The 288,358-nt window shown below is 45.5% G+C and overlaps 4 protein-coding genes and 1 pseudogene across 14 annotated transcripts in view; 2 read left to right on the forward strand and 3 right to left on the reverse strand.

The window, feature by feature from the left end:
• Window positions 1-8,007: 8,007 nt before the first annotated feature.
• FGD5 (FYVE, RhoGEF and PH domain containing 5) lies at window positions 8,008-126,961 on the reverse strand. Of its 4 annotated transcripts, none has more exons than XM_027586444.2 (21): window positions 126,824-126,961; window positions 115,999-118,648; window positions 77,062-77,194; window positions 59,092-59,150; window positions 58,949-58,979; window positions 40,685-40,845; window positions 40,264-40,420; window positions 39,573-39,657; window positions 37,804-37,854; window positions 37,153-37,211; window positions 31,408-31,479; window positions 30,295-30,363; window positions 26,061-26,144; window positions 24,991-25,070; window positions 22,739-22,838; window positions 22,286-22,423; window positions 21,705-21,834; window positions 20,764-20,894; window positions 14,907-15,035; window positions 9,768-9,922; window positions 8,009-9,410 (listed from the first exon to the last, which is right to left on the reverse strand). In XM_027586444.2, exons 1-21 carry the CDS (start codon window positions 126,834-126,836, stop codon window positions 9,374-9,376), a joined length of 4,524 nt encoding a protein of 1,507 aa, XP_027442245.2. In that variant the 5' UTR covers window positions 126,837-126,961; the 3' UTR covers window positions 8,009-9,373. The 4 variants fall into 4 exon arrangements, with proteins under 4 accessions (XP_027442247.2, XP_027442245.2, XP_027442246.2 ...); XM_027586443.2 differs by having other exon boundaries at window positions 8,010-9,410; window positions 39,573-39,660; XM_027586446.2 differs by lacking the exon at window positions 14,907-15,035 and having other exon boundaries at window positions 8,008-9,410; window positions 39,573-39,660.
• Window positions 126,962-178,291: 51,330 nt separating this feature from the next.
• Window positions 178,292-267,142, reverse strand: C1H3orf20 (chromosome 1 C3orf20 homolog). 8 transcript variants are annotated; one of them, XM_027584890.2, is made up of 18 exons: window positions 266,949-267,142; window positions 258,734-258,790; window positions 258,191-258,377; window positions 257,828-257,932; window positions 256,960-257,100; window positions 249,146-249,265; window positions 240,192-240,327; window positions 238,854-239,141; window positions 229,717-229,866; window positions 228,829-228,949; window positions 222,325-222,456; window positions 217,926-218,040; window positions 216,316-216,568; window positions 190,195-190,498; window positions 187,934-188,041; window positions 186,156-186,298; window positions 180,005-180,139; window positions 178,293-179,345 (listed from the first exon to the last, which is right to left on the reverse strand). In XM_027584890.2, exons 3-18 carry the CDS (start codon window positions 258,294-258,296, stop codon window positions 179,249-179,251), a joined length of 2,454 nt encoding a protein of 817 aa, XP_027440691.1. In that variant the 5' UTR covers window positions 258,297-258,377; window positions 258,734-258,790; window positions 266,949-267,142; the 3' UTR covers window positions 178,293-179,248. The 8 variants fall into 8 exon arrangements, with proteins under 8 accessions (XP_027440688.1, XP_027440691.1, XP_027440687.1 ...); XM_027584887.2 differs by having other exon boundaries at window positions 178,292-179,345; window positions 190,312-190,498; window positions 257,828-258,377; XM_027584886.2 differs by having other exon boundaries at window positions 257,828-258,357.
• Window positions 199,388-199,544, forward strand: LOC113917221 (thymosin beta-10-like). The gene has a single exon (XM_035728564.1). It carries the CDS (start codon window positions 199,395-199,397, stop codon window positions 199,542-199,544), a length of 150 nt encoding a protein of 49 aa, XP_035584457.1. The 5' UTR covers window positions 199,388-199,394.
• LOC113917220 lies at window positions 233,525-234,248 on the forward strand (annotated as a pseudogene).
• A 122-nt stretch (window positions 267,143-267,264) lies between the features above and the next one.
• CCDC174 (coiled-coil domain containing 174) overlaps window positions 267,265-288,358 on the reverse strand; it is a 25,804-nt gene continuing 4,710 nt past the window's right edge. The window contains exons 4-11 of the mRNA XM_027584892.2: window positions 284,329-284,387; window positions 282,122-282,299; window positions 278,997-279,092; window positions 277,845-277,987; window positions 277,391-277,485; window positions 273,621-273,753; window positions 271,766-271,912; window positions 267,265-270,763 (exon numbers count right to left, since the gene is read on the reverse strand). Of these exons, the coding sequence (XP_027440693.1) occupies window positions 270,465-270,763; window positions 271,766-271,912; window positions 273,621-273,753; window positions 277,391-277,485; window positions 277,845-277,987; window positions 278,997-279,092; window positions 282,122-282,299; window positions 284,329-284,387 (1,150 nt within the window). The 3' untranslated portion in view covers window positions 267,265-270,464. The remainder of the gene's footprint in view (window positions 270,764-271,765; window positions 271,913-273,620; window positions 273,754-277,390; window positions 277,486-277,844; window positions 277,988-278,996; window positions 279,093-282,121; window positions 282,300-284,328; window positions 284,388-288,358) is intronic.

The raw sequence follows: 288,358 nt of genomic DNA on the forward strand, positions 1-288,358 counted from the left end.
TAGAATGCAGCTTGCCTAATTAGGAACTCTCCATCTTGAGAAGTTGGGAGTTCTTCACTAGCCCAGTGCCACAAGAGTTAATCACCGGGGCCTCTTGGCCTTTTACTCTCGAAGTCTGAGTAGTGACACTGCTTGAGTTTCTTAAAGAAGAGATTATTTCAGTCCCACAGCCTATTCACTGCTGGCCAGGAAATGTACCTCAAAGCCAAAAGTCTCTCGGAAAAGTCTTCCCCTTCAGTGCTTTGCTTTGCATCCTGTACTTCACCTTGGGGAGAGCTAGGATGCTGCCCTGAGGCTTCTGGCCTTGGGGATGCTTGGGCACATTGTCAGGACTGGGTCTACACACAAATCCTCTTGGTTCTGCCCTCACGGTTGGCCCCTCCTCCACTGTTCTCTAGGTCTTCTCTCTGGCCTGCTCTCATGGTTTCTTAACCTTCCAAACCAGTCGGCCGGCTGCCCCCTCCCCACCCACCGCCCTCCCCTTTTCCCTCCCACTGCCTGAGTATTCTGCCAACAGCCAGTTCTAGCTCTCTTCTACCAATAAAGTTCTTCAACGGCCTCTGCATTGCTTAGGGCTGAAGTGAAAACTCAGATGCCTAAAGCGAGGGCAGTAGGGGGCAGTAGGGGTCGGGTCTGGCAAGTGTTCTAAAGGAGGTCAGTAAGCTGAGATAAACACTATTAGTATGTTAAATGGTCATAGTGACACCTAGGGAGCTCACTAGACTTAAAGGGGCAGCTCCTCATCAGCATCTGGAATGCAGCCAGAAATGGATTTTTCAAGAGAAGCCAGAAATCCAAATTTGTAAATGAAATCTCTTGGTTTTGAAATGTTAGCAGTTTACAAGTGGTTTTTTAACTATGCAGGCCAAGCATCATCTCTTAAACGTGGTTCTGGGTCTCAGAACTAGTTTGGGACCTTTGACCAATCAGATAAAATCTAAACTAAGCTAGGGACACTGAAAGTCCTTCACAGTGGGTCTTTTCAGCCCCTTTCAGATTAGAGCATCATTCAATGGCAGTATTACAGTAAAAACACTTGAACTCAGAATTTTGATTCCTTCTATTGAACATACATTTTAATCTGTCATGGAAAGGGAACTTGGCAGGCAGGAGATGGGAGCCCGTGTCTACAGGTTGTACGCAGTGTGTGTGTGCCTGTGCGCATATGCGTTGGGGGTGGAGGCACGTTCCTCTTGTAGTTTTCATTTTTCCAGAGCATAAATTCACTGTTTCCTGCCAGGGTGGGGAAGGGCAGTCACTTATCTCTATAGAGTGGGGTCAGGGGATCTGAGGGTCTTATGAATACTTACAGCAACTCTCAACTGATTCTCTGGTTAGTCCCACTCTAGCCTTCTCAGACATCTGTGCCTCCAAATCGCCAAGCCTCCTGAGAGCAAGGGCTGGCTGGTCCTTGTGTCTCCCTGGAATCCTTCCCTGCAGTCACTTCGGTATTAGTTTTCTCTGCTAAGTCAGCTGCTACTGTCCAGGTATCCTCCAAAAATGAATTGACCATTTTGATACCCTGTGCCTTTTCTTGCCTTTTCTTTGTCCTTTAGGTTATATCTTTTTATTCCTTTACTGCCCTTTTAGTAGGTTTTGGAAAGGAGCCAAGAAATGCATGCTTCCTGGTTATCACTGTGAAACTAATTACATCCAAACTCAGTGGCTTAAAAAACACTTTTTAAAATTATCATCTTGCAGTTCTAGGGGGCTCAGATAGGAGGTTCTCTCTGGAGGTCTCTCGTGGTTGCAGTTAGGAGTGGCCGGAGCTAGTCATCTGAAAGGCTTCCTAGTCTGTCTAGTGACTGATGCTGGTTGGCAGTGTGAATCCTGACATGTGACCTCTCCATGTGGCCTGGGCTTGCTCATAGCATGCTGCACACATTCGAGGAGGACACAAGAGAACAAAGTGGCATATTATATAAGTCACTTCCTCTGCTACTCCTTGAGCCATCACACAGGTCTGTCCAGGTTCAGGGAAGGAGATGCATACTCCATCACTTGATGGGAAGAGTAAGTCAAATTGTCAGGAGAATATGCAGGAGGCCATCTGTTGTGGCAGCCATCTCTGACAGAATAGACTCCATCTCACATGTATTCAATTTGTCTTCTTTAAATGGAAGACCAGAGTGGTCTTTCTAAAACAGATGTTTTGTCCCCTATTTTAAAGCATCTGAAGGATCCCCCCCCCCCAATCTCATCACCCTACATCCCCTAGAAACTATAGGATAAGTGCAGGGGTCCTGAATGACCTGGCCACAAACAGCCCTTCTTTGTCTCATCTGTTTTTGTGACTTCTTCCCTCCACTTTGATGATTTCCTGAATATGCCACATGGTATCCTACTCATTCTCAACACCTTACTCCTGCTCTCTGCCTCCAAGGGCCTCTCCAATCCCTTTACTGTATGAAGCAAGCCCTCCTCAGATGACAAGTCACACCCCCACCCCACGATTTCCTAATCGGCCTCAGGCACAATCCATTCACTGTTATCCATTCTCCCACAGCCCTTTCTCAACCTCTACCATAGAGTGTTTGTACCTGACTTCTCAGGGGGTGAGCTCTCCTGGGAAGTAAATAACGATGTCTCTAGTGCTCAGTACTGTGCCGACTCACTGTTAAAATAGCACCTGAGTATTGCAGTGTTCCAAAGTCCCTTAGCATTCTCCTAGGCTAACGTGCACAACATCCGGCCCTTCCTCTTCCTCTTCTTCCAGCAGTCAACTGAACATTTCTAGCACCAGCAACACAACCCTGATCATATTAACATTTCTTTCCAGCTAATTAATCCTAGAAGGAAAGATCATGCATTCTCGAGGCTCCAGGTTTGTTGAAAAAATTTGATTTGTTCATAGATGTTTCAGTTATGACTTAGGTAATCATCATTTCTCTGTGTTAGGAAAGTCAGTATTTATCAGTCAATTGTGTATCAGAGTTTCAATCAGCAGAGTCAGTTTTCAGAATAACTGAAAATCATCTTTCAGCTGAGGATGATGGCGGTGATAGGGTACAGAGTACCCTGGATGTCTTGGCATGTTCCAGATTTGCCATTAATGGATTGTGGGGCTTTAGAGGAGATCCAACTCCTGAGTCTGTTGGCTCCTAGGTCAGTTGAGGCCCCCCCACCTATGGAGGTGGGCTGGGGAGGGGAGTGTGGAAAGAAGACTATGGAAGCACTCTTCCAAGTGGTAAACACGCATTCATGAAGGCTGCTGAACCTCAGAGCTCAAAACTCTTGACCAAAGCCCTGAACTAAACACCTAAATTTTGTAGACAAGAAACTTCGAATGTTTAATGCACTTTGTTAATTTAAAATTTTGAGATATGGTATTTAGCAAATGTTGTATTTATTGTGACTTTTACCCCCAAAGAGAGAACTTGTCAAGGAACACTATGTTGCATCCTTTCTTAGAAGTTTTATCCCTATAGCTTTCTTAAACAAAGAAGAAAAATAGACTGTTCCCTTAAAAATTTTCACAAAGAAAGCTTAATGTCAAGGGACATATCTTGGAAAAAGGAAAGCTTTCTAAGAAATGTTACTTAAAAGGCCATTTTTGGGGTGCATGGGTGGCTCAGTCGGTTGAGTGTCTGACTCTTGATTTCAGCTGAGGTTATGGTCTCAGGGTCATAGGATGGCCCAAGTCAGGCTCCATGCTCAGCAGGGAGTCTGCTTGAGATTCTCTCTCCCTCCCTCTCTGCCCCTCCTCCTGCTCAGGTGCATGATCTCTCAAATAAATAACTCTTAAAAAATAAATAAATAAAAGGCCACATTCACATCTTTTTGTTAGGAGGGGATGTTTCTTATCCTGTATAGCAAGGGATGGACTTAGAGGATGAGACAGTGATATCTTCATAATTGTAAAAATGGAAGATCTTTGTTGAGTAGGTAAAGGTTGAGATTTAAGAGAAATTAGTCAAATTGCTACAGTGAAAACTAATGGTCATTTTCTACCCTGCCCCATAAAATAAGATTCGGGGTCACACTGAGTGGTATTATAGCTGTATTTTAAAAAGAGCTGTCTAATTTTATGCCTATAATAACTTCCATAATTATACATGTTGGAATAATCAAGCCTCATGCTTTGGGGTATAGCCAATTACTGTAGCGATCAAGAGGTAATTTATTTTCTCATGTATGTCGCTCACAGCGGGGCAGTTCCATTACACATTCATGAATTCTAATGTGGTATTGTTAAGGGTTGTTAAGTATAGGCCACTGGATTTGAAGGGCCACAGATTTACGGGAGATGGCAATTCTTTTATTTATTTATTTATTTATTTTTAAGATTTTACTTATTTATTTGACAGAGAGAGAGAATGAGAGAGAGCACGAGAGGGAAGAGGGTCAGAGGGAGAAGCAGACTCCCCGCTGAGCAGGGAGCCCGATGTGGGACTAGATCCTGGGACTCCAGGATCATGACCTGAGCCGAAGGCAGTTGCTTAACCAACTGAGCCACCCAGGCGCCCGGCAATTCTTTTAAATCTTCATCTGCTTCTTGTATCTGTTACTTTAAAAGGAGTTCTTAGGAACATATAGGCTTATGCCTCTCCTTGACCACAGACAGATTTTTGGATACAGCTTGCCGGTGAACACATTAGACATAGAGCCAAATCCTTCCTTACTTTCCCGCTGAGTCTACCTTTGGAGAGAATGTGAATTGCACTTTTGAAGGTGAGATCCTTATTTTGAAGAGAACTTGAGGTCATTTAGGGCAGTTCTCACTTGAGTGGGGAAATCTTTATGTAATAAACCAGAGTAGTGGTCACTGTTGAAAATAAGCTTTGGGAGCCCCTGGCATAAAACATGTTGTTATTCTAAAGTTCTGTCATATTTGCAACTCTCAGCTCCGGGATAACTGTTATAATTTATAATTTACATACACCAATAACAGGTGTATGTTACTTTGCTTATAGGTATGATACCTTAATTGCTACCATATCCATTTCCTGATCAAAACTATTTCTGTAGCTTTACCATGAATTTTATACCTTTCCCCTCATTATATTTTTGAAGCATTCAAAAAATAAAACTGGCAACGTCCTTACATTTGAATATGTGTCTTTAGTAAGGTCTTTTGTTTTGGCTCATTATATGTCTAATGGCAACTCTGTGCTCATTTTCTTCTTACCTGACCGTCTTAAACTAGTGGCTTAAAAATGTTTTGAAAGTAAGTTTTGACCATAATCTAGAAGTAGAACTACATTTTTCCATCAACAATCAGTAATATGTGTACGCACACACAGCTGAAAACAAAATGTCCTAAAACGGCCCTCAAGGACGACGGATGCGCCCGGCTGTGTCGCGCTCTGCTGTCTTCAGTGAGCATGTAGGGTGGGGCTGGGGGAGGGAGCTGGTGGTGATCCACTGCATTGATTTCATAACCCACTCCTAGAGTTTAAAAAAAACAAAGCTAAAATTTTTGTTCACAGTGTCTTTTGTTTCTCTCTCTGCTTTCTTAACACGGATTTTATTTTGTACAAACCTCTTTCACTCCTGTGGATGTGATGCCTTTCTATACTTGCTCTATTGTAACGGTACCGGTGAAGGACTATCAAGACGATGAGGCCTGTTGTCATTCTGTTCTGTCCCTTTCCTGTACAGCACCACCAGATTACCTGTGCGAAGAAGAAACTGAGGCCACCTAGGGAACTGCCTCCATGGCCCTGCATAGCTCTTGCATTATGCTAATCCAAACCAGAGTCTTTCCAAAAGATGTGGTCCAAAGAGTGGCCTTTGTGGGTGGGTCTTCAGCAGCCGTCCTCCCCTCAGCCCTCAGCTGACCAGTCTATCCCTATAAGTAGCTTAAGAAAGGGCAGGCAGTAAGGAAGTGTGGACCTGGAGCATCATGGGAGGCCTGCTGGGTGCTTCTAAGAAAAAGCTAGAACAGGAAGATGAGCTCCCCCTCCCTGGTGCCTGTGAACAGGGAAACCTATAGCCCCGCCATCAGTGGCAGTCACTCTTCAGTCTCTGGAGAACCAGCCCTGGAATCAAGCTGACACTGGACAACAGATAGAGAAACCCAAAGAGCTTGGTTCTTAGGGATACTGTCAGTCTGAAACCGCCCTGCTTTTGGACCTCCTCTTGTAAAGCTGTTTAAACCAATTTGATGTTAGTTTCCTCTTATTGAAAACAGACTCCTTAGCGTGGACACCTCTGTCCTTTCAACTGACCACTCATGTGTGGAAGCGCAAAACTCCCACGATTATAGAAGCCACAAAACATGGTTGAATCAATTAACAGAATATTCTAGCATGTTGTTGTCTCTGCCTTGTAGCAGAACTCAGGCTCCAGCTTAGTCCTACCACTCCTAGCCCAGGTGACCTCAGTCCCCATTTAGAGGTTCAGTGTTCAGCAATGACATTTATACTGTCAAACAAAAGGCTGGGCTGGATGAAGAAAAGACTCTTCAGTGGTGGTAGCAGGGCTGTCGGTGTCCTGGGCACTGGCTTGCATGGCATACACCCAATGATCCGCCCTCAGTCCACACCCACACGTGGGACCAGGCTGCATCCAACGGAGAATACGTGGTCAGCTTGTCTGTCGGCCTGACCACAACAACTCAAAGCCTACTTCTGATACCTGCAAGAATTATTACCAGGAGCCAGGAACTCGACCAGTGTCCCTGGACGCTTTGTTTCTAGTGTGCTTTGTATTAGTAATCATGAACAGAACTCTTCCTAGTTACTAAGGCCAATCCAGGCTGGAAATACATTGCAGGGAAGGTGTGAAGCCACTTGAAAGTAAGTGCTTCCAGTGCAATTCCAGTTTCATAAAATTTAACTGATTCTGAGAAGTAGGCAGAGGCCAACCCTGCAAAGGGCTGTGTGTTCTTGACCCATGTGTGAAGAGCTCAAGGAGAGGTCATTCAAAACAGAGGGGGAAAAGACCTGATGAACAAAGGAGCTCAGCCTGCCCCTGCCAGACTCTCTTCAGGCCTGGCCTCTTTCTTGCCATTTCCATGGATAAGAAGGAAGGTCTTTGCATATTGTCTTCATCTTGTATTGTCACAGAGCGGGGCCCGTTACTCATGTTCACTTTGTACAGTTCATGCCCTTCCCCATGGGGTTATGGTTCCCAGTCTACTTTCTTGAATGTTTGGTTTGTGCTTTACCCCTGAACTCTTTGGGAAGTTGGAATGGTCTCCATGTGACTGGTGAAAACACCAAGGCATGGAGCTCCTGACGTGAGTGACTTTACCCAGGGCCTGTGTGCTCTCATTTCTGGGCTACCGCTTGGCACAGAACTGCTTCCTCCCTAGAAACACAGCCTTTGCTGAAGCCCAAGGAGCAGGTAGGCAAAGCAGATACCATGGGAAGCTTGGGGAGCGTGGTCGTGGCATCAAAGCTGTTATTTCTCTAGCCCCTGGGTGCATCCACCCTTAGGCCAGGTGGATGGCTTCACCTTAGTTATTCCAACCAGGCCCCGTGAACCTGTAAAATGGGCTGCACAAAGAGAAGGTCAGGGAAGGAACAGCAAGCGAAATTGACTAGTAGAAATCGGCTGAAATCGAAGAACCGTGGGAAAGACAGGTAAGAACGAGTTATAGGTAAACCAGATGGGTCCTTGCCCAGTCACATAGGAACTGTGGAGGATCTTAGTGGCCCCTGCCACTTCCTTTTATAAAACCGATCCATTAGGTTTTATCTATAACCCAGGTGGTTTTTACTAGGGTGACTACTGACTGAGAAATCAAAGCCCCATTACCTCTTCTTTTCAGCATCAGAAATAGGATGTTATATGGTACAAGAGACCTTCAGATGACTTCCAGATGCATAATTCTACCTGGAGCCCAGAAACTGACAGTGGCCAGTGGCACACAGCAGATTGGGGAAGTTCCCACTACCTGGTGCCGAAGTCTTGCTGTGCTTTTTAAAGGCTCAGAGGCTCTAGAAGGCCCGCTTAAAGTAGGTCTGATGATGAAAGTGGTTGCATTGGAATTGATCCCTCAAAAATTAATGAAAAGATCTGTCTAATCACTTAGTTTGAATCATTAATTAAATGTTTAATGCAAACATTTTAAAGGAGAAATTGCAAACTAGAAAAAAAAAATTCCCCTGAAAATATTTAATGTAAATAACTCCTTGAGATGGTGCTTTTTACAAAAGGTTTGTCAGCAAATGCCGTTTTGTTTAGGGGACAGGACATCAGGAAATGATATGATTGTTTTCTATTTCAATGAGAGTAACAAGGAATCCCGCCTACCCCACCCCCATTCTTGCTCTATGTAGAAATTTGTCCAGCATGATGAGCAGCGGTCATCAGCGGGAGGTGGCTGAGCCCCAGGTGCCCAGAGAGTTTCTTCAAGCCACTACTTCTGTGCTCCCTCACTGTGTCCAGAGCCAAGACCACCTATTCACTTTCTGATTATCTCTTTTCTGTCTTCATATCTTTCAAGGCTTTGGTAATACAGCCGAAGGGTAACCATGTTGAAAACAAGCACATGTTCTCTCACACATAACACTGTCAGCTCATGTTGGGTACACACAGGAAGGCACACAATAAATTACAGCAGACCCTATCTCTTCAGAGGGTCTGTGGTGACCTCCAGGGTGGGGGCTGGGCCTGCCGGCAGCCGAGCATCCAGCACTGGGGTAGTGTGAGGACCACCCCGGGAAGGAAGGGGTCCTTCCTTCATTAAGTCATGTCCGTATACAGGTCTCATGATCAAGTGGAGGAGAAAATCCTTGCCTTCTTCTGCAGTGCAGTGCAGCCTCTGCAGTAAGGAGGACCCTCCCTTCTGAGTGCCACTCACCTGCCCCCTTGGCAAGGTCCATCCGTGTTTGCACAAATCAATTGTACGTACACCCTTGTTGAGAACTGGTGGCAAATTAGTCCACAGGACTCCATCTGCTCCTTACTTAAGTAAATCACTTGGAAAACATAAAACTGGAGGTTGTAGCTCAGTAAAACAATAAAGTGCTTTCGATGAGGGTAGCTGTTATTTACCAGTTGTTTCTTGTTTCGCCTGAGGCACTGACATCAATGCTATGGAAGGTGATAATGTTTACCACTAGTAAAAACTGTAAAAGCTTGTTTCCACTAAGAAGCCTGCATTTCTAAAATGTACTTTTTTCCTATTGTTTCCATGTCTTCACGTTACTAAATGCGACCTCACTACCGGGTAAGGAAATCGTTTATGCTGGGGTGGGGCGGGGTCGGGCAGGTGGAAGACACAAGAATAGAAAAGGAGTGGTTCATAAATATTCCTTAGGGGTTCCACTTGTGACGGTGAGAGAGGGGGTTATGGCAAAAAAAGATGAGGCCCCGTGCTGAATCCAGATATGAGTCCCGAGGAGTAGAGACACAGATTGGCTTCTGGAAGGGTCCACATTCTACCTAAGACTTTATTCTGAGTCCACATGCTTGATAACTGCTATAACACACTTGCATCTTCCATGGCCTCGATCCACCTGTAAAACAGAGGAGAGGGCACACTTAGGTGTCACAGCTCTGAGACTCTGGTCAGAGAACCTAGAAGTGACCAGGTGGACTAGGTGACTATTAGCCTGACATTGGGGACCACGTCATATTCATATGTGTTTCCCTAGCATTTAGCAAAAGGTCTGTTGAATCAAAGCATGCCTGTATGAACTAATCATGATAATCTTTAAAAAATCTTATAACCAGGAACAGGTTCTGTTCCGCTGTTCTGCTGTGGCCCAAAGGGGTTAGATGGCACAGGAGGCTGGAACAGAGAGAAGCCAGAGCCCTGGGTAGCAACTTGTAGAGGGAGAGGCAAGGAGATACAGGCCTAGTTATTTGGGTACCTTTGAGCTGAATTGGTATCCTCTGCTTTGAAGCTATAAAATAGGGTTTTCTTGTGGTAGAGGTGAAAAATAGGTCCTACTTCACTGCTGCCCTCTTCCTTCTCTGGGGCAATGGTGAAACCAAGCAGAGGCATACTCTCCATGGCCACTGTGTCCTGCAGAGGGCAAAAGGGAAAACGATATTACACACGGCACTACATACAGTCAACTGCTCAGCATTTGCTGTTACCTCTGATTTCAGATGCGCGATGAGCCCTTCTGTGTGAGGCATGGGTTGGCAACAGTGGAATAACCACACACATACTCTTCACCCCCTCTTCCCGCCAGGACCAGTCATGAGGAGAGAAAGAAACTTAACATTCTGTCACAGCCTATTAGAGTCCAGGCATTTTCATCTTTATATTATCTTGTTGAATCTTCACAACATCACAGAAAGTGTCACTTCTGTTCTAAGAAGACACTGAAGCTCAGAGAAGGTAAATAACTCCCTAAGATCACACAGGTTAGTCAGAGGCAGAGCCAGAATTTGGACTCATGACCACCTTCTAACACTGCATTCTTTCTGCTGACAGAGACTCTGTTTTCCAGAATTATTCCAGATAATATCCCCAATACTCATTCCCCCACAGCCTATCCATGATGTTTCAGTATGGAGCACACAGGGTGTCTGTACTATAAAGTTGCTAATACTGTGATGAGACCTACACAGAGATCATAAGTGGATCTTAAAATCACAGTACTCAGTGGAAAAAGAGATTTTTGTATATAAAGATATATTTACACATACATATTTATGTGAAAATACATGCTCATAAAATACAACTTTATGAAACCACACATAGACAAAGACAAAATTAGTTAAGCAATTAGTTAAGATATAATTAGCTAAGAAGGCTGTGGGAGGAGAAAGAGGATGAGTTGAGGTTGTGTATAAAACGAAACCAACTTTCAGAGACTGCTGGATCAGGAAAAGCATCTAAACTCAATATCGATTCATGATTAAAAAAAAAAACCCTCGGCAAACTAGAAGGGAACTTCCTTAATCTGAGGGCATCTATAAAATACCTACAGCTAACATCCTACTTAATAGTAAAATACTGAATGCTTTTCCTGTAAGATTGGGAACAAGGCAAGAGGGTGCTCGCCCCTACCAATTAAACTCAAAATTGCACTGGTGGTCCTAGTCATTGCATTAAGGCAAGAAGAAAAACAAAGTTCAGAAAAAGAAGAAGTTAAACTATCGGTGCTTGCAAAGGACTTGTTTGATTGTAAAACAACTACTAGAACCAATAATCAACTTAGCAAGGTCACGGGATAATCAATTTTTTTTATATCTGTTTACAGCAAACAACTAGAAAATAAACTCCATTCAAAATAGCATGCAGGGGCGCCTGGGTGGCTCAGTCATTAAGCGTCTGCCTTCAGCTCAGGTCATGATCCCCCGGTCCTGGGATCGAGCCCCACCCACATCAGGCTCCCTGCTCGGCGGGAAGCCTGCTTCTTCTCCCACTCCCCCTGCTTGTGTTCCCTCTCTTGCTGTCTCTCTCTGTCAAAAAATAAATAAAATCCTAAAAAAAAATAGCATGCAAAAAATAAAATAGGAATAAGGTTAACAGAAATGCAAGAACAGAAGTATGAGACCTCTATACTAAAACTACAAAACATTAAAAGAAAAACTAAAGAACTAAATAAATGAAGATTTATGCCATATTCATAGAGTTGAAGATTCAATATTGTTAAGATGCCAACTCTCCCCAAATTGATTCAACAATCTCTGTCATCATCTCAGGCTTTTGGGTAGAAATTGACAAGTTTACATGGAAACACAAAAGACCTAGAATACCCCAAACAATCTTTAAAAACAACAATGTTGAAGGGGCACCTGGGATATTCAATCTGGCACCGGACTGGTGACTCTGGCTCAGGTCATGATCTCATAGGTCATGGGACTGAGCCCTGTGTCAGTGGGAAGTCGGCTTGAGATTCTCTCCCTCTGTTCCTCCCCCCACTCCTGTATGCACATGCACACTCTCAAACAAACAAACAAATAAATAAAAGAACAATGTTGGAGGCTTATACAGTCTGACTTCAAGACTTACTATAGAGTTCTAGTGATTAAGACAGTAAAGTATTGGCATAAAAATTGGTAAATATATCAGTGAAATGGAATAGAAAACGCAGAGATAGCCCCAAATGTAGTCATTTGATTTTTTAATTTTTATTTTTTAAAAGATTTTATTTATTTTTTGACAGCGAGATAGCGAGAGGGAACACAAGCAGGGGGAGTGGGAGAGAGAGAAGCAGGTTTCCTGCTGTGCAGGGAGCCCAATGCGGGGCTCCATCCCAGGACCCTGGGATCATGACCTGAGCCGAAAACAGACACTTAACGACTGAGCCACCCAGGTGCCCCTAGTCATTTGATATTTAACAAAGGCGCCAAAATAATCCTATTAGGGAAAGGAAAGTTTGTTTTTTTTTTTTAACAAGTGGTGGTGGAATAACTGGATATCCATATGGAAAAAAATGAACCCCAACCCCTGTCTCATACCATACTCAAAATTAATTTCAGATAGACCTGAATGTAAAAACTAAAGCATTCAAGTTTTCAGAAGCAAATACAGGGGGAACAACTTTGTGACTTGGAGTAGACTAAAAGTTTCTTGTGATATGAAAAGCAACAGCCATAAAGGAAAACACTAATAAATTAGGTTTCATTTAAGTTAAAAACTTCTGTTCACCAAAAGAACAGAACAAATTCATTAAGAAAATGCACAGGCAAACCACAGACAGGGAGAGAATATTCACAAAACATTTATCTGACAAAAGACTGGTGTCCAAGCTATGTAAAGAATTCCTGTAACCCAGTAATAAGACAACTTAAAAAAATATGCAAGAGATCTGAACAGACACTTCTCAAAGGGAAATACAGAAATAGCCAATAAGCACATCAAAAACATCATTAGTTACTAGGGAAATCTAAATTAAAACCACACTGAGCTACTAGTAAATTAATGACTGACAATACCAAATGTTAACTAAGATGTGGAGCAACTAGAACTCTCACACTTACATACATTGTTGAGGGGAGTATAAAATGGTAGACCACTTTGCGAAAGGGCTGTAATTTCTGATAAATCAAACATATACCTTCCTATGATCTAGAAATTCCAATCCTAGGTGTCTACCCAAGTGAAATAAAAACCTATTTTCATATAAAAACCTCTATACAAAAGTTTAAAGTGGCTTTATTCATAATTACCAAAAACCAGAAACAACCCAAATGTCCTTCAACTGATGAATGGAATAAACACATGGTGGTATGTTCACAACATAGAATACTACTCAGCCATAAAATGTCATGACCTACTGCTGTATTCAAAAACATGGATGACTCTCAAACACCTCATGCTGAGTGGGAGAGGTCACATTTATATGTGATTTGATTTATATGAAGATTCTAAAAGAGGTAAAACTAATCTATGGTAGAAAAAATTCAGAACAGTGTGCTGCCTCTGGGGAGAGGAATGAGGTGGGGATACCACAGGTAAACAACAGGAGTTCATGATAGTACACACAGCAAAAACTGGCTATCCATTTTATCAAACCGTTTTTCTTTGATGGAATTTGAGAGCTTAGTCCCTATCACTGGCATGGTCTTATTAAGAAATTGTACTAGTTCTTTATGGAAAAAACTACTTCGGAAGCATACTTAAAATCCACCTTTTAAAATTAACTTAGGGTGTCACTTCCAATGACAACCGTTGCTCAGGACCTAGAGAATGGACAGGATTCACCTCTTTGGTGGTTATTTAATTATCACTAGCCTTCATTCACCTGTCTAAGACAGAATTTCTTCCCAAAGAGTGGTCCATGGGATGGGAGAGTCCCATGAGACACTCCATGAGGAAGGGCCTGTGGTCAGGCCAGCTTGGGAAATCCCCTCATCTCAGAGATCCACAACACATCTGGGTACATTACAGATTCTAAGAAGTACTCCTACTAACTGCCCACTCAGGGTCCCCTCCGAATCCATTGTTTAGAGAACCCCTGTGAGCATCCTGTGTAATACCTACTTTGGAAGATGGTGCCCTGGGCTGCAGGTGGGCATTACATCACATTTCAGTTTGTTCTGGAAAGATCAAAATTCTCCTCGGCTTCCCTGTGGGCATGTCAGTGAGGGCACTGGAGTCACTCAGGCCCACTGTGGGTCTCCCTCTGTCTTTCTGTGTCCCTGCTGGCCTCTGGGATTCCCTGAGGGAGGGGCAGGCTGCAACCATCACAGCTACAGGTCTTTCGTAAGAGAATGTTTATGCCCCCAAAATAAAGTGTCTTGCGCCTTCGCCAGCATCTGGGGGTGGGGTAGAAGCACCAGTCCTGTGCTGATGTGAATATCCTCCTGGGGTAAAACATACACGCTCAGCAGCTGGGCTCTTAAGTCCCGTTTTCAAAGTGGGTTTAGCCCGTGGAAGCCACCGGATGGTGGGGGCTAGACATGGAAATCTTTCAAACTATCCTCCAGCTTCAGCCTGGGTCAGGACCAGACAGCCCCCTGCTGTATAACCATAGTCCACACCTGGCTAGTCTGAAAGCAGGCTCGACTTCCAAGGCCCTCCTACATTTTATATGTAAAGGTAAGATGCTCTGTAAAAAGTATCAACTTAAGTTTTATTTAGTAGAAACATTACCACAAAAACAATGTAGTTCTCTGAGAAAAGAAATGCACAGAGTAAAAAAGTGTGGTAGCTTCCTCCAAGCTGTGTTGAATTCTGTCCCAGACACTGAGATGGAGAGCAGAAAGCAGCCTGCTCTTATGGAGTGCCTGGCTTGTGCTAGATGCTGGGCCTGTGACCTTCAAACACTTGGGTGCACAGGTCTGCAAGCTGTCCCACCTTATCTCCACAGAGAAAGGTAAATTCTTTCAACTTGGAACCGACACATGGTTGTGTATTTGTAGCAACACTCAGCTCATGGTACTGCCCAACACAGACTGGAGTGATAGGGGAACTGGAACCCGCATCCAGCCTCACACTGCCCTGCAGGCGATGGGGTGTTGTGCATACCCAGATGGACATTCTGAGGCATGAGCTTAACCTGAGGGCCTTCACAGGTGAGAGGAGAGAGAGCATGAACCACCACTACCTCACTGGCCATGTAGGTGTAGAGCACTTTGCCTTTGATGACAAACCAGAGCTTCTTCCAGTGCCTCTTGCCTTTCTTGCACCGGCTCAGATAGCCACTGATGGCGGAGCCCTCTCCCGAGGCGGCCACCTGACAGAAGAGAAGCAGAATGGTCAGGGCACCAGGGGGTAGGCATGGTTCAGACGGAGCTAAAATGACATTGCAAACCAGCTGGCAGAGTGTTTATACTGCTTTGAAATCTGAGACTTGGATGAGGTCTCAGGATACATCCAGCACCTCAAAAGCAGCAAAACGGTACCAGGGATTAAGACAGGACTTACTGAGTGGACGCAGGAGATGACACAAGAGTCAAAAACTGCCTTCAGGAGTGCTGCCCTGAGTGATGTTTCAGATTCTTGGCTCCCTCTCCCCAACCCACAAGGCCCCATAATATGCAAATATCTGGGAGAAAGATTCTTCCTTCTAAAATTGATTCTTACAAGACTTAATATGTATTCTTCTCAAACTTTTCAAAAAAAAAAAAATAGAAAAGGAAGGAAACCTATGAGGCCAGCATTACTCTGATACCAAAACCAGATAGAGAAACCACTAAAAAAGAGAACCACAGGCTAAATATCTCTGATGAACATAGATGCAAAAACCCTCAACAGAATACTAGCAAGCTGAATCCAACAATACATTAAAAAAATCGTTCACCACTATCAAACCGGATTTATTCTTGGGATGCAAGGGTGGTTCGATATTTGCAAATCAATCAACGTGGTACATCACATTAACAAAAGAAAGGATAAGAACCATAGGGTCATTTCAATAGATGTAGAAAGAGCATTTGACAAAGCACAACATCCATTCATGATAAAAACACTCAATAAAGTAGGTTTAGAGGGAACACACCTCAACATAATAAAGGCCATATATGAAAAATGCACAGCTAATATTATCTTAAATGCAGAAAAACTGAGAGCTTTTCCTCTACAGTCAGGAATAAGACAGGGGTATCCACTCTCACCACTTTTATTCAACATAGTACTGGAAGTCCTAGCAACAGCAATCAGACAACAAAAAGAAAGAAGCAGCATCCAAATTGGGGTGCCTGGCTGGCATAGTTGGTGGAGCATGTGACTTTTGATCTTGGGTTCATGAGTCTGAGCCCCATGTTGGGTGTAGAGATTGCCTAAAAAAAAGGCATCCAAATTGGGAAGGAAGAAGTAAAATTTTCACTATTTGCAGATGACATGATACTATATACATAGAAAACCCAAAAGACCCCCAAGAACTGTTAGAACTGATAAATTCAGTAAAGTCACAGGATACAAAATCAATGTACAGAAATCTGTTGCATTTCTATACACCAATAATGAAGCAGCAGGAGAAATTAAGGAATCATTCCCATTTACAACTGCACCAGAAAAAGGATACCTAGGAATAAACCTAACCACAGAGGTGAAAGACCAATACTACTATGAAGACCTATAAAACCCTGATGAAAGAAACTGAAGATGGAACAAAGGGATGGAAAAACATTCCATGCTCATGGACTAGAAAAACAAATATTGTTAAAATATCTATACTACCTAAAGCAACCTACATATTTAATGCAGTCCCTATCAAAATACCACTAGCATATTTCACAGAGCTGGAACAAAACAATCCTAAAATTTGTGTGGAACCACAAAAGTCCCTATTTAGCCAAAGCAACCGTGAAAAGGAAAAGCAAAGCTGGAGGCATCACAATTCCGGACTTCAAGTTATATTACAAAGCTATAGTCATTAAAACAGTACGGTGCTGGCACAAAAACAGATACAGAGATCGATGGAACAGAATAGAAAATGCAGAAATGGACCCACAACTATACAGTCAATTAATCTTGGACAAAGCAGGAAAGAATATCCAATAGGAAGACTGTCTCTTCAACAAATGGTGTTGAGAGAACTGGAAAGCAACACGCAGAAGAATGAAACTAGACCACTTTCTTACATCATACACAAAAATAAATTCAAAAATGGGTTAAAGATCTAAATGTGAGACCTGAAACCATAAAAATCCCAGAGGAGAACACAGACAGTAACTTCTTTGACATCAGCTACAGCAACTTCCTTCTAAATATGTCTCCTGAGGCGAGGGAAACAAATGCAAAAATAAACTATTGGGACTTCATCAAAATAAAAAGCTTCTGCACAGCAAAGGAAACAATCAACAAAACTAAAAGGCAACCTTTGGAACGGGAGAAGGTAACTGCCAATGGCATGTCTGATGAAGGGTTAGTATACAAAATACATAAAGCCTTTATAAAACTCAACACCCAAAAAACAAATAATCCAATTAAAAAGTGGGCATAAAACTTGAACAGATATTTCTCCAAAGAAGACATCCAGATGGCCAACAGATACATGAAAAGATGTTTATCCTCACTATCATCAGGGAAGGGCAAATCAACACTACAATGAAAAACCACTTGACACCCGTCAGAATGGCTAAAATCAACAACACAAGAAACAACAGGTGTTGGCAAGGATGTGGAGAAAGGGGAACCCTCTTGCACTGTTGGTGGAAATGCAGACTGGTGCAACCACTGTGGAAAACAGTGTGGAGGTTCCCCAGAAAGTTAAAATAACTAACCTACCATCTAGATCTAGCAATCACACTACTGGGTATTTACCCAAAGAATACTAAAACACTAATTCACAGGGATACATGTACCCCAATGTTTATAGCAGCATTACCGACAATAGCCAAGATATGGAAGCAGCCCGGGTGTCCACCAATTGATGAATGGATAAAGAAGATGTAGTAAATATATACAGTGGAATGTTACTCAGCCACGAAAATGAATGAAATCTTGTCATTTGCAATGACATGGATGGAGCTAGACAGTATTATGCTAAGTGAAATAAGTCGGTCAAACAAAGACAAATACCATATGATTTCACTCATATGTGGAATTTAAGAAACAAAACAAATGAGCAAAGGGGGAAAAACATGAGAGAAAAAAACCAAGAAACATACTCCTAACTATAGAGAACACACTGATGGTTGCCAGAGGGGAGAGGGGTGGGGGATGGGTGAAATAGATGATGGGGATTAAGGAGGCCACTTGTGACAAGCACCGGGTGATGTATGAAGTGTTGAATCACTATATTGTGCACCTGAAACTAATAAACACTGTATGTTAACTAACTGAAATTTAAATAAAAACTTGAAAAAATAAAAAAACCCATACATACATGCTCAAAAAAATAAATTTGATTCTTACACTTTTTAAAATTTTTAAAGATTTTATTTATTTTAGAGAGAGCACGTGAACACAAGTTGGGGGGGGCAGAGGTAGAGACAGAATCTTAAGCAGACTCCGTGCTGAATGTAGAGCCTGATGTGGGCTCAACATGGGGCTCAATCTCACGATCCTGAGATTGTGACCTGAGCCAAAACCAAGAGTCAGAAGCTCAGCTGACTGAGCTACCTAGGTGCCCCTGATTCTTAAGCTTATCTCTTATATTTAAGGATGGATCCTCTTTGTAATGTTTACTTAAAAGGTTTTATAATCTTCTTCCTAATGGGGGGTGGGTTAATTCCTGTTGTTATTAGTAGAAGTAGTATTTGTCTGTTGCAGTCTTTATGTGGGGGTTCAGAACACAATACAGGTTTGGAGAAATACCAGTCTGGGGTTCCAGCCCAGGTTCTCCCAGTTATTGGATGGGCAATGTGGGCAATTTACTTCTTCTAAGTCTTAGATTCCCTACTAGCAAGACTGGAATTAATGACATAAGAGAGGTACCTGACAGGTATAGTGCCTGACCCACAGGACTGCTCATAAATATTAATCTTACTATTGGAGCAAGAAGGCCAGGTTTGGAAATAATTTCATCTGACTTTCCCATTTTACAGATGGGGAAACTGAGGCCTGGAGGAATGGAGGTTATCTACCGAAGGTCAAATCTCTACTTAGTTGAAGAGAGGGTAAAGAACTTGGATCTCTTGGCAAATACTCCAAAGGTCAATGAACTTCAATGCAGGGAAAGGAGGCCATCACCAGCCTGGGATTTTTTTTTTTTTTTAAGATTTTATTTATTCATGAGAGAGAGAGAGAGAGGGAGAGAGAGAATGAGCAGGGGAAGGCCAGAGGCATGCTTTCCACTGAGCAGGGAGCCTGACGTGGGGCTCGATCCCAGGACCCCAAGATCATGATCTGAGCCGAAGGCAGACGCTTAACAACTGAGCCCCCCAGAAACCCAGCCTGGACTGTTTTAAGAAGTACCAGGAAAGGAGCCTGTGTCCGCCACAGGTTCCAGGACTCCTAGCACCAGACACAGGCTTTGTCTCCCTGCACTTGCCCTGCCAGGGCAGCTCGCAGAATGAGAAAGACAGAGTAGACAGAGTATGTCGGGGGAAACCGATTCTGACCTCCCTTTCTGGCGGGTGATCAGGGAGACAGCATTTCTGCAGACTTTCTCATGGGGAGCAGGGCTTACTGTTAAGGTGGAGCTGCAGAGAAGGGACAGGGCAGCAGGTGACAGGTGGGGCACATTTCTCCTGGGGCTGCTGCAAATCCTACTAAGTGCAATCTTTGCTAGGTAATAAAAAGGTTGTCACTTTGAGCAAAAATTACCAAAGGGCTAGCTAGGACACCAGCAACAAAGACAGCTGGACTCCAGAAGGCTAAGAGCAGCGGTTCTCAAACTGTGTGCCCATGGAACACTCAGGTTCTGCCCAGCAGGAGTGAAAAGGTGATCTTTTCTCAATTGGTGGAAAGGGACTAGGTTAAATAAATGATGCTACAACCATACAACGTATAAAGTATGAGATTTGTATGTGTGAGCAAATGTGGAATGATAGCTAAGAGAAATTAAGTGTGAAGAGTGTATAGAAGATTCAGTACAATTTACCTTTTCAGTAAAAAAAAAAAGGATCAATGAATGTACATCTTTATTATGTATATACATTAAAATTTCTGGAAGGATCCCTAAGAAACTTGATGGTGGTTACCTCTGGGAGTAGGTGGGACTGGAGGAGTTTGGGGAGGGAGAGAAACTCATGTTTCATCAGGTATTCTTTTGTGCTGTTTTGAAAAAAAAATTTTTTTTTACCATGTACGTGTTATTCCCAAGATTTTTAATATGCAAAGGAATTAAGTAAACGAGTAGAACTGTACCCCTTTAAAATTTCCATGCCCTAACACTTTTTGAAACCCTTGCCACCTGCTACTCAATAATGAATATTAATGCAAAAACTTGGAAACAGCTGATCTTCTTTCGACAGCATGTATATTCATGGACACACATTTGTTTGTGGTTGTGACCAGAATATAGACATATAATCTGGCCCTCCTTATAGGATAGACTTGAACTTAAGCAATTCTGAGGCTTCCTGCAGACAGTCCCACATCCTCCAGGAGGCTCAGCACCCGAGGCCCTTTGGGACCCGCAGGCCGAGTGGGCAGCACAGCTCCAAGGGCCTGCTAGGGAGGGCTAAGCCAGGACTGTGGCTGTTTTAGTCAGAAGGACCCCAGTGATCTGTGCACTACCCATGGGGACCAGGTCTAGGCCATGGGACAGGAGAGAAAGTAAGGAGAAAAAAAGAAAGACTTGGAGGGGAGAGAGGGATGGGAAAGACTTTTAGCACCATCTACATTTCGGGTCCTGCCTTCTGCCACCAAGCAGGCATGTTCTCAGTCACGCCCAGGAGACAGGCCCTTGTTAGTGGTGAGTCAGTCCTTGTCACAAGAGTGTCTCCCATTTGGGAATTCTCTTTGTCCTGAAGAGCTCAGCCAGGCTGGGGGAGGTCAGACCCTGTCCACCGAGGAGGACCATGAACCTTCTAAATCCCTTGCCTCTCACATAGGCAGTCCGCCTGCCTTACCTCGGTCAGGGCTGAAGGGACCTTCTTCTGTTTCTTGAAAGTTGAGGGGTTGATGCCGTGGAAGACAGACGAGAAGGCACTGCTTGAGAAGCGGGGGGAGGACAGGGGGAAGCTCATGCTCACGGGCCGCTCTGTAACCAAGACAAGCCACAGGGGATGGGAGGTGAGTGTCCACATGGACAGGCATGCTTCTTGCTTTGGAATGCCAATTCCTATAAAATTAGAGCTCTGGGTCCCTCCTGAGATGGGAATCAGCCTCATGAGGGGGATTAGGTGTGACCAGAAAGACAGGCACACTCCCTCTGATGACACGAAGGCCGTGGGGGCCATGAAGGAAGGCTTTTCCTGGGTGCTGGCTATCCCTTCTTCACCTGGGCTGTCCTCTGTGATGGCCTCAGGTGGCCCCATGGAGGAGAAATCTTTGGTTTTGGGCCCAGTATACACTTGCTGTCCCTCTGGCCCAACCCTGCTTGGGCAAAGCTTGTACCCTGACCGCAGTCTCTCAGGAGCCAGCTTGGCTTCCTCAGGATCCTTTATCACTCAAGGAGCCCTCAGCCCTTCCCTGATCCACAACTCCTCTGCTATCTGTCTCAAAATCCTTATCCTGGAAAGGTCCCATAGAACACAAGCCTATAGAACATTTTCAAAAAGAGGGTCAACCATGGCAAAGTATACCTGAAGCACCACGCCTGCTATCCCCTTCACAGAGAGGCACTGACCCAGCGTTTCCCAAGCTTAGCTGCCCACAGACCCTTCTTCTGGGAGTGCCTATCGATTTCCCATGGAGCCAACATTTTGGGAAATGGTGCCCCAGGTATGAGTTTAAACCCTTATTTCCTCCTTCAGGGCTGCTTTTGTTCTGAACTCCACAGGAAAGTGGTTTCAGGCACAACCAGGGGCCAGCGAGAAGCCACCCGGAAGAACAGTGGTGCCCAGGTTACCTCTCATCAGTCCTGGGACATCCCCGCCCCTCTTCTTCAGCTCCCCATAGCAGCCATCACAGACCTTGGCCATCCGGTCCTTGAGGTACTTCAGAGGGTACTTGTTTCTTGAACAGTTCCGGCACACAATCTGCAAGCCCGCGTGGGGACATACGTTGGAACAGTTCTCACCCTCTGCATGTGCATGTGCAGAGGACCAGCATCTTCTCCCCTTTGCTGACTCACCCCCCACCTCTCCAGGTACTGCTCTGAGCACAGGACTGTGCCAGGTCCCCCTGCTTTCCCATCGTGGAGACACAGAGTTTCTGTGTAAGTGTCTATCAGTTTTTCTGCTGAGCCCTTAACCAGGACATGATACTTTTTCTCCAAAGACAATAATCACGTGTGCTATGATTTTCTTTTGGGAATGCAGTGGTGGAATGGAATGGGATTTGGAGCCCTGGTTTGAGGCTATCGGTAAATGGGGCCTCACAAGGTTAATGTGAAAACACCCTGCCCTGAGCCCAAGAGTAACTGCAGGATGCCCGAGTGCCCACCCCACACGACCCCAAGTTCACACTCACCCAGATGAGGTGACTCACCTTGCCACAGGCGTGGCAGTGGTGACGCCTCAGGGTGAGGGAGAAGTCGCAGCCACAGTTCATGCACATCATAACATGTGTGACAGGCACCAGAGTGGGGGGCCTCTCCCCCAGGCTGACCCCCAGCCTCTCCCGTATCTGGAGCAATGGAATGGGATGAGCGGTGTGGTCAGGAGATGGTTAGATGGGTGCCCTCTTTCCTGTACGGGGTGTGGGATGGATTCTAATTCTACAACCCCTTCCACCCCACAGCATCCTCTAGGATGCTAATCTCGGGTCAGAAACAGAGCCAACTGGAGGTGCTGTACTTGGGCCTGGCCATGGGGGAGCTGGTGGGAAGGGTGGGAGGAGGAGCCCGATGGAAGGAGCTGAGAGTCCTTCTGGGTGTGTGGGTGCCCAGGGAAACCCAGGGCTGTGAGGCCAGTGTCAGGGGCGGGGCAGGGCCCCACTCACCTCCACACTGTGGTGGAAGGCAGCCAGGGCCTGGGCCTTGTAATCCTCAGGGAGGGCTCTGCTCAGACAGCTGTGCCACTCGTCCCGCTCTGCGCAGGAGCTGCGGGCGCAACGTGGCGTAAGCAAGGCATGCAGCATGCACAGTGGCTCAGCCTCTGCTTCTCAGTGTAGATCAAATCCCCCCACCTTTCCCCTGGCCGGGCTTCTCGGTGTCTGAGATCCCACCAAGAACCGGCCGTCTGCCAGACCAGCCTAGGATTGTACCTTGGCGCCTCCATCTACTAGCAGGGCAGCCAGGGCAAGAAAGCTGTCCTCTGGGCCTGCTTCTTTTCCTGCAACACGGGATGGTCAACACTATCCCTCTAGCTACCAGAGCTGCTGTGGGGAAGAAATGACGTGTGGGTTTGTTAATGGCAAAACACTGTGCAGAAGCAAAGGGCATTAGGGAGGTGCAGAGGGGTCCCACCCTTAGGAGGGATGGGGCGGGGGGCAGGGTGCAGAGGGCTGTGTACACGGGGAGGGGAGGGGCAGGCGAAGATGGAAAAGTTCAACATCCCTGTCGCCGCCCCATCTTCCTCCTCATTTTCTCACATAGTTTCCCAGACACTCCCTCACCCAACAAGTTGGTTTCCCAAATCCCCATTCTGCACCGTGCCCTGCAGGGTTTTCTGAGTGGTGAGCATGGTCCCAAGAGACAGCGGGGTGAAAATTCTCCCAGGGCCCACTAGGTGTCGCTCCCACCCTGCGTAAGAGTGTGGCCTTGACCCAGGAAAGCCCGGAGAAGGGACCACGTTGGCCTGGGAGGGAGGTGGGGGTAGGGGGGAATGGCCAACAAGATGCCATGTCCCTGAAGGGAGATGTATGCGCCCGCCTGTCTCCTGGAAGCTTCAGCATGAAGTATCTGGGTGTGCAGGAAGGTGACCGGCCTGTCAGTGACGGTGGCTCCTCGAGGCCACTAGCCAAAGGGCAGTGCCCCTGCCTAGCAGAGATGGGCAGCCTCATCTGAAGGGCTGAGTGTGTCCTGTCACCACTCCCACCTCACAGCTGGACATATAGAAACCATACCCCGGGCCGTCTCAGGCCCCTGACTTTACCTAGAGATGAGGAGAAAAGATGCCATGGAACCCCATCTAGGCATCACCTCCTCCATGAAGCCTTCCCTCACTTCCCCAGATGGGTGGTCACTCCTTGGAATTTTCAAGGTTTCTTCTACCCACTCAGCAGTAGACAGTAGTGGATAAGAGCTCTGGGTCACACAGTCCTGTGTTTGAGCCCCAGTTCCTCCTCACATGGCCATGTGACACCTTTCTAGGCCTCAACTCCCCATGCATGGGAGCAGTCTCAAGCCCCACAGCCAAGGGTGGCGATGGGGTCAGAGGAGGTGCCTGAGACCCAGTAGGTGCCTAATGTATGTTACTCTTGTCATCAACACTTTTAACTATTACAGCAGTTATGCTCTATATCATGACCAATACGTAAGTCTCCTGCCTTTAATGTAGGCTTCCCCCGAGCACAGCAAGGTCTAACTCTTGTGTCCTCAGCACAGGACCTGGCACTGAGGAGTGGCTAATAAATGCTGAAGGAATAAATGCAACTGCGTGAGACTGTGTCAGTGTGTGCGCATCCTGTGCCAGCCCAGGAATCACCACCCCCAGGTCATGTACCAGCTGAGAGGGGACACAGACACCCATGTCTTGGGGACCCTCTCTCAGCCCCCACAGTGCCCACAGTGGCCCCAGCAGGGGCCACATCTCCCTGGTTTCTGAGCCCAGGGAGCTTGAGCTGGCCTTGCCTGGAAATAGGGAGAGGGGGAAGCTCTTTGGCTGCCTAGAGTAAGCGAGGTGGGGTCCCTGGGTAGCCGAAGGCCTGGGGAAAACACACACACTTCTGATAGAGAGGCCACACCCCCGAACCAGGGAAAGGCAAATGATGAATGCTCACTCATTATGTTTTTCTCTCACTCTCCAGATACGAAAGCCCAAAAGCAGACCACTTTATGAACTAAAGTGCACGATGCATTTTTTACTGATCTTAACCTCTTGCATTGCTGTAAAGACCCAATAATTCGTAGACTTTTACAAACATGAGATATTGTTGTTATATTTAAATGACAGGCTCTAGAAAATAAGTCCCTTAACCCAAAATAATACCAAAATAGAAATGACACATCCAGGTTATTATTCCAACCTTTAACACCTGCAAAATCCTGCCCCTTTATCCCTCAGACCCTCCCTCTACCCACCTCCCCATACCTCGCAGATAGAGTCAGGCAGGACTGGGAAGTCTCGATCTTTAGAGCATAGGGCACTTTCTCCATCACAGGACGACTGACCTAGAAAACCAAGAGCAGACTGTCAGGGTGGGGGCAGGGAGGGGCAAGCACAGACCCGCCTCTTCTGGTCCTGACACCGTGGCTCCAACTCTGGCCTGTGGGCACCCATCCACCCCTAGGAAGGTGGGTATGTACCCTAAAGCACTAGAAGCAGGCTCTGTACAGGTATGTGTATACTTTGTTCATAGCAGCATTATTCATTGTGGCCAAAAGGTGAAAGGAACTCAAGTGTCCATCCATGAACAAATGGGAAAAAAAATGTGGTCTATATGTACAATGGAATATCATTAAGCCATAAAAAGGAAGGACATTCTGACACAGGTTGCAACATGGATGCACCTTGAGGACATCCTGCTAACTGAAATAGGCCAGTCACAAAAAGACAAATACTGTATGATTCTATTTACATGAATTATCTAGAGCAAATTCCTAGAGACAAAAAATAGGATGGTGGATGCCAGGGGTTGGGGGCTGGAGGCCTGGGGAGTTAGGAATGGGGCTAGAGTTTCATCTGGGGATGATACAAAAGTTCTAGAAATGAATGGTGGTGATGGTTGCACAGCAGTGTGAATATACTTGATGTCGCTGAACTGTATACTTAAAAATGGTTAAAATGGTAAATTTATGTTATATATATTTTACCACAATTTAAAAAACTTTACTGAACACCCACTTATTTCCTCCCTCCAAATGTGTCCTTATGTGTTTTCCTTTTCTTAGGATGCTCTTCCCTTTCCCCTTTCCCGTCTGTCCAAATATTATCTACCCTAAAGAATTCAGCTCCCTTCCTCTGGGAAGTCCTCCTTCCATCTCCACTCTCCCTGGACTACTTACAGCACAATCCTGCTATAACCCACAGTGTAATGCTGTTTCCTTAGGGCTGCCTCTTCCTGCTGGTCTATGTGCTCCTAGAAGTGGGGATGCTGTCTTTCCTCCCCTGAGGTCTCCCTCTGCCCACCCACCCCAGGGTGCCTAGCACCAGACATTTACCTTCATGCTGGCCACTGACAATGTGTTCTTCAGCAGGTATTTCCCATCCTTCTGGGGATACGTATACAGGAGCACATCGCTCATCTGGGGAGAAGGAAACCCCATCAGATGTGAAGGCTGTAGGCTGTCTGTCCTGGAGGATCACTGAGCTCTGGAGAGCAGAGGCATCTTGCATTCCCCAGTGACCCTCACAGGAGAGCAAAACCGCTCTGAGCAAACACATGAGTCCCTTCCTTTAAACTCACTCCGAGGTCGATAGTTAAGAGGAATAAATGCAGATGTCCACAAAAGGTCAAGTACAGGAATGTTCATAGAGGCTTTACTCATAACAGCCAAACAGTGGGACCACCCCAAATGTCTAATCAACAGGTGAATGGATAAATGAACTACAGTACATCCATACTGTGGAGAACTACATAGCCGCCAAAGGAACTGATGGTCCACATAAGAGCATGGACGAATCTCAAAAACATGCTAAGTGAAAGAAGTCAGACACAGAGGGGTACACACTGCTTCATAACATTTATATGGAGTTCCAGATCAGGCAAAACTAATCTGTAGTGATGGAAATTAGGCCAGTGGTTGCTTGGGGCAGGGGATGGGGGAAGTGAGTGCTAAGGAGCCTAGGGGAACTTTCAGGGGGTTGGTCTAGAAATATTCTCTATCTTGACCCAGGTGGTGGTTACACAATGACACATATTAGTCAATATGCAGGTACGCAGACTTAAGATTGATATATTTTACTCTACGAATGAAGCTGTCATAAAGTATAGTTAAGGAAGGGAGAGGAAGCTCCCTGATAGGGAGCTGATGGGTCCTGGTCACTGGTGTAACTCCAGTGACCACAGCAGGTACTCAATATTTGTTGAATGAACAACTGAAGCTCCTTGCCCCCATCCGGAGCAAAGGGGAAGAAAGTGAACGTCACCTCATCTCCGTAGGGGAGCGTGTTTCTGTTTGGCTAAAAGGTTTATAGTCTGAAAAGACAATGTCAATCCTCACCCTGCTCTGTAGCTGTGCAACTGTGGGTGGACAAGTAGGCTCCCTCTCTGCAAAGCAGGGGGGCATTGCCACCCCTACCTCATTATGGACGCTGAGAAAGAATGGCCCCCAGTGAGCCCACCCAACGTGGGAGCCAGCGTAAGCTAGGGGTGTTGTGAGGACTGAACAGGGCAAGGCATCTAAGGAGCTAAAACAGAGCAAGAACTCAGGATTAGCATTTCCTCCCCCCATAGAGAGTCTGCTCAGGGAACAGAATAGATGAGGCTTCCTGCCACCAGCTCTTAGGATCCCAGCATTGCAGCCGGAGCAGTGTGGGAGACCTGGCCTGGACCCAGAGATGCTGGGTGAGCTCAGGCAAACCCTTCCTCTCTCTGGACCTCACTGTCTCTAATCAGAGTTGGAGGAGACCAGGGGCCAGCAAACTTTTTAATAAAGGGCTAGATAGCAAATATTCAAGTCTTTGCAGGTCATAGAGTCTCTGTCACAACCATTCGACTCAGTCACTGTAGTCTAAAAGCATTCACAGACCATCCATGAACAAAGGGATGAGACTGTGTTCCAATAGACCGTTACTAACAAAAACAGGTGGCAGGCTGACCCCCAGGTCAGAGGAACCTTCAAAGCTCCTTCCAGCTCTGCCCTTCTAATAATGACAAGACTCACTCTGTGCCAGGGGCTGAGCTCAGCACCCTGATCTCAGGTCAGCCCCCAACAATCCCATCAGGCAGGCTCTACCATTATCATCCTCATTTCACAGAGGAAGAAACTAAGGCACAGAGAGCCCTGACAACCTGCCCAAGGTTACAAAGCTTGTAAGTGGCAGAGGCAGGGTCATATGTAAATGAATGCGCCTCCAGTGTGTCCAGGTGTGGTGTGTTGGAGGTGGTCACACGGTGAGTCCTGGCCCCATCTGGGGACAGTGACCAAACCTGGGCACAGAGCTGGGCTCATAAGCCTGCCCACCCTGGGGAACTGGCTCATGTCACTCATCAGAGCAGTCCCAGCCTTTGTGTGGCTGCCCCTCAAGCACCTGCTGCCATGGCAACTGGCATTAGCACCCTGGGGTTTTATGAGTGGTCAGGACCAGGCTGCCTTCCATTGCCCAGAGTTCTCCTTTCCTCTTCAAAGCGGGTGTTTTGCAGCCTGATTTGGAGGAAGATAGAGGAATTCTTCATGGAAGAGTGAAGGGGAATCTCTCTCACACAATAATAAGCCACCAGTGTGGAGCCCCACCTACCACCTGGGGCCATGGTGGGAACCTCTCTGTAGCCATTACCAAAACCCCTGTGCAGGTGGGCAGATGCCCTGACTTTGTTCTACAGTTACAATTATTTTATGAAACTGGTACCTTATGGGGAAGAAAAAGTCTTAAGTGTGTTCATCATGGGTCTTCCTGGCTCAAGAACCTATCTTCCTCCCACCTCTTTCTCCAGGGGAAATTTATGAAGGTCCTGTGCTAAGACAGAGCAAAGAATGGGACCCAGGTTCAGCCTGCGGGGAGCTATGGCCTAATAATAACAAGGGAATAAGAGAGACCCAGGCCTAGCATTGAGATGCCTGAGAGAGAGGCTATGATGAAGGGCCAGTTAGATGCTGGAGGGCACGTGAGGGAGGGGAGGAGGGAGAGAAGGACAGACCCTGGCAGTCTGGGTCCCTGTGAGAGGCACAGGCACGAGCAGAGCCTGGCCAGAGGAGGTGGCCAGATGGGGAATGGCTAGGGGACCAGCACGGAGCTCCCTCTATTCCAGCTGGGGCTTCACTCCCTTCCCCCACTGGCAGGAGGGACTATTACCCCACTGTAAAGAGAAGGGCAATGACAGATGTGCCGTGGGCCTCAAGAGCCAGTAAGTGTCAGAACTGGGATGTGAATCCAGTTTGACTCCAAAGCTCACGCTCCTTTTGTACCATCCCGGACCTTCATTTTTCATTCTCAGAGGACACGGTCTCGTGGGCTCCAACTCTCCCCAGGGCTGTGCTGGCGCAGAGGGAGGACCTGTGTCCCATACGGCAATTGCCAGAGGGAAGGGAGGACACTGTTACCAAATAAGCGGCTTCCGTGTGCCTCATTTAATTCCCCAAACCGCCCAGTATTCCTACTTTCCTCCTGGGAAACCGGAGGCTCAGACATGTCTGTCACTTGTCTAAGGGTTATAGAGGGGCTAAGTGTTGGGTTAGGATCTAACCTCCTCACTCCGGCTCATGACCACATAGATATCCCTAAATTCAAGGGTATGATTTCTTCTCAATAGAAACAGTTTTCAAATTTTTAGACTAACATGGAACAAAGGACGGCTTCCCCCAGACTCTCTTTGCTCTTCCTTTTTGCTCCAGTGGCCCTGAGATTACATACCATTCTCATAACTCGGTATTTACATTTGACACTGAAGGTTGAGGGTATAGCATGAGGCTTTTATCTCTTTGTTTCCAGTGCCCAGCACACCAGAGGTGCTCACTAAATGTCTGAAACAGGTTTTTAGACACTTGGAGCCTGTTTACTGTTACTTTGCACACAACTCTTAACAAAGTATAAGGAGACTGTTGGGGCAGCCACGACTGAGAGTAATAAAAAAAAAAAAGAAAGCTAAAATAGTGAAGAAAAGAGAGAAAATCATACACAGCAGGTAGGAGAACTTAAAAGGCAAAACAACTTGGAGTTGTAGGACTGGGGCAAATTGCTGCTTGCAGCTCAACAGCCACAGAGGTTGATGTTATCAAGCGACAGGCCTGAACATTCCCTGGTACTCCAGAATGTGGCTGTAAAGCATCAGAAATGTTACACTGTACTCTGTCTTGTGCACAGTGGAGAAAATGCTACACTGGGGTCACAACCCTGGTTCCCTCCTGGGCCTCTGCCTCCAGCCTGCTGGGAGATGGAGCCAAGGAAACTCCCCTTCTGGATCTCAGTCTTCTCATGCGTTAGATAAGGCAGTGGAACAGTTATTTCCAGGATAAGAAATTCACAGGGTTAGGATGTTTCAGATGGGGACACAGGTAATTCAATTTCGATAAAATTCCAATCAAAATCACTCAAATAATGCAGGAAGGGCTGTGGTTGGTGAGGGTTAAGCTCTCAGCTCTCCGGAAAGCTCAGCTCTGTAGAATGATCCTCATCCTAAATATTCGGCTCTGTTCTAGCACCCACCCCTCCCTTCCAGTTGTCTTTGAATAATGACCCTAGAAAATTTCACAGAGTTTGACAGTCCTGGGGCTGGGCTGGGGCCTAGGTACTTACCAGAAACAGGTGCCGGGGGCGTCTGCTTTTCCCTGTTACCTTCATCAGTGTCCCCTCCTTCAGAAACTCCTGTGGGGAGAGAAGCAGACCTGGGGGGTTAGGCTGATGCCTGCTGCCATCCTAAGGAAGAGTGGGGACAAGGTCCTGAGTGGGAAACCTAAGTTACGATGCCTTCCAAAGTGAATTCATGGGTGAATTCCCAGCTTTAGGGAGGTGCCCATGTTTGCCACAACAGCTCTGGAGACAGACAGGAGGCTCCGCTTCTTAGGAGCACCCCACCTTGACTTATTCCAAGCCCCAGACACTGTTCTGGTCTCCAAGGGATCCAGACAGGGACTCTTTCCCTGATTTGCTGCCATGAGGAGACCTTCAGAATGGAGCCTCTGAAGGTTTGCTAAAACAGCTGAAGACCTGTGAACAGTTGCTACAGGCTCCAAAATTCTGGAGAATGTTTAAAATAGATGTTTAAAGTTACTTAAAAATAAATAAAATAGATGTTCAATAAATATTTACTAATCTGATGACCCAGGACCAAAACATTAAGTGTGATTTTACAGAATCTCAGACTAGTGAGATTCCTGCTAATTTTGAGTAAATTATCCTGAGTACAACCTCTCATTTCTTTGTCTCTTGTCCTTCATGGACCATAGCAGGTAACAAACACATTTTTGACTATTTTTGAGCTGAGTTTTAGGTTTTCCATTTGGAAGCTGAAAAGTGGGTAAATTTGTCTCTTGAAAAATGTTATTTTTAAGATGCTTTGTTGGGGCTCTTGAGAGATGGTTTTCCTGATTTCCCAGCAATGCTGGGCTAAACTAAAAATAATCGGCGTCTCTTCTTCTCAGAGGTGAAAAGAACCACAGGGGACGCTGAACCCAAATGACACTGTTTCTTTAAAGGTCCTGAAAGTGGAAAACCCCAGGGGAGGCAGCCCATGGGCCTTGTGAGCCCAGCAGAGCCCGTGCCCTGCCCTCCCTCCCTCTGCGGGTAAACAGCACCTGCAGCCAGGCCTGTCTGGGACCAGCCCAGCTGAACAATGGGTCTTATCAGAGCCTCACCCGCCTGCCTACCAGGCCGCCCTCTGTCCCTGCCCATGGCGGCGGTGGCACTCACCCTTCCTGGCTGGAGGAGATCCCCTTGGCCCCGAACGCTATGCTCAATGTGGACCAACTTCTGCAGGTTTTCCTATGGGTGGGAGCAGAACGAGAGGGAAATGGTCAGGACCCCTTCAAGGGCATTGCTTCTACTTCAGAGGAGGAAAACGGAACCCAGAAGGGCCTTGCCCAAAATCTGACCTCCTCTCAGTGGCAAGATTGGGACCTGAGCTTGGGTCTGCTGGATGCCAGACATGTGGGCTACCTATACTCAGGCTACTCCCCCTGGGCCTGGGATCTGACATCGCCATCTTCTGCGTGCCATGGGGAAAGTCACTTGCTCTTGCTGTGCTATCTGATACCCATATACATCTCCAGGCCACAGCTCCTGCTCTAACTCTGTGTGCCCCATAAGGTCTGGCGCATCTAGACTTCACTAGCCCAGAGGAGAGAGATGCCCAAGACCAGACTGTCTCTCTGGGCTTACAGCCCAGGGTCGGGCCTCTGAGGGAGAGTAATTGAGAAAATGTTCCACCTGGGGAAGAAACAGATCTGTGCTCCTTGAAGAAAAAGAAGTGTGCCTGGGAACTCCTGTTGGCCCTCACTGGGTTACATATAATATGCAGTGACATGCCTCCCTTCCCTCCGTACAGCACCCCATTATACTAGAAATAACAAGTGCCTCACCCATGGGGTGGGCGCCTCCTGAACCTTATGCAGGGTCAGGTTCTAAAGTCAATTAACAAGGTGAAAATTGTGTGTAGGGAAATTGTCTTGAAAAGGCTTTTACCGTGTTGATAGTTTTGGGCACAATATCCTGCACATTAGAAATGTGTAATAGTTGTTCCATTTCCACTCGTGATAGAGAACAGTGCCCCTAGCCTAATAATGAGGAAAAGGTAATCCACAGAGCCCTGACTCCTCTTACATCTACTACAGAGCTGAAGTCCCAAGGCAACCCCACCGGACCTGAATCCCGAAGACTGACAAACCCCTTCACAGCGACGTGAGCCACATGCACTGCTGCAACACACAGGAGGAAGGGGCGGCCAGCAGAAAGGAGGAGAAGAAAGCAACTAAAATGTTAATGGATTCTGAAAGGTCAGGTGTGGGCTGGTGGGACAGTTTAGAATAACAGAGAGCCCCAGATGCGAGGCACATCTGCAGTCACTTGCAAGCTCTTCTTTTTTAGCAGTTCCCACCGGGGGCTCACAAGGAAGACTAGAGGCAGGGCAGGGGGCCAGAAAGAACCCCCCCTGGCGGTGAAGGCATGCAGGCTACCACTGGGGGGGGGGTTGGCATAAAATCCTGCCAAATTCCCCAGCCCCCTCTCTTGTACAAACCCCTCAGCCCCTGGGAGAGGCTAAGAAATCCCCTCCCAGAGGACAGGCAAAGTGCCACTCACTACTCCTGGGGAAAGGGCAGAAGCAAAAGCTGTCTTCCCTGAGGAGAGGGGAAGTAGCACCAATACAAAGCAGAAACCTGTCCAAGACCTGCCACAGCTACAGGGCAGTGTTTGGCTACCATGCAGAGGAGGGGCACGAAAGCAGAGAAAGCCTGGCTTGCAGGCCCTGCTGAAGACTGAGGCTTGTCCCGGAGAGCACAGACTTGGGAGCGTAGTAGTGCGTAATAGGAAATAGCAGTCCACCTCTGAGAAGGGGCAAGGGCATGGAGAGAGGCCCCTTCTGGGGTGCAGGGATTGCTAAACGCTGCAGCAGCGGGGGGAAGGAAAATGAGAAAAACTTTCTGGCATCTCAGGCCCCACAAACAGTACCAGGTAATAGCAGCCCCCTTCTGGACGAGTGTGAAGTCTGTGGGGCTCTGAGGGTGACATAACAATAACAAAACCCAAACCCAACTCAACTACTGACTGGACTGACCCAACCCCCACCTCTTATACCCCTTACATGAACGGCATGATCAAAACCAGGCGCTGCCACTTCTGGGGCAGATACTGTTTCCCTCAGTCTCCATAATTCCTCCAACACATAATGCCAGCTTCAATCAAACATTATTAGAAATACAAAAAGCAAGAAAGAACCCCAACTCGTTTTCAGGAAATAAAGCTTTCAACAAAACCAGGAGAGGTAACACAAATGTTATTAGAACCATCAGACAGGGGCTTTAGAGTAACTCTGTTCTAAAAAATAAAATCTGTTCAGAAAGTATGATGGTGGTGGCCAGGAGCTGGGGGGGAGGGGCTTAGAATTTAGTGGGGACAGTTTCAGTTGGGGACAGAGAAAAAGTTCTAAAGGTGGATGGTGGCGACGGTCACACAACAATGTCAATGTACTTAATGCTGATGAACTGTGTACTTAAAAATGGTTAAGATGGTCAATTTTATGTTACATATATTGTACCTCAATAAATTTTTTTTTAAAAGTCTATTTAAAAAAAGTGAAAATCGGAGAGCCCAGACTTACACCTGTCCCCTCACTCTGTTCTGGAGGGAGACGGCTTACTTTTATCCTATGGGGAGGAGGACAGTCAACGGCTAATTTGATCAAAAGCCTCGAAAGCCTGACCTTGCAACCAGATGTAGGATTTTTCTCCTAGGAAATCTGAGGTTTGGTCTGAGTAACTGCAGTTAGAAGCAAGGTGCATCCACTCTCTGATCCAACCTGTGACCAGTTCCTGAAGGAATTCCCAGTGCTCACAAACCTGGGAGCAACTCTAAACCTCCATGCCTACATTTCATGACATTCCTCATGGCTGGGTAAAGAAAGAAAAAGACCCAAATGTGGGAAAGAGAAAAATGTTCCTATGGTCATTTATGTGTGTCACGTGAGAGAGGAGCAGGTGAGGCGCGCATGGGCACATGCACGTGTTTTCATGCAAGAATGTGTGTGAGGTTACAGGTCTGAACCTGTGAGTGATGTGTGCAGGCATGTCCGGCCTGGTGGCTAAGAAAGGCTCACGTTCAAACCCAGCTCCCACTCTGAGAGCTGAGTGATCCTGGGTGAAGCAACTCGTCTCTCTAGGCCTCAGTTTCCTTGCTTGTGACACTGGGCTGATAATAGTTCCCCTGAGGATTAGAGGAGAATGTCAGGCACGATCCCCTGCTCAATAGAGGCAGCTGTGGTCACCGTGAGTAGGATGCCACATGGGAATCTGCCACAGCCTTTCCTGCAAAGCTGGTGAGGATGACTTCTCTCATTTCTAAGACTTTCCCATCCCGTCTTCCATACTGCTCCCATTTATTCCTGGTCCTCCATCAAAATGTGAGGATCACGGCAGGGGAGGGGTTACCTGGGCCTCAGCTCTTAGAGTCAACACTTCCCAAAGCTTCTCCTATCACCTAACAGTTTTCCGTTAACAGGCTGTTCAATGGATTTATAGTTTGGCTTGGCTGTCAGTACTTTATTCTAGTGAGTTTATTAGTGGCATTTCAGACCAGCTGTCAGGTAGGTATGTGGGTCCCATTTCAGGGTGGTGGGACCTGGCTCTTCCTAGAACTCATATCTCCAGCTTAGCTACCTTTGTGGGGAGTTATGGCAATGGTTTGATATGAGCATAAAACCTACGTGAATGCTGCCACCTCCAGGAAGCTTTCCCTGGTTCTCACAACCAATGAGTACTTCTACTGAACACAATGTGGAGACATAGAAGGCTTTGTAAAATGGGGGCATGGCACCATCAGACACATTTTAACAGGATCACTCTGAATGGAATGGTAGCATTGGGAGGTGATGAGGCCTGAGGTGGGTAGTGGCCATGGTGAAGGAGAGGCAGAGCCCCAGCCTTGCCCTTTGGCCACTCAAGCCACTGAGCTCTGCCCTGGCATTGGGTTTACCTGGACCTGCCTGTCCATGGCCCAGGCAGAGTCCAATCCCTATTCCCGCAGGCATGCAGTAGGGGCTGATAATCCAGAGCAGGCCCAGTGTGGTATCCCCAGGCAGCTGGAGAGACAAGAGCCAGCCTGTGCCAGGCACAGCATCTAACCCCGCACTTCGAGAAAGCCGGCGGGGGGGGATGGGGTTCAGTTCCTCCTGCAAGGTGGTGCCACACCTGAGCGCACCCACAGTAGGGAAGACATGGCCCTTGGTGACCTAGTTTTCCTTTTTGGAAACAGAGGCATCCCTGGCTAAAGTGAAGTGCAGAGAATGAGGTGCAGCCCATCTGATGCTATGTCATGATGGGGCATGGGACGCCAAAGCACCTCTGTCTTTGGCTACGCTGAAGGAAATCTTACTGCATGCACATGATGCTAAAACAACAAAGAGCAAGGGGCTCACGGACCCCAGAGCAGGAGGACAGACAACCTGATGATGACACCATGTTCGATGTACCAGTTTTCACACCCAGCTGGCTTTAGCCTCCACACTCAGCGTACCATCTGTTCAGACTCTTGTCCTCCCTCACCTACCCTGCTCCCATCTTCCTGCCAGGCTGGGTGGCTCTCTGAACTCGGGTGTGACCTACGCTTCTCCACCTCCATGCCTCTGCCCAGGTCAACTCCTCTTCCTGGCACATCTTTCCTCTCTCTGCTTTTGAGGCATATGTCCTCCCTGTGGGGGCACCTCCATCATCTCTTCTCACAGCCCCGGCTGGGAGGGATGGCTCCCTTCTCTGAACCATGTGGCATTTTCTCTCTCCCTCATGAGGCTTATCATGTCCACATGTTTACTCCTCCATGAGCTGTGATCTCCTCGTGCTGGGATTCATGTTTTAACTCTGTATCTCCAGTCCCCAACACAAGACTGACATGGAGTAGGTGTCTAATAGATGTGACTCCCCTCTCCTTCTTCTACCTGTGGATGACTTGCTAAAAGGGTGCTCTGTGTATCTGCCACAGGAGAGCTGAGCAAGTACTCAGCATGCATACCACCATCACCCCACCTCTGCCGGTGGAACACATAACTAACTGATCACCGAACTCTTTCCCCCGGGCTAGGACTCAGCCTCAGAATCCTTCTCGACATAAAGCTCTAGCCACATCTTAGTGGAGCAGAAAATACGGGACACAAGTAATCAAGGTAGCCACTTGAACAGAGCTGGGATGTGGGATAAAGTTGGTCGTCTTTGGCAGAAAACTGGTAAATACTGAATCAGTGTCCAACAAACAGAGTCACACTCTGGCAGAACCCGGCGTGTAGTTAGAGCTCACATATTCTTGTGGACAAGTGGTTTTCAAACTTTTGTGAGCAAAACATTTACCTGGGGTGCTTGTTAAAAATGCATATCCCTGGGGCGCCTGGGTGGCTCAGTCATTAAGCGTCTGCCTTCAGCTCAGGTCATGATCCCAGGGTGCTGGGATCGAGCCCCACATCGGGCTCCCTGCTCAGTGGGAAGCCTGCTTCTCCCTCTCCCACTCCCCCTGCTTGTGTTCCCTCTCTCGCTATCTCTATGTCAAATAAATAAATAAAATCTTTAAAAAAATGCATATCCCTGGACCTGACCCCCAGATATTCTGGCTGAGAAGATGTAAGGTATGCCTAGGAATTTGTAGCTTACAAGGCACTCCAGGTGCTGATGCAGATGGTCTCAGACCACAGCTGGGACATTACTTACCAGATCTGTACAAGTCTGTAGACCCCCCTCACTATTCTAATGGTGAAACAGAGACCCGGACAAGAACACACAGTGCCTGAGTTCACACAGCAAGTGCCAGGGACAGAACCCAAGGGCCAACAACTCTTTGCCAGGTCCCATAGATGGATGCCTACAGCACCCCCAGAAGTGGAGTATCACAAGGCAGACCTGGGCAGGCTGGAGGGGGGCCTAGACCTGAACCCCAGAGAAGGAGCCCAGGAAATGGACTTACCCCTTGTTCCATGCTGTCGTTGGCACGGTCTGTGACTTTGGAGATGAGGGTGAGGGCACCTGTGGAGGGAAAGAGAGAAGATAGCAGGCCTTCTGAGGAGGAGGGCCAGTCCAGGAGCCACCATCCTCGCCTCTTTCCTGTCCTCCCCTCTCTCTCACCCACTCCCCAAGATCACCGCAGTTGTAGGGGCTTGCATGTGGGAGGCACCAAGATTTCTCACAGCTGGGTCAGGTCACAGGCCCAACCCTTGCTTTGCTACTACAGCCTAAGTGTCCTTGACAGTGATTTGACCATTCTGTGCCTTAGTGCCCTTGTCTATAAATTGAATATGTTAAAATAGGGACTGCCCTGTTAGGTCATATGCAGGGACAGTCACATAGAATTGGGAGGAAACAGGGACACTGTGGTGACTTTTTGAGACCTGGCACCACCTCCTAGCACCAAATTCTGATTACTGCCCTCTCCTTTGACAGGATGACAGCCCATCCTGGGGAGTCCTGTGCTTGAGGGGAGCGGGTCATCATCCCAGAAGCCCCAGAGGTTTCCTGCCCATTGCACATCCAGCTGCCAGGGAGGGGGCTATGTCCTGTGCCAGGGACAGGGACCAAAAAAGGAACACGTCCCCATCCTCCGGGTTCATGCTGCACTTACCCTGCGTGTTATCGTACTCAGCTGAGTCAGGACAAAGGTTGTTTAAGTAGTCTGCAGGGAGAACAAAAGCCAGGGTCAGTTTGCCCCTGGGAGGCCAGTCCCTCGTGTCCACAGCAGGAGCCCCCCTCTCCAGACTTGGAGGAAAAGTGCCAGAAGAATGGGGTATCTACCCTCTCACCCCCATTAGCCCACCACCCCACCACACTAGAACAAAACAGGCCCCTGAACCAACACCAGCATCATTGCCACTACTGGTAGTCATTCACTCATTCAACAAGTATCTATTGAGTGCTTGCTGTGCGCCTGGCACTGTGCTATGCCTTCAGGATTCACAGACAAGGTGAATCCCCGCCTCTGAGAAGCACACCGTCTACTGGGGGAACGGATGTGACCATCATCACAGCAGAGTGTGATGTATTAAACCTTTAACACGTTTATACCCACAAGCTCCAGCTCTCTCTCCAGCTACCTCTCCATGTCACTCATTCATTCTAGCAATGCTGGCACTCTTACTATTGCTTGGATGTGCCAAGCCTGTTAATATCCCCGGGCCTTTGCTCTCACTACTCCCTCCACCTGGTGCTCTCTTCTTCCGGATCTTCATAGGGTTCATGGTCTCACTTGGCTGAGACCTCTGTGCAGTGCTACCTCCTCAGAGAGATCCCTCCTCCATGCTGTATCTAATTCAGAGCCCTGTTACCTCCATCCCCTTAACCTGCTTTATTTTCTTCAGAGCTCTTATCACTGATACATTTTTATTTCCTTGTCAGTTTGTTAAAGTATAAACTCCACAATGGTAGAGAGTTTTGGTACAGAGCAGTAATTCACTGCTATATCTCTAGCATCTAGCACAGGGCCTTGTACACAGGAGATACTCAATAAACATCTGTTGAATTAGATGAACAAATTCTCTGTCCCTTGGCCTTAATATACTTTCCTTGTGGCCCTGGTCACTACCTGGAATTACATGCCTATCTCTATGTGTGGGTGTCTGTCTCCCTTACTGGAACAGCAGTTCCCCATGCCTGGTGTCTTTGTCCATTTGGGAGGCAGGTGGGTAAATGAGTCTGGAGCTCAGGACAGAGGTGTGGTATTTCTGGTAGGTGGAGGTAGGGGAGGGGATGACTTTCCCAGGGGAGAGTCTGTAAAACGGGAAGGAAGGAAAGAGGACCTAGGGCTGAGCCCCAAGAAACACCGACATTTATGGAAGAGTGGATGAAGGGAGGTTGTCAACACAGATGGAGAAGGGTAGCGGAGAAGTCTGAGGGAGACAGGGGGAGAGAGTGTATCACAGAAACCTCAGAATGAGAGGGTTGAGAAGCAGAAAGTGGTCAGTGGCTAAGCCACAGAGATGGCCAGAGCAGGTTCAAGGTGAAAAATGTCCATTGATTTGGCCACAAGGAGGACTTGGTGATAAGAACAGCTTTAGGGAAATGAGATACCCACTGAGGAAATGCAGAACAGGGGAAGGTGGGAGTTTCTGTGTTTTAGGATGGGAGAGGCTGAAGGAAGACACAGAAGGTAGCCGCTGAAGTGAGGTTTCCAAGGTGGCAGCAGGGGGTCCCAAACTCAGCTGGAAGGAAGGTGGTGGCAGAGTCTAGCATGTCTGGAGGAGCAGGTGCCAGGAACTGAGAGCCATCCTCCCCCTACCCATTTCCGCCATGGTGGGAGGGGAGGTTGTCATAACACAGCTTGCCACCGGCACCCCTCCTCAGGGGCCTTCCCTCCCCACATCACCTCAGTGCACGCTGACCTCCTGTGGGGCCCACCTGTGAGGAGCACTTGGTACTGGAAGAGGCGCTGAACCACCCGCAGCAGCCGGTGCTTCACGTTCTGGCCACCTCCTTGCTGACTCTGCTGCTCCCAAGAGACAGGGAGGACAAAACTCCATCAGAGACCCCTGTCTCAAGGATGCTCATGGCATCCCTCATACACTGTCCCATCCACACCTCTTCCTGGCCACACCGAGCTTCTCCCCATCTCTAAAATCAGGATCCCCTCCTTCAGGAAGGCCTCCCAGATTAGCACCACCCTGCTGTGACAGTTCCTTCCTTCAGGCTCGCAGTCAGTGCATCTACCAGTCCCTGCTTTTCATTAATGTTAGTAAAAGAAAAAAAAGCCCCCACTTTTCTGTCTAGTAACTGGATACCCAGTTTGTTGATCCATTTGTTGGTCACTCCATTGGCTGGGGCCCCAGCTTGCTTTGTGCTTTTCTCCTGGGACAGGAGAATGGTCACTAAAACCCTCACCATGGTGGGGGCTCAGAGAGTTGTCATCAATCACCCATCGGGGAATGTTCTCAGTTCTAGGTCTTCCCTCCTCTCCTTCCCCAGCCGGGTCTTCCGCTCTGACCCCCAGCCTCAGACCTACCAAGAAGCCCCACTGATTCGCAGTAAGCCCTTCCATGCCCACCCGGCCCCTGTATCCTTAGAGCAGGTTCCAGAGGACCAAGGGACCCACCTCAAACTCACGGACAGCAGCGGCCAGCCGGGGAGAATGCAGGCAGTCCTCACTGAGCAGACTCAGATACCTGTCGAACTGCAGGATGTGAGTGGCATGGTGGTCAAACTCTTGTTCCCGGGCCAGGAAGACGTCAGCCACCTTCTGCTGGCCCTCCCTGCAGCCGGGGAGGGGGATGGGACAGCGAGAACTTAGCCTTGTGACCAGCACAGTGTTCACTGGTGAGCGCTGGAGTCACATTACTGGGCGGCAACCCCAGCTTGACCCTCCTGCGCTCGTTTTACTTTGGGCAAATGACCTAATACCTGTGTCTCAGCTTCTGCACTGGTCAAATGGAGACACCATTTCACATGCTGGGACTTTAAGCACCTCCACCCCCCAGTGCAATGGAAGTAGGGGCAGGAGTCCACGGACGGCTCACCAGTGCAACAGCCTCTCCCCCAGCTCCTCCAGGATCCCCTGGTGAAGGTCGCGGATGGCTGGGAGTTCGCTCAGGCCACGCCTCAGCTCCTCCCTGGCCAACGTGTCCTTGCCCTCCTGGTCTATTTCATCCAAGGCCCTCATGACAGCTCCGTGGAAATCCTGAAACCCCAAAGGCCTGTTACCCACAGCTGATAGGATTGAGCACAAGTTCTCCCTCTGCAGCTCCCCCACGGCTTTGAAGCCCTGACCTACACACAGATAGCACAGGACCTTAGGTCAGCATTTTAGACCCCAGCATTCTCACCTGTAAAACAAGGGTGATAACACACACCTGATGATCACAGATAACTGGTGCCCAAAAAGCACCCAACACAACTCCTGTTACAACAGAGGGCGTTTAAAGCATGTTCATTCCTGAACTTGGGTCAAGCTCTTCTTCCGAATATTTGGGTAATTCCCTCTCTGAAGAAATACAGGGTGCTCTACCATCATCTGTCTTTGAAAAGGTTCATGCACTGTGTTGTTTTAAAACGAAGTCTAAAGAAATCATAGGCAACTCCTCCATGGTGTATTAAGCAGTCACTGAAAATGATGCAGATGGTGACTATGTATAAATATTCATGTCCTAGAGCTAGGAATCAAGGAGGGATACAAAGTTGTCTTTCTATCCTAACACAATCCCGTAAAACAGGAAAAAAGGAAAAAGCTAAAAGGAAATATATCGAAATGTAAACAGTGGTTGTGTCAAGGGTCTAAGATTAGGAATGATTTTTTTCTTCGTTTTCCAAAATATCTGTATTGTGATTACTTTAAAAAATTCCACTAAATTTAATGAACACTAAAATTAAAACAAATGCAAAACCTTTTTCTAACAAAAAAATTTTTATCTTCAAATACACCTGCTCTTGCATAAGCCACAGGTCTGTAGTTTTAAATATATGGGATATACCGAAACCACCTCAAATTGTGGAGTGGTGCACATCAGGAAAAACATCAGCATCAGAGATCATGTGGTCCAGTCCAAATCAAGAAAGTCAAATCACCTTTATAACATTTAGGAAAGATGATCACACTGCCTTGTTTGATTGCCTCCCTGATGGAGAACTCATTACTGACCAAGACAGTTAATTCCACTGCTGAACAGTTTTCATTGCTAGAATGGTCTCTTTACATTGAGACCTGAAAGGGGAAGATGCCTGAGAGGATGAGCAGCCCCTCCTCCGGGAAGTCTTTCTGATGTTCTCCCCACAGTAAAGGGATGCAGGAGAAGGGGAGGGCTAGGAAAAAAAAGGCAGGGAGGTAGACAGGGCCAGAGAGAGGGACAAGGGGAGAGAGGAAGAAAAAAGAGAAAGCAGAGAGAAAGAGAGAGGAACAAAGACAGAGGAGAGAGAGGGAGGGTAGGAAGGAAGGAGGGATTGAGAAGAGAGCAGGACACAGGAGGTGAGAAGCAGCACACTCTCCTGGGCCCTGCCCCTCCACTATCTTTAAAGAGGCTGCCTGCGCCATCGGACAGAGGACAGCAGATGTGGGGGTCATAAAGGTCTCTGCTTCCTGAACACCTCATCCTGTCCGGAGCTGACCTCCGGCTCCTGCAACCTGTTCTGCTGGGAATTGGGAGGAAGGACAAGGAGAGGGCGGCCCACCCTGGCCTGTGGTCCCAAGGAGGGAGAATGAGCTGGTTCTTCCTGAGGCCAGCCCTCATCAGCCCCAGTCCAGTGCACTTTGAAGGTCAGGACACCTCTAGCCCCATCACTGAGGTCAGAAACTTGGGGCTGAGTCTTGAACTAATGAATAAACTCTCTGGCTGAAGGCATGTGTGTCCTTAAGTGGAGGCCACATGCTAGAGCTATAATTAGAAACCAAATCCCATTGTACCTAAACTATCAGAGCCTTTCCTGAAAGCATGTTTCAGAGGGTGGAGAAAGTGTGAACTACAAGTGAGAGGCAACTAGGGGGAGGTGGTGTTTGATTCTTATTTCTGCCCGCAGCTGGCTCTGGGACACTGGGGTTGTTCTGAACCTGGAGTGGGGGTTCTCTGCTGACCCAGGGCAGGAGGACCCTCCCACTCTTCCTTATGAGTCCCTATGGTTAGGACCCAGCCTCCAGCCCTGCAGGGTCTTCTCAGCCCTGGCATCCCAGAGAAAGAAAGAAAACATCCTGATGAGGACAGTAATCCCTCTTGTTTGGGCAGCTGGTAGACAGAGGACTTTCAACACATTGTCATAGGCTCTGTGCCAGGTTGAAGCTCAGATACACCAGAAGAGTAGCTGATGACTGTGGACAAGCTGTCACCTATCTGAGCCTCCATTTCCTCATCTGTAAAATGGGGATAGCAGTACCACTAAGTACAGCATGAGGCTGCTGAGAGGCTCATCCTGATGTTTAAAACTGCTCTGTAAACTGTAAAGTGCTATCCCCATGGCAGTTGTGATCATATTTTAGTTATGACCTCTTCAGAGCAGGGTCACATCTGTTTTGTTTCCTGCTATGTTTCTAAAGTCCAACAGAGCATGTGACACAGAGTTTTATAGTACTTGCTGACTACTGACTGACTGAAAGACCTTTATTTAATGGAAAAGGAGAGTGAGCCATAGGGGAACCAAGATCATAATTCGGTCACCCTGCCGCCCAGACCACCACAAAAAGGGGAAGAGGGAGAAGGCGAGGGAGAGAAGGAAGGACAAGCAAAGACAAGACTGATGGCTGCATGTGCATCGCACCCCAGGGAACTGAAATATTAACTGCTCTGCAAGCTAGTTTCTCATCTGTAATTAATTCTCACTAAATTGACTCAGTCTCAATGGGCAGGATGGCCATCATCAACATGACTCATTTCAAAAACTGGAGCATAACTGGACTCGCCACAAACATCCGTTCTTAAAACTCATGCATTGGCTGGCAGCGCCAAGTGCCAGCGGCACCATCCATCACTCCCTGAAAGGTTTCTGCTATCTCAATAGTCCTGGCCATCATTGCACCCAGGGTCTCTCAGACAGAGGAAGGAGGTAGGAGATAGAGGAGATACCCGGCCCTTATCCCCTTATTCGTTCACCAAATATTCTGAGTGCCTGCTCTGCACCAAGCCCTGAGGAGAGAGTGAGAACAGGAAATGCTATTCTGCCCTCAAAGAGTTTGCAATCTAGAGAAAATGAGGAGTACAACCACAGTTTCAACACAGAGGTGTAAGTGCTGTGACGGGGAAAAGCACAGGAGCCACAGCTGGCCATAAGGGGGAGAGCTGGCTTGCCTCTGGGAAAGCATGCCAGGAAGGCAACACCTCCACTGAGAGAAGAGGGGAGTGTGTCAAGCAGAGGGCACAGCATGTGCAAAGGCCCTCAGATGAAGGAGGAACTAAGTGGAGTGTGTCTTGGGTGCAGTATGTGTGTGCACCTTGCAGGAAATGTACAGGATTAGAATACAATGGCACTGGAGAATCAGACAGAGAACCCATTCCATAGGCCCTGCAGGCTTTTAAAGGCACTTGGGTTTCATCGTGGGGTGACAGGGAACCACTGAATCAAATATCTATCTTAGAAAATTTACTTTGTTGGGAGAACAAAGTGGCGGTGGCCAGAAGGAGAGCAAGAGCAGTGTGAAGGCCGTTCTAGTCATCCAGGAGCAGGGCTCAGACCCAGTGGTGGCCATGGGGATGGGTTGGAGAGGGGAGATGGACTAGGGATAATAAGGAAAAAGAACCGAATGGCCCCCATGCCTGCAAGGTCCAGTCAAAACCCCTCTGGGCACCGGAGGCCTTCCTCACCTAGTCCACCTTCTCACCATGCTCACTTCCCAGCTCTCTGTGGAGCTCCTGTTCCAGCCTTAGAGCCTCTAGGCCCCAAGCCAAGGCCTAGAGAACACACATGAGTCCTTGTCTACCTGAAGAGTTGCCTATGTGTGACCTTGAGCAAGTTACTTCATCTCTATGGACCTCAATTTCCCCCTCTGCTAAATGCGGATACCAATACCTTCTTCACAGAGTCTGTGCACACTGCCTTCTGTTATGTTTTAGGATAATTGGTTTTTGTGCTTTCCTTCTCCCCTAGACTGAGGTTTACTTATCTCTGTATCCCCAGCACCCAGCCCCGGGAAGGTGAGCAACACATGACAATAGCCAACATGTACCGAACACTCCCGCCGTCTGAGCTCAACATTACACTTTCCCTTCTAGTCCTCAGAACAACCCTCTCACTGTGGCATTATGATTACTTCCATTTTGCTGATAAAATAATCAGGCCCAGGGGGATGAAGTAAATTGCCCAAAGCCGTCAAGATGGCAAGATTCGAGCCAAAGTCAGCCTGACTCCAAAGTCCCAGCTCTTTCCATTGCTCCATGCCAATTCCACATTTACAGATGGGCCCAGACAGGGGAGTGACTTCCTCAGGTGAAGGAGGAGGACTAGAACCTGGTTCTTCAGAGTGCTGCCCAGGGCTCCTAACCAACCTCAGAGACCCTGGGGCAGCCTGGTGGAAAGGCCTGAGTGTGAGGACTGCCTCTCTGCCTCTGGAGCCCGGACAAGATTCCTAGAGTTTGCAGGGTTCTCAGAACCCTGTCCTGGGCTTGTGGGTGGTGGAAGTGGGGACCTCACATGCAGGGCCTAGTCCCTTGGCCCCTTTTTCCTTTTCCAAACCCACTACTGAGTTTTCTGGGCGGCATAGCATCTCCATTCTCTGGGCTAAACAATTGGTGGGTAGCCAGAATGTCAAACCACTAATGTTGCCGCCAAAAGTCAAGTGGACTCACTGGGATCCCATCCGGCCAAACGCACACCAGCCTCAACCATGACCCACCTGCGTCACCAACCTGGACTGGCAGGCCGTGAGCTGTCCAGTAGACATGGGTTCACCTGGCCTGATCAGTCACTGGAGGGTACTCTGGAACCCTGAAAACAATTCTGTGTGGGGGCACACAAAGACTTCTTGTTTTTCTTTTTTTGAGAGAGGGAAAGAGAACGAGGGAGGAGGAACAGGGGGAGAGGAAGAGAGAATCTCAAGCAGGTTCCGTGCCCAGCTCAGAGCCCCATGTGGGGCTCGATCTCACGACCATGAGATCACGACCTAAGCTGAAATCAAGAGTTGGATGCTTAAACGACTGAGCTACCTAGGCACCCCTAGGCTTCTTAAGCTGTATACAAAAAGTACGAGCCATACAGAAAAAGAAATACATTGCCTTCATGTTAACAGATGAATATGGAAAAAGGGAATTTGGTTGTTCTATATATTACTGCTCTTCCTGTCACTTTTCTGTAAAATTGAATTTATTTTTAAATAGAAGTTTAGGGGCACCTGGGGGCACAGTCAGTTGAAGGACCGACTCTCAAATCATGATCTCAGGGTGGTGAGACTGAGCCCCGTGCTGGGCTCCATTACTCCACACTCAGCATGGGGTCTGCTTAAGATTCTTTCTCCTTCTCCCTTTGCCCCTCCCACTTGTGCTCCTTCTCTCTATAAAACAAATAAATAAATCTTTAAATGCATAGACAGAAGTTTAAAATCATTGAAAAAGTAAGATGAAAAAGAATAAAAGGCTTAGGAATATATTTAACAAAAGCATACAACCATACAACAAAAACAACGAAACATCACTGAAAGAAATTAAAGAAGGGGCACCTGGGTGGCTCAGTCAGTTAAGCATCTGACTCTTGATATTGGCTCAGGTCATGATCTCAGGGTCGTGAGATCGAGCCCTGCACAGGGCTCCATGCTGGATGTGGAACCCATTTAAGATTCTCTCTCCCTCTGCCCCTACCCCCTCTCTAAAAAAAAAAAGAAATTAAAGAAGACCTATGTAAATGGAAAGATGTCTCATATTCACAACTTAATATTGTTAAGAGGGCAATATTCCCCAAGGTGATACACAGATTCATCTCAACCCCCATCAAAATTCCAGTTGCCTTTTTATTAGAGAAACTGACAAGCTGATTCTAAAATTCACATGGAGATGCAAGGGACCCAGAATAGCCAAAACTATCTTGCAAAAGAGAAACAAAGTTGGAAGAGTCATACTTCCTGATTTCAAAACTTACTAGAGGGCTACAGGAATCAAGACTGTATGGTATTAGGGTGCCTGGGAAGCTCAGTCAGTTAAGTGTCTGGCTCTTGGTTTCAGCTCAGGTCAGGATCTCATGGGTTGTGAGATTGAGCCCCATGTTGGGCTCCCCTGCTCAGTGGGGAGTCTGCTTGAAGATTCTCTCCCTCTGCCCCTCCCCTGCTCTCTCTCTCTCTCAAATAAATAAATCTTAAAAAAAAAAAAAGACTGTGTGGTATTGGCATAGGACAGAGATAAAGATCATTGGAATAGAACTAAGAACCCAGAAATAAATGTTCATGGTTAAGTGATTTTTAACAAGGGTGCCAAGAAAATTCAGTGGGAAAAAAAGCCGTTTCAACAAATGGTGCTGAGATATTTGGATATCCATATTCAAAAAGATGAATTTGGACTCCTTCTTTATACCATATACAAAAATTAACAGAAAATCAAATACTTACATGTAACAGCTAAAACTATAAAACTCTTTAAAGAAAATATGGGAGTAAATCTTTGTGATTTGGGACTAGAAAAGCTTTCTCAGATATGACACCAAAAGCACAAGCAAGAGAAGAAAACAAATTAGATTACATCAAAATTAAAAACTTTTATGTTTCAAAGGATAATCTCAAGAGAGTGAAAAGACAACCCACAGAATGAGAAGAAATATTTGCAAATCACAGATCTGATACAGAATTACAATGAAAAGATAACCCATTAAAAAATGGGCAATGGATTTGAAGACATTTCTCCAAAGAAAACATACAAATGACCAAGAAGCACATGAAAAAACGCCTGACAACATTAGTCATTAGGGAAATGCAAAATCAAAACCACAGTGAGATCCCACTTTGTACCCACCAAGATGGCTATAATAAAAAAGACAGATAATAACCAAGTCCTGCAAGGAGGTAGGAGAAATTGGAACACTCACACACTACTGGTGGGTATCTAAAATGGTGCAAACAGCTGGTGGTTCCTCAAAAGGTTAAAAAGTTACCGTATGATCCAGCAATTGCACTCCTAGGTATATTCCTAAGAGAATGGAAAACATATGTTCATACAAGAATTTGTCCATGAATGCTCATAGAAGCATTTTCCGAACAGTGAGAAAGTGGAAAGCACTCAAATGTCTATCAACTGATGAACGGATAAACAAAATGTGGTCTATCCACACAATGGAATGTTAGCCATGAAAAGGGATGAAGTATGGACACATACTATAATGTAGATGAACCTTAAATACATTATACTAGGTGAAAGACATCAAGGACAAAAGAGTACAATTATGTGAAATGTCAAGAACAGGAAAATCTACAGAGACAGAACTAGACAGCTGGGTGCCTAGGGCTGAGATGGGGTGATGGGGAATGACAGCTTAGGGGGTTGTGGTTTTTTTGGGGGGTGATGAGAATGTGCCAAAATTGATTGTCATGATGACAACACAACTCTGAACATACTAAAAACCATTACATTTTACACTTTAAATGGCTGAATTGTATGGTATAAGATTTATATCTCAGCTAAGCTATTAAAAAATGGAATAGGGAAGACACACATTGGGAGAATATTCACAATATGCATATCTGAAAATAGACTTGTGTCCAGAACATCTAAGGAATTCCTACAGATCGGTAAGAAAAAGACAGACAACCCAATTAAAAAATAAGCAAAAGACTTCAAATGAGGATTTCCAAATGGCTAATAAACAGAAAGATACTCAATTTCATCAATCATTAGGGAAATGCAAGCTAAACCCACAATGAGAAGCCACCATGCGATCACCAGAATGGCCATGAGTAAGAAGACTGACAATACCAATGCGCTGGCAGCATGAGGAACGGTATTGCCAGATGTTGGGGGTGGAAGTATATATTGCTTCAATCGCTTTGAAAACCTATTTGGCGGTTCCTTAATAAAGCTGAATCTGTGCTTACTCTATGACCAACAATTCCACTCTGGGTAGATATTTAGGAGAAATGAGTGCTCATGTTCCCTAAAGATATATATGAGAACATTCATAGCAGCTTTATAATAGCCCAAGCTGGAAACAAGCTAAATGATCATTCACAGGGGGATAAATACCCCAACGGTGGTATATCCACACGAAAGAATACTGATATGCATGAAAACTTGGATGACTCTCACGTATTGTGTTGCCCTAAAGAAGACAGACAGAAAAGAATACATAATTCATGATTCCATTCATATGAGGTCCAATGACAGGCTAAACCAACTGAATGTGATGGAAAGAAAAATAGTGGTAACCTCTGGAGGGTGACATGGACTGGGGAAGGGCACAGAGGCATCTTCTGGGATGATGAAAATGTTCTACCTGAGTGGCAATTTGCGTGCGCGTGCACATACACACATTAAAAATTTAAGCTCTACCCTTAAGATTTGTGCACTTAACTGTATGTAAATTAGAAAACATTTTTTAAAAAAAGAAAGCAGCTCTCTAAGGTCCCTGGGTGAGGAAGACAAACACTGCTTTCCCCTGCTGCTTCGCGTCTCCTCCAAGCCCCTCATTTAAAGTTAAACTCCTGGGCCTGGAGTTCATGGTCCAGCCTACCTCCACACCTGCTCACTCTGTACAGAGCCTCTTCAGGATGAGCACGCTTCACAATCATCTGTGGGACTTATTCAAACCCAGATCACTGGGCCCACCTCCAGAGCTTCCATTCGGGAGGCTGGGGATGGGGCTGGGTAATTTTTATTTCTCCCATGTTCCCAAGTAATGCTGTTGTTGCTGGTCCTGGGACCACACTTTGAGCACCACTGCTTTATAGGAATCCTCTTTTCCAGCCTCTGTGACTTTGTTCTTTGCTTCTGGCATCTAATCCATACCTTGTTCATCTTTTTTTTTTTAATATTTTATTTATTTATTTGACAGAGAGAGACACAGCGAGAGAGGGAACACAAGCAGGGGGGAGTGGGAGAGGGAAAAAAACAGGCTTCCTGCCGACCAGGGAGCCCGAGGCGGGGCTCGATCCCAAGGCCCCGGGATCATGACCTGAGCCTAAGGCAGACGCTTATGACTGAGCCACCCAGGTGCCCCATCTTGTTCATCTTTTAAAGCTGCTTCAAATGCCACCTCCATCATGAAAACCCTTCTGGGTCACTTCAGCAGTCAGTCTAGGGGTCTTTCAAGTATCCTACAGCCTCCAAAACTCTGGGGTCACAGCCTGAAGGGATGTGTCTGAAATCTCATATTTTAGCTTAAGAATTAAGGCATATTTTAGGGGTGCCTGTGTGGCTCAGTCATGATCCCAGGATCCTGGGATCGAGCCCCGTGTCAGGCTCCCTACTTGGCGGGAAGCCTGTTTCTCCCTCTCCCGCTCCCCCTGCTTGTGGTTCCTTCTCTCGCTGTGTCTTTCTCGGTCAAGTGGATAAATAAAATCTTAAAAAAAAAAAAAAGAATTAAGGCATATTTTATATTATTCTCTAAAATATATCCATGTGTGATTTACTTAAAAATATATAACTAAAGCAAAGCAGCTCTCAGAAAATGTGTCCTGTTGGACACTTACTACATACCTCAGGCAGGGTTATGTGTATCCCAGCCTGAAAAGCAATGGTCTTGCAAAATTTTGCATTGTCAGGCTATGTACTCACTCCGTATGTTTCTGTTACCTTCTCTCCAATTACGCAGAGAGCAGACTGTCTCATTCACTTAAGTTTCACCCTTAGACTGACCCAGCTTTGTTCATAACTGTGCTGAATGAATGTTTTTAAACCATATTTTTTAAAGCTTCTGGGTATCTGTGCACAGCCAGGGTTCGGGACCAGTGTTCTAGAGGATGCCTGTCATGAAGGGGCAGGGAATCACAAAGAACTCACGCCGAAGGGACCTTACGGGATCATCTGTGGGTCTCAAACATTACTCTCCATCAGCATCACCTGGAGGGTTCATTAAAACACAGATGGCCAGTCCCTACCCCCAGAGTTTCTGATTTCACAGTTGTGGGGTGGGGCCCAAGAATATGCATTTCTTACAAGTTCCCAGGTAATGCTGGCGCCACTGGTTCAGGGACCACATTGGGAGAACCACTCAGTTAGTTGACTTTCTCACCCTGGGTTCCATGGAGACCCAGGGTTAAGGGAGGTAGAGGCAGAGCCCAAACTTTGGCTTCCACCTATCTTTGAACCAAAGCATCTCTGCTCTCAGCTAGTCTTCATATTGGGGTTCCAGGTAAAATTCCATTTGAAGATAAGCTTCCATGGCTAAAAATGTCTGACTCCCACTGGCCATTTCAGGGTGAGGGATTAAAAGGAGGAGAGACTTTCCAGGGTTATGCAGTTTTTTTTCCTGAACTGAATGAAAACATACAGGGAAGAGCCACACACCTGGGGGGTAGGAACCCCTCTCCTGAGAACTCCTCAATAGCTACTACATTCATACTTCCCCATACGGAGAGCGCACCCCCTCCCTGGCAGTTCAGGTGGAAAGAAAGCACATTTTCTCACACTGGACTGAAATCTGTCTCTCTCCGGGTTCACAAAGATCAGTGAGTTCACTCTGCCCTGGAAGAGCCCAGCAAAGACTCAGAAACAGGGCCCTCCCCACTCAATTAAAACTTACTTCTTAATGTTGTCTGCAGACAGGGGCTCAAAGATAAAAGTAAGAGACAGACACAAGATCTTCCGAGCTCTACACAACTTCCCCAGTATGAGGCCATCTAGGAGTTTGGTCGGGGTTAACTTCTTGGTCCCCCAGCATCAGCCCCTCCCCACCCAACCCACCAGACCAACCTTCCCCCAAACTCCTTCACTGCATCTGCCCTGCTCAAGTCCTCAGGGCTCCCAAATTCCTACACCTCCCTTTTGAAAGGCCTCGGGGTATGGTATTCAGGCGCTCCCTGAAGACCAGCTCTCCAGCCAGTTCCTGTACACCCCACACCCCCGAGCCCTCCACTCTGTCCACCTGTTCCTGCTGCTCCTATCCACCAGAAGGCCTGTTCCTACTTTCTGTCCATCGATGCCATCTCAACGTCCTCTCTTCCAGAAAGCCTTTCCTGAATTCATTCCTCCTGCACACACTGATTCCCGCCTCCTAAGGCTCCTTACACCCAAACAGACTGTTCTACTTCTCTTCATTTCCTCCCCTTCTCAGGGCTCTGGAGTCAGATGGCCCTGGCCATACTTCTTACTGGCTGTATGACCTTGGGCAAGTCACTCATCTTCTCTGAGACTCAGTTTTGGACTCATCCAGCCATCTGAGAAATATTACCGAGCACAGAGTGTGTGTAATTAAATGACATAATGTATGTAAATTGGCGAGCACCCAACAGAAGGTCAACAGATGTTCATGCCACCCCTCATGTACAGCATCAGGTACACAGGACACTGGTTATACTCAGAAGCCAGAGCTGTCTGGGATGGCGGGCAAACTGACAGCACCCAATTAGGATAAACTCAGAAATTCGACAGAGTCCCTCTAGATCCTGCACTTGCGCCAGTCCTGCCAGTGCCAAGGCCACGGTTGAATTAAACATGCATGCAGTGATAAGGAGGGCTGTCCTGTTCCTCTGAGCAGTCTGAGAAGTCTGGCTCTGTCCTGGGCACTCCTGATGCCCTTTCAGGTGCCTACCACCACTGAGCAAGGTGGGTACGGGAGGTGCTACCGGTGGGACAGATGCAGGAAGGATCTGAGAAGGCTCTTACCTGCCTTCCTGCACTGTGTTCTCCTAATACTCCTCCCTTAGTCCCTCTGACCCTTTCACAAAAACCTGCCAGGTGGGGCACCTGGGGGGCTGGTTGGTTAAGTGTCTGACTTCAACTCAGGTCATGATCTCAGGGGCCTGGGATGGAGCCCTGCCTCGTAGCTGTCATCATCATGTTCCCCCTTGTCCTTGGGCTCCCTGCTCAGCGGGGAGCCTTCTTGTCCCTCTCCCTCTGCCCCTCCTCCCATTCTTACATGTTCTCCTTCTCTCTCTCTCAAATAAATTAAAAAAAACACAAAATCCTGCCAGGCCCCAGGCACCTGAGAGCCTTCTCCCCACCCCACACATTCCCTGGGGGAAATCCAGGCCACTCCTGGGGCTTCAGTTGATATCTCCACACTTAATCACTTCTGGTGCACATCCTGTGCCCAGCTGATCACTGGGATGTCCTTCCCCCACCCCTCTCGCTTCACAAGACCCACACTAAACTCCTCATCACCCCTATGCCTCACCTGACCCCCTCCAGCACTTGCCGCTCTGGTGAGGGAGCAAGCCAGAAATCTGAGGTCAGCCTGGACCCCTCCCTGCCTTTCCTGCACCCCACAGCAGCCAATCACCAAGCACATCATCCTCCAATCTGCCTGCAGCACTCCAGTCCAGTGTCACCTCCTGCTGGCATCACCCAGTGGCCTCCCCATAGACCTTCAGCAGAGCAAACCCACCCCCCAACACGACTCATGGGGCTCTGCCCGCTCTGCCCCTTACCTCTCACCACTCTGCACTTATACACATGCTCCAGCCATGTGGCATTTCTTTCAGCTTCCAAACACGCCAATCTCTAACTGGACCCCAGACCTCTGCACATGCAGACCCCCTTGCCAGGTACAAGCCTTCCTCACCTGGCCAGCTGCTCCCCATCCTTCAGGTCTCAGCTTACACATATTTCCTCCGGGAATCCTTCTCCAACCCCCAGAAGCCTGGGGGCCTCCTCGCAATCTCTCAGGATCAGTATGCCCCTAACATTGTACTAATATTGTCCCTTTTGTGCCTCTTTCTTAGACTGTCAGTTCCTGAAGGGCAAGGACCCAGTCAGTACCCAGCACCTAAGAGGTGCTCAGGAAATATTTCTGACTGAAGAAGTGGTAAGACTGCTGGAAGGACTGACCCCGCCATCACTCATTCATCAGATATTTACTGAGCCCTGATGGTGTACCAGGCCTCACAAGATACTGGGATTGGGACCAGTCAAGATCTTTGCCCTCAAGGAGCTCTGAGTTTAGTGAGGGAGACAAGACAGTAAATAAGTCCCTAAGAACAGCCCCCAAATAAATGAAGCAAAGTGGATAGAATGGAAGGGAGAGATAGACAACTCAGTAATCAATACCCCACTCCCAGTAAGGGACAGAAGGATGAGACAGAAAACTGGCAAGGATGTAGAAGACTCAAACAGCACCGTCGATCAGCCTGACTTAAGTGACATCTATAGGACACCCACCAGCTAGAGCAGAAAACATACTGTTTTCAAGCACACACAGAACATTCTCCAGGATATACTATATGCCAGGCCATAAAACAAATCTCAATAAATTTAAAACCGCACGAAGTACATTCTCCAACCACGATGGAATTAAAAATCAGCAGTAGGAGGAAATTTGGGAAATTCACAAATAGTTGGAAATGGAACAACATAATTTTAAATAACTCATGGGTCAAAGAAGAAATCACAAGGGGAATTAGAAAGTATTTGGAATTGAACAAAAATGAAAATACAACATAAGTAAACAAATACATAAATTAGATGATTTTTAGATATGAAAGGTTCTGTGAAGAAAATAAAAAGAAGTATGAGATGGTGCAGAAGAGGAGGCACAGCTGTGGTTCCTTACCCTCCCCTAGCATCCACACCCTTGCCATGGCCTCTTCATGGGGAGAGCAGATCCCTGTCCCTTGTCTTTGGGCCAGGCCATGGCACTCGCTCTGGCCAATGGAACATGGGCAGAAGTGATGATGTGCCAGTCGTGAGACTGAATCTCAGAAGCCCTCCGGTGTTTCTGCTCACTCCCTGCCATCACCATGGGGAGAGCCCTCCATGGTTGCCTGCTGTCCCTTCAGCCTGGGTCCCAGAATGAACACATAAGAAGCACAGCCACTGAGCTGAACCCAGCCTTGACAACTCAGTTGACTTCCCGTTGACCCAGATTGTATTTTCCCCAAATGGCTCATAACAGTATCTCCTATCTCACATGGTCATTATGCAATGTAAGCTTGATATTTCTCCCACTGATGCTGGAAATTATATTCCCTCCCCTCGAACTTGGGTAGACGTATGTGACTGTCTCCACTAATAGAGTATGGTGGAAGTGGTGCCACATGACTTAGGCTGGATCATAAAAATGCCATGCACTTCCTCCTGGCTCTCTCTTGGGACACTGAGTCTTGGAATGCTGCCACCATACTGTGAGGAAGCCCAAACTTGCCCATGCAGAGAGACCACATGGAGAGGCCACAAGTAAGCATTCTGGCCAACAGCCCAAAGGAGGTCCCAGACAATAGCCAGCACTAACCACCAGCCATGAAAGATGACACTTAGGGTGATTCTAACCTCTGGCCATCAAGTTGCCCTTAGTCTTGAATTCCTCCCCAGATACTGGGAAGCAGAGACACACTCTCCCAACCTTGCCCTGTCCAAACTCCTGGCCCAAAGAATTTGCAAGCATAATAACATGGTTGTTCTATGCCACTAAGTTTTGGGCACCACTTTGAGCTGACACCAGAATAAGAAGGAGGAGCTGGCAATGAGAAGATCGGGGGTAGGACATTCCAGCGGCAGGAAAAACACGTGCAAAAGCCATGCAACGGAAATGCATTTGTAGTATGTGAAGTAGAGTGGGAAGGCCCAGAGTGGCTGGAGCAAACAACAAAAGTGGTAGGAGGCAGTGCCAGAGAGGCAGACAGGACCTCTTAGGGGAGAGAGCTTCTCTTGGGGAATCAGATGGTGATAACTTCCAGGGTTACCTCTGCCAGTCAGCAGACTGGCTTCTGAAAAGGCCTTCAATGCCTTAGCCCAAAGGAGGAACCCATGGTAGGAATTTTCAGCTTTTGCTAGGGAGGGATTTTTTTTTTTTTTTTTTTTAGATGCGAAAACAGAGCATCGAAGATGTCCACGGGACATAACTGCTCAAGGTCTATAACAAATAACTATCATAAACCCCGGGCCTGGCATTTTAGGTACTTGGTTTTTGGACCAATCATTTGACCCCCAATTCCACCTCCAACCTGCCTTTTCAAACTTTTCCATGTTCTAACCATGTGTGACGATGCACCACTCTCCAGACGTATCATGTACCTTCAGGCCTGTGAGCATTTCCATGCTGACCACCTGCCTTATATGCCCTCGTCCCTCAGGCTTCTTCAAAGTCCATCTTAGGGGCACCTCTTCTGCCAATCTTCTCAGATACCCCAAAGGGGAATAAGTCTCTCCCTTCCCCATGCTCCTGCAGATTTTGCACAAAACTGTAATTGTGCAAATTATACTTACCATGGAGTAGCATAACTGACTATTTACCTATTTCTCCTCCCCACTCCACCCTTTTCCCCCACAAATAAGAGACATCTATTCAAGGGCAGATTTCTAGGCCTTTCTATCTTTGGGGCTTGAAGGCCCATCTCAGTGCCATAGGCACTGTAAAAACCCTGTGATGTCCCATCCGAAAGGAATAAGCCAGGTGGATGGATGGTTGGATGGATGGGGGATGGGTGGATGGGAGGATGGGCGGATGGGAGGATGGGTAGACCTCTGAACAGTGGGTGAATTGAGGCGGGGATATGAATGGGAGCGCAGATGTGCCATAGGGGGGCATAGATAGATTAAAGGACAGACGAGTGGGTGAAAAGCTGGTTACATGAGTGGGTGAGAATTTGATTATACAGATAGATGGGCAGGGGGATGAATGCATTTATGACTGGATTCCTGGAAGGATAGAAGGGAGTCTTTAAACCAGAAGTCAGCAAACCTTTTCTGTAAAGGGACACACAATAAATATTTAAGGCTTTGTGGACCACACACAGTCTCAGTCATATATTCTTCACCTCTTTTTTTCAAATTATATATTTGACAAGGGTGTAGTATCCAGAATATATGGAAAACTCTTAGTACAGTTGATGCATCTTCTTTGTCTTTTTTCACAAACATTTAAAACATATAGGGGTGCCTGGGTCACTCAATTGGTTAAGTGGCTAACCCCAGCTTAGGACATGATCTCAGGGTCCTGGGATGGAGCCCCATGAGTCAGGCTCCATGCTCAGTGGAGAGTCTGCTTCTCCCTCTCCCTCTGCCCCTCCCCCCACTGAACCCCCCCAAATAAAAAAATAAAATCTTAAATAAATAAATAAAATAAGCAAAACATACAAAATCCATTCTTAGTTAATAGGCTATGCAAGAACAGGATCTTGACCATCAGGATTCAATTTTGGATGACCAGAACTTTTAGTAATCCCTGAGTTAGCTCTGTCTACCAGTTCACAAGTACAGGGTTGAATCACAAACATAGAAGGCCAGAGGCCACCCCATTCCCCCCTCAAAACAGCATAATGGAGCCAGAGACCTTTCTAGCTAGAGAGGTTCAGAATGCATGGTCAGCCCTTCCCATCACTGGGAGCCTTGGGAGTTCAATAGCATCAAATCTATAAGGAGGAATTCTGAGAGATAACCTGCCAATCTTAGCATTCAGAGATGGATCCAGACTGGGAGTGGTGGAGAATGTCTTGAAGTTTATGGGTCTCCTTTAGACTCATGTCCCTGGCTAGGACTTGGAGTCACACTGGGGCTTTTCTGTCACTTCTGTCCCTATACACACTGACGTCATAAATGTAGCTCTGGACCACAATTTCCCGAAACTAGCTTATGAGTTGTGACTTTTATGGGCTCTTTTTTTTTTCTCCTCAGGATATTATTATGGATTACCAGCGGTTTCAGCATCTTTCCAACTGGCAGGAAGCAGTGCAAACACAGATGGAAGTTTCCCAGTTAAAACCCTCTTAACAAAGTCATAAAACAAAAAGCCCAGCCTCTCTGTCATGCTGCCAGCTCAGAGGCAAGTGAGAGAGAAGAAAAAACAGGAGAGTGCCTCTTCCTGCCCTTCCTAAAGAAATCTTTTAGGTGTAAGAGTGTGGTACACTTCATACTTGAGGGTTTTTGGGTTTAATAATGAAGACAAAGCTCTCATTCTAAAGGGCAAAAATGAGGGGCTGGGTGCACAGACCAGACTAGTGCTCTCTCCTGCTTCCAGGGACCTGGGGGCCCTTGCTCACATAGCAATGTGACAGTAGGGTGATGTCACTGACTGGGACCTCAGCTGGATTCCGCAGGAGACCTGGCTTGGTGCTGAGTGATCTGCTGCATCCAGAGAGGTCCTTGCAGGACCAAAGGTAGTTGGGAGATGCAGGATTAACCCATGACGGTGCACTGGGAGTACAGGGTGTTCACCCTGGCTCAGTCACTCTCTCTGGGCCTCCATATCACCACAGACAAAATCTCCAGGGTGGACGTTCCCAGCTCTGATGTTCTTGGATGGACGTGGTGAACGATGCGAAACAGTGTGGAATCAGATGCTAAACTACTAGGGGACTGGAAATGGCTTAGAGACCTCAGAGAGCAGGTGCCCTTGATGTTCCTTCACTTCCCACATCTCAGCTGTACCCTCTTCCTTCATCCCTCCTTATGACTCATCCCAAAAGTCACCTCCTCAGGGAAGTCTGCCTAGATTCCCCCAGGTTGTCAGTCCTTCCCCCTGTGCTCCAGATGATTACTCATTTACTAATCTGTTTCCTTCACTGGCCAGAGAGCTCCTGGAAAAGGACCTGCCTGATCTGACTTTCTACTTCCCAGCTCCTGTCACACAGCAAGTATTCAAAAAATATTTGTTGAACTGAACTGGACTGACTGCAAAGGGAGACCTTCCAAGCAGTTTTGTGGGTTGGAAAGGGTGGCAGTGCCTGATACCCAGGTAGTCTCCAAGTCTGGCCTCCTTTCCTCTGAAAGTCCAGAGGATTTCCTCTCCGTGGGCTCAGGTGTTATTGCCCCAGTGCTGGGATGACTGAGAAAGCCTCTCTCTACCCCAGCTGCCCTGTCACACTGGTAACATACCCTCTTCTCCATACAGACCTAAACATACATACACATGTATACACCCCCCACAACACGCATGCACCCACACACGTACTCTAACATACGCACCTCAACTCGCACACACAGCAATGACCCATTGCCTCCTTCTGCCTCCTTCAACAAGAGGGCTGAGGAAACTGCAAACATCCTTCCAGAAACCTTAGCACATCCCCCCATACAGCTCTGGTCCAGGCAGAGAGACACACCCGCGGAAAGCACAGTGCCATTCACCCCCTGAAGCACATGAATCAGGAGACAGACGTCCACGTAAAGCCTTGGTGGACATCTGTCTGCTGCCAAGCCTCTGCTCATCGAAATCACCTCTGTCTCCTTACTGCTTTTCTGCCTCTTATAACACAGCCTTGTAAAAGGGCAATGAGTTTTGGACAATGGAAATGATTAACTCACCAGATGTAAGTGCTGGAGCATCTCCACGTATCTGCAGAGGGAAAGAGGGTTGAGTTTGCATTAATTCCCATCCCATTTAAGCCAGGGAGGGGTGACGTTCTGTTAACAATCTCAAGGCCACAGGCAGCTGCTTGGGGACTCACGCTTTCTCCGAAGACAGCAGTTCCTGTGCGATGACATGGGCTCTAGACTGTCCTTCCAGCTGCAAGGAGGGAACAGAGTCATTAGGAGGCACAGCACCAATTCAGAGGGGAAGGGAGACCCCACCTCCGCAAGCCTCCGGTTTACAGAAGAAACTGCCAACTGCTGGAGGCAAAAATCCATGTACTTCTCAGCCCATTCCTGGGCTCTCACTACCCGTAAGATCTTCAACCTCACGGCACCTCGGTTTCCTTACCTGCAAGTGTGGATATTGAAAGCATCTAACTCAGAAGGTTGTTGAGCTGATGCTCAGCACACTGCCCAACACACAGTAAGTGCTCACTAGGGGCCCCTCTCACGACTGTGTGGTCTTGGCATCCACCCACAGGCCTCGCAACCTTGAACTGCCTGCGGTTCTCTGCACAGAGAGAGGGCTCTCGCTTCTTGCTTTTCCATGTGCTGTCCCCTTGGTGTCCTTTTCCCCTTTTCTGCCTGGCTAATTCCCAGTTACCCTTCAAGACTTAGCCATGGTATCCATCCCTCCTCCAAGGAAGCTTTCTTGACCCCCTGCCTGAACCAGCTGGATTAGGTATTCTTTCTGGGGCATTCTCCTCTCAGGATACCGAGTATGTCTCTCTGGGAGGGCAGGAACCATAAATTCCACCCATGCACTACCAGTGCCTCACATAGAGTAGGCTTGCTTTCATTGGCTGAAAGAATGAATGAGTGAATGAAAGGATGAATAAATATTCATTCCACTTGGGAAGCACTGTCTTGGCTTACCTCAGGAGGTGAGCCATTTAACCCACTGAGGCCCAGCTTCTGCACCTGTGAGATTTGGGAATAACTGAGATTATATCTATAAACAGGAAGGATGGGTGGGGCTGAGGCAGATGCCTAGGCCTTCTGCCACAAGCAGGCCCCTCCTCTGTGGCCTCAAACCTGACAAATATCAGACACAGCTGCTGGTTGGCATCCCGGAGAGCAAAGACACTATGGGGCAGCCTGACAGGACAGCAGGTGCCAGGAATGTGCAGGCAAGTCTGGGGGTGGGGTGGCCCACAGCGGAGCAGAAGGCACTTGGGTGGGACACCTGGCTTCTGGTTACGGCTCTACCATTGCCTCCTGGTACAACCTGTTCAAGTCACTTTCTGAGACTGGGCCACAGTCTTTCCATGTCTGAATAAAGTGACCTCTAAATTCCCTTCTATGCTGAACTTATGTGTGACTAAACTCAAAGAGCCACTGGTCAAGTGAATGATCTACTCTAATGACTAGAAACTCACTACCTGTTGAGAGAGCAACTACACAGTGTTATGGTTAAGAGCACAGACCCTGGAACTAGGTAGTTTGGACTCAAATCCTACTTCTGCCTTTTACTAGTTGAACAAGTCATTTAGCCTCTCTCTATACCTCAATTTTCCTATCGATAAAACGGGCACAACAGAATAAGGGTACCTAAAACCTGCATATTGTGCAGACCAAATGAGTGCATATGTAGAGATCTCTCTATCTCTTGTCTATGTATCTATATAGATATCTCTCACGCGGAATAGCACCTGGTGCACAGTAAGCACTACAGAAGTAATGGCTATCATTATCTTTGTGGTTTTTCTTATTGAGGTAGAAACCAGGGCCAGAACCAAGTGCTCAGGGATGGAATAAGAAAAAAATAATTTACAGGGTCAAATAGGGGAGAAGTCTCAACTGCAAAATGAAGGCTGAGCCATGCCTCTGAGAGTAGCAGTTGAGGTAGTGGAAAGCAAAGGGACTCTGGGACGAAGCATATCCAGTTCAAATCCCGGCTCCTACATTGTGTAATTGTATGGCGGCTGGCAAACTTTCCTCTGAGCCTCAGTTTTTTTTAATCTGAAATATGGTGGAGAATAATCAGCCTGATCTCGTGCACTGGCCTTTTTTTTTTTTAAGATTTTGTTTATTTGAGAGAGAGAGAGATAGTGAGAGAGAACATGAGTGGGGGTGGTGGGAGAGGGAAAGCAGGCTCCTTGCTGAGCAGAGAGCCTGACGCAGGGCTTGATCCCAGGACCCCAGGACCATGACCTGAGCCGAGGGCAGATGCCCAACCGACTGAGTCACGCAGGCGCCCCTCGTGCACTAGCCTTTTTGATGATACATTCCTGACTCAAGGTCTTTGTACTTGCTGTTCCCTCTGCATGTGATGCTCTTTCCCAGATCTCATTCTTACTGTCTGATGTTTTCAGATCAAAAGTCCCATCCTTATTGTGCCCATCCATGACCACCTGACCCACATAAAGATCACCCAAAGTCATTCTCTACCCCAGGGTTTCTCAGCTTTGGAACTACTGACATTTTAGGCCAGGCAGCTTTGGTTGCAAAGGCTGTCCTATGTACTGTAGGATCATTAACAGCATCTGTGGTTTCTACCCACTGGATGACAGGAGCAACCCCCCACCCCAAGTTGGGACAACCAAAAATGTCTCTAGACATTGCCAAATGTCCTCTGCGGGGGGAGGGCAAAATCTCACCTCTGGGTGAGAGCCACTTGTTATAACCTTTGATCTTGCTCTGCTCTTCTTTATAGCAACCACACTACCTGATGCTATCCTTGCACTAGAGATGTTCAATCAACAACTGAATAAATAAAGGAAATGAGATACAGTGCCTGGCACACAGTAGGCATTCAATAAATGAATTCCCTTCTCTAGCTGCTCCATCCCTAACAGTTTCTTGGCTAAGAAGCATAGTGTTTTTGGAGATTTCATTCTCTTCAAGGCCACCCAAATAGGGCAGAACTTGGGTCCTTTGTCAGTCTCCCTCTTGCATCTCACTGCTGCCTCTTGGCGGGCTATCACAGCATCCATGGAGGAGGGGAAAACAGCGAGGCCTGCAGAGGCCTCCAGCCTCACCTGGCCTCCCGCCCTTCCACAGGCGCCGAATCGTGACTCACTGTCTGCCTTCTGCATCTGCAGGGCTAGTGTGGGGCTCTGTGGACAAGAGCAGCTCACTCCTCCCAGGCAGGGGCTCCTGCAGAGTCCCACATGTGAAAAGGCTTTGTAAACAAAACCCTTGCAATGGAAAATATATTCTGCCAGGACGAGACTTAACAGCTAAGAAACCCTGTGGTCAAGTTTCCATCAAGAGAATGACCTTGTAGAGAAAGGACAGGGGTCAGGAGATCTCACACTCAGGTTCTTCCCCTATAAAATGAAGACAAGATGACCTCCTATCTCCCAGAGGCCTGTGACTCGATTCTCACTTGTCATCCAGCATGATGCTGAGAGTGCGTGCCCTGATGTCAGAAGACCTGGGTTCGAATTCTGGGCTCCACCCCTTCCTACACCTATGCCCTTGAACAGGTGATTTCTCTTCTCTGAGCCCCATCTGTAACACAGCGGTAATAAAATAAAATAATAATACCTACTTAATAACAGAACAGCTAGCATTCATTGAACACTTGGTATGTGCTAAGAATGGCTCTAGCTTTTTACATGTATTCTCACTGAATCCTCCCAACAACCTATGAGCAAGGTACTATTCTTATTACCTCCATTTTGCAGATGAGGAAACTGAGGCGCAGGTAAATTCTAACCTTTGCCCAAAGTCACTGCTAGTAAGTGGCAGAGCCAAAATTCAAAACCGGGTAGTCTGGCTTCAACAACCAAGCACTTAGCAGTGCATCTGGCACACAGTAAGCACTTGGTAAATGTCATCTCTGCTCATGACAGATGGCAGGGTTTCTCAAGTTGGAAACACCTATTCTTCACCTGTGCTGGAAAGGCGGTAGCAGGAGTCTGGCACTCCAGGGGGTGCCCAGGCTAGTCCTCTGACTCGGTTCCCTCTGATCTCCGACCCTCGGAGCAGTGCCTACCTCGGAGCATGCTAAACAGGAAAGAGAGCTATGCTGGAAGTCAGGATGCCCGGACCCACATCCCAGCCAGGCCACGAGTGGCTATGCAGCTGAGGGCAAGCCCAGAAGATGAGGTCAGCACTCCCACCGTGCAAGGACGGGAGGATGAGATGATGGATGGGAGTGGTCAGGCCCACCCCAATGTTCAGAGTTGTCACCATTACCATTGTTTCGATCTCAAAGCTGTCAGGGGCAGACTGGGGCACGGGCCACTCTGCACGTCCTTCCCAACCTCTCCTGCCAGACGGGCAGACTCTGGGTGGGACGCACGGGGCTGTCCTGCCTGAGTGACTCTGCCAATGATGGATGTGTCTTCACCAGCCGGACAAGAAGGGGGCCTGGCAGGCCATGTGCCCGAGGCTCTCCTCAGAAGCTGCTACTGGGCGTTGCCCAACCGGGCCATTTAATATAGATGTTTGTTTAACCAGGAAATGAACTGCGAGGTTGACGGCAGTGTCCAGGGACAGACTTCTGGGAACAGGGTTCCTCCCAGGAGTGTGGGGGCTGGGGGCGCCAGGGCCTGCGCTATCGCGTTTCTCAGGCTGACGCTGTGAGTGTTGTATCAGGCCACCGCTGGCCCCTCTGCCCAAGGCCGAAGCAGCTTATCTTCCCAGTTCCCCAGGGCCGCCCAGTCCTGCACTTCCTCCCCAGGCCCCAGGCAAACCAGCCAGTCAACCCCAGGATATTCTGGGACCAGGATGGGAGGGCTAGTCCTCCTTTAGGAACCCTCCTGGTAGCAGTCACAGAAAGAGCTAGCAGCCCTAGTCCTCTGTCTCCATGCCTCAGTTTCTCCGGTTATTACATGTGGGTGCTTAGCCTCCTTCTAGAAGAGCAGTTCCTCAAGCGTGGCCTGAGAACCTCTGGGGTTCCGTCTCCCTTTTCCGACTACTCATCTGTGAAGCTGGCCCAAACAACAATTCCAACAGACTGAGCACAGAGGCAGCTGGGAGAATCCAGCTGTCTTCTAGGAAGCTAGACCCTATGAATATTTGCAAAAATGGGAAACCAGTGTTACGCTCCTAAGTTTTTTTGAAACGTTATTCTTCATAAAAAATGCCATTTATGTTAACATGCAATGGACCCATTACTGTTACTCTTAAATGAATTAAGAGATGTTTAAAATTTTTCTCAGTGTTACCTTTTCATGTGGTAAATACTGACAGATAAAACTCATAGAAACAAAAAATTGGGGGTCCTCAATCATTTTTAAGAGGAGAGAGATGTGAGACCAAAAGATTTTGACAACTGCTGTTTTAGAGGCTGTTGCAAAGCTCATACAGGATTGTAGGTGGAAAAGCTCTTCTCAGTGAAGAGCCACAGAGGAGGGAGGCATTGTTATCACTGTGTAATAGTCATAGTAATAATTATTGTTTTGTGAAAAGCAGGCCAACGAACCCCCGGCTTTATGGTCCGGCCCTCAGGATGGCCCCAAGTAGGCCCAGGGGCCACACGGTCCTTCTCCACAATGTCCTACTTTATAGAAGAGGAAGAAACCATTCCCAAAGCTCCTGGTTTCTCACCACCTTCCCCGTTTACAGGCCTCCTGGGTTCACACCTGCCCTGTCCTTAAACAGCCACCTCTTTTCTTTCCACACTTGTCTCTGCCAGCCCCTGGCCAAGCCCCATGGCCTGGGGTCTTGGCGCTTGGCTCAGTTCTCCCTATCTGTAGTTACCAGGGCACTCCACTCCCCACTCCAGGACCCTCCGCCTCTCAGCCCCTTGACCCCTCCTTCTCTGATGACTTTTGCCACAGGTACACCCATTCCACCTACCTGGGCCTTCCCCACACTAGAACTGCCCTATCTCAGAAGTGATGAACCTTCTGGCCCCCATCTTAGACCAGAGCTCCTAGCATCCCTCCACCCTCAACTGAGCTTGTCTCTTAGCTCTTTGGGAGCTCCAGTCTTTCACCTACTCCAATCCATCCTAGGTCATGGTGGCCACCTTCTGCTGTCACTCACAGCCCCCAGTGGCTCCTGTGATTCCCCAGCACTTGCAGAAAGAACTTATCATTCAGAATGATGGTGAGAGCCTGTGCTCTGGTGTCAGAAGACCTGGGTTCAAATTCCGAGCTCCACACCTCCCTACACCTATGCCTTATACAAGTGATTTCTCTTCCCTGAACCTCATCTGTAACATGGTGGTAGTAATAATAGTAATAATACCTACTTAACAGAACGGCTAACATTCATTGAACACTTAGTATGTGCAAAGAATGGCTCCAGCTTTTTACATGTATTCTCACTGAATCCTCCCAACAACCTATAAGCAAGGTACTATTCTTATTACCTCCATTTTGCAGATGAGGAAACTGAGGCACAGATTAAGACCTACCTTTTGCCTGTGACTCAGCCTAGAGACCGTTTCCGGACACCTCTCCTATATTCTTCCATGCCTCACAGAACTCAGTATTACACCTTGTTTCTCCCTACCTCTGGGCCTTTTCGGTTCCTGCAGGTCCCTGTGCCAGAACTCCCCTATAATCTCCGTGTCTCTGAGTCACACACTAAATCTGGGGGGAAGGGGGTTGCAGAGCACCAGGGCAGGCATCCTGATGCTCCAGATTTGCCAGCCTCCTCAGCCACACAGCCCATTGAAAGAAAAATCCACCCAGAAGGGGGGAGGGGCTGCCTTCCACGGCTGTTTCAAGCCCTGGGGAAATCCTGTGAGGGTCCCAGTGAGGGGGCTTGCTGGAGTGTTCTGAGGTCACATCTGGAGAAGGGAGAGTGCTCAGGACTCGCAGGTGGCACCAGACTCCTGGAGAACGTTGTCTCTGAAGTTCCTCCAGGCACCACCATCACAGACATTGTCAGGCCCCTGGGGACTCAGGTCGGGGTTTCCAGCACAGCCTTCAGCAGCCACTGGGAAATTCAGACACAGCTCAGGGAGACACGGCTCATCTTTATCCCAGCTATCAGCTGTGCTCCCACAGGAGGCAGAGAAGGGATAAAGACGGTAAGAGAGAGGCAACACCAGCCAGGAGGAGGCGGGGAGAAGGCAGGACCAGACAGAAGTCCCTTGGCTCCCCCAGGACCCAGTGGCTGCCTCCAGTTCATGCTGACACCTGTTTTATTCTAGCTCCTGAAGCCAGGCTGCTTTTAGTTTTGGAAGGAATCTTTGGTTCTGGATGCAGTTTGTAACACATTCACAGAAGCAGCATGTTATCTGGGAAGGCTCCTAAAAGGAGATCAGGAAACCTGATTTCTACTGCGGACTTTGCCTTGAACCTGCTGATAACCCTCAGCAGGCGACAGCTTCTGCATGAGCTTTAGTTTTCCTTCCTGTAAGACAAAGCAATCTCCTGCATAACTGGGACACTATACCCCCTGAATTGCAACTCTCAATGTCCTTCTCTCCCAGCCCCTGGCAACCATCATTCTAGTGTCTGCTTCAACTGTTTTAGATTCCTCGTGTAAATGGAATGATGCAGTATTTGTCCCTCTGCGACTGGCTAACTTCACTTAGCACAATGTCCCCCAGGTTCCTCCGTGCTATATCATGTGACGGGATTTCCTTCCTTTTTAAGGCTGAATAATATTCCGTTGTATGAAGAGACCACACTTTGTTTACCCATTCATCCGTCAATGGACACGAAGAGGGTAGATTTCACGTGAAGTGTTCTTACCGCAATTAAAAACAAAACAAAATAGGGGCACCTGGGTGGCTCAGATGGTTAAGCGTCTGCCTTCAGCTCAGGTCATGATCCCAGTGTCTTGGGATCGAGCCCCGCATCGGGCTCCCTGCTCAGCGGGGAGTCTGCTTCTCCCTCTCCTTCTGCCTGCCGCGCGCTCTCTCTCTCTGACAAATAAATAAATAAAATATTTAAAAAACAAAACAAAACAGAGTGATATTAAAATGCCCCTGTGAGCTCTCTCAGCTTCTAGAATCCTAAGAGAGTGGTTGTAACTGTGATTGGCAAGTTCTCAATGACAAGGCCAGTACATGGCTCATACAATATTCGGTCTTCCTGTCCTCACCATCTCACTTCAGGTCAAGAAAGGACCAGCCATGACCTCAAGAAGCCAGTCAATGGCTGGACTCCACGCTGTGTGTTTGAGCCTCCTATGGACCCTCCTTCTCCTTTCCACTTAACCACATCCTACTCTCCTTTGTGGAGCATTAAGGCCTCGCCTCCTGGAAGCCTCCCTGATTGCCCAGACTCTTAAGACTTGAGCCACTTACCCTGTTCGGAGCTTAGCTCACACAGCTGAGGACACTGGGGCTTCCCCACAACTGTTCTATCTCACAGGCAGCCATTGTTTTTAACTCCTGAGATAGAACATTCAGAAAAGAGCATAAAACATAAATGTAAGGTTTAGAGACTATCGTGTCAGCAGCGTTTTCACTCTCCACCTTGGCTGTGAGTGCCCCATGGTTGGGCACCCCTCTGGCTTCTTTCCTGGCACCTCGGACGGCTGAGGGCCCTGTGGGGGCTCCATACAAACTGGCTGGCTGACGCACACAGGCCAGAGCTCACACTTCAGTGAGCAGACACACGCTGCTGGGGATCCTGACGTGGTGAGTCTGGGGTGCTGCAGGTCTCCACAGCCAACTCTGGGCAACAGGGCTGCAGACTAGGTATACAGAGTAGCTGCCAGGAAACCAGGAAGGAGAAAGGGAGGGTGAGTGTGATGGAGGCCCCAATCCCACACTGGGGCCACGGGCACATCTAGACAAAGTGGAGAGGAAAATCAAGACACAGAACAAGTTCTGAGGGTCAGGGCATCCTAACTGTCTCTGTACCCAGCCCGTTGGCTCCAGACAGTCCCAAAGCCCTCCAGGACTCTGAACAAGGGGTGTGGGACATGCAGGTGCCCTGGCCGCCTCCAGACCTGAACCTCTGGTCTCTGAGAGTCTGTATCCCTCATCCTTCTCCACTGGCACTGCCTTGAAATGTCTCTTGTGTTAGTCTCCTGAACTGTCACACCCTCTGCATCATTACTGGGGAGCTGGTGAGAACCTGGGCTGGCTCCCAGCTCTGCCCCTCACTGTGCAAAGTAAATTATACAGGGCCAAACAAGGGTTTTCATTTTATTAAATTGTCATGCATCTAAGTTTGTTTTCCTTACTTGACTGCAGGAACTGAGTCTAATGTATTCGTTTATTTATTAGTTTTTTCAAGAATATTTACTCAGTACTATTTTATGTGCCAGGCGGTGAGGACACAAATGTGAACAGAAGTCTGGCACTGGAGGTGCCTGGGAGGCTCTGTCGGTGAAGCGTCTGCCTTTGGCTCAGGTCGTGATCTCAGGGTCCTGGGATGGAGCCCCACCTCAGGCTCCCTTCTCAGTGGGGAGTCTGCTTCTCCCTCTGCCCCTCCCCCCACCACTCGTGAGCACTCTCTCAAATAAATAAATAAATAAATAAATAAATAAATAAATAAATAAATAAAATTTTAAAAAGAAACGTGGCCCTGCCCTCTTGGAGCTATTCTTACGGGGAAAGGCAACTGGCATGCAAGTAAACAGAAAAGAAAGACCTAATCACAGCTTGAGATAAGTATGAGGAAGGAAGTAGACAGGAATGCTGCAACCAAGCACTGCAGAGTGAGCAGGGGAGACCTCTTTGAGGAGGTGACATTTAATTTGAAACCCTTAGCCAGCTGTGCAAAGGGTGGGATGAGTGCTTTAGGTGGAGGCAACTGCAAGTGCAAAGACGCTGAAGTGGGTTTGAAGAATGGATAGAACTTGTTTTTGAATCCTTCGTGATGCCTGGCCAAAGGCCTTGGAGTTTGTTGATTTTCATTTGATCTGTGATTAACACATGACAATAGAAAATGAAATGCCAGGGATTTCAAATCTTTAGAATCTGGTGCCAACACCCGGAATGGCAGACACAAGAGGGGAAGCAGGCGGAAGGGATGGGAAGATGCTGAGTTCAGTTTGGGATGTGCTGAGTCAGAGATACAGTAGACCCTCTTTATCTTTGGGGGTACGTCTAAAGACTCCCAGAGGATGCCTGAAACCACAGATAGTGCCAAACCCCACATGAGCATACCTTGGAGATACTGTGAGTCTTTCCAGACCATTATAATAAAGCAAATATCGCAGTAAAGCTAGTCAAATGAGTTTTTTGGTTTCCCGGTGTATAAAAATTAGGTTTACACCATACTGTATTCTATTAACTGTGAAAAGCATTACTCTAAAGTACAACATATGTACCATTGTTACAAAATGCTGAGTCGTAATCACTGGTCACAGATCACCATAACAAGTATAATAATGATGAAAAGTTTGAAACACTGTGAGAATTACCAAAATGTGACACAGAGACACGAAATGAGTAAATGCTGCTGGAAAAATGGTGCCAACAGACTTGCTTGCTACAGGGTTGTCACAAACCTTCAGTTTGTGAAGAATGCAGTGTCTGTGAAGTACAACAAAGCAGAGTGCAATAAAACGCAGTATGCCTGTATATAGTGTTTTCCTAGACACACACACCTGTGATAAAGTTTAATTTATAAAGTAGGCACAGGCGGCGCCCGAGTGGCTCAGTGGGTTAAGCGGCTGCCTTTGGCTCAGGTCATTGATCCTGGAGCCTTGGGTTCCTGGAGTCCTGGGATCGAGTCCCGCAGGGCCTCAGCAGGGAGCCTGCTTCTCCCTCTGCCCTTCCCCCTCCCCCCTGCTCATGCAGGCACGTGGGCGCTCTCTCAGATAAATATACAACATCTTTTTAAAAAAATAAAGTAGGCACAGTAAGAGATCAACAGTAACTAGTAATAAAATAGGACAATTATAATAAAAGTTATGTGAATGTGGCTTCTCTAAACATACCTTATATGGTACCTTATAGTACTGTACACACCCTGGTTCTTCTTGTGAGGATGTAAGATGATAAAATGCCTACATGATGACATGAAGTGACACAAAATGATGTGGGTGCTGTGACCTGGTGTTAGGTGACTACTGGCCTTCTGAATCTATGTCCGAAAGAGGATCACTTGCTCCTAGATCAAGCTCATCACAGGCAACTGAAACTACGGAAAGCGAAACTGTGAATAAGGGGGGACGACAATATCTGTGGGGCTTCCAAGAAGGGACCAAAAGTTCAGCTGGAGGCTGGAGGGTGGGGCTGCAGAGAAGAGTCAGAGCAGGAGGTCAGCTCTGGCAACAGCACCTGAGTAGGGCTGGCTGCTGCCCTGGAATGGGCTGCCTGAGCAGAGCACAGGATGGAAGAGCTCGGGCCTTGGGAAGTGAATGCCTGGTGTGGAGGCACAGAGTTGGATAGTCAGAGAAGTACGGAGAAAACCAGGACAGAAGGTCGCCAGTGAAAACCAAGGGAAGAGGGAAATCCCAAGGCAAGAGGCCACCAGAGCTGAGGCTCAGGGTGTGAGGCGGACAGCATGGAGACCCTGGCTCACGAGGTCAGGGAGGGTTGTGTAGGGCAGATGTGGGCAGGAAGGGAGGTGGGGGAGTGGGGAAGACTTGAGTATGTCTGTAGGCTGAGGGAAGTCCTAAAGAATCTCTGCAGCCCATCTCCCTCTCCTGTGCTCCGTCTACTGACCTGGTCTAGCTCCTGAGGCTCATTCCCGCCTTCCTGCCTCTGGGTTGCTGTTCTCTGCCCAGAATGCTCTGTCCTTAGACCCTGCCAGTTCTTCCTGGCTCACACCATTCAGCTCCCTGCTGAAAGGTTTCCTCCCCGTCATAAAGGCCTTCTCTAAGAAACCAGAAGCCTTCCGACTGCTGGTCGGAATGTAAAATGGGGCAGCCACTGTGGAAAATGGTATGGCGGTTCCTCAAAAAATTAAAAATAGAATTACATGATTTAGCAACTCCACTTCTGGAGACATACACAAAAGAACTGGAAGCAGTGTCTTGAAGAGACATCTGTGCACCATGTTCGTGGCAGTAATACTCACAATAGCCCAACAGTGGAAGCAACCCAAGTCCCCATCGATGGATGAATGACACACAAAATGTGATGTGTACATACAAGTGGAATATTCTTCAGCCTTAAAAAGGAAGGAAACTCTGACACAGGACACAACATGGATGTGTCTTGAGGACATTATGCTCAGAGAAATAAACTAGTCACAGAAGGACAAATTCCATATGACCCCATCTCATTTCCATGACATCCCCAGAGCGGTCAAAGTCATAGAAGCAGAGAGCAGCCGGGTGGCCACCAGGGGCTGGGGAAGGGGGTGAGCAGTTAGTGTTTAATGGGGACAGAGTTTCAGTGGGGAGATGAAGAGTTCTGTGGATGGATGGTAGAGATGGTTGTATAACAGGGTGAATGTACTTAATGCCACTGAACTGGACACTTAAAAATAGTCAAGATGGTGGATTTTTATGTTATGTGTATTTTAACACCAATTTTTTCATTGGAAAAAAAAGCCTTCTCTAGCCTCTCCGCCTAAATTTCCCCCCTCGTCCCACCCCAGGCACCCTGCTCCCACCACCAAGGTTTGTTCTGTGTGTTTGATGCTATAGCACTTTCACTGCCTAAACCCACCTTAGGAGCCTTCTAACTGAACATCTCCTTCACTCGAGCAGAAACTCCACCAGGGCAGGGAGGCACCTGGTCTGTCTTATGGCTATTGTATCTTAAGCCCTTGGAAGGGTACCTGGCACATAGTAGGTGCTCAGTGAGTACTTAGTAAATACATTTCCGCTGAGAGGAGGGACGGGGAGAAACTGAGTGAGGATACAGAGAGACAATGCAGACGGGAGGGAGTTCATGTTCGCCAGGGGACGAGGTTGTTTTCTGGGAAGGAACAGGCTACAGCCTGAGGAAGCTTCTGCAGGTTTAGGAGGGCCTCCCAGGGACTAGGAGGAGTGAGCACATGCCATGGAGCCAATGTTCAGGGCTGCAAAAACGGTTGAGAAGACTGGCATGGAGAAAGCATGTGTCGACATTTCAGCGAGGTGGGGACTGGTCTAGTGGAAATAACCAGGGTTCAAGCAGATGGTCAGGGCGAGGTGGCAGGTGCAAGGCCTGGGGGCACGAAGCCAGCAAGAAGGCCCAGACCAGGCCGCCTGGACCATGCATGCAGCCAGGGAAAAGAGGACCTGTCTGGGCGGGGCCCGGGAGGGCATCACGGCAGGACAGGCCTGTTCCAGAGGACAGGGCAAACTTCGGCCTGTGCTCGAGGGTGGACCCGTCGGGGAAACGTGGTGACAACAGGACTCAGACAAAGGGAGGAGGAGGTGGAGGGACAAAGTGGCTCAGAGAGGCCATGAACTCCTGGGCGGGTCTCCAGGGAGCTGGTATTTAGCTTGAAAAGTCTCAGTTAGTCTGAAAACCGGGCCTGCTGTCAGGGAGGAGTGACATGCCAAGACAGCCTTTGTCTCCTTTCACAGCTGGATCTGTTTTTATGTCCTTCTTGCTTTTCCTTTTTTGCCCCCTCTTTCCTTTAACCCACACCCCCTGAATATCTCTGAGTAGAAGAGAGGGAGAAGTCAGACAGGCGGGTGGACAGCTGGGCTCAGCTTCCCGTCCTGCTCCAAGTCTCTCTTCTTCTGATGCGGCCACCTCAAAACATCGGGAAGACTGGAGCTCACCACCTCACATTTGTTTTTACATCAAACTCTAGGAAGGGTGGGGCTCACCCGAAACACGCCTCCTGAGGCCCGGGGGAAGCAATTCCACTATCATTCATACTTTCCCCAGGTCTGCTCCTTAGAGGTGGCTGGAGATGGGAAATCTGGCTCCTTTACTCCCTCCATGTGACGGAGGCACAGAGCGGGAGAGGTCTTTGCCTTCTGGGGAAGTAGACTTCTCAGAGATGGTGGAAGATGAAAGAATGAGGAGTGAATGCTCCTTCCCCCTGCCCCCCAGACCACCCAAATTTCTACAGCAAGAAGGAGCCAGGAAAGATTGCTCCCTCCAGAAATCTCCCTTCACAGCTGCACATGGCCCAGCAGTTGGCGAACTCTCCCACACTGAGGGCTGCCAGGAGGAGGTGCCCTGTCACGGCCTCTTGGGGGTCACTGTGGTAGCAGGTACGAAGACTGAAAATGAGCCTCTCTGAGCCACCAATCCCCTTGTGAGATCTACCCTAGAGAGAAGCATGTGCATAAGGAGGTGTGTGAACAAGTGCAATGTAATACTGTTGGTAGAGCCTAAAAATTAGAAACACTGTAAAGGTCCCTCAGCAGGGGGATAGCAAAACAAAGGACAGCATACCCATAAATGGGAATACCATACAGCAGTTTAAAAAAAAAAAATCAGAACGCTATGTAGCAATATGCAAAAATCTCTATAAGATACCAGTGAGTGAATGCAACCAAGTTACGCCAGGTTTCTTTCTTTTTTTTTTTTTTCCCTCTCCAAATCTTTTTCACTATCTTTTTAAAAAAATTTTTTATTGTTATGTTAATCACCATATATTACATAATTTGTTTTGGTGTACTGTTCCATGATTCATTGTTTGTTCATAACACCCAGTGCTCCATGCAGAATGTGCCCTCTTTAATACCCATCACCAGGCTACCCCATCCCCCCACCCTCCTCCCCTCTAGAACACTCAGTTTGTTTTTCAGAGTCCATCATCTCTCCTGGTTCGTCTCCCCCTCTGACTTACTCCCCTTCATTCTTCCTCTCCTGCTATCTTCTTCTTTTTCTTTTTTCTTAAAATATGTTGCGTTATTTGTTTCAGAAGTACAGATCTGTGATTCAACAGTCTTACACAATTCACAGCGCTCACTGTAGCACATACCCTCCCCAATGTCCATCACCCAGCCACCCCATCCCTCCCACCCCCGACCACTCCAGCAACCCTCAGTTTGTTCCTGAGATTAAGAATTCCTCATATCAGTGAGGTCATATGATACATGTCTTTCTCTGATTGACTTATTTCACTCAGCATAACACCCTCCAGTTCCATCCACGTCGTTGCAAATGGCAAGATCTCATTCCTTTTGATTACGCCAGGTTTCTTACAGTTTGATATGATTCAACATATGTAAACAACCACTCCACAAACAATACCGAATCCATTTTCCTCTCATAATGAATGATACACATAGGTGAATACAGGGAAAAGGTTCTGGAAGATACACACCAAGCTGCATACCACAGCTACCTCCTTGGGGACACAGGAACTAGGAATGAGTACCCCAGGGCACCCAACCCTCACCTGTAATGACTTCATACTTTATGAGAAGAATCCAGTAGAGCATGACTCGTGCAACGAAAACTTGATTTTTAAAGGTGATTGCCACTGTGGTTCATTACGAAAGCCTCGAGGGCAGAAGGGAAAGGATGCTCAGTACATTCGCTAGGTGAGAAGGCTGGGCTCCTGAGGGCGAACTGACCAGCCGCGAGGAGTCTACACCCACGCTTCTCTGTCTGTGCTCTCAGAGTGACAGAACACTAGTGGGCCCTGCATTTGGCTGGCCACTGATTGGTTCTATGTAGCTCTGGTTCCAGGGCACATAAGGGGTCCCTGTCCCAGGCAGGAGCTGCCTCAGTTCTGCAACCCTGCCATTATCACTGAGCTTGACTGGACCCTGTGCAGGTTGCTTCCCTGTCCTACCACGGTCCCACCCACTCTGACCTTCGTGTGTTCTTTTACTGCATGCCAGGCATTCGTCTCCTCAGATTTATTTATTCTCAGAACTACTGTGAAGTAGGCACCACTATTGTTTTCCCAGTCTTACAGAAGGGGAAACGGAGGAACAGAGTGGTATTTGCTAGTGACTCAGCTAGCAAGTGTCAAAGCTCAGTTTGAACCTCTCATTCCCTATGCTACCCCACCTCCTGCAAGCTCCTGGCCATGCAGTGGCCCGGAGATCACAAGGCTGAGAAGCTGAACCAGGTGACCACCAATGTCCAGGGCCCTAGGACTTCATGTCTTTGCAATGGTCCTGAGCAAACAGGACCCTCCCTTCTCCCTCTCTGCCTCCCAGACAGGAACAACAGATAGCTATTATGCCCCCACTATGTGCTGGCACTTTTACATCGGTGCCCTCATTCAACCCTCCCACAGCCCAGTTACTATTAATGTTCTTATTTTACAGATAGGGAAGCTGAGGTCCTATAATGGGAAGTGACTGGCCAGTGGTTACACAGCTGGAGGAGATACAGGTGGTCTCAGAGGAAGGTTTAACAGAGAACCTGGTGCTATGGCGGGGAACCAGCACCACGTGGAGGACCCTGAGATACAGAAAGTATGCCCCACTGCTCTGTCAGCCCTTCAACTCTTCCTGGCTTGGTACCCAGACCCAATTCCCAACTTCAGAGTGGGGATCAGATCCCAAATAGCAACTATCTTTTTGCTCCCAGGCTCCACGACTCCAGGGGATGCCCAGAAAAGCCACAATCATCTCTAACTGGTACCACTAACTCAAAGCTCCTCTCCCTTGCCCTCAAGGAGGCAACAGTTCTTTTTGGGGAGAGAGGACGAAGTGGAGAGGTAAGAGAAGTCTTCCAGGGCTACAGGGGGAAACAAACAAACACAGGGCTTAGAACCAGCCAGACCTGGTTTTGAGTCCAACCCTTTCAATCACTAGCAGAGTGGCCCTGGGAAATTTACTTAATTTCTTTTTTTATTTTTAATTTTTATTTTTTAAAAGGTTTTATTTATTCATTTGCGAGAGAGACAGAAAGAGAACAAGCAGGGGGAGAGGCAGAGGGACAGGGAGAAGCAGACTCCCTGCTGAGCAAGGAGCCCAATGCAGGACTCGATCCCAGGACCCTGGGATCATGACCTGAGCCGAAGGCAGACGCTTAACCATCTGAGCCACCCAGGCGCCCAATTTACTTAATTTCTGTGTCCACCACCACACCACAGGGTTGGTGGTATTGACCTTGAACTTTTTGTAAGGAGTGAAAGAGGCATGGATTGCGGAAGACAACACACTCTATCCAGAGATGGAGAGGAAGGGTCAGGAGCCACCGGGGGAAGGACTGAAGAGGAGCCGGGTGGGAAAACTCCTTTCAGCTTTCCCACAGCCCTGCGGTGGGGGGGAAGGGGGGGGCAACTTTATGAAGACCCTGAGCAGAAAGATAAATGAACTGAAACCAAGGGTATGAAAACAAAATGAAAGACCTGACCCTTTATACAGAGCTTGGCAAGTGCCAGGCACTTCTGCTGAGCTCTTCCACGGGAGCAGTCTTTAATCAATGTGATACACCTACTCCAGCCTTGGAAGGAGAGGATGACGAAGAGTGGGAGACAGATACCAGATAAGGTGCCCGAAGGAGGCTGGTCAGGTAGGAGGCGATGCTTCTTGGCCTCCCCAGCTACTCCTCTGTGGACAGGTGGGGCCCAGGAGATGGGGTGGGGGGAATGCCTAGCCTGTCTCCCTGCAGCTGGGGTGTCCCTCTGGGTCTAAATTCCTGGCCCCCAGCACCTCAGGGTGTTTGCTGGATGACATGGAATAACAGCCGTGTGAGCCTGGGAAAGATCTTCACTTCTCTGTTTCGAGACAAACCCAAGCTCCAAGAAGCAGTGTGTGGAAGGACTACAATAAGCCAGCAAGTGGAAGTGAGGCACGGGCTCCCATGCACCCTGAGTGAGTCCATATAATTACCACCATGCCCCAATGCCCACTAAGAGGTCTGAGCTGCCACTGTGACTTGGTCCCTATGCCAGGCAGGGACCCAACTCACCGTCTGCCTCCAGACAAACGACAGCTCTTCGCTCAGCCCCATCCCATCTAAGTACCACCACAGGGTATGGGAAACCAACTTTCATTCCAAAACTGTCTTCAGTTAATGAAACTCACACACTTCCCTTAATTGTCCTAATGATTCCCACTTCACAGATGAGGAAACTGAGGCCCAGATGCCTGAGGTCATTAGAATCCAGGTCTGTCTTGATTCAAATCATGCAGTTCTATTTCACTTCATCCCCAAGGGCTCTGGGAAGCCCCAAACTTCCTCAGACCCAAGAAGTCAGCAGGAGCATTGACCCCGGCATCACCAACGCAGGACCCTGTGTCTCCTCATGTTTCTTAATGCTGCAGCCCCAGCTGTGCTGTGACTCAGCCTCTGTATCCAATTTGGGGCCAGCTATTTGGAAACAGCTCCCTCCTCACCAAGAGGGGGTACAGTGGTTGTCACCGTCCTTTCTCGGCCTTTACATCTCTGACTCCCCACAACCCACTGGCCCCTTGCCCATGGTGGGGCACCCTACCTTGTGGGTGAGGCTGGGGTCTCTTGGAGCACTGTCCTCCTCCTCCGAGCTTCCCTGTTCTCCATCCGATGATAGATCCTCTTTGGGGGCTGCCGCCGAGATGGGACAGACCTTATAAGGTTCTGTGTAGGCGCTGGGGTCAGAGCAGAGGAAAGAGAGGGTTAGAGCTCCTTGTCCAGCAAAGGCAAAGTGAATACACCAGGGGCCCTGTTAATGCCACAAGCCATTAACGAGTGCTCCGTGTGCAAAGCTCCATGCCTGCCCTCCACGGGGACCTAGAACTGAATAAGACACAAGCCCAACCATCCCTACATGCTCCCACTCCAGCCATCCTGGCCTCCTCCTAGTTCCCTGAACGTACCATGCTCTTTGCTGCCTAAGTGCCCTTACACATGCGAAGACAGATCTGTCTCTGTTAAGATACGAGGCAGGCTGTGATGCTGGAGGGTACAAATAATTACTGTGAGGGCAAGAGATGTTCAATCTGGTTGGTCCGGCAGTCTGGACTGGCCTGGTCAGGCAGCAGAGTCCGCTCCCAAGGTGGCCATGTCCTCTGGGCCCGAACGAGGAATACAGTGATGCAGTACGCTTCAGGATGTGCATTCTAGACCCTGGCCCCTGCCTTGTCATCAGCTAGATCACGGACAAGACACAACTCAGGGTGTGAGTTTCCACCTAGGGGATGATGATATCTATTTCATTTTCTGGCTGGTGCTGTGAGGATCAGTGCTTGCACAGGTGAGGTAACAAACTCATACGTGTATGACTATGACTATAACATAGACATTGCCGTTAATTAATTAAACACACTTATTCAATAAATGTTTGTTGATTGCCTGCTTTATGCCAGGCATAGAGATAGGCAGAGGGTAACGCAGTGACAAATAAAGCAGACATGGTCCCTGTTTCAAAAAGGAACGATGAATATATGATCATAAATTATGATAAGTAAAGGAGAAGAAGGAAGTGCTTTCATAGGGCATAGTGAGGGGGAACTGTCTGGACAGGCCAGAGAGGACTGCTCCGAGGCTGTGAGCAGGAGGAGGAGCTCTGTGACAGCACGGGGAAGCTTCCAGGAGGGGCAGCATGTGACACACCAGCCTGCAGGAGGAGAACCCTCCTTCCTCTGACTTCAAAACTATCCCCGCAGAGGAGGCTCTAACCCCATGACAACCACCTCCTTGCTCTGCTCCCTGCTCCAGGTCTCCCTCTCCACCCAGCAGAGTGGTTGCTCCACAACAGGGATCAGGCCATGTTCCTCTCCTACTTGGAAACCTTCAATAGCTCTCTCCTGCCATGGGCAATGTGGTCCCAAACAACTTGTCACAAAATTTCTTCTCATACTCAAAATCCAGGCATTTGTTCTTATTAAATTCTTTTTTTAAAAAAATTCTGTTTATTTATTTGAGAGAGAGAGAGAGAGTAAGCATGAGCAGAAGGAGCAGAGGGAGAGGGAGAGAGAATCTCAAGCAGACTCTGTGCTGAGCATGGAGCCTGATGCGGGGCTCAATCTCACAACCCCAAGATCATGATCTGAGCTGAACCAAGAGTCAGATAGTCAACCAACTGGGCCAGCCAGGTACCCCTGGTCTTATTAAATTCTAATCAAATACTTATTTCTGCCCTCTGGGAATGGCACAACGAGGTGCAAGAATAATGGATGGATGGATGGATGGATGGATAGATGGATGGTCAGACTGGAGGACAGGAGGGAGCATCCAACTGCTGGAGTGGCTGGGCCAATGTTAGCCCAGGCCTCATGTGGGCAGGGACATTGTTCTTAGCTCAGGCCCAGGGCCAGGCAGGGAGAAGCATGGCCAGGGTAGGGGATATCAAGACAAGAGAAACTGAGCCTTAGGCTACAGTGGCACTAGGGGCCACCTTGGAGCTCTTTCTCAACTACTGCAGGAGCTGGAACCAGGGATACCTATCTCCAGAACACCTGGAACCCAAGAAACAAGGGGCTGTGTCAAGAGCGTGACAGGCATCCCCTGGTCCACATTGGGGCCGTGAGGTCAGACACATCAGGACAAGGTGGCCTACTCCTGCCTGGGCTTCCATGGCTTCCGTGGATAAACTGTGTGTGGCAGCAACTATAGCTCTGCTCTTGTGTGCAGACACACAGACTAGGTCCTGACCCGGGCTGAGCCGTAGTTCACTCTACTATCCAGCTGGCTACCCTTCTGATCAGACCTCTTTCTTCTCTCTCAGAATTGACTTTGTTGTCCTTTTCTTTCAAACCATGAGAGCAGACGGTGGATTTGCAGCAAGCCCTATACCACCGCCGAAGTGTAAAAGGGCTTGTGAGCACCTCCCCTCCTAGGACCACCCTACACCTCCTTCACTGCCCCTTCCTACAGTGCCAGGGGCCACTGGGGGTCAGAGGAACACCACACCTGCTTTGGCGAGCTCAGAGCCTCCTTCAGGAAAGTGACTGCATGGACCAGTCTCCTGGAGGAGCCCCAGCTCCCTTCCCTCTAGAGCCTCCTGCGTCAATTTGCACTGTGTGTGTCCTAAGACAGTGAGTGGAGGCTTTCTCCCCCTCCAAGAGGAATGACCACATTAAGCCCCAGCAGGAACCCATTATGCTCTGTGGGGGACAACTAGTAGTGGTGAGGGATGGAGCAGTTAACTGTGTCCTTGGACGGTTCTTCCTCCATATTAAGGAAAAGAAGGTAGATGCCACGCCTCTCTAAAATGCACTGTGCAGGAGGGAAGGATTCCCAGCCAAGCCTCCCACGGGTGAAGGGTATCACCATCTTCCCAGGCAGCAAGCTGGAAATCTCAGCATTTCCTCGCATAGCCAGCCTCTACTTGAACACAAAACCTCTCCCGAATTTACCTTGATGTCTTCTCTGACTCCACTGGCATCTGTCATAGCTCTGTGGCCCAAGCCATCTCTTGCCTGGACGTCTGTGACGATTGCTTTCCTGTTCTCTCCCATTCCACCCTGGCTGGCCTCCAATCTGTTCCCCACCCAGCAGCCAGAGGAAACCTCCTCAAAACCCAATCTGATTGTGTCACCCTCTCGCTTGAATTGTTCAGGGATATTCTGGTGCCATTGGGATTCAGCCCCAACAGCTCAGGCTGTTGCGCGAGGCTCTGCTCAACTTGGGATATAAAAAAGTGGGTGCCCTTGGGCCTTGAGGTTGCCAGCACTGGACGCTACCTCAGGCCAAGCAGAGGGTTGGATTCCACAAAACAGAGCCATGGGTGACACTGGGGAGACTGTCATGGAAGCCAAACCCCCAGAAAGGGGGAGGGGTTGGCTCAAGGTCATGTGGCAAATCTGGGCCAATACACATTGCCTCAGAGAATGCCTCTCCCTATGCCTGATCCCATTTTAGAGATATGAAAACAGAGGCCCAGTCAGGTTCCCGCAGTGCACCAATGTGTGGAGCTAGGTCTCAGGTTACCAGGCAAAATGGGGCTTTGTTTTTATTGTCTGTGCTATTATTTTATTTTCTGTTTGAGAAGTGGTAATAGGCAGAGATTAGAGCTCATACTCTTAAGTCAGATTGCCTGCATTCAAATTCTGTCTCAGCCCAGTACTGGCCGTGTTTAACTTCACCAAGCCTCAGGGGTGCTTAATTCACTGAGCTGTTGGGAGGATTCAATGAGTTACATAATGTAAGACACTTAGAACCATGCCCAACACATAACTCACTAAATGGGAGCTCTCTCCATTACCAGTTCAGCTCTAGCTGCATATAGCTGTTCTACTATTTACCTACTGTTGTCTTTTTTTTTTTTGAAAGATTTTATTTATTTATTTGACAGAGAGAGACACAGTGAGAGAGGGAACACAAGCAGGAGGAGCATGAAAGGGAGAAGCAGGCTTCCCTCTGAGCAGGGAGCCCAATGTGGGGCTCGATCCCAGGATCCTGTGATCATGACCTGAGCCAAAGGCAGACACTTAACGACTGAGCCACCCAGGCACCCCTACCTACTGTTGTCTTTAAGTCAACTCATTTTTAATATATGCTAACACTACGACCTCATCCCAAGTGATAACACCCATGAAATCACAGTATGTGACTTCACATAATTATTACTCCATACCAGTTTAACTAGCATTATGTTGCTTACCATCGGAGACCCACAGACCTCAGAGATAAACACGGTTAACTCTGACCCACCGACCATCCATCCGAAACCAACCTCAGCTATGGCCAGAAATGTGGCTCATGATCTTTTATTCTACTTCCTCTGACTTCAGTTTTCAAGAAAGATCTAGAATGGAATTCAGGAGACAAAGGTTTGGGTGTTATGATGATATTTCTGGTTCATTTATTTCACTGTCCTATTTAGGGATTGTGAACACAACAATGTAGATAAACTGTCACTAAAAATATGCTTTCACAATATAAAAGAGCAAGTATAATCCAATGCCTTTGCAGATTCAATGGAAGTTGTAGTGACAGACCTGATTTTGGATAGAAGTCATTCACTTAATAAGCAAAGAAAACACTCTAACACCACAAGGGTCAACACAGCTGCCCCTACAGATCCTTCATCTTTGCTACCAGGCTGATCTTCAAATACAGAGAAGAAAACAGCTCTGAGAAACGTTTTTGACAACTTCCATCCAAATACTCCAACAGGCTCTAGTAGAACTTGTGTCCTGTGTAACCACTTCTTCCCTTGGGGAAACAGACTCAGAACCGTGACATATCCATCCATCTCACCAGTCTGTCAACATAAACCTCTCAGATGGCTCCTTTGCAAAGGCTGCGACACTCTGTATTTTTAGCTGCATGGTTCCTGTCTGTTTTTTCATTCAAAAAAAAAAAATGCCTATTGAGAATCCTTTGTGTTTTAGACTCTAAACTACAGGTACTGGTGAACAAATAGACATTATGGATAATGCCCATTAAAATCATAACTGAAATGCTGTCTCCAGATAGCTTGACCATAACAATATATTACATATGAGAAAGCCTTCTAAACACACCCACCTACCCATCTATATATTCTTTCATGTACTTACCCATTCATGCATCCATCCACCCACCCATCCATTCATCTATCCAACCACCCATCCACTTAGCCATCTATCCATGCATCCATTTGTTCACCCGCCCATCCGGCCATCCTTCTCTCCCCATCCAATCATACGTCTCTCACTTATTCAACAAATAGGAATTAGCATGTACTTCAAGGAGCTAACGCATGGAGAAGTTAAAGATGACTAAAGTACTATCTCTGTTCTCAAAGAAAGTACAGTGCAAAAGTACTAGTCAAGAGGGTGGGCTCAGAAGTCAGGCTGATTGGTTTGAATCCCAGCTCTATCACTTCAAGCAAGTTACTTAACCTTTCCATGCTTTCGGTTTTTGTGTGTTCGTTTTTAAATCTGTAAATCAAGGGAGATGACACATGCCAGGAAAAATCAGCAAAAGGGTTAGGCAGTCAGGACTGTAAGTTCAGAGACCAAGTGGCCTGGAACTCTGGCATCAGATCAGAGGAGAGTCACTGTGTGACTTTGGGCAAGTCACCCAATCTCTCTGTTTCTCATCTGTAAAGTGGGGATGACTATGTAGGCTCATTGTGGGATTAAATGAGAACACAAAGGGGAAAGCCTCCACTGCCTGGCCTGCAGTAGGTTCTTTCTGGCCAGCCCACAAAAGGGCCAAATTCTAAACCTCCAGTCTAGTCTCCACAGAGCTGTATCCTCCCTCTGAGTCGATCTGTGTTTTAAAAGGAACATAAATTAAAGCTGCCCAGAGCTCATTACCTTAAATGACCCTCCAAATGAGCACAGTCCTTTCCAGCAGCCTAGAGTCGTAAAAGGACATGTGCATCCACGTGGGGGGACAAACAGTTTGTAACCCAGCCCGGGGCTGTCCAGCTCTGCCCATTAAATCCCATCCTAGTGACACTCGCTGGGAGCCATAACCCTAAGCACAGCCAGAATGGCTTAATAACTCATAAAAAAGGAACGCTTGCCTCACTGAGAATCTGTCGGCGGGCACTCTGGCCCCAGACCCACCCTTGCTGGTACAATGATATGTGTGAAGGAGGCCAGATTGCAGATGTAACATCCTTTGGCTCCTCTGACATAGGTTGGGACCTTTCTGAAGTTTGCCAGCTCAGCAAGGAGGGGCAGGGGGCTTCAGGGCTGCTCGCTGGGAGCTGAAAAGTTGGAGATGGAGGAAACAAGATGACTACCCTAATTAGCAGAGCAGCTGGAAGAGCTTGGAAGTGGAGGGAGGGAAGGGCTGGCTGCACAACCAGGGATTTCCAAACCCTCAGACATTCAAGCCTGCCCCCTGCCTACTCCCCACACCCCCTTACCTCCAGGCACCTTCACAGTTCACTTGATCCCTCCAGACCTTCCCCAGGTGACACCTTCTGCTCTGAGACTTCCTTGTCACTCAGAATTGACCCCTCCCATGTTCCCCTGCCTCAAAGGGACATTGAGACTTTGACAGATAGGGATATCATCTGCACTGTAACTGGAACCTTCCATCTGATACAGTGGAAACTGCTTAAGATGGGGGTCAGAGACCCGGGAGTCCTGGATTCACCACTAACCCAATGCATGATCTGGGCTACATGACTGTCAAGGTGGGCCTCAGTTTCCACACCTGTAAAATGCAGGTGGAGAACTAGACCCCCAGGCATGTGAAGCCATGTGCTGAGACCAGACGGCATGTGTCCCACAGCCGAAGAGCAGCTGCCTGTCTGTCTCCACACCACTGGAGTGAATCTCTGCTTTGTTCCCTCTTGGAGGGAATACATCCTGCACCCAGGGTCAGCCAAGGGATAGTGCTTGTAATGGTTCCCAGAAACATGATTGAAGGAGAGGCTTTTTTAAAAATTCAATTTCCATCTTTCACTAAGTAAAAACAGAAGTCCATCCTTGCTCTCCATCCTATGACATCCCCACCCCTCTTCTTGAAATATAGCATCAATGGTTTTGTAAGAATTTGTTTTCTTGTTACAATAGCTTTACTGAGATATAATTCACATATCATAAAATTTTGCCCTTTTAAAGTGTACAATTCAGAGCTTTTTAGTGTATCCACAGAACTGTGCAACCATCATCACTACTTAATTTTAGAACATTTTCATCAACCCCAAAAGAAACTCCATACCATTCAGTAGTCAATCAGTAGGACTGGCCCCCAACTCCAGGCAACCACTAATTTACTGTCTGTCTCTATGGATTTGTCTTATTCTGGACATTTCATATAAATGGAATCCTACAATCCTTTTGTGTGTAGCTGCTTTAACTTTGCATAATGCTTTCAAGGTTCATCAATGGTATAGTGTGTATCAGTACTTCATTCCATTTTACGGACAAATAATACTGCACTGTAAGTCTGTACCACGTTTTGTTTTTCCATTCACCTGTGGATAGACATTTTGATTGCTTCCACTTTTTGGCTATTATGAAGAGTGCCTCTATGAACATTCATGTGAACGTTTTTTTATGTGGACATATGTTTTCATTTCTCTTGCGTCTGTATATAGAACTGCTAGGTCATAAGGTAACTCTATGTTTAAGATTTTGAGGAGCCGTCAGACTGTTTTTTGGCCGTACCATCTGACATTCCCACTGGCAGTGTTGAGGGTTTCAATTTCTCAACATCCTCATCAATACTTGTTATTGTCTATCTTTTTAATTTTAGCCTTCCCAGTGGGCTTGACGTGGTTTTATAGGGATTTTAAAGGAATTTTGTTTCCTTGATTCCAGTTCAGCCCCCTCCTGCTCCAAACAAACATCCTTCTTTTCTAGCCACAGGGAAACATAACTGTTAACTATGAAGGCTTTCTTTTCAGATAATCCATGAAAATTCACAGGTCCAGGGGGAAATATTTAATACTTTTGGAAGATCTGCAGAAGCTTCATAAAATGATAGACTAATATAAAGAGGTAACATACTAGAGAAAAATCATCAGTCAGGGCCCCGAACTCACCGGAGTGATCATCTCTCAGGTTTCAGCTTTGGGAAGCAGCCACTACCCTTCTGTAACTTGAGGGGATGAAGATAGCAGAGAAAGAGTTCTGCATCTCTGGCCCTTAGCAGTAGCCACACTGCTGGCCACAGGCCTGGCTCTGCCACTGACCCCCTAGCATTGCAACCATCTCTGGGGCCCCAGCAAAGGATAATGTTAGAGGACACATTTCACCTCCTGAGGACAGGACACGGTTCTGCCACTTGTCAGCCCAATGACCCTAGGCCAGTCACTTAACCTGCCCAGCCTCCTCCTTTGTAAAAGGGAGATGGTAACAGTACCTGCCTTCCCAGGGTCTAGGAGATGATGCCTGTGAATGAGGTGGGTGAACTGCTCAGCACAGTGCCTGGCAGTTTTATCTGCTACAATCCCCTGAGCTAAAGGCCAGGGCTGAATTAATCAGGCAGAGTTCCTCAGGGTCACACAGACCCAGGTTCTAGTCCTACCTCTGCGACCAGCTTGTTGTGTGACACTGGGTGGGCCCTTTCCTCTCTCTGGACCTCAGCTTTCCTCATCTGTAAAAAAGGGAGTTAGAGGACCTCTAAAGGCCCTTCCCACCACAATGTTCTGTGACTTTATGTCCAGAACATAAAGTCTTCCCCTAAGCTGAGGAACTCTGTCCTAGTGAATCCTGCACATGTCTGCCTTCCTCAGTCATTACATGCGGCCAAACCACCGACTCACTGGCCCATGCACACCTCTGTAGCTTCCCATCACTGTGCCTCCTCCAAGGCTGTTCCAGAATTCCTGCCCACCCCCTCCTCCACTTGCCACCCCCCGCCCCTCGAAGTCTACACACACACCAGTTCTTCCAGGAAGCCTTCCGCACCTCTCCTGCTGGAAGGGGCTCCCAGCACAGTTTACATTTTGTGACTTCAGTTATTTATGTTCCCATATTAGCTTCCCCATCAGGCACAATTCTTTCAGGGAGGGGGATCCTCGGCTTGCTGTGCACTCCGCATCTTCCATGGTGGCACACAGTAGGTGCCCAACAAACATGTGTTGAACGACTCGTCCTACCCCAGCTAATTGATCTGACTCCCCACTAGCCTGTCAGTGACGGCCTCCGCGTTCCTCCCTATTCAGCAGAGGCTCAACACCTTTGGTAGAAATGCTAACAGCAGGGGCTGCCACCACTGAGAACGCTGTGGCCAGCCAAGTCTTAATGGAGAAACAGACTTTCTTACTAATTAGGCCCTCATTTTATATTACTTTGAGAATGGCCGTGGGGTAGGGGTTGGAAGAAGCACCCTATGGGGTGGCTCTCGTTCAGCCATAGGTTCGGTGGATGCTGAAAGACTGGTGGTTGGGATTGCCTCAGTTTCCTCATCTGGAAGATGGGCTCCACAGCTGCTGGTCTGAAGCACCCAGCCCAGAGCAGGAGGAGACTGGGACACATCGTTCTCCTATCACCTCTGCTTTGGGATTTGGAGTAAGTGAGAATACAGGAGGGGCAGAGGGAGGGGAGCCAGTGCGGCCACCTCAGGAAGCTGGAGAGGCTGTGGTGGCGGGAGGTTCATGAAGAACACTGTGATTCTATAACCACACACCATGTCTGAAGCGGCCAGGAGCTAGGAGAGGGGTCCTCTGTGGCTTCTTTGGATGGTGGTCTGAAAAACAATCCCCTTTTCCCACCCTCCCTTCCACGAGGACGTGGCTAGTCAATAAAAACAGGGGTAGCCGCAATAGTAGCAGACGTTGGGCCAGTGACTTGGGTGCTACTTCCTATGTGCCAGGTACTTCACGAATTCTTCCCAACCACTGTATCCTGTGGGTTATTACCATGACCACCGCATAGATGGAGAGGCAAGCACAGACAGGAGAGGTGCAAAGCTGGGACCTGGTTCAGAGCCTGCCCTTCCAAAGACTCCTCTCTCCTGCTTCCACACTGCAGAAGCAGCAGTGAAGGGTCACTGAGCGGTGTGCTGGACATGCCTCAGGCGGTACCCCACCGATCCTCTCAACCACTTAATGAGGCAAGTGCTGTTATCCTCCACACTTCTCATTTGGAGAAACTGAGGCTCTGTGAGGGTAAGTGACTTCCCCAAGGTCCACTCTGCTATTCCCCCTTCCACCAACCCAGACAGAACCACAGGTGGACCTCAGCTGGACCCACGTTCATTCTTCTGGTTCACTGTCGCCTTCTCTGTGCTGGGGAGACAGGTACGAGAATGTACGAGAAGTGCCAAGACACACAGTGTCCACAGTGCAATAACACAAGGAGGGCGGAGGGTGAGGGCTTTTCTGACCCACATAAACACACCTGTCATGTGTAGCCAGAGTGGCACATCTGCATGGGGGACACAGAGGGAATCAATCACACAAAGCCAGACAGAAACAAACACACTAAGGCTCAGACCCAGCAGGGAAGGTGATATAGGCAAGGGAAACACCCCTGGACCGACCAGATGCACAAACACACACACACACACACACTCTCTCTCTCTCTCTCTCTCTCTCTCTCATCGCATGACTCATCTTGTGGCCTTGCTGAACTGTATCTTTCTCTTTTGCCCCAAACAGGGAAGAAGCATTTTCAGAGAAATGCCACCTTTTGCCAAAGGCCTTTAAGATCCTATAAATCTGTCTTGCTTCTCTAGGGCAGGGACTGCCTTCTAAGAACAGATGCCTGGGAAATGTCTGCTGACCTGACTCCCTCATACTGGTCAGGCCTAGGTCCGTGGCTGATGGGTTCTCCTCTCTAGACCCAGGTCCAACCTAACCTCCTACTCCAGAAAGCCTTCCCTGACCACTGAGACAGGTCTACTGGGAAACTAATGAGGCTTAAGCTTCAGGCCCCACACCCACATGGGTCCCTTTCAAGGCTCTGTAGATTATTTAATATTCTTTGTTGTACATTCTTTTTCTTAAAGAGACTCCACAGATTGCATAAGCTTCACAGCCTGCCCCTGCCTGGCCACACCTGCTATGGAAGAGGCCCAGCTCCCCTCAACATGCCCCTGTACCCACGGACACCCCTCTTCTGGCTATATGGCTTTAGCTTTTCACATGTTTTCTCTCCCTCCCCAAACTGTGAGCTCCTTCCTGCCAGCCAAGAGCACTGAACTCTGCATAGAACAGGTGCTCAATTAACACCTGCTGGCTTTCATTGGTTCATGGGGATGGGGGAGAGCACCTCCAGCCAGGCTCCTCCTGGCATCCCTGAACAGGTGTGGATTTGGAGCACTCCAAAATCAGAGCTGCCCTACCTAGCACAGGCACAGCAGTGCACAGTGGATGGAATACTCAGTGCCCACACTGCCTCACCTGACACAGTCCACATTTGTTGAAGGTCTACCCCATGCCTGGCACTGGGGACACAGAGGTGAAAGAGAGCCTTCTTATCTGCCCCTCGGCACTCACAGCCTAGTGGGAAAGCAGACAGATCAACAGGAGACAAGGTGGTGCATGCTGTGAGGAGGGAGCTCAGGTAAAGGACCCCTAAACCTGTGTGTGTGTGTGGTGAGGAGTCACAGCAGGGCTCCAGCCCAGGGTGAGACTGAGTTGAGTCTGAAAGTTCACCTTGGCCACTTGTGAACAGCAGTGGGAGACATGATGGAGGCTGGGAGACCAGAGAAGGCTAGCGGGGGCCAGGGTTGGGGGGGATAGTGAGGCTTGGGTTCAGGCAAGGCTGTGGGATACAACATACGATTATCCTCATTTCACAGAGGAGAAGATGGAGGCTCCAAGGTATTGGGAGATTTGCTCAGGGAGACACAGCTAGCAAGTGGCAGTGCCAAGATTAAATCCAGGTCTCCCATCCCTAACTATAGTCCTTATTTCTTACAAGTGTGAAATCAGGTATGTGAAAGCAACACAGTGCCTGACACCTGCATGGACTCAATGAATGTTAGTTCCCTTTCCAATTCTTATTCAGGCTTAAAAATAATAGCCTTGTACTCCCAGTATAATCAATACAGGCAGTATTTTTACAAAATTTCAATTTACACACATTTCTTAAGGAACACTTCTGTGGCATAAGTGAAGCCAATCTGTACTCCCTGGGTTACAGGGCCAAAGCGGGGGCTGGTCTGTTCTTTACTCATCTTGCTTCTCACAGCTGGGCTGTGGGCCACACGAAGGCAGTGAGCTGGCTATACATATGTTAGGGCTGCAGCAAGTGTCCATTTAACAGGTGGGGGAAACTGAGGTCTAGGGCGGGAAGGACTAAAGGCAGATCTCCTGGTATCCAGCTTAATGCTCTTTCCACTGCTCCCAGGAGCCTCCCCCAGGAGAAGGGGGTCAGCTGGCCTGGCGTTTTGGAGGCAGGCAGGGTGTGGCAGTCTTGGAGGGAAGAGGCCAGGAGAGGGGCAGGGCTGCCTGGGAAGTGGGACCTTTCCCTTCAACAACAACAAAAAGTCTCGTCCTTGGGGTGGGAAGAGAGGCACCCGCCCTCAGCCCTCCCACCAGCGCCCAGACACATCTTCTGGGCTCCCAGAGGCTGGCTGCCCCTCCTCCACCCACCTCCCAGGCCTTGTCCTGCATTTCCTGTAAATACCGACACTTCCTCCCCTGGGAGGGCCTGGCAGTGCTGGGGCCACACCCGGCTGGCCTGCCACACAATGGCTGGGCCACTCCACACCCCAGAGAAATGCCACCCTTTGCTAGAGCTGGCCAATCCAATGCTCCCATGACAAAGGTGGGCAAAGTGAGGTTTGGGCAGGGGGAGAAGTTTGCCCCGGGCTACACAGCAAGTCTGTAGCAAAATGCAGGGTCACGCCTCACTCATCTCTATACCCCAACACCATCTACACTGCCTGCCACAGGTTGAGTCCTGGAAGTGAAAATGCTGGTTAGGAGCAGACTCTGGAGCCAGCCCCGCCTGGGTTTCCAAAACTTGGTTCTCTGCCACTTACCAGCTATTTGACCTTGGGCAAGTTTTCTGTGCCTCACTGTCCTCATGTGTAAAATGGGGGAAATAGTAATACCAATCTCAGTTTTTTTGTTTTTGTTTTTGTTTTGTGAGGATTTAGTGAGTTGACATACATAGAAAGCACCTAGGGTAGAGCCGGGAACACAGCTCTATGTTATCATTGCAGTTTTTAAATGTCCCCTGAAAATTCCACCCAGGACAGACCCAGGTCTCCAGGCCACAGGCCACCAGGGATGCATGAGGGGGTCAGATTTCCAACCTCAAAACAGTCCAGGGCTAGAAGGGTTGTTTGGGGCGTCAGGGGACTTTTGTTCTGCCAGTGGCTCACCCTGTGAGCAAACCCACTTCCCTCCTCTGTGCCTCAGTGTCCTCAGCTATTAAACGGTTATCAAAATCCCTGCTCTGCCTACATCATGGGTTGCTGGGGGATAAAACAAGACAAGAGGCAGGAAAGCAAATTGACGTGTTAGGTGTTTAAGGTTGGACCTGGCATTCCCAAACAAATCACCAAAAACCTAGTCTTCAACAATAAACTCTGAAAGTCTCTCTTGGCATATAGTGTTGATATTGCGGTTACACTAGAGCCTCCTGTGCACTGGCCCCTGGGCAAGCACCTGCCTGCAATCTCTCATTTACTCCTGGAGACAGGTCCACAACTGGCGTGTTAGCAGCCCATGTCACCAATGACAAAACAGGCTGTGAGGTGCTGGAGTCAATATAATACCCCAGGCTCTAAGAATGGGCTGTGCAGGATTTCCTTACCCCCGTGCTAAAATCTGCACCAGACTCTACAGTCTACACCCTGCATTTTCCATCTCAGGTGATTCTCTCCACGAACCTGTGAAGGCAGGCAGCAGCACTTCAAAAAAGAACTGCTTCTTTTTTCACCTGGGAGGTGAAGCGGCCTGCCCAGGGTTCCGCATCAGGAGGGTAGAAATTGAGGGCCAGAACCTGGGTGTCCGGCCCCATGCCTAGAACTCTCCCCTTTGCAGGACAACACCTCTTTGTTCCGCGTGGACCTCAGAGGATGCCAAGTGGTGGTTCCTGACTCCAGACCCGGCGTGGGGGCATGTCAGGACCTGGGGTGCCGTGTGAGCACTTTTTGGGGCCTGTGGCTGGGTATCTGGAAGTATTTAGGAGCTGTGCAGCGAAGCCTGCCTTTTTTTTTTTTTTTTTTTGGCCAGTAACTGCTTTGAAATGTGGGTTCTGAGGGCTGGGCTGCAACGCCAGCTGGCACAGCCTTCTTTCCACACGCCCAGGACAGAGACTACAACAATGGAAGGCTGGAAAACTGCACATCGTGCAGGCCATTCTGCAAACATTTCCAATTCCATTTCTGAAAGAAAGTGCTGGAAAAGAGGCAATGAACTGGAAAACAGAACCCTTGAGGACAGCGTGGTACCCTCCTCCTCAACCCCATCCTCACAAATCCCATCCTCCAGCTTCCCCACCCCTGCCCCCCGGGAGGAGCCCCTGAGCCCCTAAACCAGTCGGAACAATTTCCACCACATGAACATGAGACTGTGCACCCAGGTTCAAATTAAATGAGTTTGTTCACAGTCAGTGATTCAGGAAAAAAGTCTTATGGGAAGCAAGCTGGAAGGAAGGATCATCAACTGGGTAATCATTTCATAAGAGCAAGTCATCTTCACAGAAATAAACCACAAGGCTGGCTGGGTTGAGCTCTCACCCAGCCCCAAATCTGGCTTCCAAGCAGCCCAGCTCCTCTTTCCTTCAGCCTTCCCCTCTACCCACTGGGCCACCTGGCCCCCAACTCCAATCTTAGCCCCTCTCCACACTCTGAGATTCATTCTGCCACTGATCAGAGGGGACAGGGAACTTTGCTCAGTTCTACAGGATCAGAACATAAAGTGTATTAAGGCAGTTCTCAAACTGTAAAGTCTACAAGACAAGGCATGCTAGGGTGCTCACAGCTCCAGAGCCCACCCAGACTATGCTGTTTCTGATACAAAGCCACCTGTAACACTGGTCTAGGTCTGGGACCCTGTCTTGATAAACTCTCTCACATCCAGCTACATTAACCCTACCTGCATCACCTGCCCTCAGACTTCCTGGTTCAGAGAAACTTCCTAAACCTCCCAGAGCAGGAAGAAAAACTAACAGATAAAACTATAGCAATGTCATAGCTTTGCATGGGGAGATGAGAACCCCATCTCCCTAGAGGGTACCACCTAGAGGTACTCAAGCTCTGGCTTGTTGAGAACAGAAAGGTCCAGTGAGGGGCAGGGTGTTCCTATCTCAAAAGGCCCGTCCCAACCTAAATTGACTACCCTCGTTAGTTTTAAGTCAAACTTCCCAGAGTAAAATAAGTTATGATTTGATAAGGCCAAAAAGTTGAGGATGACTTCAGAGTGCAGCTGGGTGAAACCTTCCCTGCAATTCACCTCAATCCATATGATAGAGCAAAGGAGCCCCCACCTGCCTTCAGAACCCCTACAAAGGAAATCACCTGGGGTTGGGTGGGGTGGCACCAGGAGGATTTTGTTGACGTGAGTTACAGAAAAGGAAAAAACCAAGACCAACCAGCCAGCCAAACAAAATCTAGAAGCTCTAGGTATTTTCTGAGTGAGCTAAGGCAGAATTTCTGAAAACTCTCACTCTCATATTCCAGGAGGCACAGAAGTTAGAACCTGAGATGAGAAAGACACCTATCTGAAACCCAGGGTAGGGACTTCCCTGAGCACCTTAGATGATAATGGGACACCAGTCACAGGCTATTGCAACCGACCACACCAGAAGTATTTAGTTAAAAGGAAAGATAAGGGAAAGACTTTCTAGGAAGGAAAAACAGCATGAACAAAGCCATGAAGACAGGTATGTGTGCGGCCTATTTAGGAGAAACTGGGGTTTCTTTTTTATTCAAGAATGACATGATGCCAGCTCTTTACAGGCATTGCCTAATTTTGTTCTCCCAAGAAGTTTATGAGATAGGATGAGAAAACTGAGGCACAGAGATACGACTAAGCCCAAACCACATAGCTGTTAAACTATATATCCAGGGTTGTTGGTTTTTTTTTTTAAGATTTTATTTATTTGTGTTGGGGGGGAACAAGCAGGGGGAGCGGCAGGCAGAGGGAGAAGCAGACTCGCCGCTGAGCAAGGAGCCCGATGTGGGACTCGATCCCAGGACCCTGGGATCATGATCTGAGCCAAACGCACACACTTAAGCAACTGAGCCACTCAGGCGTCCCTGTAGCCAGGGTTTTAAACCAAATCTGTGGGACTGAAAAGCAAGATGCTTTATATTACCTGTCCAAGCTGGCTGTCCCTAAAGGGACACTTTCCACACCTTTTCCTCTACACAAATACAGGAATGTCTACAAGGTCCCAAGGCTGCCCCCCGCCCCCACCCGAATGGACCTGATCCAGGAGGGGGTGATTTCCCCACGCAGCTAGTTAAGAAGGCACGCCTACCTTCAGAATGGTTAGGGGAGTGTTCCTCTAAGGATGAACTGGGGGTACCTGGGGGAGTTTGTTACAAATGCAAATTTCTGGGCTACATCCAAGACCCTGTGGATCAGAATCTCTAGGTGAAGAGCCTGGAAACCTGTATTTTTAATACTTTTTTTAAGGCATATTAAGATTTGAGAAATACTGGAGTTCAAATCCCAGCTGCCCTAGCTGTACAACTCTGGGCAAGCTACTTCTCTTTTCTGAGCCTCAGTTTCTCCACCTATTAGGTGAGAATTCCTTCCCTCCAACCCTCAGAGTTGCTGTGAGGATCAAAGGAAGTTAGAAAACTTATTAGTGTTTTCATTTTCTTTGGGTAAATACCCAGTAGTGGAATTACTGAACCACATGGTATTTTTATTTTTACTTTTTTGAGGAATCTCCATGCTGTCTTCCCCAGTGGCCATACCAATTCAGTCAAGATATGGAAGCAACCTAAGTGTCTATCAACAGATGAGTAGATAGAGCAGATACAGTGTATATGTACACAATACAGTATTACTCAGCCATAAAAAAGAAGGAACCCTTGCCATTTGTGGGGACATGAATGGACCTAGAGGGTATTACACTAAGTAAAATAAGTCAGACTGAGAAATATAAGTACCATATGATTTCACTCACATGTGAAGTATAAAAAATAAAACAAATGAATAAACAAACAAAAAGCAGAATTAGACCTACTAATACAGAGAACAACTGATGGTCGCCAGAAGGAAGGGGACAGGGGATGGGCAAACTAGGTGAAGGGGAGTGGGAGGTATGGGCTTCCAGTTATGGAATGAATAAGTCACAGCAATAAAAGGCACAGTATGGAGAATATAGTGGACAATACTGTGTTAACTTGCACAGTGACAGATGAGAGCTACATATGTGGTGAACATAGCCTAATATATAGAAACATTATGTGTTACACCTGAAACTAATGTAACATTGTGTGTCAACTATACTTAAATTAAAAAAGTTTGTTTTTACAGGAAGTTAGAAAAGCTCTCTGGGCATGCACAGGTGTAGATCCCAAGAGTTCTAAGTTCCTTCCAGCCATGAGACTGGCGCTTTGTCCATGAAACTGCTCCCTGGTGGGGAGTGGCTGGCTGTGACTTCTTCAACAGTGGCAGTGGGATGGGGAGGGGGGCGAGAGGACTCCCCGCATCCCCCATCAAGGCAGGGTGAGCTGCATGGCATCCAGATGGCGCTCTGCACTGCAACTTACTACAGCTTACTACAGCGCCCTGGGGCAGAGGATTATCTGCAACCGGTCTGACTCAGTGTCGGCCCCCAAGAGAGCGTCTACAGTGGGAAGGGGGAGCCCACATTTCAAGGCTACAAGGAAAAGACCACAGCAGGAAGGCATCTGGCACAGCACATCAGCCCCACTCTCCACCCAAGCTAAAAACTCACTTTTAGCACATGTAGAGAACAATCTCCAAGCTGCAGAGACCCCAAGGGTTCCTAGGCTGTTGAGCATAGTGCAATTCAGTTCAGTATTTACAGAGACCCTGCTGTGTGCAAGGTACTGTGCTAAGTTCAGGATGAGGACCCTTCCTTTCATGGAGAGCCAGAGTCTAAAAAGGAAAAAAATAAATCAAGCAAAATGTCAAACACGAGGAAAAGGAACTCAATTTAGATTCTTTTTCTTGAAGAAATATCAAGTATTCAACTCTCAGGATTTTCAAATTAAGAACAAGAAACATAAGACTTCATTTGAGAAATGTAACAAACTCTTAAAAATATAATTCTGTTTTCTATTTTAACAGTGGGGAAGAAGATCATAGGGAGGAAGCACAGCGCACACGTATCACTGAGGCAGTCTGTCTTGGTGGCAAGATGACACCACGGACAATGGGACCAGCGTCTGACACCCAGCCTCCTGTCCAACCACCTGCCCATCCATCTGCCCACCCACCACCCGCCCACCTTCACATCCACACGCAGTACTGAACAGGTAAGACTCCTGTTAGACACTGAAGGAGAGGGGCTGAGTGGTGCTTTCTCCCTTGGAATTTGTGGTCTTGTGAGGAAGGACAACACAGTAACATGCACACAGCTAAGAAACAGGGAAGGCAGAAGTCCCAGGAGCCGCAGAGATAAGCTGGGGAAATTTCAGATGACATCAGAGATACCATTAATTGCCGAAAGATGTAACAGAGGCTTCAAGGAGAAAGTGGTATTAAAAGGGGCCAACCTGTGCCCATGGGATGGATCTGAACCTGCAGAGAGTGAGGGAGCAGCTGGGCAGAAAGCACCACATGGTCAAAGGCATGGAAGTCGGACCACTCAGGACATGTAAGAGGACAAGACAGAATTCCACCTGAGGGATGGAGAGAGGAGCAGAGAGATGCTGGGGTCCCGACAAGTGTGCAAGGCTAGAGGTGGGCCCTGGGGCCCTGCCAGTAAGAGCCATCAGGGGGTGGGGGGGTGGGGAGCACAGACTTCACAAGCCTCACAGCCAGGTGGGCTTGCTGAGGGCTGGCCTCTGTGACCTGCGTACCTGCTCTGGTGATCAGAGAGGAGTCCACTCCTAGAGGTGCTATTTCCAGCCTCCAGGCAGCAGCTGGTTGTGAGTGCTGACTGACGGGGCAAGGGATGGCTGTGGTCCTGTGGTCTTGAGGTTGATGGAAAAGCTCCCCTCACACTCCTTGTAGGGAAATGGTGGGGGGGGGGGGGCTGGCTGGGAACACCGCTAGTTGGTTTGAGGACAACTTGGCGTTTTCAACATGGGGACGTGTAGTTCTGTTTCTCTGGGTCCCAGAAAACTGCTGTTGCCCAAGCTGGGATGCCTTTCCAGGAAAAAAGCACACCCAACTTAACTGTCAGGCTGAGCACGGTGCCAAGCAGAAATGGTAGCCAAAACGCCCTGATTTTAGCAACTGCGTGAGTCCTCGTTGGGGAAAAAGGACTGCAGAAAGCCAAGGTCTGGAACCCTGGCACGCTGTGGGGGTAGGTGTGTGTGTGTGGAGGGGTGCATCTAAAGCCCCAGAACGAGCACTCTCAAGTGACTGGGAACGGTGGGAAGCAGGCAAGTTTGGGGGGCGGGTACCCCCCAACCATACCAGGAAGGTCAGCACTGCCTGGGGATGGTGCTTCCTTTCCACAGGAGAGGGCTTGGGACCCCGCCCCCGACCTGTGTCCTCTCTAGATAAGGGAGAAAGGACAATTGTCAGTTATACCCATGCCCTCTGGCGTCTGACTTTTTCTGTATCTTTTCTGAAATCTTATCCTTAAAAAAAAAGTCTTCTCGTTAACTAAGCCTATTCATCTCCTTCATCCCTCCAGTAATCCCTTTTGTGTCTGAGGATCTTGAATTATTCACACCGACCCATCTCCGTTAGTCAGCCCTCCATAATTTGATACCAACCAGGGCAGAGTAGTGTTTAACCCAGTGTGCTCCGGGCTCTGCAAGGGCATGCACACCCTTGCCTGAACAGAGGCAACCACGTACCCTGGCTACTACAGTACTTTGCCACTGGTGACTCCCACTGCCTTTGTTTTTATCAGCAATCTCCGTAATTATTCTTCACTGTCCCTTCGCCATACCACAGTTCCCTCTTTTTTTTTTTAAAGATTTTATTTATTTATTTGGCAGAGAGAGAGAGAGAACAAGTAGGCAGAGAGGCAGGCAGAGGGAGAGGGAGAAGCACGTTCCCTGACAAGCAGGGAGCCCGATGCGGGGCTCGATCCCAGGACCCCAGGACCATGACCTGAGCCGAAGGCAGCCGCCCAACCAACTGAGCCACCCAGGTGCCCCCACAGTTCCCATCTTAACAGGATGCACTGAGCAGGCCCAGGTGAGGGCTGGCACAACTCCTCTGGAGAGCCCTTTGGCAACATAGAACCCCCTTTTCCCCTGCCGCCTCTCCTATGGAAATAAACCCAAATGCTGAAAAACCTTTAATTACAAGTATGTTCACCCAAGCATTCTTTAAATGCTGCAAGATACTACAAATACCCTAAATACACAATGCAAGGGAATGAGTATATTAATTTGGGGCACAACCACTCCAGTGGACTATGCAGTCACTTGGTACTGCTCTATCTGCAGAGTCTGGCAGATTGTCTCATAGTAATTTTTATTAATTTAGTAAGTTATTTAATAATACAAATACAACATGCAGTTAAATAAAATAAGCAAAATAAGAGATTTTATGCACAATATGATTACATCCACATTAAACACACCCTAGATACATTTACATAAGACAAGAACAAAATATAACCCAATGCTAGTAATGATTATGTTAGCATGGTAGGATTGTCTTTTTTTTTTAAATCTTCAGATATATTCATAAATGTGTACAAATGTGTATATAAGTTATTCATTGCAGCATTTTCAGAGGGGCATAAGACTGGAAACAACCTAGATATCCATCAGTAGGTGACTAGGTATTGGAATTCCTTGCAGTCATTAAAGAGTGGTGCAGATCTATATGCCTCGATAGGGAATAATGTCTAAAGTGACAGGAATAAGGTCCACAAGAGCATGTTCAATATGCTCCTATTTATGTTTAGAAGAAGTCAAGGGTCAGGGGAGGGGAGTGAGTGTGAGTGTGTGTGTGTGTGTGTGTGTGTATCCCCATGTTTGCACACATGTAAAACATCTGGGGAGGGGCTAGAGAAAGGAAACTCAGTGGTGCATGATTTGATTTTTCCCTGCAGATAGCATTTTTGGAGTTTGTGTTACCTTTTACAAAACATTTTAAAAAGAGTTTTTGAACCAAAACGGACTGGTCAAATTTCTCTCCCACTGGACTATCCCAAGAGCATGATTTCCTCCTCTCTGGCCAGAATTCTGGCCGTTGGAGTGACCTCTGTGATCCTGCACCCCTTGTCCTCTAAACACTCATCAGTTAAGCAGATTAGTGGGGTGGGGGGGTATTCCAAAGGAGGAAGAGAAGGTGCCATGACAGTCAAGCCTCCTGGGACCTCTCCAGGTAGGCAGAGCAGGGCTCAGACCACAAACACGGTCAGTCACTCTCTGCAGAGGTGAGGAGGGGACTGATGGGCTGGTTCTATTGTGTTTTTCCCCCTCACAGTTTTGGTAGAGGGGTATGAGGACCCACAGAAAGTCATTTGACTCCATTTTCCATCTTCTCCCTGTTTGAACCTGAACGCCTATAACTGGTTCCATCATTGTATTTTGGGAGCAGGTAACTTGTTTCTTTAGCTTCCCGGGTTCACAGATGGAGAGGAATTACGCCCTAGGATGGATGACAGCCAGAGCCTCACCCATACCTGCTTAGATAATTTAGATGATGAGATTTGGGACTTCTGAGCTGATGAGATTCAGATGAAACTTGCTGAGCTGATGCTCTCGGGGGATGAGATCTTTGGGGACCTTGGGATGCAGTGAATTTTGCATTTGGGATGAACATGAATCTCTGGGTGTCAGGGGGTAACTGTCATAGGCAGAATAATGGCCCTCCAACATGTCTACACCCTAATCCAGAGGCCTATGGATATTTTGCATTACAGGGCAAAAGAGACTTTGCAGATGTATTTAAGATTAACAGATGTTATAATACAGAGATTATCCTGGATTATCGGGGTGAGCCAATCTAGTCACACTGGTCCTTAAAAAAGAAACCGTTCTTTGCCTGGAGTCAGAAATGCAAAGTCTGAGAAGGACTCTTTCTTCATTGCTGTGGGGGCTCCACGGAAAGCATGAGAAAGAATGCAGGCAGCCTCTAGGTGCAAAGACCAGTCCCCCAGCAGGAAAACAGAGATATATCCAATATCCTATTGTATCAGTCCTACATGGAACTGAGGTCAGACAACAACCCAAATGCACTTGGAAGTGGATTCCCCCCCCACCCCCGCAGCCTCCAGATAAAAGCCCAGGCCAGAGGATACCCTGGCTTTGGCCTTGTGTGACCCTCAACAGAGGGCCCAGCCCAGCCCACTGGACTTCTGACCTATAGAACTGTCAGATAAAAAAATGGATGTTTTAAGCCAGTAAGTGTGTGGTATACTGCTATGGCAGCGACAGAAAGCTAATATGTCATCTCAGAAATCACTTCCCTGAACCCTTCATTTTGCAAATGGGGAAAATGAGGCCCAGAAACTAGAACCCAGCTAAAAGGTTACACAGCAGGAGACACAGAGCCAAAGGGACCAGATGTGCTGGGCCAGTTCTTGCTCCCAGAGGGAGACTCAGAGCTCTAAGCCCAAAACCAAACTGTGGAACACAAGGAAAACCTTTGTGAATGACCAAAACCAATCACTTTAGACATGGTGATTTATAGAGAGCCCTTAAGTAGCTCTCAGCCTGCTTCCATCTCTGAGAGGAGAGTCTACCCAGGCTGGACTTTCTTTATATAAAACCCAGCTGTTCCTCAGGCCAAAGAGTTAGAGATGGGATGGGGCAGATGCCAACTCAGAGACCGGGATTCTGAAAAGGCATGTCTAGAGAAGCCTAGTCCTCAAGCTAAAGCCACCTAAATACGTTTTCCCCCAGTGATTACATCTAATTGGCCTATTCAAAGGAAATTAATTTATGCCTGTCACCAGGGCATCATCGATTAGAAGCAACTTGAGAATGAAGGCCCCATGAGCTGAGTAGTTGCCTCTCCAGGGATAATTGGGAGGCAGACCAGACCCCAGCCTCAAAGACATTGTTACATTCACACCTTCCCCTTCTCCTGCTGGGGGAGGAAGTCTCATATAATCCCAGACAATTTTAATGGAGGCTGAAAAAGACAGGGAGGGGGGTCTACTGAAGGCAGCAGAGACAGGCAGAGCCCCAGGCTGGCAGTCTCCACCCCATTGCAGACCTGCACTCTCAGGCACTGTGTCCACCCGCTACATTTCAGACCTCAAACTGGTGACTTTAAACTCTCAGTTTTGGTCACTTGCTGCACCTGTCCATAGCCTTTGTACACTGTGTGTGCCTTTGTGCATGCCATCCCTTCTGTTTAGAATGCCCTACCCACACTTCTTTACCTTGAGAACTTTTACTCACCCTTCAAGCCCAGCTCAAATGTCCAATATGAACCCCGCCAACTTCTCAGGGAAGTCTTTTCTTCAATGGACTTGGCCATTCCTTCTGTGCTTGCTACCAGAATATTGTTAATTTTCCTGTTGTACTTATAATTGCACCCAGTCAGCTGCTTATGGATCTGCCTTTCCCTAAGACCTGAAGTCTGAGCTGCATCTGTGGTCCCCAGCTTCTGATCCTATAGGGACTGGCACTAGCAGATGCCCACTGAATGCTCCTTAAATTGATTTGCATATTCCCCTCTAGATGTAAGGCTCATAAATATTTCCCAAGGTCAGAACTGTATGTAGTAAAATCCCAGACTGTCAGGAGCTTGAGAAAGTCTGTTGCCTGATCCCTTCATTGTACAGCTGAGGAAAGAGAGGCCTGGGTCACATGCGATGCCAAAACAGATGTGAGTTTGAAAAGGAAGGAGCTGGGAATGGGGGAGCCCCCAGGTACGGGGAGGGAGTAAAGCAGTGAGAGTGTGGAGTCCAACCTTCCCAGTGGGAAGTAAGGGCTTTGGCCCAATACACTGTGATGTCACCATGGCCAGCTTGGGCTTCCTGCCTCGTCCAGGGCAGGACCAGCAGAAGAGAAACAGGCTCTGAAGACCTGAATGCAAACCCCAGCTTCTCCTCTTGATACCTGTGTGGCCTCAGGCAAGTCATATCCCTGCTCTGAGCCTCAGTTTCCTCATCTGGAAAGATGACTGTGCCTTTCTCACAGGGTCCTTCCTGACCCTCTCCCTCTGTCCAGCTGACTCCTCATTGTATTTCAGGATCAGGAGTCTCATTTTCTCAGAAGTCTACTCCAGCCACAAATGGTCAGAGCACCTGTTAGAAGCTCTTAGAACTGCCCTTTTTTGGAACACTCAGCACAGATGAATTTAAATAATTGACAGTGCAATTAGGTATTTCATGTCAACCTGCCTTGTTTTGCCTGTTGTCCCAGCACTCAGAACATTGATGGGGCTTGGGGAGAATCTATGCAAAGTCCTATTTGTTTGGGGTGTGCCCCCTCAGCCTCCAGAATACATCCACTTATTTAACAAACTTCTGTTGAGCTCATCTGGGTACCAGGCCCTGTGCCAAATACCAGGGATACACGGATGAGTTTAGGTGTGGAGTCCAAGAGGGGCTCACAGTGGGGTAAGGGAGATGGTTACACAAACACAGGTAAGCAGATTCTACACAGAGGTATGAAGGAGAAAGTGATCAATCCTGGGGTAAGGTCAGCAAGGTGATGCTCACCTGCTGAGGTCCGAAGAACACAAAGAAGACTTTCTGTTCCAGAATATTTTTCCAAGCATTTAACATAGTGCCTGAACTTCCCCGATCAGTGCCATGCCCTTCCTCCTTTGCCCTCACTGTCCTCTCCACCATTTCCCTATGTATATATGAGAGTGGCAGCTTATCTAGTGGAAGGAAGAACTGAGGAACCAAGTCCCCTTTCTGGGCCTAGTTTTTTCCTCTGTAAGGTAAAGGAGTTCTGATAGGCTCGGTGGTATCTTAAAGATTTTATTTATTTATCTGAGAGAGAGAGAGAGAAAGCATGTGCACATGAGTGGGGGGAGGGGCAGAGGGAGAGGGAATCTTAAGCAGATTCCATGCTGAGCATGGAGCCTGAATGGGGCTCGATCTCACATCCTGAGATCAGGACCTGAGCCAAAACCAAGAGTCAGATACTTAACCGACTGCACCACCTAGGCACCCCTGGGCTCGGTGGTATCTTGAAGCTCCCTCCTCAACAATGGGTATAGGGGGGTCAAAGAAAGACCAGAAGTTAGCAGAGGCTTTAACACACAAACATCTCTGGCTGGCCTTGGATGGAGACTTCAGCCCCTCCTCCCCGCCCCCCCTCCCACCCCTCCCCGGAATCTGAGACTGGATCTGGGGAGGGAGTATAAAGGTGAAAAGGGAAGGGCCTCCTCATCCCGGAGGCTGAGCAGCACCCCAAATTCTGAATCCCACTAAGCCACTGACTCACTTCATGGCTCTGAAGCCAGCCCTGACCCCTGGCCTCAGGCCAGCAAGGCAACTTGGATTTGGACCAGGGACCTCCCTGGAAACCAGAGGCAGCATCTACAAGGAGTGTCCTGGGAAGAGAACAAGGGCCCAGAACAATCCCTAGCTGCATGACATCACCCTCCTTTCTTCTGTTATCACCAAGAGCAGCTCCAGGTGTGGACTGGGACCTGCCACACCCTAACACCGGGTCAGTCCTGGGACCCAGTTTTGCTCACCTCAATTCCTCATGGAACACATGGCTCTGAGGCAGTTACCCGTGAGTTCTAGGTCCGATTCTGCCATTAGCTTAATAATCATTCTGCCATAGCTAATTAGCCATTAGCTATGGGAGCTTGGACAAAACTCTTCAAGCCTCTAGTTCTTTTTCTGCTCTTTATCACCCCTTCCTTGGTATTTTCTAAACCCTCAGTCTTAGAGAGAGCTTCTCTTCCTGCTGTTCTTCAGATCCCTTCTTCATAGTAGGTACAATCATAATAATATCCATAATTATGTCAAGAACCTACTTCATGCCAGGCCCTGCACCAAGGCACTAGGCCCTTGGGTTGGCATGGGTTACTCTTAATCTATCACTATCTATCATCCCCATTTTACAGCTGAGGAAACTGAGACACACCCCAGGAAAATGGCTTACCCAAGGCACCACAGAGAAAGTAACTGCCTATCTCCTAGTCTTGTTCAGGTCTTTGCTTGCCTACTCCAAATGGTGGTTGTTGGGAGAATCAGTGGAGCTAACAGGCATGGAAAAGCTTTGTAAACTGTAAAGTACAGTGCACAATTAAGTGACTGCCACACTTCAAAGTTTCATAACTTTCTGGGTTTTCTATCCCAGCTTTCTGGCCCACAAAAGGAATCTCCAGGACAGCCTCTCTGGCTTGGGTTCAGCCAGCCCCTCTGCACATACCCACGGCTTCCTAAGGTGGGGCAACTCTTGCCAGGAGCAAGAGACCAGTGGAGCTGGGACCTGCCTCCTTATGCCCCACTGTGGGTTCTGACACTGTGCTCTAGGTTCTCAAACCCTCTCTGTTTGCCTCCTCTGCCACATGATGTCTTGGAGCCTCAGTTTCTTCACCTATAAAACCGGGCTGATAATCAGTGAGAAAACATATATAAAGGACTGGAGTGCAAATATGTATATAAGATACTGGCAGACCATGGAATCTGCGGAGTGTTGCTTCCCTTCCCCATTCACATCCTTAATTTCACTTCCATTCTTGTACACAGAGTGTGAGGAGGTTATTATAATCCAAGAGTTTAAGATCCAATAGTTATATATCCCTAAACTACTTCTTAACCTGACATACCTTCTCCCCTTCAACCGAACAAAAGGCCTGTTTTTGAAAGATGGGCAGAAACCATTTCTCCACTTCCCCTAATGCGTCTGGCACAGGGTTTTGTAAATCACTGATGAAATCATTGGTGAAAAAGACTTATAAATATGTATACCCAACAGATCACATTTATTAAAAGAAGACTGCCCAGATCATATGAGATGAGGTGGGGCTTCCGAGTGTTCCTTAGAAACCCTAGACTCCAGTGGGTGAGGATTCACAGATGTTCGCTTCCCATTTCATGGACACAGACACTGCTACAGTGTTAACAATAACAGCTAAAGTGTATTGGGCACCTAAAAGGCATCCAGGCCCCAGCTACATTCTTTGCGTTAACTCATTCAAACCTCACAACAATCTCTTGAAGTAGGTAGTGTCATCTTCCCTGTTTTTACAGATGAGGTGGCTAAAGCACAGAGTTGTTAAGTAATCTGTCCAAGAACACACAGCTAGAAACTGACAGAGATGAACCCAGCCATCTGCTCTAGAACACAGGCTCCCAACCCCCATAATATACCCCTTTATATAATCACCACCCCTCATTAGGCTATAAGAGCAGCATTGCAATCCATAACTCCCAACTTCCAAGATGTCTATTCATCATGATGGTCTCATTATCCGACTTCCAAGGATGTATTAAAAATTTGAACTTATGAAAGAGAATTATAATAACAAACTCTTGCCTTCTTTGTTGGGGTTCCAAGTAAGATTTCATTTGAAAAAGGATCCTGCTACAACATAAAGTTTGAAAACCACTGAGATTAAGTGTGTGAGGGAACCCCCAAGAAGCACCAAATAACCAATCTTCCCATCCGCTTCATTGCAGCTGGGCCCTTGACTCCAAAAGGAGGCCAGAGTGCAGGAGGCTACCACATCTCCAAGTGCGGCCTTTTCAGCAGGTGAGCTTTTTAGTGCTTCAAAGGACTCAGATACAGTGGTAAGGGGCATGAAAAATATGTTTCATTGTACCAGGAGATGTCTTCTGGAATTGGTTCTAGAGCTGATACTGAGTCTTCCTATGGTCTTCTAGGACCTCTCCAACCTTGGAGCCTGGACGCTTTTCAAGGTTGCTGAAGCAGTACCTACAGCAGCCCACCTGCTCCCTTAGGACTCTCACTACCCAGCCAAAAACAATCCCAAGAGCTCAGATTTCCTGGCCTGTGCAAGTTACAACAGTCTCAAGGCAGATTCTGGTATCCTTTCCAATTGTGTTTAATTACTGATCATGAATGAGAGCTCACTACCTCTCGAATCCCCCCTGGACATATCTCTCAGTATAAGAAAGTCTCATCCAGAGTACAGAACTTAAGATCTCTGTAAGGCAGGACGTGTGTGTGTGTGTGTGTGTGTGTGTGTGTGTGTGTGTGTGTGTGTGTGTGTGTGTGTGTGTGTGTGTGTGTGTGTGTGTGTGTGTGTGTGTGTGTGTGTGTGTGGTGGTGTCTTATTTTCTTAATTAAAATCATGCAAACAAGCCTGAAATGTCAAGTTCTTGGGTCACGCCTTGACCTGGAGAAACTTCTCTTGGGCTCCAGACCAAACTCATGCATGAAGAGAAAGGGTCTGTTTACATAGAGACCAGCCACATCAACCCAAAAAACAATCCCAACCCTGAGACATTCATCTTGCTGGAAAATGGCCAAAGACACAGGCTTCTCCAAGACAGGGAAACACTGCAATCCTCAGGGGCAAGCTCAGAACTCCCCAGCACATGGCTCAGCAGCTGCCTTCATCTTTTGAAGGCTGGACAGTCTTGGGGCATACTCAAGGAGCCAGATGAAACCCATTAATTCATCACTCAGAAATTATTACGAGCTTTTTGTCCTGTTGACCTGGAGTACTGTGAGCATGGATGATAAATTCCCCAAGGGCCCTTCCTGAGCCTAGCCAGGCGATCTAAGGAAGCGTTAACCTCCTGCATAATATTATGCCTTTGATATTACTGCACTAGTGTGTGCTGTTCTCCCTCTATATACTTTTTATATCATCCCCTGGCCATGTGGATCTGAGCAAGTAGATAGTCATTATAAGCTGTCCGTTCTGAATGCCTATAATAAGGACATTTCCGTTCTGAAGATTCATACTCCATTGTGTGTCCTCACCCTTGACAGCTGGAGGGTCAATTTCAGTTGGGAAGTTCTCAAAGGGAGTGAACCAGAAAGAGGGATGAAGCCATACCTAGAGCTCCCTTCCTTCCTGTCCTAGCTCCGTCACTTAACTGGCTTACAAATCATGTCACCACCCTGAACCTCAGTTTCCTCTTCTTTTAAAAAAGTAAAACCGGGTAACTACTGCCAAAGGGACATTCAGCGGATTAAATGAAGTGATGCACATAAAGTGAGACAGCCTCACAGCTGAGGTGACAGCACGGGTGCTGGAAACTGCCTTGCTTAAAATTCTGGCTCTGCTGTGACCTTGGGCCCTTTTACTTAACTGTACCTTAGTTGCCTCATCTGCTGAGCATAGACCTTCTTAAAAAGCATCTATGTGGCAGGGTGGTGTTTTGGATTAACTGAGTTAATGCATACCAAGGGCCCAAGACAGTGCTTGGCATAGAGTGAACATGCAGTAATGTCTCATGTGCTGTGGGCATAGCAGCGTATGTTCGCCTCGGCCCCCAGCAGCAAAGTATGAGACTGACAGTATCATCTTTTAATACCCAACAAAGCCCTTGTATACACACCGTCTCTGACTCCTCAGGATAGCTCAGTGATGAAGAGACCATCATACCATGTGAACAGGTGAGAAAACGGAGGCTCAGATCAGATGACAAGGTAAAGGACGAAGGCAGACCTGAGCTCATTCTCTCTTCCTGCCATGCCACGCTGCCTCTGTGGTTCTGTCATCTGTGCTGCCTAACTGCCATCAACCACCCTGAGAAACGCTATGCTGGGGAGTTCCAGAGTGGCGGGAGCTCTGGTTTATTCTGTTCCCAGTGACTGCAGTAGCTGTGGCTCAGAGACCTTCACACTACAGAGGCTCAAGAAGCTAGGTCCTTTTGCCATGCCTCAATCTCTTGCCCTTGAGACACCTTAACTGTGGTGGCTTCTTTTCCTCCATTCTACCCCACATCTGACAATCACTGTGCTAGAGTACCAGCTAATCATGTCACTCTCTTGCTCTAAAACCTTCAATAGCTCCCTATGGCTCACAGATTAAATCAATTCACATAGGAAGGACAAGTGCAAATGCAGCATACTCATTTTCAAGAACCTCCCAGCCTTATCACCACATACCCTTCCTCTAGCATGGCTGGGCCAGTCCTCTCTTACTTCTCTGGGCCACCACAGTCTTCTGTAAAGAGCACTCAGATGGTGAACTCAGAACTGCTAGTCCTGAGCAGTTCCAGAGCAGTCACAGGTGGGAGAGACACCTGAGACCCAGATGCTCAAAATTTCACATAGCCAGGGGCAGAGCCAGGATCTAAATTCCAACCTGTTTATACTCCCAGAACCATTCTGAAAAACAAATAAATACTCTTTGCTATGATTTTCAAATTATTTGCTGGTCTGACCCTAAATGTCCAAGTCCTATGAAATGGTCTGAAGAGTTCAAATAATTCAAACGTTTTTGGATCTTAACAGTTCTTTCCAATGGCATCTCATTAAAGTAAAATCTAAATCTTTTCCAAAGGCTCCTGCCCACTCCCCACTCCTATCACTCTCCCTGTTTTGTTCTGCACTCCAGCCATGCTGGCTTCCTGGCCTCTCCACAAACCTTATCAGGGTCCTCCAGCCTCAGGGTCATTGTCTCTGCTGTTCCATCTGCCTGGAATGCCCTTCCCCCGATGATGGTTTGATCATTATCCAGGTTTCACTCAAATATCACCTCCTCAGAGAAGCCTTCCTTGACTATCTTGTCTAAAATGTCCCTCCCATCAGTCACTTCCTATCACATTGCTCTCCCCCCCCCACAAAATAATCTCACACAAAAGAATGATTTTGTTATCTATGATTATCTTGTTTACTTCTCAGCCTGTTTGCTGTCTTCCTCTCCCTAGCAGAACACCACAGCTGCCAGAGCAGGGACCTTATCTGTCAGCTCCCTACTGTATCTGAAGCTCACAGAACACAGCCCAGCACATAGTAGGCACCAGCACATAGTAGGCGCCTGGGATATACAGATGACTTTTCTCTTTGGCTGCATCCTATACATGATATGTTCACCCCTCATCCACAGGCAGAGGACAGCAAGGCCCAATACCCCAAGCACCACCCAAATTCAGGCTGGAACAAAGACTTCACTCCTCCTCTGGGGCTCAGCTGGTCAAGAAGACCTGCTGCTGACATTTCACCAAAGAACTCTTGCAACAAGACTGTCTTCTATTAGTGAGAATTATTTTCACACTTCCCACAGGGGGAAACCCTGATTTTATGAAGGTAAAACCACATCATGATTAACACTTAATCAAGATTTCGTCTATATTATAGCTCTGCAAGCAAAAAAAATAGTTGGGGGCCTTAATATCATGCTAGTAAATGTTACAATAAGTGTGCTTCCGACACGATTTTCTTATTAGGGTCCTTCCCTGTAAATTTTATTGCATTTAATTAAAAATTATTGCTAAAAGAAACGGCTGCAGATGGTCTTATTTTAAGTCAGAAAATTAAAAACTGAACATTCTCATCAGTCAATTTCAACAAGAAGCACAGCCGCATGCATTAGGAATGTGATGGTTTTGAGATTATAATAATTTTTATGGCATTTCCAGGTCCTTTCAATGAAACTTAATGAAAGCTCTGCATGAGTTCATTTGTCAAAAACATAATAATAATAGGAAGGCTCCCAGCTTACAGGCAGATATAAAGATACCCATGAATACCATGGCTGGGATGTGCCAAAAATCCAGGCATGCAGCTCTCAGCACCAATGGAATTAGTCAGCGGGAGGTTTAGTTGCAGCTCTGCCGTGTACCCACCCAAGGATTTATAGCTGAGGCTGTAAATCACCTTTGTATTACAATGATGTGTATATTCGCTGCGGCAGCACCATCTACGGTTGTAAAAAATAAAAATCAGGCTTCACTCTCTCAGGGAATCACTTCAGCAAAATATTTACTGCATTCTAAGGATGGTGAATGTGTGCTAGGGGCTGGAAAGGAGGGAGAGAGGGCTCTTAACCCTAGATTTTGTGCTGGATTTAGGAATTCTTAGCCGCAGTCGCTGTCCTTGGTCTGGACTGCCTGGACTGCCTGTACAATTCTGTCTCCTAGCTTTATTACTTGGCTTGTATCCTTTAACTTTTAAGTACTGAATTCTTATTACTTCTTGCTTGTCTTTTACTGGAAACCAACTCAAATCTTTTATTTATTTGGGCCCCAACAGGCTGTAACAAATAAATAAAAGGATGAGGAAAGCAAAGGCGGCCCCAGGCTAGCTCCGGAGTCAGCCCCGGAGAAGTGGAGGCTGTGTTCACTGTGGAACCCCACTCCCTCCCTTCCTGCTGCTAAGGCTCCGCCCGGTCTTCATGTTCTCCAGAGGGGACCACCACAACGGCCTCTTGACTAGTCTCCCTGCTTCCCTCTTCTTCATCCCTCCACTTCACCGTGCCAACAGAGTGCCCGTGCAAATGCACCATCTCCATTGTGTGCCCGCCCTGCTGAAAACCGCCATGGTCCCCCCACTGCCCAGGAGCAATGCACTCATTCATCAGGCTGATATTCAAGGGACTTTTTGGCTGGATCCCAACTGTGAGGTCCATCTGAGCACTTCATGGTCCTTTCTTACCCCCAGACTCATGCACAGTCTTGTGTTCTTCCTGAACTGTTTGTCTCCACCATGAACTCCTGTTCCTCTGCCAAAACCCACTTCAAGTGTCTCCCAGATAGTCCAGGCTGCCCACGGCCCCTCCTCCAGAACACAAGGGGCTTCTAGCAAAACCTTTATCCCATGGGTTCTAATGACCTCTCTTAGTCTCTCTCCCCAGCGGGGCTGGAATGCCTTGAGGGTGGAAACCTCTAGTACCTGGAACAGTAGCTGATGTTTGGCAGATACTGAACAAATGTTAGCAGAGTGAGTGATGAACTCGCTGAGCTGGTGCAACATACCACTCTAAGAACTGGAAATCAGAAAAATGTGGTGTTTGAGTTTAGTCCTTAGTCTTTCAACCCAATCTCCTCCATATATTCTCCATGCCTGCCGATGATATGAGCTGTTTTCCAGAGAAAAGATATCAAAGCACCTCCTGCCAAGATTAAACCATGTTTACTGCAGCTTCACCTGCTAAAAACACAGGTCTGTGTTTCTGCACATGTCCTTGCATCTCTTTCCTACCTCCATGTGTCAAGAGCCTACTTTTCTTTCAGTCTCCATGAAGCCATCCTACCCTCCTCTGAACTCCTACCTTTTGGATCCTGAGCATTTTCTCTCTCTCTCTCTCTCTTTTGTTTTAGATTTAATTTACTTATTTCAGACACAGAGAGAGAGAGCACAAGTGAGGTGGGGGGCAGAGGGAGAAGCAGATTCCTCACTGAGCAGGGAGAGCTTGACGCAGGGCTTGATCCCAGGACCCTGGGATCATGACCTGAGCCCAAGGGAGACGCTTAACCGACTGAGCCACCCAGGCGCCCCTAGATCCTGAGCATTTTCTACCTTGCATTTCAGGCACTTGGGTAGAAGTCCTCTTGCTACCCTCCAACAATAAGTCCACTGAGGCCAGTGATGGTACCTGGTCTACCTCTCTCTGTCCATATTTCACTGGGTACAGTTCCTCAAGAATCAATCATTTCTCAAAAGGTCATCATCAGCCAAAATACTGAATTAATGCTCCCACTCCTTATCCTCATACAAACACTGTATAATATGGCCAACCCACAAACTCTTGAACATGTAATTCAAGCTGCTTTCCAACAATGAACAGCTCTATAAGAATGCTGGGCTGGGAGAAGAGAGTCCTGAAATGCTGGACCTCAGACCTTTCACAGCTCTCTCTGGAAGGCATGAGCACTCATGAGCTGCTGCTCCTGGGTGGACTGAATCATCTGAAGCTCCCCTAACAAGCAGTACAACCCAAACAGATGGCCCGCTCCAAACCCAGAGCTCTTGGTTGCTCTGAGGGCACAACGGGCAACAGGAGAGTAAGCATCCCCCACTGTGGCCCTGAGGGAAGGCAAGATGTCTGAGTAGCTCATTAGCAAGTTCTAGCAAAGCTTGTCAGCCTTCTTGATGAGCCACCAACAGAGCAGCAAATCCATCACCCAACAGAAAAGTAAGGAAAGTGTCCCTCCATTCTTCCTTGAGCCCTCCGGACCAATAAACAAAGCCAACATTTGGATGGTGGCTGTGCTACCTTGTCTTCTGCAAGGGAGACACTACAACTGTTGGATGAAGACCACCAGAAAACATGGCATTTTTTTCAACCACAGGAAACAGGAGGTAGTGGAAAGAGTACTGGATTTAGAGTCAGAAAGACTTGGATTCGAATCTGATTTGGCCACTTATTACCTGTGCAACAGATGATAGTTTATAGCACTTGAAACTAATGTGCCTAACTAATCGTGAATTATAAGTGAAATAACAACTGTAGTCAGAGTCACAGAGCCAGGCATATCTACGGGATGATAAAAACTTTGGTTCTGCTGTCCTTGGTGTAAGAGGCTGCTAATGACTCCAAATCACTATCACTCAGGCTGCTGTCTGCGGCCCTGACCCCAACCCAGGAGCAAGTTAGAGGTAATGCTGATACCACACCCCACAGCTGAAGCTTTTAAGTTTATGGTCCCAGTTTTATTGATGTGGTGTCCTGAACATGAAGTCAAACTCATGCAGAAGAACCATCATATGAGAGAGAAAAGGAGAGACAGAGAGAGACATCCCCACAGTCAAAGGGACCAGATTCTCAGCCCATTACCTCTGGAATCATTCAAATCCTGGATCCACCAACAAGTGACCTTACCATATCACTGAGTAATAGCTAATATTTACTGATCATTTCACTATGCGCAATATTAACTCCTTCTGTCTTAACAACGTTATGAGGCAGGAACTACTGTGATTGCCTATGACAGATAAACCAAGATGCAGATCTTGTCCCAGGTCACACAGATAGTAAGGGTTGGAGTACAGACTCAAACCCCAGGCAGCTTGGCTAAAGCCCACATGCTTGGCCCCTGTGCTCTCACAGGCTCTCCCTGGGCTCCACTGCCCTCATCTGCATACATAAAGAGCTACCATAAATGCATCAAGAACAACATGGGGACTGAGCATAACAGCTGGGAGAACAGAGAGAGAAAGAAACAGATGAGAAAAAGCCAGTGTGGCAATATGTAAATGGTAAATCTAGATGGTGGACAAATGAACGTTCACTGTAAAATCTCTTTCAATTTTTCTATAAGTTTGAATATTTTCATAATGAAATGGGGAAAAGCAGCTTCAGGGATCTGTGTTGGTGTATAATGCTAAGTGATTAAAGCAGACTCATCATTGTGCAAAAAATAAATACACAATTACGGGGATTTAAATGAGACACTTAGGACAAGTCAGTTTATGCAGTGTTCTGCATCAAATGGGTATTTATTAAGTGTATACAAAGCACCTAGCATTGCATTGCTGAAGACAGGTGCTTAATAAATGATAATTCTTTGATCATTGTGAAGCTCAAAACCACCAATTTGCATGGAATCATAAAACTCCTGGTCATCAACACACATTTATTAAGCTCCTAGCACATAATCAACATATACTGAGGGGCCATGGGATACTCAGAAGTAAAGAGTAGAGTAAGTAAAGAGTAGAGTAAGTAAAGAACTAGAGTTCTAACTGAGGACATTAAACAGTCTATTTGAAAAGTAAATGTTAGACTAGATCTCTGGTCCATTTTTTCTTTTTCACAAAGGGTCAAATCGGGGGGGGAAAAAAAGAATGGTCTGGGGATACGCTTTAAACTAAAAGATGACGAAACTTTCTGTATACCATGGGGAAAATGTACATAAGTAACAATGTATACAATTTTATTTCACAAGACAGAAAATTGTTAGTAAGATTACTGCAGCTCCTAAAATGTTATTATCTGGGTATATAAATCTCAAAGGCAGTAACCACATAGAAGAAACTTTACAATCATCCATTAGACCCTGAGCTGCTACTCTGATTCAGAGGTCTCTAAGGGCTCTCTGAATTCTATTTTATACTCTACGTGTTTCTTGAAGGGAGGTACTTTTAAGTGGAAAAAGGGCTTGGATTTAAATAACAGTGAATCACACCGGAGAGAGAGTTATTCCCTTTTCAGTCTTTTTGAATCCTTCTGATTATGCCAACAAGAAAGTCTCTGTGTGGTGCCAGGACGTCTTTAACACCTCTCCCTGTTTAACAAAGGGGCCAGGCTTCCAGCGCCAGTCTTGGCAAGTAATAACCTCAAGCTAGAATTTACCCGTTATTTTCCTTTCCTTTGTATCATATTCGTATAACTGCCTTCTATTTATGGCAACCAATAGTGTTTTTCCATTTCCCAACACTGACACAAAATTTCCTTTCTAAATATTTTTGAAGTAAAAAAGAGAGACTGATTGAAAGAAAAACAATAAGTAAGTGATAGTATAGGCAGTAGAACAGAAATGATAAAAGTGGTACAGGAGAGGCAAATGGTTGAGAAATACAGATCTGCTCCAATCTTGCCATTTTACAGATGAGCAAACTGTGGCCTAGCCTTTTCCAAGATCCCGCAGCAGGTCAGTGACTGAGTGGGCTTTGAACCCACATCTCCTGATACACCGTCCTGCACCCTCTCAGGGCTGTTGATATTTATTCCCTGATCCCCACATTGAAGCAAGGTGCGGGACAGGACAAGGAGCGGAAGGAGGAGGAACGGCCCTCTTGCCCCATCCTGTGCCGCTCAGCCCGAAGCAACCCTGGGCACCCCTAGGCACATGTCTCAGATCAGCAGCACCCCAGCCGCTAGGTTCTCAAAGCCCCTGTTCAGGTGGGGAAGCCACTAGGACCCCACCCCCACAGCAGTCCCTCATGCCTCTCAACTTGATGTGTCTGAAACCTCCCTTGCCCAGACCTGTTTCAGCCCAAGGCGAGGATTTCTCCCCCTCCCTTTGCTTCCATCTGTTTCATGCCGGAAAACGGAAGAAAGCTTTGCTCACTGATTGATGTTCAGGAGGATGTGGTTCCTGCATGGGAGATTTATCTGGTCAGTCTGGCCTTCTGTGAAGGAACATCAGAGTAGAGCAACAGTGCTCTGAGTCTGACAGTCCAAGATACTCAACCATGGCCCCAGGCTGTAGCATCAAATGTGAGAAAATGCAGGGAAAGCACCCAGCACAACGCCCGGCATACAGGAAGCAGTCAAGGTATGGTAGCATTGACATTTTCTTGGGTATTTTCCCCTTATTATCAGGTTAATTTGGATGAAGGGACCTTTTTGGGGTTTTGGGCAAAGTACAGATCAAGGCAACAGGGACTCGGCAAATGGCCAAGCAACCCGTGCACTGTACAACCCCGGGGCAGGGGGTGGAGGTAGGGGGGTTGAATGTGAATGTGGCCCTGAAGCGGTACAGTGCACAGCCTGCACAATCAGATCTGGCACCCCTCAGTGTAATTCACTAAGGATGCCTGAACCAGATGTCAGGAAATCTTGAGCCCTGGCACTGATTTCTCCACTAAATTGCTGAGCCACCTTAGGTAAATCCCTTTCCCTCTCTGTGCCTCAGTTTACTCCTCTGTAAGAGGACCAAATGTCTGAAGTTCCCTTCCAGCTATAAAATTCAGTGATTCTACAGAAGCCAACTTCGATTGCTGAAGGGCTGTCATACAAAAGAGGAAATGAGCTCCCTTGCCTGGCTTGAGAGGGGGAGAGCCAGCATGAGTGGGGTAGGGATATTAGGAGACAGCTTTTGCCTCAGTCAGAAAGGAAAATTTAATCAGGATACCTAGCAACAGATGAGGCAGCTCTGGGAGATGGTGAGTTCCCTGTGGCTTGAGGAATTCAAGTACAGACTGGGTTAGAGAAAGGCCTGTTAGAGTGGAAGGCTTGATCATCTGCCCTTTGAGATCCTTTCTAGGTGATTCTGGTTTCAGAGCTTGGTTCTATTTTCATTAACGCTAGGAGGCACTCAGCTAGGTCTGGATCCTGTCAAACCCTGCTGGTAACTATTAATGCAATGAACTGGTCGGCTGTGTAGCTCTCACCCTTGTAGAGTTTGCACACGTCCACACTCTCCAAATTAAACTCAGTCCCTCCAACAGTGTTAGTGTTTACCCTTGCCCCAGCAAACAAACCCTTTCATTCTGGAAAGAACTAATTAATGGCCTTACCCAGACTTGGGGGAGGGAGAAGATGGAGCCAGGGTGGGAAACCATGTAAAAAACTCAGGAGAATAAACCACATAAACACTTCTAGCATCTACACTCCAGCGACAGCTCATGCTAATTGCAAATCATCTTATCTATTCATTACTGCAGGTGCCCTGGGAACTCCCAGCAGTAGCAGCTGTGTGGGACTGGGTGAAGTCACTGCACACAAGGGGTCAGAATCAGGATATCCTTTAAAATCACTGCCATTTTCACTTGTATTAATTCCAATCAGGTGCTCCCAAAGAGAGTAAATGGTTGAGGCTGAATTGCATTGCCTTTAAGCTGCATCCACAAGGTACAAGGAACAGCAAGATTTGGCAGTTATCCACTTGGGATGATCAATAAGGGTATTCAGTCAGTCTTGGGAAGGTGGGGTCAGAAAATCCCCACTGTTGTCAATAATTTCAGTGTTTCATTCTTATTTCCAAGGTGAATGAGTCAAAAAAAAAAAAATCATCCTGGATGTACCTCTTAAAGGCTTCTATTCAGAAATTTAGCTCACGGCACCCTTCGCTCTTTAAACAATTTAAATAGATTATCTTTTCTAGTTCCCTTGAATAGAGTGTATATTTACATAGTAAAAGGGTATCAATCTCAATTTAGGGTATTTTCCTGATGGTGAATTTAGTTTGGCAGGATACCAGGACCTTCTCTCTTGGTGACTTTCCTGGAGGGGGACTAGCAAACCCGTCCTCCTAAATGAGAAATGTCTCTCAAATAATGGAAATACAAATGCTCACATTTACACTGTATTTGGTGTTTTAAACAATACTTTCACACAGATGATCATCTCTGATCTCTTCAAACACTCTGCCGTGAGGCAGCAGAAATCCCATTTCATAGATGTAGTAACTGGGCTCAGAGAGTAAAGCCACACACCCCAAGTCACACAGTTAGAAATAAACAGAGCCTGAGGCTAAAAAGCAAGTCCATTCTGTCCCCTACACCTAAGCTTACCTCTCAGACGGGGTCACTCTTGCCCAACAACAAAGAAAATATAATTTCACAGTACCTTTCTGCTTCTTGGTCTGTGCTCTGTTGTTTGCTTTCAAAGGCGTTGAAGCTGCTCATGTCCACGTAGCCGTCATTTTCATTTGCCGTGGACAGGGCTCTGCTCTGATCTTCAAACAGTTTTGTAAATGTCCCAGCCCTCGCGGGCCTCCGGGGTGGAATCTGAATATTTTCATAGTCTGAGTTCATGGCTGGGATGTTCTCATAGTCTGAAGTGTCGGCGTTGGGGAATGAGATGGACCTCGGCTTGGTCAGGGGCAAGGGCAGAAAGGGGGGCCGGGAGCGGTCTTCGAAGGACTCCACTCTGGACACCGTCCTGCTGAAGGGGACACCTTTCCTCTTGCCATCCCTGTAGAAGATGAGGGAGGAAGGGGAATCGGAAGCCCGGAGCTTGCCAGTCCTAGCCTTAAGCTGTGGGGAGTTGCTGAGGCTCCTGCGGTCAATTTCCAGAAGCCTGGCAGGCCCATGGTAGCTGGATTCTGAGGACGACCTGGAAGAAGACACGTTGACATCCACGTGCACTTTGTTCTCCGACTTCTTTTTAAAAGTCAGCGCCAGGAACCTCTTGAAGGATGACTTCTTCTTCTTGGTGTACTTGTCTGGGGGCTCACTCTCGATCAGCAGGGAGGGAGAGCTCTTTGTGATGGGCTTTTTGGTGATGCAGGCCAGGTCGAAAGGGGGCGGGATGTCGACCACAGAAGAGGGTGTTGAGGTGCCGCTGGACGGAAGGTGGTTCCTCTGGGAGAAACTCCCAGAGGAGCCAATCATACAGGGCAGAGAAAGGTTGTCATCTTTCCTTTTGATCCTATGGTCATCCAAGCCCGATGCCTCCGACTCCCGGTACAAGGAGACTGGAATCTCTCGGCCTTCCACAGAGAATGATCGGGGGTATAGAGTGAAGGCTCTGGGCTTTGCTGGCAAGGCCCTGCTGGCTTCCAGCGGTTTCCCCTCCAACGAAAGAACCGTCTTTCTCGCCTCCTTGGTGGCACCTCTAATGCCAATGGCTGATGAGCCAGCTTCTGGTCCGGTTTCTTCTGGGACAGTTTCTGGGACATAGCCAGCCAACTTCCCGGAGTGGGGCCTGGCCCTAGTGATGATGTTCTTCCTGTCGATGGAGACCAGGCCACCCTCAGCATCAGAGTTCATTTCTTCATTCGTGCCATAACCACTCAGCATGTCAGATGCAGCCTGTGTCTCAGGCTTCTCTCCTTCCCCAGGGTCAGCCCCTTGCTCCAGGTCAACACCCATCTCATAGGGGTTGGTGAGCCCATCGTCTATGGCATCCTCATCCTCTGGCATGACCACCACGTCAGGGACAGAGGGGCCCTCCCTAGGGCCACATGAAGTTCCAACAACGGGATCCTGCTCGGCACGTTCTCCAGACTGTGGTTCCTGCTGTGACTCTAAATCTTTTGCTGACTTGGAAAAAGAGTAGCTCTCGCTACAGAAAGAGGTGCTCTCAGTCGGAAAGAACTCGTAGGGACTTCCTGAGAGTGAAGTCACAAATTCATCCATGCCATCATTCTCGAAAGGAATGATTTGGCAGCTCTCCTCGGCAGGTTCTTCCTGTACCAGGTCTTCACCTTCTCGAGGGTCCTCTCGCACCTCCTCGGTGACTGCTGCCATTTCTTCTGGGTCCGTTTTCTCATTTTGGTCAGGTGGTTCATCCTGGTCAACGTGGTCACCACTGGCTGTGGCATCTTCACCCCCCTCCTCTGGGACTTCAGGGCTGTCTGTGGCCATCTCTGCCTCCTGAACACCCAATGCCAAGCCCTCATTCCCTGTGGGTTCCTTGCTGTCATCTTCAGCATCCCCCTCAGGGGGCCTGTCAGAATCCACATGTTCATCTGGAGTCCCTGGTTCTGTGTTGGTGAAGCCCTCCTCACCACCCTTTCCTGCCTCCCTGGGTGTCCCAGGCTCATCACTGGGAGTTGCTGAACCCTCTAAATCAACGTGACTTAGAATGATATCAGTCGGAAGGACTGCTTCTCCATCCCAAGGGCCCCTGTCCTCCAGGTTGTACACGTTGTGTTCTTCCACTAGCTTCTCTTCCTCCTCACTTGTAAATGTCTGCTCCTCTGCCCCCAGGTCACGGGCACCGTCCTCCACCCCCACCTTCTCAGGGGTGGGGGCTATGCCTCCAACAACCTCTTCACCCAGCACCACTTCAGCTGGGGCTGCCAAGTCCTCAGCAGCTCCCATCCCCTCCAGGTCGCTCTCCTCGCCTCCCTCCTGGCACTCCTCTGCCCCAGCGGCATCTGGAGGCACCATTACTGCATTCTCCGCAGAGTTGCTACCCCTGGGTTCGTCCTCTTTTGGCGGAGCCTTGGGGACCATGATGTACTCCTCATCAGCCTCAGACTCAGAGCACTCCAAGTTGGACCGGTGCTCTCCGTAAAGCCCCCTGTCAACGCAGAGCACTTTCCCGTTGCTGCATTTGTTCAAGCTGTTGATCATGTACACGCTGGCTCTCCACTCACTGGGGGTCGCCAGCCTGGGCTTAGGGGCAATGGGGGGTTTTGGCCCCCTAGACATGGAGTTGGGACTGTGAAGACTATCAGGCCGGGGTGATGAAGGGAATTTGGGTGCTGTCACAGGTGTGAGGGGACTGGCAGTCTTTGGCTTGGGAGCAACTGGTGGTTTTGGTGAATCTAAAGGATGAAAATAGAGAAAACAAGGACACAAAAAGTATAGTTACCCTTATTTCCATTCAGAGTCTACCACTTAGCATTTTCAAGAAAACATTGAAGATAGGTTCCCAACCTATGTGAGCCCAATCTACTAGGTTCTGTCTTCGGTTTATGTCCTCCACCACCATCTTTAAAATCCCTTCACCTCTACTGATAATTCATTCTGTAAACAAAGTGAATAGATCTTCCTTTTGTACACAGTCCAGCTAACAAAACTCAACTCAATGACATACTCCTCAAACAAAGGTGTGCGGATCATTGTAATCATTGATCCAACAACCATGCATTAAATGCTTTCTAGGTGCCAGGTAGCCATGAGACAATGTTGAACTTGACAGTCACCATCCCTGCCACCCTCATGGAGCTTACATTCATTCTACAGTTAGTTCATTGGATACCTACTATCTATATGCATAGCACCGTAGACAGGAAGGTCTTCTAGGGTCAAAGAGAAGGATACCTCTCTTGAGCACTTGCAGTTGAGTCAGGGAGGCAAGACTAACAGAACAATTGGAGGACAGAGCCACAGACCCTTGGAATGTTATGATTAAATAGCCATTATCTCACTCCTTCAGGGACAATACACCAAAGGTCTGTGACAATGATGCATGACTCTTCTAAGGGTCACCTCTGAATTCTACATGCTTTAAGACTGGTGCCTAGCTAACTGCCCTGCATCCAAATTTCAGGGTATCTGGATTTCATGGGAGAAACCGTATGGTATTTTCTGACATGGATATTTGCAAAAAGTCTCCTGCCTTATGGATGTGCAGGATCTATCTGACATGTCAGAATAAAGGATGTGATACAAATGCACGTGCAACAGGAGTCAGAGAAGCAAGAGTTACCATGACTAGGAAGACCTCCTGGAGAAGGTGAAATTTCAGCTGTATTTTGCAGAATGGGAGGGATCTGGACAAGTGCAAGGGTCAAGGGAGTAGCTGCCCACTTCCAAGTTCATCTGCCCTGCAACAAGCATGCCTCCATGCCCCCAAGCCCCTGGCCACACTGTGGACAGAGTGAGGAATGAAGCTTTCCAGGAAGGCATCTCCATCCTGACATCTCCACTTCAAATGCACTTCTTGGCTTCCCACTGCTCATAGATGACAACATACAAGTCTCCCCTTGAGCCAGCCCCTCCTCCCAGTGCCATCCCCACTAAGGCCTGGGTTTGACACAGAGCAGCTTCAAAATGCCAGCCTGGCTCATGACAGAAGGGAGATGGAGCAAAAGTCCTAGAAGTCCGTCAGCAAACTTCACCTCCCTATGCATTGGACTCCCAGGTAAACCCTTGCAGCACCTAATCCCAGTCATCTGTAGCTCAAGGCTCTCTGGCAGAGACAGAGTGTGAGCCATGTTTATATCACATATGTAATTTTAAATTTTCTCATAGTCACATTAAAAAAGTAAAAAAGAAACAGGTGAAATTAATTTTAACAATACTTTTTTAATTCAATATATCCAAAATACCATCATTTTGGATATCATCATGTAATCAATGAATCATGTCTGGATCAACATGTCATCAATATACAAAATTTATTAAGGAAATATTTGACATACTTTTTTTGTACTAAGTTCTTGAAATCTAATGTGTATTTTACACTTTTCAGCACACCACAATTCAGATTAGCCACATTTCAGCTACTCAGTGGCCACATGTGGGTGGTGGCTACGGTGCTGGCCAGCACAGTGCTAACTGGTTTTAACCCATCTCCGTGGGACTGTTCCATTGGCACCTCAATTTCAATAAATCTGAAGCCAAAGTAAGTATCTCCCCTAAACTGGCAGAACTATGTAAAAATTAGCTGAGGATGCCCCAAAGGAAATTAAAAAGGCCTGGAATAGCAAGAATATAGGTGCCCATATACTCTGTTCCTGAAAGGGCCCGATTTTAGAGCCTCTTTAGTTACACTTTGCAAATAAATCTAATGAATTTAGTGGTCTGGTTTTCCAGTGTACAGCTAATTAGGAGGGGTAGGGATTGGCAGTTGGAACAGGAATACCGCCAAGTGTAAAATGTGGTAGCGGCCAGTAAGAAAGGGAGAGAAGAGACACAGCTGTCAAGACTCTAAAGCACCCACTGCACCAACCCCCTAACCCACACCTATATTCATCCACAAAAACCCACCCAACTATGTGGAGTTTAAACAGCTAACCATTAGCTAGTCTGTCATTGTAGAGTAACAGAGTGAGCCTTTGGAGCCTGGCTGATCTGGGTTCAAATCCTGACTTTGCCACTTATAAGCAATGAAACCGAGCCTCAGTTTCTTCATCTGTAAAATGGGCACACTGGGAACACCTACTCTCAAGAGGTTACGAAGATTAAAAGATAGATATTAAAAGTGCCCAGCAGTAGGTCTTCAAGTAGAAGTACTCAATAATGAGAAGCTATTATTATTCTAATAATGTCAGTCTTTGCCTATCCCACATCTTCCCCTGGTATAAGTCTTGCTTTACACTGATATATAATATTAGGTTCAAGCTCCCAACATCAGGTGTCAGGCACTGGCATGAAATTATTCTTTGAGGGTGGGGACTCTCATTTCTCATCCTTAGCAGGTGGTATTTCACAGGAGTGCCATGAGACCTGAGAAAGGGACAGATGGGCCATGAAAAACGACCATCGCCTTGGCTGCATCAGCCCCACCCCCACTCCATCCTTCATCCAATCAAGCTATTGATCTGTGGGCGCTCTCTCCTCAAGAAAGGTTACAGTGGGCGTCTGAGGCGTGATCCTGCAAGAAAATGCCTTCCCCACAGGATCCCCTAGGAATGACAAGTATCTAGTGTCCATGTCCTGCTTCCAGCTCTGAGATTCAGGGTGTTTCACCTGCATCCTCTCTGAGATCAAAGGATGCCAGAATCAGAAAGGCTTTGTCTGACCCCTCAGGAAAAGATGAGGAAACTGAGGCACATAGAGGCGAGGCATACAGTTTTCAGCAAGCCTGGAGCAAGGCCCACGTAGAATGTGGGTTTCTTGCTTCCTGGTCTAGTCACTTGAACCTCTGCCTTCGCCCTTTTGCCCTTGAGCTTTCTTCTACAGTGGAGACTCAGGGCTCCCAGTTTCTAGTGAGGCAGAAAAGGGTAAAATTCAAGGAAACTGAGACCAGAGAGACCAGAGACAGCTAGCCAGGTGTGAAATTTACATAAGGCTGAGTCCAGGGTTCAGAAGTACTAACCGACCCTAAGGTGAATGACTGGCTTTCATTTACTCCCATCTAATTCCCATTAATCCGATTCCTTCAAACAGACATTTATTGAGCACCTACTATGTGCAGGGCACTCACCTAGAATCTTTGGACAAATCAATAAACAAAAACAAATACGTTGGCCCTGGCGAACCTTATATTCTGGTAGAGGAAGATAAGCAATAAAAAGAAGCATATTATTGTACATTAGATGATCATAAAGTCTATGGAAAAAGATTAGGAGTTCGGTTTTTTTGTTTGTTTTTTTCAATTTTAAATTGGGATAGGCCTCACTGAGAGGACATTAGAGCAAAGACTAGAAAGATGTGAGGGAAGCCAGGACTCAGGTGGTGTGTTCAGGGAGGGCCAGAGTGGCTAGAAGGGAGGGATGAGCGAGCAACAGGGAGAAGCAGGAAATGAGGTCAGAGGTCACAGGGAGAGTGTAGATCATACAGGGCCCCCCAAACAGAAGAAGGACACGCATACTCTGGTGAATGTGCTGAAATAGGTAGAAGTGGTGTGGATGGATGCAGGGACACCCATGAGGAGGCTCTTGCAATAATCCAGGCAAGAGATGAGACAATGGAGGCTTGGACCAGGTTGGCAGTAGTGGAAGTGGTAAAGAAGAGTCAGATTCCAAATATGAAGGCAGAGCTGGCAGGATTTGCTGACATTTTGAACATGGGGTGTAAAAGGAGCGAAGTCAAGGACAACACCAAGGTTTTGAGTCAGAGGAACTGGGAAAGAGAATTCAGTTGGTGCTGGGGAGGGAAAGCCAGAATTTCAGTTTGCACGTGTTAAACCTGAGATCTGTACCACACGCCCAGGTGGAGACAGATATCAAGTGGGCTCCCAGATATACCAGTCTGGGTTCAGAGGAGAGGTCTGGCTGGAGGCAACCATCACAGAGATAGAATTTAAGGCCTGCGCCTGGTGAGATCACCAAGTGAATGAGTGTGAACAAAGAAAAGAGCAGGGCCCAGGAGGGAGCCCCAGTGGCCCTGAGGTTATGAGAAGGAGTCAGGGAAAGACACACTGAGGAGGAATGGAAGAAAATGAAGGTTGTGTGAGAGCTTCAGCTCTGCTCCCTCCCTCCTCCCTCACAAAAAGGAGCCCCACAGAGCCCCTATCCTCAGTACAAGTTTATTTGGGTCCCAGACCAATTCTGCCTAGAGAAGACCCATGGGAAGAGATAGCATTGGGGGGCATGTGGAAGGACGAGGAGGATTTTCCTGATCAAAAAAGAGGCTGGGTATGCCATATAGAGGGAATAGAATGTGTAGAGGCCCAAAGGCACTTTGGGAGTATGGTAAAGAGTTCAGTATGGCGGGGATGGGGGATTACAGGATAAATCTGGGCTGGGGCTTCCTCCTCCGGGTTAAGCTCAACTTTCTGACTATCCAGAACCCAGCATGGGTGGAGCTGGTGGACCCTCTGCTATCTCATGAGTTCCTCTGGCTGTGGTGTGAACCTTCCTTCTCCCAGTATCACAGAGCCCGGGGCAGGGGTGGGGGGGGGGCTCATACCTCTCTGCCCAGGACCTCTTGGCAATTTGCTATGCGTTAGGATAACTCAAGTACAGAATACCCTTTGAGCCAAGATGCCAAGAGTTAACTGACAGTGGGGGAACCACAATGACAGGAGGAAGAGATTTTTAACAGCTTCTGGTGATAGAAATCATTCCCAGCCAGGCCCCATTACTAGTTTATATTTTCTCTATTTCAATTAAGTATCTGTCACTCACACCCACACATGCTGCTGTTTCCTTGTCAGTTATGTAGAGGTTAAATGAGAAGGGGCATTGGGAGGAGCACTGGACTAGGAGTCAGGAGCTCTGATCACTCCTGGCTCTGCCATTAATTGGACGTGTGACCTTGGGCAAGTCCCTTCCCCTCACTGAGCCTCAGTTTCCCCATCTGTAGAGCAGGGGTGCTGCACCAACCAGTCAGTAAGTGCCTTCTGCTCCAGCCGACTATAGCATATTTAAACTCATGGCTCTTCTCGTGTCCCCTGATATCCCCTTGTTCAGTACCTGAGTCTGTTTAAACTGCAGTTCACTATATTCCCCCTGGAACTCTCATAGCCATATGTTCCAAGAGTAATTATCTTCCAATTTCACCTTCCAATTGCATCTTAATTTAACTTTCATTCCTGGGTGCCTGCTGGAATGTCCAAGCCAAGCCTGATGATTTCTAATTAGGCTGTTGTTAAGCTAGTCCAGTGATCCACGACAGGGCACATACCGGGAAGACTGCAGGGACAAAGCGGGAAAAGCATGGGGCCCCAGGCTCAGACAGACTTGGGCTCCAATCCCAGCCCTGGCACACATCATCTGTGTCATCCTGAGCATGACACTTTGCCTCTCTGACCCTGTTTCTTTCTTGGTAAAATGAAATAAATACCTCCTTTTTCTCTAAGGATGTTGAGAAGTTCAAAGGAAATAACAGACATAAGACACCTAACAGTCAGTTGGCTATAATTTCTTGGGCACTTACTATGTGTTTAGCACTGGATAAAAAAGCAGGCTCTCAAGCTGGACAGTGTGTGTTTCAATCCCATCTTGGCTCAGTGACCGTAAGATCCCTGCAACTCAGTTTTCCCATAGGGATAGCAAGAGTACTTACCTCATAAGTTTACTGTGAAAACTGAATTGATTGAAGTAAAACACTTAAAAGCAGCACCTAGTTCGCAGTAAGTGACCAATAAATATTAGCCAGTATTCACTGGTAGCTTATGACAGACACTATTCCAGACACCTTATAAGGTTTATTTAATCATGAGAACTCAATGACAAAGATCATACTATCCCCATTTTTCAGATGAAGAAACTGAGGCACAGAAGTGAAGTAACCTCCTCGAGGTCACATAACTAAGTACATAGTGGTTCTGAAATTCAGTCCCATGGAGTCTGTGAACCACTATGTTACATGATCAGGAAATTCAGAGCATGGCACACAGAGATCATTATGTGAGCTTCCCATCATTGCCAGCACACTGAAAAAGTAACCAGGTTTGTGCTGGAGGCAAGTTACAGGAAGGCTAAACCCAAGAGTAGCAACTGCTAAGATTTCCTGGGACCAAACCTGCCTCTCAGTTTATTCCGGCTCATTCCATCCCCCCAGATTCTCAGAAAAGGGAGGGCTTGCCCAAGCCTCAAGCAGGGAAACGTGGGAAAACTGGAACCGCTCTCACCATTGTTTTAAGTGAGTTTTATTAGGAGTGTAGAAAAAGCTAGCCCGGCTCTGTTCAGGCTGTGCCAGAAACAGGCAGGAGGCGACCTCTTCCTCCAAGGAATGGCTGGCTGGGCACTGGGACCCTGCTCCAGCCTCTCCCAAAGTGCCACCCCTGCTGTGACCCACACTCCCTCACCGTCCAGGCATCCACATGCCCAGCAACAACAGGGCCTGGACACAGGAAGGCTGCTTCCACACTCCCAAGTCCCCGAGTGTCGCCTTTGTCAAATCAGTCCAGCCAAATATCTCCCGTCTGCATTTCACTCCTAAGACAATGACTTTTTTCATTAAAAAGACTTAAAAAAGAAAAAAACCCACAACACACACACACACACACACACACACACACACACACACACACACACGGCAGCAGGATATGGTTCTAAGACAGCCAAAATGGTGGCTTCCTGTTTCTTTAGGGATGTGTGTTTTGGAGTATGGCTTCGGACAAGGGTGTTGGTCCAGGAGGGGGCTGCCTTCTGCTCAATTTTAAAAGAAAAAGAAAAAAAGAGTGACTATCGCTCCTTGGCAGGGAAATTAAGTTAGCTGAGCCCCTTGCTTTGCAAACTCGCCTCTTCGAGGGAACTTTCTGCCCTTGCGGTGGATGGTGTCAGGAATCCTGAGAACGATTCCAGGCATCGCCCATCTGAGTCTCAGTTACTAAATCTGTTAAATGGCACTCCTCTGAAGGGACTGCTAGTATTCGCTATCAAACGCATTCTGGATTTCCCGGAATCCCCTGAACTGGCAGAGTCAGATTCATGAGGCAGAGACTCGAGGGATGGGAGGGAACGTCTGGAGTGCGGCTCAGCCTCGGCGAGGAGTGTCCCCCTTGGCGTTTCGTCCCCTGGGGGAGGCACAAAGAGGGCCCCCGGCCAGGGCCCTGCGAGGGAGGGGTGCGCTGCGGGGGGGGGGGTAAATTTAGGGCTTTTTTTTTTTTTTAAAGATTTTATTTATTTGACAGAGAGACACTGCGAGAGAGGGAACACAAGCAGGCGGCAGTGGGAGAGAGAGAAGCAGACTCCCCGCCGAGCAGGGAGCCCGATGCGGGGCTCCATCCCAGGACCCCGGGATCATGACCCTAGCCGAAGGCAGACGCTTAACGACTGAGCCACCCAGGCGCCCCAATTTAGGGCTTTCTAGTCTCCTCCAGGGAGTGAGCTCCAAAGTCTCGGGGTCTAGGAGAGAGGAGGGAGCAGGAATCGTCTTAAGAGTGCGCCGCCGGGTACGGAGGGGCCAGTAATAGACCCCGGGGTGGGGAAGAGTTCCGGAAGGACCCCGGGGCCCAGGAAGGCCCTCTGAGGGGCCAACGAGGGCCTGGCGGGAACCCCGAGGAGCCGGAGTGAGGATTCAGGGGCGCGACCAAGTTGCCTTCGCGAAAGGAGCGTTTCTCTGTTGCCGAGCGGTGCCCCACACTGGGGTCGCGGTGGGAGCGGCGGAGGGCGTACGCGGCCAGGGTGCGGCCTCGCGGAGACTGAGGGGGCGTCCCCCAGGCGGGGCGTCTCGGACAAGGGGCCCCCCGATGAGTCTCAACCTCCTCGGCCGGGGGGCTCCGGACCCGCCCATATCTCGGCCGCAGCCGAGCAGAGTGGGAAGGTCGGGGCATTTTTCGGCGGCTCGCTCCAGGGGCCCCGTGGGCTCCAACTTGGAGCGCCTGGCGCCGTCCCCTCGCGCGCGTCCCGCGGCGCCAGAGGTCGAGCGGAGCCTCCTACCTGCTCTGTTCATTTTCCAGCACGCCCAGCCCGGGGCCGCCCGTCGGTCAGTCAGTCGGTCCGTCCCAGCGCGAGTCCGCGCGCCGCCTTACTCCATGGCCGCCCCGCGGGGCCAGCACTCCCTGGCGCCCGCCCCGCCCCCCCGGCGCGCGCCGGACTCCGCGCGGCGCGCAGGGCAACTGGGGGCGCGGGGCGCGAGCCTCCGGGCTGGGCTGGGCGGGGCGGGGCGGGGAGGGGGCGCGAGCGCGGGGCGCTCGGGGCGGCGGCCGGGGCAGCGCGCTGCGTCGCCTTCGCTCGCGATTCCGCGCGCAGCGAGGGCCGAGTGGGGACGCGGGCCGCGAGCCTCCGGGGACGGGGTCGCGCTGGCCGGGGGCGGGAGAGGGGATGGGGCGCGAGTGCACCGCGCGTGGGGCGGCGGCCGGGGCAGCGCGCAGCGTCGCGTCCGCTCCGAGTCCCCGCTCCGTACCGGGCGCGCAGCGCTCAGGGCGCCGCGCCTCTGCCGCCGCTGCGCCTCCGCCCCCTCCTAGACGTTTCCTCCCGCTCTGAGGAAGGCTTTTTTTTTTTTTTTTTTTTTCCTTTCTGCTCTGTCAGGGATCGCAGGAGATGAGGGGCGAGGCGTCCCCGCGCACATTTAAAGGGGCCGTGGTGACTCGGGAGCCGCGCGAGGTTTAAGGGACCAGGATCAATTGAGGGGAAGGAGGGAGCCGGCGAGTGGGCTTTTGGAGACCTCCTAGCGCCTCGTCCAAGGGACCGTCCATCTCTCTTTTCAACCTCGGGCATGCATTCGGTCCTGGATCAAGCGCTGTGCAGAGAGCAGAATAAGAACGCTCCCAGTTCTTACCCTCATGGAGCTTAGATGGGAAGTCAGTGGAGACACAGTCAAATAAGCAATATCATTTCAGAGAGAGTGATAAATGCCTTCAGAGAGATAAGCCAGGGTAATGGGGCAGAGCACTGATTCTCAAAGTGTGCAGATCAGCATTGGAATTGCTAGAAATGCAAATTCTCAGGACACCCCTCCCCCCACCAGACTTACTGAATCAGAAATCCTGTGTCTAACAAAACCTTCAGGTCTTTCTGATGTAAGCTGAAGTTTGAGAACCACTTGTATAGAGAATGGGTGATCAAGGAAGGCCTCCCTGAGGAGGTGACGTTGAAAGGAAGACCTGGTTGATGAGGCTTTCTTTGTTCACTCAGCGCACACTGGCCAGCATCTCCCTGGGACCAGGCCTGGTGCTAGATGATATGGATGATCTGACCAAGCCTTGGCCCTGGTCCTGGTCTGATTTGCCATGCAAACATAGGCAGAGTGCTGGGATTGGGACAGGAGTGCAGGAGAGCTTGTGGGAACTCAGAGGTGCTCCACCTCCCCAGAGTGAAGAGGGTTGAAGCAAAGGAAAGGCCTTTCAAGTGGAGGAGATAAACTGAGCAAAGACTTAGAGGTGTGAAAAGGCATAGCTTGTTGGAGCAGCCCTAAGGGTTGGCTTGGCAGGGAAATAGCTGGTGGAAGCGTCCCAATAGGAGCAACAAAAAGACTGGGATGAGAGGTGCTTTTTTTTTTTTTTTTTTTTTTAAGTAATCTCTTTGCCCACTGTGGGGCTCGAACTCAAAACCCGAAGATCAAGAGTCCCGTGCTCCACCGATTGAGCCAGCCAGGTACCCCAGAGGTGCTTTGAATACCATACTAAGGGCTTCCTTCCATCAGACGTTGAAAGCTGAGGGCAAGGACTATATCTTCCACATATAACTACATTTATGGAGTGCCTAATGTGTGCCTGGCACAGCTCTGTATATGCATATTTACTCATTTAAGCTTCATTACAACCCTTGTGAAGCTGGTATCAAAATTCTTCCCATTTTAGGGGCACCTGGGTGGCTCAGTTGGTTAAGCATCTGACTCTTGACTTCAGCTCAGGTCATGATCTCATGGTTCATGAGACTGAGCCTATGAGATTGAGCCCTATGTCAGGCTCCGCACTCAGCAGGGAGTCTGCTTGAGATTCTCTCCCTCTGCCCCTACCCCCACTCACATGTGCTTGCACACTCTCTCTCTCTCAAATTTATTTATTTGAGAGAGAGCACAAACAGGGTGAAGGGCAGAGGGAGAAGCAGACTCCCTGCTGAGCAGGGAGCCCGATGTGGGACTCGATCCCAATCATGACCTGAGCCGAAAGCCCATGCTTAACCGATTGAGCCACCCAGGCACCCAAAATAAATAAATCTTTAAAAAAAAAATTCTTCCGATTTAACATTTGAGGCAACAGAGCAAATTGCTAAAATGAGATTTCCTGATTCTGTTCTTGCCCTTGCTGCTCCATGTCTGCATCCCCAAAACCCACCTCAAGATGTGGCTTGGTCATTTAGTAGTTTGGTTGTGAGTCTACTATGTACCAGGGTGTAGGCATTCAGCAATTCCAGCACTCTGTGGGAAGGGTGGCAAGAAGTGCGTGTGTTGGGAGAGGGGGATGTCTCAATTCATGTGGAAATTGGGGGAGGAACATGGAACATACCCCCTTCCCACTAGCACCAGCATTCCCTCCTGTCCATCAAATGGGGAAGGAGCCCAGAAACGACCCCTTGCCAAGGTGATGGCTCCAGGCAGGGGCTGTGCATATTAGGTGTTCACTAAAAATATGTGAAAAATACAGACATGAAGGTCTGATTGGAATCATTATATAAGCTAGTTGGTGCCCGGCACACAGAAGGTGTTCGATGCACACATACTGAAGACAGGAATGAATACATTTCAGTTAGGTCATGTGAAAAAGGCTCTGAAGAGGTTACACTCTTTTTTTTCCCCCAGGATTATGAAAAATCTTACATAGTGTCCTCACACTCACGAAGCACTTCCATACACCTAACTAGGTTTGTAGGTTTTGTTTCCATTTATTTTTATTGTTTAATGACCACAGTATAGAATTAGATTATGCACAATTTCAGGCAAGGGCATAAGGTGTACCACAGTTTCTCTAAATTGGGAATGGAATTTGATCCTTTCAAAGGACCTTTTCATCTCCGAACTGTCATGGAGTTCTTAGGCCTCCAACCTTTTGTAGAGAAACACTTGTGCCTCTGGAATAGAAAATCTACACCAGAATTTGTGTTACATGGACAGGCTCTTAATAAACTTTATGGATCCCTGCCTGGAAGTGGTGGAGAAGGGGATGGAGATGGTGATGGTGGAGGTGGGAGAGGTGATGTTTGAGGCAAAGCAGGTGGAGGTGGCGAGGTGACAGAGTAGCAATGGAAGTCAGGGTGAATATGATGTAGTTCGTGATGGTAGAGGAGATAGAGGTAGTGGAACAGATAGATGTGGAGGTGGTAGACTTGGAGGAGGTAATGGAGGTGGTTGTGGAGTTGGTCAAGGTAGTGGAGGTGGTGGAACTGAGTGAAGTGATGAAGGTGGTGGTGGAGCAGAAAGAGGTGATGGACATGGTGGAGATGAGTGAGCTGATGGACGTGGAGTTGAGTGAGAGGATGGACGTGGAGGTGGAGTTGAGTGAAGTGATGGAGGTGGTGGTGGAGTTGAGTGAGCCGATGGACATGGAGGTGGAGTGGGTCAAGGTGATAGAGTGAGGGGATGGACGTGGTGGAGCAGCTAGTAGAGAAGGTGAGGGGTGTCTGTCTGAATATGGGTACAAATGAGTGAGTGGATATGTCACTTCAATATTTGATGCAAAAAGAAATGTGCTTAAAAGTTGAGCTTGTTTCTGGGAATTAGCAATACAACCCAAACAACCTAGGACCCTAGGGCAGGAGCAGGAGGGGGAGGCTCAGATAATTCACTCAACAGTCAATGTCATCCTTCGCTGTAGGGCCTGTGCAAAGAAGGGAGGGCAGGAAGAACCTCATGCTTTGCTAAACCCTTTCCACGACTGTTGAATTTGGGATTTGAGGCTAAGCCAAGTCTACTTAAAAAGATCATAGCACCAGTGATAGTTGGGAAAAAAACACAGGTCGAAACTCGTTTAGCTGAAGCCACAAGTTGGTGAGGAGTGATGGACTATGAAGTGGAAACGCTTATTCCTGTGCTTGCTTTTCCTAATAAGAGAAAATGGATGTGAAAGACCATAAGGCTTTACAAACATCCGGTGCTAATATTGGTGGTTGGACTTGCTTAGTCCTTATGGAGCTGAGCCATAACCACTCACTGAGCTCGGGGGATGGCTGCAAAAACCACAAAGCGCACAGCCATGTGGGGTAAGGAGCCCTTCACTCAGGAATTCTTCCCAAGAGTCCTATAAAGGGATTATTATATCCCCATTTCCCACAAGGGAAGATTGAGGCCCAAATGGGGGAAATGACCTGCCCTACAACTGAGCCAAGACTCAACCATTCACTTCAAGAACATAGTCTGAGTTCTTAAGCACCAAACTACACCATTCTCTCTGTGATGGGCCAGAAGTCTGCTAAGATTTCCATGGTTTCCAAATCACTCCTACTGTCTCAGTCCTTCTCAGCAGACCATGAGCCACCTGCGGGGGGGCGGGGGGGCGTTATGCCCACTTGACAGACTGGGAAACTGAGGCCCAGAGGGGATGATACAACAAGTTAGGGGAACAGCCAGCACTGGAATCCATAGCCCCTGTCACCCAGGCCCAAGCCAGAACCACCTGGAGCCTGAGACCATGCACCTTCTCCTCCGATGCTAACAGTCGTTAGCTTTGCCTTTTAAGGGCAGCCCCTCTTTGCTTTTCTGCAAGAGTCTGACAGGACAGGGCATGACACACATGACCCACAGCAGGAGTCAGGCCTCCCTGACCAGGCCTTCCTTCTCTCTCCCTCTTTCTTTTCCTTCCTCCTGTCTTTCTACATGCCCTGGATGGTCAGAGTGGCCAGCAGCAACCTCCTTCACAGTGGTGGCCCAGCCCACATCTGCAGGAGCGTTGGAAGGGGCATTCAAGGGAACCAACTGTGTGTGGTTCTGATACGTCCAGGGAACAGCTAGGTGGGAGCCTCCGAGCCTGAGGAACTGGGGGTGCAGGGGACGTGGCCAACCGGCGTGTTGCCAGTTGAGGCTTTGGCAAGGTAAACAAGCAACACTAACAAGTGCTGACAGCTAACATTGACAGAGCGCTCTCTCTGTGTGCTTCTTATGGCCACGTGGCGTGGCTTCATCATTACCTCCATTTCACAGTTAACAAAACTGAGGTACAGGGAGGTAAGAGGTTTACTCAAGGCTCAGAGCTAGTGGTGGAGTTGGGACTAGACCTAGGTCTTTCTGTCCCCAAGGCCTGCACTATTTCACGTTGCATCGTATCTGTCCAAGAGCACCGTGGCAGAATCAGGGACAGAATGCTTGGTGGCCTTCCCTCCTTCCCTCCCTCCCTCCTTCCCTTCCTTTCCTTCCTTCCTTCCTTCCTTCCTGCCTGCCTGCCTGCCTGCCACAAAAATGCACCGAGTGCTTACTCTATGCCAGACACTGGGCTGGGTACCAGATAAACAGGCCAGACTCTCTTCATGCCTTCTAGATCTCCCAGGCCAGCTGAGGAAATAGGACTCCTAGTGGCAAATTATCCACCAGTTTGATGGCAGCACTAATGGGGGGAGACACCAACCTTCTGACTCCCCTCAAATGCCTTTAGATCCCTGGTGGAGGGCTGCCCAGTTCCCCGGGGCCTCTGAAATTAAAGTCACCCCTCATTGGACCCTTTAAGGCCCCCAGGCCCCTCCCCACTGAAGCCTCCTCCCTCACACCACCTCACACACATGTGACACAGCATAAAAGATCAGGATCCTCCAAGTAAGCAAATGTCTCCCATCTTTTTTTAATCCTGGGACCATCTGGGGCCAATTACCTGCCTGCACACAGCTTAGGTCACCTCAGATCAAAACCAGTGAAAACCAGCACCCTGTTCCCGCCTGCCCAAAGGCCCTGCAAAGTGCACAGCCAGCACTGAAGCTGGACGTGGCCGTGTTCTCAGAAGCAAAGAGCACCCAGGCCCTGTGAGCTCATGTGGAGGCGGCCATGGCCAAGCCTCCCAGACAGGCAGTAACCACATTGACCTGTGTCCCAGCCTCAGTTTCCCCATTGGTAAATCATAATAGCTAGTATTTGCTGAGTCTAATTTTGTGCACTCCATAAATGTTCTGCATGTATCCTTAACTCATTTAATCCTTTCAACAAACCTATAAAGTAGGCAATGTTATTACCCCTTTGTTACAGATGGGGCTACTGTGGCACAGCGAGGCTGAGGCACTTGCCCGGGGATACTCAGCTGGTAAGTGGTGGGGATCCCGCCCTAGCTCCGGAGCTGGCTTTCTTACCCACATCAGCACACGGTCCCCCTATCAAGTGGATATGATAACAGTGTCTGTTCATTAAATGAGACAATTCATCGAAAGCATTCAGGAGCAGGGAGAGAGACATAGGAAATGCTCAATAAAGAATCATTATCATTTAAATGTCTAGTATAGAGTTGATGCTTAATAAATGTTTACAAAGTACACCAGGAAGTGGGCATGAAAACCCCACCATCGGAGCAGGAGAGAGCATTTATTGAGCAGGGGCTGTATACTGGGATTGGTGAGAGGGGGCAACGTGGGAGCCCGTTGGGAAGCATGAGGAGGCAGGCTTGGGTTCTGCTTCCTGCGCCAGCCCAGAGAGGGTGACAGGGCTTTGTTTCCATAAAGCTGGGACCCCTTTCCAGCCACCTTCCCCTCCCTCCTCTAGGCAGAGTCCCCCCCTGGGTTTCGCATTTTCCACCAGCAGTAGGTATGCTTTTTGTCTCCAGGGACAAAATACATGTTATTAAAATGGAAATGCCCCTGGCCCTGCAGGCTCTCTGGCTGCTGACCCCCAGGTCCCCACAGCCTTGGACTGCTCATCCCCACAACGCCACAGCTGCAACCTCATCAGCTTCCAAGGCTTATCTTCCCTGGGAAGTCATTGAGTTGTCTTCCTGGCTCCAGGGGCGGCAAATCGGAGCCAGACACCTGCTGGGGTGGATGAATTTTAGCAAGGCCGCCCTGCCCTGCCCTTCCCGTGCCCCAAAGATTGGTGGGGGGAATGTCAGATAAGTTTGGCTCAGGCCTCTCCCACCCCTACCCCCCACTGCACCTGCCCAGGCCAGGCATGGGGAGAGAGGGGAGCCTGGGGCCCGAAGACCCTAGCTTTACCAGTCACTGGCTCTGTGGCTGTAGGCAAGACACCTCAATTCTCTCCTCTGTAAAATGGGAAGGAGAACTTTCTCTTGAATCAGGGTGAGGATTAAAAAGGAATGTTAGTTCCCCTCTGTCTTCACTTTCCTGTCCTTGACAAGCTCAAAATCCAGTTCAGGAGAAGGGCTGGGGGTCAGCTAACTGTGGCACAGTGGAACTGGGGGTGACAGCAGGGACCTGAGTCGAGCTAAGGGGCTAGGGGAGAGGAGGTGACATGGGGCTGAGCTTTAAAGGTCAAGTGTCATTTTCCAGGTGGAAAAATAGGGTTGCCATTCCAGGTAGGGAAACAGCCTGAGCCAATACCTGTGGGGATGGAAGAGGAAGGCAAGGCTGGGGCAAAGGTAGGAAGTGGTCACAGCACAGGATGGTGCAGGGAGGTGGGGCGGGGAGGGAAGCTCTCCAGTGGTGGGCCAAAGAGTTTGGACTTTCCTCTCTGCAGGTGATGGGGAGCCACAGAGTGTTTCTGGGGGAGGGAATGACACAGTCAGACTGGCGTGGTAGGAAAGCTGGTAGCCAGAGTGGTAGAGGAGTTGCGGGGGCATGCCTAGAGATGGGATGACCCAAGGAAACTGGGGCAGGGGCCCAAGAGAGATTAGGCCTGAATTCATGAATGTTCCTGACCCACAGTTGGGAGGGCTCAAACGCATGCTGGGAAGACTTCCAGGAGGAGGATGGCTTTGCTCTGCACCCTGAAGGAGTCATACAAGCAAAAGGGAGCAGGGCAGGGCAGGGCAGGGCAGGCAGTGGCTGGAGGTGGGAACTGGGGACCAATAGCCCAGTTAGGCTGAAGTGTCCAGTGTGCAGGGTAGGGAGTACATTTAGGTGACAGGGACAGGCAGGGGCCTCAAAGGCTATTGTTCAGCAGACCTTTGGCTCCCCAAGGAGGGGCTGATCGCTGGGGGAGGGGAGTCTGGGGCTGGGCAGGGCCAGCTCAGAGTTTTTATCACCACTGGGTGGGATCCAAGGTCTGTGGAGGAAGTGACCACCCTCTTCCGGCCAGCCATTTTTTTTTTTCCTTCTCCTGACCTGTTTGGCTTTTTCCCCCGAGGCCGCATTTCCACAATGGCCCCTCCTGGCTGGCTGGGCGTGGGTATGGCTCCACCACACACCCATCAGCAGGGGCAGCCCTAGGCTTCCTGCCCCTCTTTGGGCAGGCTGATTGGAGGAAAACAGCCCTCAAGCCTTCTTCAAAACAGGAAACTGCTCTCCCTGCTTCCTGAAGGACAGGAACTGTCCCCATGGCAACCACGGGACAAAGAGGCCATGTTAACCCTTCCGAGGGCAGGCCTGGCTGAAAGCCCCTTCTTAACCAATCCCTTGTGGGTGTGGCAGTGTACAGGTGACAGGGAGGGTCTGTTTCGGTGACACCCTCAAAATCTCAGCGCTATCCTGAGGAAATGGCATGGCTGGGATTTTATACCCATTAGATGGATGACAATGTTGAGGCTCACCCAGAGGGTGAAGGCCTGGCCAGATAGTAAGTCAGGTGCAGCAGGGCACAGGTGTGGGGGCTGAAGTTGGTCTGTCTCCACTGAAGCCTTGGCTTCTTGCTAGCTGTGTCCCTTGGGTAAGTGGCTTCACCTTCTCCAGCCTCATTTTCTCCACCTGTCAAATGGGACAATTAGAGCACCTGCCTCATGGGGTTGTTGTGAGCATCTCCTGAGGTCATCCACTCATCCTGCACATATTCACTTGTGTTGGGCCAGCTATTGCCGGTCCTGTGGAGGCGGCAGTGACGACGCTAACAAAACCCCCTGCCTCGCGGGGTGAGTATCATAGTTGGGGACACAGGCAGTCAAGAAGTCCACAAACCAGGGCAAGGGAGAGACCTTCAGAGAGTGGTTAGTGCTGTGAGCGCTAAGTGGGGAGCAGAGCACGGAGAGGTCTCTTGCTGGTCCAGGAAAGGTGAGGACGCTGGGCAAGAGGGACGGACCTGTTGTGCCAGTCCCCAGGGACGGCATTCAGGCAGAGGGGCCCGCAGGAGGAAGGCCCGGAGGTGGGAAGGCCTGTGCCGTCTGAGGAGCAGCGAGGTGGAGGGGAGGAGGTGGGAGAGCCTGGCCACCGCGGCCCTCGGGCTGAGTTCTCAGAGCCAGGCCGACGCGCTGCTGGGCGGCGCTGAGGCAGGCAGGAGCGTGCTCTGAGCTGCGTTTGTACATTCCATTTCCCTCTGGCTGTTGGTGCCCATGGGATGCAGCTCAGAGACGGGGCCTCGGGACTCTGAAAGGCATGTTTTCTAGGGGACCTTGGGCTGTGACCCTAGAGAAACCTGAGTCCTGGGGAGAGGCAGCTGTCTGTTGTTGTTGGGGTGGGGGGCAGGGCAGGGCGGGGACCCTGTGGCCTGTATCCAGTGCTGCCATCATTCAGGAGCCCGGCCTTTTCCTTGACCGCCCACCAGGACACACTCCTCCCTCCCTCTCTCTGGATGCCCGAGGGCCGCTGTGAGGAGGCCATGGAAGTAGCTCCCAGCATCGGCACATGCAGCAGCTGCTCTGGGAACAATATGTACTCTCTTTACCGTGGCCTCCGATACCTGGCACCTCCCCACCTCATCGTGCCCCCTCATCTCCTGCCGCCCTTCCCTTTTCCCTCAGGTCCAGCCATGCTGGCTTTCCTCTCCATCCCTGACCCTGCCAGCTCCCCGCAGCCCCAGGGACTTTGCACCTGCCGTTTCTGCTCTCCAACTCCTTCCCAAAAATTCACGTGGCAGGCCTGGCTTCCCTCATCAGTCAGGTCTCAACTGTCACCTCTTCTCAGAGGTGTCCCTGACCACCGCCCACGCAGTCCCTCACCATCCCAGCACTTAGAGTGTCTTCTTCGCTAGCACTCACCCATATCTGAGATCCTCCCGTGTATTTGTCTGCTTACCTGTGTGGTGTCTGTCTCCCCACCTAGAAGGCCAGCTCCCAGAGGGCAGGGCTGAGTCTTTCTCGGCTGCTCTCTCCCAGCATCTGGAATAGAACCTGGCATGCAGTGAGTGCTCACTGTGTTACCTGTTACACACCGAATGAACGCGCAGCGACAGAGACCCCCATTCCTGGACTTAGTACCAAACTCCCACTCACCTAAACAGTCTGAAGAGACTGGCAGTCTGTCTGCCAGGAAGGTGGCTCTCAAGAGGAGTTAGCTGGAGATGAGGAGAGCAAGGTAGAGATGTTTGCCCTATGGAGGAGCTAACATTTGTTTGCCAACCTAGATTCAATGTCACAAACACCAACTGTGGCTGGACCCTAGTGCACTGGAAGGTATGTATCATTATTCCCATTTTTCGGATGAGGAAACTGAGGCTCAGAGAAGCGAAGTCTCCTGCCAGGACCACGCGCTGTAAAGTGGTGGAGTTGAGAGGAAACAGGACAGACTACCCAGAGCCTGTACTTTCTCCTTACCCTCCTGCCAAAGCCAAAAGGGGCCTCGTGCACAGCCAGACGATGAGAAAAAGTGATTAACTTCCTGAACAATCTCCTCTGAGGGTTTGTCACTGTCAGTGCCACCAGCCACATCTTTTGGTTGACACAACCTCCTGATCTGAAGAATCCTCTGGGCTGGTTAAAACATGAACTCCAGAGCCCCATCACAGGTCCCATGAGTTAAGATTCTGTAGGGTTGGAATGAGAGCCTTCATTTTGGCTAACATGAGCTTACGGCTTCGGAGGCCCCATTAGATGGCTTACAGAGCCTGGGGTAGGAGGAACACAGGGACTCCTTTCTAGCCAAAGGGCTGAGGTCCCAAATGGATCATCAGACAAGAACCCGACCACTAATAATTCACCAAGTGTGTAGTAATGTCCAAAGGGACAGGGGCGTGTTCACCCTGTCCTGCTGAGCTGGGGAGTAGGGCAGCCCCAGGAAGGCCCGGGCCGAGCAATTGATTCCAACTTCCTACCTTTGACAGCCACCTGTGCTTGAGTTCCCCCGGGGGCAGGGAGCTCATGCCCTCACAGGGCCATCCTTCCCTCCTGGGATAGCTTTGCAGAATGGAGGTGGCCCCGTCACCTTCCTCGATGTACCAGGAATGGTGGCTGTTTACAAAGAGGCATTTTGATAAGCTGCGAGGCCCGACTCCTGATTTATTTTCCCTGTGGAGCTCTCAAGTGGAGACTACATCTCTCTGCTAGCTCTGGCAGAGGGTGAGGGAGATAGCGGCTCTGGAAAGACCACATTAATTAGCTTAATAAGCGCGTGGGCACCCGTGCTATTGTGCTCGGAGAGGGACCCAGGAGGCAGTGTGACCCCCTGTCACGGACGCCATCAATTGCTGGTGTCCTCCCCCCACCTGAAACCCAAACACTTAAGAGAAATTAATCAGGCCCACTCCGGGAACATCGTTAAAATGCAAGGTTCCTGCAGGAGCTGCCTCCAGGCTGCCTTCCGGCAGGGGGGCTGCAAGCAGGAGCCTGACCCTCTCCAGATCAGGGGAGTCCCTAGTGAGGGGACAGGAAGACATGAGAAGGGAGGAGAGCGCCTTCCAGGTATTGCCTGCGGGAGCCATGCCTGAATCCAGAGAGCTGGGGACAGAGCTTTGACAGCTCAGAGTTTGGGATGAGGGTGTGGACAGCATACTGGGGTTTGAGCCCCAGCCCCACCACTTCCCAGCTCTGAGCCCCTGGCAAGTCCCTTTGCCTTCTGGGTGTAGCTCTCCTCGTCTGTCAGTTGTGCTATTTCTGGCCCGACGGCACATGCCCATTAGGAAAGTGCTTCCCGGGTACCTGACGTAGTAACTGCTCAGTAAATAGAGGATTTCATTGTGAAGTATTAATGAAGTTGCTGGCACGTAGGAGGCAATCAAAGAGATTTGATGTCTTTTAGCTGGTAGACATTGGCTAGTGTTTTGTGAAGGTCTAATCCATGTGCCATTTCTCACTGACTTGACAGTTTGGTTAATTGTTAACTATTCATAAATACAGTTTGCTTGCATTTCACTTATGAACAGGCTGCAGTATCCGGCCGTTGCTCTCCAGGGACAGTGTCCCCCTGGTCTGGCCAAACTCTTAATTTTAAAGCCTGAGGACGATTTGCCTTAGATGTAAACACCCGCCTTGGGATCCAGATACCTGCCACCTCCGTAGATGTGGGCTTGACACCTCCTCCAACGAGTAGAGCTATGGTGCTTTAAACAGTATCTGTTTAATTTCCACAAGCACTCTACATGTCAGGTGTGATTATACCCATTTTGTAGATGATGAAACTGAGGCTCAGAGACTTGCCCAGAGATACACAGCTGGCAAGCAGCAGAAGGTTGTGATCCCAGGTCTGCTGTAATGACACAGCGGGCACTTTTCCCACTGCACCCAACTCAGGATCTTCCCAAGCGAAATGGAGATAATTCTCCCTGAAACAGTGGCAGTCACAGTACCTACGAGGGGACCCATGGCGGGCTTGAGGGGTTCCTTGTGTTCACCGGGGCCAGCAGTGGCACGGTATCCGTAACTGATGGCTTCTGCTCTCACGTCCATCTCAACCCTACTGATTGGCCTCCTCTTTGTGTCAAGTCTTGGAGGGAACCCGGAGGGGTCTGACAGACTCAGTGAGCAACCAAAAAGCATCACCAATTCTTGTGTCACACCCAGGACCAGCTACAAAATTTGTGGGGCCTAGTGCAAAATGAAAATGCAGTGCCTGTTGTTCAGAACTTGAGGATTTCATGATGGTAACAACAGAGCATGGGGGTTTAAGTCAAGCAAGGGGCCCTCCTCAGAGGGGGTCCCTGTGTGACTGCACTGGTCGCACACCCATGAAGCTGATCCTGCAAGCACCAGTGCTGTGAAAGCCGCAAGCATCTCGGGGAGTCTAGCCCCCAGCTCATAGCCTGGCACAGACTAGGAGCTAAATACATATTTATTGAGTAAGTGAAATGGCACGCTCACCTCGAGGTCTGTGTGACAGACACAGGATTGTGAATTCGCAGATGGGTAAACTGAGGCTCAGGTAAGCTTTGCCTCACCGAGTCTCATCCAAAGCCCAGGTCTCTGCCTTTGACCTGGCATGCTGGCCCTCTGTTCCCACTGACCCCAATCCTGGCCTTTTGTTTTCCCGATTCCAGAAAGAAGGGGTAATGTTTACCACAGGCTGGAGTTTATTTTATTTTTGTGTTTTCCAATAATTGATTCCAACGGTTCCTACAGACGTCCTGCTGAAGGAAAACATGTTTTGCTCACTCAACCTTCTACTTCCTCATGGCACCGCAGTGGTGGGGGCCCACGGCCGCGAGGAAAGCGTGGGGTGACTTTTCCCTTGGTTATTTTCTTTTTTTCCATCTCGCTGTTGGAGGACAACAAAACATGTTTTCCTTTTTCTCCGAAGGAAATCGGAACTTTCTTATTGACTACTTGTTGCCTAAAATTCATCTTCCTTCTCCTGTGATTATCTTGGATTGTGTGAATTGTGTGACTGAACTTCAAAATAAAGGAATGTCCTTCATCTTACTGAAAGGACAACCACCAAACCAAAATTTTCATTCACGTGAAGCCATCGACACCGCTGAAATTCACCACGGCTTCCTTGTCAGAGTCTGCCCACATTTGAAGTGGACTTACGGCAAGTTCCCCTCTTTCTAGGTGCAGGACTCGGTAAACGCACACCTAGCCAATATTCTGGTCAAGGTGAATGGCTGCTTAGAGTTCAATGAAACAGATATGGGTGTATGGTGTGAGTCGGGGGTCAGGACTCTTTTCTCCCCCATGTGCATATCCACTGATCCAAGACCATTTATTGAAAGCGTCATCCTTGGGGCACCTGGGTGGTTCAGTAGGTTGAGCGTCTGACTCTTGATTTCGGCTCAGGTCATGGTCTCAGGGTCGTGAGACTGAGGCCCATGTCGAGCCCGGCATTGGGCTCTGTGCTTGGCAGGGAGTCTGCTCAAGATTCTCTCTTTCCTTCTCCCTCTGACTCTCCCTCTCCTCCTACCCTGTCTGTGCTCTCTCTCTCAAATAAATCAATCTTAAAAGAAAGAAAGAAAGAAAGCATCATCCTTTTCCACTGGACTGCAGCGTTTCAGTTCTCATAAATCTAGTGATTCTCCACATGTTGCTCTAGTTCTGGACTTTCTATCCTGTTCCCTTCATCAGTTTGTCCATCTTTGTGCCAAGACCACCTGTTTTAATTACTGTTACGTCCACTGAAATCAATAAATCATGGCCGTTTAATAACACCCCTACTGCTGAACATTCAGGTTGTTTCCAATGTTTTATTATTATGACTTGCATTGTACTGAGCCATAGTAATAAAACAAGCTATAACAGCTGACATGATGTGCCAGGCTCTGTTGTAAGCACTTTCCGTATATTCGCCCGTTTAATCCTCCCAACAGCCCTTGGAGGAGGCGCTGTTTTGATCTCCTCTTTGAGAGATGAGGAATGCCGGGCATGAAAAGGACAAATCATTCGCCCTGGGCCCCACAGCTTCTCTGTGGTGGAGCTGGGGCCCAAACCCAGTCACGGTGGCTCTAGAACCTGCACTTTCACTCAGTCTCCTCTGTAAGCGAGCGTGGATAAAAGGGGAGTGCATACCCCGATGTTTATAGCAGCAGTGTCCACAATAGCCAAACTGTGGAAAGAGCCAAGATGTCCATCGACAGATGAATGGATAAAGAAGAGGTGGTGTATATACACAATGGAATATTATGCAGCCATCAAAAGGAATGAAATCTTGCCATTTGCAACGACGTGGATGGAACTGGAGAGTGTTATGCTGAGCGAAATAAGTCAATCAGAGAAAGACATGTATCATATGACCTCACTGATATGAGGAATTCTTAATCTCAGGAACAAACTGAGGGTTGCTGGAGTGGTCGGGGGTGGGAGGGATGGGGTGGCTGGGTGATAGACGTTGGGGAGGGTATGTGCTACGGTGAGCGCTGTGAATTGTGCAAGACTGTTGAATCACAGATCTGTACCTCTGAAACAAATAATGCAATATATGTTAAGAAAAAAAAAAAGAAGAGGATAGCAAGAGGGGAAGAACAAAGGGTTGGAAATTGGAGGGGGAGACGAACCATGAGAGACGATGGACTCTGAAAAACAAACTGAGGGTTCTAGAGGGGAGGAGGGTAGGGGGATGGGTTAGCCTGGTGATGGGTATTAAAGAGGGCACGTTCTGCATGGAGCACTGGGTGTTATGAACAAACAATGAATCATGGAACAGTACATCAAAAACTAATGATGTAATGTATGGTGATTAACATAACATAATAAAAAAATAAATAAATAAAAAGAAAAAAAGGGGAGTGCATAAAGCAAGCAGAGGTGATGATGTCTTCTTTACGTCCTTGAATTAATGAACAGTTCAGTGGCTGGGGAGCCGGGGAGCACTGGGATCCTGCTCCAGCTCCACTACTCACCGACTGGGGGCTCTGGGCAAGTCAGTGCGCCTCTCTCAGCCTCAGTTTCCCTGTCTGTAAAATGGAGATAATAGGCCTACTTGTCTGGGTCATCATGGGGCTTCAGAGACCAGCACAGGGCCTGCTGGCCCAGGGGAGTTTCCTGTGCTGTCTTAACCATCTGGACTGATGGCTCAGGGGCCTCAGTGGCCTCAGACGGCTCTTCCCAAAGGGGCCTTTATTTTGCAAACATTCTTGGTTTCCTGCTGAAGCTGGAGGGACCTTCTCATATGGGGAAGCTGAGGCCTGGAGCAGTTGAGGACGTGGATGATGGGAACCCAGAACCTGCTTCGCATGGCCTCTCTCTGCATTTGTAGATCTGAAGGTCAGGGCCTTCCTGATCAGCTCACCAGGGTGGGTGCTCTGCCCTGAACACCCCCTCCCCGCCACCATTCACTGTACAGCAACTTCTCCTTCAGGGGCAGCCCCCATCTCACCACCCAGGATGGCTCTCCTGATCTTACAGGCCCAAGCAAGCATCTGATGATCTTGCCTGCCTCCTGTGAGCTCTGAGGATGGGACCCTGTCGTGCCTCTACTGACAGAGCCTGGCTCAGAGAGACACCAGGAGGTATTTGATGAATGAATGAATGAATGAATCCTATCAGCAGTTACCTCCGGTGAATTACCAACTGTCCTGGTTTGTCCAGGACTGAGGGGTTTCCTGGGATGCAGGGCCTTTAGTGCTAAAGCCATGAATGTCTGGGGCAAACCAGGACAAGTTGGTCACCCTAAGTCACCACTGTGTGGCAGGCACTGCGTTCAGCCTTTACAGTCGCTGTCTGATCTGATCCTTGCCTCAGGTTAGGCCCCTGGCAGCAGAGCCTGAGTCAGGGGTCCAGGTTCACGAGAATTATACGAAAGACACGCTGTCAGCAGGGAGTGAGGGATGCAAGGAGGACAAAGAGCAAAGCACCAGGCAAGGCTGGAGACTCTGGTCCCAGCTGGAGACTGGCCTCAGCCTGTTCTTGCCATGACACCAGGGAGCTCTGGCATGCAAAGCACACCACAGATTCGGCCCCAACTCCAGGCCAGGGGGCCCACATTGGAGAAGAGTGGCAGCCAAGGTCAATACTCAGGATAAGGGGACAGCTGTTGGCCATTAGCAGCCAATATCACTGCAGCTGGGGGACAGGAACACCGTCCCGTGATGCAGAGCAGAGCGGGGACCCAGTATCCACCACATTTTGCAATAGCTATGGAAGGAGGTCAAGTACGATTGTATTCCTAATGGCCTTTTGCACCTGAAGCCACCCAGCAGCTCCCCACTGTACCAAGAACAAAAGCTGCAGTCTTCACAACAATTGCTGGCCTCCCATTTCTCTCTTCCTTCATCTCACTTAACTCGGCCACCCTGGCTCCTCTCCGTCACCCTGCAGCCAAGCTCAGCCTGGCCCACGGTCTTCCTTTGTCCTTGCTGTTTGCTCCCTCTGCCTGGACTCCCCTTGGCCCAGATCTCCTCCTGGTGGCCCCTTCCCATCACTCAGGTCTCAGCTCAGAGGCCACATCCTTGGGGAGGTCACCCCTGAGCACCCCTAGTGATACCCCCAATACCCCTGGTCACTCTCTTCCATGTGACTCAGGATTCCGTTCTTCATCACACTTACCACTATCTGAAATTACTCTAGGTATCTTCTTCAGTTGCCTTCTGTCTGTCTCCATCTCCAGAATTCCATGAGGGCAGGGAGCTTTTCTGTTCTTTACTGTAGGGGCTCAATATATATTTGTCAACTGAATGAATGCATCCCTACTTTATAGATGGCAAAATGGAGTTTCTGAAAGTCACAGGCTTGTCCAGAAGGGCACCTGCTGCTGACTGGCAGAGCCGGAAATCAAACCAGACTGCCCCCCACCTCCCGAGGCTGAGTTCCTCCCCACCAGGCTGCCCACCTCCCTCACTGCACGGCCACCCCCCGGGGGGGTTGGAGGTGGTGTCTGTGCACCCAGGGCTCCCCAGGGGCTCAGGGCTTAGCCCAGAACAGGGGCTGGCAGATGTGTGGGGAGCGGATGGGTGACAGGGCCACGGAGGAGAGAAGGGTGCCTTGCCCGCATGCCCTGGGGACTCTGGATTTGGGAGCCCCTTCAGCCCACTCGCCATCCTGTGATCGGGAATGTGCAGGCTGGCTCCAGAGGGTGGGGTGGCGGGTGCTGTCTGTGAGGTGATCAATGTGAATAATAAACGTTTAGAGTTAATAAGCTGGAGTTAACTTCTCTCGCTTCGGTGACTAATGGGCTTCCAGGAGCCCATAACTCACGCTGTCGGAGAGGCTCCCTTCCCTCCATGGCCGCCCCAGACCCGGCCTGCTGTGAGATGTGGCCCAGGAAGGAGGAGGGGCCGGGCTGGCCCAGGCCTTATTTGTGTCTGTGAACATAGCGCTTTGCAAAGGGGGAGAAGCGGGGTCTTTCTGCATGCTTTCTGGCTCCAGAGAAGAGATGGTTGGGGGTGCGGGAGGTCGGTGATGGATCTGTCATCCGGGTGGACCTCTGCCTCCCGCAGCTGGCGGGCCTGCAGGCCAGTCCTTTCCCCTTGGACCTCCAGGTCCTCACCTGTCAAGGAAGAGAATGGTAATTTGGGCTGTTCCAAGAGCCACATGATGTGACGGCTATAGAAAGTGCTGGGAGGTGGGGAGGGGCTGATCAGTTCTGTCTGCAAGTGTGTGACACGTTAAGGAAGAACAGAGGCAGAGGTGAATGGAAATCTCAAATATCCTTGCCCCGTGCTCCCCAAAGGGTGGTTTTCGGAGCCAGCAACATTGGCATCCTCCCAGCGCTTGTTAGAAATGCAGTCTTCAGCCCCGCCCCAGATTTGTGGGTCCTCGATCTGCCCGTTAAGATCCTCAGTGATTTTTCTGTGTATTTCTTGACTGGGAATCACTGGTCTAGAGCAAGCATGGCTGTGCAGGAACTGTGGTGCTCCCAGTCGCCTCCCTTGCTGAGAGCAGATGTCTCTAAGCAATGCAACACTCGCCCGAGGAGCCTAGAAGTGGCCTCCGGGTCCCCTTCTGCCCAGCAGCCTCTGTCTCTGTTCAGAGCTGGCATACAAGATGGAAACTGTGTCCTGGGTCTAGACTCGGAAACCCCCCCTCCCACATCTTTGACCAAGATTAAGAAACTCGGCCCAGTTCCTTCTGCAGTTTCTGGAACCAGTGCCACCCACAGGACAGCGAAGGCAGGAAGAGCTACTAGAGAGGCAGATATGGAAAACTGAGGCAGGGGGAACGCACGAGGCTTAGTTAGCAATGCCCTTGCTGCTAGGGTGAGGGTTAGAAGGGAATTAGACGTGTGACTATCCCCTGGAGGGCCCCAGAAGGGGGTCCACGGTAAGTTGGACTCGCCCCCAGCTCAGCGGGCAGAGGGTCACCGTCCACCCTACTGTCCTTTGTTCATGATGATGACAGGCAGATCTCCAGTAAGGACCACTTAGCAATGACTTTTCAGAAAAAGTATTTGCTACTCAAATTATTACAAAAACTAATTAAAAAATAAATTATTAGGGCTCTAAAAACTTACCGTTAAAGTCGAGCGATACAGAAGTGACGTAAAAAATATGATAACCCTGCCCCTAGCTATCTTCCTGCCCTGTGGTAACCGACACTAGCAGTTTGGTAAATATCTCTTTTTGGCTTAATTTTTTAGACATATTTACAAAAATAAGACCACGCCATATACCTGACTTTGCAACTTGGTTTTTGTCTAATAACGTATCCTATATACAGTTCCCAGATTCATCCACATTTATGGACACACATACAGACCTGATTATTTTTATCAGCTGCCTAATATTTTATAGAATAAATGTTCCCAAATTCTCTCAATCATTGTCCTAGTGATCAACGTTTAGTACATTCTTTTTTTTCTCTTTTTTTCTTTTTGCAACAAACACCCTTGTCTGTATCACCTTATGTGTCTTTATGGTTTTGTAGGATGAATTCTCCACAGTGGACTTGCTGGATCAAAGGGCATACACATTTTAAACTTTAATAGAAACTGCAGATCACTGTTCCAAAAGATTGTGGCGGCTCACTCTCCCACCAGCAGTGTCAAAACTGCCATGACTGCCCCCCTCCTCGCTGGCCCTGGATGTCATCAATATTTAATATTTTTTTCCAATCTGATGGGAGAAAAAGCGCATCTCCTTGTTCTTTTCATTTGTATTTCCACAACTGCCTGAGAGGCAGAGCGTCTTTTCATGTGCTTATTGGCCGTTTGCATCTCTGCAGTGAATTGCCTGATGGTATTCTTTGCCCATATTTCTCTATTTTTATTGTGTATTTTTCTTAGAGACTCTTAGCCACTCGTTGCACATTAATATTAACTCTTTGTCTGTGTCATATGTGGTCCATTTCTGTGCCAAGAAGATCTCTGCCAGCTGTCTCGACAGAATTCCACAAAACGCAACACCAGGGATAAATGCAAATTCTTGTTCTTGGGTCTGCAAGCCCACGCTACCCTTAGAGGGGGCGCACGGAGGTCCTGAGCCCAGCAGGAGGTGACAGTGGGCTACAGACACTAAAAGAGCTAAATCGGGACCTTAGGTGCATTCATAGAGACGGAGGGTTTAAAATGCTCTACCTCTGGGAAAGGCGGTCAGCTCTGAGCTGCTAGAGACGCACGAAGAGGGGGCTGGAGTCCCTTTCCCACGAGTAAGCTGGCCCTGCTCGGCCTGGAACAGCAGGGCTATTCCAGGACAGGGGAGCAGATGAGCCATGGGCCCTGGAGGCAGAGCACGGCCCTACCGAGATTCCAGGGAGCTGGGTCCCGGCTGAGAGTGAAGAGAAGCTTTTTCCTTAGCTCCTTCTTTTCAGAATTGTTTCCCAACCACTTCCTACTCCTTTCCCTGCTTTATCTTCTCATAGTGCTTGCAATCTCTAACATATGCTAAATGTTATTAATTATGTGCCCTGTCTGGGTCTCCACTCTAGCATGTCAGCTCCATGAGCACAGATTTTGGTCTGTTCACCAATTTGTCCCCTTCTGAGGCATTCCTATTGTTTTTCCCCGTCCAAGCTGTGCAGAAATAGGACGGGCTGACCCATAGGTAGTGAGCTCTCCGTTGGGAGAGGTGAGCAAGCAGCATCTGCCTGGCCACCTAGCAGGCTTTCTGTGCAGGGGATCCCAGTGTTCATCCGTTGTCCTCTCATCAAGCTGAGGTCTGGAAGGGCCTTTGGATCCACAGGAGACCACCCCCCCGGGCCTTCCAGGGCTTCGAGGGGTCTTTAAGTCAGCCAGCGGGGACACTAGAGCTCTCCAACTGGGTCAGCTTCTGTTTATGTCCTCATCCTGGCCCATGCTGAGCCCCAGCCCCACCTCCGGTCAGCCCTGTCCAACCTCAGCTCTCCCCCCAGCATGAGGCCCTCATGTTTTGGAAAATCAACCGGCATCACATCAGACTGAAAATATCTCAAAAATATCACTTGCGACTTCCTCCCGCTCCCTGAGGCCCCCTGCCTGGGCAGGCAGCAACCTTTCTCTTGCTGTTGATTTTCAAGAAGGGCTCTTCCATTGCTGGGACACAGGGAATTTCCAGTATTTTTCTTCCTCTGCCTTTTTTTTTTTTTTTTTTTTTTTTTTGGCCTTCAGACGCCCACATTGTGTTGTCCTGACGCAGCTCCAGGCAATGTTTGGCCCCAAAGGCCCGGGCTGGGTCAGTGAGGCCCGGACCAGCAGCAGCCCCGGCTCCTTGGGCGCAGGAACAATGCCTCCATAATTCATTGAAAACTCCCCTCGGATGACTTTTTCCTGTTGCTGATTGTCTCTGCGTTCCAGGCCTGCACAAACTGCTTTTTCCTGCAGCTAAATTTAAAAGGGCCAGACCCTGGAAACGGTGCACTGGGCTGGCCTCACTATGAGGGCAAAGGTGGGGAGGCTGGGTGGAAGCGGAGCCCTGAAGCCACCACTTCCCACCAGCCCTCGCACCAGCAGCCCCCCCACGCACACACGCGTGCGCGCACACACACATGCACACAGGTGGCGGTAGCCCGGGCCTCTTGTCTTCATTTTAATTTCTCCAACCACCCTTAGAGCCCCTTGGGCCCACAGTCATGGACTCTGGAATTAAGAAGAGGTTTCTCTTGGGCAGAATAGAGCAAGGAGGGCACAGGTGGCCAGGAAGGAGTGAGCCCCCCATTACTGGGGGTGTGCAAGCAGAGATGGCATGCCCACATATTAGGGAAGCTGTCAGGGGCTCACCTGTCAGGTGGGAGGTAGGTGCCAAGGGCCCTTCCAGGCTTCTGTGGCTCCGGCTTCAACCCAGGCCAGCGAGGAGGGGCTGGCCCTGCTGCATGGGTGTGGGGGGAGCTGGCAGGAACAGGCACACCACAGAGTTCCTCCCTCTGCTCACTTTTGACAAGTATGGGACCAAATTCTCTGGTCTGCCCTCTGACCTGCTGTATGACCTCACACAGGTCTCTTCACCTCTCTGTGCCTCAGTGTCCCCATCTGCAAAATGGGAATAATAAAAGCACTTAGATCATAGGGCTTTTCAGAGAAGGAAGCAAGTTAATACCTGTAAAGTGTTGACAATAAATATGATAAAAGTTATTTTTTTTTAAATATTTATTTGACACAGAGAGAGAGAGTGCAAGTAGGGGGAGCAGGAGAGGGAGAAGCAGACTCCCCGCTGAGCAGGGAGCCCAAAGCAGGGCTTGATCCCAGGACCCTGGGATCGTGACCTGAGCCGAAGGCAGACGCTTAACCGACTGAGCCACCCAGACGCCCCAATAAAAGTTATTATAATTATTATTGTTGAGGGATTTGGAGGAACCTTCACCTTTCACATGTCAGAAACGGCAATCTTTGGTGGTAAGCACTGTCCTCTCTGGGGGTCAGATTTCAGCCTCTCTGAGGGAGTCATAAATTCCCAATGTCTGGGGGACCTGGCTTTGTGGCTGGCAGGCTGGACGTGCGGCAGGGCAGCCCGGGCCTCTGGCTGAGCTCACGCACTGGGAAGAGGCACCGTGCTGAGGCCCTTCGTTCCCTCCGCTCATTCCCAGGGGTTCTGTAATGGGGTGTGGGGGCCCAGCCCAGCATCCACTACCATGTGTCATCCCGGGTCAGCCGCTCATCCTCCAGGTAGCCTCACCAGCCTCACTACCTCTCAGAGGTGGTCCTCATGTCCCAGGGAGGACTGGGCAGAGTGTAGGTGAGAATGTGCACAGAGAGCAGGGCATGAGGTGGAAAACCCTGGTGGACAGAAAGCGAAACTCGGTACTGCTCCTAGGCCCTGAGGATGCAGGGCGGAAGGTGTGAGGTCAGTGCGTCCACACAGCTCAAGCGTGGGCAGATCCAGCTAGTGGTCAGTGTGGGGGCGCCCCCCAGTGGGCTGGGGACCCACAGGAATGCTGATCTGGCTCTGGCTCTGCAGAAAGGTTTTCAGACATTCCAGAGCCTGGGCAGGGTGGGTGGGGCAAAGGTTGGATCCCATCTGGTCCTATTTCCTAGAGGAAAAGGCACGGGGACAAGAAACAGAGGGGAGCAAATATCATAGAGAGGGGACAGACGCAGCATGTACCCCAAACAAAAGGACTGACATAAGCCCACTCACTGCAACCCTACAAACATGGTTCTCTCTCTCTCTTTTTTAAGATTTTATTTATTTATTTTTGAGAGAGAGAGAGAAAATGAGAGAGAGAGCATGCAAGCGGGGGAGAGGGGCAGAGGGCAAAGCAGACTCCCCGCTGAGCAGGGAGCCCGATGCGGGCCGCGATCCCAGGACCCTGAGATCATGACCTGAGCCGAAGGCAGCCGCTTAGCCGACTGAGCCACGAATTGCTGGCTTCTGAGTTTAGCTTTTTGAGAAACTGTTGAACTGTTTTCCACAGAAGAATGAAACTCGACCATCCTCTTACACCATACCCAAAGATAAACTCTACATGGATGAGAGACCTCAATGCGAGACAGGAGTCCATCAAAATCCTACAGGAGATCACAGGCAGCAACCTCTTCGACATCGGCCACAGCAACTTCTTTCAGGACACATCTCCAAAGGCAAGGGAAACAAAAGCAAAAATGAATTTTTGGGACTTCATCAAGATCAAAAGCTTCTGCACAGTAGAGGAAACAGTCAACAAAACCCAGTTGTGTCCTTAAGCAAATTTGTCACTGATGCAGTACTGGGCCACGTCTGCTGACTCCCAGGCTTCTTGCACCAGGTAAAGGAGTTCCTCACTCTGGATGGCATGGACACTCCCCTCTGCGAAATGGTCTCATAAGAGTGCCTACTCCTGAGGCCTTCAGGAGGTTTCAATGAGATGGGGGGGGGTGATCAGCACACTGTCCGTCCCTGAGTCAGTCAAACTGTGCCAGCCGAGGGGAGCCTCTTGTCAGGAGGGCTCTTGTGAAGGATTTCAGGCATAGTACAGTCCAGGAGGGAGAACTGCTGGAAAATGGGAGCCTAGGGCTGCCTCTAAACTGAGGTGAGAGATGACCCAGGCAGTGAATGTACCGGCGCTCTTGTGGAGTTACCGGGGAAAGAAGGGAGCCTTGTGGGGTATATTGGAGTCCTCTCTGGGGCATGCAGGTGTGCTCCTAGGTCAGGGCTGATCAAAACCAAAGCCCTGTGGCTGTCACCCTCTCCCAGCCTGCTTCCTTCCTTTCAATACTCTCAGTCAGTCACATAGTCATTCAGCAAACACCCCCTGGCAGGAGCAGGGGCATCAGTGACAGAAGAGATTTGGGTGTTGCCCAGAGGAGTGCAGAGTCCATGGAGGAGGCTGATGCAGACAGGTCTTCATGCCTATGGGATGTGGGAGGAGGGAGCTGCAGAAGCCCAGGAGGGACATGGAGTCCCACCTAGCTTGGAGAGGGCTTCCTAGGAGAGGTGATGTCTGAGACCCGAAATGTGAGGAGTAAAGTAGGTGAGGGCACAGGGAGAAAGAAGACGGGAAGGAGCATTTGCAAAGGCAAAGGGGAGCAGGGAGTTTTGAACAGGGAGTGCCAGGGCTGGACTGTGCCAGAACTCGGGAGCAGGTGACCAGGGTCATCCAGTGTGTCCACACAGCTCAAGCGTGGGCAGATCCAGCCCTGGATCTGGAGCCCTGACAGGGGTCTGGGCCACCACAAAGGCAGCAGGGAAGGTAGGAGGGGCTGGCCTGGAGGCCTGGGGAGGAGACCTAATTATTTCTCCTGCTCAGGGCCATGCCGGGCTCCCAAATCCACGCTATGGCTAAGTGTCCATGGCCCGGGAATCTTCCTGGCTAGAGTGCTCATGGTTGGGGCTCACAGGTGGGGAGCATCCTTAAACCGAGGACACTGTGATGCCACACATGTGAGGCCACCGGGTTGCCAACCCTCCTGATCCCCCCACCTCTGTCCCAGGCGTCTTGGCACAGGTTTGCTCTGGAAAGTCGGGAACTGGGTCCCGGCAGTCAAAGGTCCTACGTTGGTATCATTTGAGGCCCTTTAGCACTTTCCCACCACACCTTCTACTACTCCCTTCCAGAGACCTTCCCTTCCAGCAAAAACTCCAGTGTGCCAAGGCTGTGCGCACCTGCAGGGCCCTCCCTCCACTTCACCTCTGCTGGCCGCTTCTTCCCCGTCGCCCTCTCTCTGCCCCACCTCCCCTGAGCTGTGGCAGGAGAGACCCACGTCTGTATTCCTGGGGCGAAATCATTGCTTTTTCTTTTTCTGACATTCTCTTCTCCCCCTACCTTTTTTTCTCTTCCTCCTTCCTCCTCTCTTTTCCCATTTCCTGTGTTTTAATCTCTGCTGTCATCAAAAGGCTTGAGTTCAGATCCTGCTTTGCCACTGCATGACTTTGGGCGAGTTACTTAACTTCTTGATGTCTCAATTTACACTTCTACAGAATGAAGAGACTGGAAGGACAAAGTCAGGGGACTGACACTACCCGCTTCAAGACCTGCTATAAAGCTCCTGTAAATCCAGAGGAGAGTAGGTGCGTTCAGGGTGGTATGGCCGTAGACGTGTGTGGCTGCGACAGCCGACACTTCTCCAAAGAAGACATACAAATGGGTAGCAGACACATGAAAACATGTTCATCATCATTAGCCATCAGGGAAATTCAAATCAAAACCACACTGAGATACCACCTTACACCAGTTAGAATGGCAAAAATTGGCAAGGCAAGAAACAACAAATGTTGGAGAGGTTGTGGAGAAAGGGGAACCCTCTTACACTGTCGGTGGGAATGCAAGTTGGTACAGCCACTTTGGAAAACAGTGTGGAGGTGCCTCAGAAAATTAAAAATAGAGCTACCCTACGACCCAGCAATTGCACTCCTGGGTATTTATCCCAAAGACACACATGTAGTGAAAAGAAGGGCCATATGCACCCCAGTGTTCATAGCAGCAATGTCCGCAATAGCCAAACTGTGGAAAGAGCCGAGATGCCCTTCAACAGACGAATGGATAAAGATGTGGTCCATATATACAATGGAATATTACTCAGTCATCAGAAAGGATGAATACCCAACTTTTACATCAACGTGGATGGGACTGGAGGAGATTATGCTAAGTGAAATAAGTCAAGCAGAGAAAGTCAATTATCATACGGTTTCACTTATTTGTGGAACATAAAGAATAGTATGGAGGACATTAGGAGAAGGAAGGGAAAAATGGGGGGGGGGAATCAGAGGGAGAGATGAACCACGAGAGACTATGGACTCTGAGAAACAAACAGGGTTTTAGAGGGGAGGGGGGTGGGCGGACGGATCAGCTCAGTGATGGGTATTAAGGAGGGCACGTACTGCATGGAGCACTGGGTGTTATACGCAAACAATGAATCGTGGACCACTACATCAAAAACTAATGATGTACCATATGGTGACTAACATAACATAATACCATAAAATAAAATTAAAAAAAAAAAGCTCCAGTAAATCCAGACATGGTGGTACGAGTCAAAGAATAGACAAAAAGACACTTGGAAGAGAAGACGGAGCCCAGAAATAGACCCCCCAAAATATCTACTTATCTCTGACGGAAGAGCAAAAGCAATACAGTGGAGAAAAGACGATGTTTCCTGCAATCAGTTCTGGGATGACGGGACATCCACACGCAAAAAAATGAATCTAGACACACTCACCTTCCACCCTACCTCAGAATTAACTCAAAATGGATCACTGACCTGAGTGTAAACTGCAAAACTATAAAACTCCTAGAAGATAACATAGGAGGAAATACAGATGCCCCTGAGTCTGGGATGCCTTTTTAGATAAACACCAAGGAAATAAATGAAAGAAATCATTGGTTCTCTAGACTTCCTTAAAATTAAAAGCTTCTGGGACGCCTGCATGGTTCAGTCGGTTAAGCATCTGCCTTCGGCTCAGGTCATGATCCCAGGGTCCCGGGATCGAGCCCCGCATCGGGCTCCCTGCTCCGTGGGAAGCCTGCTTCGCCCTCTCCCTCTGCCTGCGGCTCCCCCTGCTTGTGCTTGCACTCTCCCCCTCCCTCGACAAACAAATAAATAAATAAAATCTTTTTTTTCTTTTAAATTAAATTAAAAACTTCTGCTCTGTGAAAGACAGTATCAAGAGAATGAGAAGACAAGCCACAGGTTGGGAAACAGTATTTGCAAAAGACACATCTGATAAAGGACTGTTATCCAAAAAATATAAATAGTTCTTAAAATTCAGCAACAAAATGAACAAGCCGATTAAAAAATAGGCAAAAGACCTGAACAGATACCTGACCAAAGAAGATATACAGATGGCAGGTATGCATATGAAAATATGCTCAAAATCATATGCCATTATGAAGGTTTCAATTAGAACAACAGTGAGATAACACTACGCACAGATTAGAAGGGCCAAAATCCAAAACACTGACAACACCAAATGCTGACAAGGATGTGGAGCAACACGAACTTTCATATGGTGATGCAAAATGGTGCAGCCACTTCGTAAGACAGCTTGGTGGTTTCTTACAAAAATAAACATACTTTTACCATATGATCCAGCAATCAAGCTCCTTGGTATTTACACAAAGGAGGTGAAAACTTATGTCCACACAAATACGGCACATGGGTGTTTCTAGCAGCTTTATTCATAACTGCCAAAACTTGGAAGCAACCAAGATGTTGTTCAGTAGGTGAATGGATAAATAAACCATGGTACATCCAGACAATGAAATATTATTCAGTGCTAAAAAAAAAAAAAAAAAGAAAAAGAGCTACCAAGCCATTAAAAGACATGGAGGAACATTACACATTATTAAGTGAAAGAAGCCAAAGGGGTATTGGGGAGGGAAGGGTGAGCAGAAGGAGCGCAGAGAGACAGAGACAGAGATCCCTCCCTTCCAGCTCAGCCCCCCAACTGCAGGTGAGTAAGCACCTTGTGATGGAAGTGGGTGCCCCTGGAAGGAGCACCATCTGCCCCCACATTGGCCCAGCCCCCGTCACCACCTCCCCAGCCATACCTGGGACATGGTTCCTGCCAACCTGGGTACCTGTGGTTTTGATTTGTGTTTCCCTCTGGCTAATGGTATTGAGTCCCTCTTCATGTGTTTCGTGGCCCCTTTTGTCTTTGAGGCCCCCCCCCCCGGCCTTAGTTTCCCCATCTGTGAAAGGGAGAGCTAAAAGCACATATTATAAGAATTAAAGAAGGCAGTGGCTCTAAATATGCCTGCTCTGGGTCCCAAGGCTGAGTAGGTGCTTATGATGGGCTGGCCCAACGATGCTGAGAATGCTTCTCCTTCCTTCCTCCTTCCCACTCCGAGAGAAGCCATTTGGCCCATCTGGTCGGAGAAGAATTCACTTAGAAGCTTTGCCCGCTGCCCCGGGGCAGCTCTTCTATCACCTCTGGCCTCTGCCCTGTGGCCTCCTGCTTTATTATTGTAACTGGCCATGCCCATGACACCCACAGACGGAAAACCGACGCATCCTTTTATTTCTTCCTCTTTTTAACAAGTTTTGTTTCCTGGGGGGAAATCATGGAGAATGAAAGAACTAAAACCCACCCAATTCAGAACCACTCAATCGTGGAGAAAGGAAGGAGGAATTGGGAACCTACCCTCAACTCGGAGGGAATGGGAAGCCCCAGGGGCTGCTGGGCTGTGGGAGGGCACTTGCTGGCTCCGAGCCTCACTTTCCCCACCTGTAAAGCAAGTGCAGTTTCCATGGCTCCTTCATGCGCTTCCCAGGAGGTGGCTGGAAGGCAGAGACGGAGCGAAGGGTTGTCTGTCAGATGGGAGAATTCACATCCGAGCCTAGTTGTCAGCTGGCTGTGGGGAAGTTGCTGGAGCCTCCCTGTCCCTGTTCCCCCCTCTGAAAAGTGGGGGTGATAAAATGGGCTAATCTCAGAGGAAGAGCTTTGTCGAGCGCCTGATGAGGCAGGTGTCTGTCTAATAAAGAGTGGCTCTTCGTATTGGGTTGTTAGAGATTACAAGGGCATGTACTCTAGGAATTCCAGTATTTGCCTAGGTGTCATATATAAAAGCAGCTAAGAACATGGCTCTGTCACCTGAAACTAACATCGTGTGTCAACTACACTCAAATGAAACAGGATCCACAATAACAAAGAGCTTGGGGCCTGGGGCCGACGGCCTGGGTTCTCATCTCAGCCTTTGCCATAACTAACTCTATGATCCTGGGCAACTTAACTCATCTCTCTATGCCCGACTGTCTGTAAAAGGCCACTAACAAGAGAGCTTACCTTGTGGGGCTATTTTTTTTTTTTTAAATATCACATACAATTCACCCATGTAAAGTGTACAGTTTGGTGGTTATCAGTATATCCACTGAGTTGCCACAATCAATTTTGGAACATTTTCATCACCCCCCGAAAGAAATCCTGTGTTTATTAGCAGTCGTGCTCCACACTCCCCCACACCCAACCCTCCCCAGGCCCGGGCAACCACCCACCTACTTTCTGTCCCTATAGATCTGCTTATTCTGGGCAGTTCATATAGATGGAATCATATAGCGGGAAGCCTTTTGTGTCTGGTTTCTTTCCCCTAACATAATGTTTCCAAGGTCCATCCATGTTGTAGCGTGTGTCAGCACTTGGTTCCTTTTTATGGCTGAATAATGTTCCATTGGATGAGCCTATCACGTTTTGTGTATGCATTCACCCGTTGGTGTACGTCCGAGTTGTTTACGCTTTTTGACTCTTACCCATTATTACGAATACTGCCGCTCCGAACATTCGTGTACGGCTTTTTGTGTGGACATACGCTTTGCTTTCTCTTGGGTCTACACCTAGCAGTAGACTTGCTGGGTCACGTGGTAACTCTGGGTTTAACTGTTTGGGGAACTGCCCGCCCCACTGATTTATATTCCCCCCAGCAGCACATGAGGGCTCAGATTTCTCCACACCCCCACCAACACTCATTATTGTCTGTCTTGTTTATTAAAGCCATTCCAGTGGGTGTGGAGTGGTATCTCCTTGTGGTTTTGATTTGTGTTTCCCTCTGGCTAATGGTATTGAGTCCCTCTTCATGTGTTTCGTGGCCCCTCATATATCTTCTTGAGAGAGCTGTCTATTCAGCTCCTTTGCCCATTTCTTAATTAGGTTATTTGTTGCGTGCACTTTTATAACACCAGCAACTGTGTGATCCCCAGCTACTGTGCACCAGACATCACACCGCTGTTACATGGCATCCTCGCCAGCCTGCTGAGAGGTAGGTGTTGGTATGCCCATTTTACAGATGAGGAAACTGAGGTTGATAGAAAAGAAGTGACTTATCCAAGGCGATCCCGCATCATAGGGCTAGAACTAGAACCCGAACCCTGTCCCTTGAACCTGCATCCCCGTTAGGGAGACAGACAATACACAACTGAACAAGAACCAGGTAGTACCGGGCACCAAGAGGAAAATAAAAGAGGGGATGTGCTGGCAAGGCCCGGGGTGGTGGAGGTGGAAGACAATGTGAGTGGGGAGGGCAGGGGCCTCTCTGAGGAGCTGAGACTCACCTTAGTAAGTTGGTGCCCACGTGAAGGTCCAGGGAATGAGCCTTCCAGGCAGAGGGAATGGCTGTGCAAAGGCCCTGGGGCAAAATGGATAGTGGCATGCTTGAAGGACAGAGAGGAGGGTGCCGTGATGGCGAGAGGAGAGAGAGGGTATGGAGTGGAGGAGAGAGGGAGCTGGGTTGGCTCTTGTACGCTCGGCTGGCCTGCCAGCAGCCAGGCTTCGGTAGCTCAGGGAGGATTTCTGAGGGCAGTGAGGCAGTCGCCATGGCATGGACTCCTGGATCCGATCCCGCTCCACCACAGACTGGCTGTGGGGTCACAGGCCAGGCCTTCTCCCACCCCCAGCTTTCAGCTTCCCATTTGGAAGCGGGGAGATAGATGAGTGTGGGAGGCATGGAGGTGAGCATCCAGTGAGCTAACGCAGGTAAGTATGGTGCCTGACACACAGCAGGAGGACAAGAACAGATGGTTTCCTCATTTGTAAATTCAGTGAGGGTCAGTTTCTGCCTGTCCTTTCACCATTACATCGCCAAGGCCTGGCATATAATAGCCGCTCATTAAAAATCCGTTGAATGGCTGAGCAGGAAGGGGTTATAACACCTACCTCCCAGGATTCCTGTGAGGATCAACTGTGTACAGGAGGCCGTGGGGCCCAGTTCTTAAACCCACAGGCTCTGGAGCCTGCCTTTTGGTGCTGCCTCAGCCTCTGAGCCTCAGCTTACCCACCTGTAAAACGGGCAGGACAGAGCTGTGTAGATGCAGATCAAGCACACAGCAGGGCCCATCACCAGCACTCAAGAGATCTGAGCGTCAGCACTGGGATCCTGGGACAAGCTCAGCCGCAGTGAGGGTCTGCTCTTCCCTGTGCTGTCATCCCGGCCATAGCAGAGGCCCTGTTAGTGGAATCTCTGAGCAAGCACTGCTCCTGGCAAAGGCCCATGTTAGCTGAAATGTAGGACCCTGGGGGGCTTCTGGCGGGCTCCTGGCAGACTTGGATGCCGTGTGGGAACTACCTTCATGTGATACTTTATTCTCCTACAAACCCGGGGCCAGAGGATGGACAACTACAAGGGATGCCAAGTTTATTTCCTCCCTTTGGGTGACAAGTTGTTGGGAAACTAGGGGAATTTCTATCACTTCCATGCCCCCCACCCCCAAAAGAGAGCCCTGTTGGGGCGGGCTTGAGTAGCCAGTGCAGGTCAGTGTCTACAGTCAGGCCTGCAGCCACCAGTAACCCCAGGAAGAATGCCCTCCACCCTGAGCCTCTACTCTGATCTGCAAAATGGGCACAATGATCCCAGCAGCCATAGCAACTTGTCCGCCCTGGGGCAAGGGAGGCCCGCAGGTGGTATACGCTGTGGAGAGCTGTGCACACGCAGACCTGCCTCTGGGGACTCTGGCTTGTCCTTTTCTCCCTTAAGATTCTCTTTTCTAATTTGCTAAGAGCAACAACCCCCTCCCCAAGGCTGCACCCCAAATTCTCTGTGTAAGCAGGTCTGGTACCCAATCCTCAAATCCTTTCAAGGAAGTTTTTGTGACTACACCCCCAGGGAGGAAAAATGCATGTGAGGACAAAAAAAGAGCCAGTACTCATGGTGGTTCCATGTTCCCTGAGCTCTTCTGTATCCCTCCTTTGGGCCTTACAATAACCCAGGATGTGGGTGCTGATCTTGTGCCCATGGACAGATAAGGAAACTGAGGCCCTGAAGGTTAATGTGCTTTAGGTTGCATGCCGGGCAGGTGGGCTCTGGGGTCTGTGTTTTTAGCCACTATACTCACGGTGAGGGAAATAAAGCTTGTCAATTTATTATATGCAATGCACTCTATTTTCTATTCTGGTTCTCTTTTTTAAAATGCAGATCACAACCCAGGCAGTGGATTTCACAGCTCACAAAATGGGTCGTAATCTGCAGACCCATGGCAGGATGGATCGGTTCTCTGAGACCCAGGGTGCCTGGTCACACTGACTGGGTACTCCCCAAACTGTCAGCACTCCCCAGCTCCAGGACCCCATCCGAGCGCTCCTCCACCCCCTTTCTCTTTCCTCCACTCCACAGGGCCCGGAGCTGGAATAATCTAATCTCTCTCCCACATGCAAGCTGACAGCTCCAGGGCAGCTCCGGGGTCCCTGTAGCCCCAAGACCCAGGGAAGCAAGAGAAAGCTGCGGGGCGGGGGAGGGAGGCTAGAGGGTGGGGCGGGGGTGGAGGGCCCACCTCCTCCCTGGGGAAAGTCATTAGGATGCAGCCAGCAGAGGAGCTTCAACCTAGAGGGGCTTTCATTTCCGAAGGCCTGAGCTGGGGGGCGGGAGGAGATTCCTTACAGATAGGGAGAAGCTGCTGGGGCTGAGGCTTCATTCCTGCTCCTAGGCAAGCAGCCAAACTCCTTAACCCTTGATAGAACTGGAGGCCGAGAGGCAGCCAGCAGGCTGGTGTGGGGGTGGATGGGTGGCGGCTCTTTAATTGCCTTAGGAATAAATACTTATTCTCATCCATGTTTAGCAAGCACTAGCTAAGCCCTTCCTCTGCATTATTTTATTTAATCCACCCATATCCCTGGAGGGTTTTATTGTCATTATACCCCCTTTACAGATGAGGAAGTGGAGACCCAGAGACCAAAGTCACTTGCCCACAGTCTCAAAGCATGAGCCAGAGGGGAACTCAGGAGAAGCAAGCTTTGATTTTTGATGAGGGAGATGCTTGAGGGTTCTGGATGAGGGGTGTCGGGGGCTCAGCAACTGTTGGCCTCGAATTTATTCTGTATCTTCCTGGCCTTGGGCAGAGCTCCTGGGCTCTCAGCAGAGGGCCCCCATCCTCTCTGGGGCAAGCACTCTTGCTTTCTCTTGCCTTGCTTCACGCCTAGCACTAACGCCATTGTTTGAGATTTCATGCTGTTTCTCAGACCCGCAAGTTGCTGGGCCTGTAACCTGGCCCACTGCTTCTCTGACTGACTAGATGCGTTGTTCTTGTGTCCAGCACCTTGGTGAATCCACAGGAGTCTTACCAGTTTGTCTATTGATTCTTGGATGGCTTATCTCTAGAAATGATTAATCCACCTGCCAACACTGACAACGTTATAATTTCCTTTCACATCCTTCTAGCTCTTCGCTGTGGACTGAACATTTGTGGGTTTGTGTCCCCACCCCCCTAATGTGTATGTTGAAACCCAGATCCCCAGCGGGATGGCATTTGAAGGTGGGGCCTTTGGGAGGCAATCAGGTTTAGGTGGGGTCCTGAGGGTGGGGCCCCCATGCTGGGATTAGTGTCCTTATAATAAGAGGAAGAGACAGGAGATTACTCTCTATGAGCACACCCCAGGAAAGGCCATGCCCAGGAAGAGGACCTCACCAGGAACCCCACCATGCTGGTACCCTGGCTCTCCACTTCCAGGCTCCAGATGGTGAGAAATGAATGTCTGTTGCTCAAGCCACCCAGTCTCTGCTATTTTGAATAATAGCCTGAACTATTTCTATTTTTTTCCATAGAGTGTTCAGGATTTCCTATATTTCTTGGATAGTGGTGTTGACAGTAGTACCCTTGTCTTGTTTCTGACTTTACAGAGAATGCATTTAAAGTGCCTTCATTAAGAAAAATGTTTGCTGCAGGTTTTTAAATATATTTTTTAAAGATAAAATACACATGAATTTGCTATCTTAAGCATTTTTAAGTGTCCAGTTCAGTGGTATTAAATACATTCACACTGTTGGGCAACCATTACCACCATCTGTCCCTATAATTCTTTTCATCTTGTAAAATTGAAACTCTTATCCGTTGAACAGTAACTCCCATTCTCCACTCTCCCCAGCCTCTGGCAACCACCATTCTTAATTTCTGTCTCTATGATTTTAACTTCTCTAGGGGTCTCATACAAGTGGAATCATACAGTATTTGTCCTTTTGTGACTGGCTCATTTCACTCAGCTTCATGTCCTCAAGGTTTACCCATGCTGAGGCATATTGCAGAATCGTCTTCCTTTTTAAGGCTGAATAATATTCCATTGTATGTATAGACCACATTTTGATTGTCCACTCATCTGTCAACAGATACTTGGGGTTTGCTTTCATTTTTTAGCTCTTGTGAATAATACTGCTATGAACATGAACATAGAAGTGTTTTTTTCAGAGACCCTGCTTTCAATCTTTTTGGGTGTATACATAGAAGTGAAATTGTTTGGTCATCTAGTAATTCTATTTTTAGTTTTTTGAGGAACCACCATACTATTTTCCATAGTAGCCACACCCATTTTACATTTACATTTACATTTTACATTTCCACCATGAGTACACAAGGGTCCTGATTTCTCCACATCCTCACCAACTCTTAACTGTTTTCTAGGTTCTTTGGGTTTGGTTTGTTTTGTTGATAGCAGCCATCCTAATGGGTATGAGGTGGTATCTCATTATAGTCTTGATTTGCATTTCCCTGATGATTAGTGATGTTGATCATCTTTTCACGTGAGCACTGGCCCTTTGTATATCTTCTTTTTAAAAATTTTTTTTTTCCTTTTTATATCTTCTTCTCAAAAATGACTATTCAAATCCTTTGTCCAATTCTGAATCAGGTTTATATATATATGAACTATATACTGTGGCTATTAATCCCTTATCAGATATATGATTTTCAAACATTTTCTCCCATCCTGTGGGGTGCCATTTTACTCTGTGGATAGTGTCTTTTGATGCACAAATTTTAAAAATTTTCACGAAGTCCAATTTGTCTACTTTTTCTTTTGTTGCTGTGCCTTTGGTGTCATATCCAAGAACTCACTGCCGAATCCAATGTTGTCATGATTTTCTCCTAGGAGTTTTATTGTTACAGCTCTTACATTTGGATCCTTGATCCATATTGGGTTAATTTTTGTCTAAGTTGTTAGGTAAGGATCCACATTCATTCTTTTATGCATGTGGAAATCCAGTTTTCTCAGCACTATTTGTTGAAAAGACTGTCCTTCTCCATTGAATGGTCTTGGCACCCTTGTCAAAATTCACTTGATTATATATGCAAGGGTTTATTGCTGAGGTCTCTATTCTATTCCACTGATCTGTATGCCTGTCCTTATGCCAATACCACACTGTTGTTGTTTTTTTTAAGATTTTATTTATTTATTTGACAGAGAGAGACACAGAGAGAGAGGGAACACAAGCAGGCGGAGTGGGAGAGGGAGAAGCAGGCTTCCCGTGGAGGAGGGAGCCTGATGCGGGGCTAGATTCCAGGACCCTGGGATCATGACCTGAGCCGAAGGCAGATGCTTAATGGCTGAGCCACCCAGGCGCCCCCCACACTGTTTTGATTACTGTAGATTTTTAGTAAGTTTTGAAATCAAGACGTGAGAGTCCTTCAATGCTGTTCTTTTTCAAGATTGTTTTGGCTATCAGGGGTCCCTTGAGATTCCATACCAATTTTAGGATGGATTTTTCTATTTTTGAAAAAAAAATGTCATTGGAATTTTGATAGGGATGCACTGAATCTTAGATTGCTTTGGGTATTGACAACTTAGTGATACTAAATCTTCCAACCCATAAAATGTTAAAGTGTTTTCATGTATTTATGTCTTTAATTTCTTTCAGCAATGTTCTGTAGCTTTCATTGTACAAGTCTTTCAGTCCCTTGGTTAATTCCTAAGTATTTTGCTCTTTTTGCTCCTATTGTAAATGCAATTGTTTTTGTAATTTCCTTTTCAGATTGCTCATTGTGTATGGAAATGCAACTGATTTTTGTGTGTTCACTGTATCCTGATACTTTGATGAATTCATTTATTAATTCTAAAAGCTTTTTGTGGAATCTTTTATGGTTTTCTACATATAAGATCATATCATCTGCCAACAGAGATAATTTTACTTCTTCCTTTCCAATTTAGATGCTTTTTATTTATTTTTCTTGCCCAATTACCCTGGCTAGAATTTCCAGTACTATGTTGGATAGAACTGGTGAGAACAGACATCCTTGCCTTGTACCTGATCTTAGAAGAAAGGCTTTCAATCTTGCACTATGGAATATGTTTGCTGTGGGTTTTTCACATGTGACTTTTATTATGTGGAAGTAATTTCCTTCTATTCCTAATTTGGTGAGTATTTTTATCATGAAAGGGTGTTGAATTTTGTCAAAAGCTTTTTCTGCCTTGAGATGATCATAGTGTTTTCCCTCTTCATTCTATGGTGTATTACATCGATTGAGTTTTGTATTTTTTTAAAAAAGATCTTATTTATTCACTTGAGAGAGAGAGAGAGATTGAGAGAGAGAGAGAGAGCACACAAGCAGGGGATGGGGAGGGGCAGAAGGAGAGGGAGAAGCAGACTCCCTGCTCAGCAGGGAGGCTGACAGCTGACGTAGGGCTCCATCCCAGGACCCTGAGACCATGACCCAATGCAAAGGCAGACGCTTCACTGACTGAGCCACCTAGGCACCCCAATTGAGTTTTGTACTTTAAGCCATCCTTGCTTTCTAGGAATAAATCCCACTTGGTGTCATGGGATAATCCTTTTAATATGCTGCTGAATTCTGTTTGCTAGTATTTTGTTGAGGGAGGATAGGTATTACTGTTCATAAGGAATATTAGTCTGCAGTTTTCTTGTAGTGTCTTTGTCTGGCTTTGGTATTTGGGTCATGCTGGCCTTATAGAATGAGTTAGGAAGTTTGAGAAAAATTGGCATTAGCTCTTTAAATGTTTGCTAGAATTCACACAGAAGTCATCAGGTCCAGGTGGCCAGAGAGATTCCTGTGCTTCCCACTCCGCCTTCTTCCACTGTTGTCTCCTATTAATTCTTAACCATATCAATATCTACTCTACCTTCTAAAAAGCTAAATACTTTACCACACTGTTATGTCCCTTTAGTTTCTCTACCCCCACCCTTACAGTATTTTACCTTTGATTCTTTAAAACAAGATTACTTCATTCTTCTTGCATCTGGTGTTGCTGTGAAAAATCTGATGTTAGCCAGATCCTTACTCCTTTTAGGTGGCCTACTCTATCTGGTCTTTTTTAGAATTTTCTGTTTGATTTTCTCAAATCTCCCTCTACTATGTCTGGGTGTGTGTTTTTCCTTATCTCTTCTGTTTGGCACTCTGATTTCTTTCATTCTAAGGTCTTTCATTTTTCTCAGTTATGGCATATTAATCCTTGTTATTTCTTAGGTAGTTACCCTTCTCCATTTCTACTTTCTGTCCTTTCTGGGACTCATAATCTGGGGTTAGCCACACTTCTTTCTGTCCTCCATATCTTTCAGTGTTTCTTTTCTATTTTATACACTGTCAGCTTTTCCTGATGCTTTCTCAGAGAGCTCCACAGTCTGATCTTCCAACCCATTAATTGGTTCTTCCGCTTTTATCTCATACGTGTGCTATTCTTTATTTTAACTACTTCCTTGTCTCCTTTGGTATATTGACTGTGCTTACTTTTTTTCTGATCTTACCAACAGTTCTGCTTCAGATGGTATTTCTTGTTCAGTGTCTTTCTTTTGCAGTAAATGGTTAGTTATTTTGGCCTTTGAGATCATATTTTCTTGATCATGTCAGCTACTGTTTCTCTAGGGTTGATTTGCAGGGAAGGAGCCAGTAAGTCCATGCATTTGCCATGCTGGCAGAAACTAGAATTACTCTCAGTGGATGTTTCTATTCTAGGGAGCAGATACCTTGATGGCTCTAGCTCTGGCCCCATTGATCTTTGGACAAAGTGGTCCTCATGGAGATTTCTTACTACGGTTTTTGGGTTTCAGCCTAAGAGACTTCATCTTATTTCAATGAAAAAATGCTCAAAACCTGTCTATAACATCTCTTTTACAGTCAAGCCCTGGGATAGCCCTGCAGAGATGGGGACAGTGACCGAGACTCCTTGAGGCTTTGGGTTCAGGCTGAACCATCCCAGTCTCTCTAGGCACACCTCACAGAATGGGGTCTGCAGCCTGCTCCTCAACCTGGCTTCTTCCTCTGGTCATGTAAGTGTGACTTTATGAGAAATCACTGAAGTGTCTTCCAAAGTACTTGTACCATTTTACATTCCCACCAGCAATGTATGAGAGTTCTAGTTGCTCCATATACTTGCCAGTAGCTATTAAATTTTCAGTTAAATTTTGTTAGCCATTCTAATAGATGTCTAGTAGTATCTCACTTGTGGTTTTAATTGCATTTCTTTAAAAGACTGATGGTAGACATCTTGTCATGTGGGGTATTTTTTTTTTTTTTTGGTCATATATCTTCTTTTACAAAATGTCTATTCAAATATTTTGCTTAGTTAGAAAAAATAGACTTGTTTGTCCTCTAATTGAATTGTGTTCTTTAGCTATTCTAGAAATTTGTATTTTTCTCCCAGTTTGTGGTGCACCATTTTTTTTTGGAAAGTATTGTTTTTGCTTTTGTTTTTGTTTTTAGGAGCAAAAGTATTTGACTTAGGTGAAGTCCAGTCCATTATTTTTCTTTTCATTACTTTTTACTATTGTTGTAGGAAATCTTTGTCTGCCTTAAAATTACAAATATTTTCTCCAGAAGTTTTATAATTTTAGCTCTTAAGATCTATGATCCATTTTGAATTAATTATTGAGAATGGTGAGAGGTAAAGATAAGTTCTAATTTTTTTCCCACATGGATATTCAGTTGTTCCAGCACCATTTGTTGAAAAGACTTTCTCCGCTGACTACCTTTTCCTTTGTTGAACATCAACTGGACCATCTGTACATGATTCTAATCTTGGACTCTATTCTATTCCATTTATCTATATGTCTATTTTTCTGCCAATACCACACTGTCTTAATTCCTGTAGCTTTATAGTAAATCTTGAAATCTGTAGTATAAGTTCTCCAATATTGTTCTTCTTTTTCAAAATATTTTTGGCTATTCTAGGTCTTTTGCATTTCCATATAAATTGAAACTTGTAATACATGAAATGGTGTATCTACTTAAGTGTTTAAAATTTTTTCAGCAATCGTTTATGGATTTTAAAGAATGGAGATAAAATTCAAAATTTAACCATTTTTTAAAAAACTCTTTTAAAGATTTATTTATTTATTTGAGAGAGAGAGAGAGGGAGCGGGGGAGGGCAGAGGGAGAGAATCTTCAAGCAGACTCCCTGCTGAGTGAGGAGTCCAACATGGGACTTGATCCCATGACCCATGAGATCACGACCTAAGCTGAAACCAAGAGTCAGATGCTCAACCAACTGAGCCACCCCAGGTGCCCCACAAATGTAACCATTTTAAAGTATACAATTCAGTATATTTCAGCATATTCATAATGTTATGTAACAATGTCACTGTCTAATTCCAGAATACTTTCATCACCCCAAAAGCGAAGCCCCATACCCTTTAAGCAGTCTTCTCCTCTCCATTCCCTGGCAGCCACTAATTTACTTTCTGTCTCCAGAGATTTGCCTGTTGTGGACATTTAATATATTTTCAATCATACAATATATGGCTTTTTGTGTCTGCCTTCTCTCACTAAGCATAATGTTTTCAAGATTCATCCACATTATAGTATGTATTGGTGTTTTATTCCTTTTTATGACCAAATCATATTTTACTGTATTGCTATACCAATTTTGTTTATCCATTCATGTGTTGATGGACATTTGGATAATGCTATGAACATTTGTTTACAAGTTTTTGTATATGAGAGTCCCTATTGATTGGTGAGTTTAACTCATTCACATTTACTGTACTTTTTCTTTTTTTGCTTTCATTCTTGAAGGATATTTTTACTAGATATAAAATTAGTAGGTTAGCTTTTTTAGTACTTGCATTATTTTAGAGGAGAAATCAGCATTCATATTTTTTCTTCAGTATATAATGAGTCTTTGTGATTCTTCTTAAGATTTCCTCTTTAACATCAACTTTCACCAATTTGATTATGATGTACCTGGATGATGTTTCCCTTGTGTTTATCCTGCTTAGGATTCATTGAGATTCTTATTATCAAATATGGAAAACAGTTCTGTGGGTTTTGACAAATGTATACAGTCAGGTATCCACTGCTGTAATCAAGACATAAAATAATCCCATCACCCCCCTGCCTCTGCCAAATGCCCTCATGCCCTCTGTAGTCATCCCCGCCTCAGGCAACCCCTCATCTATTTTTTTCTGTCCCTATAGTTTTGTCAAGAATTGTTTTTAAATTTTACTAGGGAGGGTCTAGATTAGCCCTTACTCCAAGACTAGCTTATCCCAACTCATATGGACTGGCTTTTCTGGGGTTTTCACTGAAAGACCCTGGTCTCTACTTTTTTTGGGGAGGGATTTTTAAGTTTTTAATTTCAGTTAGTTAAAATTAGTTGTATTAGTTTCAGGTATACAATCTAGTGATTCAACAATTCCATACATTACCTGGTGCTCATCATGACAAATGTACTCCTTAATCTCCATAACTGTTTGACCCAACCCCCCACCCACCTTCCCTCTGGTAACCATCAGTTTGTTCTCTGTAAGAGTCTGTATCTTGTCTCTCTCTCTCCCTCCCCTGCTTGCTTGTTTCATGTCTTAAATTCCACACAAGTGAAATCACATGGTGTTTGTCTTTCTCTGATTTATTTTGCTTAGCATTATACTAGCTCCATCCATGGCAAGATTTCATTTTTTATAGCTGAATAATATTCGGTTGAATATATATATCTTCTTTACCTGTTCGTTAATTGATGGATACTTGGGCTGCTTTCTTATCTTGGCTATTGTGAATAATGCTGCTATAGCATGTATCCCTTTGAATTAGTGTTTTTGTATTCTTTTTTTCCTTTAAATTTTTTATTGTTCTGTTAATCACCATACATTACATCATTAGTTTTTGATGTAGGGTTCCATGATTCATTGTTTGTGCATAACACCCAGTGCTCCACACAGAACGTGCCCTCCCTAATACCCATCACTAGGCTAACCCATCCCCCCACACCCCTCCCCTTTAGAACCCTCAGTTTGTTTTTCAGAGACCATCGTCTCTCATGGTTCGTCTCCCCCTCCGATTTACTCCCCTTCATTCTTCCCCTCCTGCTATCTTCTTCTTTTTTTTTTCTTAACATATATTGCATTATTTGTTTCAGAGGTACAGATCTGTGATTCAACAGTCTTGCATAATTCACAGCTCTCATCATAGCACATACCCTCCCCAATGTCTATCACCCAGCCACCCCATCCCTCCCACCCCCCCCACCACTCCAGCAACCCTCAGTTTGTTTCCTGAGATTAAGAATTCCTCATATCAGTGAGGTCATATGATACATGTCTTTCTCTGATTGACTTATTTCACTCAGCATAACACCCTCCAGTTCCATCCACGTCATTGCAAATGGCAAGATCTCATTCCTTTTGATGGCTGCATAATATTCCATTGTGTATATATACCACATCTTCTTTATCCATTCATCTGTTGATGGACATCTTGGCTCTTTCCACAGTTTGGCTATTGTGGACATTGCTGCTATAAACATTGGGATGCACGTACCCATTTGGATCCCAACATTTGTATCTTTGTGGTAAATACCCAGTAGTGCAATTGCTGGATCATATGGTAGCTCTATTTCCAACTTTTTGAGGAACCTCCATACTGTTTTCCAGAGGGGTTGCACCAGCTTGCATTCCCACCAACAGTGTAGGAGGGTTCCCCTTTCTCCACATCCCCGCCAACATCTGTCGTTTCCTGACTTGTTAATTTTAGCCATTCTGACTGGTGTGAGGTGGTATCTCATTGAGGTTTTGATTTGGATTTCCCTGATGCCGAGCGATGTTGAGCACTTTTTCATGTGCCTGTTGGCCATTTGGATGTCTTCTTTGGAAAAATGTCTGTTCATGTCTTCTGCCCATTTCTTGATTGGATTATTTGTTCTTTGGGTGTTGAGTTTGATAAGTTCTTTATAGATTTTGGATACTAGCCCTTTATCTGATATGTCATTTGCAAATATTTTCTCCCATTCTGTCGGTTGTCTTTTGGTTTTGTGGACCGTTTCTTTTGCCGTGCAAAAGTTTTTTATCTTGATGAAATCCCAATAGTTCATTTTTGCCCTTGCTTCCCTTGCCTTTTGTGATGTTTCTAGGAAGAAGTTGCTGCGGCTGAGATTGAAGAGATTGCTGCCTGTGTGCTCCTTTAGGATTTTGATGGACTCTGTCTCACATTTAAGTCTTTCAACCATTTGGAGTCTATTTTTGTGTGTGATGTAAGGAAATAGTCCAGTTTCATTCTTCTGCATGTGGTTGTCCAATTTTCCCAACACCATTTGTTGAAGAGACTTTTTTCCATTGGACATTCTTTCCTGCTTTGTCAAAAATAAGTTGACCAGAGAGTTGAGGGTCCATTTCTGGGCTCTCGATTCTGTTCCATTGATGTATGTGTCTGTTTTTGTGCCAGTACCATACTGTCTTGATGATGACAGCTTTGTAATAGAGCTGGAAGTCCGGAATTGTGATGCCGCCAGCTTTGCTTTTCTTTTTCAACATTCCTCTGGCTATTCGGGATCTTTTCTGGTTCCATACAAATTTTAGGATTATTTGTTCCATTTCTTTGAAAAAAGTGGATGGTATTTTGATGGGGATTGCATTGAATGTGTAGATTGCTCTAGGTAGCATTGACATCTTCACAATGTTTGCTCTTCCAATCCATGAGCATGGAACGTTTTTCCATTTCTTTGTGTCCTCCTCAATTTCTTTCATGAGTATTTTATAGTTTTCTGAGTACAGATCCTTTGCCTCTTTGGTTAGATTTATTCCTAGGTGTCTTATGGTTTTGGGTGCAATTGTAAATGGGATTGACTCCTTAATTTCTCTCTCTTCTGTCTTGTTGTTGGTGTATAGGAATGCCACTGATTTCTGTGCATTGATTTTATATCCTGCCATTTTACTGAAATCTGTATGAGTTCTAGCAGTTTTGGGGTGGAGTCTTTTGGGTTTTCCACATAAAGTATCATATCATCTGCAAAGAGTGAGAGTTTGACTTCCTCTTTCCTGATTTGGATGCCTTTGATTTCTTTTTGTTTTCTGATTGCTGTGGCTAGGACTTCTAATACTATGTTGAATAGCAGTGGTGATAGTGGACATCCCTGCCACATTCCTGACCTTAGGGGGAAAGCTCTCAGCTTTTCCCCATTGAGAATGATATTCGCTGTAGGTTTTTCATAGATGGCTTTTATGATATTGAGGTATGTACCCTCTATCCCTATACTCTGAAGAGTTTTGATCAAGAAAGGATGCTGTACTTTGTCAAATGCTTTTTCTGCATCTATTGAGAGGATCATATGATTCTTGTTCTTTCTTTTGTTAATATATTGTATCACGTTGATTGATATGTGGATGTTGAACCAAACTTGCAGCCCAGGGATAAATCCCACTTGGTCATGGTGAATAATCCTTTTAATGTACTGTGGGATCCTATTGGCTAGTATTTTGGTGAGAATTTTTGCATCCATGTTCATCAAGGATATTGGTCTGTAATTCTCCTTTTTGATGGGGTCTTTGTCTGGCTTGGGGATCAAGGTAATGCTGGCCTCATAAAATGAGTTTGGAAGTTTTCCTTCCATTTCTATTTTTTGGAACAGTTTCAGGAGAATAGGTATTAATTCTTCTTTAAATGTTTGGTAGAATTCCCCTGGGAAGCCATCTGGCCCTGGGCTTTTGTTTCTTGGGAGATTTTTGATAACTGCTTCAATTTCCTTAGTGGTTATAGGTCTGTCAGGTTTTCTATTTCTTCCTGGTTCAATTTTGGTAGTTGATACATCTCTAGGAATGCATCCATTTCTTCCAGGTTATCTAATTTGCTGGCATAGAGTTGCTCATAATATGTTCTTATAATTGTATTTCTTTGGTGTTGGTTGTGCTCTCTCCTCTTTCATTCATGATTTTGTTGATTTGGGTCATTTCTCTTTTCTTTTTGATAAGTCTGGCCAGGGGTTTATCAATCTTGTTAATTCTTTCAAAGAACCAGCTCCTAGTTTTGTTGATCTGTTCTACTGTTCTTTTGGTTTCTATTTCATTGATTTCTGCTCTGATCTTTATTATTTCTCTTCTCCTGCTGGGTTTAGGCTTTATTTGCTGTTTTTTCTCTAGCTCCTTTAGGTGTAGGGTTAGGTTGTGTATTTGAGACCTTTCTTGTTTCTTGAGAAAGGCTTGTATTGCTATATACTTTCCTCTTAGGACTGCCTTTGCTGCATCCCAAAGATTTTGAACAGTTGTGTTTTCATTTGTTTCCATGAATTTTTTTTTAATTCTTCTTTAATTTCCTGGTTGACCCATTCATTCTTTAGTAGGATGCTCTTTAGCCTCCATGTATTTGAGTTCTTTCCAAATTTCCTCTTGTGACTGAGTTCTAGTTTCAAAGCATTGTGGTCTGAAAATATGCAGGGAATAATCCCAATCTTTTGGTACCGGTTGAGACCTGATTTTGACGTAGGATGTGATCTATTCTGGAGAATGTTCCATGGGCACTAGAGAAGAATGTGTATTCCGTTGCTTTGGGATGGAATGTTCTGAATATGTCTGAATGGCCAAATGAAGTCCATTTGGTCCAGTGTGTCACTTAAAGTCTTTATTTCCTTGTTGATCTTTTGCTTAGATGATCTGTCCCTTTCAGTCAGGGGGGGTGTTAAAGTCCCCCACTATTATTGTATTGTTGTCAACGTGTTTCTTTGCTTTTGTTATTAATTGCCTTATATAATTGGCTGCTCCCATGTTAGGGGCATAGATATTTACAATTGTTAGATCTTCTTGGTGGATAGACCCTTTAAGTAGGATATAGTGTCCTTCCTCATCTCTTATTACAGTCTTTGTTTTAAAATCTAATCTGTCTGATATAAGGATTGCCACCCCAGCTTTCTTTTGGTGTCCATTAGCATGGTAAATGGTTTTCCACCCCCTCACTTTCAATGTGGGGGTGTCTTTGGGTCTAAAATGAGTCTCTTGCAGACAGCATATCGATGGGTCTTGTTTTTTAATCCAATCTGATAGCCTGTGTCTTTTGATTGGGGCATTTAGCCCATTTACATTCAGGGTAACTATTGAAAGATATGAATTTAGTGCCATTGTATTGCCTGTAAGGTGACTGTTACTGTATATTGTCTGTGTTCCTTTCTGGTCTATGCTGCTTTTAGGCTCTCTCTTTGCTTAAAGCACCGCTTTCAATATTTCTTGGAGGGCTGGTTTCGTGTTTGCAAATTCCTTTAGTTTTTGTTTGTCCTGGAAGCTTTTTATCTCTCCTTCTATTTTCAATGACAGCCTAGCTGGATATAGTATTCTTGGCTGCATATTTTTCTCGTTTAGTGCTCTGAAGATATCATGCCAGTCCTTTCTGGCCTGCCAGGTCTCTGTGGATAGGTCTGTTGCCAATCTAATATTTCTACCATTATAGGTTACATATCTCTTCTCCCGAGCTGCTTTCAAGATTTTCTCTTTGTCTCTGAGACTTATAAGTTTTACTATTAGATGTTGGGGTGTTGACCTATTTTTATTGATTTTGAGAGGGGTTCTCTGTGCCTCCTGGATTTTGATGCCTGTTTCCTTCCCCACATTAGGGAAGTTCTCTGTTATAATTTGCTCCAATATACCTTCTGCCCCTCTCTCTCTTTCTTCTTCTGGGATCCCAATTATTCTAATGTTGTTTCATCTTATCATATCATTTATCTCTCAAATTCTGCCCTCGTGATCCAGTAGCTGTTTATCTCTCTTTTTCTCAGCTTCTTTATTTTCCATCATTTGGTCTTCTGTATTGCTAATTCTCTCTTCTGCCTCATTTATCCTAGCAGTTAGTGCCCCCATTTTTGATTGCACCTCATTAATAGCCTTTTTGATTTCGACTTGGTTAGATTTTAGTTCTTTTATTTTTCTAGGAAGGATTTCTCTAATAACTTCCATGCTTTTTTCCAGCCCAGCTAGTATCTTTAAAATGATTCTGAACTCTAGGTCCGACATAGTACTAATGTCCATATTGAGTAGGTCCCTGGCAGACGGTACTACCTCTTGTTCTTTTTGTTGAGGTGATTTTTTTCGTCTTGTCATTTTATCCAGAGGAGAACAGGTTAACAATGTCCCCAGAAAATATACTCTAAACAAATCAGAAAAGACTTGAAACCAGGGGAAAAGAAAGGCAAAGAAAGAAAAAAGAAAGAGAAAAAAAAAAGAAAAAGATAAAAACAAACAAAAACAGAACAAAACAAAACAGATCAGTGCCACACACTAGATTTTGGGTGTATTTTGGTCCGTTAGAAGAAAGTGCCTCCCAAAATTTTAAAGAAAGAAAGACTTATATATGTACTAAATAAGGGTTGATACAATGAAGGGATGGAATATGACTGTAAAGATGAAAATTATAAAAAATTTTAAAAAAGGAATTGATAAGGTGCTTGAAAAAAGAAAGAAGAGGATTTAAGAAAGAAAGCAAGAAAAAGGGGAGAGAATGTGATCAGGCAGGAGACTAGAACAAAGCCATACACTAGAGATTTAGGGTATATTTTGATCTGTTAGAAGAAACTGTATCTCAAAATTTTAAAGAAAGAACAACTTATATATATATGCCAAAATAAGGGTAACTACTATGAAGGGATAGACTATGACTCTAAAAATGAAAAATAAAAAATTTTTTTAAAAAAGGGATTGATAAGATGTTGGTTGAAAAAGGGAAAAAGAAAAATTCAAAAAAAAGCCAGTTAAAAAAATTAACTTTGAAAGACTAATGAATCATGGTAAAAAAGCCATGAATTCTATGTGCAGTATTCCCCTAGCGCTGGAGTTCTCCCGTTCTCATTGATCGGTAAACTTGGTCTTGGCTTGCTGGCTGTTCGTGCTGATCTTCTGGGGGAGGGGTCTGTTGCCGTGGTTCCCAAATGTCTTTGCCGGAGGCGGAATTGCCCCGCCCTTGCCGGTCCGGGCTAAGCAAGCTGCTCGGGTTTGCTCTCGGGAGCTTTTGTTCCCTGCAAGCTTTCCATAGAGCTTTGGAGGACGACAGTGAAAATGGCGGCCTCCCAATCTCTGCCCCGGAGGAGCTGAGAACTTGGGGCCCCGCTCCTCAGTGCGCCCCCAGAGAACAGCAGTCACTCCCGTCTCCCTGGTCTCCGGCCGCACTCCGTGCTCACCCGGCCTGTGACCGAGCGTTTCTATCTCTGGCTCCCGACCCCGCGCGGAGTCTCCAAACCCAGCAGATCCCTGCGGTGCGTTCCCGCGCCGCTCCTCCCGGGGGCGGAAGGGGAGTCTCCCCGGATCTGCCGCTTGTTGGGTCCCTGCTGGAGGAGCAGTGGCCCGACTGTGTCGCCGATCACAGTTTATGGCAACCCCGAGTTGAGAGCCCGCGCCTCAGCTCCGTCTCTGCAGCCGGCTTCCCCGCTCCGATACCTGGGAGCTCTGCCGCACTCAGGCACCCCCAGTCTTTCTGTGACCCCGAGGGTCCTGAGACCACACTGTCCCGCGAGGGTTCCACCCCCCGCTTAGCCACTGGAGCGACATCCCTCAGCAGAGTCGACTTCTCAAAGTTCCGATTTTGTGCTCCGCCGCTCTAGCACTTGCCAGCAGCGGCCAACGGAGGCCCCCTCCCCCGCCGTCTATCCTCCCGAATATCGGCTCGGATTCACTTCTCCGCACGTCCTACCTTCCAGTAAGTGGTCGCTTCTCTGTTCAGAGAGTTGTTGCTACTCTCTTCTTTAGTCTCCTGTTGAGTTCGTAGGTGTTCAGAATGGTTTGATCCCCATTCAGCTGATTTCCTGAGACCAGACGAAATCCAGGTCTCCTACTCCTCTGCCATCTTGCTCCGCCTCCTAGTGTTTTTGTATTCTTTGGGTAAATACTCAGTAGTGGAATTGCTGGATCATAAGGTAGTTCTATTTTTAACTTTTTGAGGAACCTCCATACTGTTTTCCACAGTGACTGCACAAGTTTGCATTCCTACCAGCATTGTAAGAGTGTTCCTTTTTCTCCACATCCTTGACAACACCTGTTGTTGCTTGTGTTGTTGATTTTAGCCATTCTGACAGGTGTAAGGAGATACCTCCCTGTGGTTTTGATTTGCATTTCCCTGATGGTAAGGGACAATGAACATCTTTTCATGTGTCTGTTGGCCGACTGTATGTCTTCTTTGGAGAGATGTCTGTTCATGTCTTCTGCCCATTTTAGACTAGATTGTTTTTTGGGTGTTGAGTTTTATAAGTTCTTTATATATTTTGGATACTGACCTTTTATCCGATATGTCCTTTGCAAATATTTTCTCCCATTCTGTAGGTTGCCTTTTAATTTTGTTGATTGTTTCCTTTGCTGTGCAGAAGCTTTTTATTTTGATGTAGTCCTAATAGTTTGTTTTTGCTTTTGATTCCCTTGCCTCAAGAGACATATCTAGGAAGAAGTTGCTATGGCTGATGTCACAGAAGTTACTGGCCCATGTGTCTACTTCTGACTGGTTGGAACTTGAACGTCTCTCAACCATCTGTGAACTGTCAGTTCACAGCTCCCCTGTATTTCTTTACCTGGTCTCATGAAGCCATGCCCTAAACATGTGCAGTTTAGCATTCAGCTGAAGACTCAAGGAGACCCGTAGGCAGATTTCGAGGGTTCTCTCTGCATAACTCCCTCTTCTCTGATACCCTGCTCCACAAATTCCAATCACCAGTGTCTCCCCAAATTCTGATCTCTCTCCTCAGTTCAGCAATACTGTCACATTCTGCTTGAATTCTCCTTCCCTGCACCATGATCCAGAAAGTATCTCTGAGAGAAACCTGGGGATTTGTAGAACTTTGTTTCTCTTGCCTTATTATTTTTCAAGAGACCCACTCCAGTACCAGTTACTCCAACATGTCTGGAAGCAAAATTGAGGCCATCTCTTTTTTGTTTAGTTATATTTTGTTCTTTGCTTATGTTTTCAGTTCCTTCTTTTGCATATTTAAACATTAAGAAAATATTCATTTCATATAGTCTAGGAAGTCCAATATCCAAAATCTTGGATGTCTAATTTAATGTTTGATATTTTCATTTGCTTTGGCCTACACTTTTAAATTTTGGATTGTGAGCTCAGGCTCAATTGGATTATCTCTGTGGGAATCCTGTGAAGTTGAGGTTGAGAGTGATCATCATCAGAGAGGATTTGTTTGCTTCCACCAAGCATTCTGAGGGGTTCCCAGACCTCATAGACAGCATGTATATACATTTAAACCCAAAATCTCTCTGAAGGCAGACCTGGGTTATACATTCACATTTAGGTCCAAAACACTTTTTCTCTAAGGCTAAGACATTCAAATTCCCTTGTCATTTTGTGTGTATCAGGGGTCCCAGATTTATATTTAGGAGTCTTATTTAAAGTCTGGTGTCTGTGTTCAGGCCCAAGGTTTTTTTTCATGTCTCCCTACAACCATTAAAGCCCAGGTTCTGGGTCATTGAGATTAACAAAACAGCCTCAGGACAGCTGTGGTTTTAGTGCTTGCTTAATACTTGGTTTCCTGAGTCCTCTTTTCAGCACCTATAGATTTTCCTTACTAGTGAGTTCCAGTACGCATTAAAAGGATATTTGATTTAGGTTATTCAACATTTCTATGTGTTTTGCAATGTGATTTTTTTTTTCAGGCCATTTAATCCATACTATTGTTGCAAATGGAAGTCTGATCTTTGTCTTGCCTGGTTCCCTCTTCCTCTGGCCCTGGGTGGAGGAGAAAGAAGGGATTCAGCACCAGGGACTTTGCCTAATGCAACCATATGCAGATTGTATGGCCTCCTGCAGTCCCTTCCTTTCTCAGGGCCTCAGTCTCCCTCTTTATAAAGTGAGAGATTAGATGCCCTAATCCCTGGTTTTCCTTCCAGTTTTAATTTTCTTTGAGTCTATTCATGATAGTCTTCCCCTTTCCTGGGCCCTCTACTGGGTCAACTTGAACAAGAATTGGGGAAAGAGTGCTCAGTGATAAGAGCATCCTGTTCCCATTTCTTATAGACCCTGGGGCTACTGACCATTAAATGTCCCCCTGATTGAGTATCTAGGAGGTGAGTAATTGGGTCACTCCTTACTTTCCTGCTGGCACACAGATAGCACACAGCAGTGCCTCCTAACAAAACCTATCCTCTAGGCTCTGGATCTAATTCTACCCTCACTTCCCCCAAGAAGTCTTTCTAAAAACAGGCCCAGGTAGAGGAGAGGACTACTCCATGGATGGCAAAGATTGGTAGTTAATCGGCAGTTTGGACCTTTGTGCTAAAGATGTTTTCTGAAGCATCACTTGAGTTCCAAGTGTTGTGATTGATTAATGATGTCTGCAAGGACCTGGGGGGAGAAGCAATAGCATGTATGCCACGTGTTTGCCAACTCTGGAGGGTCCCCTTGAGTCATGCTACACCTTTTTGCTGTAGAAAGACTTGGACCTCCCTAATCCAAGGAAGATGACAGGAAGGAGCTTGAAAGAAAAGTCTAGCTGCTGTAGTCGGACAAGAGTTTATGACTCTTTCAGGTAATTTCACATCTTCCCATAATACCTGGTTTGTTGGGGGCATTGTCGGGGGTTGAAGCCTTATGCCCCTCTCCTGATGTTTCTGTGGACAAAGAGGCTCCTTCTTTTCTCCCTCCTCCTCAAGGGACAATCTGATTATGTAGCACTGGACATTCACTGGGCCCCATTTCACCAGTGAGAGACGTCCCTGCTCAAGTCTGCTCATTTTTGGCCCATTTTCAGTGTGGCAAGCACCCTGAGTTGGGCTGGTGCCTGCCCTTTAGAGACAGTTCTGTGGTCCCTGTGCATGCAGCTTCTGAAGTACACGACTTAACTTGCAGGCCCAAGGGTTCGATTCAGGGAAGAAGGTAGGAGAGCCAGTGTCTCCATTCCAGTCTTTACCAGAGTCCTGCCTGAGGGCTGGAGGGTGCCTGCGTGCCAGGACAAAGGTGGAACTTGCTTCCCCTGGCCTTCTCATCCTTGTATGCCCTTGTGCTCAGAGGGGCGGTATGAGCGGAAAAGTATTTAGATGCCCAGGACCCCTAGGAAATATCAAGCCCTTACGTATCAAGGGATGCAGGCTTAAGAACACAGCATGCCATTTCAAATCCATTTCCAGGGGAATAAATGTATAATTCAAAACAAGCCTTTGAATGATACAAAGGATAAAAATTAAACCTCAAAAAACTCAAATTGAAAAAGCATCTATTCCAAAGGGGCAGAAGTAGTTAAGTGTAGAGCACATCACCAAACCACTGCCCACAGATCAGGGCCTGAAGTCTTTTCCAAGTTTGGAGAACCAGGCAGACCCTCTGGGGTCCAGGCCCTGCTCTGGGAAGTGGCTCTCAGGAGCCTCATACAAACAGACCCAGAGCTGGTGACTACCACCAGGGGGGTAGTCAGCACATGAGAGGTGGAGAGGGGGCTGCGCATCTCTGGGTCCCTGATGCTGGGAAGGACTCTTCAGGCCTGTCAGCTCAGGAAGGGGTGTCTAATCCACCAAAGAGTACTGAGGCGGGGCCACATGGGGACATAAACACACTGGGGGCCACAGGAGCTCTGGTGTTCAGGGTGCCACCAAAGGGCCCCTGGGCGTGGCCTGTCAACCATCTTTTCCATCCCATTCTGTGCCCCTTTCCCTTGTTCTCCCTCTTCCCTAGTTTCCTCCTCCCTCAGTCCTCCCCTTGCCCACTTCTTAGTGGCTCTGCAGCTCTCCCTCCATCTTGTCTTCCATCTGTTCCTCCTCTCCTTCTCTGTCTCCTCCCTCTTTGCTCTCATCCCCTCTTACCCATCTGGGCCAGAAGCAGAGCCCTTTTCCACCCTGTTAAGGGTAGGAGGGCACAATTTAGTCTCATCCACGACCTCCCCAGGGTTAATATACCCTTTGGCTTGGCCCCCTTGGAGTGGGACATCTGTTTCCTTGGGAATGTGGGATTTTCTGGCTGATTTAACTGGTCACAGAGGAAGCTCTGGGTCAGAGGAACCAAGTTTCCACAGACTCAGCCTAGAGCAGGGCTGTGGGCAGCCTTGTAGGAGCCAGCCTATCCCATGGCCTCACCCAGATGCTGGAGGCATGCTTATTTATTATGCAGAGGCTCAGAGAAAGGGGGTGGGAGGCTTGGGAGGCAGGGCTGGGGTAGATGTGAGAGGAGCTGTGTCCAGGCTTGGAGCTCTGGGTAGCCGTAGGGGCAGCATCATCTCTTGAAGGCCTGTTTTTTCCAGGGGACCGCCTTCTTACTGCCGCTCCTGGCTTTGCTGAGAACAGGCAGATCCACTTCAGGCGGTTTCACTCTAAAAATCAAAATAGAGAGAAGCAAATGCTGGGAAATGGGTGGAGAGAACTGGTGTGGACAGCACTCAGAGCCCTGCCCTGGCCTGAGCAGAAGTGCGCCTGGCCCTCCGCCATGCACAGCTGAAGCCCTCTTGGTGTTGCTCCAACCTGGGGGACCCAGAGGCACTTGTGACCTTTCTAGGTGCTCACAATTTTGCTTTTCTATCTTCAGAAGAATTGTGTGATTTTTACGCTCTTGCAGAATACGTAATTCGCTTCAGTTAACATGGCCAAGTTAGTGGACTTTTGGCAAGTCTCGAAGGTTTCTTGCAGGGAGACAGTGGGCAGTCTCCACCCTTCTCAGACTGAGGGTCTGGGTGGTAGGGTTTCACTGCAAAGTCTACAAAAGGTCTCAATCTCCACCACCCAGACCACTGCCTGCAGCTCCGGGGAGCAGGCTTGCTGCCCAGCTAGACATGGTGTTGATTAAATGGGCCAGATATCAAGGATGGTTGGAGATGACCCACGCCCAGGGTAGGGGGGAGTGACTTGCCCAAAGCCACTTAGCCCCACATGGGCTCTGTGGCCTGTGGCAAAGCCAGGGGCCCTGCTGTGAGCCATGCCCATTCTGTTGATCACAGGAAGGCCCCTCAGCCCTGGGGCTGGGGTGGCCGCCTACTTCTTCTCAGTTTCAGGAGGGGACTCCTCCATCTTGTCCCCCATGGCCAACGAGGAGAAGCTTTCTTGGATGTCTGCCGATATTGCTTTCTTGGCTGAGTTGGGGTCTTCCAGGACTGGGATATAGGTTGGAATGCTGCAGGGGAGGCAGGGAAGGGAGGGCAAGGCTCAGCAGAGGCACAGCCAGAGGGGGCCCCGAGTAAGTAGCCCCTGCTTGGTGCTGCCGTTTAGCATTCCAGCTCCAACAGAGGAAAGAGTGCAGGGTTTCTCCTCCCTAGGGTGGGTAAAGGGAGAGCCTGACCCCTGGGGACCCAGAGACTTCCTGGAGTTTGTTTTTTCTGGCCTCTATTTAAGGTTGGAATCACCCTGACTCTATGTCAATGACACCTGTGCACCCAGCACTGACCACTGGTGGGGCAGGAGGGCTCCGTAAAGTGAGCAAAGGAGAGAGCACGGGAGGCCAAGGAAATAAGCCATTATGTAGAATCTTATGGGCTGCTTGTGTCCCCCTCCCCAAACTCAAAGGTTGGTGGAGTCCTAACCCCCAGTACCCTAGAATGTGACCTTATTTGGAAATAGGGTTATTGCAGATGTAATGAGTCAAGAGGAAGTTATACCAGAGTAGGGTGGACCTCTAATTCAACATACCTGGTGTCCTTATTCAAAAAAGCGGGTAATGTGGACACAGATAAACAGATGGGAGAACACCACGTGAAGCCTGGAGTAATAATGCTGCCACAAGCCAAGGAACTACCAGAAGCCAGGAGACTGGCCTGGAGCAAGGCCTTCCCTAGCACCCTAGCACTTCCCTGCCTACGCCTCTGTCTCTGGCCTCCAGAACCATGACATAATACATTTCAGTTTAAGCCACTCTGTTTGTAGACCACTGTTACAGCAGTCTCAAGAAACTAACGGATACAGAGACAGGACAGGCCCTGTTGTTTCATCGTTTCTTCGTATTTACTGAGCCCCTGCTATGCCACTTGCTTGAGGGCAAGGCATTTTAGGGACAAGAGACAAGCAGGGGGGAGGGGAGAGGAGGGCATCTTCCATCATTTTGAAAACTCTAGAAAAATTAAAAATGGAGGTATGGACTGAGCTGTCTCCCCTGTCCCCTTTGGTCCCGTTTGGACAAAGGTGGTAGGAAAGCAGATTCTGGGAGTGGGTCTCTTGAGACTTCCTGAGCACCATGGTGGTGCGAAGGACTCCTACTCCTGTCCCCAGCCCCGGATGGGTCACAGCTCAGCACTTCCTAGGGACTCAAAGCACAGGTAAATGGAGAAATGGGAGTCCAGCGGCACTGGAAAAGGACCCCTAGGTGAGAGCTGCCAATAGCAGGTTACAAGACGAGAGAGTCAGGGTGACCAGGGTGTGGGGAGCATCAGCAGTGTCCCCAGGTGAGGCCTTCCACCAGGCCTGGGGCTGTGTTGACAAATGAAACGTACTGGCCACTGGGGAGACCGTCTCCTCTGCCTGGCCCTGGGTGGATGGAGAGTGGGACCGGCGTTACCAGAGCGGGGAGGGTGGGCTTTGGAGACCAAATCAGCCCTCGCCCTGGGAGCTCGCTAACAGGGGAAAACAGCCCCTTTCCTTCCCCCTCCCTCAGCTGCAAGCACCCACAGAGCATCTTCCCTAACCCCCCACTTTTAAGTTGTGGTTAAAAGTACATAACATAACATTTATCCATTTTCCAATGCATACTTTAGTGGCGTGAAGTACATGCATATTGTTGTAGAACCATCACCACTATCTACCTCCAGACTTTTTCATCTACCAAACTGAAACTCTGTATATTATTACATATATATACAAATAACATATATATTAAATATATATATTAAACACCAACTCCCCATTGTTCCCTCCCCAGCCCCTGACAGCCACCACCCTATCTGTCTGTGCATTTGACTCCTCTATGGTCCTCATGTAAGTGCAATCGTGCGGTGTTTGTCCTCTTGTGACTGGCTCATTTCACTGAGCATAATGTCCTTGAGTTGTGTCCATGTTGTAGCTTGTGATAGGATTTCCTTCCTTTTTAAGGCTGAGCAATATTCCACTGTAGGCACAGAACACATTTTTTTTTTTTTTATCCGTTTATCCACTGATGGACACTTGGGTTGCGTCCTCTTCTTGGATATCATGAATAATGCTGCTATGAACACAGGTGTGCAAATATCTCTTCGAAACCCCACTTTCAACTCTTTTAGGTAGCTACTCACAAGTGAAATTGTTGAATCGTAACTCTGTAACTGTTTTCCACAGCGGCCACGCTGTGTCACATCCCCGCCCACAGCGCACGCGCGTTCCAGTGTCTCCACACCCTCACCAAAACGTGCTGTTTTTGTTTTTTTGATAGTAGCCATCCTAATGGGTATGAGGGGGTATTACACGGTGGTTTTGACTTGCATTCCTCTAATGATTAGTGCCCTTTACTCGTTTTCTTATCGATTTCTGCGCCTTTGGATTGGCCAAGGTAAAGCAGGTAGAGATCATGTTCACTTCCAAATCCCCAGTGTTGAGCACGAGCCACAAGCAGGCAGTAGGAGGGGTGTGACTTTTGGGTTAAAAGCGGGGGCTGCTTCCGGGGAGAGGAGCCTCCCTCACAGAAGGTATATGAGGGGTGGCCAGAGAACCATGGCAGCTGGTTATCAGTAGACCCTCTGTCAACCAGCCCTTCCTCAGTCTGACCTGGCCTCTGCCTCCCGGGGATAAAATCAGCTCTAGGTCATCATTCAGTGAACATGTCCCCAGGGGGTTCTATGTGCCGGGCCCTGGGGCTTAGCAAAGGACACAAAGAGAAGGGAGGTGGGCCGCGTGATGCAGGACACCCGCCTTAACAGGTACAGAGAGACCTGCAGCCCTTCCCAACCCACAGCTGTCTCTGTGGCTGGCTCCTCTGAGTGCCCCGTGAGCAGCACAGGCCTTCTGGAGCTGTCCTCCAGCTCTGCCCACCTCCCTGCATTTACTCTGCAGACCTGTCTCCTCCTCTCCCTCTCACCTCCCTGCCTCGAATCCTCCCAGTAGAGCTGTACAAAACCAAGCAGATCGGAAGTCTACTCTGGCAAGGAAGAAATGATTCCAGCCCAGGGACAGTGAGGGCGCCCCCCCACTAGCTCTGAATGTGAGGCTGTCTGCCAGCCCCCTCTTGTAACAGAGGACCCAGAAATGAAAACACTAGAAGTCCAGGAAGAGCATCTCCCTTGGGCTACACCGATAGCGCTGACTTCTGGGACGTTTTTCAGCATGGCACTCTGTCATGCTGGCATGTTCCATATCCACTGACCATAGGCCTTCCAAACCACTGCTTGGCAGCGGAGCCTCCTGCGAACCTCCATTCTGTCATCCTTCCCCATCTAGGGCATAACTGATCGGTCAGCCTTCCACGAACACGTCCAAGTTACATATTTAGAGGAAAAGTGGACAGGCCAAACACAGAGGTCTGCCCTTCAGGCTGATCACCACTTGCTGGTGATCACTTGGCCCAACAAGCATCTGCCTGAGCCACATCGATCCATCTTGCTCGTAAGGACATCAAGAGATCTCACCCAGTGTCTTCCTTGAAGTTATTCTAGGCTGACAGCATGTCTCACTCCTATTCTAGTTACCCTGCTGGAAGAGGAATCGGACCAGTGGCTGGCTGTAGAACATGTCCAAAAAATCTTTGACACTCCTCCCATCGAGAGGTGTGGTCTCATTCCCCTCCTTTGAGTATGGGCTGGCCCTAGGGACTCATGTGCAGTGCAAAGTGACGTTACCTGACAGGAGGCAAAACAGGCTCCACCTGGCTGCATCTCAGGACACTCGCTTTGGAACTGAGCCACCCACCATGTCTGAGGAAGCCCAGGCCACACGGAAAAGCCAGGTGGTAAGTGTTCTGGCTGAAAGTCTGCATGGACGGCCAGGCATGGAAATGAGCAAGTCTTTGAGATGACTCTGGCCACTGTCATCTTCTGACATGACCACATGAGACCCCAAGCAAGCACTACCTAGCTGAGCCCCGTCAGCCCCCAGACTCTCAGAGACAATAATAGGAAACGGCTGTGTGGTTTTACATCACTGAGCTTGAGGTGGTTCCTTTCACAGATGTAGACAAAAGAGCTGTTGTTATGGCAACATTTTCTTGTCAAATTCCATTCCTTTTTTTCTCTAAGTGCTTTCAAACTGCCAACCTAATAGGCCATTCTAGAATTAAGAGGAGTCCTACTGGTTTATAATCTCAGGAGTCCTTCCCCTTCCACTTTCGAAAACCTGCACTGTGCATGCATGGGTGTGTCTGTGTGTGTTTTTGTCTGTGTGTGCATCTATGTGTTTGTGTGTCTCAGTGTGTCTGTGTGCGTGTCTGTATGTGCATCTGTGTGTGTGTCTGTGTTTGTGTGTGGGTAGTTTGCTGATTCTCTCCCCACCATTTTTCAAAAACTTACTGAAACCTGTTGTAAGCTTGAAGTCCTTTCAGAACCCTTGTATGTAACAAATTAGGAGCCTAGAATTCATTTTAGCAATAGTAACAGCACTAACAACTGTAACTTATAACCTCTCAATAAATGTTAGTGATGTGCTAGAATTTCTCACCTACCTGACTCATCTAATCCACACAACCCAGGGCAATGAAAACTCTGCTCATTCTTGCTTTACAGACAAAGCCGCTGAGGCAGAGACGGTAAACGGTCCTTGTAAGGACAGTGGCAGCCAAATAAAGAGCTACATCTCCTTGTAACTAGTTTTGGCCTCTCTCACTCCCCATCTACCACACCCACAAGCACCCCATCCATTAAATGTCTCTGAAAATGCCTTTGCTTGCTGTCTTTGGCATCTGCCAGTGGCCTCCACTTATCTTCAGTTTGGGCCTTCTGGATGGCATCCTCCCCATCCCCTCTGTTTTTGGCATAGTTCTTTCTTGAACCTGAGCAGACCCAGAGCCTCCATTTCCCTTTTTCCCTGGGACTGTCAATGAGCTAGCTGGTCTTGAAGGACCCCCAAGCCCTCCTTGAGTCTCTGGCGGTGGGGTCTCAATGACTTTCTTCTCTGCACCTGGCAGCATCTGCCCTTCCTGATGTCCCTGGGCTCCTGGGGCTCCTGCCTTCCCCACTAAGCGGTCCAGGATGCTGGGGTCAGGGTGTGACCTCTATGGTTCCTTCTAGAGGAACCTGTTTAGGGTCAGGCAGACATTCTGGCATAGGTCAAACTCAGTGCACTGGGGAGAAATTGGCATCAGGACTCCTAGAAAGCTGAGGGCCTGGTGGGAGTGGGCTGGGGTTGCTGTCTGGACTCAGCGTGCTGGGGGTACAGGCAGAGGGAGCCCCTGTGTGCAGGCAGGCAATGCTTTGTACGTGTGTTTATTCCTCATTGTGGTTTATACGGCACTTCGGCAAACACACTTTCATAAGAGGTGGGATTTACCATCCTCACTTTAAAGGTGAAGACAATGAGGATTAGGGAGGCAAATGATCCCCTGGCTTATAAAGAGCAGAGTTGGGGCTCCAGCCTCGTCTTGGGACCCCTGACCCAGTAAGGTTTACACTGCACTGTACAGCCCAGGCACTCCAGAATCCACTCCTAACATAGCCTCCAGCAATGTCATAAACCGTGGGCTCCTTCCCTGGACCAGGCTGCATGCTTCTTGAGCCAAGAGACCAACCTTTGTTCATCTCACCCAAGCTGGGCCTGGGAGGCACTCAATGGATGGGCGTCACCTGGTTGAAAAACCTGCACTCAGTGGCCAAGAGGCAGCCTTAAGCCAGCACCACCCCACTTCCCTTCACAAGGGCCTGAGCTCACTTCCTGAGGAACCCTTGGTTTGTCTACATGGCCCTGCTGGTAAACAGAGAAGCAGGACTGGAATTACACACAGGATGGGGTGGGGTATGATGGGGAAAAAGGTGGAGGTGTCCCTAGGACCCCTACCCAAACCTGTCTTCATGATCCTCCCCGCCCCAGAAACCAGCACTGTGCAAACCATCCCATGTCCCCCTTTCTCCAACTGGGACCTTTCCCCCAACTTGTGTCCCAGAGAAACCAACAATATGGCCTCATTCCCCCTTGCCACCTGTGAAGTCTGCTTGCTGCCAGCTTCTTTCCCCACCAGTGTCCCTTCCAGAGCAAGGTCTCCTTCCACCCCATGCCTGCCCCTGCATCCCGAGTTTTTCCTGTTTTACCTAAATTTGTAGTTGTCTGGCAGGAAGTAGCCCATCTTGCAGTCTTGTCGAGCCTGGAAGATCTGTTTCAGCAGATTCTGCTTGCTAAAGCCATATCCATTCAAAATGCAGCCACCAAAAAGGAGCTTCCCCCCTGCGAACATCTGTAGACACACAGGAAGGACATGGCGGGAGAGGCCCTCAGAACACCGGCACTGAATCTCAGGCCAGTGCCATGGGCTCTCAGAGCTTGTGCTGGAAGCCAGGGCTTTCTCTGATGGTTTCAGCAGTGGGGGGAAGGACGCTGCCCTCCCCACGCCGCCCAGGGAAGTGTGGCCAAGCCTGTTGCCCATCGAGTCCTCCCAAGTCAGATGGCAGCCCCACCATCCCAACCTTTGCCCCCTGCTGGCCCACCGGCTCAGATGCCACTTCACACACAAGGGCTCCAGAGCCCTGGGGCCGGACGGGTTTCTTCCTGCTCAGAGGCCCCGCACCTACAGCTGACTGGCCCACTTACCCCTACGCACTGGTAAGCCGGCCCCATGGGGTGGGGGCCTCGGGAGGGCAGAGATCTTGTCCTACCGCTCTCTGAACCCCCGCCCTCTAGTGTCAGTCCCCGGCAAGTAGACCCAGGTCCAAAGATTCTTGTGCAAGGATACCTGTTGGAGTGTTATTTGGTATGTCCTCTCTAACCCCGCCCAGCCAACATGGAAATAACCTAAATGTCCAACAAAAGGCTCACAGGTAGAGAAATCAAATGTCAGATTCTTATGCAGTGGTTAAAATAACAATTTAAAAAAGCATGACCCCCAAAGTCAGAAAAAAGACTGAAAGAGCCAGAGGCCAAAATGTTAGCAGGGGTGTGCCCCAGAGCTTCCAACTGTGCCGAATCTAGCAGGTGCCCAGTACATGCTGCGTGAACAAATGAGGCAATCTGGGTAATATGGAGAAGTCATTATTTTCTAAATTGTATATTCTTTTTTTTTTAAGATTTTATTTATTTATTTATTTGACACACACACACAGAGAGAGAGAGAGAGAGAGAGAGAGAGAGAAGGAGGGGAAGTGGCAGGCAGAGGGAGAAGCAGGCTCCCTGCTGAGCCAGGAGTCCGATGCGGGGCTTGATCCCAGGGCCCTGAGATCACAACCTGAGCCGAAGGCAGATGCTTAACGAACTGAGCCACCCAGGCACCCCTCTAAATTGTATATTCTAAACTTTCTACAATGAATATATATTTTTTTACAATGCCCTGTTTTTAGTAAAAAGTTACTTAGAAACAGATGAAGAGGGGGGTGCCTGGGTGGCTCAGTAAGTTAAATGTCCAACTCTTAATTTCGGCTCAGGTCATGATCTCAGGGTCCTGGGATCGAGCCCTGCATGGGGCTCCACACTCAGTGGGGAGTCTGCTTGAGGATTCTCTCTCTCCCTCTCCCCCTGCCCCTCTCCCACTCACACTCTTTCTCTCTCTATAATCAATCAATCAATCTCTAAAACAAAACAAAGCAAAACAACCAGATGAAGAGAATTTTGTTCTCTAGGTTAGGTGTGCCCTGCTCCCTTGAGTCTTCCAGGATGAGGGATGGATGGGGTCAGGCTGGGAACAGGAGACTGGACTCCAGCCCTGACTCTATAAGCTGGGTGACTCTCAGTCAGGCCTTCTGCTCTCTGGGCCTCAGATCTCACAGACCCTCTCTCTTTCTCCCTTCCATATCTGTGATTCCACAAAGGCAGGAGCTGTGGGAGATAGGGGCTGTTGGCAGGCAATTGGCGGTGAGTCCCCCCCTTGGCCCCAGCTCACCAGAACCATCCCTGGCACCACAGCATACTTCTTCACCAGCAGGGGTGGGTCCTTCTGCAGAGAGCTGTCCAGGTCATACCGCAGCAGGCGGTATGGGTCATGCCGGCACTGCCAAGACAGAAGTAAGTGCCCATCAGTCCTATGCCAAGAGGATGCACTCAGATTCCTGCATTCTCAGGCTGACCAGGTTCCGTGGAGTCCTAGAGCCCCATTCAACACGGCCTCCCAACTCCTGCTCAACAGGCTGTTCAGCCCCCGCATGCACACCTCCCATGACCATTGCCATGATCATCTAGGTCCATCTAGGGCCTTCTGCTGGTGCAGGTTGTCATGGAGGTGACTGCCCCCCCACCACGTGACAGCCACCAGCTCCACCCTCTAGGGTCTGCAGGACTTGACTGTTCCCTCTGCCTGGAAGAAGCCATGTTGGAGATGTGAAGGTATACCATATTCATGGGTGTACCCATTTTCAGGATTCCTCCACCCTCTACCACTGCTGGCTGTCCTCTGGATACCTCCCTGTCATTAGACCCAGTGCTGGGACCTGAATCAAACCTACATCTCAAGGTGGGGCCTGGTCAATCCAGAGTAAAGGTGGTCTCTTTCCCTTCCTTCTTTCTGGATGCTACAAATCCATTAAAATAGCAAACGTATAATGTTTTCTGGTTTTATCTGCCTTTTATTCCAGGTGCCTCCAGCTGTCCTGCCTGATGTTTCTATTTAAAATGTGAAATCCAGAACTGTATCTGGAGTTCTAGCTTTCGGAGCAAGACAATGTTAAGGAACATTTCTGCCTTAATCACACCCACTGGAATGGTGAAACCAGAGTTACTGTGAAACCTGACACCTCCCTCCAGATCTGTCCTCCACACTCCTCAAATCCCACTGCCCACTCCTACCTCAGATTCAAGGTCAGGTCCTGTCCCCATTCATGCTACTCACAGCTGGGCTGGACTGCCATGCATCTTATGCTTACAGATAACTATTAATGAAAAATTAATAGCCTTGAGGTAAACTAAAGTCACCTCTAAGTTCCCATGTGGGCAGGGATCCTATGTCTATACACCGATGAGCACAGGGCAGGACTCAATAAGTGTTCACTAAGTCTATGTAAATTGGGGGTGACTCTAGAATACACAGCTTGGATGTACAAGACTAGTAAAAAGGCTTTTGGTGTCTGATGAGAAGGGTTCCACTGCCAAGCTCCGGGCACTGGCTGGAGTGCAGGCACAAGGGTGGGCACATGGGGTCAGGGAGGTCATGCTCCTGGGAGGAGAGCTGGAGAGGGTATCCCCCAGGGCAGATACAAAAACTTGGAAGTCGGGACTGCAGTAAAGGGAGAAGGGGCAGATAGTGGAACAGAGAGGGCATAGGGCCAAGTGGATTTGAAAGAAGTCACCAGGTAGACACAAAGCTGATGTGCTCATATGGCATCCTCTGCTCCAGTTGGAGTGGGGATGGGGTCACCCCTGAACTGTGCTAACCTTGCCAGGGAAGGTTACTGAGGGAGGATGATGATGAGACTCAGAAACGACCCTGCAGGCAGGACAGGACCAGGGGGTGTTCTGTGTGCCCCTGACAGATCCTTGAGACTTCAACCACAATGAACAGGGACCTCAAGCGCCCCTTTCCCTGACCACCTTTGCATAGGCTGCTGCCTCTGACGGGAACACTCACCCACCTGCCCAAACCCTCTCATCCTGGGAGACTCTCTCTGACTCTCTGGAGGTGGCAGGCCCTGCTCCCAGCTCCTGAACCCCCCGGAGCTGGCCTTTCATGGCCCTGCTCAGGATTGCTATAGCTGTTGCCCCACCATGCTGGGAGCCCCTCGGGTCCTGGCATGGGGCCAGCACACAGTAGGTACTCAGCCACAGCCTATGAACATTCTTGAGTCCTGAGTATCCATTGGGGAGTCCATCTCTGCTCCAAGTACTCACACCAATACATAACCACACGCTATGGGGAGTGCTCTGGATGAAAATGGCAGAAAAGATCTCAGGGTCAGAAAAAGCACCCACTTTGATGTGGTGACATTCGTCTCCGGACAGGAGGATGAGTCAGAGAGAGAGAAGAGAGGCAAAACATGGCAGACGGTGTTTTGAAGAGTGTGCGCAAAGGCCCCAGGGAGTAAAGGAAGTGAAAGGGGGCCCATGTGCTGAGGCCAAAGGGCAGCCTCTCAGCCAGATGCTCAGTCAGTCCTAGTGCCCCTGGTGGGGGGCGGGTCTTTCCTTGGGGCCTCCCAAGCTGGGCACTGGACCAACCTGGATGCAGGGCGAGGCGCGGCCCTGCTGCCGGTGACTGTGGAGTATGTCGAGCAGCCACTGGAGCTGTGCGGTGCTGGTGGGGTTCTGGCTTGAGACTATCCCAAACACCAGTACCTGGCTGGGGTCTCGGGGTGCGGACAGGAAGCGTTCCAGCTCCACGTCGGTTACCAAGGGTGCCTTCACCATGCACCTGCAGCCAGCCCGGATGTCTTCCTTGCGAATGAGCTTCCGCAGCACCAGCGGGCAGTCGGAGGGCGAGGCTGCCCACCTGGTAGGGCTGCGCACCTCTCCAGACTTTCCTCTGCAATGAGGAACAAGTGGGCCAGTGCTCAGTGGGCCAGTGCTCAGGCCTTGGATGGGGCCCCCTCACCTCTGTATGCCTCAGTTTCCTCAGGTACAAAACTGGTGACTCCTTTATCCATCCAACAAAAACTTTGGAGCATCCTGAACCCCTTTCTTTCTCTGACACCCCACATCCCATCCAAGTTACCAGGAAGCCTGTCTGCTCTACATTCAAGAATGATCTAGAATCCACTCACTTTCCTGCTCCCCCACTCCTACTGACATGGCCCAAGCCACCATCATTTCTTGCTTGGATGCCTGCAAGGGCCTCCTAATGGCACTCTGCTTTCTTCCCTGGCCCCTCTTCAATCTATTCTGCACACAGCAGACTGAGGGATCCTGGCTCCTGTTAGAACCCAAGTCACGTCATGTCACTATTCTCTTTGAAACCCTCCAGTGGCATTCCATCTTTCACAGAATAAAAGCCTAACTCCCTATGATGCCCTTCCAGGCTGTACACGATCTGGCCTCCTTCCTCAGCCCCTTGCCCTCTCTTACTCTCCAATACTCTCACCTTTGTTTATTGTGTTCAGCTGCTCTAGCCTCTGCTTTTCCTCCAACCTCAGGGCCTTTGCTCTTGCTGTTCCTTCTGCCTGCCTGGCTCTTCCCCCAGGCAGCCACACAACTCACTTTCCTTCCCACCTCCTTTATGTCTTTGTGCAAATGTCACCTTCTCAGAGTGGCTTTCTCTGACTGTCCTATTTGGAATTGCATCTCTCAACCCTCAATACTCTTCCCCTGTCCCTGACTGTTTTTCTCCTTAGCACTGCTCATTAGCTAACATACTATACATTTTACTTATTTTGATTATTGTACTTCTCTATCCCAACAGAACATAAATTTCATGAGTTCATGAGTTTGGACTGTTTTGCTCAGTGAAATAAATTGTAGTTCTTGGCAAATAGTAAAGATTCAAGAGATTCAAAAAATATGCAAATACTAATCAGGTACCTACTATGTGCCAGACACTGCACTGGGTTGTCTCAATGTTGTAATTAGATGGGAATGAGCACCATTCAAATATAAAGTGCTGCTATGATTTTATTCTTATAATTACTACTGCCTTACATTGTGGTTAGCATTGTATGCATCCACAGTCCCTGGCATAGACACGGTCTTGGCTAATTTTGTAATAATCCCCTGTGATAGCCTGGGCAGAAACTATTATCACTGTTTACAGATTGGAAAACAGAAAATTCCCACTGGGTGAATGGGTTGCCCTTGTTCATATAGTGATTAAATGACAAGGGCTAGGATTAAAAACCAGGTCATCCTAAAACAAGAGCAATGCCAGTAATTTAACTACTCATATTTTCACAGAAGCTACCTAATACTAATAAACACTTGCTAAACTTAAGAATATCTCTTCTTCAAGAACATGAACATCTTGGGAGAAGAAGGTTAGATTTATAAATCACAACTTACTAAGTTAAGATAAATCCAAAATGGATCAAGAATTTAAATGTGAGAAAATTAAGCCATAAACATTCTAGTAGAAAATAGGAATGAATCATTTTATAGTTTTATAGGGAAAGCCTCTGATAATTAGGACTCCAAAGTCCAGAAGTCACAGTAGAAAAAGACTGATAAATTTAACTACACAAAAGAAAAATGAAAAAACCTGAGTGGCAAAACCATTACAAAAACAAATGACAAATGACAAACTGGGAAATATGTTTATGAAACTCCCATCACAGACAAGTGGTTCATTTCCCTACTATGTAAAAAACTGTAAATAAATTAGGAAAAGTTAATAACCCAGCAAAATATGAACAAAGTAAGTGAAAACACAATTCACAGAAAATTATAAGAGTGATTTTTTAAAAGATTCATCCATTTATTTGAGAGAGAGAGAGTGTGTGTGTAAGCAGGAGGAGAGGCAGGAGGAGAGGGAGAGAATCCTCAAGCAGACTCCCTGCTGTGCACAGAGCCCTACGTGGGGCCTGATCCCATGACCCTGAGATCATGACCCAAGTTGAAATCAAGAGTTGGCTGCCCAACCGAGCCACCCAGGTGCCCCAAAAATGATTTTTAAAATTATACAAATATAAGACTGACATTGCCGAAAATGGCAAAGTAGAGAACTCCAAATCTATGTCCCTTCACTAAAGCAACAATTAAGCTGGCAAAAACTGTCAGAATCAACTTTATCAGAGCTCTGAAAACTAACTTAAAAATTTACCACAGTCGGGGGAATGCTTAATGAGGAAAGAAACTGCTCTATTTTGGTAAGAGAGTACTGTGGTGTTTTAACTTACTCACTTCCTATCCCTCACTCCCCAGCTTGGTGGCATCTGTGGGGATGGCTCCCCATGTTCCTGGTGTGGTTTGCTGATACCAGAGAGGGTATTATGGACTTTTCCCTCAAGTAACTGTGATTACATGGTTTGACATGTCTGGAGATTCCCTGAAGGACTGGCTAAGGGGCTTCCTTTTGTTTCACCCACCTTGGAACTTTCTCCTGGACAGCATCTCTCAAAATCATTTAAAAGGAAATATGAGACACAACCTCCTGGTGCAAGGGATAACAGACAGGCACACAGTGCAGAAATGAAAAAAACCTAAGAAGATGATGCTGGGGGAAAAATACATGGGGGAATAAAGACTTTGAAAGTTTCCACATATACTAGGGAATCGAAAGGGGCACATGCATGCCCAGGGTTGGAACCGTGTTTAGAAAAAGCTTGAGAACACCCTAGTCTTTCACATCTGGCCGACCTTTGGTCTCTGCACATGTGAGACATGAAAGACAAAGCAGAGATGTAAACAGCCTGGCTAAAAGCACTGAAGGAGTGTACCTCAACACAGTTAATCTGCAAAGACTGAGAGAGTGTTTTTTGTTTTTTTGGCTCCAGGTATTTAAGAAGTCTGTCAAATTTCACTAGTTGACCACTAAGTTAACCAGAGACTTTATGACCACACATGACAAAGAAAGTAGTCTTTATAACAGTAGTCTGGGAAAGTCACTAAACAACTACAAACTATGAGCAACAAAAACAAACCCTGGAGAGAGGGAAGAATTTGATTTCCAGAGTTACCACATTATAATATTAAAATGTTCAGTTTTCAGCAAAAGGTTATGAAGCACTCAAAGAAAAAAGAAATGAAGAAAAACTATTCCTGAGGAACTCCAGCTATTGGACTTACTAGATAAAGATCTTTAAATCAACTGTCCTAATTATGCCCAAAGTACTAAGGAAACTAGGAATGAATAACTAAAGGAAACCAGGAAAACAATCTCCTACCAAACAGGGAATATCGATGAAGAAGTAAAAAGTATAAAATAAGCCAACTAGAAATTTTAGAGTTGAAAAGTATAATAAATGACATGAAAAATTCAACAGCAGATCTGAACAGTCAGGAAAAAGAATCAGCAAAATTCAAGACAGGCCAGTTAAGATTATCCACTCTGAGGAACGGGAAGAAAAAAGAACAAAGAAAAATTAATAGAGCCTCAGTTACATGTGGGACTCCATCAAGCATGCCAAGATAAACTCAATGGGAGTTGGGAAGTTGCCCTTGGGAAGGACAAGAGAGAAAGGAGCAGAAAGAGTATTTGAAGGAATAATTGCCAAAAACTCTTTAAATTTATATAACTTTAAGAAGCTCAACAATCTCTAGATAAGATAAATTCAAAGAGATCTACAACGAGACACATTATAATACAATTGTTGAAAGTCAAAGACAGAAAGAGAATCTTGAAAGCAACAAAAGTGGTTCATCACATAAAGGGATCCTTAATAAGATTAACAGCCAATTTCTCATAAAATATCATGGAGGCTGGAAGGCAGCAGAATGACATATTTAAAGTGCTAAAAAAACAAAAACAAAACTCTCCAACAAAGAATTCTATATTAAGCGAATTTATCTTTCAAAAATAAGAGAGAAGTCAAGACATTCCAAGATAAATAAAAGCTGAGGGAGTTTGTCACTAGTAGACCTGCTGCAAAAGAAATGCTAAAGTGCCTTAAATTGAAATGGAAGAATCCTAGACAGTAACTTGAAACTATATGAAGAAATAAAAAACACTGTAAAGGTAACTATATAAGTAAATATAAACCAGCATAATTATATTTTCAACTCCTCTGGTTTTTTTCCTATATGATTTAAAAGACAAATACATAAAATAATAATTATAAATCTATGTTAATTGGGCACATGATGCATAAAGATGTAGTTTTTGACAACAAAACATGGTAGGGGGGATGAGTTTGTATAGGAGCAGAGATTTTGCAGACTTTTGAAGATAAGTTTGTATTAATTCAAGCTAGATTGTTATTGTAATACCCAGACCAACTACTAAGAAAATAACTAAAAACTATATAGAAAAGGAAATAAGAAGGGAATCAAAATTGTATGTAGGGCACCTGGGTGGCTCAGGTGGTTAAGTGTCTGGCTCTTGATTTTGGCTCAGGTCATGAGATTGAGCCCCATGTCGGGCTCCACGCTCAGCATGGAGTCTGCTTGAGATTCTCTGTCTCCCTCTGCCCCTCCCCCACTCTCTCTCTCCCTCTCTCTCTAAAACAAAACAAATAAATAAAATAATTTAAAAAAGTATGTATTAATTAGGGCTCTCCAGAAACAGTATATATATATAGGATATATATGGATATATATCAGAGAAAATTTATTACAGGAGTTGGTTCCTGTGATTATAGAGACCAAGAAGTCCCACAGTCTGCTGTCTACAAGCTGCAGAGCCAGGAAATCCAGTAGTATAATTTAATCTGAGTCCAAAGACCTCAGAACCAAGGGAACCAATGGTATAATTCTTAGTCCAAGGCCAAAGGCCTAAGAACCAGGAGGCTGCTGTGTAAGTCCTAGAGTCCAAAGACCCAAGAACCAGGAGCTCTGATGTCTGAGGGCAGGAAGAAATGGCCTTTCCACCTCAAGAAGAGAGAGAAGGAATTCACTTTTCCTTTGCTTTTTTTGTTTTATTCAGGCCTTCAGTAGATTGGATGATGCCCACCCCCATTGGTGAAGATGGATCTATTTACTCAGTCTACTGAATCAAATGCTAATCTCTTCCAGGAACACACTCACAGACACACCCCAAAATACTGTTTCCCCCTTATCCTCGTCAAGTTGGAACAAAATTAAGCATCACACCATACACCAACACACATAAAAAGAATAAAAACAAAAGTCAACAATGGAGGAATTGAGGAACAAAAAAATGTAAGATTTATGGAAAACCAATAACAAAATGGAAGAAGTAAGTCCTTAATAGTAATTACTTGTAAATGTAAATGGATTAAAATCTTCAACAAAAGTCAGAGATTGGCAAAATGGAAAAGAAAAAATCAACCCATGATCTAACTATATGCTCTCTACAGGAGACTCAAAGATACAACTAGGTTGCAAGTAAAAGGATAGAAATAAACTCCAAGCAAATAGTAACCAAAAATGAACAGGTGTGGCTAATACCAAACAAAAATATACTTTAAGTAAAAACTTATTTCAGGAGACAAATAAAGCATTATATATCAAAAACAGGGTAATTCTCACTAGAAATATAACAAGTATGAATATATATGCAATATGACAATACAGCTTCTAACTATATGAAGCAAAAACTGACAGAATTGAAGGGAGAAACAGAAAATTCTATTCTAATTCTAGTTGGAGATTTCAACATTCTATTTTCAATAACAGACAGAACAACTATAAAAAAGATGAACAAGAAAATAGACAATTTAAAGAACACTTTAAGTCAACTAACCTAAGAGACATGGATAGATCATTTAACTCAACTATAGCAGAATACACATTCTTCTGAAGTGCACATGGACCATTCTCCAGCATAAACTATATACTCACCCATCAAAAAGTCCCAGTAAATTAAAAAAGAATGAAATCATACAAAATATTTTCTTTAACAACATTGGAACAAAATTAGAAATCACTAACAGAAAGAAATTTGGAAAACTCATAAATTAAGAAATTAAGCGATACATTCTTAAACGGTCAATGGGTCAAAGAAGGAATCACAAAAAAAAAATTGGGAAATACTTTGACATTAATGAAAACAAAACAACCCCAAATACCAAAACTTATGGGATACATTGAGAAGAGTACTCAGAGGAAGATGTATAGCATTAAGAGAGAAGAAAGAGCTCAAATCAATAACCTAACCGAACTTTACACTAGCAAAACAAGAACAATCTAAACCCAAAACTAGTAGAGGGACGGAAATCATTCTCAGTAGAATGAAGATAAATAGAAAATAGAAGGTAATATAGAGAAATAACCAAAAACTGTTGGCTCTCTGAAAAGACCAATAAGGCTGACTAATCTTTAGTTAGACTAAGAAAAAGGAAAGAAGACTTAAATTACTAAAATAAAATATGAAAGTGGGACATTACTACTGATCTTACAAAACTAGAAAGGATTATAAGAAGTTATTATGAACTGTACATCAACAAATTAGATAATCTAAATGAAATGGATTAATTCCTAGAAACACACAAACTACCAAAACTGACTGAAGAAGAAATATAAAATCTGAATAAGCCTCTAACAAGTAAAAAAAAAAAAAAATGAATCAGTAATCAAAAAACTTTCCACAAAGAAAAACCCAGGACCAGATGGTTTCCCTTTTGAATTCTTTTTTTTTTTTTTTTAAGATTTTATTTATTTATTTGACAGAGAGAGAAACAGCGAGAGAGTGAACACAAGCAGGGGAGTGGGAGAGGGAGAAGCAGGCTTCCCACCGAGCAGGGAGCCCGATGTGGGGCTCAATCCCAGAACTCTGAGATCATGACCTGAGCCAAAGGCAGATGCTTAACGACTGAGCCACCCAGGCGCCCCTCCCTTTTGAATTCTAACAAACATTTGGATAACTAACACAATTGGCCTCAAATTCATCTAAAAAATAGATCAGGAAAGAACACTTCCCAACTCATTCCATGAGGCCAGGATTACCCTGATACCAAAGCCAAAGAAAAGAAAAGAAAAATACAGGTAGATATCCATTATGAATATAGATGCAAAAATTCTCAATGAAATAAATACTAGCAAGCCAAATCCAACAGCATATTAAAAGGATTATACACCATGACTAAGCAGGGTTTGCCCAAGGAACATAAGGGTGGTTCAACTTATGAAAATCAATCAGGGTAACACATCTCCTTAATAAATTAAGATAAAAAACCACAAGATCCTCTCAATTGATAGAGAAAAAACATTTGATAATTCAAACACTCTAGGATTAGAAGGGAACTTCCTCAACATGATAAAAAACATTTATTTATTTATGAAACACTCACTGCTAACTTCCTATCCAATGGTAAAAGACTGAAAGCTTTACTCCTTATAGATCAGGAATAAGACAAGGATGCTCACTTTCACCACTTCTATTCAACACTGTACTGGAAGTTCTAACTAGAGCAATTAGACAAGAAAAAGAAATAAAAGCCATCTAAATTGGAAATAAGGAGTAAAACTTTCTATTCACAGATAATATGATTTATATATGGAAAATCCTATAGAATACACACACAATAAGAGCTAATAAACAAATTCAGTAAAATGTCAGGATAAAAGATTAACAGGCACAAGTCAGTTATATTTCTATACACTATTGAAGAACAATCTGAAAAGGAAATTAAGAAAATAATTTCATTTATAATAGCATCAAAAAGGATAAAATACTTAGGCATAAATGTAACCATGATAGTGAAAGACTCACACAATGAATACTACAAAACACTGAAAGAAATTGTTTTATTTGGTTTTTTTCCTTTTAAATTTTTATTTAAATTCTAATTAGTTAACATACAATGCAATATTGGTTTCAGGAGGAGAATTCAGTGATTCATCATTTACATACAACACCCAGTGTTCATCCTAACAAGTACCCTCCTTAATACTCATCACCCATCTAGCCCATCCCCCACCCATCTCCCTCCATCAACCCTCAGTTTGTTCTCTAACATTAAGAGTCTCTTATGGTTTGTTTCCTTCTCTCTCTCTCTCTCTTTTTTAAAGAAATTTTAAAAGATACAAATAAATGGAAGACATCCCATTTTCTTGTGTTGAAAGACTTAATATTGTTAAACTGGCAATACTACCCCAATTAAGCTGCAGATTTGATGTGCTTCCTATCAATATTTCAAAGCCTTTCTTGCAGAAATGCAACAGCCAAACCTCAAATTCATATGGAATTGTAAGGAATCATGAATAGCTGAAACTATGTTGAAAAAGAAGAACAAAGTTGGAGGACTCACACATCCTGATTTCAAAACTTACTATTAAGCTACAGCAATCAAACCAGTGTGGTATTTGCATAATGACAGACATATTGACCAATAAAATAGACAGCACAGAAATAAACCCTTACATATATGGTCAAATGATTTTTTATAAGGATGCCAAGACCATTCAACAGGGAAAGCACAGTTTCTTTTCAATAGATGGTGCTGGCAAAACTGGACTTACACATGCAAAAGAATGAAGTTCTTTTTAACAAAAATTAACTCCAAATGGATCAAGAATGTAAAATAATATAATTCTTAGAAGAAAACATTGGAGAAAAACTTTACAACATTGGGTTTGGCGATGATTTCAAGGATATGACAGCAAAGGCAAGGTAACATAAGAAAAAATAGACAAAGTGCATTTCATGAAAACAAAAATTTTGTGCATCAAAAGACACTATCCATAGAGTAAAAAGACAACCCACAGAATGGGAAAATATATTTGCAAATTATATATCTGATAAGAGAATACCCAGAATATTTAAAAAGCTCCTAAAATCAACAAAATAATAAACACCTGATTAAAAATGGGGAAAGAGCAGTCTCTTGCTGCAGCAATGTGAGTGGCACCAGGCACCAGGCTTGGAGTGAAATTCCATGGATCACTTTAAGAAAATGGCAGACAAACCAGACATGGGGAAAACTGCCAGCTTTGATAAGGCCAAGCTGAAGAAAACAGAGAAACAGGAGAACACCCTGCCAACCAAAGAGCCCATTGAGCAGGAGAAGCAGAGTGAAATTTCCTAAGAACCTAGAGGATTCCCCACCCCTCTCATCTTCAAGACACCCCAGTCATGTGGAGGAAGAAGAGTCACCTGCTAGACGGATAAGTAACAAGCTGCACTGTGAACCTGGGCACTCCAAGCCAATGCCACCAGCCTGCAAGTCTCTGAGGGGACTCTCCAATCAGACTGCCAAATTCTCCAGTTTCCCCTGGGATATTACAGCAAATTATTTGTATGATTAATGAAAATAAAACACACCTTGTGGCAAAAAAAAAAAATGAAGAAAGAACTTGAATAGCGATTTCTCAAAAAAAGATGCAAATAGCCAACAAACACATGAAAAGATGTTCAACATCACTACTCATCAGGGAAATGGAAGTCAAAACTACAATGAGGCATCACCTCACACTCTTTAGGATAGCTACTATCAAAAAAAAAAAAGGTTAAAAAGAAAACAGCAAGTGTTGAAAAGAATGTGGAGAAATTGGGACTCTTGCATACCATTGGTAGGAATGTAAAATGGTATAGCCACGGTTGAAAATTATATGGTGTTTCCTCAAAAAGTAAAGAAAAAAAAAAGAATATCCATATAACCCAGCAAATCCATTATGGGTATTCACCCAAAAGAATGGAAAACAGGTCTCAAGGAAATATTTATACACCCATCTTCATATCAGCATTACTCACAGTAGCTAAAATGTGGAAGTTACACAAGTGTCCCTCAACAGATAAATGAATAAACCAAATGTAGTCTATGTATACAAAGGACTATCCAGCCCTTAAAAGGAAGGAAATTCTGACACATACTACAGCATGGATGAACCTGTAAAACATTATGCTAAGTAAAATAAGCCAGCCACATACAAAAAATACTGTGTGATTCCACTTATATAAAGTACTTAGAGTAGTCAAAGTCATAAAAACAAAGTACAGTGGTGGTTGCCAGAGGCTGGGGAGAGGAAATGGGGGATTAGTGTTTAACGGGGACAGAGTTTCAGTTTTATAAGATGAAAAGAGTTCTGGAGATAGACAGTGGTGATGGTCGCATAACATCATGAATGTATTTAATACCACTGAAATAAATACACTTAAATATATCAGGATGATAAATTTTATTTTATATGCATTTTATACCACAACAAAAAATTGAAAAAAGAAATTATAAAAGGTGCTTGACTTCACTAACAATAAAATAAATGCAGAAGATGGTAGGAGAATCCTAAGCTCACCGGTCTCACAGACAGAACTAGGTAACAGCCATATCAGTGTAAATAGATGTAATAGGTTCAGAAAATAACCTGAAGACTGGCAGAATAGACTCTCCACAGCTAAATGTAGAGAGGAGGCCACATCAAAGAGGATAGGAAGAGTGGAAACATGGTCAGAAACTAAATGGACCCAAAAGATTGTTCCAGGAGGGAGGGACACTGCAGGGGCGAAGAGGGGGAAAGAAACAGACCCTCACATTAGGCACCCAGTCACAGGGAACCCACACAGGGAAGATGAATCCCCATAACATTTGGCTTTAAAAACCAGATGGGCCGAGTTTTGTGAGTTCTTATAATCAGTGGGTCTTAACATCTGGAACTTTAAAAATCAGTAGGCTTAGCTCTGGGAGAGCTGGGAGGGCAATAGGAAACTGAGTCCCTGCCCTTAAAGAGACAGTACAACAAACAGCCCCATGGAGATACAGCAGAGAAGCAGCCGTTTGAAAGCTGCCTGAGATAAGCGGGAGGGAGATCTGTTTACTAATCTCAGTGTGTGTGCTAAAGGGGCAGGCATTGCTAGGAGACCTGTCCAGGAACAAAGAAGCTGGCAAGTGCCATTTCCCGCTCCTACCCCCAGCCTAGACACACAGACACCTACAACCAGCACAGTGCCAACATGCTGACATTCGCTACTGAACTTGCTAACAGTGCACCCTACCCCCACACACTTCTGCAGATACACCTCCTCCAACCTGGCAGGCCATGGTTTCCAGGGGCTGCAGTTCCCCTCACACAGCAAACCTTCTCAGACCTTGATAACACCACTGTCCCACTCCCATGTTTTCCTTCGGACAGGCCTCCTCTAATACACCCTTGGCTAGAGCCCATCCAAACTGGTGTCACAAGCCTGGCAACATGCAAGCAGCCCCAACAAGGACCAGCACCACTCCAAAGTGACTATTGCCCCAAGGAGAGGGGAAGATAACCACACACACCCGTCCAACTGTGACCTAGCAGTGGGCTGGGAGTAGACATCTGGTCTGACTACCAGGCCCTGCCCACCAATAAAAGCTTCTCAGGGGACAACACAGGGAAAGCATCCTGTACATCGATGCTACTGCATCTCTGGAAAATGCCTGGTCTGACTTAACTCAAGCCCAGGGAGGCCCCAGACTAACCCATTAACAACACAGGAACCAAACCCTGCTCACAACAGGTAAAGAGAGCCATTGCAGATGACTGGACTGAAGGCAAAAGTGGCTCAGCCACAACAGCAGGGTACACAGAACACATATACAAGACAGTCCTAAAGCGCCAGTTCTTGTGAATAGGGAACACTGCATAGCAGGGCACCATAGGACCTCTTCTTCATGAGACCACTACTTTTGAGAGCAGGAGATGTAGCTGACTTTCCTAATACATTGTAACAGACAAAGAGTTAGACAGAATGAAGAGACAGAGGAACATGTCCCAAATGAAAGAATAGGACAAAATCACAGCAAGAGACCTAAACAAAACTGAGATAAGTAATACACCTGATCAAAAATTTAAAGAAATGGTCTACAAGAGTCTTATTTCAGACCTAAAGACACATACAGGTTAAAAGTGAAGGGATGGAGAAGCATTTATCGTGCAAATGGAAGGGAAAAGAAACCCAGGGTAGCAATACTTATACCAGACAAAGTAGACTTTAAAACAAAGACTGTAACAAGAGACCAAGAAGAACACTATATAATTAATCAGTTATATAGTTCAATATTACATTGTTCAATCAAGGGAACAATACAAGAAAATGTAACTGTATATATTTGTTCACCCAACATGGGAGCACCCAAATACATAAAGCAGCTTATAACAAACATAAAGGAAGTAATTATTAGTAATGCAGTAAGAGTAGGGGACTTTAAATACCCCATTTACATCAATGGATGGATTGTCCAAACAAAAAATCAACAGGGAAGAGTGGCTTTGAATGACACATTGGACCAGATCGATCTAACAGATATATTCAGAACATTCCATCCTAAAACAACAGAATATACATTCTTTTCAACTGCACATGGAACATTCTCCAGAATAGATCACATATTAGGCCACAAAAAAGTCTCAACAAATTGAAAAAGATTCAAGTCATACCATGTGCCTTTTCTGACTATGAAACTAGAAATCAACCATAACAAAAAATCTGGAAAGAATACAAATACATAGAGGTTAAACAATATGCTACCAAACAATGAATGGGTGAAGTAAGAAATCAAAAAGAAAATTAAAAAATACATGGGAACAAATGAAAATGAAAACATAATCGTCCAAAATCTTTGGGATGCAGCAAAAGCAGTTCTAAAAGGGAAGTATATACTAATATAAGCCTAACTCAAGAAACAAGAAAAATATCAAATAAACAACCTAAACTTACAGCCAAAGGAGATAGAAAAAGAAAAAGATTAGAGCAGAAATAAACAAAATAGAAACTAAAAAACAACAGATCAATGAAACCAGGACCTGGTTCTTTGAAAAGATCAATAAAATTCATAAACCTTCATCAAACCAACAAACAAAAACAAAGAGAGAGAGAGAAAGGAATCAAACAGACAAAATCAGAAACGAAAGAGGAGAAATAACAACCAACACCACAGAAATACAAAAGATTAAAAGAGACTATTATGAAAAACTGTATGCTAACAAACTGGACAACCTAGAAGAAATGGATAAATTCCTAGAAACATATAACCTCTCAAAACTGGATCAGAAAGAAATAGAAAATTTGAACAGACCAATTATGGAATAAAATTGAATCAGTAATCAAAAAGCTCCCAGCAAACAAAAGTCCAGGATCCCATGGTTTCACAGGTGAATTCTACCAAATATTTGAAGAGTTAATACCTATTCTTGTCAAACTATCCCAAAAAATAGAAGAGGAAGGAAAGCTGTTCCGAATTTCTTCTGAGGCCACCATAAACCTGATACCAAAGACACTACCAAAAAAGAGAACTATAGGCCACTATTTCTGATGAAGATAGATGCAAAATCCTCAGCAAAATATTAGCAAACCAGACCTAACAATACATTTAAAAAATCATTCACCACAATCAAGTGGGATTTATTGCTGGAATGCAAGGGTGGTTCAATATTCACAAATCAATGAACATGACCCATCACATCAACAAGAGAAAGGATAAAAACCATATGATCATTTCAATAGATGCAGAAAAAGCATTTGACAAAGCACAACATCCATTCACGATAAACGTCTTCAACAAAGTAGGTTTAGAGGAACATACCTCAACATAATAAAGACCATGTATGAAAAACCCACAGCAAACATCATACTCAACGGGAAAAAACTGAGAGCTTTCCCCCTAAGGTCAAAAACAAGACAAGGATGTCCACATTCACCACTTCTATTCAACATAGTACTGGAAGTCCTAGCCACAGCAATCAGACAACAAAAAGAAAAGGCATTCAAATTGGTAAGGAAGAAGTAAAACTTCCACTATTTGCAGATGACATGATAGTAGATATAGAAAACCCTAAAGACTCCATCAAAAAACTACTAGAATTGATAAATGAATTCAGTAAGGTTGTAGGATACAAAATCAACATACAGAAATCCATTGCATTTCTATGTACTAATAATGAAGTAGCAGAAAGAGAAATTAAGAAGACAATCCCATTTATAATTGTACCAAAAATAATAAAATACCCAGGAATAAACTTAGCCAAGGAGATGAAACATCTGCACTTTGAAAACTATAAAACACTGATGAAAGAAATTGAGACAACACAAAAAATTGGAAGAATATTCCATGCTGATGGATTAAATATTGTTAAACTGTCCATCTACCCAAAGCAATCTACATATTTAACACAGTCCCTATCAAAATACCAATAGCATTTTTCACAGAACTAGAATAAATAATCCTAAAATTTGTATGGAACCACAAAAGAACCCAAATAGCCAAAGCAATCTTGAAAAAGAACAAAACTGGAGGTATCACAATTCCACCTTCGAGTTATATTACAAAGCTGTAGTAATCAAAACAGTATGGTCCTGGCACAAAAACAGACATGTAGATCAATGGAACAAATTAGAGAGCCCAGAAATAAAACCACAATTAGATGGTCAATTAATTTTTGACAAAATAGGCAAGAATATGCAATGAGGAAAAGACAGTCTCTTCAACAAATGATATCAGGAAAACTGAACAGCTACATGCAAAAGAATGAAACTGGGCCACTTTCTTACACCATACACAAAAATTAATTCAAAGTGGATTAAGGACCAAAATATGACACCAGAGACCATAAAAATCCTAGAAGGGAGCACAGGCAGTAACTTCTCTGACACTGACCATAGCAATATTTTTCTAGATATGTTTCCTGAGGCAAGGGAAACAATAGCAAAAATAAACTATTGGGACTATATCAAAATAAAGTGTTTCTGCACAGCAAAGGAAACAATAAACAAAACCAAAGACTACTTATGGAATGGGAGAACATATTTGCAAATGCCATATCTAATAAAGGGTTAGTATCCAAAATATATAAAGAACTTACAAAAGTCAATGCCCAAAACCAAATAATCCAATTAAAAAATGGGCAGAAGACATGAACAGATATTTCTCCAAAGAAGACATACAGATAGCCAACAGACACATGAAGATGCTTATTATCACTCAACATCAGGGAAATGCAAATCAAAACCACAATGAGATATCATCTCACACCTGTCGGAATGGCTAAAATTAACAACATAGGAAACAACAGATGTTGGCAAGGATGCAGAGAAAGGGGAACCCTCTTACACTTTTGGTGGGAATGCAAACTGGTACAGCCACTCTGGAAAATAGTATGGAGGTTCCTCAAAAAAATTAAAAAAAGAATTACCATATGGCCCAGTAATTCTACTACTGGATATTTACCCAAAGAATACAAAAACATTAATTTGAAAAGAAATATGCACCCCTATGTTTATTGCAGCATTATTTACAATAGCCAAATTATGGAAGCAACCCAAATGTCCATCACAATATGAATAGACAAAGACGTGGTTTATATATATATAATAGACTATCACTCAGGCATGAAAAAGAATGAAATCTTGCCATTTACAACAACATGGATGGATCTAGAGAGTATAATGCTAAGTGAAATAAGTCAGTCAGAGAAAGAAAAATATCACTCTATTGTGGAATTTAAGAAACAAAACAGGGGTGCCTGGGTGGCTCAATTAGTTAAGCATCTGCCTTCGGCTCAGGTCATGATCACAGGGTCCTGAGATCAAGCTCCATGTCAGTCTCCCTGCTTAGTGAGGAGCATGCTTCTCCCTCTCCCTCTGCCCCTCCCCCCTGCTTGTGCTCTCTCTCTCTATCCCAAATAATAAATAAAACCTTAAAAAGAAACAAGAAACAAAATAAATGAACAAAGAAAAAAAAAGAGACAAACCAAAAAACAGACTTAACTATAGAGAACAAACAGATGGTTACCAGAGGGAAGGTGGGTAGGATGGGATGGGTGAAATAGGTGATTGGGATTAAGAGCACACTTATCATGAGAAGCACTGAGTTATGTATAGAGTTGTTGAATCACTATATTGTACACCTTTAAGTTATATAGCACTATATGTTAACTATACTGGAATTGAAAAATTTTAAAGATAAATATGAATTAAAACTATACTAAGGTAACATATTCTCCTAATGAGAACATAAACTGGCATAACACTTATGGAGATTAATTTGGACTCTTTCTCTTTTTTTAAAGATTTATTTATTTCAGAGAGAGAATGTGTGTGTGAGCGGGGGGAAGGGCAGAAGGAGAGGGGAAGCCGACTCCGCACTGAGCTCAATGCAGGGCCTGATCCCCTGACCTGGAGATCATGACCTGAGCAGAAACCAAAAGTCGGACACTTAAGAACTGAGCCACCCAGGCGCCCCTGGACTATCTCTTAAAATTATAAACACACAGGACCCTTGACCCAGCAATTCCATCTTTAGCAATTTATTTACAGATATATTTGCACAAATGTGAAATGATGAATATATGTGGTTGTTGCCTTCTGCATGGCTTCTGCATGGCTTAGAATAGGAATAAAGGATTGAGCAAATCAATCATGGAATGTCTATACAATGGATACTATGTAGCCAACAGAAAAAGGTCAAAAGCGATTAACAGGATAATTTCTAAGATATATTGTTAAGTGAAAAAAGCAAAATTGAGAACAGGATTTTTTAATATGATGCTTTTGAATAAGAAAGACGAGAAGAGAAGAAGAAAGAAAGAAAGAAGCAGAAGCAGAAGCGAGAGTAGAAGCAGAAGTGGGAGTAGAAGTGGAAGAAGAAGAAAGAAGAAGAAGAAGAAAGAAGAAAGAGAAGAAAGAAGAAAGAAGAAAGAAGAAAGAAGAAAGAGAAGAAAGAAGAAAGAAGAAAGAAGAAAGAAGAAGAAGAAGAAGAAGAAGAAGAAGAAGAAGAAGAAGAAGAAGAAGAAGAAGAAGAAGAAGAAGAAATATATTTGCTTTTGTTTATACAGGCATTAAGAAGCTCTGGTTGGGTAGTGCCAGTGGGAGCACCAGCAAGAGATCAGAAGGAAGGAGGAGCATTCAATTCCTATCTGTATGAGGGTGATCTGGCCCTAGCCAAGTTGACAGTTGAAAGCAAAGGTAAATCTTCTCTGAAGGAACATTACATTATCCAGAGCCTCAAATTCTCTATTTTTTCATACAGAGTGTCTGGCATACACAAAAAAATCAGATAAAAAAAGTCAAGGTTTGACTGAAAACTATAAGAAACAGATCCGTAAGGATAGGGATATTGCAGATATCTGGACATTTACTTCTCCAATTCCTTCTCCATGGGGTAATGTTCCTCTCAACCACAGATCAGTGCTCCTATCAGAAGATCCTCCCCATTGCTCTCTGTCCAGGTCTTAGTCATTTGCCCTGCAGGTCAAATCCAAACTCTGTAGCCTGGTCTCATCAACGGTTCCCCTTCCCACTCTAACTTGACTTTAGTCTTCAGACAGGCCCATCCATTTAGAACAGCCCCCACCCTCCACCTGTCAGCTCTGGCATCTGCAATGCTGAAAGTCAGCATTTAAGTTCCCAAGCCTAGCAGCTCCTGCCTTCAGTTCCCGTCCAGACTTGGGCTGCCTGTTTTTCCAGATAGGACAGATGTTAGAGTGGCTAGAAAATGCCTCTCCTGCTTGGTGCTCTGCTATTCAACATCCCATGTAGGGCTCCTGGACTGGAAGAAAGATTAGGAAAGGGGGCTTTTATAGGTTCTGTTCACCTTTGCTCACTGTTACCTTTGGAGAGGGAGTACTCTCTCCCAGCTTCCCACATAAACCCTGGTCCCCTTGCTGCCTTGTAGCCTGCTGCCTAAGGAAAACCTAACCCAAGAATATGGTAAGGCAGCTCTGGTGTAATAGACAAACATATTTGTTAGTTCCTTCCTCACTTTCCACAATGTTTCTGAGGTATCTGAAAATACATACTCCATGTTATTGTAGCACTTACCGCTTAAATAGCATTTCTGCAAATCTAATAGTCTTTGCCCTTCAGAGGAACTTGGAAGAGCATACAGGGAGAGAGTAGACAGGTCAGGGATTAGTATACCCATTTGAAAAATAAGGAAAGTGAGGTTTTGAACGTTTGACCTACTTAGACCAGAAAGTCCTAGAGTTGTATAAACTTGGTTAATTCCTACAACCTCAGGGGTTTAGGGACATTATCTGTCACATGAGGAGAATGAGTTTTAAGATCAAAGGAGAAAAAGACTCAGGGGTCCACTGAATAGCTCTATGAAAATTCCTAACATGGCTCTGAATGAATCCTGAATTTTCTCCATCTGGCTCAGGATCCCTGCTCATATAGGTACCAATGCATACTGAAAGGAGTATATTTGTAATTTGCACATTTATTCTCACCTAACTCCTCCTAAACCTACTTTGCCCTCATTCTTCCCCATCCAAGTTAATGACACCATCCTCATTCAGTTATTTAAGCCAAATACCTCAAAGTCATTCATAATAACTTGCTTTTCTCTTACACCACATCTATCAGTTATTTATGTTAGCTCTACTTCTAAAATTTATTACAGATATGCCCAATTTTCTCCTTATTTCTGCTACTACTCCTGATAGCACAATATCACTGTCACTTGGATTACTAAAATAGTGTCCAACTGTTTTGATTCTATTCTTTCCACCCTAAAATAATTTTCCCACAAAGGAATCAGAAATGTTCCCACTTCCAACAATGGCTGACTAGGGGGTTTTAGACGAACTGTCCTTTCTGAGAAAAATGAGAAAAACTCAACAAAAAAATGTTTAAAATCTGTTTAACTGCATTTCACAAGTAACTGAGAACTTGCAGGGTCAGGATCTGGAAGAAGAGGGAAAACAGGAAAAGCAAGTGTGACATATAGGACAGCTTTACCCCTCAAGCAAATTCTGATTCTGAAAGTGAAACCTGGGAATGACAGGCTGAGAAGGTGAGAAGAGTTTCTCATGTACGTGTTCAGGGGTCATAGGGCGGGAAATAGAAGTTCAGGGCCTGCCAAAGAAGATGGCCCTGATAAGCAATCCTGGCTTTTATTTGAGGATCTGAAGAACTATACCTGAAAACAGAAGTGGGACAGAAGGAGACAAGCCCTCCCAAAGACTGAAACACAGCTTCAATTCCTATCTGTATGAGGGTGATCTGGCCCTAGCCAAGTTGACAGTTGAAAGCAAAGGTAAATCTTCTCTGAAGGAACATTACATTATCCAGAGCCTCAAATTCTCTATTTTTTCATACAGAGTGTCTGGCATACACAAAAAAATCAGATAAAAAAAGTCAAGGTTTGACTGAAAACTATAAGAAACAGATCCATAAGGATAGGGATATTGCAGATATCTGACACAGATGTTAAAGTAGCCATGATTAATATGTGTAAGAAAATAGGAGACAAGATGAAGAATTTCATCAGAGATAAAACTCTAAAAGAATCAATTGGAAATTCTAGAACTTAAAAATAGAATAAATGAAATCAAAATTCAAGAGATAAGTTTTATCGGCAGTTTAAATACATTTAAAGAGAGAATTATTGGGTGCCTGGGTGGCTCAGTTGGTTAAGCAACTGCCTTCGGCTCAGGTCATGATCCTGGAGTCCCGGGATCGAGTCCTGCATCGGGCTCCCTGCTGAGCAGGAAGTCTGCTTCTCTCTCTGACCCTCCCCCCTCTCATGCTCTCTCTATCTCATTCTCTCTCTCAAATAAATAAATAAATAAAGAGAGAATTATTAAACTGGAAGATAGGTCAGTAGAAAATACCTAGACTGAAGAACAGAAGGAAGAAAAGGATTTAAAATATAGAATAGAAAAAAAAATGCATGGAACTCAGTGAAAAGGTGTAACATGGATAGACTTGGAGTCCCAGGCTGAGAGGAGAGGGAGAGGAAGAAAAAGAGGAAGAAGGAAGGGAGAGAGGGACAAAAGGAAATGAAAAGGAAAATCAAATATGACTGAGAATTTCCAAAAACCATTGAAAACCACAGGTCAAGAAGCCCTACAAACAAGATGAATGCAATAAAAATCACATCTTGGCACATCATGGAAAAACTGCTAACTAAAGAAAAGCCATTAACAAAAGGTGGAGAGAAAAAAAAGAGAAAAAAGTCACATGACCTTCAACAATAAGTAACAATAAGACTGGGAGCTGACTTCTTAATAGAAATGTAGAAGTCATAGAAGTCAGAAAGCAACAGTGAAGCATCTTTAAAATGTTAAAACAAAATAATTGCCAATCACAAGAATATCATTCAAAATTGAAAGTGAAATAAAGACATATTGAGGCAAAAAAAAAAAAAACCAAACCAAGAGCAGACATACTAAAGGAATTCTAAAGGCAGTTCTTCGGGCAGAAGGAAAATAATCCTAAATGAATAGTTGGAGAAAAAAAGAAAAAAGGCACAAATAAATGTAAAAGGAGGTATCACTATATATCATTTATTAAATTATTATTATTATTAAAATTCATTAAATATCACAAGAGGATATTTTGAAAAACTTTCTTTCAACATATCTAAACATTTAGACGAAATGGGTAAATTCCTAGGAAACTCTGACTTACTGAAATAAACACACACAAAAATAGAAAATCTGAATACTCCTATATCTATTAAAAATAAAAGTTTTAATTAAAACTTCCACTGAAAGAAAATTCCAGGGCAGATGGCTTTACTGGGTAAACTCTATCAAATATTTAAGGAAGAAATAACTCAAGTATACAAATAGCAGCTAATAAAAAAGTAAGAAATTCTTCCTATATTGTTTTTTTTTTAAAGATTTTATTTATTTATTTATTTTAGAGAGAGAGCAGCGTGGGTACATCTAAGTGGAGGGAGGGGGAGGGGAGAGAGAGAGAGGGACAAGTAGACTCCACGCTAAGAGTGGAGCCTGATGTGGGGCTCAATCTCATGACCCTGAGATCATGACCTGAGCTGAAATCAAGAGTTGGATGCTTAACCAACTGAGCCACCCAGGTGCTCCCTTCCCAGATTGTTTTAAGAGGTTGGCCTGACCAGAACATGACAAGAAAGGAGAAATTATTGACCAATCTCTCTCATAAACACAAGTACCAAAATCTTAGATAAAATACTAGCAAACCAAATCTAGCAATATATAAAAAGGGGATGTATCAAAACCAAGTTAGATTTATGTTGGGACTACAAAATTGGTTGAATATTTGAAATGCAATCAAGGTGAACTGAATCTGAAGGGAACAGTGGAACTGGTTAATAAAAACCCTGAGGAAAGACCTTTCTTCTAGCCAAAGAAAGAAGAAAAGAGATCCCTGTGATTCTGGGAGTGTGAAGAGAATTCTCTCTTTATGTCTTCTTTTTCCTCTCCTGGCTCTGCTACAAGGCCAGTTTCAGCAGCAGAACTGCACTGCTATAGCAGTGGCAGCAAGGGCATGGACACAGTACATATGGAGGAACAACAATTTAAATGACTGTGGATTTCTCATCAGAAACTGTGGAGATTATGAAACGAGAATATCTTTAAGGTACTGAAAGAAGAAAATTATAAATATTTGACTAAATATACTTAGAATGCTGTTGAACCAGAATTTTATATCTGGTGAAAATATCCTTCAGGAATTAAGGCAAAATGAGGATGTGATCAAGTGAAGGAAAATTAAAAAAGAATTATCACCAACAGGCTTGCTCTAAAAGAAATGCTAGAAGAAATTCATCAGGCTGAAAGAGAATGAACTCAGAGGGAAACTCAGAACTTCATAAATTAAAGAAGGGCAACAGAAATTATAAATATCTGAGTAAATACAATAAACTACTTTTCTTAAGTTCTTTAAAATTTATGACTGTTGAAACAAAGATTATAACATTGTTAAGGGGTTTCAATATATGTAGATGTAATACATTTGACAACCATACTATAATGGGGGGAGAATAAAGAGGAATAATATATGGTTGTAAGATTACTACATTTCCCTTAACGTGGCAATATTAAACCTAAATAGGGTGTTTAAGGTAAGTCATATAGAATGTAAATCCTAAAGCAAACACTAAGAGAAAAATTAAAAAACAAAGAGATATACTAAAAAGCCAATAGACAAATTAAAATGGAATACTAAAAATATTCAAGCAGGGGTGCCTGGGTGGTTCAATCAGTTAAGTGTCTGCCTTTGGCTTGGGGCATGATCTCCAGGTCCTGGGATCAAGCCCCACATTGGGCTCCCTGCTCAGCAGAAGTCTGCTTCTCCCTCTCCCTCTGTTCCTCTGCCCTGCTTGTGCTCTTTCTCACTCTACCTAAATAAAATCTTAAAATAAATAAATAAATAAATAAATAAAAATAAAAATATTCAAGCAATTCAAAAGAAAGCAGGAGAGAAGAGAGGAGCAAAAACAAAACAAAACAAAACCAAAAAACAAAAACAGACTATAAACAGAAAAATAACAAAATAGTAGACTTAAATCTAACTATATCAATAATTATATTAAATGTAAATGGTCTAAACACACCAATTAAAAGAGTATCATATTGGATAAAAATACAAGACCTAACTACATGCTATTTACAAGAAACATACTTTAATGATACAGATAGATTAAAAGTAACAGAATGGAAAAGTTATGCCAAGCAAATACTATTCAAAAGAAATCTGAAGTGAGTATATTATTATTATACAGAGTGGACTTCAGAACAAGAAAAATTACCAGGTATCAAGAGGACATTACATAATGATAAAAGAGCCAAATATGCTATACCTGACAACACAGCTCCAAGATTGATGAAGCTAAGATATAATAAAATTTGAAGATATTGAAGACATATATCGAAAAACCTCAAAAATGTTATAATTTTTGCTTTCAACAGTTATACATATTTTAAGAAATTAGGTAAAATAAATCCACAATCATACTTGGAGACATCAACACTCTATTCTCGGTAACTAACAGATCAAGAAGACAAAAAATCAGCAAGGATACAGAAGAACTAAACAGCACTATCACTGGACCTCATTGACACTTGTCCATGATCCTCTATTGAAAGATTTGCTGAAGACTCCATTCATCAAGAGCATAATACAGTTCTTTTCAACGGCACATGTAGCACTTACCAAGATGGGCCACATTCTGGGGTCATAAAACAAACCTTAACAAACTTCAAAGAATAGAAATCATACAAAGTATGTTCTCAGACTATATCAGAAATAAACTAAAAATCAATAACAAAGAGATACCTAGAAAATCCTCAAACATTTGGAAATTAGAGACTGGATTTCTAAATAACCCATGGGCCAAAGATGAAATCACAGGGAAATTAGGAAATATTTTAAATGGAATAAAAATTAAAATCCATCATTTCAAAATTTATGGAATGCAGGCAAAATATGCTTAGAAGGAAGTTTGCAGAATTAAGCGCATATTAGAAAATAAGGCCTCACTAATAATCTAAGCTTACAATTTAGAAACTAGTAAAAAGCAATTTATACACAAAACAAGCAAAAGGAAGATAAAAGTAAATGGCAGAAAAAATGGAATTGAAAACAGAATAACAATAGAGAAAAATCAATGAAACCAAAAGCTGATTCTTGGAAAAGATTAATAAAATTGATGAAACTATAGCCAGACTGACCAACATAAAAGAGAAAACCCAAATTACCATCAGAAATAAAAGGGCATATCACGTATCCTTTCACTAGAATAAACCTCATACATTCGTGCAACTATATGCTGAATCCCATGAGTTCTGGTAAATCTCTGAATGTGGGGATAGTGTTAGGGCTCCCTGAAAGAGAATACTACTCAGCAATAAGAATAAATGAACTGTTGATATGTACCACAACATGGATAAATCTTGCATGCATTATGCTAAGTGAAAGAAGCTAGACTCAAAAGGCTACACAGAGTATAATCCGATTTATATGACATTTTAGAAAATGCAAAACTATAGTTACAAAGAACAGGCCAGTGGTTGCTAGAGATTAAGGGTGAGTGAAGGGTTTGACTACAGAGGGGCCACATGAAGGAATTTGGGGGTGGGCCGGTGGGAGGTGATAAAACCATTCTGTGTCTTGGCTATGGTGGTGGTTACACAACTCTGCATTTACCAAAACTCACAGACTTACACCAAAAAGAGTAAAGTTTCCTGTAAGTTAAAAATAAATTTAAATTGAGATATAATCAACTGCGTTTCTATAACCAGCAACAAATAGAAAAATTAAATTAAAAACATAATTTATAGGGGCGCCTGGGAGGCTCAGTCCGTTGAGAATCCACCTCTTGATTTTGACTCAGGTCATGATCTTGGGTCCTGGGATCGAGCCCTGCACCGGGCTCCACCCACCATAAATAAGGACATATGCTAACACTAGCACAGTTTGTCATCACCAAAACTGTAAACAACCCAAAGAGCCATTAACATTAGAATGCACAATTAGTAGTATATTCAAATAATACGTTATCATACAGCAATGAGAATGAAAAAACTACTGCTATACACAACAACTCATGATTATGATGTTGAGCAAAAGATGCTAGATGCCAAAGAATACATACTGAATAGTTCCATTTCAATAAAGTTTTTTAAAAAAACCCCACAAATGTATGAAGCTAGAACTCTTCCCTTTGAGGAGGAAGGCTTGGAGGGCAAGGACAAGACGGCACCTCTAAGGAGCTGGTAGTGTTCTATGCCTTGGTTTGTTTATAAGGTGTGTTCACTTGGGGCGCCTGGGTGGCTCAGCTGGTTAAGCGGCTGCCTTCGGCTCAGGTCATGATCCCAGGGTCCTGGGATCGAGCCCCGCATTGGGCTCCCTGCTCCGTGGGGAGCCTGCTTCTCCCTCTCCCTCTGCCTGCCTCTCTGCCTACTTGTTCTCTCTCTCTCTCTCTGTCAAATAAATAAATAAAATCTTTAAAAAAAAAATAAGGTGTGTTCACTTTGTGATATGCATTGAGCTATACACTTAGGATTTGTTCATTTTTCTGTATTTTTATATAGAAATATTATACTAATATATTAAAATACTTTAATGAGGCCCTCAAAATGCTTTTCCCCCAAGCCTTTTAATATTATATTAAAATTTATATAATTAATATTATATGAAATTAAAATAGAAAAATATAAAAGATACATATTTTTATTTTTTTAAGTTAAAAAAACCCCATGAATCAGATGATACCACTTCCTGTCTTAAAGTTATGGGATGGCTTCCTACAACACTAACAAGTCCACCTGATCTGGCTCCTGCCTATCTCTCTGTCCTCAGTTCACAGCCCTGTCACCTCTTCATCACCATGCTCCGCACTGGTCTTTCTTTCCCTCACACAGACCAGCATGGTGGTATGTTCTTGTCGCAGGTCTCTGCTTGCTCTACCCTCTGCCTGCTGTTCCTGCCCCGTGTCCTTCTCTGTGGCTGCCTATTTCTCATCACTCATCCTGGGTCCCCATTTAAATATCACCTCCTCAGAAGTGCCTTCCCTGACTGGCTGTCTCATTTAGCACCTCCCACCCCACTTCCCAGTCACTCTCCACCCCTGGCAGTAGTCAACATTTTCTATACAGCGCCAGATAGTAAATATTCTAGTTTTTGCAGGCCAGATGGTCTCAGTCATAATTACTCAACATTTCTGTCTTAGCAGGAAAGCAGCTATGGACAATATGTAAATGAGTGGGCATGGCTGTTCCAATAAAACCTTACTTAGGGATCTGACATTTAAATTTTATATCATTGCACATGTCATAAAATATTCTTCTTTTGATCCTTCTCCCCCCCAAGCCCTTCAAAAGGCAAAAACTCTTACTTAGCTCGCTCATAAAAAGGCAGGCAGGGGGCCAGATTTGGTGAATGGCCCTAGTTTGCTAACTTCTGCTTTAACCCATGACCCTGATTTACTTTCTTCCTAGACCTTATCACTACCTAAAATGACTTCATTCCTTCATGTGTTTATTGTCTATCTTGTCCTGCCCCTAATATTTCAGCTCCAAGAAGGAGGGGCCTCATCTCTTTTGTTCTCCATTGTGAGCCTACTGCCCATCACCATGTCTGACACATGGAGGCCAGAAGAAATGAAGGCCCAAGCCCACCTGGGTGTGACCACGGCTTTGGCTTGGATCCTGATGCTCTTCTTCCGAGTGGGGCTTATAGAAACAGACCCAGGCTCTTCCCTCAAAGACTCTCCAATTGAGGATTCAGGTCGGGCTGACTGAGATCGTAATAAGAGGGCTTCTCCCGTGTATAAACTTGGCTTGGTGCTCCGCTCGAGATAGGGACTTGATTTTACCTTGGCTCGACTGATTTCTGTCTCTTCCTTAACTGGGTATTCTATGGTGAACAGGCCTGTTAAGAGAAGACACAGCTGTCACTCTCCCTCGTGGCCCAGCCTTCCCTGACCTGCTGTGGGGCTCTGCATATCAGCAGCCTTTCAGCTTATCTTCCACGCCACTCCTCCGCTCTTGCACGTTCTCCCGCCGGGCTGCCTCCCCTCTGCTGTCCGGCACAGAGCTCCAACCCTAGTACAGTTAGTGGATCGGTAAATTCTGGCTGAATATAAGAAAAAAATCAAATCTCATTTCTATTCATTTGTCAAGACCCAGCTGAGATCCCTCTTCTGCCAAGAAGCCTATGTTTCATTCAGCTCTGTGTCATCCATTGCACTCATAGAAGCAGGGTACACAATGCATCCATACTGTTCTCTTCCCTGAGAATGCTGTTCCCTATATCTCTGGATTTAAGTAATTTCCATCACTTTCTTTGTTGTATTTATTTGTATTCTTGTTTTAGTTTCCCTACTAGACTTGAAAACTTCTGAGGCCCAGGACCTTCATTCCTTCATTCACCTATCAAACATTTCTTGGATGTTGGGAATATACCGATGACCCAAACAGGGTTCTCTGCCTCTGAGAACTCCAAGCCAGGGTACAGGGGGGATGGGCAAACAAAGAAATATTCACAATGCTAGGTTAAGATTTATAATTAGAGTACATTTTGTATGTGCTGTGGGAACCCAGAGGAGTATGAGACTCATTCTGCTGGGGAAATCAGGGAAGGCTTTCTGGAGGAGGGATATAGTTGAACTGAGTCTTTAGGGATGAGAAGAAACTCCTTGGAGCACAGCCCCCTGGGAACCAGCCAGGGGGTGGCACAGAATGGAAGTCACTGTTCCTTTGTCTCCAGGCCCATCAGCAGGAGAGCCTCAATGTGGGAGGGGTCCTGAGGTCACCAGGCTGGCCCCAGGGGGAGCTCTGTGGGGGCCTAACAGGAACAGCCTGGTGAGCTGGCTGCTTTTTTCTCTTCTATTGAGACTGTCCACAAGGAGAGGAACAGGATCTACAAATGGATGGACAATATGGGAGATAAAGCTGAAAGGTGAACCAGATGGAGGAGTAGGTCAGAGAGAGTTACAGAACAACAATGGGAGGCCCAGGAAAATAAAACAACCACAGGAGACACTGAGGACACACAGGAAGGCCCTCAGAAACTGAAGGTGGTGAAGGCCTCCATTACTCGTGACATGGCCCTGAGAAAGTACCTTTGCTTCAGAGGCCCAAGCCTTATCACCCATCTACCAGTGAGGAAGTCACCCTGTCCACCCATCTCCCTGGGTGGTAAAAAGCTGTCCTCAGAGATGCCTTGCAAGGTGACCCAAGATTTAGGAAGTTATCAGATAGGCACCCCCCACCTTTCTGCCCCTTACCTGCTGCCAGCAAGACAGAATTCATAAATTGTGACACTGTCTTTTTAAACCGCTTCTTGATCTCTGCCAGAGCTCGGTTCATCTTAAATATTTTGTCATCCATGCGGGTCAGCAGCTGGGGAAAGGCCAAGGAGGAGAGAAGCCCATTAGCCCAGCCCACCAACAACTAGGCCTTGCTCTGGTTTGGAGGAGGTGTCGTCCCCTCTGCTGGTACACACCTCTCTCCCCGTCTGCTCAGTGAATTCCTGCACATCAGCCCAATTTCTGTGGAATTGAAGCCTCAGGTAGAGAGAATGGGATGGATAGTGGACAGATTTTCTGAAGAATGATGGTCACTCTATGTGTCCTTCTTTACCCTGCAGGCAGGACTTCCATAAAGGATGCACCCAATTAACAGCAAGGCCTCAACCATCCTTCTGGTTTTTGGCCTCAGCTGCTGCTTCTAGGCTAATTTTATTTATTTATTTGTAATTTACACCCAGCCTGCTTCCAAAAAGGATTTGAGGTGGCGCTCTGGGCTAATAAAGCATTTAAATTGAGGTGTTGCCTCACTTTCAAAGTGCAGCCTTGATAGAAATATTTAGTGAGGAGCCTGGCTGCAGGGCCATAAAAGCTGAGACTGCTGTTCTGCTTGTCGCTCTGATAGGTGGCTCCTTCCAAGGTGATGCGTGTCTGGGGAAGCCATTTAACAAGCTTCTCGGTGATGGGAACTTAGTGGGAGGAGGCCACCCTACCTCCCACCCTCAGCTTTTCTAGACTGCCACGGATTTTGCTGATGAGCGATAACCAACCCCAAACACACAGACATAGGAAGAAGTTGAACGGACTGTAAAAGTCCCAGGTGGGAGAGTGTGGAAGCTGGGCAGGTCCTTACATATCACTATACAGATGGGGACAGTGAGGCCCAGAAATGGAAGGGACCAGCCCAAGGCTCTATGGCTGTTTCCTAGCCTAGGCCAGCCTGCACAATCATCAAGTTTTCTCAGGGGCCCCTTGCAGCTCTGACAGCCCAAGAATCGAACATGAGCCAATTTTCTGGGCCTCCAGATTTCGTGTCAAAGTATCCCAAGATGCTTAACCTGGCAGCTGAAGTCAACAATTTGGAAATCATGTTCCCTACAATAAATCCGATAGTTCCTCATTTGCTGTTGTTTATCTAGTCTGAAATCTGTTATCTCAAACAGAAGGGGTTATGACCTTGACGCTTCTACGGCAAGTCAGTCTTCTGGGTCAGCACCAATGACTACTGACTAGAATCCAGCACTGTTTCCAGAAGCTGTTTTAATGTACTGGTCTGCTTAGCCCTACGCTAAATGTCCCCGAAACAGTTACACTTTTTGAATTATGATGTCCTTTTAAATAACTTTCCTGCGTTCTACCACACTGTCAAACTGCCTCTGTGATGAAGATACCACCTTCTAGACCCACACAGTCCACTAGAAATAAAACGCAAGCTATACATGTGGTTGTAAACATTCCTGTAGCCACATAAAAAAGCTCTTAAAGGTAAAGTTAATTCTAGCAACATATCTATCTAACCCAATATATCAAAAAAATGATTATTTTAACATGGAATCAAACTATTCATGAGAAATTTTACATTTTCTTTTCATGTTAAGTTTTTGAAACACAATGTGTATTTTCTCTTTTGGCCGATTTCCATTTAAACTTCTCACATTACAAGTGCTCAGGAGCCACTTTTGACTTGTGGCTACCATATTGGACCGCACAGCTCTGGACTTCTGGTTCTCGCTTCTAAGATTGCATTCAGGTAAGATAAAATAAGACTTGAATTATTAAGGGGTTTTCCTAGGCCCAGAGGGCATGTTTGGTACATGGACAGAGAGTGACCTCTCTTGCCTGTTCATGGGGGTCTTTAATTGCTTACATCCTGGTTCTTAGCTGTGGTCCAGATTCCAGTGACTACCAAACAAGAGGTTGTTAGGAAAACGAAGCATCACTACCATTTTATGGGAAAGAACAATTCTCTAATATTTATTGCCTTTGGTAAGAAAAATAAGCTCACATTTTTTGAACACAGTCTAAAAAGGTTTTTAAGAAATAGAGACATAGGACCTCATACATCGTGTGTACTTAGTCATATAACATACAAAAAAAGTGATTTTTAGAGTAGAGTAATAGCATAGAACCAAATGGGCAAGGGGGACTCATCAATAAGCATGATCATCATCTTAGCCCAAATGGATCAAAACCCGGGGTTCTTCTGCTCTTTAAAGTAATCGGTGCAGCCTGAAGTCACAGGCATCTGAGTTTCCTGGGTGCTCCTATGGGGCCCTTTTAACGAACACTCTCTCCTGGTACCCCAGCAGCTCCCATGGTGCCCCTCTCCCTGGCACACTGTACCAATCCAGCTGGATTACAACTGGTGTTGATGCTTTTGCCCCCTTCCATTAGACGGAAGGTATTTTAGAGACTAGAGGGAGTGAGATTTCTTCCAATTCTACATCCCAGCAGCCAAGTTGGCACACTGCAAGTGCTAATCAATGTTTATTGAATTATTTAATGAATTAATGAAATTGAAATGCTGCTCAAATGAAAAGGTGGTGGGAAAACAGGTGCAATGCTCTCCTCCGAGAGAAACACAGGTGTTCTCTGTGTCTTGTTCATATAGCATGGGTCCCTCACAAATGCCTGCTTCCATGTCCCCATGTAAAGTGAGAACATTGGGCTGGCTGCTCCTAATGGGCTCTGTCAGCTCTGTGAGTCTATGAGCCTGTGGCATGTTGGTGGCAAATGTCCCTGCAGCACAAGAGCCTTGCTCAGTCCCAGACAGGAACATGAGGAGGGTGAACTGCCCTCTGGATGATCATATAAATGAACATCCAAACCAGGACACTTTTGAGAGTGAAAGAGGATGCTATTAATAATTCCTCCAGGCTGGGGGTGCCTGGGTGGCTCAGTCCTTAAGCATCTGCCTTCAGCTCAGGTCATGATCCCAGGGTCCTGGGATCGAGACCCCATCGGGCTCCTGGCTCAGCGGGAAGCCTGCTTCTCCTTCTCTCACTCCCTCTGCTTGTGTTCCCTCTCTCACTGTGTCTCTCTCTGTCAAATAAATAAATAAAATCTTCAAAAAAAAAATTCCTCCAGGCTGGCAGGTATAAACCGGGACTGAGCCCACAGAAATTGGGAGGTGTGGGTCCCTCTGCTCCTGTTCCAAGGAGCCTTCCCCAGTGAACTAATCCCAGCAAAGCACACTGTTTGCAATGCAAGTGGCTTGCTCCATCAATGAACCCTTGGTTACCCCAGTCTCACGGTGTATGTCAAGTGTTCTCAACTAGACCAGTAACCCCTCAGGGATTGGGGAATCCATCTTCTCTATCTCTCTCCATGATGTTGACTCAGGATCAGGCACACAGTAGGATCCATAAAGACACAGCAAATAGAAGATCTGGGCTTCCAGTCTCCACTCTTTTCTTACCCACCCAACAAACATTTAGTAAGTACTTAATTTGAAGCAGTCCTATTCTGGAGCCCTGGAGAAAGACATTAGTAGGAATGACAGGGAATTCTCAGTCTGGTAGAGAAGATAGGTTTATAAATAAAGGAGTGCTAGAATAGAGATGAGTCATGGCTGGGAGGGCCAAGCAGAGGGAGAGGCGGACTCTCCTTGAGATGGAAAGGGGGTGGTGGAGAGGGTCATCAACACACATTGGTAGTTATTCTTTCCAGTATCATCTCTCCCTCTTCTGGTAACAGCACCATGATGTTCCTGCCCCATCCTTCACCCAGGTGGTATACCTGGGCTGATTATGCCCTTCGGCTCTCAGGATGGACATGATACTTAAGCCTGGCCTGTGAGAGCAACATGTGCTCCTGGCCACAGTGGCCACTTCAGGCAGAGGCAGCAATGTTGGTGTTGGCACTTCTACTTGAGCACTTAGGAAAGAGAAGCCCTTTTCCTCCTAGGAAGAACAAAGCTGGTAGAATAACGAGCCCAGAGATGCCCATGACCATCTTGTCACCATAAGGAGAGAAACTCCCTGAGAATGAAGCCAATAAAGAGGAAAGCAGAGCCAAGAGATGGGAAGATCTGATGGAATCATTTGAGGGTCTGGCTCCAGCCATGCCTAAAGCTGCCTATTGATAGACTTTTCAGTTTACTGAGCCAATATAGTTTCTCTCCATGCTTTTGCTAATCTGCTTTGGAGACTATCACAAATGAAAGACTCCTAACTGATAGAAGTTTCACAGAGAAGGTAGTGCTAACATCAGACAGTGAATGATGAATAGGAGTCCATTCATTAGTCAGAGAAAGATGTAGGGTCCTGCACGGGGAAGGGGGTGGAGGGATAGGAGCACAGGCATTGAGATATGGACTGGCAACCCACACTGAGACACCCTGGGGTCAGGCCTGGGTACCTGGTCTGCTTTGGCTTACCCGTTTTTCATGTGCTACCCCATGGGGACAATTGCTGGCTGATACAGAGAGTGTTATTGTTTCATTTAGGGAGGTGAAGGTGACCATGATGGAGTCCTGGCTCAGCACCGTCAGCTTAATTTGCTCATTGACCTGCAGATGAAGAAACAGTTCTTAGGGAATCTCTGCTTCTATTATCCACCCTTCCCCTCCCCTCCCCACCACAAAGCACAAAACTCCTCTTGGCTTGGGGCCGAGAAAGCTGTAAGATCTTACCAGTTCTTATGTTGGAATTTAGCTTTCATAGGGAAGAAAGAATTCCAGTCTTTCTTTGGGGGACTGGCAGAAAACCTAACTGATGCCTTCCTATCCCTGCCCCTTCCCTTTCCAGCCAGAGCTTAGAACCAACTGTGAAAGAGACATAGGAGTCTAGAGGCAAATCAGCTTTGGTTCTAGTAGAGCTGGATAGAGATGCAAGTTGGGTCATAAGCCTACACTATCTATGAATCAGACATGTGCACCCAGGCACCAAGTCTGACTATGAGCCTTGCTCTAGAGCACACAGAGCTGCCTTGGGAAGCTGACAACAAGGCAGGAAGCACCAGAATGCACTCCTCTGTGGGTGGGTGGGCAGATGACAAAAGGGAATCCAGCAGGGGCTGAGCCACACATGCTCAGTCCCCTCCCCTCAATCACTAAATATGTCACTACTCTTCCCCTGAGGAGGAACCAAAGGGGCCTTTTTAAAAAATCATTTCCAAAAGGGTGGGATTTCCTATGTAGCAGTCCCATATAGAAAGAGGGAAGATGAGCTGCCTTTACAGCAACTTACTCCTTACTGAGAATTTTGTGTTCTAGAAGTAAGTTCCAGTTCAGGCTCTGTTAGCAAGCAAGCTTCTCTGAAGCTAAAATTTCTCAAGAGGAAATAGCTGAAAGGCTAGTATTAGGTTCAAATGAGATGAAGATTATAGAAGTGGCTTCACAAGCCACAAAGGTCCCTAACACACATGAGCAGATATTGTCAGGATATGGGAGCGCAATCCTGTGAGGTCCCTGGATGGTTCACGTGTGCAGAGAGTTACGTATGCACAGTGGCCCTACCCAAGGGCCTAGGTAGGAGTCTACAGCCCCACCTGCTGTGTGGTGATGCTTTCTTCCATCTTCAATGTCCCTGATCTATGTGTACCCCAGGACTCCTCTGAACTAAGGAATATTCTTCATTTCACTCCTTTCATTTCCTTCTGCTATTCCATTTATTGGCCCCAAAGTCTACATTCAATTTCCTCACCACTGAGTCCCTTCCTCATACTCTACAGTCTCTGTGCTAGTGCTCTCTAGCACCCAGAAAACATTTGATCCATGGCTGTCTTCTTGCCAAGTCTTTTGACATCTTCAAGCTTGTTGATCACTCCCACTTAAGAAAAAACCCTACCTTCTCCTGTTCTTCTTCTAGAGAGTGTAGTATAGAGCTGTGGTTGAGAGCTCAAGTGCTAGTTTGCCAAGTTTCAAATCCCAGTGTTGCTACTTACCAGTGGAGCAATTTTAGGCAAGTTGGTTAGCTTCTCTGAGCCTGGGGACAGTAACAGAAATTTTTTCCTAGGGCACTGAGCAGATTTCATGGGAAAACTTGCACAGGGCTTAGCACAGTACAACTGTTTTTTATTATCCCAGCTCCCTGGGTGGTTTCTCTTCCTCTCTCCAGTGCCCCAAATACGGGTGCTCTACAAACTCATTCACTACTCATCTTCTTGGGAATTCATGAGCCAACCCATCACATATATCCATCATCCCTAATCTCTCACCCTAAGAGAGGATCATGTCACAAAAGCCACTGAGCCCAATTAGCACATCTAAAACTACATTGATCTCTGACCCTCTCAGAAACTTCTGTTTCCACCCTGATACATACTCCATTGTGGAGTCATCTACACTCCTCTCTCCTCTCATTTATCCCCTACAGCTAATGCTTGAATGCCACTGAATCTTCCTACTAAAATGGCTCCTTTAAAAAATGTTGCTGCTACCCTTCATCATGTCAGGTCTGGCTAGTAACTCCATAACTAATCTTTGAACTAGCCCATCCTCTGATCTTTCCCTTTCTAGTCAAATTTCTTTTTAAAAAAAATATTTTTTTAACTTATTTGACAGAGAGAGACACAGTGAGAGAGGGAACACAAGCAGGGGGAGTGGGAGAGGGTGAAGCAGACTCCCTGCAGAGCAGGGAGCCCAATGTGGGGCTCAATCCCAGGACCCTGGGATCATGACCTGAGCCGAAGGCAGACACTTAACGCCCTTCTAGTCAACTTTCTACACACTGCTGAACGGAGCATGCCAGCCCTCAACTTAGAAACTGACCAGCTGGTTGTACTTCCAATACAGCTGAGTCAGTTCCTACCAGACTGACCCTCCCACAGAACTTGACACAAATACAATAAAACAATAACCTGAAGTCTCTGAAGAATAAACAAAAGCGGGCAAATTTAGAAGAATCAAAACTTAAAAGAAAGGGCCAGCATGGGATGAATTTCTACTTTATAGCTTTAGCCTGAAGGCAAACCACCGTCATGGCCAAAACACCACCATCTTCCTGGCCTAGAGAACCAGAGGACTAAACTTATGGAAACTACAATCACAGAAAAGTAAGGATAAAATTCCAGAAGAGACAGTGCCAAAGAAATAGAGCTCCAAATTCTATGAATAAACCATCCATATCCCTGGCTAATCCCTGAACCATGCATGAGCAGAGAAGACTCAAGACAGCTTACTGCTAGGGAAACAGAAAAACTGAACTGAGATGTGAGCTCCTGCCTACTGCAGGTAAGACAAAGTTTGTGGTGTGAGTCTAACCTAGTTCACTGCCTGTAAAACAAAAATGTTAACACTCTTCAGAGAAATATATCAAAATTCAGACTCCACAATCCACAGATCCTCAGACGACATACATTATGTCAGTGATCTAAAATTACTCAACATGTAAAGAACCAGTGAAGTGTGAGCCATTCTCAAGGTAACAGATAACCAATCCTGTGTGGTATGTCCCAGATGTTGAAATTAACAGGAAAGAACTTTAAAGCAGTTAATTTAACTGTACTCAATGAAGCCAAGGAAAATATATTTGTAATAAATGAAAAAATAGACAATCTTGGCACAGAAATAGAAAATATTAAAAAGAACTAAATGGAAATTCTAGACTTGAAAATATATATATAAAAATTTAAAAACTCACAGGATTAACATGATAGCAGAATGAAGATATTAGAATAGTCAGTGAACTTGAGAGTTAGATCCACAGAAATTATCCAAGCTGAGAACAGAAGAAACTGAACAAGAAAGAACAGAGTCGGGGTGCCTGGGTGGCTCAGTCAGTTAAGCGTCCAACTCTTAACCAAATTTTGGCTCAGGTCATGATCTTGGGGTTGTGAGATCGAGTCCCACGTGGGGCTTCACAATGAGTGTGGAGCCTGCTTAAGATTCTCTCTGGGGGCGCCTGGGTGGCTCAGTTGGTTAAGCACTGACTCTTGATCTCAAGATCGTGAGATCGAGCCCTGTGGTGGGCTCCACGCTCAGTGGAGAGTCTGCTCTCTTCCTCCCTTTTTGAGCCCCCCCCCACTCACACTCTTTCTCTCTCTCAAATAAATAAATCTTTTTTAAAAAAAAGAGGCAATGTCAACTTGAATGTCCACACAGAGTATCCTTAAAAAAAATTCTCTCTCTCTCCCCCTGTCCCTCCCCCTGGTCGTGCTCTCTTTCTCTTGAAAATTAAAAGAAAAAGAAAGAACAAAGTCTCAGAGACCTTTGGGAAAATAGTAAAAGCTCTAAGATACATGTAATTGGAGGCTCAGGGGAAAAGGGGAGAGATTGAGCACAGTTTTCCCTAAAACAATGACAGAAGACTTTCCAAATTTGGTGAAGGTCATGAATTTACAAATTCAAGAAGCTCAGGAAACCCCCAACAGAACAAAGACAACCATACCTAAACACATCCTAGTCAAACTTAGAAAATCAGATTAAAGAGAAAATCTTGAAAGCAGCTAGAAAAATGAACAATGATTTGAATAAATACAGAATTCTCATCATAAACTTTGTAGGACATACACAGTGGAACAGTATTTTTAAATTGCTGGAAGGAAAAAAAACCCAGTCAACCCAGAAATCCATACTCAGCAAAGATATCCTTTCATAAAGACATTTTTAACACGAAAGCAAACAGAATTTGTTGTCAGCAGATCTGCACTTCAAGAAATTCTAAAGGAACTTCAGACTGAAGAGAAATGATACTGGAGGGAAACTTAGATTTTCAGAGAGGAATGAAAAACACTGGAAATGTAAGTATTTGGGTGACAACAAACTGGCCACTGCAGCCTACAAAACAACAAGCAAGTTCCTCAGCCTGACATCCAAAATGTCTCACCTCCACCCCACAGCATATACACCTCCTGCCCCCCTTTCTTTCACAAGAAGCACCTGTGAACTTTTAAAGATGCCACACTAAGTCTCAAATCCAAGCCTTTACAGATGATATTCCTTCTACCCAGAATGCTCTCCCTTCCCTCTTCTATCTACGTGAATCATATGCACCCACACTCCTAAGGCAACTCAAGGGTCACTTTGTAGTCCAGGCCGCTCCTGACTACACCAGCCCCTGTTGTGCACTTCTGTATGCAGCTCCAGGGGATAGAATAATGAACTGAACTACGTTACCAAAACACTTTAGTGATGTCAAAGCAACTTCCCTGCCATTATTTTATTTGGTTCCCACAAAAGCAGTGTGAGGCAGGGCTGGTCTAGTGATCTACTCTGTATTGATTAGATAATCAAGACTCAGAGGAGCAGAGTGATTTTCACACAGCTTCAGAGCCAGAGTCTGGCTAGCTGGCACTATATAAGGCTTCTCAGGCTCTCATTCCATTCTGTCCAGTTGGTCACACTGATACATAATATATGGCACCTGTATGCAACCAATTTATAATCTTCATGGACTATAAACTTCATACAGCTACAAAAAGTTTAATATTAAGACAAGAACTCAATACACTCCTAGACTGACAATCTCTGACCTGGTCAAACATCAGAAGTACTTGTCAAAACTACAGAAATCTAACACTTATAACAGACCACCTGAATCAGAATCTCTCTGAGGCTGTGTCTGGTGATCTGCATTTTTTGTTTCCACAGGATTCTTATATGCAACCAGAGCATGACTAATTATCATATGACTAACCCAGACTGTGGGTTACTGTGAGAAGAGAGAAATGGATGTGGACTATAGTGCCAGGATGGAGAAGAAGCATGAGCTGGGCTGTGAAGGAGGGGACATTTGCATTGGCAGAAAGAGGAGGGAGCACATTGCAGGCCAAGGGGATAGGAAGGGTGAGATATGTTCAAGGGATTGAGTGTTTCTGAGCAGAGGTGTGATCTATAGGAATTCAGATATAAGGATGAAAATCCAGTGACTAATGCAGAGGGTGAATAGGACAGGCATGAGACAGATGATTAGGGGTAGGGTACCTGAGCCCTGCCACACACTCCAAGAGTACTTCCATCCATAACCCTTACCCTGGGGCTCTTAATACCACCTTGAGTGGATTCTGTGTTCTGTGATCTTTCTCTGAATCCCTGTGAATTTGTCCCTCTCTAATTGCCCTTAATCTTCTCTATCTTGTGTTACTCTCCTGGACTTTGGGTTTCCTTGAAGGGCATTGTTTATCTTTCTACCCCCTAGATCAGTGATTCTCAATCAAGGGCAACTATTTCCCACCCACCCACCCCCAAGGGACATCTGACAATGTCTGGGAATGTTTTCAGTTGTCACAGCTTGGGGAGAGGATACTTCTGGTATCTGGTGGGATGCTGCTAAATATCCTACAATGCATAGTTATAACAAAGAATTATCCATCCCAAAGTGTCTTTTCTGCCAAGGATGAGAAACTCTGCCTTAAATAAAGTAACAAGCACATTTACTTTATTAATAACTTTATCATTATTATTTAATATTAGTAATCCCACACTAATTTATTATTTAATAAATCTTTGATGAGTGGCTGTCTGAACAATCAAATGAATAACAAAAAAGAGTTTGTCTGTCAGCCATCTTTGACTTCAGGTTTTTTATTTCATGACATAGTAAAGTTATATAAACAGAAACTGGGCAGACCAACATAGAATTACTAGCTATTCTTATTGCCATGTATAGGCATTAAAAATAAAGCTATCAACTACTATAATGGTTCCTTCTAAAGTGAAGGGCATTTAAACCATCAAAATGTAGTAATATTAACAATAAAAATAAAATAGGACAGATATTACTAGGAAAGGTCAGTACAGCAGCCAACAGTTGTTGTAGGCTGGAGAAAAGTTGACCTCAGCCAGCTCCCAACCCCTGCTCACCAACTGTGGAATGGCTGAATGAGACTATAAAGCTCCTGAGGGCAAGGCACTTGTCTTACAGGTATCCCTCTGACTCTTAATGCTGGGCAGCCCAAGGAAGGTTGCTGAAGCCACCCTACCTGTGCTGTCCATGCCCACCTTATATTCCAGGGAAAGCAAAGTCTCCGTCTTGGAAGTCCAGCTCCATTTGTGGACTACGTAGCCCTTGTAGTCATTGGCGGTCCCACCTTCCTCATCCAAGACCAGGACGTATGGGCAACTAGGAGAAATACAGAGGCAAGAAGTTGATGCCAAGCAACTGAAGGAAGACCTCATCACTACAGGGTAGAGGCAGGCAGGGCTCTGAGACTCTGTCTTAGACTAGAGGAACCATGAAGGCCAGTGGGCAGCCTCACTTCCTCTGCCTAATATGGTCTGATGCCTCTTCATCTGTTGATGCTACAGGAATGTCAGTCAGAAAGGGTAAGGTTTGAGAGAGATAATAGAGGCTCAGGCCAAACCCAAGAGGGATGAAATGAAATGTGAGCCCAAAAGTCTGGGCATACAAGATCTCAGGCACCAAAATGGTAACAGGAACATCTATAACACAAGAGTAAGTCATTCCTTCTGAAAACAGTTCCTTATGAAATTGAATTTTGGCTGACAAGAATATGTGCCTCTTTTAAAAATCCCCAGTGGTACCCATGGCCTCTCCTTCACTTACTTGTGGTATAAAACATTCTTCTCCACTAAGTAATTCTTTCATGAATCCAGCCAACAATCCAGATCTTAGTGCTCTGGGGGTACAAGTGGAACAGGACGTGGGGAACTGCCCTTCTCTTTTGCTATGACATGGATCTAGCAAGCAAAGGTCAAGCCTCAAAATACCTATGTCCCTGCAGGCCCCACTTTAGCCCTGCCTCACTGCCTTCCCAGACCTCTGGACACTGAAGGCTCTTCCTTTTCCCATGGATTACCACCTCATTGTCTCCCTTTGTCACCACCAGAAACACTTCCATGGGGCCAGGATTTCCCCAAACCACTCACCAGGCCTTCATGTTGTAGTGAACACAGCCCTGTCCATCAGCATTGAACAGAGCCAGAAAGAAGCTGGGTGTGTCATTAAAGAGGCAGGTGATGGCTCTCCCTCTGCAGCACGTGGGGATCTGACACATGGCGATGTTCCCAGAGGGATAGCTGGCAGAAATGGTCAAGGAGAACTAACAGAAAACTCTCCAGGTTCTGCTTTCAGGTGCTCCATGGAAAGTATCATGTCGAAATGATAGCTATTTGGTGCATCATTTCCAGTCTTCAAAGACCCTCCCTGCACTTTGCATAACTAACAATAATTATAGAACACAACCATGCCCTGTGTGCCTTCCTGTATCTTCTTTCTCTTCCTCACAACCACCCTGTGGTAGGGAGCATTATCTCCATCTCACAGATGAGTAGGGTTTCCTGGGATATGGAACTTTTAGTGCTTAAATCCAGGAAAATCTCAGGCAAACCGGGACAAGTTGGCCATCCTACAGATGAGGAATCCAAGGTGCAGAGAAATGATCATCCTACATGACAACACAAGGGAGTGGCAGAACCAGGACCTGAACTCTGAAGTATATTTCTAATGCTGTCAGGCTGCCTCCCTTTATGATCAGTCTAGGAGAGCAGGCAACGTCTCCCTGTTCATTTCTTACTAGGTGATCCCAAGAAGCACTGGTCCCAGCTTAAAGGAACATGGTGTGGGCAGCTACTGCAGGAATTTCAGTAGTACCCCAGACAGAAGAGTTTCAGTGGTTGGCACTGGGGCAACTGCTTTCAAATGCTTTCCCACCAATGGGGGAAAAAGAAATAAACAGATAGGAATCATAAATAGTAACAAATAGAAATTCTAGAGCTGAATAGTACAATAATTGGAATGAAAAAAATCATTAGATGGGTTTAGCAGCAGATTGGAGCAGAAGAGTCAGTGACCTCAAAGATGGATCAATTAGAGTTATCTAGCCTGAAAGAAAAAAGAATGAAGAAAAATTAATGGAGCCTAAGAGACCTATGGCAGGCCATCAAGCATACAAACATATCCATAACAGGAGTCTCAGACGGACAGGAGAGAAAGAGGGGAAGAAAGAATATTTGAAGAAATAATGACTAAAAGTGCCGCAAATTTGATGAGAGACATGACTGTACACACTCAAGAAGCTTAATAAACTCCAAGGAGAATAAATGCAAAGAGAGCCACACTGACACATATTATTATCAAACTGCCAAAAGACAAAGACAAAGTACACAAAACTCTGCTGCTAAACAGCTCACCCTTCCTCCTATATGTTGTTATCAGTAATTACATCTTTATATATGCATTGTGTGCATTGCTGCTTGAAAGCAGAAAGAGAAAAGAGACTCATCATGTACATGGGATCCTTAATAAGGATAAGGACAATTTCTTATCAGAAACTATGGAGGCCAGAAGGCACTGGGATGAAATATTTAAAGAGCCAAGAAGAAAAAAAGCTATCAACTAAGAATTCTATATTGAGTAAAACTATCCTACAAAAATAAAGAAGAAATTAAGACTTTCTAGATAAATAAAAGTTGAGGGGGTTCACCACTAGTTGACCTGCCCTACAAGAAATGCTATAAGTACTTCAGGGTGATGTGAAAGGATACTAGATAGTAACTCAAAGCAATACAAGGGAAAAAAATACCAGTAAAGGTAACTATATAAGTAAATATAAAACCAGTATTATTGTATTTTTGGTTTATAATTTCTTTTTTTCCCACCTAAGTTGAAAGACAAAGGCACAAAACACTAATTGCAAATCTATGTTAATGGCACACAATGCATATATAAAGATGTAATTACTGATAACAACATATAGGAGGAAGGGTGAGCTGTTTAGCAGCAGAGTTTTGTGTACTATTAAGCCTAAGTTGGTATTAGTTCAAATTTGTTTGTTGTCAATTGTAATACTCAAATGTATTAGTTTCTTGGGATTTCCATGATATCCAGACCACAGACTTGATAACCTGAACAACAGAAATTTATTCTCTCACAGTTCTCGAGGTTAGAAATCCAAAATCAAGGCATTGACAGGGCCCAGCTTGTGGGGGTTCTAGAGAAGAATCCTTCCTTGCCTGTCCCTAGTTTCTGGTGGTTGCTAGGAATCTTTGGTATTACTTGGTTTATGGATGCACCATTCTAATCTCTGCCTCAGTCATCACATGACCTTCTTCCCTCTTTGTGTGTTTCTGGTTTCTCGTCATGGGATTGGGCTCCACCCTAAGCCAATATGACTTAATCTTAATTAATTATATTTGCCAAGACCCTACTTCCAAATATGAACACATTTTGAGGTTCTGGTGAATATAAATTTTGAGGAGACACTATTCAACCCATTATACCAGGGTAACCACTAAAAAATAACTTAAAAATATAGAATAAAGAAAATGAGAAGGAATAAAGATGGCATACTACAAAAAAAAATCAGTTCAACACAAAAGAAGGTAATAACATAGGAACTCAAAAACAAAAAAAGATATGACATATAGAAAATGAATAGTAAAATGACAGAATCAAGCCCTTCCATATCAGCAGTTACAGTAAATAAAAATGGATGAAATTCTCCAACAAAAAAAGCAGAAATTGACAGAATGGATTTTTTTTTTTTAAAGATCCAACTATATGCTGTCTACAGAGAAGCTTACTTTAGATCCAAAGACACAACTAGGTTGAAAGTCAGATGATGTAAAAAGATATTCCATGCAAATATTCCATGTAAATTCCATGCAAAAAGACAGCAAATGTGGTTATACTGATATCAGAAATAACAGACTTTAAAAATTTTTACAAGAGACAAAGAAGAACATTATATATTGAGAAAATGGTCAATACCTCAAGAAGATACAACAATTATAGACATATACACACCTAACAACAGAGCCCCAAAACATATGAAGCAAAAATTTATAGGATTAAAAAAGGAAATAGTTCTACAATAGAAGCTGGGAGACTTCACTACCTTACTTTTAATCATGGATAGAACAACTACACAGAAGATCAATAAAGAAAATAGAGAATCTGAACAACACTATAACCCAACTAGACCTAACAGAACACTCCACCCAACAATAGCAGAGTACACATTCTTTTTGAGTCCACAGGACCATTCTCTGGTAGAGACAATATGTTAGGCCACAAAACAAATCTCAATAAATTTTAAAAGATTGGAATGTTAGAAAGCACCTTCTCTGACAACAGAATGAAACTAGAAATCAATGGCAGAAGGAAATTTGGAAAATTCTCAGATAGGTGCAAATTAAACAATACACCTTTAAACAACCAATGGATAGAGAAGCAATCACAAGGGAAATTAGAAAATAGTTGAAGGTGTGAAAACAAAAATACAATATATCAAAACTTATGGGATAAGGCACGGGAATGAGGTCAGAGTGCAGAGTCCAAGGGAGAAGCCACAGAGGCCAGGATGGCTGCTCACATCTGGCCTGGGTCAGTGAGGAGCCCTGGGGATCTGGCCCAGTCTGGTGCTTGCACCTACATTCAGGACAGACCTGGCAGGTTTTCTATCAGGTGTTCTACTATAATAATGCTGGAGTTAGGAAGTCTCCATTTCTTTGCTCCAAACCAGAAGACTTTGTTCCCTGCATACAGAGTAGGAGTAATGTTGGTTAGAAACTGGCTGGTGTTTAAAACTGAAGATTGTCATGACTGTTCAACATAAGCTCTATTCTGAAGTAAAACTAATTGTCTTGGGAATACCAAGTCAGTTTCATTCTGAGTGCTCAAAAATGATCCCCAGAGAAATACAAATATTAGTAACCCAAATTTGCTTTTGGAACCATGAAAACTTTGCTCATTTTTTACTTTGACAATACAATCATAGATGACAATAGTGACACCTGGATTGTACAATGCACTCCAGAGAAAAAGCTTCTACAAAATTCTTATGAAAAAGGAATTTGGGCAGAATTTATGGGCAGAATCTTTAAGTATTTGGAAGATGCAGGTGTAAGAGAAGATGAAGTGAAAAGAGCAGTGACATCAATACCTTTATCTCTAAGGATGGTGGAACAAGGATAGAACAAGAAAGAAGAAGGATAAATTTGACTGCATCAATATTTCAGATTCAAATTCAGTCTCCATAGTTTGGGTTTTAGGAGCTACCAGTTTTCATGATATGTTTGATAAAGTGTTTACAAATCCAGCAGCTTTTGATAGCAGTGATCATCTCACTGTGAAAAATTATCATGCTCATTCTTGCAATAGGTACCCAGAGAATCTTTGCAAAAATGTAGTTTTGGTAGAATTTGTAGATTCAGTTACAATAGTTACAACTTGTAAATTATACACAAATTGTTTATATAGGTGATGGTGGAAATGATGTCTGTCCAGTAACTTTTTAAAAGAAGAATGATGTTGCCATGCCATGGAAAGGAGATACTTTATAGAAAACTCTTTTCATAAAATGTCTCAAAATCTTGAACCTATGGAATAATCTTCTGTTGTAGTTTGGTCTTCAGGTGTTGAAATAATTTCTCATTTACAATTTCTAATAAATGAGTAATATGCCAACAACAAAGTCATGGGAAAATGTGAAAGCAGCTCAGGAAGAAATTTATAGCTATAAATAAAAACATTAAAAGAGAAGAAAGATCTCAAATGGATAACCATAATTTCCACCTTAAGGAACTAGAAAAAGAAGAGCAAACTGAAGTTAAAGCTAGCAGAAGAGAGGGAATAATAAAGATTATAAGAGAGAGAAATAGAATAGAGAACAGAAAAACACTAGAAAGAACCAACAAAACCAAAAGTAGTTTCTTTGAAAACAGCAACAAAAAATTGAGAAACCTTTAGCTAGACTGACTCAGAAAAAAAGGAAAATTCAAATTCCTAAAATCAGAAAGTGGAGACTTTACTACTGACTTCACAGAAATTAAAAATATATATATATCATAAGAGATGTATATGAACAATTGTATATCTACAAGTGAGATAGTCTAGTTGAAAAAAAAATACCTAGAAACATGCAAAGGGAAGTTGCAGGACACAAGATCAACACACAGAAATCAGTTGCCCCTCATGAACATGGGATGTCTTTCCATTTATCTCAATCTCCTTTAATTTATCTCAACAGTATTTTGTAGCTTTCAGTGTACAAGCCTGACACCTCCTTGGTTAAATTTATTCTAAAGTATTTTATTCTTTTTGATGCTATTGTAAATGACATAATTTCCTTTTGTTCATTGCTTTTTTATTGTTACTGCTGTTCATACAACATTTCAGATCATTTGTTGCTAGTATTCATGGACTGGAAGACTTAATCTTGTTCATGGCAAAATGCCCCACAGTGACCTACAAATTCAATGCAATCCATATCAAAATTTCATCAGTCTTTTTTGCAAAAACAGAAAATTTGATTTTAAAAATAATACAGACTTGCACAGGACCCCAAATAACCAAAATAATTTTGAAAAAAGAACACAGTTGAAAGAGTCAAACTTCCTAATTTCAACACTTCACTACAAAGCTACAATAATCAAAACACTATGGCACTGACATACAGATGAATGGAATAGAATTGAGGGTCTAAAAATAAACTCATATATCAATGATTAACTGATCTTCAAAACGGTGCCAAGACCATTCAAAGGTGAAAGAATAGCCTCAAGAAACAGAGGTGGGACAACTGGGTATCACATGAGAAAGGATGGAGTTGGATCCTGATCTCACACCATATGCAAAAATCAACTGAAAATGGATCAAAGACCTAAATGTAAGATCTATAACTATAAAACTCTTAGAAGACAATATAGGCATAAGAATGGTTTCTTAGATAGGAAACCCAAAGCACAAGGAACAGAAAAAAAAGAAAAATTGGACTCCATAAAAATTAAAAACTTCTAACCATCAAAGGATACTATCAAGAGAATGAAAAAATACCCAACAGGATTGAAAAAAAAATTGCAAATAATTTATCTGATAAAGATCTAGTATCTATAATATATAAACAATTCTTGTAACTCATTAAGTAATGGACAATGAAATAAATGGGCAAAGGACTTGAATACACATTTCTACAAAGAAGATATATCAGGAAAGCATATGAAGATGCTTGAAATCATTAGTTATTAGGAAAACCATTCAAAACCACAATGAGATATTACTTTACATCCACTAGAATGGCTGGAATTTAAAAATTGGAAAATATCAAGTGTAGTCAAGAATGTGGAGAATCTGGAACTCTCACACACTGTGGGTGGGAATATAAAATGGTAGAGCCACTGGGGAAAACATTTTGGAGGACCCTCAATAAGTTAAACATAGAATTACCATATGACCCGGTAATTCCACTCCTACATATAGACCCAAAAGAACTGAAAACAGGTGTGCAAAAAAAAACTTCTATAAGAATGTTCATAGCAGCATTATTCACAATAGCCAAATGGTGGGAAAAACCTAATGTCCATAAACAAATGAATGGATTAGAAAAAAGTGGAACATTGATAAAATAGAATATTATTCAGCCACAAAAAGGAAATTCTGAGATGTGCTGTAATATGTATAACCCTTGAAAACATTATTCTCAGTGAAAGAAGCCAGACACAAAAGGCCACATATTGTAGGATTTATAAGATGTCCAGAAGAGGGGGCGCCTGGGTGGCTCAGTCTTAAGCGTCTGCCTTCGGCTCAGGTCATGATCCCAGGGTCCTGGGATCCAGCCCCACATCAGGCTCCCTGCTCAGCAGGAAGCCTGCTTCTCCCTCTCCCACTCCCCTGCGTGTGTTCCCTCTCTTACTGTGTCTCTCTTTGTCAAATAAATAAATAAATAATCTTAAAAAAAAAAAAAGATGTCCAGAAGAGGCAAATCAAAAGAGACAAAAATCAGATTGGTGGTTGCCACGGCTAGGGTAGGGGAAACAGAAAGTGACTGCTGCATGGGCATAGGGTTTTCTTTTGGGGTGATGAAAAGTTTGTGGAACTTGAGACAAGTGATGGAAGCATCACTGTAAATGCACTAACTGCCACTACATTGTATATATTAAAAGGATTTAATTTCTATTATGTGAATTTCACCCCAATAAAAAAAAGGAGGCACTGATGTATATTACAATGTGGATGAACCTTGAAAACATAATGGTGAGTGAAAGAAGCCAGATACAAAAGGCCACACGCTGCATGATCCCATTTATATGAACTATCTGGAACAGGCAAATGCAAAGAGGCAAAAAGCAGGTTAGTGGTTGCCGGGAACTGTGGGGGAAGCGGGAGATGGGGAGCGTCTGCTTAACAGACATGGGGTTTGCTTTCAGGGTGATGAAAAAGTGATGAAAAAGTCCCAGAACTAGATTGTGGAGATGGCTGCACAGCATTGTGAATGCTGTTCAATTATACACTTTAAAAATGGTTAAAATAAGAAATTTTATGTGATGTACATTTTTCCATACTAAAAAAAAATGTGTACCTCACGGAGTATTTCTGAGTGCTCCACCAATTCCTAAAGGAACAGTGCTGAGCACAGTGATTAGGTTTGTTTATAATGTGATGAGTCTGTGCATAGGAAAAAAGGCTTTGAGGGAAGTTTGATGGGATAATCAGCAGTTGTGGGAAGACATCCAGGAGATGCTGACAATGAAGGGAATGAAACACAGATGAAATGAATACTGGGATGGTTCTGGAGTCTGGTGCAGACAAAGAGCAACCCAATCAGGGCTGGCAGCTTTCTGGCACTTCAGGGGCAGATAGGCCATTTCTACCTGAGAGCTTTGCCCAGTCATCTTCATGAGACCAGAAGTAACTGCTGAGCCCAGAAAATGTCTTCCAAACATTTTTCTCTGCTTACAAGGGATCCAACAGCTATACATGAGCTTTGGCCACTGGAACACAGTAACACAGAATTTCTCCTTCAACATCACTGTGTCCAACTTCTTCCGCTTAAAATGAAGCAGGTAAGGCCGAGAAAGATGAAGTGACCTGTGCAGGGTCACCAAGAAGAACTGGGCCTAGAACCCAGCCTCCTGGGACTCACAAAGAGGAAATGCGTTGATGGCCAGGATGTGGTCACTGCGGATGAGTCAAGCATGCCAGTAGCAGGGCCTGCAGGTTTGGGGTTGTCCCACCCAGGGGGACCTCGGGATTCTGGGACAGGGGAGAGAACGAAAGCTGTGTTCTAGCCCACCCACTCTGGTCCTACTGATAGCAACAGAATTCACAGACACAACTTCTCGAGCTCAGGGAGATGATCCTACTCAAGGTAGGGAAGAATCAGAAAAGGGGTAAGGGAGAGCCCATGATCCCCAGCAAGCAGCAGTTACCCTGGAAGGAGTTTGCTGTGTTCAATATCACAGGGCTCCCTGGAAGCAGGGCAGAGTGGAGTGTGATGAATGGATTCATTTACAGTCAGAGAAACAATAGGACTCCTTTGACAAGGCGCTTAAATTCTGAATTCCCAGTTCAGTTGGAGAGGAGGCCAAATGAAGTGAAGGGCGGGGGGGCTACTGCTGGGCAGCCTGTTTGACAGTTCAGAGAGCTCCCTCTCCTCCAAAGGTGTAGGACACTGAATACCCAGTGGTTTTATTATTAAACAAGGCTCCCTTCCATCCCCCCTCTCCCGCTCTCTGCCGCAGGAAACAATCCTGGAAGGCATAACAATTGTGCCAGGAGGAGGGCCCCAAATAGAGGTGAAGTAGCCCTGAATCCAGATCTGGCTCTGCCACCAAATTCCTTTTGTGACACTGAAGTGAGTGACACCATCCATTACTACAAGGAAGGGACAGGGATATCTGGCTTAGTGGCTCCTCTCTTTGATGTCTTATCCGACTCAGACTGCAGAACCTGGAATAAGTGCTTCACCCTCTCTGGCCTCAGAGCCTTGCTGCCAAATGGGCTGGGCATCTGGTCCAGCTCTGCTGCCTGTTGGGGAGTGGGTGACAGGACCCCTGCAAGGAACACAGTGGTCCAATGTGACTTCCTGATGCATTGCTTCCCACCCAGACCTTCTCCAAAGGGAGCCCTCTTTGACCTGGACAAATGCCTAATATCCTGGAGAACCTGTCACCAGGCTTCTCCGGTTAGTGGAAAAGCCAAAGTAAGTACTTAGGCTTATTTAAGCCCGGGAATTTTCTGGGGCTGAGTGGCTGGGCAGAAGGGGCAGCAGTAAATAAAAGGATACTACACAAAGGAGGACCCATCATAGAAGGCGTAATGGAACTTGATGATCTTCTTGGATACCTTCCACTCCTGAGAATGCCGGATGAAGTGAGGATGGTGGTGGGCGGGGGGCTGGTGAACGGTGGAAGTGGAAGTCTGAGCACCTGGAGGGTTAGGGTGGTGGGAGCTTGGGCTCTGAGCGTCCCCTTTCGGGGCCGACATTAGATGAGGGGGCACCTTTGCCCTGTAGTTGCGAAAGATCAGGGGGCAGGAGAAATTCCTCCCTTTCCACAAGGCCCTTTCGGTTTCTCTGCAGGGAAGGAGACCAACATATCTTCGAGTCACTTGGCTCTTAGTCACCAGGGACACTCTCTCTAGAGCCCTGGCCCAGTTCCCAAGACTCCCATCCCATTTCCCCATCCCCAGAGTACCTCTGCCCACCCCATTCCCCCTTGTCCTTAAAGGCAGGAATTTTAGGAAGAACTGGGAAGGTCCCAGTACCCCTCTGAAACTAGTCCTTTCCTGACTTCCATCTTCAGCAATGGGGTGAGGACCCATGGAGTGGGACCGAGTACAGAAGAGGGACATGGTGGGGGGGAGCTGGAGGCTCTGCTCACTCCCCACTCCTGAGGTTACAAGGAAAGAACTTCCTTCCAGAATATCACAGTAAGGGGCAAGCTGGGCGGCTTCCCTCCTCCCGTGTTCTGTAGCTGTATTAATGGCTCAGGGGAGCCCAAGACTTATGCCTTAAATGGGGCTAGGTTTTAAATCCTTTATGGCCCATGGTCTGAGTCTTTGGAGAAATACAGACTAACTTACTAGGACTCGTGGGACCCAGAATCATAGATATCATTAATCACCCATGTCAACGGTTTGTTTTGTTTTGTTTTTGCTCTGAAAGGATTTTTGCTGCTGCTATTGTTATAGGAAGACATCTGACAAATTATGTTAAGAAATAAATATTCAGAGCACAAAGCCTTAAAAGTGTAAGGAGCCCTGCAAAGGGTGAGGAGGCAAAGATCAGTGCCCTGGTGTCAGGTCCACCAAACTGTGGGACCTCTGGCAATGGCTTACCCATCTGCTTGAGCTGCCTCAGTTTCCTCATCCGCAAAATGGGCCTACCCCCTCTTCCTCATCAGGTTGTAGTAAGGACTGAAAAGGACTGTGAGTGGGGAAAGACTGGGGATGGGAGCACGTGTGAGGGATGGCAATGAACCCTGTCACTGTCGTTGCGGGCACTGGGTAGCCAGCACTTCCTGGCACCGCTCAGACACTTCTGTGAATTCCCCTTCATGCACACACAGGTAGCTGGTGGCCATACCCAACTCTCGCATCTGCCCTCAATCACTGAGGCACTCACATATGGCGACACATCTCCTGCAGCTTCTCCCGGGCCTCAGGGCAGGGGTCACTGAACTCTATACTGTTGGAGGCAGAGATTCCGGCTCCTCGTTGGAAGGACGGCATGGTTATGTCTTCTACGTTTTTTGATTTGCCTGTGGTTCAAGAGGAAGAGGTTAGGGAGGGGTTTTAGAGAATGGTTTCTTAAGATATCATGCTCATGTAGAGATGAGGTGGCAGGGAGAGCAGAAGAGCTAACTGGGGGCATCATTCATGGTTCCCAGGGACAGGAGTCCCTGGCAGGTCACTTGTAACACAGAGACAATGCTCTGCAAGTCAACTAAGCATGGATAAGGAACAGACGTGTGCAGTGATGAACCTAGCCATGTTTCCCTAGGATGGCCCATGCATGTGACTGTCATAGATGCTGAAGGGATTCCCTTCTGACCCTTCTGATTAAAGATAAAGTCTCAGGGCCACCTGGGTGGCTCAGTCGGTTGTGTCTGACTCTTGATTTTGGCTCAGGTCATGATCTCAGGGTTGTAAGATTGAGCCCCACATCAAGCTCCATGCTGCATGTAGAGCCTGCTTGAGATTCTTTCTCTCTCAGAGCTCCTGGGTGGTGCAGTCGGTCAAGCATCCGATTCTTGATTTTGGCTGAGGTCATGATCTCAGGGTTGTGGGATCGAGCCCCATGTGGAGCCCTGCATCAGACTCCGCACTCAGTGGGGAGTCCGCTTCTTTCCCTCTGCCCATTCCCCACTCCCCCCACCACTCTCTCTCTCTCAAAAAAAAAAAAAAAAAAAAAGACAGAATGTCTCATTTCCAACTCAGTCAACTGTAACGCTTCTCTGATGTTGGCTAATCTCAGGCCTTCTGTGGAGGGTAGCGTATATTGACTAAGACTTGGATTGAAAATTTTTCTTTTACATATTGTGGTAAAATACACATCACAAAAATTTATCAGCCTTACCATTTTTACTGTGGACGGTTCCATGGTATTAAATACATTCACATTGTTGTGCAACCATCACCACCATCTATCTCTATAAACTCTTTTTCATCTTGTAAAGTTAAAATTCTTACCCATTAAACAATAACTTCCCAGTCTCCACTGCCCCTGGCCTCTGGCAACCACCACTCTACTTTCTGTCTCTGAGTCTGACTACTCTAAGTACCTCATCTAAGTAGAGGCATTTAGTATTTGTCTTTTTGTGACTGGCTTGTTTCATTTAGCATAATGTCCTCAAGATTCCTCCATATTATAGCATGTGTCAGAATTTAAGGCTGAGCAATATTCCATTGTGTGGATAGATCACATTTTCTTTACCCATTCATCCACTGACCGACACTTGGGTTGCTTCCATGGTTTAGCTATTGAGTATGCTGCTATGAACATGGGTATGCACTTACCTCATTGAGACCCTGCTTTCAATTCTTTTGAGTATATACCCAAAAGTGGAATTACTGGATTATATGGTAATGCCATTTTCAATTTTTTGAGGAAATGCCATACAGTTTTCCATAACAGCGACACCATTTTGCATTCCCACCGCAGTGCACAAGGGTTCCAGTATCTCCATATCCTTTCCAACTCTTGTTTTCTGGTGTTTTGTTTGTTTGTTGTTTGTTGTTGTTGTTTTTATATAGTAGACATCCTACTGGGCATGAGGGAGTATCTCACTGTAGTTTTTAATTTGCATTTCCCTAATGATGAGTGATACTAAACATTTTTCATATGCTTGTTGATCGTCTGTATATCTCCCTTGGAAAAAAGTCCATTCAAGTCCTGTGCCCATTTTTGAGTCAGGTTGTTTGTCTTTTCTGTTGTTGAGTTTTTAGAAGTTCTCTATATAGTCTGAATTATAATTATCAGATATATGATTTGCAAATATTTTCTCCCATTCTACCTTTTTACTCTATGGATAGTGTCTTTTGATGTACAAAATTTAACATTTTTCACGAAGTCCAATTTGCCTATTTTCATGTTGCTGTACCATACCAAGAAATCATTACCAAATCCAGTGTCATGAAGTTTTGCCTATGTTTTCTTCTAAGGATTTTATTGTTGTAGGTCTTGTACTTAGTTCCTTTATCCATTTTGCATTAATTTTTATATATGGTATTAGGTAAGTATCCAACTTCATTCATTTGCATGTGGAAATCCAGTTTTCCCAGTGCTATTCATTGAAAAGACTGAATGCCCCATTGAATGGTCTTGGCATCCTTGTCAAAAGTCATTTGACCATATATACAAAGATTTATTCCTGGGGCCTCTCTTCTATTCTGTTGGTCTATATGTCTGTCTTTATGCCAATACAATACTGCTTTGATTACTGTATCTTTGTAGTAAGTTATGAAATCAGGAAATGTGAGTCCTCCAATTTTGTTCTTCTTTTTCAAGATTGTTTTGGTTCTTCAGGTGTCCCTTCAGATTCCATATGAATTTTAAGATGAATTTTTCTATTTCTGCAAAAAACTTCATTGGAATTTTGATAGGGATTGCTTTGAATCTGTATATCAATCTGGATAGTATTAACATTTTAACAATTTTAACTCTTTCAGTTCATAAACATAGGATATGTTTCCATTTATTTGTTTCTTCTTTAATTACTTCCAGCAATGCTTTGTAGTTTTTATTGTGCAAGTCTTTCATTTCCTTGGTTAAGTTAATTCCTAAATATTTTGCTCTTTTTTCTGCTATTGTAAATGGAATTGTTTTTGTAATTTCCTTTTCAGAGCATTCATTGTTTGCATATGGAAATGAACTGATTTTTGTGTTGTTGTATCCTGCTACTTTGATGAATTCATTTATTCTAACAGGTTTTTTTTTTGTTGTTGTATGGAATCTGTATGGTTTTCTGTATACAAGATCATATTATCTGCAAACAGATAAATTTAATTCTTCCTTTCCAATTTGAATGCCTTTTATTCCTTTTCTTGTCAATCTTGCTTTGGCTAGGACTTCCAGTTCTACATTGAATAGAAGGGGTGAAAGTGGGCATCCTTGCCTTGTTCCTAATCTTGTAAGAAAAGCTTTCAGTCTTCCACTATTGAGTATGATTTTTGCTTTATGTTTTTCACATATGACTTTTACCATGTGAAGGTAGTTTACTTCTATTCCTACTTCACTGAGTGTTTTTTATCATGAAAGGGTGTTGAATTGTCAACTGCTTTTTCTGCATCAGTTGACATGATCATGTGGTTTTCCCCTTCATTCTGTGATTGAGTTTTGTGTGTTGAACCACGCTTGCATTTCAAGAATAAATCCTGCTTGGTGTCATGGTGTATAATCCCTAATGTGCTGTTGAATTCTGTTGTTAGTGTTTTGTTGAAGATTTTTGCATCAATGTTCATACAGGATATTGTCTGTGGTTTTCTTTTGTTGTAATGCCTTTGTCTGGTGCTGGCCTCACAGAATGAGTTGGGAAGTGTTCCCTCTTCTTTTTTTTTGGAAAAGTTTGAGTATGATTGCAATCAGTTCTTTAAATGTTTGGTAGAATTCACCACTGAAGCCATCAAATCTAGGGCTTCTCTTTGTTGGGAGATTTTTTTTAAGATTTATTTATTTATTTTAGAGAGAGAGAGTTGTGAACGAGGGGAGCAGCAGAGAGAGAGGGAGACAAGCAGACTCCTGGCCAAGCAGGGAGCCCAATGTGGGGCTCAATAGCAGGATCCTGAGATCATGACCCAAGCTGAAACCAAGAGTCGGATGCTCAATTGACTGAGCCACCCAGGTGCCCCTTTGTTGGGAGATTTTTGATTACTGATTTAATCTCCTTAGTATCTATAGGTCTATCAAAATTTTCTACTTCTTTCTGATTTAGTTTGGGTAGGTTTTGTGTTTCTAGGAATCTGTCTATTTCATGCAAGTTATGCAATTTGTTGGTGTACAATTGTTCATTGTACTCTATCACAATCTTTTTTATTTTTGTAGAATCAGTGGTAGAGTACCCACTTTCAATTCATTTTAGTAATCTGAGTCTTATCTTTTTTTCTTAGTTGATCTAGATAAAAGTTTATCAATTGTGTTGATCTTTTCAAAGAATCAATTTTTAATTTCAGTTATTTTTTAATTCTCTCATTTCTCTCTGTTCTAATCTTTATTCTTTCCTTTTCTAGCTTTGGTTTTAATTTCTTCTTCTTTTTCTAGTTCCCTGAGTTGTAAATTTAGGTTTTTTTGATGTGATATCCTTATCTTTTAATGTAATCATTTGTGACTATAAATACCCCCCCCTCCTTAGTACCACTTCTGCTGCATCCTGTAAGTTTTGGTATATGATGTTCTCATTTTCATTCATCTCTAATTTCTAACTTCTCTTGTGATTTCTTCTTTAATGTGTTGGTTGTTTAAGAACGTTATTTACAGGACACCTGGGTGACTCAGTCAGTTAAGCATCTGACTCTCCATTTTCACTCAGGTCATGATCTCAGGGCCATGAGATTGAGCCCCTTGTCAGGCTCTACACTCAGCGCAAGTCTGCTTAAAATTCTCTCTCCCACTCCCTCTCCCCCTGCTCTCTCTCTCTCTCTCAAAATAAATAAATAAAGAATGTGTTATTTACTTCCCACAATTTTGTGATTTTTTTTCTAATTTTCCTTCTGTTATTGCCTTCTAACTTCATCCCATTGTGGTCAGAAAAGATACTTTGTATGATATCTATCTTTTTTAATTGGTTCAGACAATCTGTGGCCCAACATATGGCCTATCCTGAAAAATGTCCCATGTGCACCTGAGAAGAATGTGTATTGTTTTTGTTGTTTTCTAATTGTTTTATCGTGTTATTTAAGTCCTCTATTTCCTTACTAATCTCCTGCCTGGTTGTTTTGCCATTACTGTGAGTAGGGTATTGAAATTTCCAAACATTATTGTAGAACTGTCTGTCTTTAATCTGTCAGTTTTTGCTTCAGATATACATTTTTTGCTTCAGATATCCTTATGGTCTGTCATTAGGTGCTAAACATTTATATTATCTCCTTGTTGTACTGAAACTTTTATTAATACACAGTGTGCTTTTCCTCCTGTAACCTTTTTTGATTTAAAGTCTATTTTGTCTGATACTAGTATTGCTACCCCTACTCTCTTTGTTTACTCTTTGCATAGAATATCTTTTTCCATCCTTTCTTTTTAAAAAATTTTAATTCAATTAACCAATATAGAGAACATCATTAGTTTCAGATTTTTTCCCATCCTTTCACCTTCAACCTGTTTGAGTCTTTGGAACTCAAGTGAATCTCTTATAGACATCATATTGTTGGATCATGTGTTCTTATTCATTCTGCCAATCTCTGTCTTTTGATTGGAGATTTTAATCCATTCACATTTAAAGTAATTACTGATGAGGGACTTCTGTCATTGTACTTTTTGTTTACTATATGCCTTATGCCTTTTGTCCCTCATATAATTCAATATTGTTTTCTTTATATTGATTGTCATAAAAGGTTTAAATTCCTTTCTCATTTTCTTTTTTATATATTCTATAGCTATTTTCTTTGTCATTACCTTGGGGATACAATGGGGATTACATTTAACATCCTAAGGTTCTAACACTCTAATTTGAATTTTTACCAGCTTAACTTCAGTAACACACAAAAACTCTCTTCTTTTATAGCTTCATCTCCAACCCTTTCAGCTGTCACAAGATTACATCTTTATATATTATGTGCACCAAAACATAAAATAACAATTCTCTTAAATGTATTAATCTTTTAAATTACATAGAAAATAAGATTTGTACTTAGCAACCAAAGTTACAGTAATACTAGCTTTTATACTAACAATTTTTTCTTTAAATGTATTAGTCTCTTAGTCATGTAAGAAACAAAAAGTGCAGTTACAAACCAGTTACAATACACTTGATCTTAGCCAAAAGGCCGAGAAGCGATACAAACCAGTTACAATAATACTAGCTTTTATAATTGCCCATATCTTTGCTTTTATTGAGAACTTTATTTCTCCATACAGCTTCAAGGTACTGTCTAGTGTCCTTTCATTTCACCTTGCAGGACTCCCTGGAGCATTTCTTGAAGGGTAGGTCTAGTGTTCATGAACTCCCTTGGGTTTTGTCAATCTGGGAAAGTTTTAATAGCTCCCTCACTTTTGAAGGACAGTTTTGTTAAACACAGGATTCTTGATTGACAGGTCTTTTTTTTTTCTTTTTAACACTCAGGCACAGTGCCTTGTGGCCTCCAAAGTTTCTGATGAGATATCTGCTGATGATGTTATTGAGAATTCCTGGATGTAATGATCTGGTTTTCTCCTGCTGCTTTCCAGGTTCTCTGTCATATAATGTGTCTTGGTGTGGGTCTCTTTGAGTTCATGTTATCTGAAGACTGCCAAGCTTCTCTGATGTTTATACTCAACATCTTTCATCAAGTTTGGGAAGTTTTCAGCCAACATTTCTTCAAATATTCTCATTGTCCCTTTCTCTCTTCTTCTGAGACTCCCACAATGCACATGTGTTCTCCTTGATGGTGTCCCACAGGTCCCTTAGACTCCATTCATTTTTTAAGAATCTTTTCTTTCTGTTCTTCTGAGTCAATAATTTCAATTGTTTTATCTTAAATTTTGTTTATTCTTTCTTCTGCCTGCTCAAATCTGTGGGTGGCAATGTTTTGTGCCTACTGCACTTATTTTCAGTTATCCCCTTATGGCAAGTATTTGTTGGTATAAGGATATGGTGACATGAAATTGTGGAGGTGGTCCTTCATGACTGAAATTCCAGAAGCATCTATCGAGGTCCACATGTTTCTGAGCCTCTGCTGCCCACCCAAATGGAGCCACATGCTCTCCCTTAATATATGCAGGCTCAACTTCGTGAATGAAAACTGGTTCCAAGCCAAAGCCACTACTCAGGCTCCAGCTGAGCCCTGAGCACCACAGAATGAAGTCTTTCTCACTGTCAGCAAGCCTCGGGGTTTCTGGCTGGTCCTTGGATACCATCTCTGGTATCTGCCACTATGAGTGGTTTCTGGTCCCTTCCCCCACTCCTCCTGCCACCAAAGACCAGAGACTTGGCCCTGAGACCCAGATAGCTGCTGGCTGACATCCTGGAACATCTTCTAGTCTGACTATTCATGTCTGGCTTGGCCCTAGGTGCCTTGAGTCCTTGAGGATACAGCCTCTTGCTCCAACCAGGAACCATTGTTGACAGACTTCTCTCAGTTCTCCTTCTATAATGTTGGGCTACTTTCCAGAAACAGCTGTTGTCCCCTCAGGGAGTAGGCTCAACTCCTGAAGCCTGTCTGCTCCAAGTCTGCCTGGCCCTAGAACTGCAAAGGGGGCAGTTGGTAAGGTGTCATAGCACATGTGCATGAACAGATAGCAGAGGTCCAAAATTCAAAGTGGTTGAAACCAGAATAACTCTACAATATGTCCAAACTGGCAAAGGTTTTAGAGAAATGGGCATCATTGTTATGTCAGGAAAATAAACATAAATTGGGACATTCCTGGGCAAGATAGGTCACATAGTTACTTATAAACTATTAGGAAAAGTTAACCATCCATTCTAGCATGCATGTGTGAGATGAATTTCTAAACACATCAAGAACCTATAAGAAATGCAACACCATGAACACACATCTAGTGAGAACAATGCAACATCATGATGAAAAATCACATCTTGGTGGGGTAGCAGAGGAAAACAGACAGACAGACAAAGAGACCAAGAGAAGGCATTACCCTCAAGGTCATTAGGAAGAAAAATCATGAAATCACTGTGTATCTTGAAGATACTTTGTTTTCTTTCAAAGGGATTGTGTTTAATATGGCCAGTTCAGGAGTGGATATAATAAAACCAGGAGCACATAAAGTGGGATGCTAGAAATGATGCTGTGGGTTATTGAACCACAGTGAGAGAAAGTACATCAACAGAGGTAAAGGAACTGGAGAAATCAGATGGGGTCGCTGAATCTACTCCAAGCAAGGAAGCTGAAGAAGTCAGCTCCATTTGGGAAGGTATTCTTTGTCTTAGAGTCCACGTGTGTACCCCCGGGATTTAGAACAGTGAATGACAACTAGCAATTGTTCACTAAACATTTGTTCACTAACTTAAAGGATATAGGATCAGCTTGACATGGAGAGGAGGCCTGGAGGAAGGCAAATCACACAGCCATCCAGGGGTGGGGTCAGAAATAATATCCAAACTTCTCAACTTCCAGTCTTACCTCCAGTGGACAGTCTTAGAGCACTCCCACCTTATGTTGATCCTCCCACCATCTCTTTGCAAATACAGCCCTCCCTTGCCTACCCCATTTCTCCATCTGCCACCACAGCTGGTTGGGTAGGGAGGTGGGGAGATAACCAGAAGTTCCATGAGACCCTGCCCTGCCCTCTCCAGCCCCAACTCCTTTCTCTTCTGAGCTTCTGGCTGCACAGTTGCATAGTGCTATACTGTTTGGTCTCATCTGCCACCTATTCTTTCTCTTAAGCCTTTTTCTGTTGTGTGTCTTCCTTGGTGGAAATAGCAGGGCCCTCTATGTCTTTCTCTTCTTCCTGCATGAACTGGCCCAATTGGGACATTCCGTTAGGTCTGTTATCCAAACGCCTCTATTCAGATACTGGTTGCCTCACTTGCTGTGTGAGTAGGAGCAACACAGATCTCTCTCTGAGTAGAAGGGATGAGTTTGGGATACTGAGGGGGTGGAAGATGTGGGTTTGATAGGGATGTTGTCCCAGGTGAATCAGGAACATGTTTAGATGATGTGATGTGAATCACATCACCAGGAGCGGAGGGCATGTAAACATTCAAATGATGAGACTGCATTGTGGAGTGACTGGGTTGAGATGTGTCAAAATTCATGGGACAGAATCTGTGTCAATAGCTTCTGCCAACAGTCAAGATGGCCATTAATCCTTCTTATCAGAAAACTAAAACAAGCCATCTCATCAACCTACACTGGAAATCCTCTATCTTCCTCTCCAGTTCCACCCCCAAAGATGGGCTAATGGGTCTTGATGGAATCCTCCATTACCTGTTTTCTTCTTGACTTCCTTTCCAGTTGAGAGAGAAAAGCTCAGACAGCCAGTAGAGGACTCATAGACAAGCTGGTAAGGTGTGTTCACTCCCATGGCTGGAGTGTTCATGGAGGAATCTGGAGTGGAAGACAGAGGGATTATTTCTTCAATTTTTCAATTTTTATTTTTTTAACCAAAAATGTAATATGGACTTTTTGTTCTAGTAGTATGGTAGAGTGGGTATTCTAAAGTGCCCTGGTTGTTACAAAACAACCAGACCTTAGAAGAAAAAGACTTTTTAATGCATGAGCAGGCTCAGAGTAATTAAGGGAAATCTTCGATATTCCTTTCTACAGTACCCCCACCCCACTACAATATCCCTTGAGAGAGAAATGACACTGGTGCAGGGAGCAGCAAGTACAAAAGGGGACAGGATAGCTGTGCGGGCAAATACAGATAGAAGTGCTGCACTAGGTAGAGAGATTAACATTGGGCCAGCTATTCCCTTACCCAAGGCACAGAAATTGGATGCTTCCTCAACAGATCAGTCTCTTGCAGAATCACACTGTCTAATGTAGAATCATTTGATATCTGACCACTTGAGAATTAAAATTTAGTACCCCTGGGGCTCCTGAGTGGCTCAGTCAGTTAAGCATCTGACTCTTGATCTCAGCTCAGGTCTTGATCTCAGGGTCATGAGTTCAAGCCCTGCACTGGGCTCCATGCGCCTACTTAAAAAAAAGTTAGCACCCTCATCACTAGTAGAAAATCTTGATCATACTTACATAAACCTCATCAAATCATTTGCTCATTCTTCCCCCAAATATGGTCATTTCATTGGTAAGGCATGAAATTGTTAGGAAATGTTAAGCAATTTATTACAGTTCATTCAAATTCATAAAGAAAATGTCAAACCTGAACTCCTAAATAGACAAAGACTATAACCAGAGATTGCACACTGGTTGATGCACACACGCAAACAATACCCTTCGCTAGTGATCCAAAACTTGAGATCAGGACAACTTTCAGTACCTTCTAACTTAGCAGAAATTAACAAAAGCCAATACTGGTAAAGATAGGCTAAAACTGGTCAACCATGATGGTGTAGGCAAAATCCATCTAGAAAACAGTATTTGACAAAAGCTGTACACATACTGAGACTTTCTGCTCCAATAATCCCTCTCCTAGGAAATCAATCTTGATAATCAATAGAAACTAAAGTTAGTAGAGAATGGTCAAGTTTCATTCTTCTGTATATAGCTGTCCAATTTTCCCAGCACCATTTCTTGAAGAGATTGTCTTTTCTCCATTGCATATTTTGTCCTGCTTTGTCAAAGATTATTTGACCACAGAGTTGAGGGTCCATATCTGGGCTCTCTATTCTGTTCCATGGGTCTATATGTCTGTTTTTGTGCCAGTACCATGCTGTCTTGGTGATCACTGCTTTGTAATATAGCTTGAAATCGGTCAAAAAAGACTTCAGTGTGAGACAGGAATCCATCAAAATCCTAGAGAGGAACATAGGCAGTAACCTCTTCAACATCGGCCACAGCAACTTCTTTCAAGATACATCTCCAAAGGCTAGTGAAGCAAAAGCAAAAATGAACTTTTGGGACTTCACCAAGATAAAAAGCTTCTGCACAGCAAAGGAAACAGTCAACAAAACAAAGAGGCAACCCACAGAATGGGAGAAGGTATTTGCAAATGACACTACAGACAAAGGGCTGATTTCCAAAATCTATGAAGAACTTCTCAAACTCAACACCCAAAAAACAAATAATCTAGTCAAAAAATGGGCAAAAGACATGAACAGACACTTCTCAAAAGAAGACATACAAATGGCTAACAGACACGTGAAAAAATGTTCGTCATCATTAGCCATCAGGGAAATTCAAATCAAAACCACACTGAGATACCTACCACCTTACACCAGTTAGAATGGCAAAAATTGACAAGGTAAGAAACAACAAATGTTGGAGAGGTTGTGGAGAAAGGGGATCCCTCTTACACTGTTGGTGGGAATGCAAGTTGGTACAGCCACTTTGGAAAACAGTGTGGAGGTTTCTTAAAAAATTAAAAATAGAGCTACCCTATGACCCAGCAATTGCACTAGTGGGTATTTACCCCAAAGACACAGATGTAGTGAAAAGAAGGGCCATATGCACCCCAATGTTCATAGCAGCAATGTCCACAATAGCCAAACTGTGGAAGGAGCCAAGATGTCCTTCAACAGATGAATGGATAAAGAAGATGTGGTCCATATATACAATGGAATATTACTCAGCCATCAGAAAGGATGAATACCCAACTTTTACATCCACATGGATGGGACTGGAGGAGATTACGCTAAGTGAAATAAGTCAAGCAGAGAAAGTCAATTATCATACGGTTTCACTTCTTTGTGGAACATAAGGAATAGCATGGAGGACATTAGGAGAAGGAAGGGAAAAATGAAGGGGGGGGAATCGGAGGGGGAGACGAACCATGAGAGACTATGGACTCTGAGAAACAAACTGAGGGTTTTAGAGGGGAGGGGGTGGGGGGATGGGTTAGCCCGGTGATGGGTATTAAGGAGGGTATTTACTGCATGGAGCACTGGGTGTTATACGAAAACAATGAATCATGGAACACTACATCAAAAACTAATGATGTACTGTATGGTGACTAACGTAACATAATAAAATAAAATAAAATTTAAAGTTGCATGTTATAATGCATATTATACTAAAGGTAAGAAACCTGAAGACATAAGCATTTGGTTAATTATAGAACATGAACATTAAAAGTCTACATCCACTTAAAATGACGATTATTAAAAGCCAACATATAACTGTGTTGGCAAACATCTGTGTCTCAGTAAAGGAAACTTGAGATACAGGAAAATGGCAGTATTTTTAAAATATATATGGAGAAAAAGTGAGAGAGAGAGAGAGAGACAGGGAGAGACAGACAGAAGAACCACAAAGGAGATTGCAAAAATGAAAAATAGCTTTATGTAAAGATGGCAAGATTATTTCTTTTCTTTTTTTGGTATATATTTTACTTAATAATATTGCCATCAACTAAAAATCAAGGAGCAGTCTAGTTTTCTTTCATGACACGGCAGGACTAGTATGTACTGGAAAGGAGAAAAGGCAGGAAGCAGGCTTACCACTAAGGAAATGCTACCTTAGCAAGGGGAATATTCTGGCTATAGCTTTAAGGGAAGACTACTCCAGACCTAGTTACAGCTTTGCTCTACCTCATGCAATAAGATGGTCCAGAAAAACAAAAGTCATGCAAAATAAGTCAATAGGGTTTGAATCTTCTTTTTAATGCCCTGTGAGGACTAATTCAAGCCCTTCCAGGATCAATGCTATTCCAAGAGAAATGGATCACCCCTTCATTTATATTTTATTGGTTAGATTTTTTTTCCAACCCTAGGCTTGGTTTTTTTTCCCAACCCTAAGCTTGTTTTTTTTTTTTCAACCACATGCCGAAAAGCGAGAGATTTCCTAGTGAGTGTAGTAGAACACTCTGCTAATGCAGCAGGATGCAGAAATCATCAAAGCCTCTCCAGAATTCAGCTCAGCTCTCTGCAAATTCTCCTCCACTAGATTAACCACAACCCACAAGGGATGCAGGAAGCCACTGTATCACAGGTGAAAGTCTGTGATCCTACAAGAATGCTCAAGCACCTTATGAGGTAGAATGTTAATGGTAACAACCATTTCCTTTTCAAGGTGAGGGAACACTATATTCAAGTAAGAGAGCACCATGGGCAGATCTGAGGGTGGGTAGGTGGGCCAGGTGGGACTTTCCTACCCATGCAACAGACCATCAGGTGGTATCTCCCGACCAAATGAAATTAATCTCTAAGCTCTACATAGAACACGAGGTGCAGGAATCCACTTATGCTGGTAACCATCTGTATAAATAGTTACAGCATAGTTAGAGGGCCTGTGTTATCAGGGCATAGCTGACCCTGAACAGAACCGGCACAGAGCAAATTCCCTTAAAACAAAGACCTCCAGGTCTGGTAAATAGTGGGGGTGTGGGGGTGGGGAGTCCAGTTGGAACTTTATCTTAGAAAAGGAAAACAAACTCAATGCCCAAAAACAAACAACCCAATTTAAAAATGGGCAGAAGACATGAACAGACATTTCTCCAAAGAAGACATCCAGACATCCAGATGGCTAACAGACACCTGAAAAGATACTCAACAGTACTCATCATCAGGGGAATGCAAATCAAAACCATGATGAGATACCCCCTCACACCTGTCAGAATGGCTAAAATCAACAACACAGGAAACAACAGGTGTTGGCAAGGATGTGTAGAAAAAGGAACCCTCGTGCACTGTTGGTGGGAATGCAAACTAGTGCAGCCACTGTGGAAAACAGTATGGAGGTTCCTCGAAAACTTAAAAACAGAATTACTGTATGATCCAGTAATTCCCTACTGAGTATTTGGCCAAAGAACACGACAACACTAATTCAAAGGGATACATGCATCCTGAAGTTTATAGCAGTACAATAGCCAAATTACAGAAGCAACCATCAACAGATGAATGGATAAAGAAGACATGGCATACAACAGAATATTACTCAGCCATTAAAAAGAATGCAATCTTGCCAGTTGCAACAATATAGATGGAGCTAGAGAGTATTATACTAAGCAAAATAAGTCAGAGAAAGACAAATACCATATGATTTCACTCATGTGGAATTTAAGAAATAAAACAAATGAACAAAAGGAAAAAAAAAGAGACAAACCAAGAAACAAATTCTTTTTTAAAAAGGTTTGTTTATTTATCTGAGAGAGAAAGAGAGCACACAAGCAGGGGGAGGGGCAGGGAGTGAGAGAGAGAACCCCAAGCAGGCTCCATGCTTAGCACTGAGCCCAACATAGGGCTCAATCCCATGACCCTAAACCGAAATCAAGTCAGATGCTTAAATGACTGAGCCACCCAGGCACCTCAAGAAACAGACTCTTAAAATACAGAGAACACACTGATGGTCACCAGACGGGAGGTCTGGGGGCGGGGAACAGAAACAGGTGAAGGGGATTAACAGTACACTTATCATGATGAGCACTGAGTAATGTACAGAATTACTGAATCACTATATTGTACACCTGAAACTAATACAACACTTTGTTAACTACATTGGAATTAGAATTAAAAATTTAAGAGGCACCTGGGTGGCTCAGTTGGTTAAGCGGCTGCCTTCACCTCATGATCTCAGGGTCCTGGGATCAAGCCCTGAGTTAGGCTCCCTGCTTAGCAGGGAGTCTGCTTCTCCCCCCCCCTCTGCCCCTCCCCTTGCTTGTGCTTTCTCTCCCTCTCTCTCAAATAAATAAACAAAATCTTTAACAAAAAATTAAAAACTTAATAAAACTTAATAAAAGGAAAAAGAAAAAAAGCATACTTAGATTGAGGCTAAAAAATAAAAGTCATCAAAATAGGGGCACCTGGGTGGCTCAGTCAGTTTAGCATCTGACTCTTGATTTCAGCTCAGGTCATGATCTCATGATCATGACATCAAGCCCCAAGTCTGGCTCTGCGCTAGGCATGGAGTCTGCTTGGGATTCTCTCTCTCCCTCTCCCTCTACCCTTCCTCTCATGCTCACACACGCCCTCTCTCTCAAAAAAAGTTATCAAAATAACTTTATTTTACCTTGTGTTTAACAAAAATTTGTTGATATTGTAAGTGTACACTAATTCTTAAAAGCAATAAAAATGACTGTCATTTTTTTGAGGTGGGGTGATTTTCTTTTTTCCTGAATGGCTGTACAAGAGCAATAAAACATGAGTCCCTCCATGTTTGCCTTTGCAAAAATATCCAAGGGCTTTATCAGCTTTAATTTTTAACCCTTTGATACCCAAATCATCCTTTCTCCATGGAGTCACTGCCCCGGACGATTTTCCTGTTTCCAGCAGTTGACGAGTTTCGCTCCACTTCGCCAGCAATCAAAGGCTCTGTGTGGGAACCGAGCAGCATTCCAACATCACTTCCACTGACTTCATGAAGTCCCACATTTTTTCCCCAAGGATGGCAATTTTACTATGCCATTTATTTGTACTGCATGTGTATATTATCAGATGTTGAACCTCTGACCATCAAAGGTATCCTGACAAACATCCAGTGGGCAGGGAGAGATGCTAGCTGGGAATGGATTTTACAGGTGAGGGTGAACGGTGATGAGATAAAATGTTTTACACTTCCCCCATAAAACCTCTCAACAGTGAGGATGACTTTTAGGCATTTAAAATGAACCTTTGAACAACATGGGTTTGAACTATGTGGGTCCGCTTACATGCAAATTTTTTCTGATAAATACGGTTAAGTACTATAAATGTACTTTCTCTTCCTTAGGATTTTCTTAATAGCATCCTCTATTCTCTAGCTTACTTTATTGTAAGAATACAGTATATGGTACATACACATACAGAGTATGTGTTAATCAACTGTTGATATTATCACTAAGGCTTCTGGTCAACAGCAGGCTATTAGTAGTTGAGTTTTGGGGGAGTCGAAAGTTACATGTGGATTTTCAACTGCTTGGGCAGTTAGCACACATTGTTCAAGGGTCAACTGTACTTGTATATCCTTCGCGTTTAAGAGATACATTAGAGAGGACTGAATAGCTGTGTCTTTCAGATTCTGTTCCCCTACACCCCTCTCCAGAGCACACTTCCTCCAACTTTGCTCCTAGCACCCCCCTTCACGCTTTTATACTTGTACTTTGCATAATGTACCCAGACGCAATATACTAACTTTTTTAAAATTTTATTTAAATAGTATTATACCAAATGTATCCTTCTAAAACTTGCTTCCTTTTATTTGCTTAACACTATTTGTTGAGAATTATCTATATGATATGTGTTTTAGTGCTTGTTTCGCTTATTATTTTTTTTCTTTTTAATTGAAGTGCAGTTCACATATAACTATTATCTTAGTTTCAGGTGTACAATATAATGATTTGATATTTGTGTACATTACAAAATGCTCCAGGGGGCGCCCCGCCCCGCCGGCTTAGTTGGTAGAGTGTGTGATTCTTGATCTTGGGGTCATGAGTTCAAGCCCCACATCAGGTATAAATATTACTTAAAAAATATATTAAAAAATGTTCATCACAATAAGTGTAGTCACCATTTGTCACCATATGAAGTTACTACAATATTATTGTCTATAGTCCCTATGCTGTACAAGTGCTTGATTTTTACTTCTCACTATGTTCCATTGTCTAAACGGACTATAATTTGTATTTCTCCTATTGAGGGACATTTAGATTGCTTCCAATTTTATTTTCCTTTGCCATTCTAAACAGTTCTGCGATAAACATTCAGTACAACTTGCACACGTGTGCCAGTGTGACTCTCAAGTGTGACCAGTGGACTGCTGTGAATCTGCACCAGGCCATGACTAGGTGAGCATGAAAATTAAAAGTAAACATTTAGAAAACTTTGTGGCAATTTGACATTGCTGTGACATATTTTTGAAAAGGTCAATCCACAAGAGATGGGCAATTTTACAAATTGGTCCTTCACCACAGATAGTTTGAAAAGCACAGCTCTAGGGAATGACCTAGAAGAGAAATTGCTGGGTTGTAAGATGCTAGAGCGTCTTACACATTGCAGATACTATCAAACTGCTCTCCAGGGGAACTGCACCACTTTACATACTCACCTGCAGCATTTGAGAATCTCTGTTGCTCTAGAATCTCTCTGAGAATCCACCTCAACTCTTGGAGATGTCAAATGTTTAAACTGGGGATTTGACCTTTCTATCTTGCATTCTTATTGGTACTATTTGAGCTTCCACCTAAGGGCTGAAGCTCGGGTACCCACCTTTCCCTATCAGTCCAACACCCCGGCTACTTCTCCCCATTGTGCCGATCAGGTAGTCAAAAGCCATCTCCCTGGCATTGAGGTGGAGAAGCTGGCTGGCCTCCACGAAGCGCCTTGTGATGTCCAGGGGATTGGCACCTACTAAAAGAATCATTGAAGCAACTCATTTTCCTCTCAGCACAGGGCTAATGCTTCCAGGAGAGGACCTTTGCAAATGGCCCAGGAAATAAGGGTAGAGAGATCTACTCCTAGAGCAAGTATGAGGGTCTTCCCAATGGAAGGGTCTTGAGCTCTCAAGACCTGTCAGGTGGCATTTTGCTCTCTGCCCCCCCTTACCCTTCTCTCTTCCCACCCATAGGCCAAGGGACTGATGCCATTAGTATGGAAAATAACATCTAGAAGGCTCTAGAAGCATCTAGAAGGCTCAAGTACTGGTATGGCTTTATCTACCCTCCATGATCTTAGGGTTACACCCTTACCATGGATGGTCTTGCTGACCACTAATCAGTCCTCTCAATTTACCCCCTCCTCCTGGGTGCTGCCTCTCTCCACTTCTGCATCATTTCTACAAACTCCACCCTTCAGTACCTCTGGCCTCACACTGTTCTCCACAGCCTCTTCCAGTCTGGACTCAGCAACGTTGGGGAAATGGGAGGAAAAAGTGGAGAACAGAGAGGGGTGAGAGTATGACTCTTGAGGGGGTTGTGGGAAGGGGTTCAATTCCTACAGCAGACCCATGGCTGCCACCTATCCCCAGCATATCCTTATATACCTGTCTGGGATGGCTGTGGTGGACACATACATCAGTCTGGGCAGATCCTTCTGGGCTCAGAAAAAAATGGAGAAGAATCTGGCGAGCCAGCCTTACCAGACACGGACTCCACCATGGTCTTCATCTTCAGGGTGAGCAGCTCTGTCAGCAGGTGGATAGACTGCTGCTGGAATCTGTGCAGGGTCTCCTGGCCAGAGTGTGCTAGATAGCCATGGGTGGGAGACTGGGTTATCTTGGCTGGCCCAGTGGATGTGGGCAGCAACTGTGGTGTTGGTACTGGTGGTGGCTTCTTTTGGACAGGGGCCTGCGTGGCGGCTGATTCCATAAGCACCACGGGTGGGGGTCCAATGTTGATCTCCAGGCCCATGATGTTGGACGGGGTAGGCACCATGGGGTCAGCAGTGAGCTCCTCCCAAGTGAACTCAAAGAGGTTCCTGATGCCCTTAGGTACAGAAATACCTGCGTTCCGGCAACTGATGAGCAGTTCGGAGATGCGGGCCAGCAGCCTGGGCGCCGAGGCTGTGTACTGCTGGTACAATTCTCGGTTGCTCTTGATGTCAGTCATGTTGCTACAGTATGCATCCTGCTAGGTAATACTGTCCATCTCAGACCAGATGGACCTGCAGCTGTAGAAAGTCAGAGCCCCCTGAGAGGTGAACGAGAGTGACAGTTCTTACCTAAGGTGAAGCCTTGGAGACAGACAGAATGGAAGTGCTGAAATGGCCTTTATAGGTCATTGAGCCAGCAGGTCCTGTCCAGGAAGGATAAGGAAATAACTGATCACTCCTCACACAGGAAGGCAAAGGGATGTCCCTCCTTTTTCTTCCCAGAGACAGCATCAGATGAACCCACATTAGTGGGTTACTTGGGGAAGGGCCTTGGGGATGACCGGATTCCAGAAATGGTTCCAGGGACAGTCATACAAACTGAGTACCTCTTGGAGGAACCCTGGGGTGCTGGAGGAATGGAAAAGATAGGGAAGGCAGAAAGGTTCCACTGTACCTTTTACAGTCAGAGACCTGGGAGTGGAAGATCTGCTTGTGGTCTATGGATAAAAACCTGCAAACACAAAAAAGATGTTTTATTGGCTCTCTGGAGGATGGGGATGGGGCAGTTCCTGGTGGCAATGCAAGGATGGGGATGCAATTATTCAGCACGTATATCCAAGGGCAGATGGAGAAGAATGAGAATAAATTTTCTCAATTCAATGACTAATATTTGCCACATTTCATCAAATCAAGGTCTGATGTAATTGATTGTAAGATGCACCAACTTACAAGAAAAAAAATATCAATTTCAGATGCTATTGACTATAAGAGATATCACAATTTAAGAGATATTAAAATGGAAAAAACACATACCTTAAACAATGAACTATAATAAATATTTTCCCACTTTAATAGAACTTCTTGAGGGCTCTGAGTGCTCATCAAGTAGACATATGTGGGTTAGCAGATAAGCATACTCATGTCTGGGTCAGCTGAACACCACTAGGTGCTATGGTGGTTTTTACCCTGACATGTTTCTAGACTGTGTTTTATTCTTGTCTTCTTAATATATATAAAAATAGACCACTGGTTGAAGAGAGGGAGTGTGAAGAATAATTTGATAAGCACAAAAATGGCTGGAAAAATCCACTAGGGTTTTGTAATCAGATCTGAAAGTTTCATTTATCTGATCAAAATGAATCCTGTAAGGACACTCTTCAGTCATATATCAATACACTGACAAAAATGTAAGGTCACTTCTTGATCTTGCATTACACAAAAATGATGACTTATTTCTTTTAATTCCTGAGGGGCTTTGTGAGAACATGAGCCTACGCAAAAGATGCTCAAGAATCCAGAACACAGGGGTGCCTGGGTAGCTCGGTCAGTTAAGCATCCGACTCTTGGTTTCAACTCAGGTCATGATCTCAGGGTTCTGGGGTTGAGCCCTGTGTCAGGCTCCACTCTCAGAGCAGAGTCTGCTTGTCCCTCTGCCTCTGCTCCTCCCTCATTCATGTTCGTGTGCATGTTCTCTCTCTTTCAAATAAATAAATAAATAAAATCTTAAAAAAAAAAAAAAAAAGAATCCAGAACATGTAGGAAAGGTAGACCTAAGGGAATCACCTTTACTGGCATTTCCATGCAGTGTAGGTCAGTTGCCCCTGTTGTCCCCAAAGGCAAACTAGGAATGTGCTAGGGGCCTAGTAGTGTCGGCCTCTAGAGCAGAGGAAGGACCCTGGCCAGGGCCTCTGACAATCCTTGTTACCACAGCCTTCCCACTGTCAATTCTACCTTCCATCCTGACAACCACTCCCCACCCTGTCCATGGTGCTTTTCTCCCGCCAGACAATCCTCATTCTTTCACCTTTCAAACCGTGTCCTCTGGAGCCACCCCAAGTTCACCCCTGGGGTGCACCACCCCATTTACAGAGTAGGTTCACAGGCACGATCTGGTGTGACCACCCGGGGTGAGATTATTATCTCTCCCATTTCCCTGATGACAGACAAGACAGAGCTCCTGGTCAGGTGGGAGCTGCCTGTGTGCAGACTCCCAGCACAGAAGCTTTCCAAACACAGTCTGATTTCCTCACAGCCCTTGAACTGCTTCTGCCTATCTATCAGCAACAAAATCTCCAAGGAACAAGAGTTCCACAGAGCAAACCCTTCTGACATCCTGGTTTCCAGATAAGTGGCTTCCTATGTCTATTTGCTGACCCCCTGGCATCTTTATTCCTTAGCTTTGGAGACGCAGAAAAATACTTCGTTTTTTAAATGATAAGTCTGCAGAACAAAGAAACTACTCAGAATCTCAGTCATCTGGGCGACCAGCCAGAGGGATCTGACCCTGACCAAGAAGGGCAGATTTTTTTTTTTTTTTTTAAGCCAGGACTCAAATGAAGAGAAGACAAATACAGTCCTTGAAATGTTAACTGGTCTGAGGAAATTCTCCCCATCCCACTGCTTACCAACTCATTTCTTTTGAGGTTACTTTTGAAGATATGTCTTACAAACAGGTAAGAGCTTTTAAAAGCAGTTTTATTGAGATATAAGTCACATATCATACAATGTGCCCCTTTTAAAGTATATAATGGTTTTTAGTATATTCAAAGTTGTGCAACCGACACCACTATCTAATTTTAGAACAATTTCATCACCCCCAAAAGAAATTCATTAGCAGTCACTCCACATTCCCTCTCACTCCTAGGCACCCACTAATCTAGTTTCTGTCTCTATAGATTTGCCTGTTCTGGACATTCCATATAAATGAAATCATACATTATGTTGTCTTTTGTGACTGGCTTCTTTCACTCAGCATATTTCCAAGGTTCATCCATGTTGAGCACGTATCAGTTACGTCATTCATTTTTTGGCAGAATAGTATCCCATTATGTGGATATATCACAATTTGTTGATCCATTCATTATTTGATGGCCATTTTGATTTCTTCCACTTTGGGGCTATTATGAATAGTAATACTGTGAACATTCATGTACAAGTTTTTATGCAGACGGACATCTTCACCACGATTCTCTTGGATGTACACCCAGGAGTGGAATAGCTAGCTGGGTCATATGGTAACTCAGTGTTTAACATTTTGAGGGACTGTCAGACTGGTTTCCAAAGTGGCTCTACCATTTTATAGCCCCACCAGCAATGTAGGAGGCTTCTAATTCCTCCATGTCCTTGTTAACACTTGTTATTATGTCTTTTTGATTCTAAAGCCATTCCAGAGGGTGTGAAGTGGTATCTCATTGTGATTTTGATTTGCATTTCCCTAATGACTAATGATGGTGAGCATCCTTTCACATGTTTATGGACCAATTTATACCTTCTTTGGAGAAAAGTCTATTTGGCTCTAAAAGCTGTTTTGTTTTTTTTTAAGAAATGTCATTTAAAATCAAATAGTTATTATCATATATTTACATTTAATTATATATAAGTATTATAATAAATATAATCAACACAAATATTTGTTATATTTATATTTACCTGTATTTTTAAAAAGAATTATTTATTTATTTTAGAGAGTGGGGGTAATGGAGCAGAGGGAAAGGGAGGGAGAAACTCAAGCTGACACCGCACTGGGTAGAGCCGGGCACGGGGTTTGATCCCATGACCCTGAGATCACGACCTGAGCCGAAACCAAGAGTTGGACACTTAACCAACTGCACCACCCAAGTGCCCTGACCTGTATTTACTGCCATATAGTTATCTCTTCAAAATTCAGCTAGAGGTGCCCATGTGACTAAACCCTGGCCTATGGGATTAAAGTGGAGCTGCTAGGTTTGGCCCTGAGACATGTTTTTAAAGGAGACTACCTTCACAGACTTGTTCTTTCCTCACAGCCCTTCTCGTTTGGGATGGATGAGATGGCTGTAGCTCCGGCAGCCATTTAGAGCCATGAAGTTACCTTGGAGAGGGAAGCCGTGCATTGAAGGTGACTGAGCAGAGCGACAGAACCTAGGCTCCTGATGACACAGCAGCATCCCTGCACCAGCACTTGGCTACCTACCTCTAAACTTGTTTCACAGGAGAGAGTGGGCCCCTTTGTTTAGATCTCTATCCTTGCAGTCAAGTGTGATTCTGGACTGACCACCAGCCATGTTGGAACATCATCCCACCCTCCTTTCTATGTATCCAATTTTAATGCTGTCATTCATTTTTCCATCACTGAGACACAGGCTTTGCTCCCAAGCAGCTCAACATTTAACAGGCACATAAGACTTACAAAACTGACTTACAGACAATATGATAAGGGTCACACTACAGAAGAATGTACAAGGGCCATGAAAACCCAAAGAAAAAGGTCTCACGGAAGCAGCACTGGAGATGGTTATAAAAGATGAGCAGAAGTTGCCATTCTAGGCAAAAGGAGCAGGATGTACAAGGGAGCAGAGGCATTTAAAGCACAGTGGGTTCAGAGAACTGCAAAACACATCAGTATGACTGGGGTCTCTGGAAGAGTAGCAAAGTTAGAAAAGTGGTCTCAAATCAGATCGCAAAAGGTCTTGTATGTCATGCCAAAGAATTTGCATGATCAAATATTCAAATGCATTGTCTTTAATCACTAGCTGTGTCCCATATGGTAATTCTCATCTCTGCAATTGGACGGCAGGGGCCACGTCTTCTCTCCCTTTTATAATGTCCATATTACTAAATACAGTGCTGCTACATACTAGAAACTGAAAAACATTTGCAGCATCAAAGTCCCATGCATGGCCTAACAGACCCATGCTGATGGCCTTAAGTGAAGTTTCAAGAAACACCTCCCACAAAGAAATGAAAAGATCGTGTGAGAAGTTTAGAAAGCATATAGATGACCACAGGCCCAGTGCCTTCTTCATTTGATTTGCTGCCTGGCTGCTCTGTCCCAAGAGGACAGATCCAAGGGGAGAAACACACAAAGCTACAATGACAAGTCAGAGTGCTCTCTGTAAGGCAGAATGGAAGCCTGGAGAAGGCAGTGTGGCTGGGCAGCTAAGAGCTCAGGCAATGTGACCTTGAGCTTGGCACTTATCTGTGTGATGATCTCAAATTTTGTGACCTTGAGCCCGGCACTTACCTGCATGATGATCTCAAGGGCCCTAGTCCCCACCTCCCCGGACTGTGAGGATAAGTGAGATGATGCATGTACAGGGTTGGCACAATGCGTAGCACAGTTAAGTGCTCAGTGAATGTTAAATAGAAAAAGGAAATTATGTGGAGTGGTCGAAGAAGGTTGCGCAATGGAAATGACAGAAACCGGCCCAGAAACCAGTTAGCCTAGTGAACAAGGAGAGGAAGAGCATTCCAGGTGGTGGGCATGACACTTGCTCAGGGCAGAGGCTCTAAACTGTCTGGCGAGTTTGGGGAAGAAGCAAGCAGAGCATGCTGTGGGTTAGTGTGGAGCGAGAGGGGCAGGAAGGGACCAGCTGTGAAACAATAAGCCTGGACTTCATTTTGCAGGGGACAGGAAAGCACAGAAGGACTGCAAGCAGAGGCGGCATCTGTATTCTAGGGTGCTCCTCCCAGGGGCTGGCAGTGCAGTGGAAGGAGTGTGAGCAGCCCAGTTGCTGGGCGGATTAGCCAAGGAGAGGGGCCACATCCACAGCACCCTGATTTCTGCCTACAGTGAAAAGGGATTCCCAGTCTTTGGTGCACCCAAGAAGGGTCCTTAAAAAGCACAGGCACAGCGAACTGCCAGGGGTGCCATGGAGCACAAGCAGAACAGGGGTGAAAAGTGGGAAAATTCTGCACAGGCTTTGGGAAAAGCAAGGACCCATAGTCTGAAGGAAGCTGAGGGGGGAAATCGGGTATAGGTTTAGAAGAGAAAAGGGCATCCTTCCTTCCCATTACTGGCACTGACCCAAGAATATATTTTTTAGAAATACATACACCTGGGGGTGTCTGGGTGACTCAGTCGGGTAAGCATCTGCCTTCAGCTCAGGTCATGATCCCAGGGTCCCGGGATCGAGCCCCAAGTCAAGCTCCCTGCTCAGCGGAGAGCCTGCTTCTCCCTCTCCCACTGCCTCTCCCTCCCTCTCCCCCAACTTGTATGTGCTCTCTCTCAAACGAATAAGTAAAATCTTTTTTTTTTTTTTTAAAGAACATACAGTGGTATACTTAAAAACAAAATTAAACTTAGCTCTCTCAGGTCATCTGGTCCTGGCTTTCTTTACTAATATCTCTAGTCTCTGGCTCTCTATAGTTTTAATCAGAAATGCTTTGATAAAGACAGAAAGCAGTGCAGATGTAGCTGCGTGCCCGCAGTCTGTGAGCAAGCCCAGCTGTCGGCTAGGACAGGCGTGAGAGTAAGCCCCCATGCAGTGCACTGAAGAAGTGCAGATGAGACTAGGAAAATGAAGACACTGTGCTTTCTGTTGCTCAGTATATAAAGCATGTTCTGAACAGATGCTTGAATTCTCTAAGCAGATGAGGAAGAGAGAAGGGCTGAGCTGGAGAGAGAAGGGATCTGAAGAGGAAGCAGAGTGGGGGCCACTACATACGATTAAGCTTAACTGCCTGCCACCAAGGAAGGTTTACACAGGAGACTGAAACCTCACGGTCACCCCTCATCCTGGAGCAGAATTCACTTGCAAACCACCTGCAACCTCCACCAGGGAGATTTATCAGGATGTCAAGGGCCCTTATTAAGATGGGTCTCCCGGCAAGACCCATCAAGAAACATAAAAATGATCATCCCTTTGACCCAGTGATCTCACTTCTGAAAGTAATGCCCAGGGGGACAGTTTTTAAAAGAGGGAGAGAAGCCACTTGGATACAGATGAATGCTGGTTGAGCCAAACAAAAAGATGCTTATAGCCTCTTCATTTCTAATAGTGAAATACTGTAGCCAGCCAACAACTGAGGAAGTGTTTAACAACAACGTAGATTAATTTGATGAACTATTAGAGAGCAATTAAAAATATTGAAGCAGCTCAGTTTTAAAAACATTATTTTAAAAAATGGTATGTTTACATTGATCACACATCCCTTAAAACTTATGTAGATTATAATTGGAAGCAGAGATATAAAGCCTCTTCTAAGGTAAAGATGATTTCTGTAAATTATGAAAAAATACTCAACATCCCTAATCATCAGGGAAATGCATATCAAAACCACAATGGGATATCATCTCACACCTGTTAGAATGACTATCATCAAAAAGACAAGAAATAACAAGTGTTGGAGAGAATGTGGAGAAACTGGAACCCTCATACACTGTTAGTGGGAATGTAAATTGGTGCAACCACTATGGAAACCAATATGGAGGTTCCTCAAAATATTAAAAATAGAATTACCATATGATCCAGGAATTCCACTTCTGGGTATTTATCCAATGAAAACAAAAACACCAACTAGAAAAGATATCTGTACCCCCATGTTCATTGCAGTATTATTTACAACAGCCAAGATATGGAAGCAACCTAAGTGTCCACTGATGGATGAATGGATAAAGAAAATGTGATTCACATGTATAATGGAATATTACATAGCCACAAAAAGAAGGAAATCTTGCGAGTTTCAACATGGATGGACCCTGAGGGCATTAGAAGTCAGACAAAGACAAATACCACATGATCTCTTTTATAAGTGGAATCTAAAAAAAACCCAAAAAACCAAAAAGCCAAGCTCACAGAAACAGAGAACAGACTGGTGGTTGCCAGAGGGAGAAGATGGGGGTGGAAGAAATGGGTAAAGGGAGTCAGAAACTGCAAAGTTCCAGTTATAAAATAAATAAGCCATGGGAATATAATGCACAGCATGGTGACTATAGTTAGTACTGTATCGCATATTTGAAAGAGCTTGCTAAGAGAATAGATCTTAAAGTTCTCATCACAAGAAAAAGAATTCTGTATGTATGGTGATGTATGGTAACTAGACTTATTATGGTGATCACTTTGTAATATATACAAATGTCAAGTCATTAGGTTGTACAACTGAAACTAGTATGTTATGTGTAAATTAAACCTCGATTAAAAAAAAATCAATTCATTTTTGGAAAGAAGACAATAAATCCTGGGTCCCCTGCAAAGACAGCAGTGCTGTTCTCAGATGTATTTGTGACCTGGGAGAACTGGGCTGTGAACAGGGCCTACTTTTGTGTTTCTAGTTTACATAAACAACCCTGAACAACATGTACAGAGAGGTATGGGGCAGGGCAAGGGGCACTGAGGGGTCAAGTGTCTAAAACTATCCCCCATGTTCAAGTTCATGGAAGCTTCATTGCTGATAACAATCAGAAAGAGAAATAGAAAACAAAGTACCCCAGTAAAAATGCTTACCACCAGGCAAAACTGCCACCAAGCAGGCGAGTTTTCAGAGTTAGGAAGAAATGTGGCAGTTAGAAATGTGGTGGAGAAAGAAGCTGTTTAAACTGAGATTGACAAAGAATATTCCTGACCACTCCCATCACTGCACAAAAATGCACTTAATATGCATGTGTATATAAATGCAGCCCAGGATTTATTAAGAAACACAGTAACAGATCAATACTGGGCCTGAGTGCCAGGTTTTCATTAAAACACCTTGCTTCGTTTTTTTCCAGTTTTCCTAGACAATAATGTACACCTATTATATCATTCTTTCCCCCCGACCCCAAACATTAAACATTAAGCTAGATGTCCATAACCTACACTAGCTAAATGCCTCACCAAGGCAGCTCACAAGGGCTGGGTGGGAAGGCCAGGGGGTTTCATTTTCTTTCATGATTTTCAACAAGTCAACAAATTCTAATTATCATCACTTACCTTAGCCATATAGCTTTTTACAGGAACTGCTTGACATATAACTGACTTAGTTCAATGCACTGGCTGAAAAAGAAACTAAGCACGTATGGCGTGGCTCCTCTATGTTGTATTAACTGTAAAGACCAGTACCCACCCCTGTTCCAAATTCTAAATTCTACTGCCTCATCTCGATGTCACAACAAGGTTAGCTGAAAACCGTCCCGCAGGCTGCACTGTGGCTTTAAGAGGAAATAAACAACCCCACAAATCTTTGGCAAATGTATGGCTAAACATAGCAGGAATCTCATGTATATGGATTTAAAGTTTCTCCTTTGGGAATTTTGCAAGCAAACAAAATGATTTATTTAGCCAATTCAAAGGAACTGTATCAAAACACACAAAGGCCTAGAGGAAAGATTACAATGAAAACAAGTAATTCAAAGCAATTTTTGATCCAAAACATTTCGCTTAGCTCTACAAAAAAATGAATAAGGTGTGGTCATGTTTTCTGACAGGAGAGTTCATGACTCCTTGCCTCCAAGTTAAACACTCTGCCATAAGAACAGCTTGCGTGCTTAATGCATGCCTGGAAGAAATGTCTATCAATCCTTTAGTTACTAATGGGAGGATTATGTATAGTCACACCATAAAGCCTATAAAAACAGATCATTCAGAGTTGTGCTATGCAGGACAGTAGCACTAGCCTCGTGTCTTCTGAGCATCTGGAATATGGTTAGTATGACTAAGGAACTAAAATTGTATTAAGAACTGATATTTGATTTAGTTACTGGCAAACTTAGAAAGGTTTGTGTGTTTGGAACAACTTGGGTGTATGAATCTACTTTTTCACTGTATATTCTAAGAAATATAAATATAGACCAAGAACTCCTGATGAAAATTTAGCATCTGAATTGAGATGTACATCAATGGACATACAGATTTTTTAACACTTGGTGTGAAAAGAAATAGAAAATATTTCAGTATTTTTAATATAATTAAATGTTGAAATATTTTGGATATACTAGATTAAATAAAATATATCATAAAATTAATTTCACTTCTTTAACGTGGTTCCCAGAAAACTGAAAACAGGGCTTACATCATATTTCTATTGGGCAGTGCTGCTGCAGAGTGAAATCTGAAGTTTTGAGAATGCTGGCGCCATCTGCTGGATACACATGTACAAAACAGGCCCATGAGAAATGGTAAAACCAGAATTGTGTCAGCACTTGAACTCTGGGTCTGAAAGGCAAGAGGATGCAACAACCGGGCTCCCGAAACACTAAACTACCTGTATGCTAAGACAAAAGGAGAAATGTTTATGTAGTCTTGAAATCCTAGAGAAAATGTGACTTACAGTTACTAGTTGACAGTGACCATGAGCCAACGTGCAGAGTGATTCGCCATCCACCTTAGGTTGGGCCATCCTAGGCAACAAAAGGTTATTTGGGGATCCCTCTCATGACCACTGGCTCCCACAGGGCTTACTGCTGCCTGACCAGACTTCCTGTCCCTTCTCCACAAACATCCTCTCAAGTCCTTCTGCTCTACCTTACCCTCTTTCCATCTTTCTCATTTGTCCGTTTTCTTCCTTCTCTTCTTCCATTTTTTTTTAATGATTCCAGTATAACTAATAATTCTATTTTTTCTTTCTACTATTCCAATTTGTCTTTTTCTGTCTCCTCTCCCTTTGTCCTACAAGCTGTTTCAGTTGGTTTTGTAGTTTTAGTTCCTATGTTTAGGTATTCAATCCATTTTGACATTGGGTTGGTTTTGTTTATGGCCCGAGTTATGGGTCCAAATTCATTCTTTTGCGTGTGGATAGTCAGCTGTCCCAAAAGCATCTGTTGAAGAAACTATTCTTTCCCCATTGCATGGCCTTGGCACCACTGTCAAATATCAATTGAACACAGAAATATAGCTCTTTTTGGACTCTCAGTGTTAGTCCATGGATGCAGGTGCTTATCTTGTCAGCACCAACACTGCTTTGATTTCCTGTAGCTTTGTAGTAAGTCTTGAAATAGGAAGTGTGAGTCCTGCAACTTTGTTCTTTTTCAAGATTGTTTTGGATATTCTGGGTCTCTTCAATTCCATACGAATTTAGGATCAGCTTATCAATTTCTGCAAAAGGGTGGCTGGGTCGGTTGATTTTAATGTATATTTTTAAAAAGAGGTATTTGCCTCATCAGACTGACAGAATGACCCTTAGGACAGGCAACTTTACCCTTGGCACAGAGTTCAGAGGTTAAGTTTGCAAGAATTTGGGATTTTTGTCTAGTAGTACTTGATATTGGTGTGACAAGACTGAGAGCAGAGGGCACTGGAGAAATAGAATTTGGAGCAAACGTGAGCCTAAACAAGTTACATTTAAGTCCCAGAACTGCCGTTTGGATGCCACATGACCTTGGACAAGTTGTTGACCCTTTCTGGGCTCTAGTTTGCAATCTGTAATGAGCACTCCCATCAATACCACTATGTGGATCAGAGCCCACAGGAGTAGAGGCTCCTTCTGGCACTTGGAAGATCTGCTCTAGCATGTTCCTACACAATTCACTGGCCTGGGAGGCAGCCATTGGAGTCCTATGGGCCTGGTGGCCAACTCCCACTGCTTGTCTGGAGCTGAGAAGACACGGAGGTGCAGCAGGCAGAGGACGGGATGTATTCAGGCACAGGAAACGCTTCCGGGGCTCTGCTCACTAACTCACTGGTAGTAAAGATGAAGGGACCTCCCTGCCTCTCACTCCAGCCCAGGTCTATTTCAATTAGACTTCTGAGGTGATGTGGCTCCTGAAAGTGATGAGGGCCTACAGGGGGCACAGCAGAGAGGCCCAGCTGAAAAACTAACCCTTAAGCTAAGCAGCCTCTCACTCTCTGACTCGGCGGAACAGCCTCCACATGGGCCCCAGGCACTCCACACACAATGAATGCCCATCAGGCATGTGTGCTGACAATAAAAGTGACTTCACCTTCTACCTTTCTGGATTATGAGGTTCTCTTCCCTGGTCTTCCTTATCGTTTCAAATGTTATTGCTTAATAGTCCACCAGCTTCAGGGTCCCTTTGGAGACTAAACCCCTTGCCCCGCACAGTGTCCCCTCATTTGCCACTTTGACAGGCAAACATGCCTCCTGACAGATGCTCCATCAACTGATATGGAAGCTGAATCCTTGGAACAAAGAGAACTGCATGCTAGTATTTGCAAAAGGAAAGGAATGGAACCCTTAAATCAAATAAGCCAAGGGAGCGGGTAGGAAACAGGATTACAAACTCCTCAGGGTCATATTATGACAGCTTACACATAAATCCAGACGGACAGGTCACCATATCAATCAGAAAGAAATGAACAGCCAAGTGGCCACAGAATTCCCAAAGTACCATTCACTTTCTTCCTTGCTGACAAATCCAACCTGAAGTCTGTATCTTCTAGGGGAAGGACAGGAGGAGAAAGATAATATTCCATCTCTAAGTTATATTTTCCCTAATTTGGGAGAAAAAGGCACCATCACAGTATAGACCCAAGTGAGAATGGTTTTGAAGTTCATGTCACTTGTTTATAATATGATATCATATCATCCAGAGTTTCAAAAGTGACTGTGGCGGCTTGTGGTGGCCTGCTGGGGGCAGGAGTGGATGATGCATGTGAAGAGCTGGGGTCATGGCTCTGTCCAGAGCGCTGTCCTGAGTCACTCTGTGTAGGTGCAGGTCTGTTCCATGTCTGGCTACCAAAGGTACCAGTTCTCTTTTGACCCACAAAGTAATCTGATGGTGGAGCAAACTCAGGATCTCTCTCGGCCCGGAGATCTGACTGCCTCTTCGACCAGTACCCAAAGGAAAATTCTAGTAAAAAATAAGAAAGAGTATTAGAACTGATTACTGAATCAGCTGAATTTTTACCATTATTACTTCTCAATTATTATATATTAAAAGCCAACTCCCATTCTCTGGAGAACAAGGACAGCAATAACATAATATAAGGTCTATGTAATGCCTACAAAAATATAAGGAAAAGGGAGTGCCTACTTCCAGATGGGGAAAAATTCAAGGAAGGCTCTGTGGGGAAGGCTGGTAGGTTCTGGAAGTATTGCCAAAAAGGCACTAAAATTATAATTGAGAGAGAAATCTAGAAAAATCAGACCCTCAGATCATTTGCTTGACATGATTGATGTAGGTACTTCACAACAAAACACAAATTTTGGCCTTTATTGAGTTTTAGAAGACACAAAAAGACACCTGTCCAAATCTCATTTGGTATTTCAGCTCTATTGCTAACCTAAGGCACTCGCCTATTTGCCTATCTTTTACTTGACTCTTGGATCTCATCAGCTCAAACAGCATGAGCTAATGTACTATTCTAACGATCTCATTTGAAGAGACATAAATCATAGTCTCTTCCAACAAGAAGCTGCTGTGGGCATCACGGTGTGCAGACGCAGACTATTTTCAACTGAACGTAAAGGAGACGCTAAAGAACACAGAGGACGTTAAAATACCAAACCTTGTACGATTTTTAAAAGTGGCTCCTGAGAAAGGGCATTCCAAAGCTGTAAAGCCACATGAGGGCAGCACGAATTTACAAAACTTCACCCAATGCTTCTAAAAAATTGTCCTTTTGAAATGATGTATTGTAGACCCTGGTCTTTTATGATCACACTTTCTAGTACCCCTGTTTTACAAACAGCTAGTGTCTGGGTACTAAGAAGAACCAAGTTGAAAGATCTGGAGAATTCCTTAGACCTCAAGGGACCACGAAGACGCATGAGAATCATACTGAGATGAACCAGAAAAATCTCCTGTGCATCACTGGAAAGGATTTATACCTTGAAGCCCATGCCCCCTTACCTTTTCCTCTGTCCCACTCTCGGACATGGGGCACTCCGGGCCTGGTATCCTTCCTCTCCTGAACAATGACTTCCACTTTGCTACTCTGGGCAGCAGTACGTGGAGTTGGCACAGCCTCTGGTTCTGGTGGCAAAGGTCCAATAACATCTATTTTTTGCAAGGGAATAAGACATTATTATAGTAAAGCTTAAAGCTATTTAAAAAATAATCAATAAACAGAACACGCTAATCTTGAGAGTAAAAGTAATAACTAGTATTTAATGAGCACCTATCAGGGCCCAGGCAGTGGACTCAGTACCTTGTACACAACAGTTCGTGTAATTCTTGTAATAACCCTAACAAAGTCAGTATTAGTTTTTCTATTTTATAAATGAGGAAAATTAAGCACAGAAATGCTACACAAGGAGAAAGAGACAGAGCCAGGATCCAAACCCAGGTTGGATGCATTTCAAAGTCTGTGTTTCCCACTATGGCACCCCGCTTCCCCAGACCAACAACTGAAGGGCCAGAAATCCCCAATTACTCAACTAAAGTAGGAGTCTCAGACAAAGCAAGGGGACATAGGGTGATGAAGAGCTGACGCATGTCAACAGGCCGCAGGCTATTCACCTTTGGCCAGATTTTTAAACAAATGGGTTTTTTAAAAAACCACTGCGGTGGCACTTCACATGTTGTGGAAATGACAGATGTTGAGGAGTAGAGCAAAAACAGAGAAACAGGATGCAGAGCTTAACATGTTTCAGGGACCTAGCATCATACAAAATGGCACGGGTGACTTCCCAATTCCTCAGTGTTTCTGGTCTCCTTTCAGAGCTCAGCTGAAGCTGTGTTCAGATCAGAAGATGGCCAGTGGCTTGGCACAGGCTCCTGTGAGGGCTGGAGAGGCTGGTACATGCCCCTGACACCCACACCCCCTTCTTCCTCCTGGGAACACAACGCCCCCAGTTTCAGCTGCGGGTGTGGCCACCTCACTAGACGGGCCATTCCCCAGCCCCCTGCAGCTGCATTTGGGCCAGTGGGATGTAAATGCATGGGTTGTGTGTGCCTTCGATTCACATTCCTAAAGAAGCTGGTTCCTCTCCCCTCCTTCCCCTTCCCTGGGGCTGGGCCGTGAACAGGTGCTAGGAAACAAGTCTCCACCCTGCAGGTAGAGCAACACTCTAGGGATGGCAGAAGCAGGAAGACAGGAAGAAGCTGGGACTGGGTGACCATCTGGAGGAGAGCCACTACCTGCCTGGAAGCCCACCACCTCTAAAGCGTTAAAACAGAAAACAGACTTCCATCTTGTGTGAGTCAGTCCATGCAGGGGTCTCAGTCAGGACAGCTTAGCCCACACTAGGGTAACTCATACTGCAGGCAGCAAGCCAGCAAGAACATATGTAACAGTGTTTCCACACACTGTGACCTTTCATGAGCCATCCAGACTCGTATTTGTAAATTCTTTCTTTTATCTGATTTTGTGAATATATTTCTTCTTTAAAATAATGTATAATAACCAAAAAACACATAGCCATAGCAAAAGAAATTCGGTCCAAAATGTGTGTGCACAACTCAACTTTATCTTAAAACATCTCTTCTCTCAGTTAAGTCTGTTACTAAAAAAACCACACAGTTCTATGAAGTAACACAATGTCCTGTTTGTTAGTATTTTTGTCTATAGAAAAAGATTCTTTGGAGTGTCACCCTGCACCACTCTGGTTATAAAAACCTGTTCCTGGCAGTACCTCAGAGGTACTCTGCTTGCTTAGAGAATAAAACAAAATGGCTCATTTCCATATTGCCAGTCCTACTTGTTGAGACATCAATGGAACTAAAATTTTTCCTTTTGAAGGTCAGATACATGTGCATTATATACCTCTATTTTCTTCCTCTGCTCCATCTTCTTTTGACTTTTTCATCTTTTTTTGTCGGAGTTTAGCAAGTCTTGCTTCTAACATAGCCTTTCGCTTTTCCTTTATATTCTCTCGTTTTGTTCTCTGATCTGTTGTCTGAATACAAAAGAAAATTAGAACATTATTTACTGTAAGCCAAATTCACAATATTTCTGTTTAAAGGGATGAAATAATTTATTTTAAAAAGAGGCTAATTGTTTTTCATGTCACCTCTAAGAAGCTAGCCTTGAGATCTTCAAAACACAGACCTATGAGGTCCTCTTATACAAGCCCTCTGGTGTGTTTTCTAAGTTTAGCGAGTGTTCACAGAGCATCCTGGAATCTTCACATTCAAGGAAACCAACCAATTCTGTTCTACTCCTTAATCCCTTAAATAAATCCCTTAAATAACTCTCTATTTTCTTACCCAGGCCACTCCAAAAGTACCATATTTAAAACCAAATTTAAAACATCAAAGTTACATAAGTTACTTCTGAGCAGCTATAATTTTAAAGTCTGCAACACCAAAATAGAACAGCAATTACCTTCGTGAAACTGTAATAGCATTCTGATACTGATAAATAACAGTGATAAAACTGTCACTATTTGCAGAAGACATGATATTATATATAGAAAACCCTAAAGATGCCACCCAAAAACTGTTAGAATAAATGGCTTCAGTAAAGTTGCAGGGTACAGGGACACCTCGGTGGCTCAGGTGGTTGGGTATCTGCCTTCAGCTCAGGTCATGATCTCAGGGTCCTGGGATCTAGCCCCATGTTGGGCTCCCTGCTCAGTGGGGAGTCTGCCTCTCCCTCTCCCTCTGCTCCTCAGCCTGCTTGTCTTCTCTCTCTCAAATAAATAAAATCTTAAAAAAAAAAAAAAGTATGGGGTACAAAATCGGCATACACAAACCTGTTGCACTTCTATAGGCCAATAAACTATCAGAAAGAGAAATTAAGAAAACATTCCTATTACATCCAAAAGAATAAAATGCCTAGGAATAAATTTAACCAAGAGAAACTATAAGGCAATTATGAAAGAAACTGAAGACACAACGAAATGGAAAAATACAGCATGCTCATAGATTGGCAGAATTAATATTGATAAAATGTCCATATAACCCAAAGCAATCTAAAGATTCAATGCAATCTCTATCAAAATTGCAACAAATATTTTTCATAATAATAGAACAACCCTAAAATTTATATGGAACCACAAAAGATCTTGAAAAGCCAAAGCATTCTTGAGAAAGAAGAAGAAAACTGGAAGCATCAGGATCCCTGATTTTGAACTATAGTACAAAGCTATAATAATTGAAACAGTATGGTATTGTCATAAAAACAGACAGATCAGTGGAACAGAAAAGGGAGCCCAGAAATAAACCCAACCATATATGGTCAATTAATTCATGACAAAAGAGCCAATAATATATAATGGGAGAAGGACAATCTCTTTAATAAATGGTTGGGAAAACAGGACAGCCACATGCAAAAGAATGAAACTGGACCACTATCTTACGCCATACACAAAAATTAACTCAAAATGGACTAAAGATTTGGAACGTAAGACCTGAAACTATAAAACTTCTTGAAGAAAACACAGGCAGTGAGCGCCTCAACATCAGTCTTGGCCATGATTTTTTGGATGTGACACCAAAAGCAAAGGCAACAAAAGCAAAAATTAACACATGGGATTACATCTCAAAAGTTTCTGCACAGCAAAGGAAACCACCGACAAAATGAAAAGACAACTTACTGAATGGGAGAAAATATCTGCAAATCATATTATCTGGTAAGGGATTAATGTCCAAAATATACAGAGAACTCATACAATGCAGTACAAAAAAGAAGTAAGAAAGAAAAAACCCACAAAAACCAATCTAATTAAAAAACAGGCAGATGAGAAAAAAACAGAAACAAAAAAAAACCAAAAACCAAAAACCCCCCAGCAGATAACCTGAATAGACATCTTTCCAAAGAATATATACAGATGGCCAACAGACCTATAAACACATGCCAAACATCATTAATCATCAAGGGAATGCAAATCAAAACCACAGTGAGATATCACCTCACACCTGTTAGAATGACTATTATCAAACAGACAGAAAAAAGTATTGACAAGGATGTAGAAAAAAGGGAACCCTCGTGCACTGTTGGTGGGAATGCAAACTGGTGCAGTCACAATAGAAAACAGTATGGAGGTTCCTCAAAAAATTAAAAATAGAGTTACCATATGATCCAGCAATTCCACTTCTGCATATTTATTTGAAGAAAATGAAAAAACACTAACTTAAAAAATATCTGCACCCCCATGTTCACTGTAGAATTATAGCCAAGATATGGAAACAATCTAAGTGTCCACCAATGGATGAATAAAGGCATGTGTGTCCATGCATGTGTGTGTGTGTTTATATATATGTGGAATAGAATATCATTCAGCTATAAAAAAGAAGGAAATTTTGCCATTTGAACAACACAGATGGACCTTGAAAGCGTTATGCTAAGTGAGCTAAGTTAGACAGGAAAAGACAAATACAGTATGATCTCACTTATATGGGGACTCTAACCTCCACCCCCCCAAAAATCCCAAAATACAAGCTTGTAGATACAGAGAACAGATTGGTGGTTGACAGAAGTGTGGGGGGGGGAGGGGATGAGGGAAGGGAATCAAAAGGTACTTAAACTTCCAGTTATAAAATAAACAAGTCATGGGGATGTAATGTAGTGCATGGCAACCACAGTTAATACTGTAACACATATTTGAAAGTTGCTAAGAGAGTGGACCTTACAAGTTCTCATCACAAGAAAAGAAATTTTGTAACTATGTGGTGATGGATGTTAACTAGACTTAAATGTGGCGATCATTTCCCAATAGACACAAATATTGAATAGTTATGTTGTACACCTGAAACTAATATAATGTTATGTGTCAATTTCACTTCAATTAAAAAGTAATAATAAAATATCTGGTTTATGGCTATAACATTATTTATTAAATATCAGAAATATCAATCTTTAATAAAATTGAAAGTTTATTTGATGCACTTTTGTGCATCACTGTTCTGAATATTAACTATTAAATAAATATAACATTTCTTTTTTTTTTTTAAGATTTAATTTATTTGTCAGAGAGAGAGATACAGAGCACAAGCAGGAGGAGCGGCAGGCAGAGGCAGAGACCCAGGCGTCCCTAAATAATAACATTTCTTTAAAAAAAAAAAAAGCCATTCTGTGTACCAATTTAAAAAATAGACTGTGGGGTGCCTGGGTGGCTCAGTCAGTTACACATCTGCCTTTGGCTCAGATCATGATCCCTCTGGGTCCTGGGATGGAGCCCCACATCAGGCTCCCTGTTCAGCCGAGAGTCTGCTTCTCCCTCTCCCTATGGCCCTCCCCCGACTTGTTCTCATTCTCTTTCTCTCTCGCTCAAAAATTAACTGATTTAATTAAATAAATAATAGATTGGTTTGTTTTTTTTTTTAAGATTTTATCTATTTGACACAGAGAGACACAGCGAGAGAGGGAACACAAGCAGGGGGAGTGGGAGAGGGAGAAGCAGGCTTCCTGTGTAGCAACGAGCCGGATGCAGAGCCTGATCCCAGAACCCTGGGATCATGACCTGAGCCGAAGGGAGATGCTTAACAGCTGAGCCACCCAAGGAGCCCCAGTAGATTGTTTTTGTCATATGGTCCAACAAGAAACCAACTGCTCAAATACTTCTTAACATCAATTCTGAATTTAATTTTTACCTGTTCACGCAGCATCTCTAACGTTTTCATCTGCTTATTTCTCAACTCTTTATCTCGAGCAAAAGCAAAATATCCAACACCAAGTTGCCGAGCCTCTGAAATGAATCAAATTATTCAAAAGATTACAGTTTCCTGATTAATGAATTAGACTCAGGCTAACTTTCCTACCAAAGCTAAAAGAAACGCAGTGATATTTGGCAAGTTTAAAAAAAAAAAAAAAAAAGCAGCTAAGCCAAAAAAATCTCCTTGTGATTAATAGACCCTCTGTAGGAATGGTATTCCCAATATGAGTATTCTTTAGGCTATGAAGTAAACAAAGGGGATATTTTCAATTTCAAAATCAGAATCTTTTATTTCTACATAAAAGCTGCTGCTTTATGAATATTTCCCTTTATGCTTGCCATTAGTTCAAGATTAAAAAAAAAAGATTTAAAATGCTGCAAGATGACCATACCATTTTCACGAATGTCTTCATAATGTATGGGCCCCATTGGCCTTTTCAAGGCCTCTCTTTCTTCTTCCTCCCATTGCTGGCGCTGAAGTTCTTTTCTCATATCTTCGGATAATAAGGTTTTCTCATTGGCAGGACTAACGAAACTAGTAAGGGAACAGAGCAAAACTCTTTAGATAAGAGCCGTGAGACAGCAATGCCTCAGTTCAGTAAGCTGGATCATGGACAAGCAACTCTCGTTGATAAAGAAGACAGTTCCTTACAGAAGTTTCTGACCCAATACCCCTGGGAAATTGCAAAAATGGTCTTTACCTTTCTTTAATCAAGCAGCCGACTTGTTACAATAGCACACCAGAATCCTGCCTCAGCACTTGAGACAAATCCCTTTCCTTCCCACCCTGGTTCTGGGCTAAAGGGGAGGAGGAAGGAGAGCCTCCTATGCATGGTCACCTGCACAGGGCCGAGGAAGATGCATCATACTGCAGTCCGGGTAGCACCCCCCCGGCCTCTCTCAGATAGCTCAGGGCTTTTGCATTTCCTTCCTTGTGCTGAGCCCAGGCCTATCTGAACCTAAAGGACTTGGCACAAGGTGGACCTTCTCCCACCATTTTCCTCATAAAAACTGCCCTTGGTGAGGGGAATTTTATTCCCTGGAGCACAGGAACAAGTTATCTCTTCGATGTGTCTTAGGCCCTGTAGAAAATAAACCAGCTATAAGGCCCTTACTTTAAAATGCAAAAATGTATAAAGAAAAAGTTAAAAAGCTAACTACCTCTCTGCTCCCACTTGCTATGGGATAACCAAGTATACATTCCTAAACACCTTTCTCCACAGAAGTTTGTTCCTTGGATTGGGTTCATTCTATATTTTTGACTGATATGAAACACCCTTCCAAATAAACAGATACAGCTCCAACTCATCCATCCCTTTTAGTAGCTACACAGTATGGATGATCAACTATTCAGGTTGTTCCTTGAGTGTGTATTATGTGTGTATGCTAGCCACAAAAGAGTACTTCAGCAAATATTTTTGTATGTTAAGAAAAAACCTCCTTACTGGACCATCAAAGATAATGAACTAAAAGCAGCCTCACTCACAAAACAATCCGTGTCTGCATTTCAAACCTGGGCAAAGCTTTGCATATCACACACTTACAGCCTCCCTTGAAGATTTTTATCCATCTCCAGCAAATCTGGCAAATCCTTTTTCATACAGCGCCGAGATCGCCCTAAAGAATCCACATAATCCACCCTGAAATAAAAGTGAAAACATGTGAAGGCGGCTTTGTACATGACATATGGCTCCCTAAGTTAGAGAGTTGGTGCACAATAAAAAAATTAATGTAAGCCTCACTACCAAGAAAAACCCTCCACCTGAGAGACCATTACCACCGATAAGAACATGATTTTTAAACTTTAAAGTTGACACACAATAAGCTCATTATGCGTTTTATTAAACATTAGGTTTAGAAACTGCAGAAAATGATTGATCATGTATGTCTCTGATGTCAAAAATAAATACCCCATACAGACCCTTGCTGCAACATCTCAGAACTGACTTCAATCTGGTTTAGACAATTCCACATATTTTATCAGCATCAGAATAACTGAGCTCTGTACCATTCTCAACTTGTTCATTTTCTCAGTCTTCCCCAAATCTGACTTTTTATTCTTTTATTTCTTCTAATTGGTACAGTTATTTCCAATTAGAAATTTCTCAAGTCATGATATTTTGAGGACCCATTAATTAGGAGGAAGCCAAGCAACACACATTTTGTACTGCAAAAGCATCTTGGCAGTGGGCCAGCCTATTATCTTTTACTCTTAGTTCCTCTTTCCTCATCTTTGCCCGAACTAGACAGTCAAGGGAACCAGGCAGATGGCAAGGCAAAATGAAAGACCAACTTCCCACAACAGGAAGTATGGACAGATTTTCATGGAAAACATTTCAATTGCATTATGATGCAACAGATTTTTTTATTGTTTAATTACGGGCAACGAATTTCCCAGGCTTTAGCAGGGTGCTAAAAACACAGAAAGGGGTCAGTACCGCTAGTGCAGCTCAAGGTCAGAGTCTCACATATGTGGCTTTGCTTTTGTTAGCAGTTTCTTTCCTCTTACACACGCTGATTCCAATTGTTAGCCCATGACTTGAAAACGGAATGTTTGAGAATCTATTACTATAGTCCTAACGCTACTTACCACAAGAAATAAAACCTCCAACTGCAGAAAGCAGTTTCTTTCTCCTCCGCCCCACCCTTTTTCTAATGAATAGAAAAAGAAAATCATCTAGCCAGATGGTCTGAGTAATTATTTACAGTATTTTTGCGGAAAGATTTTCCACCACCTGGAACTTAACTACCAAAAGGATTTTACAAGTAGTTACAATTCTGGAGCTTAATTTAAAAACAAAAAAAGTGTTAGAACTGCTTGCAGTGCGTCTTCCTTCACCATATGGTGGCATGTGACACCTTCAATTGCCCTCCAAACTCTTCAAATCACTGACAAATTGCTTGTAATCATACAGGCATTAGTAAGGAAAAAAAAAGACATTAAACCTTTCAAAGGAGATGAGATTTCTGCTATGAAAAGCAATCATAGGCTATTCTGTTTCTGAAGAAGGTCTCTAAAATGTACAGATCCCATCAAAACAGAAGTGGCAAGACAGTAGTCAGCAAGTGCTCTGTGTAATCAGCAATCACTGAGCAAGCCCCAGGGAAACAATTACTTGAGGTACAAGAATAATAAAGGAGGACTCAGAGTCATGTCATCTTCAACGAGCTCCAGGGGGAAGTTAAGGCATGTGCCCACGAAACACTTCCTAACAACAGCAGGGAGGATATAAAAAGGACCCAAAGTTTGTCTCAAATCTTTTTCTGGTAATGAGGCCAGTTGTGTGTCAATACTAAAGAAAAGGTAAGACCCCCCCCTCCTCCCCAAAGGAGCTGGAAGTGTATCTAAGTGCTACCAGAGTCCGGGTGAGGGAGAAATCACTCACACTAAAAGGATGAGGAAAAGCATCAATGGTAGAGACTGCGTTGTATGTGCTTTCCTTTGGATTGCTTGTACCAAGTGTGCAGCCAGAAAACTTGGCCCAAAGATAAATTTGTAGAAAGCAGCTAAGCAAACACCTGTTCTATCCCAATGGGAATGTTGTTTCTGGACCACTGGGAACACCCTCAGTAGTACGAAGATGTGGGGTCCCTGTGATCCTCAGTAGCTGGCACTGCTCTCTCGTGCTCATCACCGACTCCTGCCAGCAGGGCCAATAGCTGACAGAAGGTCAAGTGCTACAAAACATCTTAAGCAGTTCCTAACAAAGACCACAATAATGAGACTATCTGAGCCTGGAAGGGAAGATGCACAGGCAAGAGGGTGGGCAGGCAGGATTATTCCCAGTCTTAAAGTGTTAAGTAGAGAAAATCATCAGAAGGGAATTTTCATTCTGGTCTCTTTACTTATTGATGTACTGGTCTCATAAAGAAAAAACAAGTTTGGCTTCCCCATCATTCACCTACACGTAGATAAAATTCAGGATAATTTCAATAAAAGTTTACCAAAGGTCTGCTTATACTCCACAGACAGCAGTTTCTTGGGTAGCCTAGAATACTCTGATTTCCAAGGGAGTTTAAGGTAAAACAATCACCTGTTTTACAGGTGAGGAAACAGCCTCAGCAAGGATGGAACTTGATCAAGGTCATATTGCCAGTGAAAGATGGAGCCAGTGCTATGCAGGTCCAACATCCGCAATGCCTCTCCAACACTGCTGGAAAAGGTCCCAGCCAGAGTAAGGTTTACTGGGACCGGCTCTGCCTGCCTCTTTTCTATGGAAATGAACATTGCCAACAGCTAGACAGTGACTCTCCCTGTCTGAATAATGACATGGGCAGCAGCCTGGGTAACAGAGGAACATGCTTCTGTCTAAACAACTCTTCCATGCCAGTGAAAAAGGTGTATTAATGCCTTTTGCACTTGGCTCAGTCTTGTAATTACTTCTTCTTTGGAGTTACTGTTTCTACATCTGTAAATCCAATCTTCAAAGAAAGAAAACTGAGGAAGAATAAGGAGAAATGGTTTGATAACATGCAAACAAATACACTTTTGGAAAATAAACACAAGTTGGGGCACCTGGCTGGCTCAGTCAAGAGAACAAGGGATTCTTGATCTTGGGGTCATTAGGTTTGAGCCCCATGTTGGGCATAGAGATTACTTAAAAAAAAAAAAAAAGTAAACACAAGTCTGAGAATGTTAAAATGACCAAACTGTGTCATTATCACCAACCATTCTTCACTGGGGTCCTGCGGAGGAGGTATATCTTTTTCAGAAAGATTTTCTTCATCATCATCTCTTTCTGCTGCCTTTCTAGAATCTCTATTGGCACCAAACACCTCCATTTCTTTGTGTTTGTCTATGATCTTCTGCGTGAAATCCACAAGGTACATATCCTCCACTTCTTCATCTAAGAGAAAAATCAATTTTCAGATTTTTGACATTCTTTTCAAAGAAGTAAACCACAGATGGAATTGATATGAAGCAGTCACATTCACGGCTGGGCAGCTACACTGGCCCTGGACAGTTCACTAGTCGATGCATCCACCACCCCCAGCACCTCCTGGACACTTCAAAGACACAGAGCCACCATGGACCTGACAGGGAAGCTGCAAATAGGCCATCAGAAACACCACACAAAAAAGTCTTAAAAGTGCTTAAAGTCTTCTGTTGTCTCGTCAACAGAATGAGAGAGCAATACGGTCTCGGAATGCAATTTTAAGATCAAACCATTTGATTTCAAGAGACTCATCCACCCAATGATAAAATGCCGAAGCAGAACTGCAATGCTTATGTTGCCAGACCAGAGCAATAGACCTTTGTTGCTACATATTCCTCCCCAATCAAGGGGCGACATTACTTAGCCCTAATTATACTGCCATGGTATGGGGTTTTAAGGATCACTGTATAGGGTAAAAGAAGTCATCTGAATTCTTTTCAACCCAATGAACACCACTTGCAAGCAAGGCATAGTGCAAGGATCTGCAGGGCACACAAAGACATGTGGCTTGTGATCTGCCTGAGCTAAAACATACACTGAAAGTTAAATAACAATCCATGACTTTAATTTAACCCAAGATAGGTGATGTACTCAAAATAAGGTTTATGTGAAGTTTCACTATACTGGATTTTAGACAGTCACTTCAGTTTTTCTCTGAGGACAGTATCGAGCTGTATGGAGCAGATACTAGGCTCCATGTCGCCAGTACTGGTGTTAGGCCCCGGTGTAGAGGGGAGAGTAACTGAGGCTCCAAAACTCAACTTGCCCAAACACGCAGGGCCACTATGCCCATCAGGGCCTGCTGTTTTGGACAGAACCAAATCCCCACATCCACAGGCCTTTGGACCTGATTTCTTGATTAACAGTAACAAGTCAAGGTTGCCTCAAAAGTGAAAGACTTTAATTTTTTTTAAAGCCACAAAATAACTCACATGAGAAAGAGATGTGTATTCCCAGAGCAGAGTTATAAGACCACATAATAGTGAGGCCTCCCAGTTAAAGGACACCCTGCTGCTTCTTCAGGAAGAAGACACGGCCTCTCCCCATGTCCCCTAGCTTTGAGAGTGCCTAACTCTCCCCCACGGGGCTCCCTGCCATGCAGGGAACATGCCTCTGCCATTTGGGAAGAGGGAGTTTGGCTGTCTGGGTAGCCAATGACCAGGGTTCCAGCCCTGCCTCTCTACTGCTGCCCCGCTGCCCCCTTTCCCAGCCCATCAGGCCCAGCCACACTAGTCTGTCCTGCCAACACTGGCCCTCTCCTCCCTCTGTGGATCTGCTCTCACCACTCTCCCCCTGCAGAATCCCTTCCTCCAGCTATCCAAAGCCTTTAAGACTCTATCAGAGCCTACCTTCTCCCTAAAGACTTCCCTACATGCCTTTTGGCAATGAAATACACACTGCCTTGTAAAATCTCTTCTGCTATCTAACTGTAGGCTGGGTTTTATTTTTCTGGAGGGTATGAGGAAAGGGGGATCTTTTTATTATTTTAGAAGGAATTACAGGCACATCACAGAAAAAATAGAAAATAAGGAAAAGGAAACATAACTCCAACACACTGAAATACCCATAACTCCTCCCAGTCTTTTTTAACATAGCTACAAGAGTTTATAATGATAGTCTATTTAGACCTCATTTCCTACCTTTGCTTTGTTTTGCGTCATTGGCCTCCATTGATGACGACCCCCTTGAGGGCAGAGGCAGAGAATCTGGCTTATACTGCCCTTGTTTGTTCCCTTAGAGCACCTAACACAGCCTGGCACACACTAGGCAATCAACAATTACTGCAGATTTTCTTGTCTCCGTGCCGGCAGAGAAAGTAATCTGTATTATTCCTTAAATTTCCTCCCTGTTCTTACAGTTATCATAACAAATAACAAAATACTATAGGGCTGTATAAGTTACAGAAAATAGAGAAGAATAAATAAATTATTGTATTTACCTATAAAGTCTCCTTTAGTCATTTTTTCATATAATTTGGCTTTTTCTTCCAATTTCTCCCTAGGAGAAAAAAACACAAGTATTAGAAATGGTCCAACACCTGCCACTCCTGCTAAGGCTGCCTGGGTGTCACGCCCTGCACAAGAGGCCCGTCTGATGATGCGGCGGCTGTACCTCGAGCTGACCACCCCGCCCTAAAGGGACCCTCAGACCCAGCGACGCCCACTTTGCCAACTAAATGTCAGTTCTGTGAGAACAGGCCCATGTTTCTCTCATTCATGACTGTCGCCCAGGGCCTAAAACAATACCTGGCACAAGTTCTCAATCAATATCTGAAAATAAATGAAGTAAGATTCCAGGTGCAAATGCCAAGTACAACCTAAGTTAAATGCCAAAAAAAGGAGAGAGATATCTAAACAAAAACATTTTCTATACACAACCTTCCAAAATAGCTCACCAAATTCAATGTAAACTCTTTGCATTACTGTTTTCAGACAAGGGTCCCTGGTCATCCATGGCTTATTAGGCTTCTCTAAGGGAGCTAAAGACCAACTTCTTACAAGTCTCTTAAAAATATAGTATCTGAGACCAACCATGAGAGACAATGGACTCTGAAAAACAAACTGAGGGTTCTAGAGGGGAGGGGGTGGGGGGATGGGTTAGCCTGGTGATGGGTATTAAAGAGGGCACGTTCTGTATGGAGCACTGGGTCTCATGCACAAACAATGAATCATGGAACACTACATCAAGAACTAATGATGTAATGTATGGTGATTAACATAACAATAAAAAATTTAAAAAAAATATAGTATCTGACAAATGTAGTGATCCGAAGGGGCACCTGCACCCCAATGTTTATAGCAGCAATGTCCACAATAGCCAAACTGTGGAAAGAGCCCAGATGTCCATCGACAGATGAATGGATAAGGAAGGTGTGGTATACATATACAATGGAATATTATGCAGCCATCAGAAAGGATGAATACCTACCATTTGCACTGACAGGGATAGAACCGGAGAACATGCTAAGTGACATAAATCAAGCAGAGAAAGACAACAGAGAGGAAGAGAGGAAAAAAATAAAGACAAAACCTGAGAAGGAGACAAAGCATGAGACTCTTCTTAACCATAGGATACAAACTGAGGGTTGCTGGAGGGGAGAGGGGTGGAGGGATAGAGTAATTGGGTGATAGACATTAAGGAGGGCATGTGATGTAATGAGCACTGGGTGTTGTCTAAGACTGATGAATCACAGATCTGTACCTCTGAAACCAATAATACACTACATGTTAATTAATTGAATTTAAATTTTAAAAATGTTAAAAAATATATATGTATCTGTTTTATACAAAGCATGAATAATTTATTTGTGACACATAGCTAATAAAAAACAAACATCAACCCTGGTATTTCAATAAAGCAGCCTCTCTGCTCACATTAATTCTGATGATGTTTATTTTTTAGCGGGCACAGACCCAGTAAGACAGCTGGCAATTCTTTATTCTAGAAATACTTAATGATGGTAAAGAGAAGTCCCAAAAAGGTCATCTGAGCTTTTGCCTGTGAAGAATCACACTTAATCACAATGGAAAATTTCATTTCTAATGGCGTCCCGAGACAATAAAGTCCCTTGGTCACATGGCTGTGTGCTCTGGAGTGACTTCCCTCACCTCTCTTGTACCCCCAGTTCCTAAATCTGGAATAGATGAAAAAAACAGCACTCCCTCTTAGGGTGGTCACAAAGAGTACCTAGAGCACACCCAAAAGCTTGCCGTCAGTTACCATCTGCTTCTTTGCCACTTCTTTGTCAGAAAGATTCCTCTCCCATTTTACACAGTCATTCCACAGGCACTGTTTCCAGGCCTCCTCTGTGCCAAGCACGGTTTCAGGCACTGAGGGCTCGGCAGTCAATAAGACACAGTCCCCACGCTCATAGAGTTCTTGTTATAGAAGGGGAGAAGGACAATAACAAATCAATGAGAACGAGGATTTCAGACAAGTGCTGTGAAAGGGAAGAAATAAAGGCAGTTGTCACCACTGGATGGAGGCCCTTCAACTTCCAAAAGGTTAATTTGCCCTATATCAGAGGGGGCTTAATGTAATAACCTCTGTCATTATAGAATCTTACTTTTTCATGAAAATAAAACTTTAATTAAAAAAAACAAAACACAAAAACACAGGTGTCAGGACAGAGTAACCGGGTGGACACTAAACTAGAAAAGGAAGCCCGGGGAAACCTCTCTGAAGGTGACATTTGAGCTAAGGCTTATAGAGCAAGAAGCCAACCACGAGAGGATCCTGGGAAGAAAGCAAGTGAGGCGGAGGAAAGAGGAGGTGGGAATGAGCTTGGTATGTTCAAGCAGAGACCAGAGTGGTGGAGGATGCTGAGCACAGGAGAGAGGGGCACAAAATAAGGACAGAGAAAGGCAGGCAGAGGGACGCGTGGCAAGGATAAGGAGTCTGGATGCAGTGTAACAGAAAGAAGATGGCAGAAGAGTCTACAAATGAACAATGGAGATCAAGCAAGATGTCAGAGAAATGGCCACTGGATTTAGTAGATGAGGAAGTCACTCGAGGCTTCAAGGAACAATTTCTTCAGTCAAGTGAGAGAGATGGAATTCAGAGGGCAAGAGCATGGGACACTTACCTGAAACTGCTATGTGCCAGACACTACAGGACTCCTTTAATCCCCTCAAGAGCTCCAGGAGCTGAGTATAAACCGCCTCGCTTCATAGACAAGAAAAATCTCAATGGAGAAGTAACTTGCCTAACGCCTTGCACCCTCATGGGACTGCCCCTGCCTGTTTTGAGCTCTGGGGAGACGCAGAAGTCCTGCAGACCAAGGAAAGACGTGATTCCTCACAAGCGCAGTGAAGCCAAAGTTAACAGGTAATTGAACAGAAAAAAACCACAGCAAAGTACCCGGGGAAATTCTGTTATACAGAGTTTATACATTTATAAAGAATAAAAGACTACAGTACCTTTCAACAAATTAGAATTCTGAGAATATGTCCAGTAGGCGAGAAAGATGTCTCAAAAATTAACATATCCCACGTCTGCTGGGAACAGGTCAAATGCCAAGAAAAACAATCCCCCAAAGGTGCTAATATCCTGCCTCATTTTTTCAGACCCAGAAGAGCTGAGCAACCTTAGCGACCACTGTTTGCAACTGCAGTTTGTATTATGCAATAGATCCAAAAGCACATGAGTCATGTGCTTTAAACATTAAAACTTGGGATTCTCTCTGAATCTAGAGTGATACTGCAAATAAGGGAGAGTTCTTTTACAAAAAAAAAGTCGGCTAATAAATGGAATGAAAAATAAAAATAAAGATGGAATGAAAGAATTAGAAAAATCATCACTTTGAAATCACCAGTGTAATAACTATGTGGAAATATGTTGGTGAACAAGCATAGTCTCAGAGTTTCCCTCCTTAGATTATTATTAATTACAAATGGGGACAAGCACCTTTACAGTGGAAAAATCTAGCAGCCCTATCTTAACTGTGATCAACTTCTTCACCAATAACAACTCGAACTGACATCGTGAACCTCTTACTGTGATCCAACAGGAAGGACACATCATGTACATCATATTCTTGGGTGAAAGCAGTTAATGTGACTCTAATCAGATTGTGGGATGCTGCGGATCAACAGGTCTGGACTCTTCAAGAACAGCAATGGTGTAACAGACACAAAAAGGCATGGGAATTAGTCCAGATTAAGAGACTAAAAAAATATGCCATCTGGGGTGCCTGGCGAGCTTAGAGAAGCGTACAACTCTTGATCTCAGGGCTGTGAGTTCAAGCCCCACGTTGGGTGTAGAGATTACTAAAAAAAAAAAAAAAAATTTTTTTAAAAGAAAGAAAGAAAGCCATGCTATAACCAAAATGTCTCCCTCTTAAAGAGAAAAAGAAAGAAAAATACGAAAACTAAATTCAATGTGCAATCTTTCAGTTCTGGATTAAATTTAAAAGAAACTACAAAGGACTTAATTGTATCAGGATAACTGGTGAACTCTGCCTATAGACC

Source organism: Zalophus californianus, chromosome 1 (genome assembly GCF_009762305.2).
Source record: "Zalophus californianus isolate mZalCal1 chromosome 1, mZalCal1.pri.v2, whole genome shotgun sequence".
Taxonomy (NCBI): Eukaryota; Metazoa; Chordata; class Mammalia; order Carnivora; family Otariidae; genus Zalophus; species Zalophus californianus.

Coding starts and splice junctions, on each gene's coding strand:
- FGD5 (XM_027586443.2), bottom strand. Junction 59,151..77,061: donor ACCCCAGCCTCACCCACAAG/GTAGGGTGCCCC, acceptor CCCTCCTTGCAG/CTGGAAGGACAGTCTAGAGC. Junction 39,661..40,263: donor CTGCTGTCCGTGAGTTTGAG/GTGGGTCCCTTG, acceptor TCTTGGGAGCAG/CAGAGTCAGCAAGGAGGTGG.
- C1H3orf20 (XM_027584886.2), bottom strand. CDS start 258,296: ATGACTGACATCAAGAGCAACCGAGAATTGTACCAGCAGTACACAGCC. Junction 257,101..257,827: donor CATGGTGGAGTCCGTGTCTG/GTAAGGCTGGCT, acceptor TGATTCTTTTAG/TAGGTGCCAATCCCCTGGAC. Junction 190,499..216,315: donor AAAGCCGTGGTCACACCCAG/GTGGGCTTGGGC, acceptor TCCTCATTGCAG/AGGAAAGTCTGGAGAGGTGC.
- LOC113917221 (XM_035728564.1), top strand. CDS start 199,395: ATGGATCACTTTAAGAAAATGGCAGACAAACCAGACATGGGGAAAACT.